The sequence below is a fragment of the Camelus ferus genome, chromosome 32 (genome assembly GCF_009834535.1).
Source record: "Camelus ferus isolate YT-003-E chromosome 32, BCGSAC_Cfer_1.0, whole genome shotgun sequence".
Taxonomy (NCBI): Eukaryota; Metazoa; Chordata; class Mammalia; order Artiodactyla; family Camelidae; genus Camelus; species Camelus ferus.
Genome location: NC_045727.1, coordinates 9989614 through 10233406, shown reverse-complemented (window position 1 = coordinate 10233406; position 243793 = coordinate 9989614). Strand labels below are relative to the sequence as shown.

Here is a 243793-nt window from a genome sequence, read left to right as displayed (position 1 = left end):
GTTCATGCAGGTCTCAAACAGGCAGACCTGAGATCGGCCTCCCCACAGTCCCTGCTTTTTCCCGCCCCTGACCTGTGAAAGCAAAGCGGAAGGTACAGAGGGCCTGACCACACGGCATGTTCCTGGGGGGCAGGTGAAGGCCAGAGGCCCGGCCCATCCTGGCCCACCCCTCCGTCAGTTAACTGCAGGCTGTGGTTGGGAACAAGCAAAACAAAAGTGAAATACAACCACAGTCATCAAACTAAGAAAGCGTATTAGTTATTTACTGCTGTGTAACAAATCACCACAAACTCCACGGCTTAAACAGCGAGTGTTTATGATCTCACAGTGTCTGCAGGTTGGGAACTTGTCCACGGCTTCACTGGGGTCCCAGCTCAGGCTGGCACAAGGCTGCCATAAAGGTGTCAGTCGGGACTGTGGTCTCATCAGAAGGCCCTGCCGAGTAGGATCCCCTCCCAAGCTTCCTCCCGTAGCTGTTGGTGGGACCCAGTTCCTCTGGGATGTTGGACCAAGGCCACCCTCAGGTCCTTGCCACATGGGGCCTCCCCAACATGGTGACTTGTTTCATCAAAGCCAGCAAGAAGGGGGAAAGGCCAAGTCTTCTGTAGTCCAATCCCAGAGTGACATCCTCAGTGCTCCATGGTTTGGAGGGAAGTTACTCAAGGAGCAGGGATCGCACTGGCCTTGCATTCTGGGAGGGAAAGGATGTAAAACTGATCACGCCATCCCAGACGAGGCTGCATCAGATGGTGCACGGTGTTTGGGCCTTTCCCATACTCAGGTATTTGCTGACAATGGTTTCCTTTAGACATAAATGGTGTCACAGTCACAGACACACATTCTTGTCACTACTTTGTGCTGTTCCAAGCTTTGGACGGTGTTCCCATTGCCTCCCGCTCCTCATGGGCATCAGCTTGCCTCCAGGGGAGCTTTGCTCTCACAAGCGGTGCTGCTGCATGGATGTTTTCCTTCCCACGTGTGCAGCGGAGTCAAGAGGCAGGATCGCTGGGTCCCAGGGATGCACATTTAAAGTTTCCACCTGTTAGTAATGCTGCGTCACCTCTGACATGTCTGTTGAATTACCCTCTCACCAGAATTACCCTCTCTCCATTTATGTAACTGTTGAAATGAAAGAACTATAAAAATAGAGAACAGGTTAGTGGCTGTCAGGCAGGAGGGGGGTGGGGCAGGAGGGATGGGGATGCAGCTATGAAAGGATCCAGGGGAAGATCTGATGCTGATAAAATGCTCAGTCCTGACATATCTAGTGTCTGCATCTGAGGTGGGAGGCACACGGTTCTGCAAGGTGTTCCCATTGGGAGGAGCTGGGTGGCGGGAACGGGGACACCTCTGTGTCATTTCTTGCACCCCTTCCCGGTGGGCTCCAGAGCAGCTAGGAGATGGGGGGCCTGGGGGCTCCTCTCCTGGCACAGGGACTATGCAGGCACCACCCCCCGTCATCTAGAGGGCATCACCTCCCCGACAGAGCCCAGTTATCTTCTGCTCTCAGTGCAGTCCAGGCTCCCTGTTGGGTCACAGTTGCCAAAGCAATGCATTGCCTCACAGTGCGGTTTCCGCACGTCTGGGGAAACTGTCCCCAGGACAGGGACCGGCCAGGGGGCTGGGAGGTGCTTCCCCCATCCTAAGCCTGCACAGCTTACAAGCAGCGCCTCTCCAGACTGGCTCTCTCGACCACAGTCTCACCCTGTGGTGCAGACAGCCCGGCTGCCGCACAGCTGGGTGGACAATGTGCACAGGAGGGGCCGTCTGCCAGGACCTGCAGTGTGGACAGGGGTCTGGAGGAGGTTGGAGGAGTGGGGTGTCATGGCTACAGCACCCTGGAGTCGGCAGTTTGCTGCTTGACATGTGGCCACAGCTCTGGGGGTGCAGCAGTGGGCATTGCTTCACCCCGAGTCCTCACTCAGCATCTCGACACCCTTCCTGCCCTCCTTCCTTCCTGCCCCCTTGCTCTCCCCTCCCCAAACACCTGAGGACCATGGCCATCTGCAGCCTCCTGGGTACCCCGAAACCTCAGTCTGGCCACACCACCTCCCTAAAATCGCCCTGGTCTCTCTCTCGATAAGCTATGTGGCCCTTGACCTCCTTGGCCCGGCTCCCCACCCACCCCAGCCCCCCACCTGGCACCAGGGACTTGGGCTGTGCTATTCTCGGCCACTCCTCTGCTGTCAGCCGCTGCTTCTCCCACCCCCCCTTGGTCAGGGGAGGGCAGCCCCGTCCCTGACCCCAGCCGTCTCTTCTTGGAGCCTTCGAGGCCCCCCCCGCTGCCACCCTCTGGCTCAGGCTGTGCCCAAGCTTGTGACGCCCGTAACCAGTGCATTTGTCCAGGTCTTCCCACGGTGGGAGCCGCGTCTTAGGGGTGACTTCCCAGAGGTGGGGCTGCAGATCCCAGCGCAAAGGGACACGCAGTCTCCTTAGGGGCCATCTGATCCCCCTTGGGGCAAAGGCAATGCGCAGCCCCATGTGAGGGCGCCAGACCTCTGGCCATGAGCTAGCTGGCCAGCGCTTCCCCTGAGTGAGCGGCCCGGGCATCTGGCCATTCCTGTGCTGGGGGTTGGGTGTTGTCGGTGTCTGTTGCCCACTCCCCAGCCCGTTGTTAAGAGTCTGTGCGCTGGGGACATTGGCACGGGGCCCACAGAAGCTCTCTCCCCACTGTTTCATCTCTTGCTCCCTTTTACCCTGGGCAGTGATGTGATCTCACGTGATCGAACTTGTATCTTCTCTTGTTCTGTGTGTAGAGCTGAGTCCCCACGCCCAGTCTGCCGAGGAAGTCACCTGTGTTTTAGTTTCTGGTCCTTGCGTGGTTTCACCTGTTAATTTTGACGTTTGGTCCATTTGCTGTCTAACTTGTAGAAGAGTGAGGGATGCATTCACCTGTGCCTGTATCTCCATGACCTCCCAGTTGTCTCGGTGTCATTTATTTTCAGAAAGCCCATCTTCCTCCCCCTTTGTCATAGACTGAATTGCCAAATGAGCTCAAGTTCCTTCCCGAGTTTTCTGCCTGAGCACCAGCCCTGCGCATAGTGTGAAATTTCCCAGGAGCCACATGGCAAAATTACAGAGAAAGCAGTGAGACTAATTCTAGCATTTTTAACTTAGTCTCCGAAATATCATTTCAACACACCATCAGTATAAACAAATGATTCATGACTCGTCTGTGTCCTTTGCTCACGAGGCTGGGTATGCGCTGTCTACCTCAGGATCAGTCACATCCCAGGGGATCCGCGGCTGCGCGGACACACAGGACTGTGCCGTCCTGTCCCTGCCCCCATGCTGTGACAGTTATAAGGGTGCAGAGGGTGTTTGCATGTCCGGCGGGGCCCTTTTCCTCTCCCAGTAGAAGCTGACTGCTCAGAGCCGGTGCCTGTCTCCCCAGAGAAGTTTCTTACTCTCCAGAGGAAATTGTCTTACGGAAGAACCGGGGGCGGCTGGCATTTTGGTGAGAAATGTCTGTCTGGGCACTTGCTCTGGGAAAACGTGTCTCTCTCTCATTTCACCAGTGGAGGCCTGTCCATCTGCCAGGTTCTGTGAAATGACATCTTACTTTGATTATTGAATTTCCTTCTGATTCTCAGACTTCAAACCAGCCTTGTGATAACTTCGTAGGAAGTTTTCCAAAATGTGAAAATAAACATCGAAGCCAGTAATATGCCTTATTATTACTGCTTTATTAGGTGAGGGCCTGACTCCTGGGGCTGCTCGGATGTACATCTGAACAAAGCGGACTCTATTTTTCTTTTCAGGATGTTGTGTGCATGCTCACATCTCTGACTTTGCTCTAAGTAGATTTTAATTGCCTTTCCATGAACCCTGGCTTTTTTGGTTATTCCATTCCACTCTTTCCGCCTGGATGGTCCTTCACTGTAAGCTGCCCGGCAGAGGCCCAGACGTGGCTTTGGCTGCGAGCCTGTGCTCTGGGCCGCAGCGTCACCCTGGGAAGGCCTGAGTGCTCCCTGCCCGCCTCCTGCTCCGAGTCCCACAGTCCAGGCACGGACGTGTGGTCCCTGGTCTGGCCACCGGGGCCGGGCTGACCACACAGCTGGACTTCTGTGCGGAAGCTGGGCGAGGCCGCAGGAGGAGGGAGGCACCCCGAGCGGCTAGGTCTGCAGACACGTGTCACCCTTAGTCAGCTCGTGGTGGAACGGGACCTTCAGGTTCTCACCGCGAGTGGCGTGAAGGGTTGGGTGGCTGCGTTTGCACAACAAGCCGGTTTTCCAGGCAGGGCTCCTCCCGGCCTAGCAAATGCCCCTTGGCAGGGTGTGGCCCCCTTGGCCAGGCCCCCCACTCTTTTTCTTGGCTTGGCCTCCTTAGGCAATCTATTTCTTAACTTTTTCCAGTAGGTGAGAGTCCAGGATTCCCAGCTCACACGTCGCCCACCAATGGGCATCTTCTTGGTGTCCTCCCAGGGCACCTGATGCGCATCAAGCGGCAGGGTGTGTGCCCTGCCCAACGGCTGGCCACTCTCTCGTTCTGGTTTTTTATTGTGGCGACAACACTTATCATGTGATCTGCCCTTTTTTTTTTTTAATTGAAGTACAGTCAGTTACAACGTGTCACTTTCTGGTGTACAGCATCACGTCCCAGTCATGCATTTATGTACATATATTCATTTTCATATTCTTTTTCATTAAAGGTTATTACAAGATATTGAGTAGAGTTCCCTGTATTCTACAGGAGAGATCTGCCCTCTTAACAAATGTTTTACAGTTTTATTAGCCACAGGCACAACACACAATGGGTCCTAGAACCGAATCATCCTGCAAAACTGAAACGGTCTCCCCGTTGAATTATTTTTCTTACTTGTTTTTTTTAAAGAATTGAAGTAAAATACACTTAACAGAAAGTTTACCATTTTAACTATCTTGACGTGCACAGCTCAGCGGCATTAAGTGCGTTCACACCACTGTGCAGCCGCCACCACCATCACCTACAGAACATCTCATACTCCCAGACTGACACTCCGTCCCCACCAAACACTGACTCTCCACCCCTCCCCAGCCCATGGCCCCCACCATCTGCCTTCTGTCTTCATGGCTCTGGCGACTCCAGGGACCTCATGTGAGAGGGATCACACAGGGTCTGTCCCTCTGTCTCTCTCACATGGCATCTTGTCCTCAAGGTTCATGCCCATGGTAGCAGGTGTCAGAATTCCTTCCCTCTTAAGGCTGCACAATATTCCATCATATGCACAGATCACATCTGTTCATTGTGCTCCTGACAGGACTTGGAGGTTAAGGAAGAGGGATGGGGAGCAGCCTGAGCCCAGCAAGAGGAAACCAACTCTTGGCACCCAGGGTGTGTGCCCTGTGCCTTGACCCTGGGGCCAGCCCAGCCTGGCAGCTCTGGGCACCGAGGCCATTCCACGCACAGTGGACACGGCCACTGCCCTGCTGCCTTCTCCTTCCCAGATGGAGAAGACGGACAGTAAACCCAGGGGATCAGGAAAACACTGCTCCACTGAACATTTACCGAAAAGAGGCAAAAACCTGTATCCACACAAAGCCTTGTGCTGACTGCTCATACTGGCCCGTTCACAACAGACAAGAAGCGAACACAACCCAAGTGTCCATGTTCAGACAAGTGGATAACGAGATGTGGTCCCTCCAGATGGGAATATTGTTTGTCTGTAGAAAGGAATGGTGTTCTGAGACATGCTACCCCCATGGACGATCCTGGAAACTCGATGCTTAGTGGAAGAAGCCAGACCCAAAGGCCACGCACTGTCTGATTCCATGTATGTGAAATGTCCAGAATGGGCAAATTCGTAGAGATAAAATGTAGGTTAGTGGTGACCAGGGGCTAGGGGAGGGCGGGGAGTGGCTGCTGCTGGCCTTCTTTTTGGGCAATGGAAAACAGTGGCTGATTCACGACGTTGGAATGTCCGGAAAATCCACTGAATTATACCCTTCCTCGGGGTGGGCTTTCTAGTTTGCAAATCACTCCTCAGGAGGGAGTGTTCTATGTGTGACTGTGGGGACTGTGGCCCAGCCCTGTGAATGTCCCAGAAACCTCGGGACGTGTGGCACCCTCCAGGTGGTGGATTAGATGGTATGTGGATTGTCTCAATAAAACTGTTATTAAAATGAAAAACAGGCATAAGACCTTCAAGAGAAGGCCCCAGGGGACTGGAACAAGTTTGGTGTGTCTGAGGGACAGTGAGGGGCCTGCTGGCTGAGTCTGGGGTGAAAGGCGCTGCACCTGGTGAGGGGTGGAGCCGAGGCCTGAATGTGGGATTCCGCAGAGTCCCCGTGGTGGGCAGGTGGAGGCTAGTGTGGGCCAGGCCGGAGCTGAGCTGAGCTGGTGCAGACGAGGGTGGCGGTGGGTGGTGTCAGGGACTGAACTGCGTCCCCCACATTCAGATGTACAGGCCCCAACCCCAGCGCCTCAGGACATGGCTGTGATTGGAGATGGGCCTTCAAAGAGGTCAGTATGGTGAAAAGAGTGGCCCTGACTCCATAGGACTGGTGTCCTTGTAAGAGGAGGAGATCAGGACACAGACATACACAGAGGGACAGCCACATGGGGACACGGGAGATGATAGCATCCACTCCAAGGAGTGAGGCCTCGGGAGGAGGCAGCCCACCGACACTGCCTTAGTCTCAGACTTCCAGCCTCCAAACTGGAAGGAAATAGACCCCCACTGTTGAAGCCGCGGGGCCGTGAAGCTTGTCACAGCAGCCCAGCTCGCTGCTCCAGGGGTGACAGCCAAGTGAGGAGCTGGGAAGGCAGTTCCGGAGAAGGAGCCACCCGGGATGTGGTGGGAGCGGGGAAGGGGCACTAGGAATGTGACCTGAAGTTTTTATTTGAGCTGCTGGTGGGCGGCTATGTCAGGCTTCAGCAGGAAGGTGGGGCAGGCCCCTTGTGGGCAGTCTGGCGTGCGGGGCCCACGGGACTGCCACAGACGCCTTGAGGCAGCATCCTTCCCCGAGCTGGGGCCTGCAGCCCCCTTCACAGGCTCCAGCCATGGCCAGGCCTCCCCGCTGCCTGCACTGCAGCAAATGAAAGCAAAGACCAAGAGACGTCCTGGGCGAGCAGAGGCCCAGGCCCAAGTGGTGGGAGGTGGAGAAGGCGGAGCCCTGATGGGAGAGGCTGGTGGTCCCAGACCCACTCCCCCAGGCCCGGGATGAACCCAAGATGCCAGGAGTTTGCTGCGCAGCCTCTTTGGGGAGGGTCAGGCACTTGACCCTTCCCCCCAGAAGCGGCTGCTGAAGGGTCTCCTTGGATCCTGGAGTTGGGAAGGGGGGTTGTCAGCGCAGGAAAAACACTGAGACGGTCACAGACTGTAGGCTGGTGAGGGCGTGGGGGCAGGTGGACGCCTTGGAGACAGCCTGTGAAACACAGCCTTGTGTCCCCTCCACGGCTGCCCCAGCAGCGCAGGCCAGTCCCCAGCGGTCAGGCGGGGAGTGGCGGCCGGACGGAGCGCGCTTTCTCACTCAGCGCCTCCCCGAGCCCGAGACGACCGCGCTCAGCTCCGATGTCCTCCACGTGAACCCTGCCAACTCAAACACGTGTGCGGGGCCTTTCTTCCTGAGTCAGAGCCGTGGGGCCGCGGGCTGGGCTGGCCTCCTCTGTCCCCGCGCCCCGCTGCCCGCCCACCCTGCAGGCCTCATCAGCCCCCGGGACGCACACCCAGCATGATGTCTCCGAGGCCCGTGGCGGTCAGCAGGCCCCACCCCTCCCTCACCACGCCTGCAGCAGTAGACCCTGGCCACATGCCTCAGACAGCCACTTCTCCCACCGTGCCTGCAGGCCTCAGTGTTACTCACCTCGATGGGGAGCCTCCCCACCCCCTGCCCCCGTCCACCCCTACTGCTGGCCAGAGACAGGTCAGTATAGGTAACCCAGGCTATGGACAGAGAGAAAGGATTGGCCAAAGAAAGATTGCTTAGGTTTTACAGACAATATTTTTCAAAGACGGGCTTGTTGATGTCAGCCTACATGTTCTTTCAGAACCTTATACGCCCCCTTGAATGTAAGTGACCCTCTCCAGTCTCATCAGCCACAGGTTACTGCACAAAGGAGGCTGCAGAACTTCTGCGGCCAGTTCATGAGGACCAGACCTGGGTGCTGGAGGCCTCGTGCCCTCAGGATACCGGGCTGGCTCCCCTGCAGATATGATGTGAAGAACCAGAGACTTCATGGAAAGGGAGGCGCCCAGCCAGCTGCTCCATCTCCAGACACTGCCTGAAATCACACGGACTGCCCAGTGGAGCCCTGCTGAGTTTCTGACCCCCAGAAACGACGACAGACTTAAAAATGACTGAATTGATATTTTAAGTCACTCGGTTTTTAATTGTTATGCAACATTAGGTAATCATTTCAGAACAGACGAGAGCACAGAAGGATCCACACTGTTGCCAGAATCTTGATTTTCATCTAGGGTGTCATGGCAATTCGATGGGGAAAGTAAAATTTTTTCAGCACACAGTGCTGGAGGGTTAGACATTAGGCCATGAGACAGGGGATCCAGGAACAGGTCCACATGCCCAGCTGATTTTTTTTTTAAGAGAAGTGGGGAGGGGAGAGAGGGAGGGAGGGGAGAACTGACTCTTCTTTTTTTTTTTTTTAATTTATTATTGTATTTTAAAATTATTTTATTTTGGTGGAGATGGGGGGAGGTAGCTAGGTTTATTTATTTTTGGAGGTGGTACTGGGGATTGAACCCAGGACCTCGTGTGTACTAAGCAGACACTCTGCCACTTGAGCTATACCCTCCCTGCCACAACTGATTTTTGACAAAAGTTCAAACTCAATCCAGTGAGGGAAGGATGCAACACATGTTGTGGGAGCAAGTGGACGTTCCCAGGCAAACAAAACCCCAACCTAAAGCTTTTACCTTATACAAAAATTGACTCAAAATCATGACCTTAAATTTAAAATGTAAAACTAAAAATTTTAGGGAAAAAAAACAAAAGAGAAAATCTTCAGGATTTAGGGCTAAGCAACAAATTCTTATACTTCAAAAGAATGAGCCATAAAAAGAAAAACTGATAAATTGGACTCCAGCAAAATTTAAAACTTTTACTCAGAGAAAGACCCCCGTTAAAAGAATGAAAAGACAAGATGCAGACTGGGAGGAAATATTTGCAAACGACATGTGCAGCAAAGGACTAGTAACCAGAATAAACAAAGAAGTCTCAAAACTCAACAGTAGAAAACAAACAAACAAGAACACAAAAATGGCAGCGCACTGGGACTGGAGTTGCTGGGCCCAGAAGCTCCTGCTGGTACCCAGGATTCTGGGTGTGTCTGGTCCCTTCCACTCCTGGCTCCCAGCATGCTGGGGCCGTCCCCACACCACCCCACCAGCCACAATACCTTGCTTCCTGTTTGCCATCCTCCCTCTGCAATCACCTTGTTTTACTGAAAGGCCTGGAAGGCCTTCCCTGCTCACCACTCCAGCACCAAGATCAGTACTGTCGGCCCCTCAGCATCCGCCACCTCCCTGGCCCTTGTCGCAGGGGCCTCCTCCCTTGGTTCCGGTAGGCCCTGCGCACATTCCTCCCTTAAACCCGGTCCCTGGTCAGGCCGTGGTGTCTGACAAAGTCTGAGCCCAGGCCTTCCTGTCTGTGAACACCCCATTGCCCCCTTGCTGTGGGCCAGCTCCTGGGAGTGCCTGGGTGCCAGGGTGCTGGGGGTGAGCAGGGCCCTCCGTGGGGCTCCCCGGTCAAGCTGGAGAATGGGGGGGGGTGCGAGATGAGTCTGGAAGAGGAGGTAGGGAGAGGTGCCTGCAGAGCAAGGGGAGAGGAAGCAGTGCCTGGGCTCAGCAGGACGGGGGCCTGAGAGTGAGCAGTGTGGGTAGAGTAGGTTTCGTGGCTCCCAGAAAGTTCTCTGAAGATGGCCCAAGGCCAGCCTGGACCCAGGGAGGCTGAGCGTGCAGGCAAGGTGCAGAGCTGGGGGTGATGTGGGTCAGGAGTCCTCAGCCAGCCCTGGTGGGATGCTGGCCAGAAGCGCTCAGACTTGGCCGCCGAGCCAGTGCCTACCCTTGCCGTTCGGTGACTTGAGGTTCTGGGGTTCCTGACGCTACCCCATCTAGAGGGGGACCCCAACAGTGGTTCCCCGTGGCTTGGAGCAGCTGTACAGCCTCAGCAATGTGCACCAGGGGTAGGCAGAGCTGCAGAGGAATCCCCAGCAGCCAGCAGCCCAAACAAGGGGTGTGGAGAGGACCGTGGCAAGGAATGAGCTGAGACCCCAAGTCCCTGCCCTCTCCGCTGCCTCCCATCCCCACTGAGTAGCTGGGGTGCTGCTGCCAGTGTGCCCAGGGTGGGATGCTGTGGCTGAGGCTGGGAGCTGGAGCCCTCGCTGGGTCCATTGGTTTACTCCCGGGGGATTTTCTGACCTGTCTCTGGCCCGATGATCACATGACAAGCCCAGGGCCAGGATGCAGTGGGGAGCTGGAGCCAGCCTCAGGAACCCCAACACTCGGCCTCCCCTGGCGCAAAGAGGCTGTCACGGGGGTAGGGGGAGGGCGCTGCCTGGCTGGCTGCCTCTGGATCTAGGTCACCAGAGCTCCTGCTCTGGCCCGTTCTGCCTTCCCCAAGCCTGTGCTCCCCTCGGATTTTTAAATGCACGAGTGCCTCTGGAAGCATCTCCACGTAGGCACCATTTCAGGTCTCCACCTCTGCTGCTTGTGAAACCCAGAACTGCAGCGAGGACAGTCAGGTGCAGCACACGGTCACAGGGAGGCCCTGGCCAGCCCCCTGCACCCCCAAGGGCATCCCTTCAGAGGGCCCCGTGGACACATGTTTGGGCAGCCCCTCCTTGTTGAGATGCACTCTGCTCAGGGCCCCTGCTGTTGGCATCCTCTCCCAGGGCTGTGTCTCATCAGGAGGGGACAGAGGCCCCCACTGACCCTCGCCAGGGACTTGGTGCCTGCTGCTGCTCTGGGTTCCTGGGTCCTCAGGCTGGCCCACCGCCACCAAGCACAGGCGTCCTTTGTCCCTCAGTCCAGCTGCCCAGTGAATGGGGGACACGATGTGGACGGCGGGTCTGTCCACTTGGAAGCCTGCTCTGTCCCTGCAGCACAGAGGAGGTTGTGATGGGGCAGGAGGTGCCCTCCTGCTGGGCGCGGCTGCTTGGGACTCTGTGCCCATTTGATTGGCCCGTCTTCCCCTGGATGGGACCCTCTTCATTACACTGTTGTAACGGGAGATGAACAGACATGTCCTCCCACTGCCCCAGAGCATACACGTGTCCCCAGAGCTCCACAGGCAGGGCTGTCTGGGCAGGGGGCACTCGAAGCGTGGGGCTGCAGGACACAGTAGGCAGTACCAGGAGGAAGGGGCGAGCATGGGAGCCTGGGTGTGGAGGGACGCTGACCCAGGGCTGCAGACAGACAAGGACGGGGCGTGAGAGCAGTGCCCACAAGCAGTCAAAGGAGGGGTGAGAGGGTGCTGGGGTTGGACAGGGCTCCTTATCCAGGGCAGGTCACATCCCTTTCCGGGGCAAGGGCTGGGCTCATAGGTCCCAGTGCAGCCCCCCTGCACTCTGAACCCTGCTTGATGGTCTATTTGCAGGCACAGTGCCCACTCCCGGGGCTGCCCAGAGAGGGCCGTGTAGGTGGAAGGCCAGCAAGGCGCCCTGTGCCCTGCTCCCCTCCGTCAGTGGAGGTAGGAGTAGGGATGGGGGGTCCCCTCAGGAGTGACCCTGCAAGAGGAGGACCATCTGGCTCTGGCCTGGGCTCCCCAGGCCCCAACCTCGCACACTGAGCAGCAAGGGCCTCAGATGGGGACAGTGCCCAAGCCTGAAGCAGGTGGACACCACATGGCAGTGTCCAGGACAGTGTGGCTGGCAGAGCTGGTCAAGTTGTGGGTAAGGACAAACCATGAGGGTACTGGCCGTGGCCGGGGCTGACCTAACCACCCTCCAACAGCCAGAGCCATAGGTCCTTCTCTTGAGCAACACTGAGCTTGACCTAGGCCTGCCCTGCACCCTGGTCCCACCAACGGCCAGAGTCTCAGGAGTGACCCAGAGACTAGTTGGAGTGGGCTGTGTGAATCACAGGCTGGAGGCTTGTTTGGGGCCTCCCTGACGTCTCCGCTGAGAGGGTCCCGCACAATGCTGGGACAGGGAGTGGGCCTCCACCACTGCTGGGGCTGCCCCGGGGGCACTGTCTCAGCCACGCAGGGTTGGAGGCTCCAAGCCAGATCCTGATGTAGACACGCGGGTGAGGCTGTCACTGCGCATCAGGCAGGTCTCTCAGCAGATTAACTCTGTTTTGCCCTAAGGCCCTTCTGTGTCCACCTAAAGAGCCATGTATTTCTCCTCCTCCGTGTGGCCCTTTCCTCGAGGATGTGGTCTGGCCTCCGTGGACCCGCGTGACCCACAGGCCCTTCCCTCCAGCCCCTCATGAGGGGTGCTGGTGACGAAGCTGCATCCAGCTCGGCCTCTGCCTTCATCCTTGGCCTCCGATGGACTGAACGTTCCAGAACTTTGTCACCCCACTCCACCCCTGAACCTGGCACTTCCACCATCACCGTCACTGTCACCGTGGCTCACACGGAGGCACAAGCTCTTCCTTCTCCGTCCTGTATGACCACACCTGCCCACGAGTCTGTGCCGTTGGGGAGGGAGACACAGCACCAGCTAAATGCAGCCTCTTGAGAATTTCCTAACTAAAAAGAGGTGTTTTTTTTCTGAAAAGCATCAAGCTATTTGTAGCCCAAGTTGCTTGAACAGATTTTTCTGGGTGTAGCTTTTTTTTTCACTCATTAACTTTTTTCTTATGAATTAAAAAGTAGCATTTTTTTTCCTACCCAGGAACGTCTTACTTAAGATAAGATGCTCCTTATCTGGAACAGACTTCCAGATAAGAGGACGCAGACCCAGCCCCCACTGGGGGGGAGCTTTCCTCCCACACAGCCCTGAAGTGGGAAGGACGGTGGCCTGGCCACTGGGCTGAGCCGTGACGGGCAGGGGCCAAGCAAGGGCTTCACTCGGCCATTGGTTGGCAGCGTCCAGGCCCAAGAAAGCAGAAGAGGCCTTGCGCTATCCCGCCTGACAGAACTGGAGGGGCGTCCAGAGAATCTGCTGGCCTGGGCCCTTGGCCTGCTTTCCTGACCTCAGAAGTGACCTTAGAAGTGTCCCAGGCCCACCTTTGCATGTGGAGCCAGTGATGCTGTCATAAGAGGTCACTCAGCTGTCAGGGGCAGCCTCAGCGTCTGTGGTGGGATTCAAGCTGTCCCCTGGACTCACGGCTGTGGGTGACCACTGCCCCAGGGCTCGGAGTGGACCCCGCCCCCTCCAGGCCAGCAGCCTGCGGCCACCCTCAAACATTTCACAGGGGGTGCCCTCTTTCCTGGGCCTGAACCACTGGTCTATAACCTCGGTACATGCACATACTCTTGAAGTGAGCTTACCTTAATAAAAAAAAGACCCCGTTTACATGGTGCACCCTGCCCCTTTTGTCCCCCATCTCCTGGATTGTTCTAAAATTCGTGATTTGGCCAAGTGAGGCCCCTTAACCTGAAGTCCACTCCCCGCAAGGCCGAGTGCAAACCCCAGACCCAGAGCTGCCTGGAGCTCCTCCTCTTGATCCGAGGACATTAAGTGCTGTCTTGCACTTTTCAGGGACACGTCTGCCCCATCGGGGACAGGCTTCTGTCTCTCCTGCATCCCCACAAGCTCAGGCTTGCATGGGTCAGTCTGTGCTGCATGTCCACGCCTCATTTTTCACTGACCACGTGAACTATTTTGCAAATGTCCAGGTCCCCTGAGACAGGGTTCCCACCCTGCCCCTTGGGGCTGATGAAGGCTCAGAAGTCCTGCCTGGAGCTCCAAGTATCCCCTCCGGCCTCACTCCTTTATCTACAATTCCAAATTCCCAAAAGCTCTGAAACAAAGATTTTCAAAACTTGATGGCGAGGCCCGCCCTAAACTGCTGTACATTCCTGTGGTCTTTCTTTATTTCAGTCTTGTGAATAGTTGGGTTTTGCTACAAAAATCTTAAGGTCCTAGATTATCAGGTGCAGCCCCAGGATCCAGGGAGGTATCACATAATGAACAAGTTACACGAAAATTTCTGAATTCCAAGTGCATCTGGCCACGAGGCCTGGATGAGGAGCTGGAGTGGTGGAGGGTCCCCCTCCTCGGCACAGTGCTGCACCTAGACGGAGGTCCAGGCAGAGAGGAAGCAGGGCGGGCCGCAGAGCTTGACAGAGCAACGGTGCTGCTTACGTGACCTTTCTTACTTAGAGGGAGACAACTCTGGGCCAGGTGCTAGAGATCACAGATGGAGGAGCCTACGGGCCAGCAGAGGGACTGAGGGGCGCCCAAGGGCGAGGGCTTCCTGCCTATGGACGGTGCAGCAGGCCATCTCCCCTGGGGAGCTGGTAACCACAGGCCTGACTGCCCTTTCTGAGGGACCCAAGGCTCCAGACATGCCTCCTGGGGCTCTCGGGGGTGGTTCAGGCCGAGGTACCTGGGAGTGTGACAGGGAGGAGGACCAGGAGGTGCTCCCACTCCGAGTCCTCAGCTTCCCAGTAAGTGGGGTGCAGGCCCTGGCCCCTCCTTCCCAGTGCCCCGGCTGCCTCCCACACCCCTTTGCAGGGTGTAGCAGGTCTTCCCCTGGGTCTCTAGAGCAGAGGACGCAGAGGTGGGTGTAGGGGGCAGCAGGCTTCAGGTTAGGCCCGTCCTGTCCGGGATGCAGCTCATCCCGCACCAGTAATTCTGGAAAAGGGGACCATTGCTCAGGTGTGCCTGCTTACAGAGCAGGCGTGCAGAGCACTGAGCCGTGACAAGAGGGGGACTGGGGACGCCCCCGCCAGGCATCAGGCTTTCCCCACAGTGATATCTCCTTTCTTACCTCGGCCAGGACTAGGACTCCCCAGGCCAGCACCGCCCGCGTCCATCCTGATAAGGTGAGGAGGAGCATCCCCTAACCTCGAGGAGCACAGCTTAGGGGGCCGTAATGACGAGGGAGACCCGCGAGGCCGGCTTTACAGTCGGGCCACAGTACGGGTGGCCAGAGGCCAGGTATGGACTGGGGTCCCACCAGGGCCAAAGAGTCAGACCCTGGCCTGGAGAGATGGGGAGAGGGGTGGGCCGGGGCTGGGCAGGGGGAAGGGGAGGTGGGCAGGGGCCATCCATGCGGTATCGGTCGGGCGCCCTGCCGGCCAGCGGGAGGCGAGGGCGTCGCCCGGGGCGGCGGATGCGGAGGCGGTCGGGGGCGCCTGGGTCCCCGCCCCCGCTGGCCGCGCCGGGTCGCGCGTGGGCGCGGCGGACGCCGATTGGCTGGCGGGCGCGCGGGCGGGGCGGGGCGGGCCGCGGCGCCGAGGGGCCGGTCACCCCGCAGCCCGGCCTCGGCCTCCGCTCGTCGCCGCCCCGCCCGCGTGCACGTCCCCCCCACCCCCCCGGCGGCCACCATGAGTACAGGCCTGCGGTACAAGAGCAAGCTGGCGACCCCAGGTGAGCCCGGCGCCCGCTCGCGCGCGCGCGCGCCTTTGTCCCCGCCGCCCGCGCGCCTCTCACCGTGTATCTTCGTCTCTCCCCCGCCCGCCGGCCCGGACCCCGACCCTGACCCGACCCCCGACCCGACCCGACCCCGCAGAGGACAAGCAGGTACGTGTGCGCCGCCTCTCACCGGGCCGGCTGTCACCCATTGTGCCACCAACGCTGCGGCGCCCCGGCGCGACCCCGCCCCCGCCGGCCGTCACCCCGCCCTGTCGCGATAACCGATAACCGATTGTCAGCCTGGGCAGTGCTGCCGCCCTGGGGCAGCAGAGGGGAGGAGTGAGCGCCGTGCCTGGGGACCGGCTGCTGACCCTCACCGCTTGCCTTGCGCCCCTCCCCAGATGGGGGATGGGCCGGGTGCCCCCTCCCACTGGTCCAGCGCCCGCGGCTCCTTGCTGACCTGGCCTGTGGCCGTGTGCTGGGGGTCTTGAGGGAGGCCATGGTCATGGAAGGCCACGGGCTGGGGGAGGGGTCTGAGTCCACCAGCCAGGGCCAGTCCGCGAGCAGCCCCACAGGGGAGCCTCTGGCCACCCCACCCAACTCCTCTCCATCTCATGCCTCCTCTCCCCATGAGCCAGTATGAGTGGGCTGACCTGAGGCCAGGCCTCTTCCCCAGACTGGGAGCCTCCAGGGCCTGGTCTGAGTCATCCCGGGTGTTCAGCATGGGTCTTCAGACCTAGGGGGTACAAACAGGTTTCCCAAAGGCCAGCCTGGATCCCACCCTCCAAGAATGCAGAGCCAGACGGGAAACTGGCCTGAGTACCCACTGTGAACCCAGCTGAGGTCAGCTGTAAACAGCTGGGAGACCCTGAGATGGGGTGGGGGTTGGGTAGCCAGGCGAGCTGGAGGCTCTGGGGCAGCCCTGCTGGGGCTTCTCTGGCTTGAGTTTGGCTACGATTGGGGCAGAAAAGAAGGGCCCAACTCTGGCACCAGGATGGCGTTGGCAGCCCTTTTCGGGGATGGGGGTTCACACCCTGGGTGGATGCTGGGTGGAACCCCGAAGTCCTGGTCCAGGTGCGGCAGGCGGGCCAGGAGTGGCTCTGCAGGTGGGGTAGGGGCTGGGAGTCACTGGCTGCCCAGTGCCAGGCCCCTGGCAGAGACATTTCCCGCCCTGGGCTGGGTGAGGCTTATGGGGAGGGACCCTGTCAACCTCACCCTGCCAGTGAGGGGCTCCCCGGGGAGCCTGGGCCAGGAGCTGCCTCCCAGTCGTGGCAGGCCAGACAATGAGGAGATGCAGGGACCTGCCGCCAGCTATTGTTTGAGAGAGAGAAAGAGGGAAGGCCTGGAAGACCAGCCCTCACTCTTCTCTGGGGCCTGCAGGCACTCAGAGTCACTGGGCCCCCGCAGCTGCCACTTGACAACAGAGACCCCCCCTGCGGAAGTGTGAGCCCCTTCGGACCTGTGTCTCCCCAGCCTTGAGATCAGCTAAGACCAGCCTCACCCATCCCCTGCCCCCAGCACAAGGGGGAGAGGCATTATGTGGACAGGGTGTGGGGGGCCCCCCTGGGAGCAGGGCCGGGGAGCCAGGTGTTTGGGGCGGGCTCCTGCGGGTCTCTGGGGAGTCAGGAACACGGAGTAGCTTTACTGGTCCATCCGTGTTACTGAGCCTCAGCCTGTCCACACCCTGGAAAAGGGGGCAGGGGAGCTCTGTGGGCCCCCTCTGTGCCTGCCCCATCTCGGGCACTGGGGAGGGCTCTGGTGGCCCTCTGTGCCCCCTCCCCTGACCCCCACTCCACCTCAGGCAGTGACGGGGGCTCCATGGGCTCTGGTGGCTGCTTCCTGAGCCGCTATGGGTGCTTCTAAGAATGGAAATGCCTCTACAGTGTCAGGGACCAGGGGAGCTGGGAGGAGGTGGGTGCAGCCACGTCCATGGCTCCAGAAGTCCTGAGGACTATTTGTTGTGCCCTGGGGGCCAGAGAAAGGGGGTGGCAGGGCCCCTTCCTTGGGGACCTCAGGAAATCCACAGACCCTGTCTGGTCAAGGTCAGGAGACGGGCAGGCTGGCCAGGAGCTGATCTTGTCCTCCTGACCTGGGCCTCCCCAGAGGCTTTGTCTTTCTGGTGGGGAAACTGAGGCAGTCTAGGGGCAGCAAGCCTTACCAGGCACCAGGCTGGGGGATGCTGGGGCCCGGCTCGGGCTGTCCTCCTGGAGATTCCTGGAGATGCCAGCCTGTCCCAGTGGGAACCTGGCCAGGGGCCATGTCTAAAGTGGACCTGGGGGTGGAGGTGGGGTGGAGGCAGGATGGGACCCAGCCCAGAGTGGAGGCTGGGTGGGACCCAGCCCAGAAGCCTCCTTCAGAGGGCCAGGGCCAGGCTGGACACTTTCTTAGAGCAAGGGCCGGGGGACAGGCTGGGGGAGCTGGGGCCAGTGGCCCCCCCCACTGCCACCCTCCACTCGGATGAAAGGCTCCCCTGTTCCCAGCTGTGGGCCCACCCTTCCTCCCCAGGTGCCAGCGGCCTCCAGGCTCCACTGCAGCAGCAGGAGCCTGGACAGGGGGACAGAGGCCTCTTAATTGGGGAGCCAAGAAGGAAGGGCTGGGTGGGGGGAGAGCTGAGGGGCCTCCCATCCATACTGACACACACAGCCCAGGGCACGCCTCTTCATACTCCCATCTCCTTTCCAGGCCTTCCTTCCACCCCGCTGGCGCTGGCTTGGTCAGATTCTGGTGGCGTCCTGAAGGCAGGGTGGGCAAGGGAGGGTTTGGTGACTCAAGAGACCCCTGTGGTCCCTGGGTGGCTGCATAGGGGTGAGTGCTGAGCTGGCTTGAGCTCTCCAGGCCCGGCGTTGCCCAGTCCTGTGGGTGAGAGCAGGGGGATACTCAGAGGGAAGCCCCCTGGAGAGGGGCCCACTCCAGCTCCCCCTACCTCTGCTGTTTGGGGCTGTCTGGGAGCAGAGGTGGCAGCGCAGGGGTGGCAGGCAGGTTTGTGGAGCTGCGCACTGGCTGCAGCTTCCAAGCGTGCAGGGGTGGCAGTGGGAGGGTGGGCATCCAGTGCTCTGACCGCCCCCTCCCCGGCAACGTAAGCCTCTTTGGGCCTGGGTGCGGAGGTGGGCTCTGCCCTCATAAGTCCCCCACTTGTCTCCAAGCCACGGCAGTAAGAATTCCCCAAACGTACGCGCGCACACGCGGGGCAGGCAGTCAAGGGAGGAGCATATCTGTGGGTAGTTGGGGGCTTCGCCAGGACATCGCAGCGGGCGCGGGCGACAACGGGCCCAGCGGGCTCCCGCGTGCGTGCGCATAGGTCGGGGGCGCCCTCTGGCGCCCTCTGGCGGGCGGGACGCTGCAGCGCAGACCCGGCCCCCCGCCCACCCGGCTGTGCAGTCTGGGGACTGACGGACTGAGCTGCGCCGCTCCCCGCGCGCAGCCGCCCGCCCTGCCGAGCTCGGCCCTGCCCTCCTCCGCTCCGGTAGCTCCGCCTGCGCGGCCCAATTTCTAGGCGACTGTCTCCCAGCGACCGAGCGCTCCCTTCCGTCCCCTTCGGTGCGAGGCCCCGCCTGTGCCGGGGCTGGGCTGCCTGGGGCTGGACGAGCGGCTTGGTGGCCTCTGGTCGCGGCACCGCGTGAGCGCCACCCTCTCTGGGCCCCGGTTCTAACCTGTAACCCCGGGGGCGACAACGGGGCCTCGGGGCAGCACAGCGCGCGAGCCCCTCGCGCACGCCTGACCGCCCATCGCAGTCTGGGCCCCAGCGCAGCGGGCAGGGTCGCAGCGATGGACTCGCTGGCAGCACCCCAGGACCGCCTGGTGGAGCAGCTGCTGTCACCACGGACTCAGGCCCAGAGGCGGCTCAAGGTGTGTGTGGAGAGGGGAGCGGAAGATGGGTCAGTTGTGTGCCTGCCCCAGGCCCTTGGGCTGGGGACACGACTGGGGCCGCAGGGCCAGGGTCCTCAGGGTGGGCCTCGGAGGCAGTAGGAGGCTTGGCGCCGATTTCTATAAATAGCCTCTGCGCCGCCGTCGCCGCAGCCAGCCACCCCCGCGGCTGGATCGGGGCCAGACGGGGCCTCCCACCCGGTACACTCCGGAGGGGTGAGTATTGAGGCGGGGGCTTCTCCAGCCTATGAGGGCCTTGGGTGCATCTGAGGGGTCTGGGTCCTGGTGTCCTCTGTACACCACGGAAGGGAGGACACGGCCTCGTGTGCTATGCCTGGCATCCCACTCCACGTGCTCCTGCAAAGCCCTCCAGGGTGTCTCCACCCCCACCCGCCGCCACCTCTAGGCCTTGGCCGGGCCCCCACCCATTTCTGCTGTTGAGATGCCCCACCCTGGGGGCTCTGCCCTCTGCTGCCCCCTGGCCTGAGCTGGGTAGGGGACGGGGCACTGGCTGCCCCAGGAACTGCAGCATGCTCCTGACCCGCCCCTCTCCCACCCAGGACATTGACAAGCAGTACGTGGGCTTCGCCACGCTGCCCAACCAGGTGCACCGTAAGTCTGTGAAGAAGGGCTTCGACTTCACGCTCATGGTGGCAGGTGAGTGGGCTGGCACCCAAGGAGGGCGGGTGGGGCACTGGCGGCCAGGCTCTGTCTCAAGGGCCTCAGACTTAACCTGACTCGCTCACTGCACCCCTGGGCAGGGGAGTCAGGCTTGGGGAAGTCCACGCTGGTTCACAGCCTCTTCCTGACCGACCTGTACAAGGAGCGGAAGCTGCTCAGTGCGGAGGGTGAGTGGGTCCCATGTGGCCCTGGCGCTGGCCACCATCCCCTACTGTGTGACCTTTCCAGGGGCGCCTTCCAGGTCTAGCCCTGCCCTCTGTCCCCAAAGTGTGGGTCTCCTGTTCAGGGTCCAGACCACAGATGGGCTATGTGGCCAGGCCTGAAAAACTAGGGTGGATGAGGACAAGCATCCCGGCTGCCTGGGGTAGGAGTGAGGGCCACAGAGGCCGCTCCAAACAGTGCTCTCCCTGCCCCCTGCCCCCTTCCCCAGAGCGCATCAGCCAGACAGTGGAGATCCTGAAGCACACTGTGGACATTGAGGAGAAGGGGGTCAAGTTGAAACTCACCATTGTGGACACGCCGGGCTTCGGGGACGCCGTCAACAACTCTGAGTGGTAAGGAGGGCCTGCCCGGGTGTCCCAGCCTCCCGGCCCCCCGCCCCTCGGCCTGGCTTCATGCACCCCTGCCCCCAGCTGGAAGCCCATCACTGACTACGTGGACCAGCAGTTTGAACAGTATTTCCGGGACGAGAGCGGCCTCAACCGCAAGAACATCCAAGACAACCGAGTGCACTGCTGCCTGTACTTCATCTCCCCTTTTGGGCATGGGTACGTGGCTGGGCATGGGTACGTGGCTGTCCTCGGGCCAGCCGGTGCCGGTGGCCACCTGCCCCCTGCACCGTGCCCTCCTCCCACTGCCTCTGCCCCACGCATGCTCCACCACCCTGGCTGCTCTCCACAGGCTGCGGCCCGTGGATGTGGGCTTCATGAAAGCCTTGCACGAGAAGGTGAACATCGTGCCCCTCATCGCCAAAGCGGACTGTCTCGTCCCCAGTGAGATCCGGAAGCTGAAGGAGCGGGTGAGCCTCTGTGGCAGTGGCCCAGCCAGACTCTGGGGGGGCACGGGGGTACTGCCCGGGTGCTGGCCCCTAACCTGATGGCCCTCGCCCGCTGCAGATCCGGGAGGAGATCGACAAGTTTGGGATCCACGTGTACCAGTTTCCTGAGTGTGACTCAGATGAAGATGAGGACTTCAAGCAGCAGGATCGAGAACTGAAGGTGAGTGTGCAGCATGCTGGGCGGGGAGGGGCCCAGAGACCAGTTTATGCCAGGCCAGGGAGAGGACTCATCACCTAGGTCTGATCTCTTGGGCAAGGGCCTCTCGTCCAGCAGTGAAGTCCCTTCCCCTGGGGCTGGGGCTGGGGCTGGGGCTGGGGCTGGGGCTTCCCAGGTTCCCCACTGGCTTGTGTAGTTTGGGCCCGCATAGTTCATGGGTCATGGAGCGCTTGTCAGGACCCAAAGGCACAGCTGCTGGCCAGGTCCCCACCCTGGCCTTGCTCTCAGCCCCCTTCCCTGCTTCACCAGCAGAAGGGCCTGGCCCAGTGGCCACAAGCCTTGTGCCCAGAATCCTGAGCTGGAGGTGGTGGCTTTGAGTGCCCCAGGCCTAGAGTGGTGATGGCAAGTCCAAGCCAGAGACAGGTGGCCACTGGGCTGGAAGCAGTGTGGGCCCTTCACCCCAGACTCTGCAAGGGCGTCACTAACAGGAGGGTCAGCTCTTGGGTGGGGAAGGGCAGGCACTAGATGGAACGGCTCATGCGGAGGGTTTTGGGAAGGCAGGACATGTGGCTGAGCACAGCCCCTGGCAAAAGCCCTGAGGTGTCAGCTACACCAGCTCCAGCTTCAGCTGGCAACAGAGACGCCAGAGGTGGGGGCTGCAGGCTCTCCTTAGGGAGAGGTTGTGGTTGGTGATGCTGGAGGGGCCGACCAGGTGCTGAGCGCCCACGTCCCTCTGCCACCACTGACCCCACACCCCTGCTAACTGGGTGTGAGCCCTTACACCTGCCCCCCCCCCAGGAGAGTGCACCCTTCGCTGTTATCGGCAGCAACACGGTGGTGGAGGCCAAGGGCCAGCGGGTCCGGGGACGACTGTACCCCTGGGGGATCGTGGAGGGTGAGTTGAGGCCTGGGGCACAGCCTTTTGGGTGGGAAGGTTCCTCTGGGGCAGCGCCCCACCCACTGCCCGCCCCCGCCCGCAGTGGAGAACCAGGCGCACTGCGATTTCGTGAAACTTCGCAACATGCTGATCCGCACCCACATGCACGACCTCAAGGACGTGACGTGCGACGTGCACTACGAGAACTACCGCGCGCACTGCATCCAGCAGATGACCAGGTGCGCTCCCCGCCCGACCCGTACACACCTGACCCGCCCAGAGGTGTGGGAGCCCGGGCTTTGGTGGTGTCGGGGTCAGCCCCCAACAGCCCTGTCCCTCATGTCCACCCTGCAGCAAGCTGACCCAGGACAGCCGCATGGAGAGCCCCATCCCCATCCTGCCCCTGCCCACCCCCGACGCCGAGACGGAGAAGCTCATCAGGATGAAGGATGAGGAGGTTCGCAGGCGGCAGGGGAGGAGCCAGGGCTGGGGGTGGGGCCAGAGCCAGGCCCTTACCATCATATTTCTCACCCCACTCTCTGGTTTCTGCCCCGCCCCCCAGCTGAGGCGCATGCAGGAGATGCTGCAGAAAATGAAGCAGCAAATGCAGGACCAGTGACCTCGCCCCAGACCCCCGTTGCCATGGATATACTGCCAGTTCTCCAGCTTGCCCTTCCCATCCCTGGACCCCAACTGGCTTGGACTCGACCCGGATTCATCTGGATCTCCAACAGGCCTGGACACAATCCCAACCCCGCAATGGCCCAGACCTGGACCTGTCTTTCCCCACTGTTCCTGACCTGACCCAGAGACGCGGGGCCTCAGCCCCCAGCCAACCCTAATTTATTCTCAGCATCAGCCTCTCCCCTCGTTTGTATCTGCTTCAAGGGGCCTGGATCACAGCCCCCACAACCAGCCCTCTCTGGCCTTGGGGAAGCAGGAGCTAAGTCGGGTGGTGACTTCTAAGATCTTCCCCCAACCAGGAAGGTCACAGCACTCAGACTCCATGCCCTACCCAGAGGAGTAGGTAAACCAAGGCAGAACATAGGAGCAGATCCTTGAGACCCCAGGCTTGTTCCCCCACCCAATGCTGCAGAATGGACTTGGAGCCCTCACTTTGTGCCGAGGTGGGCTGGGTCCTTCTTACCTCTTCACCCCCTCACCAGGTAGCTTTGGGGGCAGATCAGGCAGCTGAAGCAATTAGGATTCCTCCAGAACTAAGGAGACCATCCGGCTGCTGGGGAGAGCAATGGAGGATGGGACACCTGTGAAGGCCCGCCCCCATCCCCCATGGCCTTGGCCCGGCCTCAAGGCTCCAGGAGCAGTGGGTGGTGGGCAGCCTGGCCACCTCCTTCCCCGCCTGTCGCTGGCGATCTGTTCTCCCCAGCAGCACTGTTGCCCCGGGTTCCGGAGCCCTTGGCACCCCCATCCCTCCACCCGCATGACCCCTGCCCCTCAAGCCCCATTCTCCAGTTTGTTTAGTTGTGAATGTTGCGTCCTGTCCTGGTGACAGGAGAACAATATTGGTGAACGTCGCAGAGGGTGTCTGAGTGCTCCATGCGCCCCTGGGAGCGAGCAGGGCGGAAGTGCGGTCGCCGGGGCCTGGCTGTGATAGCACTCTTATCCGCGCTGCCGGCTCGGCCTCGCGGTTATTTCTGGCCGGGCGGCGCGCTGTGGTCGGTTCGACGGGCGCGCTGGGGCCCGGCAGGGGTTGGGGTGGCCTTATCGCCTGGTTCCGCGGCCAGCGCCTCGCGCTCCAGAGCAGCCTGGGCCGCCGTCCTCTCACCATGGGCTCCGGTGAGTCTGGGGTCTGGCCGGCTGGGCTGCTCCCTGGGCAGACTAGGGTTGGGAGGCGGTCGGTCTTTGGGGCTGTAATTGAAAGAGATTTGGGTCACATTTATAGGGGACCCCGGCCAGTGAGCGGGGCGGTCGGGGTGGAGAAGCGTGCGGGCAATGGGGGGCGCTCCAAGGGCCCCGCGGGCCGGGCTCACCCCCGCGCTTCCGTTCCAGGGCCGCGCGGGGCGCTGGGCCTGCTGCTCCTCCTGCTCGCGCCGCCCAGCCGCCTGGCCTCTGGCTGCCCCGCACCGTGTCACTGCGCGAGTACGCGCGTGGACTGCGGGCGCCGAGGGCTAACGTGGGCTTCGCTGCCGGCCGCCTTCCCACTGAACACGACCGAACTGGTGCTGACGGGCAACAACCTGACGGCGCTGCCGCCGGGGATCCTGGACGCGCTGCCGGTGCTGCGCGCCGCGTACCTGGACGCCAACCCCTGGCGCTGCGACTGCCACCTGGTGCCGCTGCGCGCCTGGCTGGCCGGCCGGATCGAGCTCGAGCCCTACCGCGACCTGCGCTGCGCCGCGCCCCCCGCGCTGCGCGGCCGCGTGCTGCCCTACCTCGCGGAGGACGAGCTGCGCGCCGCCTGCCCGCCCGGCGAGCTCTGCCGCGGGGCCCTGGCGGCGCAGCTCTTGCTGCTCGGCCTCGGGCTGCTGCACGCGCTGCTGCTGGCGCTGCTGCTGTGCCGCCTGCGGAGGCTGCGCGCCCAGGCCGCGAGCAGGTGGTTGCTGAGCACCCCGCTGACCTCCCCGCTGGCGGCGGAGCCGGAGCCGGAGCCAGAGCCGAGCGAGGACGCTGAGTAGCGCGGCTGGCTCCCCCGATCGGCCCCACCCCGTGCGCGTCCTCCGCTCGTACAATCCCCCAGACACGCCAGCATGCCGTCCGGGTTGCGGGCCCTACGGCCGCAGAGCCGGCCCGGGGCGAACCGGCGCCCGGACCCGCCCAGTCCCCACACCATCTCCAGTGCGAATAAACCCTGCTCCGCATCTGACCGGCCTCTGCACCACGAGACCCGGAATTATGCGCCTCCCCAACCCAGAAAAAGCTGCCGGGGTGAGAGGTGGTTCAAGGGGGGCAGAAACGTATGACATTTTCATACACCCGACATAACCTGACAAGTACAAGGTCAGCAAGTGAACTCCCTGGCCGCTGACTTCACAGTAGTACAAGTGGGAGGGCTCAGAAGAACTCGAAAGACAGTGACCGCACTGTGGGGAGTGAGAACACTGGGACAGTGAGGACACTGGAGAGTGAGGACTGAGGACAGTGAGGATGCTGGGACATTGAGGACACTGGGACGTTACAGTGTGGGCAGTGAGGACACTGAGGGGACATTGGGTCCCCCGCAGGCAATGTGGCAAGAAAGAGAAGTTCAGAGTGGTAGTTTCCGGGAGTCAGTGCAAGGTGGCTCTGAGGACAGCTCGGGTGTGAGATTCCCTGATGGCAGTGACCATGCCACGCAGGCAGCTTTCAGGGCAGTCAGGGATGGAGATGGGGGGTGGGTGATGAGGATGATTCGGTAGCCCAGCTGCAACTCCCTAGGCATCTGAGTAAGAACCTCTGGAGGGCAAGTGAGGTGTGGACCACGGAAGTTCCCCACAGGGGTTGAGGAGGCACTGGAGGTCTCTGAATCATGTCCCCCACCTGGCTGCCATTTCTTGAAGGAAGTCACCTCTGACCACCTCCATCCCCAGTCTCCCTGTCCCAGGCCAAGCAGCCACCTCTATGGGGGCCCCAGCCCGGCACAGGCTGCTAATGAGGGCCTGGGTGCCCACAAGGTAGGCCAGGGCTTTCCTCATTATTGCGGTCCCACTTCTACCCTTGGTGTCCCCCACCCCGTGGCCCTGTCAACAACATGGCTTGTTTGCTATTCACCCCAAACAGGACCCTGATAAGGAGCCTCAGGCCTGGGTCCCGGCTGCCTGGCACAGGAAGGCTCCCGGCCCCACTGACCAGGTCGGGGAGGCTGCCAGTGACATGGCCTTTGTCCTGGCCTTTGTGGGACAAGACGGATGGCCCTCCGGTCGGGCTGATGCTATCTCAGGGCTGCCGGTGGGACGTGAGGCTGGAGCCACCCCCTTCTTTGTGGGCAGGTGTGTGGCATCCGGCCCATTGTGGGCTGCAGCTGACTGCCCGGCCGTCCATCCAGACTTATCACCTCATCTGGGACAGTGGCCCCTTTTGTACAAATAAACTGCCACCTTGCCTTCCTCAGGGAGTGACTCAGCACTCCCAGCGCCCCTGGTGGGGGTCAGAGGTAATAGTGGTTGTCACAGCAAGGTACATGGGTCACTCCTAAACTCAGTCCCAATGTGGTGCAGGACGGGGTGTCGCCCCTACTTTCCAGAGAAGGAAACCAGATCCCAGAGAGGGTTCCCCCTGCTGGGCCCCAGAGCTTTCTCCATAGCTGCCCTGAGAGCAGCGCTGAGACCCGGTCCCCGGGACCCCCTCTCCTCTTCACTGAGGACTTTGGGGGGGCAAATGCCAGACCCAGGAAAAGTGGCCTGGGTGTCCTAGGTGACCCCAAGCTAAGAAAAGGCAGCCCCCCGGGCTGTAGAACAGGTCCAGCAGGAGCTGTGGGGAGTGCACAGCAGAGGCCCAGCTCCACTACTCACTGCCCTCAGGCTTGAGGGCTCCCAGGCCAGCGTCCTGCTGAGGGAGCATCAGGGCCTGGAGCTGCACAAGGCTGGAGTTTTCTCTGATGGAGGAAAGAGGCTGGCACCACAGTGTGGTCAGACTTAGGAAAGAACTTCCCACTTGCTGGATGACATGGCAGCTCGATCCCATGGTTTCTCCAGGATCCCCCTCCCCTCTTGCCAGTTGTCCAGGGTTTAGATGGGCTCTTGGCGAGTTGCTGACCACAGAGGGATACCAGCCTCGCCTAACTTGCTGACCTCATCCAGGCTGCCTGGGAGCCCCCAGTCCCAATCCTGACCCTGAGCTGACCCTCCACCCACTAACCCTGGGGCTCCAACCCCCAGAGTGTGGGGAAGTGGACGGTCCCAGCTCAGCGCCCCTGAATGGCCCTGTGTAGGGAGAGGCCGGGACACCCCTCACCCAGCTCAGAGGCCTCCATGCCCCACCCTACAGCATGTCTTCCATCACACAGACAACACACCTGCCCCAGGATGCCTCCGCTAGTCCCCTCTGTGGCCTCAGACGTCTTACAGGTGGGAACAGGTCGGGGTTCACCCAAAGCCCTGCTAGTCACCCTCACCGCTAGCCCCCAGGCTGGCTGGTCCTGGGCCCCTGCTCGGCAGCCTCAGGGTCCTCCAGCCACCCCCTGCCCCCCAACCTCGCTGAGGGGGCAGTGTGGCTCCCAAGACCTCAAGCCTTAGGTCAAGGCTCAGCTTTTCCCCATGGGACTGGCCCCCGGGGGCAGGCATGACCTTTGTGCTGTGACTGCACCTGGCTATTCAAGGCCTCACTCAACGTGTCCTGCGCAGTGCCCTCCCCAGGAACAGGCGCAGGACCCTGAGGTCGCCTGCGACTCAAGCCACATCTTAGCGGGTAAGCAACCGACCAAGGGGTTGCGTAAAGAGAGCCCTGGCAGGGCCAGACGGCAGCCCGGGCAGACACAGCCCCGACCTGCGCGGGGAGCCCGCATGTCCGCCTCCGTGAAATGGGCCGGTGCCTGCGGCCAGTCGTCCCCGGGCGCGCGACCCAGGTCCGGCAGCAGAGGGCGCTCGCGGTCTGCGGAACGGCCAGCGCGGGCGGCGGAGAGGCGCGGGGCTCAGACACCCGCCCGCCTGGAAGCGCAGCCCAGAGCCGGACCAGCCCAGGCGCGCGGGGGCGGGCGGCTCGCTCCCTTGGGGGCGGGGCGGGGAGTTGGCGCCAGCAGACGGAGGTGGGGGGACGAGGGGGCGCCCCTCCCCCGCGCGCTGACAACCGGCCGCTGGGAAGATAAGGGACCTCTTCCGCCGGACAGGGTGTTGGGGGATCGGCCCAGGTGCGCCAACCGCCCTCCGCCGCTTGTTTGCTCCGTAAACACTTATTGAGCCCCTGCTGTGTGCATCGTGGCAGGCGGGGGCTGCGAGGCTGCGCGGAGGGTGACAGTGAGGCGCTAGCCTCGCCACGCCACCCGGATGCCCAGGAACTGAGACAGCGTCCAGATAAACCTAGCAGGGGAGTGCGGGTCCTCCTCCGGCCCCTCCAGCCTGGGGAAGGACCAGCCCCTCGCTGGCTTGGACATGAGGGGCCCAGCGCGGACAAGGCCCTGGGAAGGTCTGGGGGCCAAGTCCTGGCCACGTCGAGGGGTGGGCGCACGGCCGCCCAGACAGAGCAACAACATTGGGGTGGGTGGCGCAGCCCTGGGGGCCCATAGCTCAGCTCACCGTCTGCGCCCACCCCCGGCGTTTCCGATGGAGGACAGGCAGCGAGTGATAAATCACTAGCTCCCACCCCCACCAACTCAGGCGGCCGTGGGGAAGGGGGGGCTTCATGTGACAGAGACAGAGCCAGAGGCAGACAGAGACAGGCCTGGAGGTGAGAGACAGCTCCAGAGAGACAAAGGCGGCTGTGGCCGCCCGCTGACACCACTAGGTCCCTTTGCTTCCCACCCCCAGGCGCCCCCTCCACCAGGCCCATCTGGAAACCAGCTGAGAGCCGCCCCACCCCAGCTAGTTGACCCCCAACAAGGAGGAGGAGGAGGGAGCAAGAACTAGCAGCCGTAACTCCCCTCCCCTAGAGGACCATAAATCAGCAGGGGGCTCTCGGGAAGCCCTGCCCCCTAGGCTGAAGGGGGTCTTTGGGGTCACTGGGCCTGGTGACTGTGTCCTTCCCTCCTTAAACTGTTCTTAGGGGATCCCCAACCCCCAACTCTTTTTTTCCGCAGCACAGCCACACACCCACTGTCTACACTCAGTGCTGTCTACACTGGATGCACGCTCTCACTGCCCTCAACTTCTCTGTCCTCAGGCAGGAAACGTCTGCAGGGAGATGTCCTGTCCTATCAGGAGACCTCGGACTGGCCCTGCAGGAACTGGGGGTCAGCGATCCTCCCCAGTGAAGCCTCCCAGGGGCCCCTCTGCCCCGGGGAAATGCTGTCTCTCCTTCCTTCGGTCCTGCTTTCCTGTCACCGCCACCCCTGGCTGCCGAGGGCCAGCGGGACAAAGCGTGCTGAGAGATGGGCCAGGTGGGCCCCTCCACAGGTGTCAGCTCCCCTGGGGTCAGTACTGGGCAGGCCAGGCTGGATAGAGCCCCCAGGGCTGCTCCCAGGGCCTGCACGGTGTACCCAGACCCCTGTCCCTGCAGGCTGGCCTCGACAACCCCTGCCCCAGGTGTCTGTCCTGCAGACAACCCTCGGGGTGCATGTGGCAGAGGTGAGGCCACCTGTATACAAAGAAACCTACAACCGTCACCATGAAATCTTTCCTGATTTGTCTCCGGGTCCAGGGCAGGGGCAAGAGTCCTTGGAGTTCTGTGCCTGAGCAAGGCACTGAGTGTCCTATAAGCCTTGTCACAGGGATGGTCCCCTTGACCCTCAGAACAGACCTCCTGAGCCCTGGGACCCAGTGTGTGGAGATGGGGACAGGGAGGATCCCCTGGGGATATCCAGGAGCCACCTCTCAGGGGAGGGTACAGAGATTGTGGCTAGGGGGGTGCCAGGATCAGCCTGTGGGAGGCAGAGAGGGTAGGGGCCCCGAGTGTGCAGGGGATGCCATCCAATCCTTCATTCCCAATCCTCGTCCCACCAGTGCGCGTCCCTGTCTGAAGGTGACCGCTGCCTGGGGAGGGCTGGAGGTGGAGATTTGGGGACCAAGGGAGGCCCCCCACCCCTAGGGAACTAGCTGGCTCCCTACTACCAGTGTCCCTGGGGGACTCTGGGCCAAACAAGACCCTCCTGTGGCAGGGGGGTCAGGGAGAAAACACCTTCAACAGCGAGGGCCAGCCTGCCCAGCCCTCCCCACCCCCACCCCCCAGGTGCTGCCTTCTCTGCCTCTGTGCCAGTCATGAGGAGCCCTTCCCACAAGGTCACTGTGCCCCCAGTAGGACTAAGGGACCCTCAGAGGTGGGAGGGACTGGAAGGGGTCCTTCAAGCTTCACCTGCTGGGTGTAGGGGTGCAGACCCCAGGGGAAGTGGAGGGTCCCCCTGACCTGCCCACCACAAGACGGGGCTGCAGCCTGGGGCTGGAAGTCCCGGCAGCGTGGGCCCCCACAATTCACCTTCGGTGTCACCCAAGGAATCCTGCCCCCTCGACCTCTGAAGGGCTCCCGGTGGGAAGCTGCGAGTTACGTGAAAGTCTATTTTGATGGGATTTGTACTGGGGAGTTTGCTTTTCCCTGTGCTTTGTTTGTTTAAAGATGCTCTTGAAGAATTCCAGCCCTTCCTCGTGGATTCCGAGGAAGGGCTTCTGTCTAGGCAGGGCGGGGAGTGGCAGACGCCCTGACAGCCTCCTGTCCCGGCACGCCCGCCTGTGCCCTGTGCCCGCTGAGGGTGCTCGCCAGGCCTGGGACAGCACCAGCGCCAGACCCAGAGCAAGCAGGAGCCCCCGGACGCTGCCACCCAGAGATGTCCATGCGGAGGGAGTGCTGGGAGCATCGGTTTTCTCTGTAAGAAGAGTGGGGCAGGCCTGTTTGCTGGAGCCCTGGGCCTCTCCTGGAGCTAAATGCCTCGCCCAGCTTTGTGAGTCCCTGGTGAGAGGTTCCTATTTTGTGGGTCTTTCTGCTGCAGATGCCTCATCTGGGGTCTCTTCTCTGTGAGTCCCTGGTGTGGGAACCTTGGTGTGGGGGTCGATGTGGCCTCTCCGTATTTGGGGTGACATGGTTCTATCACTGTAGTTCCTGAGACATCTGTTAGCCCCTCCCTCCTGGGCTGGGGATTTACTGTCACCAGAATCTGCCAGGGGCCATACTTGGCAAGGCCAGCAGGGAAAGTGTCCCCAGATTGTCTGTGTCCAGATCAGCTGTGTCTATGATCCATGTCCAGATCATCTATGGAAGGGTGGAAGGGGGTTGGCAGCTAAAGCTGACCGGCACTCTCAACTCCAACAAACTCCTGAGTCCTGTCAGTCTTTAGGGGTGCTGCTGTGCGTCCAGAGTCCTCCTCACCTGGCCTGGGCCCTCCAAGTCCTCTCCAACTGCCCCCGAGGCTCCCGGGACCTGCCTGCATTCTCAGGCTTGGGCTGCTGTGCCTAGGTTGGTCCCAGCAGGTAACTGAGGTTGGCGCCAGCTGAGCCTGGAGCCTGGATCTGGTCCTGGCGGATGAGGCGGGCAGTGGGCATGGCGGTCAGGCGTGGCGGCAGGACTTGAAGGGCCTCCTGCGTTACGGCCTTGCTCCATTAGTGCCCGTGTCTGGGGTGTGTTCAGTGGCTGGACTGGCAGGGCCTCTGAGATAGTCGAAGCAGGTGGGCCCCAAGCAGGAAGTGTCATCTCCCCGCCTTCATGTCTACACATCCTCTCCTCCCAGTGCCCTGGCCCGGTGTCCTCCTTGGGCAGCTGGTCCCCTGCTCTGCCTTTGCATCCCCATGCAGTGGTCTGGGTCTCCTCCACCAAGATCCTCCTCATGGGCTGTCTGGGGACGGGGGAGCCTGCACACACACACACAAGCACACGTGCACATGCACACACACGTGCACACGGGCAAGCGCCCAGAGTGCCTTCACTGTCTTCCCTTCTGCAGACCCTTGCAGGCAGGGGTGTGCTTGTAATTCCAGGGAGGGTGCAGGCAAGAGCAAGTCTTCGCAGAGGGTCTGAGACAAGAAGAACCTTGTGTGCTTCTGAGTGGCGAGCCGGGCGTCCCTGAGCAGCTGTGCCATCTCCTGAAGGGGGAGTGCGCGTGTGGAGGGGGGAACGACCAGTCCCACCTCCTTGAGCCCTCGTGTCCGTGTCCTCACACCTCCCACGTGCGTGTGTCCTGCTGGCCCGCCATGCCCTGTGCGCCCTGGGCAGCCGCCCTCCCTGCCCGCCGCACCATGTGTACACAGGCTTGTTTTCTCTGCCTTGCAGGCCAGGGGTGTGCTCGTAAATCGTGCAGCCGATGACACATTTATCCCGCGGGCGGCTGGCGGTGTGAATTTATGGCTGCTCCTCCCTCTCAGTGGAGGCAGGACAGGGGCCTGGACACCCCACAGGCAGGCACCTATGCACCACTGGGTCGGGGCTGGGCCAGGAGGGGCTCAGGAGTGCGCCCAAGGTCTTGCCCATTCAGAACCCCAGTGATTTCAGGGGACAGATGGTGGCCGAGAGGCTGGGTTGGCTCAGCTGGGTGGGAGCTGGAAGCTAGAGGCCTGGAGGCCAAGAACCCTCTCCACTGGGCTCCTTGGTCTCCCCACCTATGAACTGGGCAGAACAGGAGGGGCTGCTTCCCTCGATGTGGACTCAGCCCACCCACTGCTGCTAGGCCTGTTGGAAGTATCGAGATTTAGGGGAGGACTGTCTGAAGGGTGAGGACCCCGAGGGCAGCTGGGGCTACATACAGGGAAGGAGGGGGATAGGAAAGTCGGGGGGACCCTCAGAATATGCCTGCTCTCCTCCACCTTGCAAAGGTGGGGAAACCGAGGCCCGAGGAGGCTCAGGGCCTCCAGACCCCAGAGTCCTGCTTCCCAGCATGCAGTGCAGGGGTCCCAGGCTCGGCCCCCTCCTGGCGGTCTCCTTTGTCCTACAGAGTCTGCGGGTTGGAGTGGGGGCAGCCAGATCCGACAGGAGAGATGATGGAACAAGCCAGGTCCTTTGGGCCACGGCAGTGGGGGGATGGGAGCCAGCAGGGGCTGGGGGCCCGGCTGCCTCCCCTGTCCGTCCGTCTGTCTGTGTGCGGGGTCGGGTCTCCAGGGGACCCTCTGTCGGCTCTCATGCTCCCCTCCACCTCTGGTCCCGGGCCCCCCACCCCCCGCCCGCCTGTCAGGATGAGCGATGACGGTGCCCCTCCCCGGGCCCTCAGCCCCAGGCTGGTTCCCGCTCATTAGCCGCTGACACTGTTTGCTTTCCCGCCCGGGACGCCCACCCCCGTCACAGGCCATTTCTCCCGGCGCCCCCCACCCCTGCGGGCCTGCCCGGGGGTCCAGGGTGCTGGGCAGGACCTGCTCAGCTCCCAGAGTGATGGCCAGACACAGCCCAGCCCCGCCCTCACCTGCAGGCCCTGGAGGACAGCCCTGCCCCTCGCAAAGTTACACCACAGCAAGAATGAGTTTGGCCCTGCCCGTAAGCCTCAGCCAGCCTTGTGGTGAGTATGTGCCTCTGGTGACAGGCTCCAGGCTCACACACCATCTCTGTTTCTCTTGATCATGTGCTCCCGTTTCTTTCTTGTCCCTCTGGGTCTTTCCCCAGCTTTGTCCTGTAGAATGACCACTGAGCCACCAGCCCCGTACAGAAGGCATGTCTCCCACCTGGTGTCCCTCTGTTCCCTGGAGCAGCCCTGATGCACAGCACGTGGGTCAGAGGGTAGATCTGTGATGCCCAGGCTTGGGGAGGAAGGTGGTGGGCAGAGGTGGCTGGGCCCTGCACCCCAGCTCCGGAGAGCTCCAAGCAGGGGAGGCTGCCGATGGACAGTGGCGGGTGAGCATTGGCTCAGCCTCCGGGACAGCTTTGGGGGGCACGTCGGGGGTGGCAGGCACACCTCCCTTGTGCCACTTGCTGGCTCCCCACACCCCCTCTCCATCCCCTCCCCCCACCCCACCCCCACAGTGTGGCCACAGCTGGGCGGCATCAGGGCCCGAAGGCCAGTGGCAGCCAGTCCTTCACTTAAAAATGTGTTTGTGATTTTGGCGGCGGGGCAGATAACGGTGACGAATGGCCAGCCTGCCCCACGGGCCCCCAGCCCATCTGGTTTGACTTTGGCCTGTCGTAGGGTGCCCTGGGGGCCCCACCCTTCCCTGGAGCAGTACCCTCTGACAGAAGCCCTGGGCCAATGTGGGCAGCCCCAAAGTACTTCTAACCTCTGCAGACATTGGTCCCTCTGCAGGAATCACCCCTGCCCCCAGCGAGTGTCCTGCCTGGGGCTACCCCACTGCCCCCAGGCCTGCAGGCACAGGCATGGGCACTGGCCACGGCCCCAGTGGGCCCACTCCCCTTTACAGAACAGGAGGCGGTGGGCAGCTGGCATGGAAGGGGGCCTGTGGAGGGCGGGCAGGGCAGTGGGGCTGGGGCCTGGCCCGCCTGGCCCCGCCAGGCAACGCATGTGGTCGACGTCAGGAGGAATTTCTGACAGGGCTCCCGACCATCCTGCAGCCACAGCGGCCCCCAGACCATCGATTATCCCCAGAGAGCAGCTTCCGGGTCGACCCAGGCTCGGCTGGGGGGCAGTGAGGTCGGGCCAAGTCCCCTGGGCCCCTGCCCCTCCCTTCCTCTCCTCTCTGGGCTCCTGGAGGTGGGCAGAGCTGGAGGCGCCATCTGCCCCCAGGCCCTGCTCCTCCCCCAGGGCCCATGGGGAGCACCGCAGAGTGTCTGAGCCCAGGCCCCTGGAAGTAGGTCAGTGTGACCCTGAGAACACGAGCTTAGGTGTTCCGAGCAAACCTTCCCGAGCCCCAGCTGCTAAGGTCACACGCAGGGTTGGACCCTGCCCTCAGTGAGGGGAGAGCAGAGGTGGGGGCTTGGGGGTCCCCTCGCCCATCTCAGGGGCCTGGGAGCGCAGGGAGCAGCCTGAACTGGTCTGTCCCCAGGAGCTGCATCCTCGGTGGCCCAGCCCCTGCCAAGAGGTGGGGACAGCTGGGGGGGAAGAGGAGGGGCGGCACTGTGTCAGGACCCCCTCCCCCTGAGGCAGGAAAATCCCTCTCCCTCAGTATCACATTGTTGAGAATTAAGTTTGTTGAAATAAAAATTGGTCTTGGTATTAACTCGGCCTCGAGGATTTTCCCCGGATCGTGGAGGCCGCAGAGGGGTCAGACGCCCATTCCCAGAGCCAGCAGCCGCGTTGGGTTTCAAGGGCGCCAACGACCTCCTAATCCTCTCCAGGCTGAGGCTCCCCGCCCGCCATTCGCCCCTCAGGACATGTTCTGGGGTCGGGGGAGGGGAGCTGCTCCAGCCCTGCGTCCTCTGGCCCCAGCCACGAGGCAGGATAGTGTGGACAGTGAGGATCTCGGGGGTCTGTCCCTGGTCCCCTCACCCCTCGTCCCTCCCCCACCACTCCCCCGTCTCCACACATCATGTGGCAGCCACGGCTGACGTCCACAGGACTCCTTCTCTACCCTCGGCATCCCGCCGCAGCCTTGGTTCCCCCACCTATAAAATGGGAGGCCTGGCCCAGCGCTGTGTGGGAGGCCCTGAAAGAAGACAGGGCAGCCAGGCCACCAGACGCTCGAGGGGGCCCTTCTGAGAGGTGAACACCCTGAGGTGTGGCTGTGGCCGGAGTCCCTCTGGTGGGGACAGGGTGGGTGGTGCTGAGGGCACACGCGCTTTCACTGCCTCAGCCTCAGGTGGCAGTTGGGGTGGGGATGAGGACTGAAACACAGGGTCCCTGAGCCCAGCTCCCCGGGAGGCAGGCAGAGACATGCATTTCCCTGCAGCCACCAAAACTGTGTCTGTCTGCACCTGCACAGATCTGTGCACAGCTGCTCTGACGGCCGCTGGGGCCTCGGCCTCCACACAGGCCCTCTGCCCAGTGGGTCCCCCGCGTCTTCCACTCCCCTGGAGGAGGTGTGCACCCCCAGAGAGGCTAAGCCCAGGGACATGAGCAGAGGATGGGGCAGGCCGGGAGGGGCCTCGAGGGGCAGAGCCATCCTGTCTCCCCCACCCCACCAAGGATGCAGTCTGTGTCCTGGTATTGAGGGGTTGGCAAGATTTCCCAGCTGGTGGTCCCCTTGCAGCCTCGCTCAACCACATCCCAAGGAGTCTGTTTTGTGGGGTGGGGTGCAGCCTGGGAAAAGGCTGGGATGGGGGCCTGGGAACGAAGGCAGGGGCCCCTGGGGGACGCTCGAGTGGGGCCAGCTGTTGCTGCCTGGCTCCAATTCCCGCTCCGCACTGAGGCTGGTCCCCTGGGCCGAGGCCGGTGGTCTGCCAGGGAGGGAGTGCGCGGGCTGGGGGGCCTGTGCCTTCTTCTAGGCGGTGGTCCCTGGGGCAGCAGGAGTAGGAGGCAGCCACCTTCATGCTGAGTGGCAGCACCAGCCGTCCAAGAGGCCTCTCCTGCCCCTCCAGCAGCAGGTCCCAAAGCTGGAATCACCCGGCCCCCACCCCACCCTCACCTGGCATTCTGGCCAACCACCTGCCTGGGCCTCTGTTCCAGGCCCTTGGGTCCGCCCTCAGGGCCCTCTGTTCTACTCCACCAGCCCGGTACCAGCCTGAACGTGCCAGTCTGTCCTCTGTCCAGGTAGCCTAACCACCAGGACGAGGGCTATCCTGAAACTTCTACACACCCTTTAGGACCCTGTGCAAGTGTCCCTGTCTCCGGGCGCCACCCTGAATGCAGGGCCCAACACCAAACTGGTGTCACTGTCTTTTCAAGACTCCTCCCTAGAGGCCCTGCACCTGCCCCAGGGCTGGACACCAGGGTGGCCACAGGGCTTCCTGGGGCTTGATTTCCCTATCTGAGCTGTCCTTGGCTGAAAGTGTCCACAGATCTTACTAGAGCAAGTTTCAGCTCTGGGGCTCAAAAGCCCCAGAGGGCTCCAAAGAGGTGGGGTTTGCTGTGGGCAAAGTGGAGTTTCCCCCAGAGAAGGAGAGGGGGGCCCAGCAGGCCAACCCCAAACACTTGGCAAGCTTCAGCTGAGGCCAAGAGGCTGGCAGAGCGGCCAGTGGGGTGGGGCTAGAGGGGACTCCTCTTACTCTTGAAATCCCTCCCGTCTGCCCAGCGGCCCCCAGGGACACCCCGTGATGCAGGAACCTGATATTTTAAGACTTAAAGCAAATGTTTCTGGAGCCCAAGCTGTGCTGGGGCGCCCTCCCAGGCCTCATGGGGGAAGGGCCAGTCACAGAGGAGAGGACCCCCACACCGCCTGCCCCTGAACCAATACTGCCCCTTCCTGGGCCACAATTTCTGGTGACTCAAGGGGCCATGAGGCTGGAACCCCTGAGGGCCCAGAGCTGGGGCAGCGTCGGCCCCAGGTGGGGGCTTAGTGTTGGCCCCTCTCTCTGCTGGTCCTTCTCTTCAGCTTCCAGCATCATGTGAAGCCTGTCAGGAGCCCTGAAACCTCCTGATGTGGGAGCCAAGGCCACTGCCCTCAGGGTGGGCTAGTTCGTGTGCTGTTTCTGACACACAGGGAGAAGCCCCCTGCAGCTCAGGGCTGAGAAACCTAAAGCTTCTAGGTCTGAGGAGCAGGAGCTCTGGGATGGATTGAAAATGTCTGCCTGGGTTGCAGGAGTGATGGGGGATCCGTGTGCTGGCCTGGCTTGAAGAAAAAGCAATAAGCCAGGGCTTCTTAACCTCAGCGTCACAAGGAACTCGCCAATGCCTGGGTGACAGAGCGGGGCTCAGGCCCAGCAGAGTGGCCAGAGCAAGGCCCAGGCTCCAGGCCCCACCCGGGCCTCTAGAAGTCTCCCATGTCCTTGAAGGCTGGAGCACTGTGGGTGGAGGGCCCAGGTGGGTGGGTGGACAGCAAAGGGTAGGGAGGTGGGCCTTTCTGGAGTGGATGGAGATTAGGGGCTAACTTCTAAGAAATGTCCTGGGGGCTGAGCCAGCACAGGCCCAGCTGGGAATGTGGAGGGTGCGAGCAGATGTTCTGGGGACTCTTCCAGCATGGGCCATCCTAATGACCCCAGTCAGCCAGGCCCCCAGCCCTTGAAGCACCTATGCTGAGTCCTTGCTCTGGTCCTTGCTGATGGGACTGGGCCACACCCACAGCCCCAAGCCAGCAAGCCCAACGGAACCAAGACCGTCCTCAGGGGCCTTAAACCATTTTACAGATGGGGAAATAGAGGCCCAGAGAGGGAACAGGACTTCCAGTCTCCTGGAGAGCCTACAGCCAGCCCCATTGTGTGGATGTCTCCCCCGCAACCCCTGAGGCCCTCCTGCCTCGACCTGTAGGAGGGTTGGAGCTCTGGGGGGCTGTGTGGGTGAGGGACAGACCTGAGTGTGAATCCCAGGGTCCTGCTCAGCCCGATCCCTGGCTCCCCGACCCAGTGGTGGTTCTGATTCTTACCTGCCCATCTGTCCACTGTCCCCTTGTGCCACCAGGGGCTCACGGCTTCCACCCTCACCAGGCCCTGCTGTCTATGGGCAGACCCCTGCCTAAAGGCTCCACCAGACTGTGGGGCTGCAGAACGGTGCTCATCGAGGCTGAGGCCGGCAGAGCAGCCCCTGCCCAGGGAGCCTAGCTGCCCAGAAGCCACTGCCTCCCACTGGTCAAGGCCACATTACCCGCCACTGCCACCATCACCCCAGGAGCGCTCCAACTACACCACCTGCCACTGCTCTGTCTCAGCACTGCCTTCATTCCTTGGGCCTTGGTTCCCCCCTGTATCTGGAAGAAGGGCAGTTGGGCAGAATTTGGAAGAGAGGACAGGGTGGCCAGGCAATTCGGGCAGCTGGGGCTGGAGCGGGCACAAGTGGCAAGAGGAAGAAGGAAGACCCCCATTTGTCCCTCCAGAGGCACAGAGAGGTCGCGGGCCCCCACGTAGGAAGCAGAGGGGCCCAGTTTTAAACCAAATGCAGACATGCCATGTGGGAGGGAATGCCTCCTGCCAGACTCCACATTCCGGGACCTGGAGCCACTGCCCACTACCCACTGTCCCCAAGCAGCCAAGAACCAAACCTGTCTGCTTTCAGGAACTTGCTCGAACTCCTGGCCCTGTGACCACAGAAGCCCCGTTGAGGCCATGCCTGGGGCCCCTGTCCAGCCTGCACCCAGGCCAGTGGGTAGAGACAGATGGGCTCAGGACTAAGCCTCCTCTTGGAAGCCTACATGGTGACCCCAGTGGCTTTGGGTGGGGCTCATCCACCTGTCCGCAGGTGAAAGCAGGTACAGATAGGAAGGTGGCAGCGAGGTGGGGCCCAGGAATGGCCTTGCACCCAGGCCCGATCCCAGGCCCGATCCCTTTCCTCAGCCACACCCCTGCCAGGGTCCTCTCCTCCCCCACCCTCCATTCGCAGGCCCCAAGCCCTGCCTGGGCTCCCAGGCTCCAAACCAGAAAAACCAGATGAAGAACAAACAGGCAAACTCAGGCTGTGGCCTCCACCCCGTCCAGCGTCCAGTGCAGGCCTGGCCGGGGGGCTAGGCCCCCGAGGCTGCCCTGCTTGCCTCCCCAGTGGCTTCTGCCATGCCAGCCTCCATCCCTTGCCTGGGTCTCCTTGTCTCTCCAGGGCTGGGCTTCCGAGATGTGCACGCAGCTGTCCTGGACACAGGGGGCTCCTCTGGGAGTGAGCCTCTTGTCTCTAGGGGCATGCGAGGAGGGCCCAGAGACCACAGCAGGGCTGCAGAGGGGAGGCGCAGACTGGAGGGTCCCACTGGTTCCCCCAAGGTCCTTTTCAGATGCAGCATCCTTAGATCCAAGACCCCCTCTTCGACCTTGTGGTCCAGGGTTCTGATCTCTGGGACGGTGACGGACAGGGACCTCATGTGATGAGGGCAGTGCTGGACTCGTCCCAGCCCCACTTATTCAGTGCACAGACACAGTGAGGCCCAGGGGCAGCTGGGTGTCTCCATCCCATCAGCCTCCACCCCCGTCACCCTGCTCCTGCCCCTCCATGCCCTCCCCCACCATCAGGCTGGACCACCAGGCCCTGTGGTGCCCGGACAGGCCTCCTGCCAACACCTACGACTCCTGCTCCAAGGGCCTTGCACACGACTTTGATAACTGGAGGGAGAAACTGTTGATTTGGATTCCAGCAACTGGGATGACCCCAGCCGGAAACCAGGAAGAACCCGTCTCTCCCAGGCACGTGCCAGTGAATTCGTAGATTCTTGGTTTGATGGGCTCCTCTTCACAGAAAGAAGTGGGAGGTAAGTCTTGTGCTTTAGGGGGACCATAGAGGGGCCAGATGGGCAGAGCATGTAGAAGGGTGAGCTGGTGGGTGTCCAGGACTCACCCAGCAAGGGGGTACACAGGCGAGGGCAGGGCCCGGGGCCCAGGAGATGGGGGCTAAGGGGCTGGGGAGAGCACCACGGATCCTGGGGTTGGACTCTGGCCATGGACTCCGTCCCCAGCTGAGCCCACCTGCCTTCCTTGGACCCCTGACCCCAGAGGTGTGGGGCATGACTTCACCTGACTGTCAGTCGGCGGCAGCTTGAGGCTGGAATGGGGTTGAGGACCAGGGGACCCCAGAGCCAAGCTCCATCAGCTCATAACAGCCTGGAGAAGAGGGCTTTTGGGGGGAAATGGCACAAGAGCAAACACACAGGGCAGGATGAGGCTTGAGGGTGGAAGGGACAGAGGACCCTGTAGGGGCAAGGGACAGAGGGACATTGGACAGAGCCAGACCATGCTCTGAGCATCCATTCATAGCCCTACGTGGCCAAAGTGATGGTCCGTCACCATGTGGGGCTGCAGGCCCAGGGAAGAGGCGGTGGAGGCCAGACGGGCCCAGGTCAGAGCGGCCAGGCCGGCCGGTGCTAGGGGGCATGGTGCGGGCCACCATAAGCAGTTCTGGGTGGGCCAACCTCCCTGGGGCCCCAGTAGCAGTGTCAGGTGTGGGGTGCAGGAGAGGGCAGGGCAGAGGTCTATCCCGAGTAGGATGGGCTGGGCCCCTGGCTGTCCTGTGAGGACACGCCGCCCCACCCTAGGGCCTCACCACTGGACACACACATGACCCACGTCTGGCTGCCTGCCTGGCCGGCATCCCTGCCAATCACATGGCCTTTCCTCCCACCAGCACCTGCTGGGGGCTGACAGAGGTCTCTATTCCCAGCCGGGCGCCTGTTCAGGTTATATTTAGGCCGTGGGTGGGGGGTGGCGGTGCGCACTGGGCCCTGACCCCCTCCTGGGGCCCAGGCCCAGCCTCGTGGCTTGGGCTGAGCTGTGAGGAGCAGGCTGCTGCCTGAGGGCCTTTCTCTCAGCTCCTGGCCTCAGTCCACAGCCGCGTGCAGGCTGGGGCGCTGGGCTCTGCCACAGTTCACTTGGGAAACAGTCTGGACTGGGGTTGGCGCTTCTTGCCTGGGGAGAGTAAGGCTGACAGCGCTGGAAACCCTGGGAGCCCAGGCCCAGGGGGAAGAGGGCAGGAGCTCCAGGTGGCCCAGCCAGCCTCTCAGCTCCAGAGGCTCCAATGTCCATGAGGTCATTCCCTCCTGGGACCTCCCAGGGCTCTGCCCAAGGGGTTGCCGAGCCCAGGGCCTTCCTGCCCACCCGGCCTAGAGCCCTCTTCCCTTCTGCTGCCGGGCAGGATGTTCCTGGGGAGGAAACGGCCCCTTGGAGGCCACCCCATCCCCGCTGAAGTCCAGAGCCACTTCCTGCCGCGCGTGGGCCTTGGTCCTGTCCCCGATTCTGCCAGCCCAGGCCAGACCCAGACTTCCTGCCCCCAGCAGCGTGGAGGGGCAGGGACAGTCCAATCTCACCAGACCCGAGGGCCCAAGAGCCTCTGCCTGGGACCCCAGACCCCTGCCCACAGACCCCCTCCTTCATATGCCCCAGCTCTGGCATCACCTGCTGCCCCCTCAGCCCATCTCTGAGGGGAACTGTGACCTCAGTGGTCCCTGGCCTGGCCCTGGATGTCCACGGCTGCATCAGTGCATCACCCTGGCCATGGCAAAGGTGGGCCCATCTAGCACCCTCAGTGCTGGCCTTGGCTGGATCTGAAGGGTCCTACGGTGGAGGTCACGACCCTGCTCCATAGGCAGCCTCATCTCCAGGGCAGCCCCTCCTTGTCCCAGTCCCCTCACACCCCTTCAAAGGGGCTTCCTGCCCCTGCCGACCCCAGATCAGGGCCAGTCGCCTGGCCACCCACCTCTGTCCTCTGCCCCTGGAGACATGCAGCTGGGGGCTGGGGGGCTGTGGGGCTGGGCTGGAGGAGCCGAGGGCAGGGCTGGGGGTCTGGAGGGAAGTGGGAGGCCCCAGCCCAGCTGGCTCTGAGGTGCAGGAAGTGGGGGTCTTGGAAGCTTCCTCTTGGCCAGACGTACTCCGGGTGGGGCTGGGCAGCTGGGGGGTCAGAGGCTTGGCCCCAGCTGCCATTTCCTCTCTAGCCGGTCACCAGCTGGGTGGCCTGTGAGGCTGCAGGTCTCGGGCTGGGTAGCTGGGTGTCCCTCAGTCCCCGCAGGTGGTCAGGACCAGAAGGTCTCTGGGCTGCGAGTCTAGAAGCGTGTCAGCTGTGGCCTCTATGAGTCCGTCAGCACCGTCAGAACCGTCAGCACCTGGCCCTGCCTGGCAGGAGTCGCCATCAGATGGGTGTGGCAGGCCCACTCCAGGGGGACCCTCCCTAGCCCAGGCTTGTGTTCCCTCCAGCTGGACTTCCCCTACCCAGGCTTGGTTTGTGCATCTGTACAAGACAACAGTCCCTGCCCCAACAGACGGACAGAGGGGCTGCCGGTGAAGGCTGGGAGCTGGGATGACTCGGGCAGAGGACCCTGGGGCCTTCCGGGGCAGTGCAGTGGTTCTCTGCCTGTCAGACCCCCGAGACTCGAGGCTCCACTGCCCTGTCCCTCATTGGGGTGCCTGCCACACCTGCCCCACCAGGCACCCGGCCCCACACAGCCTGCTCAGCTCACGTGCAGGGGCTGATACAGGCTTCAGAGGACCCCAGCCCATCCAGGCCCAGAGTGCAGAAGGCTGAGGAGGGGGTTCTAACCCTCTGGCAGGCAGGTGGTGGCCTTTGAGGGACCATGGAGGACCTCACCCTCAGATACGTTGGCTGAGCCCCCACCCACAATGGGGGCGTGCATCAAAGGGGCAACCAAGGCTGGGGGAATGGGTCTCGGTCCATCTGGGTGTCTGGCCTGGGAGGGTCTCAGGGTGGGATGAGGCCAGCACCGCGGCTCAGAGTATGTGTCTGTGCCTGTGTCCAGAGCCTCACTGGGCCCCCGCCCCCAGCCCACACATGATGGGCGGTCGTCCGTCAGCAAGGCCAGCCCCTCTGGCCATCCATCACCAGCCGCGGCCACAGGAGGAATGGCCTGTTTGTTTTGCCAGCTCCGTGTCACTCCCTGGGGCGTGAGCTGGAGGAAACGGCCATTTCTGCCTGGGCGGGCGGTGGACAGCAGAGGTGTGCAGGCCACCAAGGGTGGGGCCAGGCTGGGATGCAGCAGGACCCTGGCTGGGCAGGCCCCTCGCTGATGCCTGAGGTCTTGCCTTGCTCTATGCCTCAGTCTCCCCTCTGGCACCAGGGTGAGTGACACCAGGATTTTTCTGACTGTTCCCACGGCAGCTGTCTCCAGCCAGGTCACTCACCCCTGCCCTTGCCACTGGGTGGGGTGGGCTCAGGTGTCAGCTGCCACCAGGTGGGGGGCCCCTGTGTCAGAAATCCAAGATGCTTGATGCTGGATGTCCACACTGGCTGTGGGGAGCTGCTCTGGGGCTGGGTTCAGGCCAGGCACCAACCAGTGGGGTTGAGGTGGGGGGGCCGGGAGGTCTGGAAGGTCCTGGGCAACTACTTGGAGATGTCCAACCTCAAGATCAGAACCAGGGACACCTGAGGCCACCTTAAGAGAGATGGCATGTGTAGAATGGAGGAGCATTCCATTGCCACAGCAAGAGGGAGTATCCAGGCACCAGAGCAGCATCCATAGTACCTATATGGTGACCGCTGCTGCCTCGCGCAGTGTGTCCACACAGAAGCTCGGAACCCAATCACTGATTGCTTCTCACAGCAGCCCCGAGGCTTCCATGTGCCTGGCCAGGGTGGGAGCGTCTTTCACCAGTGCAGCCTTGGACCTCTGCCCCTTTCCCCAGTTAATAACATGGTCCACTCTCATTGCTTGGCATGGGCTTCCACTGGGCCTGTGGACGAGGGAAGTGGCTCTAAGTCCACAGCATAGGGGCCACACTTCCAGAGCAGATGCATTGAGGGGAACAGGCTCCTGCTGCGTCCGCAAGGCCTCATCCCAGGAAGCAAAGCCAGAGGCTGGAAGTGGAAGCCAGGAAACGCCCTCCTCCCAGGCCACCCTGACCATGCAGAGCACTTCTTCATCTGGGAGCAGCAGTCCCCTTCCAGAACATTCCTTTCTCTGCACTGGCCGTCCCGCATACGTCCGCAGGGTAGCACTACCTTCTGCCTCAGCTGAAGTAAGACTCTGGCTGGTCCTGGAGGGCATTGGGAAGGAATCTGCAAAATTCCTTCTAAGGTGAGAATGACTCACAGACCTCCTGTCCCGAGCTGCGGAGAGGGTGGAGGCCACATCTGAGCAGCCACGTCTGAGCCACAGGAGGGAACACTCTAGGGACTAAGTTGCAAGCTTCCAGGGAGAGAAAGGCCCTCTTCCCGGCCAGGGAAGGCTAACTCCGGGGTCCCAGCCTGGGCCCAGTTCACAAGGGGTGGCTTAGCCCCACACATGTGCCACCTCCGTGTGGACATGCAGGCCATGCATGAAGATGGCTCGGTCCTGCCTGGCCTCACTGCTGCTCTACACACAAGGGCCTGCTGGTCTTGTGCCCCCGGTGCCTGGCCTGGACAGGAACAGTGGCATGACCGCCAAACACCTTGGGGGCGAGAGCCCCTGAACCCCAGGCTCAAGGACCAGGCAGAGCAGCAAAGCAGAGCCAGAGCCCTGCAGGTGCAGAGGACGCAGACCTGAGGTGGCGTGGTTGTTGGGGCAGAACCACGGCACGGAGCCAGGAAGGAGAGGGCTTGGGGCCGGGGCCTGGGCAGGCAGGCGCTTCGGAGAGCGGCCCGCTGTTGAGTCAGAGAAGAGCTGGTGCTCTGGTGCCATGCTGGCGTTGTGCAGGGCTGCCTCCATTTCTCCAGGGGCACCTAGGAGGCTCATATTGGCCCCAGGGCCTGGCCGTTCCCAGTGAGGCCTGAGACAGCCTGGCGCCCGCCTACACCCCGCCCAGCATGGGGCGGCCTGTGCGTTGGATTCTGGCAAACATCCTGGCGGGAGGGGCTCAGTTGGCCTTGGGGCACCAGTGAAAGCTCACGTCCATCTGTCTGTCTGCCCAGCACAGCTGGTGCTGAGTACTCAGGACGCTGCCCATGCCTCCCTCCTGCCTCGCCTTCAGGAGGCCAAAGCCCATCTCACCCACCCTCTCCGCCACAGTTTCCCCACCTCTGGGAGCCCCCTAGTGGGTAGAGGAGAGGAGGTGACCCACTCAGCCCCTGCCCCCCGTCCTTCAGGTCCTGGGCTGGCCACAAGCAGCTCCTTCATCCTCTCTTCACCCCTCTGGCACTACCTCCAGGCCCGATAGCTTAGTGTGCGGGGGAGCTCTAGTGGGGGCTTAAGCAGAGGGGAAATCGACCCAGCCCCTGCCCCGCCCAGGAAGACAGCAGGAAGGGCCAGGCCACCCCTACAAGGACACAGGCCATGTAGGCAGAAGGGCCCCAGTAGATGGGGGCGGGTGCAGTGTGAGAACCGCCCCAAGCGAGCCTGGGCCCAGGACCCATTCCGACCGACTGGAGGAGTGGGCCCGAGGGCAGGGGCTCGGCCGGCCTCAGTGCTGCCAGGCTGCCCCCTCCCCGCAGCTGTCTCTGGCTCTCCAGGCTCCCACCTCCCCCGCCCACTCCAGGACTCCTATTTCACTGAGGAGATTAAGACCACCTGGCGAGAGCCCCCCTCTGGCCCCTCCCCACCCCCAGGCCTCCTTCCCAGCCAGTCCTGGCCCCTTGAGGTGCCCTCCTGCCCCCCACCCCACCCCCACATTCCCACGCGGCCTCGCAGCCCTGCCTCTGTGCCCAGGGACCCCCCGACGCATCAATGCACTGAGCCCCGAGCCCTCCAGTCCTCACCCACTGTGCTCCACCAGCCCTGCCTGGTGGCACAGGCACCACTGCTGTCCCCACGGCGGTCCCTGTCCATGTCCTGCCCGCCAAGCCCGGGGTCCTTTCTGCTCAGCACAGGCTGCAGCTTCCTGCCGTCCTCTCAGGGTCTCAGGAGCGAATTGAGGCAGCTGGTACTTCGGGGACAGCAGCCTCTGAGCCTGGGCCCTGGGGGTCTCAGCCATGGGCCCCGTCCAGCCTGCCGTGGGCGGCCGGCCGGGACTGACGCTGGCTCAGACAGACGGGAGGGAATCTGAGCTCCTAAAACCACAACGCTGAGCTCTGAGCTCGCCTGTTTGTTTGCTTTTGAGAAATTCCAACCTGGTTCAGCAGAGCCGCAGAGGAGGGAAGGGATTTGTCTGGCTGAGCTGGGGCGGGGCCGTGCTCAGGGACCCGGGAAGCTGAGGCAGAGTCTGGGCACTTGGGCAGGGTGGAGAAGCCAGGCAGAGAGGGCCTCCTGGGGGTGCAGCCAGGAGCCCCCTCCCCAAGCCCTGGCAGGGTCTGGAGGCCCCACAGGAGCACAGAGGCAATAGCTTCTTTCCCCAGTCTTGGGGGACAAGTCCAGGGGTGACACTGGCTGAGGAGCCCCATTTGGGAGCTGATGTGAGCCTCCCTGACTCGCACTGTGGGGTCTCCAGCACTCCCATTTCTCAGACAAACACTGAGGCTTGGAGAGGCCCCAGAGCGCTGCAGGATGAGGCTCATAGCTGGCAGTGCTTGCGATGCCTGGGCCACACCATCTGCCCTGGCTCTGCCTACTCTGAAGGGCCCCTCTCCTCCACAATGTTGTCCCCACGCTCTTCGCAGCAGCTCCTCCCCTGGAAACGCAGGAGTCCAGGCAGACCCGCTGGGGAGGGGCCTGGCTGCCTCCACTGTTCTCCCCAGGCCTGGGTCCCCTCTCTGCCCATCCGGCTGCTGGACAGTGTTGCCCAGGCTGGACAGTCCACCTGCCTCCCGCCTTCAGCCCCAGGTCAGCAGGCAGAGGGGGAGGGGGAGGGGAGGGGGCCTGCCGAGAGTAGTAGGCACAGCAGCTCTGGACGCCAGGCCATGGCACCTGGGTGAGCTTCTGGGTTCACGGGACCCAGAGTGGATGCAGAAGGACTCGGGCACAGAGCCAGTCCTCCACTGACTTGGACTGGACTTCCACCCAGAGTTTCTCCTGAGAGTCACACTTGGCTGTCACTGCAAGTAAATGGACAACTTGAACTGAATTGTTAACTGGATCAAGATTTAATGAAAATTCCAAACCTGATGTATTCAATTCTTTTAACTGCCCTAAGCATCCTGAAGATGAGACACACTATCTCCAAAGACCATAGGGAGCTCGCCCTGGCTGGGCCCCGTTAGCAAGGTGCCAGTGTCCCTGGTGTGGCGGTGCCTCTCCACTGCCTCTGGCCCCGGCCCCAGTTTCTGCCCTCTCAGAACTTCCTTCCTCATCTCACTCAGCAAGCCGGAGTCAGGGCTGGGGACTGAGAAGGGCGAGTGACCTCCCAGGTGATTCCACCTGGAAGGGTCCCTGTTGAGTGACCCTGTGAAGGGAGTCTCTTCCTGTCCCCATGTGCACACACTCACCTGGGGTGTGTTGGAAGAGGAACCTGAGGAGAGTGTCTGCGGTGACCATCTTCAGGCCACTCACCCTCAGCCCACACCCCCCGGGGCTTCTGGGTTCTGGCCCTTTTATTGGGAAGTGTGGCTCTGCTGCCCTGGCCACAGAGGGGAGCTATAGGCAGCCAAAATCTAGGTCACCTGGGTCTCTGAAAGCCACACCTCTGCCTGGGCTGGAGAGGCCAGTGTGGCCAGTAGATGGACAGACAGATGGACAGCCAGCTCCCCATGTGGCTGGGTCCTCTCGCCAAGTGGGCAGTTAAATCAACAGGCCCAGAAATCGGAGAGGGGCCCAGGGCCTGGCTGTGTAACAGGCTGTCTGTTTGTTTGTTCTAGACTTGTGGGAACTTCCAGCCTGCAGGGGGCCCTGGTGCCCTGCGGGGGTCAGGGGGTGCTATCACCCAGGCCTAGCTGACAGCCCCATCCGGTCCGGCCATCCCTCTCACCAGCTCCCTGCATCTGTCCTCCTGGGCACTGGGCCCAGAAGACAGCACCCTCGCGGGGAGAGGGGGGTGCAGCTAGGCCCCGGGGCAGAAGGGAGCTGCACCCAGCTGTGCACGGCTGTGTAGACCCTGGCCCAACCCCTTCCAGCTTCCCTTGGCTCATTCTGCAGTCATTGGTCCCCCAGGGTCCAGGCTGGTGGTGCTGGGGTCCAGGAAGGGTCCCAGGTGATGCCACAGAAGGGGTGAGGGGCCAGCCCCCTCCCTGAGCATGGCTCAGCTCATCCCTACCCGGTGTCATCTCCAAGGCTGTTTCTGGTTCCCAGCCTTTGCCAAGAATGCATAGGGTCTGCCAGGTATCTCCACAGAGTCCTCAGTCCCTCTCATGCGAACAGGCTGTGCACCTAGGGCTCCCAGGCAGGGGTCCCCAGAGCTGGGGGGGCACAGGCTCCCCGACTGGAGGTTGGGTTAAGGGCCCAACACGATGGAGGAGGCCTGGGTGGGCTTGCAGGGACTTCTGCATCAGTTTGGGGCAACCCAGAGGGAGGGTCCAGGGAGCAGTTAGGGGCCAATGGAGTCACTGCTCTTCCAGGTGCACTGAGCCCCAAGGCTGGGGAGAGGGGGTCGCCTCCTCCAAGAGACCAGGCCAGCAGGGCGGGGGCAGGGAAACCGTCCCTACCTGGGATGAGGCCTCACCACAAGCTCCCACAGGCTCTCGGTCCGGCCCTGCCCCGCCAGCCCCAGGGTCTGCAAAGCCCCTCCTCCCCCGCGATGTGCAGACTGTACTGGGGCCCGCATGGCCGCGAGCTGGGCGCGCAAGGGTGACCCACACAGACTTCGCCCCCATTTCACCTCCACCGGGCAGAGCCCGTGGGTCCTCTCCCACGAGGTGGCTGGGGAGGAGGGGAGGGAGGTCAGAGCACAGCCTCCCCTACCCGCCCACCTCCAGGGCTGGGGTCGCTGCCCGTCCACGCCCACGCGCACTATCCAGAAAGCCGCGTTTGTCTTCGTCTCGGGCCAAGAGCCTTCGTTCGAAGGAGGAAGATAGGGCGGCCCCAGGGGCCAAGGTCCTGCTCCAGCCTCCGGCGGCGGGTGGGGAGAGGAGAGAGGGGACGGAGCCGGAGCCGCCCTGCGCCCGCCTCTCCCGGCTCCAGCGAAGGTCGCCCCCTTGCACATCCTGCCCGGCTTGGCCCCGCCGGCCAGCGAGGAGCGGCTGCCGGCAGCAGAAAGGCAGGGTGCAGGCTGGCCCCGGTGCGGGGCCTTCCTGGGAGACCGCTGAGGCCCGTCTAGGCAGGTGCTGGAGGCAGGTCCGGCTAATCAATCCTGAAACGAATGAACAGGGTCGAGGAAAGCCCGGCCCCTCTCTGTCTGAGCCCTGGGTGAGGCAGCCCGGTTCTGTCCGGTCCGTGCTCTGCTTCCAGGGAGATGGGTCCCCAGTGCAACGTGCTCACACCCCGCGGTCTGCCAGCTCGGATGCTTCTGTGTGCGCCTGTGCCCCAGCTGGCCAGAGACCCCGTGGGGAGCGCGGATGGTGTCCACCTTGTCTCGAGGAGCTCGTGAGCGTAAGGATCCGTGGGCTTTGCGCCTGCCAGCGATGCACGTGGGCGCGCAGTTCCTTCCAAGGATGGGAGCGGAGAGGCCCGGAGTGAATTCTGGGTGGCGGCGCGGTGCTGCGGATGTGCCTTTACAGGGGCCAGAGAGTGAGGAGTGGGGTCCCGCCAAAAGCTGTGAGGGCGCCAGTCTCGATGGCTCCCCTGAGGGAGCCACGTGCGCTGAGGGGAGGCGGAGCTGGGTGGGAGCTGGCTGCCAGGACTCTCCAGGGGCCGCCTCCCCGCGCTGGGGAGAAAACAGGGTTTGCTTCGGGCACAACTCTGAGGATGCCGAAGCGAAGCGGGTTGCGGGGGGGGGGGTGTGAGTGAGTGCTGGGGCTTCAGGCACAACTCCGAGGATGCTGGGGCGGGGGTGAGTGAGTGCTGGGGCGCATTCGAGTGCCCACATGGGACCCTGCGCAGGGCCCCGAGGGAGAGCCAAGGCAGTGGCCCCATTGGCGCCCAGGAAGGGCCGACACCTCAGTGCCATCCAGCCCTTGCTGCCTCCGGCCCGCAGCTGGACCATTCCGCTGCCAGTCCAAGCCGAGCCTCGGTCTTAGGAACTGTAAAGTGGTCTTATCTTAGTTCTCACCTCGCCACGGGCCGGTGCGGCGAAATGCAGGTCTTGTCTTCAGTCTGTGTCCCAGGCGGAGGGGCGGACCGCAAAGTCCAGGTCCCGGCCGCGCACCGCACCCTAAGGAGGCTGACCCCGAGTGGCGCCCGACCCCGGGCGGCGCCCAGCCCTCCTGGCCCGCGTGTGTGGGGGCCCAGCCGGGCCTCCTATCTCGCACTCATGGAGGCTCGGCCGGCAGGGGGAGCGAGGCAGAAGGGAGCCCAGCCGGTCCAGGTGAGGAAGGAAGGCTTCCTACTCGGGCGGCGGCAAGCGCGGACGAGGTGTGTGGGACACGGGACCACCCGGCACGCGCTCCCTGTGGGCACGGGCACCAGGGGTAGGGCGGGGGCAGGTGGCGAGGAGCCCAGTGGAGCGGCCTCCAGGAGGGACCAAGGAGTGCACCCCCGGAGGTGGGGGAAGCAGCGACACCCAGGCCAGGCCGGGCTGGAGACTCAGCCTCGCACTTCGGGCCCCTTTGGGCCCCTGCAGTTGGGTTCCAGCACGGCGCGGGCATTGACATAAGGTCCTGGTTCTGCCATCCCTCGGGTGAGTATCTGCAGTGGGTGGAGCAGGGCCGCCGTCAGGCAGGGCTGCCTGTGTGGGGGGCGGGAGGTCCTGACCTCTTCTAGCGTGCTCTCACCAAAGTTTGCCCACCAGATAGAGTGCCTTGTTTCTGCACTTTTTCCCCACCCAGCCTGGCTGCCCAGGTCCCAGCTCAGGCACTAAGGGGTTAATGAGGGGCTGAGAGGTCTGCCCCACCCCACCCCCACCCCCGCTCCTGTCCACCTCAGACTCGGAGGGCCCAGGATCTCCGGACAGCAGCCAGAGACCCAGGAGGCTCACCTGGAGTATCCAGAAGCTCCAGGATTTTTCACTTTCACTTCTTTCTCCTCAATATTGGTTTCACCGGTGGACTCCACATCTGCCTTCACGTGTTCGCCCAAGTACACACGAAAATCTCCCCAGGTGCACAGGACACCACCACCAGCACCCCCACGTGCTGGGACAGCACGCATCCCAGGTAGCACACAACATGCACCCCACAGCCACCTGCAGGGTGGATGCAGACCAGCAACAGGTACTCCTGGTGGCCGCCCTGCACACCTCTTTGGGTACAGACCACCAGCACTGGGCTCACCTCCTGCAGCTCCACCATGACCCGCTCCCACCTACTACCCCCAGCTCCACCCAGCTCTCCCCTGGACCCTGCGCAGCTCCAACCTGGGGTCCTAGAGGCAGAGGAGCAGGGACCTGGCTGGTCCCAGGATGGCACTCCTCCCTGGGCCTGCCCCTGGGTGCCACAGATCACTGTCACTGTCACAGATCCAGACGGCCACTCAGGCCCGGGGCGTACCCTGGCAACAGCTCCCCTTTCCCTGCCCAGTCCACAAAGCAGCAGCTGTGGCCTGGGGGTGGGGCGGGGGCCCACTGCACATGAGGTGACCCACGCCCACCCCTTCACACAGCAGGACCCCCATGCTCACCTGACTCCACTCCAGCCTCGGACTCTTTACTGGACCCTAGGCCCGGGAGTCAGGCACTTCCTGCGGGAGCCCACTCCCAGGTCCCCAGTTCCTGGGCCTTCCTGCCCAACAGCAAGCACCCCCTCGGCCAGGGGTCTGAGGCCCTGGGTTGTAAAAACCCTGAGAGAGGCTGCTGCCTCCCACCTAGATCCAGGCAATAGCAGGCGAAAACCTACGAGAGGCTTTGGAGTGGAGGCCTAACTTCCAGAGCCTCAGCGCACGGCCAGAGAGGATCCTGGGAGCAGGGAGGCTTGGAGCCCCACTGCGGAGACTCTGGATGGCAAGGCCAAGGATGCCCTGAACTGGGCAGAGGAGGCCCAGAGGCAGGAGGTCGGGGAGGCACAGGCCAAGTCAGGCCCTAGCATCCCGGTTGCCTGGGCCTGGAGGCCAGAGGCCTTGCTCTGCCTGGCCTAACTGGGCAACAGGGCCTTTCCAGGCAGGCAGGCTGGCGGGCCGGGTTGGTGGTGAGCGAGGGGCAGCACACGACCCGGCCAGCGGCCTGAATTCCTCCGACGTGTCCTTCGCTCCCTCGGCCAGTCCAGGCCCCGCCCCCGGCCCTCCCTGCGCCCCGGCCGGTGCGTGGGGAGGTCGGAGGAGCGGGCACTGCCCACCCTCCGGATGTATAAGCGTCCTGGCCAGAGGCGGGCGGTGCGCGCGGGTGCGCGTGACGCTGGGGCTCCTGGGCTTTGCGGCCTGGGCGGCGTCCCTGTGCTCAGGGTCCCCAGCCAGTTAGCTGACCAACTGGGGCTGGGGGGTGTTTGCTGGGCTGGGTCCTGTCCCTGGGCGCCGAGGAAAGGACGACGCTGTGGCCCTGGGGCTGTCCGCCTGTGGCCGGTGCTGGAGCCCGGACTGCCCTCTCCTCACCCAGGTGCAGGGGCAGCTGGGGAGAAGGAGGCGGGAGGAGCTGAGGGCAGGGGCAGGGCTGGGCCCCGAGGCCCCACGGAGCTTCTTCAGTGCCCCGCTGCTGTGGGATGGGGCTGGGAGTTCCTGGTGTCGCCACCTCCCCTCCGGGGGCTGTAGAAGCCGAGGGCTTCGCTGTACAGAGGGAACCCCGGCCTCGGCAGGAGCAGCAGGAGGTTCAAGGGGTGCTGGTCATGGAGGCCCCTGGGAGCAAAGGCGAGGGGCCCGGAGCTTGAAAAGCAGGAGGGCCGACACACCCAGGGCTCTCCACCCGCCTGGGCCCCCTTGGCTGCCACCGGCCCAGAGTAGGGGGCCATGACGCCATAATCCCCTGGGCCCAGGGCCGTGGCTGTGAGTGGCACTGCGGGCCCCCGCCCCCGGGGCCCGTGGGCTGGGCCGGCCTTGGTGGGGCTGGGTGCACGCAGTCGGAGGCGGCGCCGGCCAGGCCGCCGGGCGCCTATGGACGCGCGGAGCCCGCTGTCTCCCCGGGCCAGCGCGTTCAGCATTGCCTCTCTGGTTGCAGGAGAGGCCGCAGAGCGCACCTCTCGCCTGGGCCCTGGGTCCTCTAACTGGGTGAAGCTTGGCCGGCTGCTGGGATCCCCGGCCGGGATGCACTTCAGCACTGTCACCAGGGACATGGAAGGTGAGCCTCCCTGCCGAGTGAACTCAGATCCTCTCGCCAGACCCCCTGCCCCTGCTGTGGTGGGGCCCAAGCAAAGAGGGTTGGCAGGGTCCGGGCGGAGAGTAGGTAGAGGGAGCACTAGTGGGATGGGGCTTCCAGCTTGGACTCTGGGGCGGAGAGGAAGGGTGGGCAGGATGCCCCCTCCAGCCTGGGGACCCCAACGGAGAGACCCACACCCAGCTAGACGCAGGCCCAGAATAAGGAGAGTAAGGGGGTGGAGGACAGGAGAGGAGGCCAGAGAAAGGGAGCAGAGGTGGCCGTGAGCTCGGAGAGGTGGGAGGAATGGGGAGAGGACTGAGGTGGGACACGGAAAAGGAAGAGCGAACGGTGGCGGCGGTGGGAAGAAAAGATATTGAGAAAAGGAGAGAAAACCCTAAAACGGAAGGATGAAAAACAAAGCAGAGGGCAAGAACGATAGAGAAGAAAGTGGGGAAAATGGAAGAAACAAAGTCAAGTCACCAAAAAAAAAAATTAGACTGCAGTTTTTATTTAAAAAAAAAAAAGAGTTAAAAAGCGTGAATAACACAGGCACAGACAGAGATGAGGGGAAAGACAGACTGACCAAAAAGAAAGCGATGAGGGACTAGCAGGAAAAAGAGGCTGAAGCAGAAAATAAAACAGAAATAACGAGACTCGAAAGAGATAGTGGAGGGAGGACAGAGGATGCGGAGGGGAGGTTCGCACGAGGAAGACAAAGGTAAGGAAATAACGAATCGGAAGGAGCCTGGAGAGAGCAGTGCTACGCGGGAGGGCGGCAGAGCGAGGGGCGGCCGGCGGGCGCTCGGGGGAGCCGGTCCGGGCGGTCGGGGGGCCGGGCGCGGGCGGGGGCGGGGGAGGGGGCCGCGGGAGGCCATTGTCTCGGCGGGGGCGGGGGCGCGGGGCGGGGCGGGGCGGGGCGGCGCGGCGGGCGGCGGTGTGGGGCGGCGCGGCCCCGGGGCGCAGCGCGGCGCACGCCCGCCACTCGGCCCGGGGCGCGGGGCAGCGCTCACCTCGGCGGGGCGGCGCGGCCCGCGGGTCATGATCTCCGCCGTGTCCAGCCCGTGGCTCACGCAGCTCTCGCACTTCTGCGACGTTGCAGCCTTCACGGCCAGCAGCCTGAGCAGCCTGGGGGCGGCGGGGGGCTTCCCGGGCGCCGCGTCCCCGGGCGCCGACCCGTACGGGCCGCGCGAGCCCCCGCCGCCGCGCTACGAGCCGTGCGCCGCCGCCGCCCCGGGCGCCCCGGGCCCGCCGCCGCACGCCTACCCGTTCGCGCCGGCCGCCGGGGCTGCCACTAGCGCCGCCGCGGAGCCCGAGGGCCCTGGGGCCAGCTGTGCGGCCGCCGCCAAGGCGCCGGTGAAGAAGAACGCGAAGGTGGCCAGCGTGAGCGTGCAGCTGGAGATGAAGGCGCTGTGGGACGAGTTCAATCAGCTGGGCACGGAGATGATCGTCACCAAGGCCGGCAGGTCAGGGCGCCCCTCCCCAGCCCCGCGCCTCGGTCCTATCCACGCGAGCGGGGAGGCCAGCGGGGTGGGGGCGCGGCCGGCTCCTTAGCTCTGCGGTCCCGGCTCCAGCGTCAGCCGCTAAGCGCACGGGCCGAGTGGACGGCCAGGGCCGGGAGACTGGCTGCCAGGGTCCAGCCGCAGTCCCAGGACGCCGGCCGCCCAATGTGCGGGCTGGCTCCGCTCACCCGGCCCTCCCAGGGGCCTCACCAACCAGGCGGCTCCCTGTGGATCCCAGCTTCTCAAAGGAAACTCCTTGCTTTGGTTCCCTAGTTCAGTCCATCCGGGATAGATAGAGGTGCAGCCGGTCCATGGTCTGGAGCGTTGTAGCATTGAGTTAAGCCCCTTAAAAACTGTGCTGTTCTCAGTAAAGTTGCTACCCAGCTTTCTCAGGCCTGCGTTTCGGGCGACTGTGGGGCCTGGCTCTGCCGCCCTGGCCGCCGCCTTCAATTGGCCTGTGTTTGTTTTAAGGGCCCAGAGAGAAGGGGAACAAGTTTTGCGATGCAACCGATTTGACCAGCAGACAATGGCGGGTGCCGGTCTGTGTCTAATGTACACAGGAGACACCGGCTCCGAGTCCGCACAGAGGAGGGGAGCTCAGGGCCTGTTTGTAGAGCCTTCTCGTGGTTTCTCTTTCCCTGCCGCGGTGTCCTCCCTGGGGGAGGCTCCAGCTCCAGGTCGGGGGTCTTCTCCAGGCTCTCCTGCTGTTGCTGAGCACACGGCCTCCCCCACCCCGCTGCCCACAGGACTGTGCCCCAGCCTCTGGCCCAGTCCAGCCCAGCAAGGGCCTTGGTGCAACCAGGCTTGCCCCAGAAGCCTGCATTTTGCAGCTCCCTCCTGCCTGTAGAGGGTGGTGGGAGGGTGAGGCAGGACTGGCCAGGAGGCTGGCTCCATGGCATCTGCTAACTGCCGACTGCCCACAAGGAGCTGCCCGTGAGGGGTGGCCGTAGGACGGGCAGGTGGGGGCCAAGCCTCATACTGTCCTCCAGGGCCCAGCGGCCAGCACTGCTATGGCATCAGGACAGGGCCGGCCCACGGCCAGTGGCCCATGCAGGAGCTTCAGAATATCCTTTGCAGAGCCTGGAACCATCACCAAGTCAGACTCCAGGGGAGGGGAGAGTTGGGGGACCACGGAGGCAGGAGCCACGTCTGCCCTGAGTAGCTGCCTCTTGGGAACTTGCGTGTGTCCCTGAGGAAGGTGGGGAGACCCCGCACTGGGCAGGAGGTAGGGCCTCAGAGTCAGGGCTGTGGGCTGCAAGGTTTGGCTTCACCAAAGGGGTCGGGCAGCAGCCGCAGACCCAGCCAAAAGGGCGACCAGGACTCCTCCGAATCGCACAGACGGCCTCGCTTTCACTTTGTTCGAGCCGGGCGCTTAGGCCATTTGCTTAGATCGAGCTGGGGGAGGTTCTGCTGAGGGCTGCGGAGGATCCCTGGGAACGCTGGGGTCACCAGCTGAGGCTAACTCGGGTCGGGTGGCTGGAATCACCGTGGCTAGTTGCTTGGTGGGGTCTACACAGGCTGAGGTTGGGGTGTGGAGGCTCAGCGATGGCGCAGAGTGAGCCACTTTTGTGTTTCAGAGAACAGCCAGGGGCTGTCCTGCCGACCCACTGTCCCTGGCTGGGCAGGGGCCTGGCCAGTTAAGTGGGGAGCAGGAGAGGAGACCAGGCAGGGAGGCCCCGCGCTGGGCGCTGGGCGGTCGAGGTGAGTGGCCCTGCCCTCCCCCACCTGCGGTGACCCTAGGTCCCGCTGCCCCCCAGGCGGATGTTCCCCACGTTCCAAGTGAAGCTGTTTGGTATGGATCCCATGGCCGACTACATGCTCCTAATGGACTTTGTGCCGGTGGACGACAAGCGGTACCGGTGAGCGCCTCGCTGGCCTGGGAGGAGGCAGTGGGTCCCTGCCTGGTGAGGTGGGCATGGGCGGGGCGGCCCAAGACCTGAGCGACATGTGACCCTCCCCACTCCCCTAGAGCCCAGACACCTACACACTAGCATGGCCCCTGCATTTTTCCGTGTCTCCCTCTCCCATGAGGTGGGCGCCTTGTCCCTCCCCCAGCCCCTGGACGCTGGGCCCCTGAGCCGGCAGGAAAGGTGGGGTGGCCCAGAGAGATTATGCAGGGCGGGCCTCAGCCGCCTGGACAATTAAAAGCAATTAATAAGGAGAGCTCGGTCCGCCCCCGCACCCTAGGCTGTCGGCCTGGTCAAATCCAGGCTCTGCTGCACTGGCGACACTGGAGGCCAGCTGGGAGGCCCAGAGTGAGTGACCCGTGTGCTGCGAAATGTGGCGCCGGAGCCCAGCCTCCTTCCTCTTGTTGCTTCCTCCCGGCTTGGGGCCTTAGGACTGGGAGTTTCTGTTTTCTCACAATCCCCCCTGAAAAGCTCCCAGCCCAGGTAGCAGCTCAGTTTCACAGATGGGACCCTCATCAGAGGCACCTGCGGGGTTCCCTCAGCAAGGCCCTCTTGGCTCACCCCAACGTTTTGTGACCCCTGCTCGGGGCGCCCCAGGTATGCCTTCCACAGCTCGTCCTGGCTGGTGGCCGGGAAGGCAGACCCTGCCACGCCGGGCCGAGTGCACTACCACCCTGACTCGCCCGCCAAGGGTGCGCAGTGGATGAAGCAAATTGTGTCCTTCGACAAGCTCAAGCTGACCAACAACCTGCTGGACGACAACGGCCATGTGAGCGACACCCCCGGCCCACCCCCGTCTCCCCTGCCCCCGCAGACCCCCGGAATCTCTGCTTATCAGAGCCAGATGCAAAGCTTTGGCCGCTTGGGTGTGGATGAGGGACAGGCCTCGGAGAGCAGACCCTCCGCTCAGGGCCTAAGGATCTGGTGGTAGAGGGGTCATACTTCTTCCCTCCCCCTACTCCTGTCTTTGGCTGGAAGCTTTTTAGCTGGAAAGGGTGGGGCCGTGTGTGGGGGGGTGGGGGCCGCAGCCTCTGGAATCTAGGCGGAAAGGCTGGTACCTGCCCCACACAGGGCAGGCATTGCTTCTCCAGGACCTAAGGAAAGAGGGTCCCAGCTCTGCTTGGCCCCTCAGCCTGGCCTCACTTAGGGAGTTCAGGATTTTGCCGGGTTGTCCAGAAGTTCGCTGCCTGTCCGGACCTTGGCTGGTTTCCTAGCTCAGACCTCGCCACCTTGTCTTCCAGATTATTCTCAACTCCATGCATAGATACCAGCCACGCTTCCACGTGGTCTACGTGGACCCGCGCAAAGACAGTGAGAAATACGCAGAGGAGAACTTCAAAACCTTTGTGTTTGAGGAGACGCGCTTCACCGCGGTCACAGCCTACCAGAACCACCGGGTGAGGCCGAGGCCTGGCACAGTCAACACTTCTGGGAAGGGGTGCAATTTTCAGTTGCTGCCTGGGGGACAGAGGTTCGGTTCCTGTAAACCCAACCCGATGGAGCCCCACCCCTGAGGTCCTCAAGCAGCCGATCCCCCTGAGGATCCCCCTGCCACAGGCAGGACCAGCCTCCTATCAGGCTGACCTCTCGAGTGGCAACTGTCACTGTGGCCTGAAAGTTTGTTTACCAAGCCATTCCGGAAACTCCCCATCAGGGGCCTGATGCGCGGTTTACCCAGATTCCTAGGGCGCCCCTCCACTCCCCACTGCTGCGGCATGGGGGGTGGAAGTGACCACATTCCCATCCCAGCTGGGGGAGGGCACAGGGTCTCCATCCTAACCACTGGGGGCAGAAAAGACGGATTCCTTAGCGATAAAGGGGGCTCCTTGGCACCCCTGTCGAAGGAGAGAGGCACAGCCTCCGATGGGGAGGGAGCAGTTGTGGGCCCACCGCTTCTTGTTCGTGGATAGTAGAGGGGCCCTAATTGGGGCCGTGTCTCCTAACACTCCCCTCCTGCCCTGCCGAGGTCGGGTGGCCCCTGGAGCAGGGGCTGGAGCCGCTTGCTTGCTCAGTGCCTGCTTCTCCGCAGATCACGCAGCTCAAGATCGCCAGCAACCCCTTCGCCAAAGGTTTCCGAGACTGCGATCCCGAGGACTGGTGAGTGTCCTCCGAGGAGTGGGCGATTGCGCCGGCGCTGACTGGGCTCCGCATGACGCGCTGCCCGCCTCCCTCCCACAGGCCCCGGAACCACCGGCCCGGCGCGCTGCCGCTCATGAGCGCTTTTGCGCGCTCGCGGAACCCCGTGGCCTCCCCCACGCAGCCCAACGGTGCGGAGAAAGGTAGGGCAGGGGTCGTGGGATCTGGGCAGGCGGTCGCACCCCGCCTCGCCTGCGCCTCAGGGGCGCTCGCGGCCTTCGCGCGCGTTGCACAACGGCTGTGGCGGCGGGCAAGCGCGCACTCGCCCGCCCGGCCCGACGGCTGCGCCCCGCCTGCCACGCCCGCCGGCTGGGCGGAAGGTGCGAGCCCCTGGGGAGGGCCCGGGGCTCGGGCAGGGGCGGGCGTGCTCTCGCGGGCCCCTCGGCTGCGCCGCCGGCCGCGCTCACTCCTCGGCCCTCCCCGCAGACGCGGCCGAGGCTCGGCGAGAATTCGAGCGTGACGCGGGCGGGCCGGCCGTGCTTGGGGACCCGGCGCACCCGCCCCAGCTGCTGGCCCGGGTGCTGAGCCCCGCGCTGCCCGGGGCCGGCGGCGCCGGCGGCCTCGTCCCGCTGCCCGGCGCGCCCGGAGGCCGCCCCAGTCCCCCGCACCCCGAGCTGCGCCTGGAAGCGCCCGGTGCGTCGGAGCCGCTGCACCACCACCCCTACAAGTACCCGGCCGCCGCCTACGACCACTACCTCGGGGCCAAGAGTCGGCCGGCGCCCTACCCGCTGCCCGGCCTGCGCGGCCATGGCTTCCACGCACACCCGCACCCGCACGCGCACCCGCACCACCACCCCGCCGTGAGCCCCGCTGCCGCAGCCGCGGCCGCAGCTGCCGCGGCCGCCGCCAGCATGTACTCGTCGACGGGGGCCGCGCCACCCGGCTCTTACGACTACTGCCCCAGATAATGCGGGTGCCCGCCCGTGGGTCCGGTCCACCCAGCGTGGACCACCGCGGTGCCCCTTCCCCGGCCTCCAAGCCATCGGGCCCTCCTCCCGCCAGCCCCAGAGCCGTCCAAGGACTTGGTTCCCTGGCCCCGGGGCCACTGCGGGTCCCTCCCCGGGTCCGCGCCGCCAGTGCCAAAGTGCGCGGTTCGCGGCGGAAGGAAGTGATATTTATTGTTCTCCGCGAGACCGCGTCCTCCCCCGGCCCAGCTGGCAGCTGCAGTGTAGACGACCCGAGAACCCTGTCTGCAGGCGGTGTAGAGACTTGTAGATATTTGTAGATACTGTAGATACCGTGCCGGCGCCGACTTGATAAACGGTTTCGCCTCTTTTGGAAGCTGCCTGAGTGTCCATTTCTTTGCGTCCAGTTACATCGCGCGGGATGTCTTGGGGAGAGCGAGTTCTGTTCAACTCGGGGACTCGCGGTCCCCTCAGCCACGTCCCCACAGTCCGAAGGTCGTGCCCTGGGCGGGGCGGGGGTCCCTGCAGCGCGCTCCGAGCCCCTCCTCCCAGCCCCCTCCCAGGCCACGCCTCCCAGCGACCTCTCCCGGCCGGTCCGTGCGCCCCGCCCCCGCTTCCACCTTGAGTCCCCAGCCCAACCTCCGCCTGGTTGTGCTGCCGAGTCTCCTCCGTCCCAGGTGTGCAAGGGGCCTTGTTACTTAAATTCCTCACCCGGACGTTTCCCTCTTGAGGACTTGGGCCCCCACTCCTGGCCTGTTCTCAGGACAGGTGCCTGTGTTTTTTTCTACAGAAGCCAGGACAACAGTCACCATCACACAGGACAGGACACTGTCCGCTGGGGGCAGGAGGGGAAGAGGGAAAGCCCTGACTCTGTTCGGGAAAGACAAAAACAGACAATTCTGCTCTGGTAGCGTTTCCCAGTCTGGCCCCGGCCCAGGCCTGCATTTTCCCCTGTTTATTGACTTTATTCACTGTGAGTGTCCCCATGGAGTGACCTGGACGGAGGCACAATGACAGTGGTCATGAGTCATCTTGAAACCTGCCTGTGAAGCTTTTTTCCTAGGCCAGGTGGTGAGGGACCTCTCCCCATCAGCTCAACACCAGGGATGGGGCCAGAGGAACCCTTTGATCCCTCCCTTCCTGAGTCCAAGCAGGAAGTGCTGATGGACGGCGGTCACCGTCAAGGCTGCCGGCTTGGACACGAGATGGATGGGAAGTGCAAGTGGCTGAGGTTCTGTCCCCCTTCTGTGCCTGTCCCAGTGTGTTCGTGACAACTGCTGCCATGTGGCCCTGGCAGCCTGGTGCCACCTCTCTGAGGGCCCGGCCAGGCATTTCCTGATGTCCGCCCTGGGCTGGACTCTTTTTTTTTCCAGATGCATTTGCCCTGGTGGCGGGAAGTGACCAAGAGCTTAGCAGTCAGATGGCAGGACCTGTTCCTGAGAGGCAGATCTAGGAAGGGAGAGGGCAACCAAAGCTGCTGAGGGGTGAGCTCTGGAGTCAGGGCCCCTCAGAGCTTCAAAGAGCACCTGCACCAGGGCATGAAGACTCGCAGCATCTGGCCAGCAGCTCCCTGGACGTAGCATCAGGACCACACTCCTAAGGGCGGCCCTGGACACCTAGCCCTGATGGGCACCCGTCCACCCCCAACTGCAGGGCTCCCTCTGGGCGAGCCTGCTGTGTCAGTGGGCTCCCTGCTTGGGGTCATGAGTGTACCTGGCACCCACCTTGTCCTGGGAGGCCTGCAGGAGTGATGGGCAGTGGTCTGCCCAGCTGAACTGGTCTCCCCTGCAGGTGCTGGGCACCCCTCTGGGGACACTGGTTCTCGGGCCTCCCTCTTCCCTGTACCATCCAGACCGTGGGGGCCGGGGGCTTGGGATGGGAACCATGGTTGTAGACATCAAAGCTGAAGTGAGGAGAAGCTCCCCCACACTAACGATGGCACCTGGTGTTTGCAGGTAAGAGGACGCACCCGTGTGCACAGCCCGCTCCCAAGATCACCACCCATTTGAGATGCAGAGCTGCGCTGCTGTCCGGCACGGGGGCCACTCACACGCTAAGGATCGGGAATGGAACCAAGGTGAACAGCAGGCCCCCTGCCAGCTGCGTCCCAGTGCCAGGCGGCTGGTGGGCTGGACACTACAGATGCTTGCCCGGCCTGGGGAGCAGCCCCAGAGTGTGGTTTCCTCCCCACGGCCCCTGTGGGGGCCTTTGCCTGGCTGGGAGCAAGTGACATTGGCGTGGTGAGCTGAGTGCCTGGCCGGCCATGCTGTGCTGGCCAGGTCTCTATTGCTGACCAGCATCCAGTCCCCTGTGAAGGGCAACTGCTGGTTCTCAGGTGGGTGCCCTGCTATCTGCCACCTCCACAGGCTGCTATCACTTTCATCCTGGGGGTCACAGGGAAGGGCTGGCTAGGGTCATCCAGCTTCTGCCATGCACTCCACATTTCAGAGTGGCGCTCGGGCCAGTCTCGGGCCCTCGTCCCTGAAACAAGGGCTAGGTGTGCCCCCGCCCACTGCAGGTGCAGTCTGACCTTCCCCGGACAATCCTTGTCCTCCTGTGACCGTCCTCTCCCTTTTCCAGCCCCTCATTCCTGTTTGGCCATGCCTCTGTGCTGTGCTGTGTGGGGCCCGGGTCCTATTCCACCTGCATCTCGTGGGCCCCCCTGGAGCGTCTTCCTCTGGGCTCCCCGTTGGCCCAGAGGCCTGCGCTGCTCCCCTCGCTCTCTCCAGATGTACAGCTGCTGGGGAGGACGAGAGCTTGGACCAGAAGGGTCCTTCAGTCTTTTTTTTTTTTTTTGGTCCTTCAGTCTTGAAGCTTTTCTGAAAATGATGGACATCCACTGTGGGAAAGAGGCGACCTTGAGCAAGTGGAGGCAGGTGGGGCCTATCCGCTCCCCTTTCACCCATTTGGCCCCTCATCGGGGCCTCGGGGACCCAAGGACTCTGGGATGTGGTGAGACGTCTCCCATGATCTTGGAGCCTCTGTCTGGGATGTGAGCCGTCCAGCCCCTGGGATGGCTCAGGGAACTGCCCGTCCCTCCCGGTGCCCTGGCACAAGTGGCTGGTGGTTCTGGAGACTTGCCCAGTGCACCCCGCAAGCCCCCTTCCTCCATGTGCCCAGGGCCCCTATGTAGGAGCCCTGTGACCCCACAGAACTGCTCACTGGTGTGAGGACGCACTGGATGGACCCCTGCACCACACTGGGGTGAGGCTGGAGACCCCAAAGGCCCTTAGGGGCTGAGGTGCCCGGTGAGCTATGGGTACAGCAGTCTGGTGACAAATGTCTTGGAGGGGCGGGTTACACAGCCCCCCAGGGAAGCCTCGTGGGGCTGTGCGCTGAGATCCAGCTGCTGGGGCCTGGAGTTGAGGAGGGAGGGGCCCTGCAGCCCCCTTCTGCCCAGAAGAGGAGCCCACAGGGGGTGTGGGACACGTGTGACGCTGCTGGGGGGAGGCACTGGTCTCCAGGTGTGCTGCAGATCAAAGCCTGTGCAGGTGGCCAGAGGGAGGCGGAGCCCGGGAGAGTGTGAGTCCGGTGCCTTGCAAATGGGGAGGCCTGTCCTCTGTGAGGGTCCAGGACCCGGCTTCTCCGTGGGGACCTCCGCACAGCCCTGTCCCCCTCCAACACCTCCAACACCCGCCTTGGAGCAGCCTCTGAGTCCCGACTGGGGTCCAGCAGAGGTGGGGTGCGGGGGCAGCCCTGGGCCCCGGGAGGGGTGGGGCTGTTTGCTGGCCTACCTCACAGGCTTTCTGTATTTAGGAAAACACAAGTTGCGCTTTGATTCAACTCCCTTTCCCACTGGTTGTACTTCTTTAAACCAGATGGGTTCACGGGATGAAACTTTGGAATCTCGGCATCTCTATTTTAACTGCTGCCAGGTCTGTGTGTGGGAAACAGCAGAACCAGAGGTATTTTGCTGGAAGCAGCCACGTCAGGGGGAAGCCTGGGTTCTAACAGCTTAGTTCCTTAATTAAAAGAGCGGCACCATGGACATCCTTTCTCCGCCAGCTCTGTCGCCTAGAGTCAGCATCAGCTCTCTCCTCCACCACCGCGGCCGGCCGTGAGGCTGCCCGGGCCGGCGGCCCCCAGAGGCCGGCCCTGATGGGAAGGCCTCTTCCTCGGTGGCACTGCACCCCAGGAGAGGCCGCTCTCTGTCTTCTCAGCCACGTGTGTGTGCCTGCAGGGCAGGGACTGCGAGGCTCTGGGGTTGGCCTCTCCTGGTGAGGACAGCCAGCCCCGCCCCCCCAGGAGACACCCCACCCGCCTGAGCGCCCCCCACAGCAGCCGACCCCTCCCTGCACACCCGTCCCCCCACCTCCCCCGGCTCCTCCCTGTCACCCTGGCCTTGATTCTTCTCCCTTTTTTCCCACCTCTGACTCAGCCTTCATCCCAGAATGCATTTACTGGATTCTTCCCCAGGACCTCTTATGACCTCATCACGCAGTGAAGGTGGCGATGGTGGCCAGGGCCTTGTGGAGGGAGAGGCTGGCACTCTCGGGCTCCCCAAGGACCATGGCTGCACGTGGACCTTCTCCCGGCAGGGGGGTGCATTCCCCTGAGGGCACGTGGGGTCTCCACCGCAGGCCCCCTCCCTGCATGCCCGAGGGCCAGTTCCGATGAGGCCTGCGGTGGGGCTCAGGGCTGCAAGGAGCCTGGCACAACAGTGTCCCTCAGCCACCTGGTGTCACTGTCCATCTGCAGTGTGGGTCAGGTGGAAGGCCGCCCCCTCTTCCCCTCCAACGTGGTGCCGGGGACTCAGAGCCCTGTGAGTGTGGCCATGGGGATGCAGCAAAGTATGGAAGCAGCCCCATCAATGCAAATAATCCCCTTCCGATGACAGTAAGTAAGGTCTCAGAGGGACTCAGGGAAACAGGCGGCTTCACTAAGACGCGGCTGGCTGGCCTGGAAGCTCTCAGGCCGGGCCCGTCTCTGGGGAGAGCCTGCTGGGCACAGAACTGCAGAAAGCAGAGCTCCCAGGCTGTGCCCCACCTGCGCACACCTTGGCAGATGTGGGCAGTGGGCTGCAGGGGACACTGGGGCCCCAGACTGCCAGCTGAGCGAGGAAGTGGACACAGATGCGCACACATGGACTCACACACCTATCACCCTGAGGCTGGCCTGTGCCAGGGGCAGCCTGTGGGCATCTGGGGCAAAGTCCCCATCCCCACAGGGGTGGCCGAGGAGAGGCTACTGGCCCTGCGAGGGCTGCTGCTGTGTACCCTGGGCAGCAAGACTGGCAAATGCTCCCCAAGAGCAAGGGGCAGCGGAACTCCACGGACGGGGCAGACCCAGCACCCTGAGGAGGACTGTGGCGGCCCTGCTCCCCCTCCTGTGGGGCTGGGTGGCTTCCGGCACATTTCACCTCCTTGGCTCCGATGATCAAGCCCTCCCTCTCTGGGTAGCTGGCCTGGAAGGTCCATTTAGAGGCGGGGCCCAGGATTGCAGTCAGCACCCCCTCAGGAGAGCTGCACACCCCATCACTGTCCACCAAACGCTGCACAGCTGACCCCAGAGATGCCGCAGCCCCACCACCTGCCTCCATCACCCCCGTGTCCCCATCCTGCCCTTCTAACGGGTGGGCTGTGGGCGGGAGCCCCAGGGATTCAGGCATCCTGACCCCATTGCTGCCAGGAAGGGGGTTGCTCTCGGGTGGGCCAGGCCGCCGCAGGGCCGGGAGGCCTCCTCCCTGTGCTGGCGGGTCCGTTCACTCCTGGAAGCTGGCCTGCCCTGCACTCAGCTGCTGGGTCCCTCCAGTGGTCAGCTGTTGCCCATGCATGTGTCTTGTCCCAGTGAGAAAGTTCCCAGAAGACAAAGAAATCCTGTCACGTGAACACCCAGAAAATAACCTACAATGAATGAAAAACCTGAGTTAAGCCACGGCAAGAGACCACTCCATACCAGTTAAGACTGATGGCTATTACCAAAACGAAACCAAACAAGCAGAAAAGAAGAGATGCTGGAGGGAGGTGGACAGAAACCCCATGCCCTGTTGGAGGGAATGAAAGATGGTGGAGACGCTGCGGAAAACAGCGTGGAGCTTTCTCAAAAAGTGAAACCTCGAAGCCCCACAGGACCCTGCAATCCCACTCGTGGGTGCACAGCCTGGAGAACTGGAAGCAGGAGCTGGACCTGATAACTTGCCCACCCACGTTCACAGCAGCACGCACAACTGTCAGCAGCTGATCAGTGGATGAAAGACGTGGTCTGTCCACACGGTGGAATATTACTGCATCATAAAAAGGACATTCTGACACACAACATAGATGGACCGCGAGGACATGACACTCGAGGAAATTAGTCGGACACAAAAGGACAAGTCCTATGTGATTTCACTTATGTGAGGTCCCTGGGGTTGTCAGATTCACACAGTTGGACAGTGGGGGTGGGGCCGGGGGAGGGAGTGGGGTTAATGGTTGGTGGAGACAGTGTCAGCTGGGAAGGAAGAAAAGTTCTGGTGGTGGTGGCTGCACAACAGTGTGAATGTACTTAATGCCGCTGCGCCGTGCACTTAAAGGTGGTTAAGATGGGATGGTTTGTAATGCATTTATGTCTATTTAACAACTAAAACCCTGGGACCATCCAGAGTCTGCAAAAACCACTCTGTTCATCTTGACTTGATGAAGTCGGTCCTCACCTGTCTCTAAACCTGCGGTGTTTCGCGTGGCAGTTTTGTCCCCAGGGGCCTCCGGCAGCGTCTGGAGACACCTTTGCTGTCACACTGTGGGTGGAGGCACAGGGCGCCCACGACACAGACTCATCAGGGCAGACGTTACAGGGTCAGGGTCAGCCCCCGGGGCGGCCCACCTGCGCTGAGCCTTGGCGCGGCCTGGCACGTGGCTGGGCGGCAGCTGGACTGGTGAGCGCCCTCCCGAGGGGGCTGCCCTCCCGCTGTGCTGCCACCAGGCCGAGTCCCCTCGGGCCTGGGGACCCGGCTCCTCGCGAGGCAGGCAGTCTGGCCCCCAGCTAGAGGCTGGGTGTGGGGTCCGGACCCCCAGAAGTGGCCAGTGTGCCTGGCCAGTCCAGCTGGTGGGACAGAAGATGCCTGCTGGGATAGGAGTGAGCTTTCACGGACCCCGGTGGGCACTGCCAGAACTACCAGGAAAGTCTGCCCATCCTGACCCTGACCCTGGGAGCCCGGGCTTTTGCTGGTCCCTCCTCCTCGCCCCTCCTGGCCAGCTGAGCATCTCTCTCAGCACCCTGGGTTCCATCTGGCCCACGAGCAGACACACGTTCAGAGGGGACTCCTCCAGGCCCGGCTGCTGGGCTGGCGCCCCATTCTGGGCTGGCGCCCCGTTCTGGGCTGGGCGTCCAGGAGCTCACCTGATACCTGGATCCTGTGAGGCCGCTGCTTCACGTAGAAGGGTGAGGTTGAAGCCGCACGCAGGCTCCAGGGCTGCCGTTTCCCCTCCTTTAGGTCTGTGCTTGAAATTTCCAAAATAAACACAATGCCAATTGTTCAATAAATTCTCAAGATCCACAAAGTGTACGTCGTGTAGTGAGAATTCCCTCCACAGCCCATTGTAACTCAGTTACTAAATCACAACTTACGGACATAATACACCAAAATTGCCCCAACACTTATACGTTGTTTGTAAATTCATTAGAAACACTTCCAAATATTTAAGAGAAGGACAAGACTCACTTACATGTAAACGCATCCTAATGGGACTCAGGGAGCCGCTTCTCCCCTCCTGCAGTGAGTCCTTGGTGGGGCCCCAGGCAGGCGGCAGCCAACCAGGTCGTGGGAGCTCAGCTTGGGCCCCACCCAGCCCACGAGGGCCTGGTGACTTCTCACAGGGGCTGCCCCCGGCCCAGAAAAAGGCTCCCCACAGGGTCAGGAGCTCTGAACCACAGCCCTGGCCCTCCTGGTCATCTTCAGTCTGACCCTTGGCATCTCCCCTGGGATGAGGGGCTCTGGTTTCACATGGATGGTGGTCCTGACAGGCTGGGATGAGAAACGTCCTTGGAGAGCAGGGCTGAGGGAGGGGCCGTGCGTAGCTGGAGGGAGCGGGCGGCGGGGCGCTCTGCCTGCAGACGGAAGGAGGACCGGGCACCCAGTCCCCACCCTGGCTCTGTCCGCAGGTCTGGGGTCTCACTTTATGAAGGCTGCACTCTTGCTAACTCCCCCATTAGGAGGGGGGGTCTATGCCCTCCCGCCAGTACCAGTAAGGAAGGCTCCGGGCGCCCACCTGGCTCGCTGGCCGAGCCCTCAGTTCCCCCATGGAAGAATGACTCCAAGTCCGCCACGCTGAGGGCCCCCTGAAGGTGCCCTCATGAGCAATGCCCTACCCCGTGCCCACATGCCTGAAGGGGGGGCGGGAGGCCTGGCAGGAGCCGGCTCACTGGTGTCCGTTTACCGACGGAGGAGCAACGCCTGCACCTGACTTGACAGGTTTTACCGCCTGTGGGGGAACATCTGAGGGGGGTCCTTTGTACTGTGGTGAAGCAAGAACAAGAGGTGCCCACTCTCCGCCCCAGCTGCAGGCTCCCAGAGCCGCCCCTGCAGCCCTGCCGGGCCTGGGGGACTCCCTGCTGCGGGTGAAGCCCTGGAGGGCTGCCCTCCGCTGCACCCCACTCACCTCGCAGCAGCCGCCGGGGCTGCTGTGATTTCCGCTACGTGGGAAGGAACAGAAGCAGCCATCCAGGGTGTCGGAGGCACGGCCCTGAGGGTGCACACGGCCCCGAGGGTGCACACGGCCCCAGGAGGCTCCTGTTGGCGGAGGCCGGGCCGCTCTGAGCCCACTCGGATGGACAGGATGCTGGAGACCCGTCCTGCCCGCGTGGGTCCCACAGGTGGCCGGCCTCCTGCATGGGGCAGCTCTGGGGAAGGACTCGGCTGTGGATATGACCAGGACAACCCGGGGTTTTGCCCACATGCAGCATCTTCCTGGGCTGGGCTGGGCTGGGCGTCCAGTGGGGCCCTGTTTCTTATTGAGCTGTTAGGGTTTGAGGCTAGGCAGGTCCTTGGCGATCTGCCGCCGTGTAAGTTGGGGCCTCATGATGGTTCCAGGGTAGTGGGCGCCCTCCGCCTGGCGCCCACAGGTCTGGAGGCTGAGGAGCCTGCCCGCGCCTGAACCCGGCCCACAGCCCGCGGGCTCGAGGTCTGAGGGCCATGTCGGGCACACAGGGCTGATGGGGCTGTCACAGCCAGACCTGTGCCCACACACGGCGATTCGGCCACAAGGCGCCCTGGGACACTGGCCACAGCACGTGGCCTTGGCGGAAGCCCAGAGCCCAGCACAGGGTCAGCCCTGTGGGTGCCTCTGACACAGGTGGGGCCAGATCCAGACGACTCCAGTCTGCGTCCACGTCTGCCGGAGTGCTGGTCATCCTCGGAGAAGAGACACAGCAGCCCTCACTCTCTGGGGCATCTCTGGCCCTCGTGATCCTCACGCTCTTGTGCTGCCCTGTCCCTCGTCCCGGGCGCACGCTTCCATGGCTGCTTTTATAAATTCAGTGATTCTGCCAAAGGACAGCCAAGCTGACCACACAGACATAAACGGGCAGGGGTACCACATCCTCAGCCAGGCTGCACTGCCTGGCGCCTGGCGGCTCAGGGCCACAGCTGCGGCAGGACCTGCAGAAGGACTGACGGGGCTCAGCCCCCTTCCCTGCCAAGCAGCCCACTCCGGAGAGCAGCAGTGAGGATGGACGTCGGCACCAGTCTCCCTGCAGTTCACGGCTGTGCTACAGTGAAGCCAGGCAGGTTCTGAGACAGAGTCCTTTGCAGTTTAGCAGCTGCTGTGGCCGCCGTCACCTCTGGTCCCATCTCCAGGACAGGCTCCCACAGAGGGACACTGGCCAGGACAGCACACTTTGCTGGGGGTCGGGGGCACATGTGGGAGCCCAGTGGGACAGGTTGGGCAGGTCTTTCTCCCGAGGTGAGCATGGCCTCCAGCACGTCAGCAAACGGCACCTCACATGGAGAAAGTGGAGGGCAGTGTCCTGAGTGGAATGCGGTGCCCGGAGGACGCCCCGCACACGCCTCCCTGTCTGTGTCTGACGAGGCTCTAGCTGCTGCTGCCTAAACAGAGCTGCCCTCCTTTCTGACACTAGTGATGTCCCCCCACATCCTGGTGGCCTGGCCACGGGTATAGAACACACAGGGGCTGGCATGGCCCCTCCTAGAGGTGATGGAGGACACCCAGCGGGACCTCTGTCCAGCAGGCCAATAGTAAGGTCTGTCTGTCTGCCGGGACAGGGCACAGCCCCCGGGGAGGGAAGGGGCTGTGGGGGAGCTCAGGCGATAACAGCTCACACGGCGGGTGCCGGGGTCTGACCGAGGGGCAGATACCTGCCTGTCTGGGTGGCCGGGGTCAGACGCCTGCTCTGTGCACATGGACCAGCCAGGGCTCAGCAGCCGCCAGTCAGCCCCTTTCTTGGGATACAGGGTCACTAGCCCACACCTACAGCCCTGGACCCCACTGTCCACCATGAGGTCCTGCTAGCCCGGGTTCCCTGTTCCCAGTGAAGCTTCCGACCTTCAGGGAAGAGTGATCACAGAGCTTTCCCAGGATGTGGGTGCCCCTTGCAGCTGCGGGGAAGGCATGTCCCCTGGAGCCCCTGCAGAGGACGAGCTGGCGTTGCGGGGTAAGTCCTTCCAGCACCCTCGCCCAGACTGCACCCTCTCAGCAACACACGGTGCTGGCATGTCAACCGCACTGCGGTCCCAGCCCATGGCCCCTGCTTCAATCAACCAACGAAACCTCAGAGCCTGTCACCCCCGAGCAGGACCTAGAGGCCAGACCCTCCAGCAGGGGGACTGCTCCAGTGGATTCAGCATCTTGCCACTCACACACGTGTGCCCCAGATTCCCTGGGGAGCAGCAGCCCTCCTGGGGCACACGCACTGAGGGCTCCACTCCCTCAGGCAAAGCGGGATGGGATCCTGAGCATCCCACCGGGTCCTCCGGCCTGAGAGGGGCTGACCTCAGGCAGGGCACCTGGGGGCTCTCCCAGCCTCGTCAGGGGCCCCCGACAGCCCCCATGCCAACTTCCAGGGTCCCCTCCTTCCTATCAACAGCCCAGCTTTAAGAGAAGCTGCCCTGACTTCTGGCCTGGTCCCACATAGGAGCCAGCGGCTGCCCCATGCGTGGCTGTGACGGTGCCCTTGGGTGCCCACCAGTCTCCCTTGAGCTGGTGCTTTATGCCCAGAAGCTGCCCTGGGATGGCCTCTTGTGTCCCCTGACTTCACTCTGGGGGGCGGCACCTCCTCCCTCCCACTGATCCTGCTCGGCCCCAAGCCTGTTGGCATCTGCCACCCCCAGCCCTGTGATACAGGAGCTCCTGGCCATCCTTGGGGTGGGGAGCCCAGGACCCGGGCACCATGCCTAGGGTCCTTGCTGGAGGGCCCGACCACCCTGCCTAGTGGAGGCTCTGAGGATGGCTCTGGGCTCTGACCCCAAGGGAACCAGTGGGTCACCCTGGAGAATTCGTACCTCAAGCCTGCAGGTTTGCAAACGGAGTTTATTGTCAGGCGCCCCCAGTCAGCCTTTGACCTGGGCTGCAGGTGCCTAGTGTCCGGCCCAGTTACACTTTAAACCGCAGTCACCGTCCCATACCCAAGGAAGCAAGTGCCAAGCCAGAAGGACGTTGGCTCTTCCCATAATGGAGCCCTCGTGACCTGCGCACCCACCTCCCCGCTGTCAGCATGTCACATGCGCGGGTAGAGCGACCAGACACTGATGCGCTGATCCCCGGAGCCCGCGGCCAGCAGGCCATCCGTGGCGAAGGCCAGGCAGTGAACAGCGGCGCTGTGGAAGGCCAGCACGGCCAGCGGCTTCATCGTCCGCCAGTGAAACACACGGATGCGATGGTCCCAGCCCGCGGTGGCCAGGAGCCTACGGTCTGGCCGGATCCTGACGTCGGCGACCCCAGGGTTGGTGAGCTGGTGAGTTCCATGCACCTGTGATCGAGAGAGTGGTGGGGAGGACCGTTAGGGGGCTTCCCAGGACAGGCTGTCTGGAGCCAGAGACCTCTGCCCTTGGCCAGACCCTTAGGCTGAGATAGGAAAGACCTTGTGGGCAGGGTCCTGGGACCCTCCCCATGGAAATGCTGCCCCCCGGCGTCCAGGCAGCACCACCCGCGTGACAGCAGCACAAAGTCAGTGCAGAAATCTCAGGACAGCCAAGGCGGGTAAGAGGACGCAGACCCCACCCGCAGCACAGGTGGGAGTGACAGTGAAGGCTGCCCAGGGTGGGACATGCATGAGTGGGCGGGCGACTGGCCACAGAAGGCCTGGGCCAGGTTCTGAGAGGGGCAGGGCCATGTCACAGGGCACTGCAGGCACATCTGTCCACATGAGCTCTCAGCGGGGCTGGGCCTCCCCACACGCCTTCCCACAGCCCCTCTGGTCCGGCCACTCTTGGTTCCAGGACTGTGTGTGCCGCGGGGGCCACTTGGCACCTCTGCCCCTTCATCACGACAACCCAACTGGCCACGTCCTTCCACCCTTCCTGCCTCGGCCCAGCCCCAGGCACCAGGAGCTCTTCTGCCCCAAAGTCGCCTGTGCGCCTGCAGAAACTCCCCTTTCTCTCCAAATTCACCTCCTGATGGGGCCACAGTGAGACAGGTGGCACCTGGGACCCTGGGCTGCAGTGCTTACACAGGACAACACAGCACAAAGGGACTATAAGGGACTAAAGATAACTGCACACACGCACAGCTGGGCGAAATTGTGAGCGGATACAAAGAGGCCAAAACGCAAGTGCCACCTCTGGGTGCCAGGAGCAGAGGCAGGTCCTGTGCATGGTTCCTGCCCATGGCCCCACCAAGGGGGTGGCCAGACCCCTGATCTGCCCCCACCCCCACCCCATTTAAGGGAGCAGCTCCCTCCTCGGGACCGAGCAAGGTCCCTCTGCTGCAGCACAAGTCCCAGTGAAGCCTCCATGCATGTCTCGTCCGGCCGCTCATCGGCTTCTATTGATTGAAGGGTCCAATAACCCCGGCTGGCAACACAGCTGCCTCCAGGGAGAGTCGTTCGCGTCTACAAAGACAACGCAAGGAACAGGAGGAAAGAGACGTGGGGAAAAAGAGGGTTGCTGTCCTTGGAAGCAACAGGACACTCACCAGGCACTTTTGCCATACATCAGCAAAAAAAAAAGTTGGTGAAGCAACTACGTCCATACAACTAGAACTGAAGGGCAGACACAGAGCGGGCAGCCTGACTGCAGGGCAGCGCGCCGCTAAGGGAAGTGGAGGAAACACTCAAGACGTGGGGGATCAGAGAAGACAGCAAAAGCAGGAGTGACCCACAGTGAGCAAAGCATCCAGAAACAGCTGTGGCGACTGGAAGACCTTCACTGAATTAGGAAGTCAACTCTCGCTCCTGGAAACTGAAGCTGTGGATCCAGGCTCTGGAACGGTCAGGGGGAAGGTGTGCTTAGTAACATTGCTGGACTCCAAGCCGAAGACATGCTCCCAGGAGCCAGGCAACCAGACGGAGTCAAGCACCAGGGCAAGAGTCGGGCTGATGTCCCAGGGCCAAGTCTGTGCTAGGCGGCAGATGACGCCACAAGGCTCGGGGGAGGCCCAGGAATTTTATATCCAGCCAAACTGTCGCTCAGGTCTGAGAACAACAGACCAGCATTTCTGAACACATAAGAACTCAGGAAAGCACCCAGAAGCTCTTCCTGGAGCACACGTGGCCACGCCCCAAGACAGTGATCACACTGTGGCTGGGGTCTACTCTCAACACCGTGACGAAGCTGGAGACCAGGCCTCACAAGCCTGAAGGGCAGGCAGAGTTTGGAAAGAGAGTCCCACCCCATCATAGGAGCCGGGGGAGGACCCTGGGCCCCCAGCTGCCCCGACAAAGCAGGTGAACAGCCCACGGGAACAAGAGAGATCCCTCTGCGGAGCCGATCAACAGAACCCACTCTCCACCTTGTGTCGTTCACACAAACAAAAGTTACTAGACACGCGGAGAAGTGGGAGGAGAGGACCTGTCATTAAGGGAAGAGCAGCAACAGCGAGGGGCCCAGAATGACACAGGTGCAGAGCCTGTCGGACCAGGACTTTGCAGCAGCAGTTAAATGTCCCTTCCAGACAATGAAAAGAAACGTTCAAATAATGACCAAAACATTGTCGTGATGAGGGAACAGATAGGAGCTACAAGCAGAGAAATGGAAATTATAAAAAAGAACAGACCCTGAACAGTCAACTGAATGTGGAAGGAGAAAAGTCCAGTCGGGACGGACTTCAACACCGACTCCGAGACGTGCTAGGAAGTCAGAGGAATGAAGGCGCTGGGCATCGGTGACGGACAGACAGCCCGGAAACAGGCCCCTGTGTACACCATCTCTGACACAAGAGCAGAGTCTCTCCAACAAACGGTGCTGGAGCACCGGGGCGTCCACACGCGTAGAAACCCCCGAGGCCAAACTGACGCCAGCACAGAAACTAACCTACAGGTCAGCTGCAAAGCCAGAAGCCTCCTGTGAGGTAACGGAGGGGGCGGGCACCAGGACAGCCCCAAGTGCAGACACAGCCTCGTGTGCAGACACAGCATGGAAAGGCCGACTGGTGGGGCCGCCCAGCGGGACACGGGGGGGACAGCTGAGTGCTGCGTTCCCAGGGTCAGGGCAACCAAGTTCCTGAAGCCGCTCAGTCCGGGTGAAGCACGAGGCCGACCGACGGGAAAGGACGCTGGGACCCGCCCTCACAGACCGACAGCCCCAGCCCGGCAGCTGAGAGCCTGTCCAGGGACAGCAGGGCCAGGCCTGACGCAGCCTTGCTGGACCGCCAGCCCTGACAGCAGAGCTGAGATCAGCGGCCTCTACAAAGTCAACAAACGCACGGGAGTTAAGCAGTAGACCTCTAAGGAAGCACCGGATCAAAGGGGAAATCACAAGGGAAAACGAAGACACAAAAACGGACGCTTGTGGGACGGGCCCAGGGATGCCGCACAAACCAGGAGGGACGCCAGGACTGGCCCCGTGGCCACGCAGAGCCCACTGTCCGGCTGCAGAAGGCAGCCCCGGGCAGTGTTCACCAGCAAAACAGTAGCGTGAGCCGAGGTCACACGGAAGCCGCCTCTGGGAGAGGGACGCTGGCCTGAGGAGGAGGCTGAAGGCTAAAGAGGGAAAAATAAAAGGCACAAAACCAGGAGGAGCCTGGCCTGAGCCTCCTGAATCGTTGCCAAGACAGACTTTTTAGGCAAAAATCCTTTCCAGGGACAAGGGTTCAATTCCCTGGGAAGAGACATTCCTACCCAGCGTCCACGCACAGAGACCGGGAGCACGTGGGACACGGGAAAGGCATGGGTGTCCCCGGGGCCCGGGACCCAGGCGGCTGCAGCCGTGCGCCGGGCGCTGAGAAACACGCGGGACACTTGGGAAAGCCTCCTGGCTTCCACACTTCAGAGAGCGGACACCACTCAGAACTCATTCCCCAAATGCAGAGGATCAAGTGAGAAACTGAGAAGAAGAAAGTAATGCGGGCAGAATCAAACATTTGGAAACAGAAACACTCTAATCAGCTCTGCAGTCAGAGAACAGACAGAACCAGGGCTGCCCGGAACTGAGTGTGAGGAAGGGTCCCAGACGCAGCCAGCCTTCGCTGCTGCACATGCCCCACCGGGTCAGAGCAGCATATGGCGCCCAAGAGACTCGGCGGAGGGAGAGGAAGGTGGAGAGAAATGGTGCAACAGAAAGGGATGCTTACAGATAACAAACACAGGCTGCTCAGGAGCAAAAAGGGACCGGCCTGCAGACACAGAAATCCAAACGGTCATCACAAAAAACTGAGGAAGGTCAGTGCGACCCACAAGTGGGCAGCATCCGCACCCAGCCCTGTGACCTGTCCAGCCACCTCCATGCCTGCCCCGCATCTCATGCCCAACCTCCTGTCCTTCCAGCCACCGCTGTTCAGCACCCGGCCCTCCTCCTCCAACGTCCACTGTGGCCGCCAGCGGCCCCGCGTGTCCTGTGCTCTCTGCCAGCCTTCGACTGCCCTCTCCCGGCAGAGTCTGGGCCCAGGGTCAGGTCACAGGAACAGCCCACAGCCCACAGCCCTCGACTCTCATTGGGTGTTAACCGTGGGGACGTCTCCCAGGGAGACAAGGGCTGCTTCCAAACCTGCAGTCTGCGGATGAGCCCCGGGGGCCCCAGGAACCGTGGGCGAGCTTCAGTGGAGCCCGAGCCGTGGTCCTCACGTGGCCAACTCGGGCACAGGGCAGAGATGCCCAGTACCACCCACAAGGCCAGAGGATGGGACTCACGTGCTCCCACCTTGCAGCCCCTCCCGGAAGTGCTGTGGCATCAAGGCACAAGGCCTGTCGTGGGGACCTGGACTGGAAGAGACCAGTCCTGCCTGGGCTGGTCAGTGCCCATTCATGGCCATGGCTGCTGCCCTTCCACCATGTCCTGAGAAGTCCAGTGGGTGGGTCATGCCCACAGCTCCTCAGCCCAGAGTCCCCTGGTCTCCCTCTCACTGGACCCGTGTCCTGCTGCTGACACTTTAGAGGGAAGCCCCCGGGAGGGCCAGCGAGGGGATGGCAGTGGCCACGCAGCGGGAACGAGGGGACGCTCGGCCGACTAGAAGGAGCGTGGTGGGGATAGTGTGGTTGTCCAACTCCCAGCCTAGGCTGGCTGGGGTGGGGGCCCATTATTATTCAAAGGCTTAAAAACACTGCTGGCTGTAAATCAGCCCTGGTTCAAGGCCATGGACCCTGCCCCAAGTGTGGGAGGGAGAAGCAGGTCTGCACACCACCTGCGCCTGACGGAGACGCGCCCAAGCCCCGGGCTCCAGGGAAGCCATCTCCGTAGGCAGGTGAGCAGCCCAGTGTTCACCCCAGGACGGTGGCCAAAGGCTCCGGTCACCACTGCAGCCCCTGGCTGAGCCTGTCCTGGACCAGGACCCTCTGGGAGGGGTCCCGGCACCAGTGGCTCTCACAGCGCATGACCTCAGGTGCCAAGAATGTGTACACAGCGGCCCATCTGGTTCCCATTACCCACGCTCTGCTCAGAAGCCCGTCTCCGCCCGCCTGCCCGGAGATTGATTTGGGCTCCTTAGAGCAGCAGGCTGTGAGGTGAGGCACACCTTCACCCACGTGGTTCCAGGGCCAGCCTGCAGGGCCACCGCAGCACCAAGGGCCCATGGGCGAGGCTGCCTTGGACACTGCAGATGCCGAGGGCGTCAAGGCCCTGAGGCTTCCTCTGTGAGGCCAGTGCTCCACCACCTGAAGGTGTCTGTCAGGGTCTCCGGGGGCATGGATGTCTCTAGCAGGGGGCGGTGGGAGGAGCAGTGCCTCCTGGGTCACCTCCTGGGTCGTGTGCTGCTGAGGGGGACCTCTCCCTCCTGTGCCCCCTCCCCCTCCCCAGGCCCCACAGGGCTGCTCCCACCTCAGGGCCCCACCCACTTGCGCTGGTTCTAGCTTGGTCCCCCCACTGACTGTGTGTTTTAGGAAGCCAGCAGCCCCTCCAGCTGCCAAGTGAGAGGTCTCCCTGCATGACCGCAATGTCTGTCCTGGTCTCCCAGGACTTCTCGCCCGCCGGTGACAGCCCTGCCCCGGCTGTCCGGTGCCCAGGCTGGTGATGCCTGCTGAGCATTGCAGCCTGTCCTGATCCTCACCCATGCCCCCACCCCCACCCCACCCAAGTGCCCAGAGGCTCTTCCCTGGCTGTGGGGGCCCAGGGCTGGGCAAGGCCTCCCCTTATGGGGGGGCCCAAGAGATGCCCTCTCCCTGCAGCCACCTGTCTGCAGCGCAGCCTGGACTGCAGGGTACCCCCCTACAGACCCGGTCCTCCAGTGCTCCAGGGACAAGAGCCCAGGTGGGGCTGGGAGCAGGGCCACAAGCTTCTACCTGGGGCCCTGCTCCCCTACCATACCTGTGTTCACAGAGCTGCCTTTCAAGGAAGTTCCCTTCACTGGCTGTGGTCAGGTCTCAGCCTCCAGAGGCTACCTGGCTAATGGGGGCTCCTCTCCTCCCTAAAAGCTAGGGTGCACCCAGGCCACCCTCTGGGGGCTGACAGGGACAGGACACACCAGCACTGCATCCCCTAGGATCTGCACCAGAGTGGGGTTTGGACAAGGGGCTGCCGTCCGCCAACTCCGTCGCCCCACCCCAGCCAGGCTGAGCCCCGAGCACAGGTCCAGACATGGCCCCAGGGTCCCTGCGGGCCCTGTGGGATGGGGCGGCGTGCACAGACGTGCCGGGAAGGCGCCCACAGCGCCCACTCTGCCCGAGCCCCGCCCCTCCCTGCCTCCCTGGGCGGCCTGTGGGCGGCCACAGAGGCCTGACTCCGTGGACTTCCCTACATCGGGTTTTGGGGTTTTTTTTTTTTTCTTCTTTTTGATTAATCAGTTCCTTACTGACCAAATTCCTCTGAGCTTTGCAAACGCGCTTGCATGGTCCTGGATTCTACATGCCTTTTCTCTAGATGGACGAGACGTGACCGCTGTTCCCCGAGGTCTAAGAGAAACCCACACCACATGAGCAGCTCACAAACGCCCCAGCCCGCCCGCCGGCTCACGGTGATTAATTAGCCCAGGGTCTGCACCGGCTCCTCTTCATGCCTAAATATTGTTTCAGCCCATCAGACTGTTAGTGCAGAGCAGGATAAATGACACCTCAGTCTGGCCCACTGACCTGCAAAGCTCGCTGCTCATCCAGGCTCCAGACGGCCAGTGCCTTCTCTGCAGAGCCCGAGACACCCCTGGCCTTCTGGGAGTCGAAGTCCAGGCCCATGACGGGCTCTTCATGGCAGGCGACACGGCTGCACACCTTCCGTGCAGAGACATCCCAGAGGGCCACCGAGCCGTCCTCATAGCCAGCCAGGAGGAGTGGGAGGGGACTGGAGTCAGCCTGCAGGGACAGCATGCAGTCAGCTGTGGGGGGCAGGGGCTCAGGCCAGCCTTGGCTGGGGGGCGCCCAGGGACCTGGACAGAGGGCACTTGCTGCACCACCCTTGCTGGCCCCCGTCCTTCCCGCCAGATGACTCAGCCACCCCTGGGTGGGGCCGGTCACCTGTCTGAACTGCCGGCCAAAGAAAGCCTCAAGCTCCTCTCAGTGAAAAATGAGCCTCCTGTACTTTGTCAAGGTCGCTGCAGAAGCCCCCCGACCGCCAAGCCTGGAGAGTGCCGGTGCTGACGGTGCACACTCCACTGGCCCAGCCGCGTGATGGATGAGGCTGCAGGTCAGAGGGCTCTGTGGCGCCTGCGGGGGAGCGTGGGGACCCCAGGTCGCCCTGGCACCGATCGAGTGGCGGCCCTGCCAGGTACCCAGTCCCAGCAATGTCTCTTCCTCTCCACTGGCCTCTGCCTCCCCCACGGAGCTGCCGGGGCTCAGAAACTCCAAGCACACCTCCTCACAGCGCACTTCCCTCAGTGAGGCCAGTGCTGAGCCTGGGGCCTGGGGCTGGTCAGCGAGGCAGCCTCCCTCTTGGGTCACCTGCCCTCTGAGGAGAATCCACTGCTGGTGGGTGAGGCTGGGCCTCCCCACCTGCTGCTAGGGCAGCTAACGTGGGTATGGGGTTCCGCCTGCCCAGAGGCGCTGGGGGCCCACGTGCCACACATGCATACACAGCAGCTCTCTGCGAGAGCCCTCACTCAGCTGGGCAAGGCAACCTGGTTTCGCCAGAAGGCACCGTGTGTGTCTAACATGTGTGGACACTGCACCCTCAACCCAAGGAAGCGTAATGGCTGTATGTGGTGCTTGAGGTGCCTCCTTGGGGCCCCCTGCAGGCTGCAGCCCCCACAGGCCCTACTGGGTGAGTGGCCCCACAACCATGGACCCCGAGGGGCAGTGCACTGATCACCACCTCCACCCACCTCCCTGCAGCAGCCCTGGGGGCCGGTGCTTGCCAGCACTTCCCCGACAGGGAAGAGCCCCACCACCACCTTTCAGGTAGCCCGACGGTGACCACCTGGGTGGCTGGCATGATTCACACCACTTTCCCCACAGACGTCCGCTGTGTTGTAAGGGGTGGTCAGGCCCTCTGCTCAGGCAGCCATGCCTCTGCAGACAGGGCCCCCCGGTAGCCAAGGCAGGGTGAGGGCAGGTCAGCACAGTCCAGATGCATGGCCTGCACCCCAGACCAGGACTGCAGACCCACCCAAGAGCACTGGGAGGAACTGCAGGGACGGGGGACTCTGAAGACCGGCCTACTTGGGTCCCCTGGGGCACTACTCTGTCCTCCCACCCTCGTCACCTCAGCCCAGCCTGCACTCCGGCCCCCACCACACATGTTCCTCCCACGTCCGGGCTCCCCCCATCACTAACACACAGGTTCTGGTCAGTCTCTGCAGCCCAAGCCCCCTCAAGGTCTGTGATCTGGGGATCCTGAGCACCTAGGCTACTGCAGGTCCAGGCACCACGGGGCAGCCAGAGCAGGAGCCAGCCCGGCCTTAGGAGCTTGCCCTGCGGTTGCCGAGGGTCCCAAGTGCTGAGGTCCCCCCTGCTGGCGTTGTGCTGCAGCTCCCCCCGGGCCTCTCTCCCAGCACGCAGGACCCCTGTGGCCCCCAGAGACAGGCCCTGCCCACAGCCTCAAGCCTCTGAAGGCCATGCCCTCAATGCCAGGCTGACCTCCACGGGCGAGGTTGCCGTGAGAACCCGTGCCCCGCAGCACCTCGAGGTTCCCAGGGAGCCCTCAGCTCAGAGACCCCTGGGGGGGCTCCGAGGCCTGACCACCCACGCTGACGACTGTCCTTGCCACACAGGTCAGCTGCTCTGAGGCGCAGATAAGGAGTCATCTGGATGTTGCAGAAAGAAACCCCAGGTCAGGCTCCTCTGCCTGATTAATACAGCCAGACAATGAGTGACAACCTGGACCTTCAGGTTGAGGGGGAAAAAGGACGTGTCAGATCAACATCGCCTTCCCTCAATAGGCTGCTCTGCTCTGGAGCCGCATCTGCAGACAACACAACTGTCCTACCGTCAGCCACGTCAATTACCACAACTAGGTTGCACATCCCGTTTCTACACATCTTCCTGAGAATCCTACACGATTAGGCAATGATTGTTTCCAGGAAGCAGAGAGTGAGCGGAGGCAGAGATATCCCGCCCCAGACCTGCAGCCTTCGGTGTTCCCAGCACGTGCCCGCCACCAACCCGCTGGCACCAGCAGCTCTGTCACCCAGGTGAGCCTGAAGCCCCCACCTCCTTAACCCCAGGGGCTTCCGTCAGTTAAAACTGCAGGGAAACCAACTGCAAGAAAGAGCAGTGCCCTGGAGGGACGAGCTGGGGCAGGGCACCTGGGGTCCTGGCCCGTGGATCCTGTATCTCCAAATGCTGAGCTCCTCTGTCCAGCGCATGGAAGCTGGAGCAGAGGCAAGAATGGCCCCCTCCTGGTCCCGGGCAGCCCAGGGTGGCTCTCGGGAGGCCCGTCCTCGTCCCAGCCCCTGCAGGCTCCATGGGCTGCCGGGTGGTGAGGAGGAACAGCAACCCCCATCATCCAGGGAGGGCCACGTGGGTCCAGGAGGGGAGTGTTGACTAACCCTGCAGGCCTGCACCACCCTGCTTTTCTGGGATTAGTTTTTGTTACTTCTTTGCCTCATAGAGGCAGGAGTGGGCTTAACATGCTGATGGGGATGAGGACGTGGACACGGAGACAGAGACGAAGACAGGGTCAGGAACAAGGATGGGGTCGGGGGTGGGGACACAGGGACAGGACGGGGACAAGGACGGGCTCAGGGATGGGGTTGGGGATGAGGACAGGGTTGGGGACGGGGATGAGGACGGGGACAGGGATGAGGACAGGGATGCGGATGGCGACAGTGACAAGCTGGGTGACCCTGTGGGATCTGCAGGGCTCCCTGGCAGCAGCAGGAGGGCGCAGGGGCCACGGGCCAGCCAGGCTGCGGAGGACAGTGTGTAAATGCCTCCCATGGGTCAACCGCCTGGCGGTGACAGAGAGCCAGTCCCTGACAGGCATGATTCACGGCCGGTGGGCGTGGCGGGCAGGCGTGGCCGGCGGGCGCTGGGCCTTACCTGCCAGAGCTGCAGGCACATGGGCATGCCCGGCCTGGCCTCAGCCTCAGGCTTCAGGGAGCACACTGACGTCTTGGATGGCATCTCCAGAATCTGAACCTGACAGTAAGAAAACAAGCTGACTTGGGCCGGTGCCAAGTCAAGTCTGCGCTACACAAACAGGAGGCTCTCCGGGCATTCAGCAAGGCGGCCATGAGCTTGTCTGCTCCGGCAGGAACCCAGGCCCAGCCTCCTGGTTGGGCTCACAGGCGCGTGGGCTCGGGGCCTTGTGAAACGCACGTGTCATTCATGAGTGACCTGCTCGGGCAGTGAGTGGCGCAGTGAGTGGCGTTCCCACCCACAGCCGCCCCGGGCTCTTCTGGTTTTCCCTCTGGCCACTCAGCCCTGACTCATCTGGAGGGCCCTAAACTCTCACAGGCATGTGGAATGGAACAGAGACTGCACACCAGGCCTGGCACCCCCACCCTCACCCTGCATGCTGGCCATGTTTAGGGTCGCCTGCGTGCTGACACAGGGCCCTCCTGGCCCCCACGGCTGGCTCACACTCCAGCCCGTCCACCTGAGCTGGGCCAGGCTCTGCTCGCAGTTGCAGGGATAGCCAAGGCTGCCAGAAGCAGGCTTAGGGAACTCAGGGTGCAGATGAGGGTCGGGCCCAAGCCACCTGCGACCCTCACCTGCCAAGCGGGGACAAGGGTACAGCCCCCTGTGGGGTTTGGAAGAGGGGGCTTGGCCAAGTGCCCCCACGTGGTGGGGAGGCTCAGCCGGCCTCAGCTGCCCAAAGTTGGACGAAAGCAGCTCTACCAATAATATCACAGGGTGTGCAGCCCCCACAGGGCTGACCGAGAAAACAGTGAGTGGGAGGGAGGCTGTGCCCACCCCAGGGCCACGCCCACTCAGCCCCTCCTCGCTGTGGGCAGGGCCCTCACTGCCGGCCCACAGTCCGGAAGGTCAGAGACCAAGGTGCTGGGGCAGGACCCCTGACTCCCTACTTTCTGCATGGCCCCCATGCCAGGTGTCCTCCACTGAGGTTCACCCTCTCATTACATCAAGAGAATGTACTGGTGTCAGGGTGTTGGCTGTTGGGGAGGAAGGGCCTTCGGCACATGCAGATGCCAGGGGAGGGATGGGAGTGGGATGCGGGGGAAGCAGAAGTTGCTGGACACCGTCTGCACCCTAGACAGCTGGCACCTGGGTTCCTGGGTACCTGAGGGACGGCTGGTGACGGTGAGGAGGGTGAGGGCAAGGGAACTGGGCAGGGCCAGCACCAGGCAGGGTGGGAGCCCAGGGCAGCCCAAGGCCTGAGCCAGGTGCCCTGGGAGGGGACGCGGGGGTGGCACCCAGAGCAAGTGGCCCTTGACCTGAGGCCCAGGGTGTCTGTGGCCTAAGGAAGGCTCAGCGCTCTGGCTGGGTACCCCCACACCCAGCCTGCTTCTACCTGGCACTCAAGGGCAACTGTTGTTTCCAGAAGGAAAAATGTTTGGTTCAGGCAAGTGTGGCCACCCAGACAGCCAAGCCCAGGAGGAGCACGTCTTCCCGGCATTGTCTGGGCACAGGCCGGGCAGAATCCAGATGGAAACATGGAAAACAGCTGCTTTTCCAGGATGTGTGAGGCCCCCAGACCTGCAGCTCCTGCCAGGGAGAACTGGGACCAGTCGGTGAAAAACGGCCTGGAGCAGAGGGGCTGGTGGTCCCAGGGCCCAGGCAGCCAGGGGGCAGAGGGCAAGGGGCAGCGGCTCAGGAGGAAGGCTCGGCGCTGCCGTCCTCAAGGAAGCACAGCTGCCTCTTCTCACATTAATAAAATTTTTAACAGGTTTTTGGCAACCTGGCAAGAAAAGTACATGTAGTGCCTAATTGGAGATTTAAATGCCGTTGTGAACAAACAGTTGCCTGTTCCTGCCTCATTATTTATGCACTGAATCTGCTTTAAGATTCACAAGGTCTCTTGGGAGGGGGCCCAGACTTCTGGCGCAAGGCTCACATCCCTGCCCACCCCGCCCACCGCAAGACCCTCAGGGGTCGTGGGGAGGCCAGGGAGCGGGCAGGAAGGGGCTCCCCTGCACGCGTGCCCTGGCCCCCCCACCCACCTTTGGAGCCCAGTCAGCCCCCCTCCTCTGCCCTTGCTTCCTGCCCAGTCGGCCCCACGTCCTGGGCTCTGCTTCCTTTGGGGGTTCTGCCTCTTCTGTCCTTGGGGTGCAAACACCACTGTCCAGCCTGACCAGTTCTCTGCCACCCCTTGCTGCTGGCCACTTGGCCTGAGCCCCAACTGACAGTGACCTCGGAAGCTCTGCCAGGCCTCGGTCCTGGGAGCTCCATCTTCTGAAGTGTCCATGCTCGTTGGTGCCCCTCTGTGCTGCCATCACCACCTCGGTGCCAGCCCTCACCCCCGCATCCCAGCTCTGCTCAAGGACTCTCACACCAGGGCCCAGTTCTGCTCCCCAAAAGGGGCCCTCCCCTGCTGCCTGGGCTCCAAGGCCCGCCTTGACCTCACAGGGTCTGCCTGGGGCTTCCCTCCACACGCGCTGGCTCCCAAGTCCTCTGATGACCTGCCTGGCAGTCTTTCCCCAGTGCCCCTGCCAGCCTCAGGCCCTGACCCCCGTCCATCCTGTGCTGCACCAGGCCTCCCAGAGACATCGGCCCACCGCAGCCCCCTTCCCGACTCTTACAACCAGGGCTACCTCATAGGTGACCAGGCCCAGACTGGCCCAAGGCCCCAGAGCTACGTGGGTCCCTGAGCCGGCCAGGTGTTCCCTCAACGTGGGGTGGAGGGTGAGCGCCTGGGGCTCATAAACCAGGTCTGGGAGGCCAGCACTCACCTCGTCGCCGCCTTTCCCTGGCATGGCCAGCATCCAGCGCTGAGGCCCACAGGCCAGGACGGAGCCCCTGCAGAAGCCCACGCTCTCCAGGCACACAGAGTCCACAATGGCATTCCTGCCCTCTGCCAGGTCCCACACGTGCACCCTCAGGTCCCGGCCCTGGCTGCCGAAAGCAGGTGAGGACAAATGTCAACACCGAGGAAGGGCCTCACATGAGTCTGAGCACAAGGCGCCTGGGGCCAGGACCTGCTCACGGGCCACCCTGGGGACGGCTGAAGACCAAGGCCTGGGCATTCCATGGCACACACCCTGTGGCCTTCCCCCGTGGCCTTCCCGCTGCCTCCTGTGCTGCCAAACCGTGTGCCCTCCCCCTCCTGCCCTCTGCCCCTTTGAGAATTAACTGTGACCACCCGGTAGCACCCCCGTCAGGTGGGGGAGGGGGAGGCCCACACAGGCCAGGGGCCCACTGTGTCATCAGGACATGCCGGACACTGGGGGCAGGAGGCACAGGGATGAGGCTGCACTGCCTGTAGGGGCAGCAATGCCGGAGAAAAGACGAGGCCTTGGCTGGCAGCAGCCGCACTGAGAGCAGAGGACTGGCCTGCTTCTAAGCAACTTTATTTTGAATGTTTCAAACTCCCAGAGCAGTGGTTCCGAGCCTTCTCCACCCTGTACTCCAGGGCTGCACACATTACGGCCGCGCCACTACCTCCCCCGCCAAGGAGACCCCACGGAGCGGCATCACTGCTCTCAAGCAGCCAGCTCAGGGCCCAGGGGGAGCGCAGGGCTTGTCAGTCCTCACCAGGCCCTTCCTCTGTCCCTCATGTGCCTTTTATCCCTAGGGTGACATTTCCACATGTGGGGAGGACAGCACAGGGACGACAACGCACATGAGGCCAACTGCCCATCCCGCTTGCCTGGACGGAGGCGCTGGCCAGGCGTGTCCTGTGCAAAGCCCTCACCCCACTATGGTCAGGACTGCGGGAAGGAGACCGTGGCGTCCGCCCACTCCCAGCTGTAGGCCCACCGCCGCACACACCTACTTTATACACACACCTCTCACACACACACACACAACTCTTTCTGTATCTCCCTCCGTGCACGTATTTTCAAATCTCCACAAGTTCACAGCAACGCCCTGCCAGTTCTTTCTCCCCTTCCTCCTCCTTGGGTTTGGGACTCTCTTCCCTCACAGGGAAACACCCGGCTCCCACTGTCCTCAAGATACATACTGACACACTCAGCTGATGAAGTTGCCACTCTGAGACCTGCCCCCACCAGTCTGCTCCTCTCCCCACTGGGCACGTTACAGCCGACAACTCTGTGGACAATTCTCCCTCATTGAAGGGAGAGTGAGTGCTTCCTCTGAAATTGGAGGGGGAGTGAGTGCTGGGAAGATGGGACCCCAGAGTATCCATAAGGAATAAAATAACCTTCATCCACACCAACAGAGATTCCAGGTGAAGTGTGGACAAAGGGAACAGTGACAACCTGGTGCTGGCTCCTTCCCAAGACACAGATGCATGAGCCATGGAGGGAAAGATGCCACATTAGAGCACACAAAACCGACCACCTTCAGCTCATTAAAGATACCACGAAGAGTGAGAAATGACAGCCACCATGTCAGAGAAGCAACCGGTGACACAGAAACACCTTCCACATCTAGACTGTGAGAAGAGCGCCTGTAACTCAGTGAGAAAGAAGCAGTCAACCCAAAAGAGAAATGGGCGTTTAGCAGAAAGTCCATCCAAGGGGCTGCCACACGCAGAGGAGGGTTTGGCTCACTATGTGGTCAGAAGAACACAAATGAGGCCACAGCCAGAAGCTCCAGGCCCGGGCGGTGGCAGCGGGGGGTTGGGGTGCAGCCTGGTGACCTCCGGGCAGCCCCCTCTGGGTCCAGTGTGCACCCAAGCCTCATCCAACAGTTCCAAGTGGACAGCCCAGACCCCCGTGACAGCAGAATGATGAGGAAGCTGGGTATCCCTGTCCACAGGGACAGGACAGGAAGCCCCACACTGCAGCACTCACACCCCAGTGCATCGCAGTCAAGTGGAAGTCAGATGCAAAGGAAGCAGTTCCGTATGGCTGTTTGTTTACATTAAAAAAAAACAACATAAAATGAGTCTGTGCTTTTTGGAGACACATATTCAGACGGTAAAGCAAGAATGCAGCGGGGGCTGCCTCCTGAGGGTGATGAGATGGGGGGGCTGGCGGGTAGGGAGGCCTGGGAGTGGTGACCCAGGCGCCCACTTGGTGGTCACAACACGGCCTGACTTGCTCGTACACCTTCCTGTGAGCACGTCACATCTCCCAGTAAAAGAGGTGGGAAGCAGACGCACCCAGGCAGCCACAGGTGCGTCCTGGGGGTGCGGGTGGGGCGGGGGTGCCTGCAGAGCCAGGCCAGGCCGGGGCCCTGGCTCCCAGCTTTCTGTCCTCTTGCCGCCCCTGAACATGAAAGCACACCTTCCCCGTCAAGGGCCACTTTGGAGACTTGCTTCCAAACACAGCTGGGCGCCTGGCCTCTAAGTGCAGCGTAAACGCACCTGGGCACTCCACGCACCTGCACGGTCTGCACCCCCGCCTGCAGCAGGGTTCCAGCGGCGCCAGCCAGCACACACGCACTCCCAGAGTGCCCCTGGAGCCTGCCTCCCGCACAGCGTCAGCCGGTCCTCCAGGGAGTGGGCCCCCGGGCAGGGGGTCCCTGAAGACAGCCCAGGGTGCCTGGGCCCTGGAGGAGCAGGAGGCCCTGAAGGGCCTACATTGCAGCTGAAAACTCAGGAGGAAGGTCTACCAGCAGCAACTGTGGACACAAGCAGCTTAGCAGGGTCCTTGGACACCACGTCTGCTCTAACTGTCAAGGAAAGAGCAAAGCCATACGGGGACCCCTGCAGCACGAGGGGGCATCTGAGCAGCTGGGCAGGGAGCAGAAGGGCCTGCGAGGATGGCCCTCAGGGAGCACACGTCCAGGGCACCGCCTCCCGCACGCCCTGGGTCCCCAGCCCCCGCAGGGCGTGGCACCAGCTGAAGTCCAGCACAAAAGTGCTTTGAAGCCCAGTGGGGGCCCAGCAGGCCTTGTTTTCTGGGGCTTGGGCTCCAAGTCCGGAGCAGGAGGAAAGCAGAGCTGTCCTGGAGTTCTGGGGGCAGAGGGCGCTCGGGAAGGCCCTCTGTGACCTGGTAGATTTCTGGTACAGCGACCCCTGTACAGGGGCAGAAATCGGAGCAACCTCAGACTCTGGCCACCTGACGGCCCCGCTCTCCCAGGCCCTCCTGGTTTGTGAACGCCCCGGACCATCCTTCCCTCCAGGGAAAGGATGGAAGCCCACCCAACTTACTCCTTCATCCACCAGCCCCTGTCTGCTGCCTCTGGCCCGCCTCCCACTGGAGTCCTGGTCCGTCACCTCCACAGGCCCCTCTCCCCTGCACTGTGCAGACCAGCCCCCCAACCCCACAGCCCCTCTTGACACTCACAGGCTGGAACCGCCACTGCCTTGGGGAGCCAGAACCCCCTGGCTCCACCATCTCCCACTCACTTTGTCACTCCCAGAACCCCAGGTACACGGGGGATGGAGCGCAGCCCTGTCAGGCTGGGTGGGCTCCAGGCTCAGACTCTGGGCCACTCTGCCAACCAGTCCTCCCTGCCTCACAGGAGGGTGGAGAGAAGGCCACCTGCAGGGTGGCAAGCGTGATACCATGGCCCGGCCTGCAGGAGAGGACTGAGGCTCCTCTGAGGGGGGCCCTAGCCCTTGCCCTGGGCATCTTGGCAGGCCAGGGTGGGCTCTGCTCAGACCACAGGCAGCGTGTGTCTGTCAAGCTCTCCTCAGAGAGCAGCTGCCGGGCACCCCGCACCCCTGGTGGCGCTGCCTTGGGATGGGTCCCGTCCTATTCTGCCGCTGGGAGCCAGCCGTCTCGGCAGCTGGGGAGGCCCCCAGGCCTCCACTGAGGGCCACAGCCTGGCTCCCTGGGAGCTACACTCACTGCCACCAAGACCCACCTGAGGAGCTGGGGCCCTGGGGGCAGAGTCTGAAGCCAGGTCACACACTTGCCCGCGTGGCCATCCAGGGTGGCGAGCACTCTCCGTGTCTGCAGGCTCCAGATGTGCACCAGCCCGTGCAGAGACCTGTTCAGAGGAGGACCCCGCACAGCTGGTGGACAGGCGTTTAGCCAGCAGCTTCCAGTCGAGGTGACCTGAATGTGAGCTGAGCCAAGGAAGGCGGGCAGGGCCCTGGGGAGCCTCTTCTTGGGGAGACGGGGGTTAGGGTTAGGGCGAGCTGGTCCCGGCTCCAGGGGAGAGTGTCCCTGACTCCTTCTTGGGGGACACCCAAGGGGACAGCCTGTCGAGAGGGCTCTGAAAGGGCAGAGTGCCTGGCTCACTGCTAGCCGCCCCCCGACTTCAGCCGTAGTCCCCCGGGCCAAGGGGTACTCACCCTGAGAGGAGCAGCGGGTGCCCCTGCCCCTGGGCTCCTCCGCAGAAGTGCAGCGCATGCACTGCTGACCGGGAGCCTCGGAGGACAAACTGAGGGTCTGGTGGTGGGGGCGGTGGGGACGGTGGGGCCACCATGCTGGGCGGGATGCAGTCACCTGGGGACCGAAGGAGGGCGTGAGTGATCTCCCTCAGGAAGGCACCGGAGTCTCCCTGCATGCTGCCCACCCCTAAACCCCTCTTCCATCTGCTCCCGGCCTCTGCACCCAGGGGCACCCCCGTCCCAACACCGGCCTCCCCAGGCAGGCCCAGCAGCACCACGCCCTCCCACCGTGCCCTGCACCTGCCTCTGTTCACCCACCAGCTGCACCTCCTGCTTTCTGAGCCCCCTGGCCACACCAGCACCATCCTACTGGGGCAGGGTCCTGCTCCTCTGGGCTTTTCACCCACCTGGAGTGTCCCTGCCCTCAGTCCAGGCCTCGCTCCAGCTCCTCCCAGCAAAGTCAGACGTGTGCGAGGTCCCCGGTGCCAGAGGCATGAGCAGGACTCAAAGACGGAGGGGAGCTTATTCCTCGTGAGCTGCAGACACGGCCCGCCGGGTCCCAGTCCTGTACATCACAACTTCCAATTGTCACAGCCACCCAGGGACAGTCAGAGAACCACCCTACGCCTCCAGGCTCACGCCTCAAGTGCTTCAGAGCCTGCACTGCCACCAAGCAGCAGGGGACCAGTTACCCTGTCACCGCAGGAAGGCCGCCCCTCACAGAGGAGAGACCCTTCCTCTAATCAGTGGTATCGCGTGTAAGGCCTGCTGGGCCCACCCACCCAAAGGAGAAGCGCCAGGGTTCCTACCAAGCCCACTTGACCGCCACCTCAGTCCCACAGGCAGCCAGAGCCACCTCCGTCTGCCCGCAGGCCCCGGGTGGGCTGAGTTGGGGGAGGGAAAGGCTGGAGCAGCTGGGTGGAGGCCTTTCCTGTGGGCTCTGCAGGATGGGGCCAGGGCCAAGGCCGCACAGCCACCAGTGGGGGGGACGGGAAAATGTGAGGGTGGGACGCTAGGAAGGGCTCTGGGAGGACAGCTGGGGCTGAGGAAAAAGTGGCTGGTCCCTGGGCTTCGCCGCTTCAGACGTTGAGCCCCGCACCTCCCCACCCCAGAGATGGGACAGCCTTTCCTTCCAGCCCCGGGCTTCGGAAGAGGCCCAGGAGCAGTGTGACTGGAGCAAAAGGTTCAAAACCTAAGAAGTGGTGCTTCTGAGGCAGCAGGGGCCTGGCAGCCATGAGGAGCAGAGGGCAGGCAGTGACAGGAGCCTGGAGGTCACCAGGTCTGGCCAACTCGAGGGCGGTGGAAGCAGGGCTGGGCCAAAATGCCAAGGCCCAGGAAGAGGCAGCCGCAGGTCTGACTCGGGCGACTTACCTTCACCGTGGAGCCTGCAGGGGCAGATGCTCCACCCTGACATCTTGCCTCTGTCACAGGGTTTCAGGGAGGAGGGGCCAGGGACACGCTTCACAGCAGCCGAGTCTCTGCTTGTCTGTGTCTCTGTCTCTGTTTCTCTCTCTTTTAGGGTTTTCAGCCAAATAGTCCCTCCCACCTTTGGCTAAAAGCCAACTGACTCCTAGATGTAAGGACGGCTGCCTGGAGACCCTGCGGTGGCTGCCTGGACCGGCTGGCCTGAGGACATGTTTGGAGGGGCAGCTGTGGGACCCTCAGAAGCCACTGCCCACCTGTGCCACACCTGCCCCAGAGACCGCTGGCCAGTGACAGGAGCGGGGCTGCCGGACCCCAGGACCCCAGAAACCCAAGGACACAGACCCTGCTAAAGCACCTCAGCCCAGCAGAGAGGCCCCTGTCCAGGACCGGGGGTGCAGCCCCCAGTCAGCCCAGGCTGCAGTGACAGGCCACCTGCACACAGGCTCCCATCGTGCAGTCCTGACATGCACACACGTGCTAACACCTGTGGACACATATGTACATACGTGCTCACACATGTGCTCACACATGCTCACACAGGCGCCCGCACACACACACGCAGGTGGCGGGGAGCCCTGTACAGCACCAGCACAAGCCCAGCCCACACTTGCCACCTGCCTGCGGCCTGACGGAGTTTCCAGAACCTTGCACATCAGGCTCACTGCGAGGTGATGAAATCCAGCACCCCCGTCTCCCCAGGACCGCGGGGAAAAATCTGTTGTGTCATTACAGTGCTGGACGCTCAGCCAAAACGAAGCATCGGCAATTAAGGGCTCCATCATTTGAAGCAATTAAAGTAAATGCTTTATTTGAAAACTAATTAATTCTAGCTACATACTTTCCCCATGACAATATCCCGTGATGACTTGATTTATGACGTCTAATTATTCCTTATTACTCTAACTGAGAAGAATCACATTATCCTATCTCCTGGCACCAGGCCACCCGAGCGGAGGCTGTGGCCCTGGAAGTCGGGGTGCATGTCAGTCTGGCTCCCTGCTCTGTCCTGCAGGCAGAGGAGCCCGAACTGTCACCCGCACAGCACAGCCCCAGTGTTGCGAGACACAGTCCTTTACAGTGGAAAAGGGAGACAGTCTGACACCACCTGCCCAGGCCGACAGCCTCGCCAACCGTGGCCACAAACCCCCCCGAACCCTGGCCCCATGTCCCTCTGCGCTAGCTTTGGCAGCGGCCATAGGCCTCATGGGAACCACTCGAGGGGGACCGGCCTCCCACTGTGGGAGTGGTGGAGGGGCAGCACAGGGGAGGCAGGAGCCCACACACAGCCGCGGGGCCGGAAACCTGTGCAATTTGAGAGGCAGGGGAGGCAGGGCTGGGCAGGGGCCTGGTGTCCAAAGACCACAGGTCCCACCCCACGTTCCTGGGCTGCTGGGGGTTTGTACCAACAGGACCACCAACCCCAGCCCCTGCCTGCGGGTCCTCGTCACTGCTGCCTGTGCGACAGTGCGAGCCAGGCCACAGGGGACATGGGACAAGGGTGAGGCTCCCCCAGCAGTCCCAGTCCCTGATGCTCCTCGCCTGGGCGGCGCCCCTTCCAGCAGGATGGAGGCCTGAATGACACTCTCCCCAGAACAACTGAAAATGCTGATAAAGGAGAAACCAAACTCTTCGATACTGTGTTGGTAAGAAAAAGCCTAGAAACTTCAGAGGCGAAAAGCTCATCAAGGTCAAACCTGGAGAAGCCTGCAGAGCCCGCGGCTGGCCCTGCCCTCGGGCCCTTGCAGCCCTACACCTGGAGCCCGGCCCAAGGACAGTGATCTCAAAGGAGCCCCACTAAGACGGGACCCCTGGGCTGAACGCTCGGTGTCGGACAGAACCAGATCTCACCGCACCCACAGGGCCAGAATGATGCCCGCCCTCCAGCTGCAGCCCAAACCTCATTGCTGTCTCTCAGAAGGAGCCCCCCTCCACTGCCCCAGGCCTCAGTGAACCCACAGGAAAAGCCCTGAGAAGTGCAGACTTCGGGGCAGCACTACAGGACCAGACCAGGAGACCCAGCCGCCGCGAGGAGGACTCTAGGGGCAAAAGCAGCAGGGCACCTGAGCACGGCAGTGGGGCTGCGAGACATGGGCTCGTCACGGTTCCAGAGGCAAGAAGACAGAACGGCCAGTACAGACCGGGAGCGAGAGACTGAACATCACCTCTCAGATGTGGAGAAGGACCTGGCGGTGAAGGGCTGCTGGTGGGCAGATGTGCTCGGGGTCATGGTCGCAGTGTGGCTCCACAGGCCACTCCCACCAAGGAGGAGACGCTCCTGCCCAGGGCAGACACCTGGCTCTCACGGCTCCCCCTCCATGGGCACCAGAAGGCATACTCCCACCCTGGCCCTGACCTGCCAATGGGGTGGAAAAGGTCAAGGGCAAACAGCAAGGGCAGCAGCAGGGAGTCTCTTCCACATGCAGAGACTGGAGAGCCTCACGGCCACACGTGGTGTGCGGGCCCCAGGAGATCCTGAGTCAAAAAATGAGGCCACGAGCACGGTTCTGGCACAACTGGGCTGCTGATAATACGGAATGAGCATTGCTAATTTTCTTAGGGAAAACAATGGTGTTTTATGCAGAAGAGTGCCCTCATTCTCAGGTTGCAGCATCTTAGAGGTGAAATGTCTGCAATCTGTTTTCAAATGTTTCAGAAAAGCCCTATGCAAGTCTCTCCCTACCTCCATGCAAGTACACAGTAAAGCAAGTACCAGCAGGCGCAGGTGCAGGGTACACAAGTGTCGTTTACCACACTGGTGACTTCTCTGTAATTCAGAATATAAACGTGTGTGGGGGCAGGGCGGGAGACAAACCCACCCGGGACTTGAGTGCTTCCTAACAGACAGAGAACACAGAGCAACACAATAAAAAAGCAAACACCAAATGAAAAATGAGCAAAAGCCTTGAACAGACATTTCACAAGAAACATACATGTCCAATAAACACATGAAAGATGTTTAACCTAATTAATAACCTTGGAAATGCCTGTCAAAACCACCATGCGCTATGACTGCACTCCTGGCAGATTTGCAAAAATTAAACAGTCTGTCAAATGTTGACCAAGATGTGAGGCAACTGGGGCAAAATCTAAAACAGTCACTTTGGAAAGCAGGCGGGGACTGTCTCGCACACCTTGCGACCCAGCAGCCACTCTTAACACCCTAAAGGCGTCCGCACGGCTGCGCACAAGGACGTGCGCCGGGACGCTCAAAGCAGCACCGTGGACGGTAGCAGGGCCTGGCGCTACCCGAGCGGCCACCGGCTGCAGAATGCGACAGAACACTCCACAGAGTGGAAAATGTCACGTGGACCAAGTTCAAAATCACAATTTTCTTCAGAAGACATCATTGAAGTCAGAAATGTGGCCAGAAACAGGGAGGAAACAGTCACGGCACAGCACACACAAGTCAGTACGGAAAAAGTTAGTAAAGTGACTCCAAGAGGCAAAAATGAGAGACAAAGACATACCAGGCAAACAGATGCAGTGAGAAAGCAGAAATAAAGCAGAAAGCAGTGGAAATACCGGTGTAAAACTACCTTCTGGCTCCGGCCGGGGGGAGTAGGCTCCCTATCGCCTCTCTGCTCTCTACCTGCCTGACTGCAACTAAAAACTCGAGACAAAAAATGAACATCACTTACCTGAAAAGTCTGAAAAGTGAACAACAGCAGAAAGACTTTGGAGACAAGCAAAAACTTGGAGAACTGACCTGTACGGGCCCAGGTTTCCTGTTTTTCTTCCATGTCTTGGGGCACTGCCTTGAGGGTGGGTCCACGCTGCACAGCTGCAAGGCAGTGGTGCCTAAAACTTGGATAGAAACTGATTTCTGAACAGCAGTGCAGAGAAAAAGTGTAAGCCTTAGATTTGGTTAAAAAGATAGTATACAATATAAGAGGTATAGCCAAAAAGCCATAGAAAATCCTAGTTTCTAAAAAGTCAAAAGACAAGCTCCCTGATGGTTTGTGTTTCTGTTTGCTCTGCCACTGCCCCAGGGATGGCTGGATCTGGAGCTGCCTGGACGTGACTCTGAGAGAAACCCCGTCTTTCTGTCCAGCTGGGTCCTCTGGGAAGGGATGAAGAAAAAGACCCCTTATTTCTGCGATTGAGCCCAGGAAAACCTCAGGCACCCCCAAGCTGCACACGCCCAGGACAGACCCAAAGCAGCGTATCAAAGCTTTGAAAATGGAAATGAGATTAAAACTACAGCCCACAGAGGGTGAGACAGAACTTGTGGTGCAAATCTGACTGAGCTGACTACCTGTTACTCCAAACTTAACATTCTCCAGAGTGCCCAACGTCATACTCAACGCAAGGTATGTCCAGGGCACAATACAGAAGTGCTCCACACACAAGAACTGGGCAATGAGATCACTTCTCCAAGGAAACGATTTATAGACACCAGCCTCGATACCGTTCAGATGTTGGAATGTCAGATAAGGATTTTAAAGCAGCTTTTATGAGTATACTCCACGAAGCAAAGGTAAACATGTCGGAAATGAATGAAGGCAAGTTCTCAGCAGAGAGAGAACTTTTTTTTTTTTTTAAAAGGAACTTCAGAACAGAATAATACAATTACTGAAAGAAAAACATTCAGCAATGGAATGGGAGATCATAAAGGTGAGAGTCGGAGACATGAAGGCTGGTCAAGAGAAATGACCCAGTGTGAGACCAGAAAGACAGAGGACGGGCGTAAACGACCAGAGCAGTGGGGATTTGTGGGATGACAGGAGAAGTCTAACGTTCACATCACCAGAGTCTGAGGAGAAGAGGAAAAGATGGAGTAGGAAAATTACCTGAATAAATAATGCCTGAAGTTTCACACATTTGGGAAAAGACAAAAATTTATAGATTCAAGAACTCAATGAATCATAAACAGGATAAACGCAAAGACAATCATACATCACAATTAAGCTGCTGAAAAGTCACAGCAATAAAACCTGGGCAGCATCGGCACGCCACATACAGGGAGCTAACAGTCTGAATGAATGTGAGTGTCTCATCAGAACCGCGGGGGTCAGACGGCAGTGCTGAGAGAAAAGGACTCCTCACCCAGCAAATCTTCCTTTGGGCATGAAGGCAAAATAAAGACACCCTCAGACGAATGAAAACCAAGAGATGTGCTCTAAAAGAAATATTAGAGGAGATTCTACAGCTCAGAAGAAAGATCGGAAAGCAGTGTGGACCTTCAAGAAGGCAGAGGAAGGAAAATGGTAACTATCTGGGTAAATTACTATAAAAGACAGCGCGTGCTTAGCACGCACAAGGTCCTGGGTCCAATCCCCAGAACTTCCTTAAACAAACAAACCAAATTACCTAATTACCTCCCCCCACCAAAAAAAAGAGAATGTAAAAGAAAAATTTTCTCCTCTGAAGCAAACATGTATATTGTTAAAGATATTAACACTGTCTGGTGGGATTTTCAATACATGAAGGGTGGACGGTGAGGGGACCCCATGTGGTTGTAAACTTTCTATATTTTACTTGCAATGGAAAAAAACAGCTCTAAGAAAACTGCAAAAGGTTAAGCAGATACAGTGTAATCCCTAGAACAACTATTAAAAACATAGTATTTCACACAAGAGATATAGCCAAAACGTCAATAGAAAATTTAAAAGGTATTTGAAAATATCCAGAAAACCCAAAAGAGGGCTAGAAGGAGAGGGCAGCAGACCAAAACTTCAGGAAAAAGAGAAAACAACAAAATGAGACACCAAAATAGAGCCGTAACAGTGATTACAATAAACGTAAACGCTCTCAGCATATTAATTATAAGACCCAACAACTATATGCTATTAAAAAAAAAAAGAGGGAGGAGGTTTATCTCCGCGGTGTGTGCTTAGCATGCTCAAGGTTCTGGGTTCAGTCCTCAGAACCTCCGTTAAAAAATTATGATAAATAAGCCTAATTACTCCTCAAAAAAATTGAATTAAAAAAAAAAGACCCAACTATGCAAGATACCCAGGAGAAGCCTACTTTAAATATAAAAACATAGACAAAGTGAAAGTAAAATTGTGAAAGGGCTATACTATACAAACAGCCAAGAAAGCTGGGGTAGTTGTATTCACATCAAAGTGGACCTCAGAACAAGGACTGTTATCAGAGGCAAGAAGACACACGAGTCCTGAACACGTATTCAGCTAACAGCAGAACCTCACAACGTGTGAAGGAAAAACCGACAGAAGCGAGAGCAGAAACAGATACGTAATCACAGCCAGAGACGCAACTCCTCCTTCGCAGTAGAGTGAACAAGTCCAGAAAATAGCACAGAAGACCTAGTACCGTCTACCCCGACCTCGTGGACATGATGTGAGCGTTCCACCCAACACATACGGGATGTTCATCAAGATAGACCGCATCCTGTGTCCTAAACCTTAAAAAATGTAGAGCAACCTGTGTAACTATCTGAAGTGACAGATGCTAACTAGACTAATCGCGGCGATAACTCTGCAACACACGCAAATAGCAAATCATTACGCTGTACACCTGACACTAACATAATGCCACATGTCAATTATATCGCAAAAAGAAATGTAGAAAATCCAAAAGCATACAGAGTATGTTCTCTGACCTTATAGATTTAACCTGGCAATCAATAACAGAAAGTTAACCAAAAAAAATCTCCAAATATTGGGAAAATAAACAACACACTTTTACATAATCAATGGCCCAAAGAGGACCTGACTGAAAATGAAAATGGAAATTACTGAAACTTGTAGGGTGCAGCTGAAGGGGCACTTAGAGGAAATTTAGAGCATCCAGCGCCAAATTAGGAAAGGAGAAAGGTCTCAAGTCAGTGACCTAGCTCCCGCCTCAAGAAACAAGAAGAGTAGCAGAATGAGCCCAAAACCAGTAGAAGGGAGGAAATAAAGTCCAGACAGAAAGAAACAAAACAGAGAATAGTGCAACCATGTAGAAAAATCAGCAGAAACAGAAACTGAGTCTTTAAAAAGGGCCATAAAACAGATAAAGCTCTAGCTAGACTGACGAAAAAGAGAAGATAACATGGGAAGAAGGGTTCTCACTAGCCACCACAAACTTTAGAAGGACGATAAGGAAACACTATAAACACCACAATGCACATAAACCCAGCAACTCAGATGCAATGGGAATTGAAGACCACAGACTAGGTGGCTTCCAAGTCACCTAGAAGAAATGACCTGAATGGCCCTTTAGCGATTAAAAGAACTTCGTTTTAGCTAAAATCCTTGTCTAAAAAAGAAGACTCCAGCCCACATGACTTGACCGGTACATTCTATCCAACATTTAAAGAAAAAAAATCACCCCAGTTCTATATAATTCTTCCAGAAAACAGAAAAAAGGGAAACATTTCCCAATTTTGAGGCCAGCATGACCCTAGTACCAAAACCAGACAAAGACAACACAAGAAAAGAAAACCAGAAGCCAGTATCTGTTATGAACACAGATGTAAAAATCCTCAAAAAAATGTAAATCAAAGCCATCAGTATATAAAAAGAATACACCATGACCTCCTAGGGTTTATTTCAGGAAGGCAAAGCTGATTCAACATTCAAAAATTAATGGGTACACTCCACCAGATTCACACACGAAGAAGAAAAACCTGGGCACACATCAGCTACATGGATATAGAAAAAGCATCTGGCAAAATTCAGCACACAGAAATGTGATTTTTTTCTTTAACACCTTTATTGTGGTATGATTCCTGTACAGTCAACTACACATATTTCAGATGTACAATTTGGTGAATTTTGATAGATGTATGCACCCATGAAACCACCACCACTTACCAAGATAGCTAACATTTCCATCACTCCCCAAGAGGTGAAATTTTCACCATTCACAATTTTTACAACTCTCAGTAAGCTTGGTCCGTAACAGAAAAATGAATACATTTGACTTCAACAAAATTACAAACTTTTGCCCTGTGAAAGATACTACTAAGAAAGTGAAGAAACAAGGTACAGACTGGGAAAAAAATACCTGCAAATCATGTAACCAGCATGTATAGAGAATCCTCACAATTCAGTAGGAAAACAAAGAAAAATCAATTTAAAAAGTTAGAAATGGGCAAAAGATTTACATAAACACTTCAGCCAAGATCCGCAAACGGAAAAAAAGGACATGAAAACATAGCACTTCTGGGCATCATGGAAACAACAAACACCACAGGCACACGCACTGCAGGCTTCCATAGTCAGAGGGCGGCCACGCCCGCAGGGGTGACAGAAGCTCTCACATGTTGCTGATGGGAATATATTGGGAGCAGCACTTTGGAATAAAGTTTGGCTGTTTCTTAAAAAAAAAAAAGCCCCAAACTGGGACCCATCGAAACACCCATCGCAGGCTGAGCAAGCAGTGATTTACACACACGCCACAATAAAGGGCCCAGCGCCGGTCACGGGAATCAGCCTCGAAATCAAGACACTGAGTACATGCAGCAGGAAAAAGGGTCAATACCATGATTCTGTCTACACAAAATTCGAAAAAATGCAAGACACCTACAGCGACAAGAAGCAGATGAGTGGCACCGGGCAGGGGCGGAGCGGCACTAACAGGGTCAAGCGGGAACCCTGAGGTTTCCCTAAGGACAGGGCTAGCTCACGTCTCCAGTGTGGCGATGCTCACACAAGTGCTAGAACTTGTCAAATTAGCCACTTTAAATACGTGCACTTCACTGTATATCAGTAATACTTTAAAAAAGTTCAACAGGAACGAAATGACCCAGTTTAGAAATGCACAGAGCAGCGAAGCTGGGAGCACAGGACGATGCTAGGCAGCAGCAGCCCTCGGGGCTCAGGAGGTAGCCAAGTGTGGGTGGGGACGCTGGTGGGGACGCCCAGTGCATCCTGTGCACAGCACCCTGGACAAGGCCTGGGCGGCTTCCGGGAACTCGAAGTTGAGTGTCATGCTGCCGGAGACCCTGCCTCCGGATATTTATTCCAGAGAAATGAAAGCGATGTGTAAACAAAAGCCTGTCCCTGGCTGCTCCTCAAGGTTCCACTCAGAATCTGCCCAAATGCGAAATAACCTAAATGACCCCACTCCTGAGCAATAACAAAAGGCACCAAGTATTGATAGGTGCAGCGCCGTGGACGAACCCCAGAGAATCACGGGGTGGAGGGACAGGCTACAACTACGTGGCCTTCTTCACACAGAGTTCTAGAAAGGGCGGGGCCAGGTGGACGGCGAGACTGGAGGGGCCGGGGCTGGGGCCAGGGTCGGGGTGAGCTGACCACTGGGGCAGTGAGAGGAGGGCTCTGAGGCAGGGGTTTGGTTTGCAGACACATGTTAAGACTCCCTGTAAGTGCATGACAGGACATTCACAATTGTGGGAAGGACCCACGAGTCCACAGCAATGAGAGAAATGATTCAAGAAATAAACAAAGGGGAGAGGAGTCAAATCTGTGCAGAACTCCCACCCTGGCAGGGGTGTGCGGGGTGGGGTGGGGGGCTGCCTTCCTCAGAGAGCAGCCTGGAGGGGGCAGCTTCACCAGGGGCCCTGACCCCTGCTACCAGCAGGTGATCGAGGTCAGCACACCCCCGATATGACGTGATGGCTCCTGAAACCCAAACCCCGGTCTAATCTCAAGAAAAAGATGTGACAGTCCCAGTGGAGGGCCCTCATGAATGAGGGGCAATGGGAGGCTCACAGCCAAGAGGACCCCAAGAGGACCCAAAGGAGATGTGACGACCGAACGTCATGGGGTCCCCAGTGGGTCCTGGACGGGAGGAGGGCTGAGGGAAAACTACGGACGTCTGAACCAGCTCCGGGCTGGGCTCCCACCAGTGAGGCACTGGCCCATCTCTGTGGGCACCTTTCCACCACCGCTCGGTACCGTGCTGGGCCGCTGCCCTCTCCGCCATCTTCTGGGAGGCTACTTTTCAAATAAAACACATTGGACAATATTTGGAGGCTGTTTTTTCTCCAGCTGCATTTAGTGGTATTTTATTTACCTAATATGTCATGAAAACCCAGTCTTCTGCATGGATTGTTCTGGCTTTAGAGCCAGTTTCTAATCCAGTCCAGGTGACTTTAAACAGACGTAAGGCCACTCTTTAAGTGCTTCCCGTATTGAAATAAATATACCATCCTATTTTTGCCCTAATGTAAACAGACTTAGACTCATCAGTAGTGCCCGACACAGGGCGGTCAGTACTCAGTCAGGCAACTTCCTGGGATCTTTCACCATCTCCACCCTGTTCCTCCCAGGAGCAGGGCGGCACGTGGGAAAGGGGGATGCTGATCCAGCGACACCGTCTTCTCTGCAGCAGCACGGCCATTCTGGCGGGAAGACTCCAGGCCAGGAGGAAGAGACCCCCTCCCTCCGCACCACCCAGGCCACACCTGGACAGGCTGTCCTGAGCAGGGCAGACCACGGCAGGGCCTGAATCCCAGAACCGGCCCTCGATGCCACACTACAGATGCAGTGGCCTGGACGGTCCAGGCCAAGTCACTGGGAAACCTCTGCTTCACAGAAGGAACTGGGGTCCTTGAAGTGCAGGGAGACCAGGCGAGTCAGCAGGTGCACACACAGAGCATCGACCACCAGCCCACGACACAGGGCGATCCTCCAAGTCATCCCCTCTCATGACTGAGGCCCCGGGGTCAGCAGCCCAGCCAGCATGTTGGCTCACCGCTCAAGACGGGGGTTGGGGCACCCTGCGAGTGACACCCAGGCCATAAATAAGGCCAAGGACACACACCCTGCCCCTACAGAGAGGCCAGGCCTGCCCATGAGGACACAGCTCCCTGCAGAGAGGCCGGGCCTGCCCATGAGGGCTGTGGAGAAGCTGTGCTCCAGGTGAGACGGGGCGGATGGTGGGGAGCGGCCTGAGGGAGCAGATGACCATCTCTGTCCCATTACCTGCCATTCTCGGCCACAAAGGACTACACGCGCTCCTGGGCCCAGGAAAACACGACGCGCCGCCCCGCCCACCCTATGGGCTGCCGAGCGCAGGCCCAGCCCAGGAGGGACCGGGAGGGTCGGGCCCGCCATGGCAGCAGCCCGCCCGCCCGCACCCACGCAGCCCCTCCTGGCCCGAGTGCAGGGGCAGCTTTGCCCGGGGAACTCAAACTTCACAAAGAAACCATTTCTGGACAGGGCTCTATGTGGCCGTCCGAGTCAAAGGCCCACTTCATCGCTCCTTTCCAGGCCCGGGCGTTGTCAGGGCCCCTTCCCCTTTGAAGCCTCGGTGAGTGATTGAAGCGTCTCCTTCTGAGGGGCAGAAAGCGCCGGCCGGTAACCCGACTCTAAGCCCCGGGATAAAGGTAGTTTGTCTCCTCTCAGCCCGTCTGTCAACACCTCCTCAGTAATTAGCCCTAATTATTACCGAGGGCCAGCCTCCCATTCGGTTATTAAATCAGAAATAGAATCGTGGCCGGGCATCTGTCAACGCCCGGCTGGCGACCTTGGATTCATTGAATCCTCTGTCAGTATCCGTGGCTTCAAAGATGCAGATCCCATCCCAGGGTGGGGGGGGGATGTGGGGGGGGGGGGCGGTGCCACAGGCAGCCCTGTGCACTGCGGGCCTCAGAGCCCAGTGCGGACAGGGAACCGGGCGCCATCCCTGTACCGCCTTCCCCAAGGCAGGCCCTTCCCACCTCCCCCGGGCCTGATGTACCTCTGTGTGCTCCTGGGGGTGGGGTCCCAGGCCTGCCTGCCTCTGGCACAGTGTTGCCCAGCAGCCAGGGGGCAGCCTCAGTGGTGCCTGATTGTGCTGGGCCCGGGGCTGGCAGGCCTGGTGCCGGCTGTTCTGGGGGCACAGGGAAGACTCCCAAGCCCAGCCTGGGCCCCTCGTGGGCAGGGCATCTCCCTGTGACCTGTGAACCGCACAGCGAACTCAGAGGACAGCTATGGACACGGTTTCTGGGGTGCAGCCGAGTGCTGTGCTACTGAAGACCCCAGGGAAGACGGCCACCCACCCCCTCGTCCTGGGCCCGAGCCTCGTATTCCATCCAAGAGAAGCAAGTCACTTCTCCCACAAAGCTGGGCTGCTTCCGGCTCTCAGGAGGGGACACTGCCTCTCCAGCAGGCCCCACACCCCAAGCAGCAGCGGCACCGACCTCACCTCCCTAGGGCAGCATCCCAGGCCCCTCGGGGCAGCTGAATCCCGTGCAGCCCCTCGGGGCTTTGCGCGCCCCTCCTGACTTGCCCCCGCGTTTGGGGAAGAACACATCAGAGGCCAGACTCCTGGGACCAGGCTCCTCTTTGGGGGTCAAGGTCCACATGCTGCACTGGGTGCATGGGCAGAGCTGAGTAGGACCCTCCCGCCAGCCCACCGCGCCCGACCTCCCCTAACCCGCCACCACCACAGCAGCAGTGAGCCTCCTGGAGCCTCGCGTGGCGGGCAAGGCGTGAACACACGAGGTGTGAGAGGTGCTTCCTGCAGCTGCGGGCGCTGAGCTGCGAGTGGGACTCCTTGGGACTGGGGGACGGGCATCCTGGCTGGGCTGAGAGGAAACACCAGGGTGAGGGCTGTCGGGTCCATGGAGCCTGGGGATGGCAGGAAGGAAGCCCACTGGGCGTTTTCAGTCGGCCTGCGGCACTTACGGGCAGGGGTGGGACCCCGGCCAACAAGAGGCCGCGGCCTGCTTGCTCCTGGGGAAGAGCTCTGAGTTTTACAGGAAACGGGACCATCCTGGGGCTACTGCCAGCCACTGGGGCCACTTCCTCCAGGAGGTCTGGTCCACAGGGGCCAGCTGCCTAGTGCTGACGGCTGTGCCCAGACAACGCTCCCAGGGACTGGTGCCAGGGGGCCCCTAAGGGTGGTGCTGGGGGGCATGTTCTTCCGGGGTGCAAGTGGCTGCTCCTGTGGCAGAGGCCACCTCAAGTGGGGAACACGCGCAGCGATGCACCACACATCCCGTCGTGCACCGTGCCCACCGTGGGCCAGGGCTCCGTGCCCACACCTGTCTGGTACACGTACACTCACACTGACCTCACGGGAGGGACAGTGGGCGGGGTGCAGCCCCGAGGCCGACTCTCTGCAGTTTACAGGAGGCAAGAGAGAGGCTTGGAGAACTTCAGCAACTTGCTGGAGGTGGGGGGACAATGAAGGGACCGGGAGGCCATGGCAGGCGCAGGGGCAGAACCGCACTGGCCCAGGCCACCCTCCCAGGTGCCACCACCTGAAGCCCCTTTGCACCCTGTCATTGGAGAACACTGGGCCAAGGTGGTGAGGCTGCTGTGCCCCAGGGGACAGCACGCTGACCAGGTGCCCGGCCAACCCCGTGCCTCTTGGATCCCTACCCTGCAGGCCCTCATGGGCCTCCCACCTCCCCACCCACACATGGCCTTTAGAAAGCCTTGCCTACGGCACAGAAGTATACAGTGGACAGTCTGCCCGAGGACTCGTTGGGGGGAATGTGGCGCTTCCAGCAGCCACAGTTGTCTCTCCTCACAGGAGGGTGGGAGAGACAAATGCCACCACGTGGTGTGGTGGCATGGTGGTCAGCCCTTGCCCTGGGGGCACCGTGTCACTAGTCTGCCTGGCCTAGCAGAGTCTCTGGCCGGCAGAAGCGCTGAGCTTGCTGTCTCCTGGGGCTAACAGCCCAGAGGCACAGCCGGGAGGAGCAGGGGTCTGGGCTGTCATGCAGCAGCCACACTTCAGCCATGAAGAGTGGCACCCGCCAGGCAGGGCGCGGGCTCACTCCTGACCACCGGCCCAGGCTCCCCGCCCAGACCATGGGTGGAGAGCAGCCCAGAGACGTCCCTCCCCGCCTTCGGACAGCCCCGCCAATGGGGAGACAGGGTGCTGGGCAGGTGGACGAGCACCCCCAAAGCAGGAGGACAAGGAACAGGGTGCCCTGCAGGCCAGGGGCTCTTCCCTGGCTCACCCTTCATGCCCTGGAACAGATCACCCATCTATAGCCCAGAGAGACAGAGTGAGCTCAGGGCGCCTGCCATCCCGGACATCGTGCTGGGCCAGGCAGTCCAGCAACACGGTGACCCCAGGGTGAGGGCTGACCACCCCTAGAGCTGGGTGACGGCCACACCGTGGTCCCCTGTCCCACCCTCTCAGTCTGTGTTTGGGATAAAACATGTTGCAAAAACCTGCTAAGATGATTTGCAGAACCAGGGTAGAGAGGTGGTGTTTCTCTACCAGATAATGAAGACTCAGTATAGAGCCATTTAATTAGTGGGGACAGGCCAGACCAGAGAGCCAGGCATGTACAGGACAGGGGACCAGGGACAGGTGCAGCCAGCCTAGCACCAGCCTGATGCTGGCAGCCCGTGCCCTGTGGGGAGGTGAAGCAGGGCGCTATCGATCAGGACTGACTAGGTCATGCTGTGGAAAACACAAGCCCCAGAACTTGTGGCTTCACACATCCAACGTTTATTCCCCACTTGTGTTACAGGTGAGGCGCAGGTGGGCGGGTCTGCTCTTCACAGGTTGTGATGACAGCAGATCGTCTCTGTTAGTTACAAGGGGATTCCAAAGTCAACGTAAAAGGAAATATCCGAACTTGGAAATACAGGGTAATGTCTGTGCACCCTCAGGCAGGGAGAGGTTTCTTAGGAAAAGGAGTCCTGGATACGGGACAATGGGGCACGTCCTGGTCGGGGACTGGGACAGCTCTGCACACAGGGACCACGTGGAAGGGTGCTGACGAGCACTGCCCCAAACTGCAAAAACAAGAGAGGAATTCAGCTCAGGCGTTACTGTGGGCTAACCTGTACCTCCCTCCCCTGACACTGAGTTCTACTCCCAGCACCTCAACATGGCCGTGCTTGGGGGTGGACCCTTTAAGGAGGTAATTAAGGTTAAATGAGGTCACACGGGTGGGTCCCAAACCTACAGGACTGGTGTCCTCATGAGAGGAGGATGCAGGCACCCTGAGGACAGCCATGGGGACATAGGGAGATGAGAGTGTGCACAGGCCAAGGAGAAAGGCCTCAGGAGGAACAGCCTCATGACACCCAGACCTCGGACATCCAGGCCCAGAACCAGGAGGAAACACACTGTCGTTTAAGCCCCGCTGCCCAAGCAGAGGCCTGCAGAGGACAGTGGGGACATGGCTGCAGGGCTGGGCCATGCCGAGGGCCCACCCACCTGTGGAGATCAGTGCTCAGGAAAGGTGCAGTGGCTTCTTGGGCCGCTAGACGGGGCAGTCAAGTGCACCACCTGTGCTTCACAGTGGTGGAGAGATGTGTCCGGAGGAACCCATCCACGTCGGCCGAGGGACAGCAATGGACGGGATTGCGGAGACACCGGAGGTTCCTTTCTGCAGTACTGGTGCCCACCATAACAACTCGGCCCCGGCAGCCCCGTCACCTTGCTCCTCCCAGCTGCACCTCTGGGCTGTTAATAGTTGCTGGGGCTCCGGCCAGTGCACAACGTGGCGGCATTCGGCCCTCCCCCCCGCCCTGTGAGGACCAGCTACTCTGATGGCTTGGAGGTCAATGCCGCCACAGAGCAAGCAGCATCTGTCCGCAGGCAGGCCCAGGGCTGCTACGGCCAATCCTGGCCTGTGATGCTCCCACCAACAGTGCCAAAGAGCACCTCCACGCCTCCTGCAATTCCAGGCACCTACGACATCCAAGTCCTGGAATCACAGCACAAAAACAGTTCACCCCCAATCTCCCTGTGTACTTTTAAGACTTTTTAACATTAACTCTGTCCCAGAGTATGGCTGGTAGAGGCAGGTGCCCGGTGTCACCGTTCCCGGTAACTGACCCGTTGCTCCAGTTCTTTTCGCAGAATGGCCCACCCTACCCCCGTTAATAAGGAGCAGCACCACGTGTGTGAACGAAATCCCTCTGTTCATTTGGCTTTATCTCAAAGTTCTCCGTCCTCCGCTGCTCATCTGTCCACACCGATTTCGAAGTCCTCTCATTCTTGCAGCTTTAAAAAAATGTGAGATACAAAACAGGACCTCATCCTCCATACTTCCAGACATAGAATTTTCCGTGGAGTCAGGTGCTTTAAAAGCCCTCCCACAGTGCCCCATGTCTTAGCTTTAGGAAATGAAACCTCCGGGTATTTCCAAGGGAGTGACGGACAGACACGACCATATGGAAAGCAGGCCCCAACACCCCAGCCCACCCTGAGCACACCCAGCAAACCCTGCCAGGCTGTGTGTCCCCAGAGCACCGACCTCCGGGTTGCCTGCCTGCCTGTGCAGAGCCAAGAGTAGGGAATGACCCAAGGGCCTTCCTGCCACCTTGCGTGCAGGGCTCACTCCTGGCCGTGTGCTCCTCCCTCCGACAAGGGGAAAGCAGGTGGGTCATCACCTCTGTCCAAAGGCAGGGCACAGCTCCCTTCCAGCCTCCCCTGACTGCACCACGCAGGCACCCTGGAATGGGCAGCCTACAGCCTGGCCACCAAGCCTGCCCTCCTGCCCCTCCCTTCATGGTGCAGGCCTGATGGCAGGACCTGTTCTTCACAGGCCATCTGTCTGGTCTCTGCCCAAGTCCCCTCAGGCCTGTCCCGCAGAGCCAGCCCTCAGGAGAGGTGTGCTACCACAACCCAGGCCCCAGGAGCTGTCTGGGAGGACAGGCCCCAAGAGGCCCAGGAGTCACAAGGGAAGAGGACAATCTCGAGCTGAAGGAATTCACTCCAGGTCCACTAAGTGAAAGCAGAAAGGGCAGGCTGGGCAGAGGGGCTCTGACTGGGCGTCTGTCCGAGGGCGGCTCCAGGCTCTGTGGCCAGAGGCATCTCACCAGCTCAGACAAGAGTCCTGACATTGCCAACAACCCTGGACCCACAGGAGGGCCGGGCCTGAGTGACAGCATGGGGGCAGCAGTGCGAACAGGCTGGGCAGGACCGTCCAGATCTCACATCGGATCAGTAAAAGCCACCGCCGCCTCAGAGTCTTTCTAAGATGCACAGCTACAAGTGCTGTACTTACTGGATGTCTGAGCCTTAGAGTAACTCTCAAGTAACACCACCCGGACCCAGGGCCTTTTCCAGCAAACTACTGAATGAAATAATCCCAAAGGTATCTATTTGACTTAAAACGTTTTACCCACTTGTAACTGTTTTTCCTAAAATGAATCGTTTCAGTTGCAGTTCACATTTCCACTTATGTTTCCCTCCTACTTTCCAAAAAGGTGCTCTGCTTTGTTTCCACAATTGCAAAACCCCAATGGACTGGAAATGCTTGCCTACCTGCCCTCCGTGCAGGGGCACTGTGTCTGTCCGGTGCTGACCTCACTGGTCATTAGGAAACCTGCCCCGTGCAGGATGAGCCCTTCTCCACCCCAGCCCTCTGGCCCTGCAGCCCCACAGTTCTGGTCCACTGCTAACTCCCCACTCGACCTCCAGCCACACTGCCCCCACCGAGCCTCCCACTCCCACTCACTCTGTCCCAACCCCTTCAGCCAGACCCTGCGATGCTCCAAGCCCCCATCAGAAATCACACCTGCAACGCTGACTAGGCACTGGGGGCTAGGCCTCTGCTCCTGCTGATGGGCAAGGACTCTGCTGTCAGCAGCCACCACACCACAGCTCAGCCATGGGCTCACACACATTTAATGAGCACCAACTGTGTACCAGGACCACAAAGCTGACTGAGGGAGAGCACCTGCCCTAGGGCTCAGTCTACCCAGAGACATGGGTCATTACTGTGTCGGGGTCTGAGCAGTGACACACGCCATGCACATGTGGGCAGGGGAGCAGGACTGCTGAAAAGCAGGAGGGAGGGCAGCACAGGCCCGGGCTGCCTCCTGAAGACCTGGCATGACTAGAAGCTCCTACAGCAGGGCAAACGCCTGGGAGGAGCTGGTAGGGCAAGGAGGTGCCCACCACACCTCCCTGTGTCTAAGCCTTCTTGTGAGGCAGGGATGCCAGGAGGCCCACAGGGAAGCGCCCTCCTCTGCCAAGACACCCTACTCACACTGGATAATGAAAGGAGCTGCCTCCTCCATGCAGCCTTCCTTAATTTCCAGCCCAGAAGACAGAGATTACATGTGGTGAACACTGAGGTAGGGGTCCAGGCAGGTATCACACAAGAATCAAGCCCAAAGGGCTGGCATGGCAGACCCAGTCCAGTCCCAGCCAGCATGCAAGGAAGTCAGTTTTGGGGGGGGAAGGAGGGAGACAGTCACAAGGACAGTACAAATAGCAGGTGGGGAACTGATCGACCAGTGGGAACAGGCCAGGTGAGACAGCACTCCCCAACAAGATGTGAAGATGTAGCTGAGAGCTGGGGGAGGAGGCAGCCTCTGGGCCACTGGGGGAGTCGGGGCCTGAGGGGCAGGGCAGAGGCCAGTGTCCTCCTGTGCTGGGGGTGTGGTGCTAAGGAGCCGTGTATGCTCAGACAGGTGCACCAATGCCCAGCAACAGGGCAAGTGTACAGAGAGACACCTGGTGCTACATCTATAGTCATCTGGCAATGCCACTGTCCTGACAGGGGGCTGGGGGCTCCTTGGCTATGCAGGCCACTTCATCATGAGGGGGCACTGCTGCACCTGCACATTTAGAATCCAGGGCTGTGGGCTGGGGCACGGGAGGACATGGTGGCTCTCTTGGGGTCTCCGAGGCGTCCACTGCCCTCTGTGGGCTACCTAAGGGTGCCTCCTGGTCTCCCTCTGTCTCAGAGACCTCCTCTGTTTTCTGGAGTTCTGGACCCCTTGGGTGAGCGGGACCTGGTTTCTGGGCAGAGGGTTTAGTAGACTCTGTAAGGGCAGGGAAAAGTCTGGAGGCCACCACCCCTGGCTGGGAGGAAGCTGACCCCCCAGGACCAGGAACGGTGTTGCATGCAGAACTGGACCAGGCAGGAGGCTCCGCGGGCCTAAGGCTGCTCTCCGTGGCTAGCTGCTGCTTGGACAGAGCATCTCTGGATGTGGAGTCAGAACTAGAAACAGCAGAGGTGGCCAGAGCAGCTGGGACTGGGAGGAGAGCCCATGTTGAATGCCAGGGCCTCAGAGAACCGAGCTAAGTACTGTCTTATCACAGGCAGCTGCGGGGCTACGGGCGGCTGGCTCAAGGCCGGAGTCAAAAGGTGGGGAACCGCAGCGTGGTACTCAGTGAAGTTGTTCAGGGCTTAAATAACTTCCTCAAGATTCTGCAAAAGAGCTCACAATTGTCAGGCAAGGGCAGGTCCCCGTTGAGGTAGGGGGCTGCCCACACCCAGGCCTGGCCCATCAGGCGCCCAAGAACCTCACAGACACGGCTGAGGTTGTCCTGGTAGTGCTCAAAGTGGAAGGACATGTAATCACCCAGCTGGGCCAAGAAGCGGTTCAGCAGCCAAGGGGAACCTTTGAAGGTGCCTCGGTCTGAGTCGGGCACCCAGTGGGAGTCCACCCAGAGGGGGCCATGGGCATCACTGGGGGCCCCCTCTCTGTAGGCTTACCGCCAGGAGCAGGGCCCACTGTGCTCATCTGCTCCATGGTTGTGCACACGCACACAAGGTCCCTACAGCAGGGCTGCTCGATCCAGAGATCCACCAATGGTGCATGTGTGACCCCAGGAGAGGCCCCATCCACCTGCCGCCAAAGGCGTGAACTGGCGTAATTGGCTGCCACCCAGATAGAATTGCGAGGACCCTGCCGACGGCGCCAGCCTTGAGGCATGCTGGGAGCAGGCACAAGCTGCCCCGCCAACTGCGAGAAGGAAGAGGAGAAAGGAAGAAGAGACGTCCAGGCAGGGTGGGAAGAAGGCACACGGGACACAATAGGACAGAGGTGGCTGGAGGGGCCGTGGCAAACCCTGGCATTCCAAGCAAGCGCTGAAGGGCTGACAGCTGCGACCTCAGAAGAGCAGAGAGGAGCGATGGGACTGTCAGACGCAGGCCACCATCCAAGGCAATCTGTCCAAAAACAAGGTGAGAAGAGCAGGAACTAGGCCCAACCATGACCACTGGGCAACAGGGGGCCAACCTGGGCACCCCACCCAGAGCTCTGAGTGGGAGGAGGCTGGGAGGCCTGAGAAGGTGGCAAACACCACCTGGGATGCTATAAGAGCCAGATGTGATGTCAGTGATGTCAGTCCCAGGGAAAGGAAGAGGCCAGACCAGAAGCCCCTGGGCTTCCCCAGACAGCCTGGATGGCTGTTGGGGAATTTCAGGAGAAGGATGACAACAGTAACCCATTCACTGAACGCTCTATTCATGCCCAACGCTGACCCTGACGAGGACGAGGCTGGTACTCTTACCACCCTGAAGCAGAGTGGTGAGTGAAATCTCTTGTCTGCAGCCACACACCAACCAGCAAGTGGCGGAGGCAGCTGACCCGGCTCTAGAGACCACACACGTCACCACGCGTTACCAGGCCAGTTATGGACTTCATTGTCCTCTGAACCATCCCCCAACCGCCCCAAACACAGCACCGCTAAGAACACTGCCGGCATCATGACCGCCCTCTACATCACAGCACCGTGACAATGTAGGTGTCACCTGCCTGCCTTCTCCCAGGCTTCTGAGACTCACCTCACTACCCAGAGTGCTGCCACTCCCACCACAAATAAGCTCCCTGCATCCCCATCCCTGCCAACAGCCCAGCACCTGATCCCCCAAATTAAATCCCACTTGCTCTGTGTACTCTCACTGCCCCAAAATCACCCCTGCAAAGGGCCTGGAGAGCAGTGATCACCACCGCTGAGTGGCCCAAAGAGGGGCAGACATAGTAAAGGAGGCTGTAGGTCGGAAGGTAAGGTTCCCTTCCAGTGCAAGGAGCCCTCCCACTGTTCAGCCTGAGGGGAGCCACCTCTCCAGTCTCTCTGCAACGAGAGGTCCACTCGTGGCCTCCACAAAGGATTCACTCACCCCTTGCGCGATCTTCCCAACAATCCCCCCCCCTCAACAAATACCCCGAGGCTCCACTGGCTCCTACCTAGGGGCACCGGTCTGCACTCACCTTCGGGGCAGCTTCCTACCTGTTTACCTATCCCCACCATGGGAGATCCTCTGGGAAGGCACTGCTTGTTGGTCTTTCCACCCAGCACTTCTCAGGGTAGCCTGCAGCATTCGGAGCCACAGGAGCCCCCAGCACCTACCTCGGCCACCTAGGCTTTCTGGAACCTCAGATACACCCCCCACCCTGGGGGGTCTTCCACCTGAAAGCCCGTGTCATCCTAACACTAAAACACCTGCTAGGGCAGCAGTGGCCAAAGACACAGCACACGAGTGAATGCCGTCCACTGCCGAGCCCAGTCCAGGTCCTCACCGAGCTCTGGAAAAAGCAATGATGCGAACTACTCTCGCTCCTGCCATCCGCGAGGTGAGGTGGTGACTGACCACGCGCGCCCGCGTGCCGACGCCCTCCCTCCCAGGACGGACCCGCCCAGCTCTCGCAACTTCAGGGAGCGGGGTCCTCAGCCATCCCCCGGTGGGGGAGTGTGCTCCCGCGACCCCGACCCCGGACTCGGAACGCGGGCCCGGGGTCACTCGCCGCGGCTCGAAGCCCACTTACCTGCGGCCGCGCAAGGTCCGGCCTCGACGGCCCGGCTCCCTCGACGGCGAGCCCGAGCGCACCAACAAAGCGTACGAGACCGGCCGCCGTGAGGCGACGCCAGGCCCGGCAGGAGGCTCGAAGCGCACAGTCCCGGCGCGGACCGGGAGTCAGGAAGGGACCGAAAGGCGGAGACCCCGCCCCACTGACCCTCCGGCCGCAGTTAACAACGCCCGGAGAGAGCAGCCCGACTCTCGTCCGGCCGTGTCGCGCGGCCACGCCCCCTGCGTGCGCGCCGCCGCCCCGTACGTCCCCGCGCCGGACCCCGGCTAGCCCCACGCTGGGCTACCACCGAGCCGCGCCTGCGCCGTGCGCCTTGGGGACGCGATCGCGCAGGCGCTTCCGAGCCCTGACAGCGGGGCAGTGTGGCGCGGGGGGCGATGGGAGCGCGCCGGGCCCGACGCCGCGCCGAGTGCCCCGAGAGAGGGCGGGGCCGCGCGAGCAGGCGCAGGCGCGGGGAGGGCTGTGTCCGTCCGGCGGGCGGGGCCGCGCGCGCAGGCGCACGGCGAGGGCTGGCGCTGAGGGCTGGTTAACTGAGAGGCTGTGGCGCCCACCTGGTTCACCCCAAGTCACTGCCCTGAGTTCCTTCTGAGCGTCAAGAGGGGTGCTGGGGGCCGAGGGCACCAGGGAGGGTTGGTCACTCAGGGGCTACAGCGCTCACCGGCCGGTGTGCTCGCCGAGTGCGCCTCGCTGGAGACCTGCCTGGGGCCCGGGCTGGGCACCTGCCGCCCAGGAGCGACAGGGAAGGGTGGCCCGGAGACTGTCCCCTGTGGGCCCGGCTCCCTCGCCGTGGGCGCCGCTCACCCAGCGAGGCTGCACCCCGACACTAGGAAGGCCGGTGCCGGGGGAGCTGATGCCCTCCGTGCGCGGCCCCTGCTTCCGCCCCGCGTCCTCGCGGTGCCCAGGCAGCAGGGGGAAGCAACCCCAGGACCTCGTGCCTTGGGGACCCCCAGGTCGGGGAGGGTTACCAGGACCAAGGTGGCAGAGGTCACTGGAAATGATGTTAACACCAGCCCCCTTTCTGCCCTGGTCTAGCGACTCCTTTCATAAAACCATCCCTGAAATGTTATCTGCATTTACACCCAAACTTTCTCGCTTTGATCATCGAAACGAATCAACGATTACATTGTATCTTCTCAGGGTCTGCGGGGCTTTCAGCTGCCTAGCCAAAAATGCTAGAAGTGGCACCCAGCCAGGAAGCGCCTTCTGGAAGTGAGTGAAATTTGTATTTTTCTGTTGTGTCTTCCCTAATTGACCTGATAATTTAAACTTCCTTGCCTCAAAGGAGAGGGGGAGCTCCCGACAGTTTGGCAGCTCAGGGCAACTCAGTGTGGTCAGCAGAGAGTGGGCAGCAGGCTTGTGCTAAACCTTGATCAGACTGGGCCAGGCCATCAAAAAATGCCTTTCCAGAACTTTTTTATGACCCCCAAAAGAAATTCTGTCCCCAGAACACTTCTCCCCACCACCCCTTTCCTGAGCCCCTGGTAACCTCTGTTCTACTTTGGCTATGTTAATTTGCCTAAGCACCTTGTATAAAGGAGATTATACACTATTTGTCATTTCACTTAGAATGTTTTAAAGGTTTAATTATGGTGTGGCACCTATCAGAATTTTTATTCCTTTGTAAGGCTCAATAATATTTCTTTACATGTATATACCATATTTTGTTTATCCATAAATTTGTTGGTGGACACTGAGTGCCTTCCATCTTTTGGCTCCTGTGACTAACGCTGCTGTGAGCATGGGTGTACATGTATCAGACTCCTTACTCTGACTTCTTTGGGGCATATTCCTTGAGTGGAATTGGTGGGTCATAGGGTAACACTACATTTAACTTTTTGAGGAACTGAGCCTGGTGCCCCTGGGGTTCCTTGTGCTTCAGTCTTGTAATGAACTGAATGTTTGTGTCCCTCCCCTAAATGTGTTATGTTGAAATCCTAATCCCCCACGTGATGGTATCAGGAGGTGGGGCCCTCGTGAATAGGATTAGTGCCCTTAATCAAAGAGCCCAGAGCTCCCTCACCCCTTCTACTATGTGAGGACCCAGAAGAAGTCAGCTGTCTATACACCAGGAAGTGGGCTCCCACCAGACACCAAATCTGCTGGTGCCATGACCCTGGACTTCCTGGCCTCCAGAACTGTGAGAAATAAATTTTTGTTGCTTATAAGCCACCAGCCTTGTTTCTGAGACAGGCTTTTGGAAGCCAGTGTTGCTGCTGTGGGTCCCCCGCCCCTCCCCCGCCCAATTGATGTAAGATTTACTTCAGTGAAGTGCACAGATCTTAATAGCACGGAGCTACTATTAATCAAGCTGCTATGAATATTCTTGAACAAGTGCCTTTTGTAATATAAGGTTGCATTTCTTTGGGGTAAATACCTGGGAGCGGACCTGCTGGGTCATGGGGTAGGTGCATATATTAATAGGAAGCTGCCAAGAGTTTTCCAAAGCAGTTGGAACTTTTACACTTCCTCCAGCAATGCATGAAGATGCCAGCTGCTCCACGTCCATGCTGACACTTGGTATCATTAATCATTTTAATTTTAATCATTCTGGCAGGAATCGAGTGATCGCTCATTGTGGTTTCGATTTGTCTCCTGGGTAACGAATGATGTCCGTATTTTTATGTGATTGTTAATCATCTTTTGTTAATTTGTGAGAGTTTTTGCACACATTCTGAATTTCAAAGTGTCAGATGCATGATGGAAAAAGCGTTCTCTCAGTGTGTCACTTGCCTATTCATTTTCTCCCTGGTGTCTTTTGAAGAGCAGAAGCTTTACGTTTTGATGGCTAGTGCTTTTGCACCCTAAGAAATGATGCAACTCCAGTGTCATAAAGACATTCTCCTTTGTTTACTTCTGGAAGTTCTGCCACTTTAGCTTTTACATGAAGGTCAGTGGTGCATTCTGAATTAATTTTCATGTATGGTGTGAGTTATGGGTTAAAGTTCATTGTTATCCATAGAGAAATCCCATAGTTCTAGGAGCTTTTGTTTTGAAAAAACTATCCTCTTCTCTGCCACCTCGCCTTAGCACTTTTATTAGAATCTGATGACTGTGATTGGGTGGGTGGGTCTAATTTTGGACCCTCTATTCTGGTCCCCTGATCTTTGTCCTTAGTCCCAACTCATCCTGTCTTATGTACTGCAACTTTATAGTAAGACTTAAAATTACATAGTTCAAGTCCTCTAACCTCTTTCCCTTTTTCAGAATTATTTGGGCTATTCTAATTCTGCATTTCCATCCACATTTTAGAATCAACTTGTCGATTTATAGGAAAAATCAGCTTGTCAGTTTCTAATGGGATTTTAATTGGGATTGTGTTGAATCCATAAATAAATTTGAAGATAGGGAGCATCTTAGCAGTGTCAAGTCTTCCAATTCATGCACAGATTATATCCCTTGATTTATTTAAATCTTTATCAATTTCTTTCAAGGAATCGTGATAGAGTTCAGGGTACAAATTTGCCAAATTTTGTCAAATTTACCTCTAAGCATTTTATGGTTTTTGATGCTATTGTAAAGAGTATTTACAATTTTTAATTTTCCAATTGTTTTTGCTAGTATAGAAAAATAGAATTGACATTTTATCTTGAGCTTTTGCTAAATTTACTTATTAGTGCTAGTACTCGTTTTATAGATTCCTTGGGGTTTTCTATGTACGTGACCATGTCATCTGCAAATACAGACGGCTGTGCTTTCTTCTGTCACATCAAATGTCATTTGTATGCCTGTGTGTAACGGGTACATGTGTACCTACACACAATGCGTATAACTCTGTTATTTCCCCTCCCATTGCAGGGGCCGGGACTTTCAGGAATAAAGTTTGGTAAAAGCAGGAGCAGGTGTCCTTGACCTGTTCCTCGTCTCGGAAGGACAGTGGCTGTTCTTCCGCCGTTAAAGTCCAGTGGGAGTTGTCGACAATTTTCACAGATGCCATCTATCAGGCGAGGGAGTTTCCTCTGAGTCCTATGTTGCGCGAGCCTTGTTTTTTTCATAAATAGGTGCTGAACGTGGTCAAATGTGTTTACTCCACAAAGAGGCTGTACCTCTTTGTGTTATATTTAGTAGTTGCTCTAGGAGTTTAAAACATGCATCTTTAATTTACTATAACCTACTTACAGTTAACGCTGTACTGCTCCACATTAAGCGTAAGAACCTTGTAACTGTAACATTCCATTTGCAACCATCTTTTTGCTGTTGTCATAGGTTCTCATTCATATAAACCCAAATTGTGCGTTGTTATAATTCTTGCATTTATCAGTGTCTTAAAGAAAATAAGAGAAGGAAAAATAGTGTTTTAAGTTTACCTGTTCATCCACCATCTCTTCATTTCTCCCTGGTGTAATTTCTCTTCAGCCCAAGGAACCTCCTGCTGTAGTCCCTGCAGTCCACACAGCGGGTGGCAGTTACCCCTGCTGTCACTGAAGTGTCCTCACTTCTCTCCCACCTTTGAATAATGTTTGTGCTGCACATAGATTTCCGGGACGGCTTTCTTTCCAAACATAAATTTGGTTTTGTTTCTTCCCATCTTCATTTTTTCTGCTGTGTAATCAGACATGTGTACTGTGTCCTTACTTCTCTGGCTGCTTCCAAGATTTTATCTTTATCTTTGATTTTCAAGAGTTTGACTATGCTGTGCCTTAGTGTTTGGGGCTTTGGGGGTTTATACTGTGTGGAATTGGCTGAGATTCTTGTATCTGTAAGTTGATCCAAAACTCATGACATCTTAGGTCATTGTTTCTTCAAATGTATTTTCAGCCCCTTCCTCCCTCTCAGGCACCGCTACACTAGACTTTCCAACGTGGATCTCACCCAGTGTGTTCTTTTCTCCAGTGGGTGGATTCCCTCTAGTTTCTGACGGCTTTGGGTGATCTTCAGTGTCTTCAAACAGGTATCTTCTATTTTGTGTAGAGTTGATCACTTTTGTCTGTGAAAAAGGCAGCTTTATACAAGCTGCTCAGTCACTGCCCATTCCAGCACCGCCATTTGCTTGGCAAACACCAGTCCTGCCGTGCCCGCTGCAGGGTTAGTGAAACCGCCAACCTGGCGTCCTGCTCCCCTGTGCGGCCCTGGCACATGAGAACCAGAGCTGGGGAGCCGAGGGAGGTGTGACTAGGCTCTGAGCTGCCTCCAGCAGAAAACATGGCCAGAAAGATTTCCCACCGACGTGACCAGCTGCTGTGCCTCAGTGTGTATGCGGGCACCGCACAGGGGACAGAGACGTGAAGAGGAGGCTCTTTCAGGGCAGGACAGAAACGCTGTTCAGGGTGTTCTTCCTGGAGGGGGAGGCAGCAGCGAGGGAGCAGCCTGGGTGAGGCCTGCGGGCCAGGTGTTTGCTGGGGGGAGGCAAGGTGGCAGCTGGAGAAGTGACCCCGCTCCCAGAGGGCCTCCCAGGACAGGCAGGGTCCTCATGGTGGCCCTGGAGGGTGGTGGGCGGGCCCCCTGGCGCAGCACCCTGCCCTGCGTGCCCGGGCACCTCTGCAGAGGAGCCAGGCACTGGGTGGCCTCTGAGCTGCTGAGAACGGGCCGACGTGAACAACACTCCACTTGTAGGCCATCTCCCTGCCAAAGACTTTGAAAACCAAATACCGTCCGAGCTATGGAAACCCAGCCGCTGGCGGGCTGTCAGGACATTATTATTCCAATCACCCAGCCCACTTCCAGCCACCAGGGCAGGACAATGCAGCTCTGAGGGCTCACCTGCCGTCCGGTCTCTCCCACAGGCAGGGGCCTGGCTGCACCAGCTCGCCCACGGGGCTCCTAGGCGGTCTGGGCATCAGTTTTCTCACTCGTCCAGAGAAACACATCCAGACGTTGCTGTGACCGCCTCCCACTCTGTCCCGTCTTGACCCTTGTTGCTCAGAAGCCTCTTACGTCTGCTTCGGGGGAACTCAGGGGTGTAAAATTCTTAAAAGATGCTAAGACCACGAGGGGCTGCTAGCCTTTCTCACCACATGGGGGCCACATTGCTCACTATGATGAGAAGGGGGCCTGTGGGTGCCCTGCCCACTGGCTGGTGCCCTGACTGGGTCAGGGCAGGGTGGGCAGCTGGACCCGGCAGGCTCTTGGCCCCCAGCTGCTACATTACAGGGCCACAGCGCCTCTTGTTTGTGGTCCCACTTTGTTCCCAAGCTTTGGTGTTATTTGATCGTCAGTCATAAGCCATAAAGATCCTGATTTTATTAGGAAGAAAAGACAAAACAAAACTTAACTCCGTGGAACTGCAGGGCCAGATCACCATCCCCTGAAACCCTAGAGGCTGGAGCCTCAAGACCTGAGTGGGGCCTGTTGCCACTGGGCGCCCAGGTAGAGACTGGAGAGGACCCGCCAGGCCTCCACGGTTTCCAGAGATCTTCACCCTGTGGCCCAGCTCCCTGCCCTGTCCCTGGTGGGGGCCAGCTCCAAACAGCAGGCACACGAGGGACGGCGTCCTCCTCCTGCCCACTTGGATGGCGCTGGGATGGCTGCTGGGACCCCGCTTGGGTTTCAGGATTAGGGACACCCGAGCACCATAAACCACGTCGGGCTGGGATTAGGGGAGCTCAGCTTTAAGATGCTTTGCAGGGCCCTGGGGAGGCACAGGTGCTTGGCTGGGGCCCAGGACACGCAAGGCTCCCTGAGTCCTCGGGGCGGGACCAGAAACCCGAGAGCTCCAGAAGCTGGGCTGCAGAAAAGACCGGGCCTGGGGGAGAGAGGACGGCTGGCCAGGCCTGCTCAGCAGCATGGCCCTGGCCGTGCTGCTCTACAGACGGCAGACCCAGGTCTGAAGGCCGCCCACCTGTCACCTGTGACCGAGCTCCTGCAGGTTAAGAAGCAGCATCTGTGTAACAGTCTTCTCCCTCCCAGCGTGTCAGCAGAAGCAGGCTTCAACCTCCCGTCGGGCCCAGGCTACTTGGGGGCGGGCACACAGCCTCTGTCCCTCTCATTCCCGGCACACCGTGGCGCCAGCCAGAGGGGGTGCTGCCCAGGTGCTGTCGAGGTAGCTTCCCTGTCATGCGGGTCTGGAACAGGGAGTGGTGACTCTGGCCACACCTGCTGGGCAGGGAGGTGGGCCCGGCAGCGATGCTGGAGTGCTGGGCATGGGAGCCCAGGCCGTCCCTCTTGGCATCATCCGGCCCTGCCCCTGCCCCTAGGGACCCCCAGCTGGATGTGTGCACCATCAGAGTGGCCTGTACACGTGAGCTCATGTCTCCCAGTTATCAGTCTCTTGGCAGAAGAATCTCAGAACTGTCTCGTTGTCCCCAAAGCCAGATACTTTTGGCTGGACCTGCCCCAAAGGTGCCTGTGTGCCTCCTTCCTTCCCCAGCCTCTCCCAGGGAGGCTCCTGGCAGCCCAGCCCCTCGATGATCCGGCCCTGTTGGAACTGGGACTCCTGGCCTGGGCAATGCCCCTTCTACCTGGAGAGGGCCCAGCAGACACTAGCCAGCAGTGTCAGGCACCTCCCCTGGCTGGTGTGCAGACGGGCCTGGGATGCGCAGAGCCTGTTCCAGCGGCCCCTCCTCATCCTTCCTGCTCTGTTCCAGGGGGCCAGGCCAGTGTTCATGCCCCTGCCTGGTACAGAAAGGACCTGAGGCAGCTCCCAGGGCCACTCAACATCCAGCGAGAGCGCAGCGAGCTCCGATGGGGGCAGAGGAAGAACAAAGCAAGGTCTGGGCACAAGGTGCTGCCCCGTGAGGCCTCCTGGCTCTGGGAGACCTCTCCTGCAGCCCTGGGGAGACCTGATGTGGGGGTGGGGGGAGGGCCAGGAGAGGATAGAAAGCAGTGGGAGGAGGCAGAGGCAGCGCAGGCCAGCCCAAAGGCTGCAGGGGCCGCTTTTACTGCCTGTAGTCCTGGGAGAGGGTCTTTTGTGCTGTTGACCCCCTAGGAGGGCTTGGGGCTCCATGGAAGCCCAGGAAGCAGGAGCTGGGCAAACCTCTGGGGGAGTCAGCCCGCTCCCTACACGAGGCGGCTGCCGGCTGAGCAGACGCACTGGGTGGATGGCAGGGGAACAGGGCCCAGGCACAGTGGGAACAGCCTGGGGCTCCTGCCTCAGACTGGCCAGCACAGAGGAGCCTCTCACGTGGACTCGTAAGAATGTGCGCAGCGTGAGCACTGGGCAGTGAAGCCCCACAAGGGGCCCCTGGCCAGGGTGGGCTGGGAACCCAGAGCTTGAGCAGGCCTGATGGCCCTGGGTCTCTGAACCAGCACATGGTCCGGTCCACTCAGGGTGGCCCTCTTGTGGGGCTCTGGGCCACCTGCTCTGGCAGCTCTGCATCCAGCAGTGAGCGGTGGGTGAGGGGCTCAGGCCCAACCTTCGGGAGTGTGCTGGGGCCAGGGTACTGGCCACACCTCTGAGCTGCTGCCTGGGCCAGGCGAGGTGAGCCAGACCTGAGGCCACAGGACAGATGCCCTGACCTGCAGGCACCACCTGATGCCAGTTTCTCATGGGGCAACTCTGCCTGTGAGAGCCCCTGGCTGGGCACTGTGGTCACCTCCTCAGCTGGGCCTCCAGCCACGTGAAAGCATGGCTGGCATGTATGGGGGTAGGGGTGTTCCCTGCTATGCATCCAGCAAAGCTAGGAGAGGCTGGGGGGCACCAGCAGCCTGTGGAAAGTGTGCAGGGGGACCAGGCTGAGTCTGCAGTCCAGCCCTCCAGGACTGGTCACCTTCCCTGAGTATCTGCCTTCCTAGGGGCCTCAGGACCTTTGAGGGCAGCACCTCAGGGGGCTGGAGGAAGGCGGGGTTGGTGGCTGGAGGGTTTCCCAGAAGAGGGTGAGGCAGGGGAGGGGTGGGCCTCGCCCCCAGCGGCAGCCGCCCCACTTCCTTGCGCAATCGGAGCCATGAGCGATGAGCACAGGACGTCGGGGGTAATTGTAGGTTACAAGGAACAATTTGAGGAATTAAAATCATATTTTCATTGCACCATAAAAACATGCCAAGGCGCAGGAAGGCGGCCCTGGGCCCAGGTGGAGAGCACCTGGCCTGTGGGGCTCTGGCCCCTCTCCACGCTATCTGGGAGGAGGGACTGGGCAGGGCTGGGCCCTGAGAGGGGGCCGGTGGCCATGCAATGACCCTGGAGCCAGGGAGTCCCGAGGGATATGCAAGACAGAATTCCACGCAGCCCAGTGCATGCACATGTCCTGCTCCCCATGCTGACTCACGCCTGAGACACAAGCTCACGGCCCCTCCTTAAGTGTGGGGCAGAGGGCCTAGGCAAGGGTAGTGTGGGTCTGCACACCTTGCTCCAGTGGTCCCCCTCCCCGCACGTGGAAAGGCCAGCGCGAGGCCCCACGGTGGCCCAGGTGACAGCGGTCGGTCGGCCAGACCCTTCACGGCAGGATCCTGGGGCTCCCGGTGCCTGTAAACTGGGCCAGGGCCCTGCCCACGCTGACCTGAGGGCGTGTGTGCCCGGTGCAGGGGAGGGACCCCAACCCAGGCGGCGCCCCAGGGCTGTCCCGGGCACCATGAGTGATTCGTTCCCTCCTAGGGAGACACACCGGTTGCGTGAACCTGCCAAAGGACGTCGCGGACACGGCAGGAGGAAGGCCGCTCTGGGAAAGGGGATGCAGGGCCTGGACCTGGCGCGGCACTCGCCTCAAGGAGCTGCCCTGTGCACACGGAGACTCCCAGACCCGCTGCAACGCCCATGTGGTCACGGGAAGCAGGGGGCCGTCTCAGGCCCCGCCCCGGTCAGCTGACCCCCGCGGGCCCCGCCCCCGCCTCCCTGGAGGGGAGGCCCCGCCCGGCGTGGAGCGCGCCCTCCCTCAGGGTCCCTGGCGGGGCTCCGCCAGCCGTGCGTTAAATGGGACACGGCTGATCTCGCGCCGCACTTGTCCGAGGCCCGGCCCCGCCCAGCACTTGGCGTCCTAATTGGGCGTCTGAGGGCCTCCGCACACGCTTCACGCGAGCAGCAGTGTCTGAGGCTCCCGCAGGCCCATTAAGGTGCAAAGACATTCCTTTGTTCGTTGACAAGCGGGGTCCCACCCAGGGCTCCCGGGCGGCAGACTAAGTGATGTTTTCTTAGGGAAGACACGAGATTAACCGCCGCTAAAGCCCCAGCACAATGCCGGCCCTGCCCGTCCCTGTCAGCGCTGTCTCTCCGCCTGACTGACAGGTACGGTGGTGCCGGCGGGCCTCCCTGGCCTGGCGGGCCTCGACATGGGGATCAGCGGGCTCAGCCGACAGGCTGGATGGGGGCACAGTGAGGAGGTGCCAGCCATGGGGGGCAGAGCCTCCAGGTCCTCCAGCCCCTGTCGCCAGCTACACCACTGGCAGGTGGCTCTGGAACAGAGCCGGTGTTCCCACCCCTCCCCAGCCTCCCCGCCTGCCACCAGGCATACAGAGACCCAGCAGGGGGGTGACAGGTGGGTGACTGTCGTAGGGCTACGTCAGGGACACCATAGGCAGAGCACACTTTAGAAAAACACCCTCTTTATTTGCGCTCTGGAAATGCCAGGGGGCTCGGACGAGGGCAGCCCACGGTGGGGTTTCTGCCCAGGTCGTCATGGGCTGGCATCAGCGTCTGGGGGTGCGAGGAGCAGGCCTGGGGCGACAGCCCCCGGAGCCATCCCTGCAGGGCACTCAGCAGCTGGTCCAGATGCATGAGGCAGAGGTGACGTGGCCTAGGCTCCAGCGTCCTGCCAAGGATGGGGGTCATCAGGGGGCACCCCTGTGGCCCCACACTCTCCCACCCCCACCAGCTGGCACATTGCTGTCACAAATACTCTGAGATGTTGGAATTAGGGGCTGTGTTGGTGATACCCTGAGGAGGGTTTCCTCTGGGTGCCCTTGGCCTGTCCATATCAGAGGCAGCCCTGGCTGGGGGCTCTGGGGGTTGGGTGCTTGGAGTGCCCCAGGAGAGGCCCTGGGGCTGGCCCACTACCCACTGACCCTTGGCCTCAGCCAGGCCCCTCACGCCTGCCTGCGGGCATCTTGTGGGCACTCACTGCTGTGTCCACAGTCCCCTTCAGCCCTCTGGACCTCAACCCAGGAGGGGCTGACAGCCAGGGGACACACCCTTGGGCCAGTAGTGCAAAGGCCCTGACCACATGCATCCTTCTGGCTAGGGTCAGGCAGGGACTCACTAATTTCCACCTAGAGGAGGCTCAGGACGAACATCACACCAGGGGTTTCCGGCCACCCACCCTGCCCAGCTCTGCAAAGCCTAACAGAACCAGATGTGCAGGCGGCTACATGTACAAGGCTGCGTCTCCACCTTCTGGGCAAGAAAGAAAGGTGCTGGCACAGCTCTGAGCAGGGCAGGCGGGAGGGAGGCCTGCTGACCTCAGCCTGGGGTTTGCTTTCCACACCCATGTCCCCCATGACAGGCACTGTGGGGTGAGCCTCCCACACCTCCTGCAGCAGCAGCCCAGTGGGGGGTCTGGGAGTGCTCCATGGGGGGTGGGGCCCTTGGTGGCCTCCCTTCCCAGCTGTGTGACCTGGGCACAGGGCCCACCTGCCTGAGGTCACCTGCACGGCAGGTGCAGCCTCTCCCGCACCTGGAGAGCAGTTCACAGAGGCACCCACCCCCTCACACACAGGACCTACCCCACGTGCCTACCTGGATCTGAGCCTCTGCCCAGCCTGGCTGGGGAGTAGCAGGTGTGCCGTGTGCCCTGGGCCTGAGGGATGGCTGTTTAACCTCAGCAACCCGTCACGGTAGGGTCCAGGCCCGAGCGCTTGGAGATGCGCAGCTTGACCACCTCCTCAGCGCAAGTGGGGTGGATGCCCACAGTCCGCATCACCTGCTCGTAGGAAGCCCCACACCTGCACGCCAGGGGACGGGGGTGATGATTCAGGGGCCAAGTCAGCACAGGGAGGCATGTTCAAATCCCCTATCCCAGGGATGGTGCACACAGGGGAGGGCCTCCTTGCCGACCCGCAGCCCTGGCCCCCACCCTCTCTTTTCTAGCCAGCAGCCAGGAACACCTGCCAAAACCTGTGCTGGCCGTGGCCCACCTCCCTTGGAGCAAACACCTCAAGGCTGCAGCAACCAGGCAGCCCCGCCCCTGGCCCAGCTCTCCCCTGCCCAGCCCTAGGCTCCAGCCTGGCCTCCTACTGCCCCCCGCCTACTGGGCACAGGCCCATCTCAGGCTGTACTCTAGCTGGACCTTCTGCTGGGCCCCTCCCTCTCCATCAAGGCGTGGGGATGGGTTTGAGCCCACTTCCAACCGCCCCTGCCCGGCCCCCTCTCTGCGGGCACAATGCATGTGGACCTCAAGCTGCACCACCAACTCTTCCTGGATCTAAGCGCACGAGTGTCAGGACATCTGATGGTGAATCCCCAGCACAAACAACCGGTATGTGGATTCAGACGTGGAGAGGAAGCCCCCGATGGGCAGTCCTTGTCTGAAAAGTGGGCCTCATCACTCCACTGACTTGCTCCTGCCTCCTATGTGTCCACTGTCCTGACGCTGGAGAACTGTCACCACTTTACAGCGTCAAATCCTTTAACCCTTGACAACCAAAATGGGTCTTGGTGTTTTAGTTAAGTTTTCAGGTTTCAAATAAGGCCTGGCAGCTTTCTACTATTTATTTTTAACTCCTTTTCCTGCGAATTGCCAGAAGATAGACATTATCTTTCTACTGGCCAGTTTGTCTTATAATCACTACCGTTGCCCGTGGGGGAAGCTGGGGTGCCCCCAGGGTGTCTGGTCTAGACCCTCGGCCTTCATGGCCCCCATCAGCCTTCCTAGGTATGAGTCTGTTCCTCAAGCCCTCGCCTTGTCCTCAGACTGCCCACCTGCACCCCCAAGGCTGGCTCTCGGCCACACCCCCATTCCCCCACAGCACGCAGGGCACTCCAGGGGTCCACGCACCCTCCTCTGTGAGGTCAGCCCTCTCTGCCCCTCCCTCTGCCTCACCTCTAGCCTTCCTGCCTCTGACAGCCCCTGTCCAGCTGCCCAACATCTTCACTCCCAGAAACCCACTCCCACCAGAGCTTCCATTGCCCCGGGGCCCCCACCGTGCATGGCATGTGGTCATGACCAGTCCTGGAGTCACTCACCCACCAGGTGGCCCTCCCAGCACACTCGATGCCCAGGCCCTGCTTGTGACCCCTGGGCCCTCAGCCCTCAACCCTCATTCTGAGCAGAGAAGACCCACACCATGGCCCCTCAGTGCTGGCTGGGGACATGTGCTTGTTCCCTCTGGCCAGTGGCCTGGCCAGAGATGGATGTGACTGACTCTCAGGTGACTAGACCTGCCCCACTGGGGAGATGCTTTCTGAAAACACAACCAGCACATGTGAGCCAGCTCGACGCAGCAGACTTCCGGCTGTGGTGCTGCCAACATACAGGGAACGCCAGCCTGAGCACTAAGAAATGGCCGACAGTCCTCCAGACTTACTTGATCCCCAGAGCAAATCCTTGAGTAACTTCGCCCGCATTAGGGCCAAGAAAGTGCAGGCCCAGCACCAGCCGTGGGGGCTCCCGCAGGCACACCACCTGAAAGCCACATGGTCAGTAAGGGCACGTGTGGTGGTGGGGGTCCCTCAGCCCCAAACCTCCCGTGTGCCCCAGCCAGGCTGGCGGGCACTCACCTTTATGTAACACTGGGACGCATCCCGTTCTGGCACCGTGAACTCTAGTGGTTTATAATACGCGTGATACACCTGAGTGACAAGGTATCAGTTCCCGAGGTCAGTGGCTGTGGCAAGACGAGCCTGTGGGCATCTCACAGATGGGCGGGGCGAGGGCACAGCAGGGGGCCAGAGCCACCTGCTCCGCCAAGAGGTTGTGGTCTGGGGCGCGGACAAAGCTTCACTGGCCTCAGAGGTCACCCCCACCCTGTGCATGGCAGGCAGCCTGCAGACAGACCCTCTCCCATCAGCCCCGAGGCCCCCCAAAACCACGGCAGCAGAGTGGGTGCCACCTGGCCAAGCGCCACTCTCTGCCCCAATGCAGAGCCCAAGAAGCGCACACCAGGCGGACGCTGCAGAGAGTAGGCAGGGTAACCGCGGGCCCAGCCGCCCATCTGGCCTCCCTCAGGCACCCTGGCGCTTGCCGGGCCCTCACTCAAGCGAGGAGGCAGCGGCCCACACCGGAGCTGCCGGACAAAGGCTTTCAGCGCCCGAGAATGGCCGACAGCGCATGTGGGGCTGCGGCTGAGTAAAATGTGAGCAGAGCCCTCACATGTGCTGCACAGCCATTGTTAATTAATGAACCTGCAGAGAATATTGTTCTAACGAAGACAGAACTGAAAAGAAAACAAACAAAGGGGATTTGGCCATTCAACATCGTGAAACATAAAACACCCATGTGGAAAGCCACAGACATATGTCCCAAGGCACTTGTGACGAATCAAACAAAAACAGCAAATAAAGTGCTGTTGATGGAGGGGATGGGGTGCACGGACATGAGCAGGCCCTGGAGCTGGGGGCTCATTCCCAGAGGGCACTGGGCCACTTTGGGGGCAACGTGGGGTCCGGTTTCTCCCAGCCTGCCCGTGATGGGCAGCAGCACCCACAGCCTGGCAGGTTTCAAAGCATCCCGCATCCCGCATCCCGCCAGCTGCCCGGGGCGCCCCTGTGGCCAAAGCAGACCCCAGAGGCACCCCCATTTGATGACGACCCCTTCCTCGGGTGGGGACCCAGGTCTGGGCTGTTGGAGGCCCGCAAGGACCAGAGGCGTGGAGGTGGCACAGGGAGGCAGAGGCACCTGGGGGCAGGGCCAGGCTGGGGCAGGAGGGCAGAGGTCGGAGGGCAGGAGAAGCCTTTCCAGGTCGAGGGAGACACGGGCCGTGGTGAGGTGGGCCACACCCCAAAGGCCCCTCCATCACTCCCACCCATCACAGAGCCCTTGCTCGTTCTGGGCCCCCTGCCCCACTTTGTGAGACTGTAGGCCCCAGGAAGCAGGGACACCCACACTCACACTTGCCCACCCGGACTGTCAGGGAGGAGCCGTGGTCGGGGTGTGGGGGCCACATCAGCCTGAATCCTGGCCGCCCCGCCCCGTCAGGCCCTGACTCACCTCCACACTGTCCTCTCCATGGCGAGCCACAGCCTCCTCCTCTGACAGCCCCACACAGCCATACTCCAGAGGGGTGAAGACCGTCGTGGGGACCTGGAGGGCGGGCCCCAGGTCAGGCACGGCCCCGGGCCCCAAAGTGAAGACCCCACGTGGGGACAAGCAGAGCAGTAGCTGCAGGCCAGTCCTTAGGTGGGCGGACACCCTCACTTGTTCCTGGGCCGCACCTCACACACGCCCACGCACACTCATGCACAAGCACACTCACATGCACACGTCCGCACATGTACAGGCACACTCGGTCATACACGCACACGTCCACACGTGCACACACACGCACACACTCGGCCATAAGTGCACGCTTGCACACACACGCACCCCCAGAACGAGCTGCCCCTCCTCAGGCTGGACTTAGTGCTCTGAAGAGCAGGGCACACTCACATTGTCGTAATCCATCAGGTCTGAGGACTGGCCACAGAGCCGCCGCGCCAAGAGCCTCCCGGCCATGATAGCCGTAGGCGTCAGCTCAGGCCGCCCCTGGAAGGAAGGAGTAACTTTGTCATGACCCTAAGTGTGTCTGTGTGGTGTCCCCCCAACCCTGACTTCCCAGTGGGGCGTCTCCCTTCCAGAAAACCCCAGACTTGGTCAGCTTGTTCCCATGTGCTCCCCGTCCTGCTCTGGGGAGACACCGGTGGTCACGGCCCCTTCCCTGGAAGAGGAGGTAAGCTGCTTCCGAGCCCGGCCACACCGGCCACACCTCCCACACTCGCTCGTGGGACCCCTTCCTCCTGCCAGTGACCTTGGAGAGCAGCCCCCATGACAAAGGGCAAAACACCCTGCCAAGTCCAACCGGCTGCGCTAACCAGGATTCGGGCTAAGATGGCTGGGAGCACCCCGTATGCTCGGATGCACATCACGGCCCATCACAAAGCCCACACGGACGCTCTCCTCCTGGGGGCCCCCGGCCCAGGGTGTGTCCTGCGAGGGAGCAGGGGTGGCACAGCCCCCATGTTCCCCCACGCGACGGCCTGGGACTGGCTGCCAATCACCCTGCAGCAGCAGGAAATGCAGATGCTGTCTGACATTCCAGAAATGAATGGAGATCGGCAGAGATAAAGCCGTGAAGGCAGCCCGCGCATTCCACCGGGCCTGACTAATGCGGAAACGTCCACGCACGGCACACAATGCCTCCCCGAACAATGGCCGCCCCGCCACCCGCACCGGGCCCCGGGGGCCTTAGCCGTTCCGACTGCTCAGGACAACCTTTCTGAGGGAGCAGACAGCGTTTTCAACAGCAGTGCCCGGGCCGTGTGTGTCTGGCAGCGCCGTCGGAGGCACCATGGCGGACAGCGCCCCGCCGCAGACAGGCCCGGCTCCCCGGCTCAGGCGGCGGGCCGCCTCAGCACTGCCCGCTCAGCGGCCAGGTCCGCGGGGCCGCGAGCACATGAGAAGCCTCGTCCACACCGACGGGACTAGATGGCCAGATCGCCCAGCGGGAGGAGCAGCCAGAGCTCTGACTGTGCTCAGCAAGCTGCCCCCGCAGTCGTGACACAGAGGCCTGCACCCCACGCACCCTCTCACCAGCCTGGGCTCACGGAGGGGACGGGGAACAAGGTCCAGGCAGCAGCCAACTGGCTCACATTTGAGCACGGGCCACGGGGACGGCGACCCCTCTGGTACGATAGGGACACCAGGGTCCACGCTGCTCCGCAGGAGGGGTCTGGGTGGCGCCAGGCTTCTGGCAGGACAGACCCTCTCAGATGGGCTGGCTGGCCCTTCAGGAACAAAGGGAGGCCCGGCTGTGCATGGCCTGGCCCCAGCCCACCTCCATGTGTGTGCCAAGCTCTCTGCAAGCCCCCACCCACCATGAGCCAAGGCAGGGCTGGCGAGGCTGAGAGAAGGACGGTCCCATGGTGGTGGTGACAGCTACCACCTCTTCTGACTCCACACCAAGCATCTCTGACACCTGAAATAGTTCACTTGCTTGTCATCTGTGACTCCCACCAGAATGTCATCTCCATGAGGGCAGGGACTTTTGTCTGTTCCTGCAGTGTTCCCAGAACCCAGAAGAGTGCCTGGTGCTAAATGCAAGTGTTTAACTGTACCCCTCAAACTCATGTCTGCCCAGACGCTCCGACTGTGCCCTCACTGGGAAGTCAGGGTCTCTGCAGGTGTGACTAAGGCAAGGACTGCTGTGAGGTCAGCCTGGATTCGGGTGGGCCCTAAATCCAAGGAGAAGGTCCTGCTGAGAGACAAACAGGGACATGCAGGCCCTGAGGAGACGCCCCGTGAAGATGGGCCAAGCTCCGACTGGGACGCCCAGGCCTCAGAAGCTGGAAGAAGCGAGAAGGATCCTCCCAGAGGAGAGAGCGCAGCCACAACACCCTGACCTCAGGCTTCAGACAATTTCTGTTGTTCTGAGCCACCCTGTCCGGGTCTCACCACTGAGAGGCCTGCAGGGTCTGGGGCCTGGCCTCTGATCGGGACCCTGCCCCGGCCACCTTCCTGAAGACCTGCTGCACACACACGCACAGGTCAGGCCCACTGCTCCCGAGGCTTTGGGGCCACAGCTGACCTGCTGTCCTGCTGGGCCCGAGAAGAGGGGAGGGGCCTCTTGGGGGTGTTAAACTGCCCAAGATCACAGGTAAACCAAGGCCAAGAGGTTGAGGCCGGCCCGCGGTGTGCACACACGGCCTCCCTCAGAGCTGACCTGCGAGGAGGTTCACAGTGGGATCCACTGACGGCGCCCACACGGCCCTTCACAGAAGGGAGGAGCATGGAAGTAGGAAGCGATGCCAAGCCCTCCTGGGGCTCAGCCCAGAGCCTGCGTCAGCCCCGGGGCAGGGGGCGGGGATGAGGGGGCAGGGGGCAGGCAGAGGCACAGGCCTCACCTCTGCCACGTCTCCGATGGCGTAGATGTGGGGAACGGAGGTGGCTTCCTGGGCGTCCACCAGGATCTTCTGAGTGTCGGGGCTGGTCCGGACACCAGCCTTCTCCAAATTCAGACTTCCAGTTTCCGGAACTCGACCTGAAGGACACAGAGCAAGGCTGGAAGGTTTTCTTTAGAGGTTTTGACCTAGACTCCTTGGTTTATTTAAAACCTTCTCAGAATGTCCACTTAGAATTAGTAGAACATCAAGTACCAACAGCATCAAGGGCCTCAAACACGTGCTCACACATCTGCACATGCAAGTTCACATGTGCACGTATGTGTATACGTGCACGTGCACTCACACATACACACGTGCACATACGTAGGTACATACATATGGTACACATGCACATACACATGCACACACCCGACGTCTGCACAGAGACTCTGTGAAAAGACGAAGCAGGAATGGGGAGGAAACCGGACACAGAGTCAGGAACAAGACTTCCTGAACACATCCTGTGACACAATTTTGGGTTTTTAAATCATATAGCCAGTTAACACACGTACATGTTCAAAAAATAAAATCAAAAATAGAAAAATCCCTATAAACTGTAGACAACCTGAAACAAAGGGGCCTGTTCCATGTGACCCAGTGGCACAGCACAGAACCCACACGGTCACCCCACCTGCAAGGGTCGCGTCCTCACAAGTGAAGCTGCTAAGAGGTCTGACGGGTCAAAGAGGGCAGTTGAAACCCAGGATGTGAGCTTTGATTTGGAAATTTCATGATTTAAAAAAAATACAAGGTTCCGGTTCTGACCCAGAAAAGGCGTAGAAGCAGCAACAACCCCAGGGCGAGGGGCCCCAGCCCGGGCTGTCCCCCGACCCCCTCCCACTGCAGGGCCTGGGCTCCGACGGACCAGGGACCCCAGGCCATGCGGCAGTGATGGACAGGACAGATCCCTGCAGCACAGACAGCAGGACAGGGCTGCGTGGCCCCAAGGCCTCGACTGGAGGAGAAGGCAGGGACACACGCTGGGGCTCCTGTCCCTTGCGTGCATTTCCCGGTGGGGGTGTCTCGGGGTCTGTGAGATAGATGCCTGCGGGCCTGGTGAGCCCACAGCCCCATAGGTCCAACCTCACATGGCCCTCCCTGGCCGGCCACCCTCCTTCCCATGCGGGGCTCTTCCCAAGGGGTGGCGTGGGGCAGGACGGTACTCCACGCCCAGCTGACACTTCTGTCTGCCACCGGCTGTGTCCACCAAGACAGGCTGTGCCCTTGTGAACCCAGAGTCTCCAGTGGGCATCCTCCCGGTGTGGCGGGGAGGTGTGGGCCCACCCAGAGAAGGCTGAGAACAGGCAGCAACTCACAGCCTGCTCAGGGTCTCAGGGCCCCCAGCCCATCCCAGGCAGCTCCTCCCTACCCGTGCATCCGAGCCCCAGCTCCAAGCCCCCCAGAGCCCAAACTGTGCACCCACCCATCCTTGGGGGCGGTCAGCTGGCGAATCCAGCCCCTGGGGGAAAGGCCAGCCCTGGGGTGTCTGCACAGCTGCCTCCCTGCCAGCTCCACATGCTCCCAAGCCCTGGGCCCCATCACAACTGGGGTGCCTGCAAAATCTTTTCTCCCCCAACTCAGAGAACATGGCCTCACTGAGCAGAGGCCACTCTTCCTGCCCGACCCAAGGAGGGCAGCGGGCAATGCCTAGGGCTCCCAGGGGCTTGCGCAATCCTGGCAGCAAAGACAACAGCTTCAAAGGCACAGTGCACACAGCCCTCTGCAGCTCAGACCCCAGAGGTCGGATGGTGGGAGGCGCCGGTCAAGCATCCGGAGCCCCAGGAGGGGAACCTTAAGTCTCCAGCTGCTCTCCTGAGTGGGAAGTCAAAACATAGGCTCAGCTAAGCCCGCTTCTCCAGCTCCCGGCTCCAGCCTCTGCACTCTGCTAGGCCCCAGGGCTCGGGTGCCCAGAGCTGGCAGCCTTCACCGTCAGACTGGACAGGGCAGTGCAGGGCCTTGGAGGTCCCCACCATCTGACGGCATCGACACCAGCACTATGGTCATGATTGGGATCCATGAGTGTGTAGACTGGGGCCTGCCCCTCAACGAGCATCCTGCTGTGGGCACCTGGGGGTCCTTGTGCATCTGGGAAGGGACTGGACCTGTGCTTAGCGAGGAAGGAGCTGGGGCCCGTGGGCAGGGCTGCAGAGCGTCTGCTGGGTGGGCTGAGTCCCTCAGGCAGAGGCTAGTAGTTCAGCCTTCGGGTTCCTCCCTGGGCCCCCGATTTCCAGGAGCACAGCACACAGCAACCCCCAGGCCCTCCACCTCCTGGTGATGGTCTGGGCTGGGGCTAGAGTGTCCGTGGGCAAAGCTGGCAGCCCTCGGACCAGCCTGCTCCAATGCCGGCCACGCTGTCCCGAGCTCTCCCCTGCCCTCCTGCCTGGCTGGTCACAGAAGGTCGAGCACTTCCTCCTGTGCCTTGTGGTAACCTTGGTAACTACACACCTTGCAGATGCCAGCAAACCGCATCCAAGGTCCGAAGAGAATAAAGATAAATTTGAAAGCAGTAAGAGGAGACGGTTACATGTGCTTGAATTCCATGGCCCCTGTAGTCCGTTTTGAAGACAGGATTTTTTTATACCATGCTACGTATGCGAACTTGGAAAGTATGTGGGAATGCGTGAGCCCAGCCAGTGGTACAAAGAATAAGTGGATGGATGGTCCGGAGCCCCAGAGGAAGAGGGATAGCTGGTGCCGGGGTGGGGGCCTAGAGGACAATGCCAGCTCAGGCCAGGCTGGGCTTAAACGGCACCGGGCACGGTTGGTCACCTCCTAATCTTCCTCCTTGTAGCCTAGGCACAAGTGAAGGTAGCCCCCGAGGTGACTTGAGGAGGGCCCGTCACATCACCCCATGTGTCACAGTCACAAGCAGCCATCCGGCACGCTTGTCGCCCACTCATCACCCAGCAAAGGGTTGGCAGCATGGCTCTCCTGGTGGGGCAAGTGGGCCCCTGGGGTGGGGATGGTGGCTGGTTCCTTGGTGGGGCTTCCAGGTGCAGGCAGGGCCACCCCTGCTCCTCACTGGGCTCTGATCCTTCAAGAGGGGACGGGCGACCAGACCTGTGCTGCTCAGGTGCCTCTTTCATCCTGTCACGGAAGACAGGCTTTCCCTCCAATTTCATGCCTCCCTGGGGCACACGTTCTGACCAGCAGGGTGATCCAGGTCATGAGGGGAGATTTAAGTGCCAGCAGGCATGTGAGGGGGTGAAGGTGAGCTGTGATCAGACAGATGCAGTGAGGGTGCCAGGAGGCCAAGGGTCTGGGAGGCTAGATGGCGGCTGGGCAGGGACCCACCCTGGGCGACCCTCCTGCAGGGCATGTGGCCCCAGACCTGGCAGAGCCAGGCCACTCTGGGGTCCGCCCAAGAGGAGCACACCCACACACGGGCTTCCTGCAGCCCCACAGAACAGGCCTGGTGGCCCTGGCCTGGGGCTCCTCCAACCAGGCTGCAGCTGGGCTCAGCCTGCCAGCCTCCCCCAGCATCCAAGGGCCATGGAGCACCCAGGGTAGAGAGAGGGGCCCAGCTGCAGTCATGCGGGGCCCCAGGCCTCCATCACCTTCTCCTTGGGCTCCGCGCACCTCCCTGGCAGTGATCCCCTGTGCACACGTGCATGGGGACTGTGCGTGGACCGGCTTATGGTGGGGGCCTCCATATGGTGGTCAGATAGAGTTGGGAAGTGGGGTCTCACTGGCTCCCTTTCCCCTACGTGAGAGGCTCAGAGGTGATCTCACAGTGGACGTGCAGGTGGCGGCTCCTCCACTGAGATAAAGCCTGAAGAAGAGGATGCGACTTCAGGGGCCGTCCCCTGCCTTGTCCTGAGGCAGGCACTCTGGACAACGCACCATGGCCACCTGGGCTCTTCTGACCATGGGCAGGGCTCCCGTGGCCCAGGGACGGACGTGCCAGAGCCTTCATCCTTCCCAGGAGAGGGGCGGGGCCTTCCCTGGAGGCTGGAGATTTGACTGTTTTGGCCCCAGAGGTGGTTCTTTAAAACAAGGCAGAAGCTACACCAGGCCAAGAGTTCGTGCGCACAGGTGTCCACTTGGGACCTCCCGGTCGTGCTCCGGCGGCCCCACAGCCGCCATCCAGACCACAACTGGTTAACTGCGCAAGCGAACTGGAGCCTGCGGCAGGCAGGCTGACTGTCTTCACTCAGCACCGCAATCGCACATCTGCAGACAGGAAATCCTCCTCCTGCGCGTTCCCAGCCTATTATCTGAGACACCTGGTGTGGGTGGGTGACTCACAGACAAACAATGAGCGGGCCCCCTGCACAGCAATTAACTGCTTTAGCTGCTAATGTGTTTAATCCACCACGTGGAGATCAAGGCTGCGCCGGGCTTGCAGGCGGCAGGGCAGACTTCCTCAACCTGCATCCATAGGCCTCGTTGCTGTGGCCCAGGCTGTCCGTGTGGGGCCGTCCACGGGGCACTAGGTGCGTCCTTCCCTTTTTGTTTTAACACGTCAAGTCCAGCTGGTGGGACAGCGCTCGGGCTGGATGGACATGCGGGGGGCGAGCTTTTGCCGGCCGGGCCGCCCAGGGCGGTCTATTTCGACCCCCAGGGTTGGATCATCCTTTATTGCAAGTAGAAATAATGCTTGGTTAAAGGCTTACCAGGTAAACCGGCAGAAGACATTCGCAGTTGTTAAACTGGGAAGTGGCTCCTGAATGTTTACAAAACCCGGCCGGGGCCAGCGGCAGTCAGCACATGCCCGCACAGCCCCAGGAGGCGTGCCAGAAGCCCGCCACCGCAGCGCCGCCTCGGGAAGCAAGGTCAAAGGCCAAGGACTGTGAGAAGCTTCCAGCCCCAGCATCAATCACACCAGGCAGACCGTCTGGGGGTTGCTCTTTTTGAAAATACAAAACACAAAACGGACTCCCGGTGGGGGAGGACTCCAGGGGCCTGGCCTGTCGCCCAGCGGGGCCGTCTGGATGCTGGGAGGACCCCCAGGCCTTCCGAGGGCCTGGCCCCTCGCCCTCTGAGCCGCAGCCCTCAGCGTGGGCTCCGCCGATGGCATCTGGGTGCAGGCCTGCGCCTCAGTCCAAGGGCAGAGGGGGTCGAGGAGAGGGCTGGCGTGCAGAGGGGCCGGTTAGAATGGGGTTCAAAATAAGAAGCCAGTTTACATTTCTGGGCCTGAATAGTTTCACAGTCTTTCACAGTGTTCATCAAAATAAGCCCACTTAAAATGTACTTTCACAATTTGATAAGAACATTTTCTCTGGCGACTCAGTGGATCTTGGTCAAGAAGCACTAAATTCACTCCGGGGCGTCTCTGGTCTTACCCTGGTTCCTCAGGTCAACCCTGCAAAAGTGAGGTACTGACTCCTCCAGGTTTTCTGATTTCCAACCATTTTGAGCAACTCGGAATCGGCGGTAAGGCTCCTCAGAAGCGCCTGCCCCCTGGGAGCCCCACCTGGGCTGGGCGGACGGAGCAGGACAGGCCCTCTGAGTGCTGGGCAAACGTGCCCGAGTGGTGTGGACGGACGAGGATTCTGACGGCCACACAGATGCAGGCCTGGCCCCCAGTCAGGGACAGCTGACCAGGCTCAGCGCAGGCAGACCGCGGACTGGAAACACTGCAAGAACGAAGACCTTGATCGTTCCTTAATGTGCAAGTTGACAGATTCTGAAAAAAGACTCCAACCCTGTGGGCTGAGCATCAAGTCAGATGGGTGCCCCAGCAGGTACGCTCCACACCCCTCAGGAGCAGGAACCCCAGGCCCTCCTCGTGGGGAGCCCCTCCCAGCAGCTCTCGACAGCACGGCGGCTGGGCTCTCTGCCCTCCAGCTCCCTCAAAGCCCACGTTCCCTCCAGGCTGACCCTCCCCAGCCCTGGGCAGGGGCCCCCCCAACATCAGCTTTCCGCTTCTCCTTGGGGAGCAGCCAAGGTGCGAGGAGGGCCCGGCCACACTTGCTCAGCCTTCATCCCCACAAAAAGTTGGACCCATGGCTCTTGGAGCAGAAGGTGAGGGGTGGCCGGCCCACATCTGGCTGGGAAAGGCCGGGGCCCCTGCAGTCTTAGGAAATCTGCAGAGTGTGATGTCTGGGAAGGCCGAGAGGACACCCTGTTAGCACGTGATGGCCTGCAGAGCTCAAAGCAACCCACGGGGAGGTATCAGAAGCAAGAAAAAGCCGCTTAGAAGCCATAAATCCTCATCACTTTTCCATTTTGACAACAGCTGGCTTGTGTCCACCCACGTTCACAGCAGTATCTCCCACAGGAACCCAAGTGTCCACCAACAGATGAGCGGGTCAGCTAAACATGCTGCCTACAGCATTTCCCACCTTATCAGGGACGTTCTGACCCAGGCCGCGACACAGATGACTTTCAGGACATACGACAAGTGGAATGAGTCGGACACAAAAAGGGAAATACCGTGGGATCCCACTTACACAAGGCCCCTAAAAGTCACCAGATTCAGAGGCAGAAAGCAGGAGGGTGGGGGCCAGGGGCAGGACGGAGTTCCATCTTCAGCTGAGAAGATGAAAAGTCCTGGAGGTGGACGGATGGTGGTGTGTGGATGGATTTAGTGTCACTGAACTGTGCACTTAAAAATGGTTAAGACAGGAAATGTGATGTTACTCACGTGCTATCACAACAGTAAACAAGTAAAAGATCTTATCCTTTGCATGTTTAAACAGCTACCTTGAAACTAAAGCAGAAAACAAGTCTAATTTACTGAAGAGCACACCTACATATCAAGATTTAAAGCTAACAGGAAAGGTATGGGGTTTTCCCGCAAGGCCTCAATAAACCACCTATCACTGAATGCGGCGGAGAGGACTAACAGTCTCCCAAACGACAACCCAGCTGCCTGCTTCCAGCCGTCTACAATTTCATTTCCAGAACAAGTCGCGGAGTGCGGAGAAAGAGCAGGAGAGCAGAGTGTGCTTGGATCATGTGAGGCGCGAGGCTGGTCAGTGCCATCCCCGCAGGCCTTTGGGAGGCCTGGGAGGTGCACTGTGTGGCGGCGGCCTCCCCGGGAGCCAGCAGGGTGGGGGCGCTGGGGGAGGAGCGGGAAGGCACCGCCCGCTTCTCTAGGGCGCATGAGCACACGGCTCCTCGCGCCTGGCTGTGTGTGCACGAACGAGCACGTGATTCTGCACACCCTTACCTACGGCCCACAGGACGGTGTCAAAGGTGCCTGTGTCCTTCCTGTCAGAGGCGAGGTCCACCCAGGTGACCTGGAGCTGGCCGTCTGAGAGCCTCTCCACTTTCAAGGGGATGCAGCCCCTCAGGAACCGGGTGCCATGAGATGCCATGTGATTTGTGACCAAGGAAGCCATTTGCTGCAAAGCACAAGAGGATGCGCTGTGAGGACCAGGCGGCAGTGAGTGTCCCTGCGGAGGCCTGGGGAGAGGACCTGACCCTGCCGCTCTAAAAGGCAGGGGCCCAATGTGAGCCTGTCCAGAGGAGGAGGTTTGGGGCCCCTATGCCTCCTGCTTGGTGGCTTCCCACAGGGCCCCCCCTCAGGGGCCCATCCTTGCTCTCTGTGGAGCTGAGGGCCAAGCTGGGAGAATGTCATGGAGACCGGCACCCCTCAGACCCCAGAGGGGCTCAGCAAAGAGCCAGGACCGCACTTCCACCCACACATGCTGGCCACTAACTGTGAGAATGACAGGAAGAGGTGGCCTAACCTCACAGCCCAGGAGCTGGCCAGCGTGCCCACCGTGTCCCTCTGGTTCCTGCCAAGCACTCCACGCACATGCTGACCCTCGCTGTCACATGCTGGCGGGTGTTTTATATTTCGCCAGCAACCTCCTCATTTAACTCAAGGGCTGGTTTCTAAAGGCTGAGACCTGGCTCCCAGCCCACACCTGCACCTGCCTGAGCCTGGGGCTGGGGACACACAGCCCCCTCAAGAGGACAGAGCCACAGTGGGGTGGGGCCCACGGGGGACCCACCCAGCGCTACCTGGTCGAAAGCCCGGAGCGGGACACTGCGCATCATGACGGTGGCGTCCAGGCCGAGCCCGGTGAGGAAGCCGGCACACTCCAGGGCTACGTCTGCCGGAGCGGGCTAAGGATCACTAACGGAGCATGACACTAAGGGCCAGGTGGCAAGACCCCCGGTGCCCCCCAGCAGCCCACAGCCCACCAGCCCCATCAGCCCATAGAAGGCTCCAATGCCCCTGCAGACACCCCCACCCCCATCTCTCAAAAGCACGTCCAGGGGGAGCGGGGCTCCCTCCAGCACCCACAGGCCAGGGGGCTTCTGCCTCCATGGGGCATCTGTCCACTCCTGGAGATTAACCAAGGGGCAGCGTGGTGAAGGGCAGGAGATGGCGCCTGGACCTCGGCCAGCAGGCCAGTGCCCTCATCTCCTGCTGGAAGTGCTCTCTCCCGACCCGCCCCTCCCAAGGCCCCTTTCCACCATCCCTGGGGTTCCTGCTCCCTCAGAAGGATAGGGCGTGGGGGGGCCACTCTCCAAGGAGGACCACTGGCCTCATGCTGTGTCCAGCTGCCCGGTCAGTGAGTGAGTGGCTCAGGAAAAGCCTCCAGGAAGCCCTGGCCTCAAAGGTCAGTCTCAAATTGTCCCCTGAGCACAGGTCATCCACCCTGAGTGGCCGCTAAGTGTCTGGTTCCGGGCGGCAGAGCACCCGTCCCGACGGGAGGGAGTGCAGGGGAGGGGCCCGGACTGGAGCTTCTACTCTAAGGACGGCAAGGACAGCAGACCTACACACAGCAAAGGATACAGCTGGCTCCGACCACCAACCTGTTAGCGGGATGGACAGAGAGAGAAGTGAGTCCCACACGTGGCCACCATGAATGCAAGCAACCACCCCAAGTGGGGCTCCCAGGGGGCGGCCCCGAGTATCATGCAGGCCAGCTGTCAGCGGACGCGTCACTGCCGCTGAGTCACCAAGGCTAACTGTTCAAACAGGTCGTCCCAGGGTACAAAACCCACTTCCCAGAGCTCCAGCTGTGAATGATACACAGAGTCGGGAAATTGCCTGGTGGTGAAGGAGTGAGTGGCCGGTGACAAAACAGCACGTCCTGGGGAAGGGCCTGGAGGCGGGACCAACATGCACCTAGCCAGCAGAGCCCTTCTGCCCCAAGGTAAGGTCTACGTTCTGCCTTGGCTCCCTCCGGACCTCCCGCAGTCACCCTGGAAACAGGAGGCGCCAGATCTGGGGAGGGTCCTGCGAAGCACTGTCCATGGACGGAACGCTCTCGGACCACAGAGGCCAGGCTTCACCTGCCCATCCAGCCCCAGCATCCACAGGCCTGAGGCCAGGAGGGTCTGCTCCCCGAGCAAGGGCATCTGGGGGGCGGTGGGACACAGGACACTGGGACCCCGCTGATCCTCTCCTGTTGTTCACCTGCACACACGCACACATGCACACGCATGCAGCACACATGCACACGTGCCCCCCATGCACACATGCACGCACACACGTGCCCACACACACATGCACACACGCACACAGAACCGAGCTACAAGTGGAGACTCCTAGCCCCAGCAGCATGTGGGTGGGCTTGTCAGATCACCCCTCAGCCTTTGAACAAGAGGAGGTGATGTAAGGATGGATAAGCAGATGTCAGCTCTGATCCCGGCAGGTACTAATGATATAATTCCATTTCAAAAGGCGGCATATCCCAGGGAATACTCCTGCCCAGTGCCCCTCGGGAAGGCTTCCTCTGGGGAGCTGGGGACAGGGCTGCGCTGTTGTCCCGTGTGGGGTGAGGGGGCCGAGCCTGGCCTGAGGAGCCACGAGGACGTGCACACACGTTTGTGCCCGGGTGCACTCTCAACTTTATAAACCCTGCCCTTCCTCAGTCTCACGGGGACGGTACAAGCCTTTCTTTAAGACACGAAACTACAAGTTGGTTAAATGCAAGACTTAAATGTAAACAGGCTTGAGCAGCTTTGAATGTCCCACCTCAATGCAAGAACTCGTTGAGAGCATCCGTGTGGAACACGCAGTGCCCTGCGCTCCTGCTCAGGGTGGCCATGGCCTGGGCAGCTGCCTCCGGGCTGGTCGTGCTGTGCAGGCACCAGGGGAGCCCTCTGTCCACCCACTGGGCTGTCCCCGCTGGTCCCTGAGCCTTCCTGCCTCTTAGGGAGTGGCTGGTTGCAACCTGCAGCTTAAAGCCCAGCTCCAGGCAATGTGGTTTCCCAAATTTGGCAAAAGTGTTTTGTTTCCATAGCCCCAGCCCCTCCCCGTGCCCTGCACTGTGAGTACAGGGGGAAAGAACAGGGAGGCAGGGTGCAGGGGGTGGGGGTGGGCAGGGGACGATCCCTATCTCCTCTATGGAGCCCCCCACCCAGCGCCTGGGCCTCCCCCCTCAAGGTCGCAGTGCCCCCACTCCTGGCCACCTAGTCCACGCCTAGTCACTGACAGAGGCACACTCTGGGAGGAGGCAGGCGCCAGTCAGGCCAGGCCTCAGTGGCGTCCTTGACTGAGCATGTGCGGCTGTACCCTCACAGGGGCAGGTGTTCACTGGCTCCGAGGGTCACCTGGGGCTTCTTGTCTCCGTGAGGAAGGACTGTCAACAGTGTTGGTTTTCACTCCACCCTTGACCCCACTTTATCAAATAAGAATTATTCTTTGAAAAATGTGGGATCCGAGGTCTCAGCCAGAGAACTCCCTTCAGATGGACTAGGGAAAAACAGTACAGCAGAAAGGGAGGCAGCTGCCGGCACCTGGGCGGCGGGGGGAGGCGGACGCTGCATTTTTACTGGCAGGTCTGAAGCTGCAGGTGGGCTTTGCTGGCCACTGAGGAGACCTCAGCCTAGGTGGGGACTGGGAACCAGGGTGCTGAGCCTGGTGCCAAGGCACAGTGACCACGGCAGGCCCTGCTGGCCCCAGGCAGGCCTGGGGGCTGGGCCAAGGGGGCCTCCGAGGGCCAGGCACCCAGCCTCACGCCATAGCAGGAGACCCAGGACAGGGCATCGGCTCACATGGGGCCTCCACCTGCACCCCAGAGCCCTACTCGGCTCTGTGTGTGTTTGGGGCAGCCCCTCTGTCCCTCTGGTGCCGAAAACACTGACTCGAAGGTATAAGTGCCGTGGGATTAGCCTAATCACAGGGCTGGCTGTCTCCCTGAAGCCCGAATCAGGGAGCAAGCAGGAACAAAGCCCCTCCTCAGGCCCATGGAGCACAGCTGAACCAGTGCTCCACCTGCCTCTCAGTCTGATGGCCCCAACCCGCTCCCCAAGGGGACACTCCCCTCAAGGGGTCAGTCATCCCAGCAAGAGGACACATCTTGAGGGGACACCCACGCAAGGCGAGGGCCTCACAGGGCACCTGGCCCCAGGGCTGTCCTGCCAGCACAGGAAATGCCCATTGAACTGTGGGGCTTGGGTGCCCCAGCGAGGCAGCGGGAGTGGGTAGGGGGCCTCCCTGGTCGGGATCCGCCAGCAGCATCCCCACTCCTCAGGGCCTGATGCTGGGCCCACCTCCCCCAAGGCAGTGTCTCCCTTGACCAGAGAGGTGGTTAGCCAGGCTCAACAGGATGAACCGTGGCCCAGGCAGGTGGCTGGTCACAGGATGTCACACGAACAAACACGCAGGTTAAAAAACAAGTGAAAAACTTCAGTAGCAGTGAGCTTCCCTAAATAAATGGCCATGGGTCTTCCCCTGTGTGCTCAGGAGGAGGACCTGGCCAGTCTCTGGACTGAATGGCCAGCTGACCACCGCTGACAGCAGCTCCGCCACAAAGCCTCACCCCGCTGCACAGAGCCCTTGGGCCCAGGGTGGGGGCCAGGCCAGGGCGTGGCTATGGGAGGGTGGACAGTCCTGGGCTGGAGAGCAGGCTGGGCAGATCCTCAACGGGACCGAGTGGGCAGTTGGGCAGCAGGGCCCTGGTTCTTATCTGGAAGTGATGACCCAGTCGCCCTTGGGCCTGAGGATTAGGAGTCTCCAGTCCTCTCTGCTGCAGAGAAGCCCAAATCGCCCACTCAGGGCCCCGCTCTGCAGAGAACTGACCTCCAGACACAGAGGGGCTGAGGGCATCCACTCCCCACCATCAGGGCACCGAACAGTGGCAGGAGGCAGGGACCAGGGTATCCAAGCCCCCCCAGGCAGTCCAGACCCAGAAGGCCTCACTGCGGAGGTGGCCCTCGGAGACACCACGGGGGAGGCGGCACTGCTGCAGGGCCTCCTGGATGGCCGAGCAGAGACGTCCACCACTTCAGGAGGCCTCCAGGCCCAGGGGCAGCCCTCGGGTCCATATTAATTTCAGCTCCATTTTAAAGGCGAGTTAAAATAAACACAGGGAATATTTATATGGCAAATAAATCTGGCAGAAACAGCCCCTCGGAGTGTGAGCTGAGGCCCCCCTTAGCCCAGCCCAAGCTGATAAAATACAGAAATGCTACTGTAGACCCTCGGGCTTATTTTGACTGCGCGGAGGAATGTAACGAGTAAACACTGACTCCGTATCACACTGTTACAACTTGCATTCACAGCTCTGCACAAAAGCTGCATTTCACAGAAGCATCGTACAGGGATATATCTCCAGCTTAATTTTTAAAAAAACCATTTCCTCACATAAATCATGCTCAGAATGAAACGGGTGACTGATACATTGCAAACACTTTTTTTCTTAAACAATAACATACCTAGATTCCTTTTAAACGAAAGAGTTTAAAAAAAAAAATCTTCCAAATGTTTTTTTTTTCCCTGGAGAAAATAAACACTGCTGTTTCTTTCCTGACCCAAATATCTGGGGCTGTGTCCTCCCGGCCACGCGGGCTGCTGCCCCAGCACAGGGTCACCGTGAGCCCGCCTCCGTCTGCAGCCCCAGGCTGCCCCTCTGTGCACCCAGCCTCCGGTGAGCAGCAGGCGGGGAGAGACCCCAGACATCGGCCCCTCTTGGGGCTGGAGATGCTTTTAAAATGCAATGAGAAAATAGCAAATAAAAGAAAACAACAAAACACATAGGACCTAATTTAACAAAAGACTGGGATTCAGAAGATGCTGACTTTCGGTGATGGGCAGAGGTGACCAGAGCACTGGGCGGGGAGCCAGGCTGCGGGCGGCTGCACAGTCAAGGCCGTGTGACCACCAGGTCTCCAGAGAGCACCGTGCAGGGCTGGCAGAGCGCCTCCCTCACCCAGAGAACTCAATGTGAAGACAGCAACGCGGGTCTGAAGGCCGCGCCAGGCACCTGCGATCCGTCAGGGCCGGAGCAGGATGGGCTCTGCTCGGATGAGCTTCCGGGGCTGGCTGGAGGGGCCAGTGGTCAGTGCGCGGGACCCCCAGGCCCAAAGGAAAATTCAACTGTAGGACCCACAGGAAATCCAGGCCTTTCATCGAAAACTTGAGGGTGGAAAGGCCCTCGCTGAACACACAATAAATCTAACAGCCACCAAGTGTAAACAGAGCCTGAGCTACACTGAGAAAAACAAAACACCAGCATGTGCACGAGGTAAAGACACGACAAGCCGAGACAATCTGCTGCAGTGACAGCAATTCTCAGCCCTGACAGGCACCTGCAGGAGATGAGATGAGAGGGACCAGGGAGCCTGGGAGATGAGAGAGACCAGAGAGCCCGGGAGATGAGGGAGAACCAGAGAGCCCGGGAGATGAGGGAGAGACCACAGAGCCAGCCAAGGACCAGGACGGTGATGCCCCTGCACCCGCTCATGCCCAGACACACCCTCACCCTCACACACACTCTCACACTCTCACTCACACACTCTCACACTCAGACATACACTCAATTTTAAGTGGCCAATAAATACACGACTGATAACAGCAATCGCAAATGAAACCAGGCCACGTTTAACGTACAGGACAAAGGTAAAAGAACAAACAACCCAGATACTACAGCACAAAGAAAAAAGTGGCAGCGTGATGTCACACAAATTAAAAACCAACCTCGGCCTGGAGCCCCGGGGGAGGTGGTAGAAGGGAGCTTGCCCAGGGCGCTGAGTTAGGGTCAGGGTCAAGCGACCTGCCCGCCCCTCCCCAGGGAGCAGGAGAGGCCGTGTCTCTTCGCACCTCACAGAGAAGCCGGAGAAGCTGAGGCCATGTCAGGAAGGAAAGCAGCCACCAGCAGGGCACGCCACCCACCCCAGGACCAGGGTTCCCCGCCCACGGAAACACCCCGGACCTGCACACACGACACGTAAGAAGCACTTAGACGGCACCAGATGCGCACCGCAGGTTTCACTGCAGTGTTTATGACCCCGGAAAGAGAGGACTGAGACAGTTGTGAATGGTGGGAAGTCACACGCCCTCTGAGAGCCGCGCCCAGCCCTGAACAAAGGAAGTGGAGAACGTGAACACGGCAGGTGCACACACACACGCGCAGCACATTCACACACTCACGTGCACACACGCACGAGCACAATGGCCTCGCACATGCTGACATGTGCACGGTCACACCCGCACATGCCTGCCCACCAGGCACCCTTTGCCTTTCTTTGCATAGCAGGTCCCCAGCCGCCCAGCGCTGATGGCTGAGCCTCTGCCGCCCTCTGGTGGCCTCCCTGGTCCCTGCGCGCACGAGGTCCCATCGGTTCCTGGACCCAGGAGCTACACACTGCACTTCCCAGGCTCAGGGAGCCCGCACCTGGTCACACTGCAGGCCTCGCTTCCCCTGCTGTGCTCTGGGCTCTGAGGCCCTTGGAGCCTTTGCTGAATTCAGGGAGGCCAAGGGGACACAGGTGAAGGGGAGCTGTTTGGCCAGGGCTGGAGGAGGGCCTGCTCGCCCTGAGGGTCCTGAGGACCCACTGGGACCCCGGGGCCCTTGGGAACCTGCTGAAACCAGTGCCCCAGACAATAGCGGCCATTCCCTTGTGACTCAGGTGCCACCACTTCCAAATAGTCATGGGAGAGCGTGTCGGCCCCCGCATGGGCACAAGGTCTTTCCCTTGGGGAAGGGAAAGAACACACTAAGGAGGGCACCAGCGTGTCCGAACTGCTGGCTGTGATGCAGGGGTGGGGGGAGCAGGCTCGCCTTGGGCCTTACGTTCTTCCTGGGGATTCCTTCAGCCAGAAGATGTCGTCACTTGTAATCCCGTATTCCAAGGCACCTTCAATCTATCCCGAATAAAGGGGTCAGCGTGAGGCCAGTGTCATCTGGCTGTCCCAAGACTCCCCTAGAGAGGATGCCCAGTTTTCAGAAGCACCCAGCCCCTGTGTGCTGGCCTCCCTGCTCCAGACTTCTTTTCAGGTGTGGCCTCTGGGGCAGGGGGACCTGGACGCTCCCTGGCTGTGCAAGGTTGGGAGGCAGCCTTCCTTCCTCTTGCTCTCCACAATCCCCAAATCAAGACCCAGGGCTGTGGGGAGGGAGGGGTGAAGTGAGGCTGGCCAGCTCTGAGGGTGCCAGGTTGAAGGCTGGATGTGAGCAACCAGGCACCCCAGAGGGATAGCACAGGGCGGGGGCCCTCTGCCCAGGATGGTTCAGGTTTCTCAGCAGGTGGGGGACACATGACCTGAGAGAGTAAGGTGTTCTGGGAGACAGGAAATGGATTTCAGACAGTTTACAGTTCCAATTGGCAAAAAAAATAAAGTCAGGAATTTCTAAAGATTGCCCAAGGAAGGCCAAGAGTTCTGAATATCAAAGGGACCAAAACACACCAGTCCTGCAGGCGTGGGGTGCGGTGGGCCACCCCAGGCCGGGAGGAGAGACCCTGGCCACTAGGGTCTCCCCGGGGGCCCGCAGCCCCGCCTCACTTCCTCTGGGTGAATGGCCAGCCCCTAGCAGGTGCCTCGGGAGATGTGTGTGGGGCTGAGGTGATCTCGGAGCTGATCATGGCCTCCAGGGGCTTTAAGTGGAACCCACACAGGCAGCCAAGGGAAGAGGGAGCCACTCTGGGCCTCGGTGACTGGGAACGGGCAGCCCGCCTCAGCAAAGGGGATCCAAGAGCTCACATAAGGATGCCACTTGGGGAAGGGGGTGCGGAGGGGAAGATGGGCATCACCCAACCACTAGTGGGTAGCACAGCGAGGGTGCTGAGGACACTCACGTGCGTGGGGTACCTCGGCCGGCCCCCGGTAGCGATGACGATGTGCTCGGCTGAAAGCAGAGTCTGAGAACAAACCGTGAAAGCTACGGTCACCCACACAAAGGCTCAGCCAGCTTTCTGATCAGCCCCTGCCCTGCAGCGCAGACCCTGGGGCAGTAGCCCAGGCCCGGGAACTGGGGGCCGTCCAGGGACCAGGGACAGGCAGGAGAGGTTCTAAATCCACAGTTTACAAAGCGTCCCACAGGCAGCAGGTCTCCTGGATCCCTGCAGAGGCCTCCAGGGGTGTGGCTGCCCCGGCAGGCGGGCAGCCTGGTGTGACTCCCCCTTCAGAAAGAATCACGATTGGCCTCGGAGGAACATCTTGTTGGTTCCTGCTGTGATGACTACTGAGGATAGAGCTGAGGCCAAACAAAGCCGAGGTCTGCTCCTCCAGGCCTGCAGACTGGCCGGGTCTGTCCCCCAGGAGCCCCAGTGAGGCGAGCACTCACCTCTTTCCCACCTTTTGAGACACCGCAAACCGTGTGTTTATTGACAAAGCTGGCCTTAAAGTTAAAGTACTTGACTTTTCTGCAAAATAAAAATAGGATTTTCAAACATTTCCTCTGCAAATGAGGCATCACCTCTGGGATTAAATAGGGAGCACCATGCAGACGGCTAACACGTGAGCCTGGGCCCTGCCTCGCCCCCCAGCCCCATTGCGCCCATGGCTCAGGTGGGGAGAGAGGAGTTGCCATACAGGGACATCCTAAGGGCCCAAGTACAGCCCTGGTGTCTGAGGACAGAGGTGGCCAGGCCTCCCCCAAGGTCAGTCCTGTCACCTGGGCACGCTCCAGCAGGAAGTGGAGGCCCCCATGTGTACCTGTTCTTCCTCTGCCAAAACCCACCAACTTCCTGCTGGGGAGGGAGAGTGTCCAGCAGGCAGCAGGCAGTGAGGCCAGGAGAACAGGCACTCAAGGAATAGGGGTGGCTGGGCCTTGTCCACTTTGAGTTGTCCCCACGGCCAAGCCCTGTGTCCCCAAGGCTCCTGGAGAGTCCTCACAGCCCCACAACCCACGCGGACCCTCCGTACCTGTCCTGCAGCTGGACCCGGTGCCCCCAGTTCAGGGACTTCACATAGTTTTGAACAGCTTCTGCCATTTTCCTCCTGGTAACACAGAACAAAATGTTAAAAAGCACCACACAAGCACCAGCTACAGGTCCCAGCACAGACCATTACACGCAAACAGCCCTTAACAGGAACACCCAGAGACAAAGGTGGGTGATACCTGTCCCCATGGCTGCCACCTGTCCCCATGGCTGCCGCCTCTGTGCCAGGTTTGGGGCTCTGGACCTGTGGGCTCAGGGAAGTGGAGCTTCGGACCACGGAGCTCTGAGCACACCATGGGCCACCTGCTGAGCCCTTGGGTGGGTAGTCCTTCCAGGGGTGGCCTGGGCTTCGTGGGGCATGTGCAGGGGACGAGCAGCCCCCCGTGGCAGGAATCACCAAAAATGCCCGCAAACTTCGCCAAATGTCCGAGGTCCAGAGTTGAGCCTGGGGGAGGGTCCCACGATGGGGTCAGTCATCCTCCCCAGGGGAGGCTGGGTCCTCACCAGTCATGCCGGATGGGCTGGGCCACCTCCCAGCCAAAGTGGGAGGCGTCGTGGAGGCTGCCTCCCAGCAGCGCCGCCTGGTGCATCAGCTTCTTGGGGATGCAGCCGACATTCACGCAGGTGCCACCGAGGCCCCACCTGGTACCTGCCGCAACAGGGAGAGCACACGCAGACCGCACTTGGGTGAGCCGGGCCGTCCCCACTCACAGGTGCTTCAAATCCCTCTGAAGTTGCCGTCTGCAGTGCTGACGGCCCCGGTGCGCCTGCCATGCGAATCTGCCCTCTATCGCGGCAGTGTTTGTTTTAAATGAAGAGGACAAGGAACTTTGAACAGAGCAGCAGGATGCTGTCCAGAGACTGGACAGCTGTGGGTGGGCTAGGCTCAGCTGCCTTCCACACAGGAACCCCCACCCCTGCCCCGGGAGGCATGGCTCCCACGGGACTGCCTACCTCGGGGGGAAGGCTCCACATAGTCCACCACGGCCACCTTCTTTCCCAGCTGAGCGGCTGGAACAACAAGGGAAGCAGGCAGGTGGGCACAGGTGGGGAACAGATTCGGGGCCAGGGGCGGGGACCCAGAGGCCATGAGCCCCAGAGGAGGGATGGGAAGGACTGGGCGGGTGGCTGTCCCCACCGCCTCTGCCACCCTGCTGTGCTGCCCATGGGCGGGCATCTTCACCTCCTCTTGACAGCAACCTCTGTACCGCCCAGCCTGGCAACACTGCCCCTCAACCCTGCCCTGCAACCTGGCTCCAGGCCCAGACATTCAGCACAAGCTCCCTGGAAGGCATCACAGGGGAGGCACTGGCTCTCTCCCCAGGGGGCGTGCTCTCTCCTCTCTGCACACAGACGCCATGTAGGGTGGACTTTGGTCGACCCTGCTCAGAGCCTCTAGGTGGGGGTTTGTCATCTCCTCTCCAGGTGAGGAAATGAAAGCTCAGAGGTCACAAGGCAGGTCCAGCTCAGCCAGCCCCCAGATGGGGAGATCTGGGCTCCAAACTGCACCCCTGCCTAGAGCCTCACCCTGCCTCCCCCAACCACACCCCTGCCTGAAGTCCCCCACCTCCCCCAACCACACCCCTGCCTGGAGCCCCCCACCTCCCCCAACCACACCGCTGCCTGAAGTCCCCCACCTCCCCCAACCACACCCCTGCCTAGAGCCTCACCCTGCCTCCCCCAACCACACCCCTGCCTGGAGCCCCCCGCCTCCCCCAACCACACCCCTGCCTGGAGCATCCCCCTACCTCCCCCAACCATACCCCTGCCTGAGGGCCCCCCTGCATCCCCCAAACACACCCCTCTCTGGAGCCCCCTACCCCTGGCTGTGAGCAGGCTCCTCCAGCCACAAGCCCCAAGTTCTGAGGTCAAGGCTAATCACGGGGTTCCCAGCTCGCCTGGGGAACTGCACAGCCAACCCTCGGCCCTGGACGTGATGGCTCCAAGGGCGCCCGTCTCACACTCAGGATCCCACGAGTGTTTGAAACACCAGTGCTTGATCCATGGCTACCAAGATTAGAACAGAGTTTCAGAATCTTCACTAACAAAACCATTTTGTTCAACTGACTAATGATGAGACCCCAATGCTTGACTTAAAGGCTGTGGCCTCAGAGATTCTTCCAACGTGCCATGGCCCAGGTCCCAGGTCTGACCAGGACAGTCTCTGGACCAGAGGTACCCTCCGGCTCAAAACAACCAGAAATCTAGACAAAATACATGAAATAACGGTTTCAAGAGACTGAACAAAGGAAAACAGGCCAGCGATCTCTGTGAGACAGGAAAGGGACGAGCTGAGAGTCCCTAGGACACTGCACTGGGAGAGCCCAGGCAGAGTCCAGCAGCGTCTCGGGGAGACCGAGGCGGCCAGACTTCCTGAGATACAGGACCAAAGAGGGGCAGGAGCCAGCCTGGAGAAATTATTCCTGCAGCCCAGGGGAGCTTTAAGGAACGTCATGCCTCAGTAGCTGGGAATAATTAGCCCTAGACTGGGCACAGCTCCAGGCCCGCCTAACAGATCTTAAGCAGAAGACTCAAAAAGATCCAACTGTCTCTTACCTGCATCCCGGAATATGCTCAGAAACATTTCTAGGAATACAAAACTATCCAGGAGCCAGCAAGGTGAAGTTCAGTGTCTGCACTCAAAACAAAACTTACCAGGCAGGCAAAGGAGCAGGAAAAACAACCCTTCAAGGGAAAAGCAGTCCATGGAAACTGACATGATGTCAGAAGTAGCGGGAAAGAACATAAAACAGGTATTATAACTGTATTCCAAATGGTCAAAAAGTTAAGCAGCAACATGGCAGCTATGAGAAAGGACCAAAGTCGAACTGGAGGGTGAAAACTGCGTGGAGTGGGGTTCCTGGAAGAGCAGAAACCGCAGCGGCTCGTGCAAGTAAGCCCGAAAACAGGAACAGGAGTGATCCCAAGTGAAAAGCACTCCAGTGAGCCTTGCGGCAGGTTGGCAACATGTAACTAGGCTCCCACAGTGAAGAAATGGTGGTTGAAGAGTCTCCCGGCCTGAGTGGAAGCTATGACGCCCAGTGAACTCCCGCAGGAAGACAAGTCAGCGCTACACCATGGCACACCACCAGCAAACTGCTCAAAACCACCGAAAAGAGGAAATCCTCAAAGCCACCAGAGGAAAAGACACACAAAACCCACGGATGCTCGAGGCCCTCGTACAAGATGCTGCAGTATCTGCAGTAACCTATACTTTAAATCATTACTACATTCTAACACCTAACACAACGTACGTGCTACGCAAGTAGTTGTAAATACAACGTAAATGACATACAAATGACATATAAATAGTTGTAAATACAATGTAAATGCTACATGAACAGTTGCCAGGGTGCAGCAAATTCCAATTCTGCTTTTGGGGACTTTTTGGAATTTAAAAAAATATTTTTGGATCCGTGGTTACTGGAATCTGTGGATGTGGAACCCATGGAGGACAGACTACGCTAAAGGAAAACTGTCGACCTTGAATTACATAGCCAGAGGAAAAAAATCTTTTCAAAATGAAGGCAAAATAAACACATCTTCAGACTTACAAACGCTGAAAGATTTTATTACCCTGGGAGCCACGTTACAGGCAACGTTCATGGACGCCCCTCAGGTAGAGAAACATGATCCCAGATGGAAACTGAGATCCAGAAAAGGGAACAGAGGGCCCCAGAAAGATGACCCTGTGGGCAGAGGTGTTAGCTTTTTCCTCATTGTTCAAATCTCTTTAGAAGGTAACTGAGCAAAAATAGTACAAAGTGTTGTGGGGTTTATAACACATAAAAGTGGAGGGTGTGGTGATGTGGAAGGAGGAGAAAGGAGATGGCACTGCTGTGAGGTCCCCGCGCCACCCACGCAGGGGAGAGCATCACTCGAAGGTGCACCCTACACACCCAAAGGCAACCACCTCAGACCATGCCTGCACCCGAACCCCAAGTGGACCAACAGCCTAAATGTAAGAGCTGAAACTCTGAAACTCTGAGACTCAGAAGAAAACAGCCCTAAGTTTGTGTGACCTTGGATTAGGCATCAGTTTCTTAGATATGACACTGAAAGTACAGGAAATAATCATCAACCGACTTCATCAAAATTAAACACTTGTGCTGCAAAGAACACCATCAGAAAAGAGAAAAGATAATACACAGACAAAAAAAAAAAGTATTTGCAAATTGCGTACCTGATGGGGGTCTAGTGTCTAGAATATATGTGTGTGTGGGTACTCCTATTACTCAGTAATAAAAAAAGACAACCCAATTTAAAAATGGGCAAAGTTTCTGAATAGACATTTCTCCACAGATACACAAATGGCCAGGAAACATGTGAAAAGACACACTGTTAGTCATTAGGGAAACAAAAGTCAACCACAGTGAGACACCACCTCACACCTACTTAGGATGGGCTACAATAGAAAAGACAGTATCAAGTGTTGGCAAGGGTTAGGGTCAGGGTTAAGGTCAGGGTCAGGGCCAGGGTTAGGACAGCAGAGCTGGGGATGTGCAGGGTTTACACAGGGATGAGACCGCAGCTGACCAGGTAGGGGGCCAGCCAGGAAGACCCCGTATGCACGTGCAAAACAGCGAGGAGGAGACAGGGGCAGGGGCGGACGGGACCCAGGGTAGGGCAGCAGCCCAGGAGGCAGGCTTAGACACGGGCCACCCTGGCTGCTGTGTGCCGCACAGACAGCTGGGGCTCATGGGGAGCTGGGCGCACTGACAAGGCTGCTGGGTGACCCTGGCAGGGTGACTGGCCCAGAGACCGGCAGGCCGGCTGCAGGGACAGTGCATTCTGCTCATGGCTACTCAGGGCACATACTCATACAGCCCTGGACACAACCACTGCTCTCTCCAAGGGCCTGGAAGCCTGGAGGCCCTGCCACACCGCGGGGTGTAGGATGCAGACACGTACCTTCCTTGGCACAGGCCAGGCCGCCAGATCCCCCGCCGATCACCAGGAGGTCATAGCACTGCTGTCCTGCTGGGTAAGGGGTGAGAGGTGAGGGGGGCCAGGACTAGCCAGGGGCACACATCCCAGAAGCCACAGTTTCCAAAGGGCTGGCAGCTCTGTTCGGTCTAATGTGGCACAGGATGGACTTTACAGGACCAGAGTCCCGCCTGTGGTCTGGGGGACCACCTGCCACACCTCACGCAGAAGGCAACCACACATCCTGAGACTGAGCAGTGCCAGACGAGGCTGGCAGGGGTGGAACCCCCCACATACATACCCCTATGTCAGGAAGGTAACTTAACCGGCAGGACTGCCCCAAACTTAACTTCACCCAATGCTCTGAGCAGACACGTTTGCTCTGAGTCCATCTGTCTTTCAGTTGCAAAGGCCACCCTTCGTTCCAAGTGAGCAAGAGCAGGAGAGACCCTGTACTGGGCAGCATGGCCTGGCCTCTCAGAGTGCCTGCTGGGCCTGGGAGGGCAGCGACTTGAAACGCCTTTGGGGCTCACCCTGTCTTTCCTACCCTGCGGAAGGCATTATCCATCCCTCTTCTGCAAATGCTGGCATGGAAGGCAGGCAAGGGACAACTAATATGGGGTGGGTGGCGAGAAGGGAGTGGAGGGGCAGGTGAGGGCAGCTGTGTCCTCGGGTGTGGCCAGCCTGAGGGAGCCCTGAGCCTGGGCCCGCGTCAGGGACTCCAGGCACCAGACGCTCCCCAGCCGCTCTCCATGGAGGGAGGAGGACTAACAGAAAATTATCAGGATGGGGTGGAGGGGGAGGGAGATCGAGGGAGCCCAGGAGCTGCATCCAGGGGCTCTCTCCTCTACTGCTGCGCAGTTTGCCAGCAGAACACCCCTACCTTCCATGGCAGGTGCCTGTCCTTCCTGCGGCCACGACAGGGTCCCCATGCGTCTCTCTGCCCCACAGCCCACCCTGTGCCCCCTGCTTGCTGTCAGATAGAGGGCAGTGCTAGCAGCTGGCCGCATGGATTGTGGGTTTATCTTTGGCTGTTTGCTCTCCCCATGGGGCATGCCCAGGTGCCCTCAGTCTGATAATGACTTGGAGGAGGCCAGCAGCTGAGCCTCTGGAAGCTCCTGTAAACACGTGGGAGGATCTGGGTCGCTGCCCTTAGGGTGTCAGTGGGGGATGCACCCCTGCACCCCATGGGGCCCCTGCACGCAGGGCTCGGCCTGGAAAGGTCTGTCTCACCCCTGCGTTCTGAGCCCTCCTTTTTTGATTTTCTGCTGTCCTCTGAATGCAGGGCCTGGGACTGGGCCTGCCAAGAGTGGAGCCCAGCGAGGATGGCGAGGCTGGAGAACGGCACTTGGGAAAGCAGAGGCCCCATGTGCCCACAGGCTGCCGGCCACCTCGGGAGCCACCTGGGGGGGAACGCACAGCTGTCCTCCCTGTATGCTCTTCCCTGGGGTTCAGGGACAGGTGACACCAGCCGCACGGCCACTCTGCTTCCTGTTCCGGGGCTGCACCCACCACCCGCACACCCAGACGGGGCAGGTGTCTTCCTTCTCAGACGAGCTGCAGGGCTGAAATGGAGGCTGAGGCCCCAAATTGTACCCAGGGGCCCCTGTTGGGTGTCACCACTGCCCCCAGGCCCTACCAGCTCCTCCTCACCCTGGCCCTGTGGGCTCCCCTGGGTGCAAGGCCCCCTACCAGCCTGCAGGGCCTGGGCTTGTGGCAGTAGCTGCAGCAGGCGGGATGAGGGGCGTCAAATCACCGCGAACATCCTGCCTGACACGTGCAGCTGGGGTCCTGAAGGTCAGCAAAGTTACCGAGAGCAGCTACCCGTCCCCTCCTCACAAGCAGGTGACGGCCTCCCTGGACTCTGTGAGGCCACTCCAGCCCTGCTCCCCAAGACCATGGCAGCACACAGCTGGCTGAGGGCCCAGCCACTCTTCCTCTCACTGCACCATGTTCACAAGGAGCACTTCCCCCTTCCCTGCTCCAGCCCCAGCACCCACTCCCCTTGGGGTCATCCAGGGTAGGGTCTGGGGGCAGGTCACTGTGCAGGGACATGGTGGAGAGCATGTCATCACGCACGGGACTGGCAACAGCACCGTGGCTTAAGTGGTGGCACTGGCCAGCTCAGGGGAGTCCGTCCTCCCATGGGACCCAGCCTCTGCCCCCGACCCTGGCGGCACCCTGGGTGCTAGGGTTATGGGACTACTGTGTGATTTGGTCCTTGGTGGCTCCAGGGGGACTCCCAGCATGTCCTCTCCTCCCGAGAGCCCCACAGAGCAGTGCAGACCAGGGCATGCCGCGGGGCCCCCCCGTGTCCCCTTCCTGATTCTTGCACGTGCCTGTATCGTGCTCCTGATGCGTGTGGCCGCTAGGGCCTCGGGGAGGAGGAGGCCAGGTTGGCACGCGCGACCTCAAGAGGTGAGCCATCTCCACCAAGGTCGGGACCACGTCGATCCGGGGCTGGGGGCGCAGGGCAGCGCCTGGGGGCGGGGTGGGGGCCCTGCTCCCTCCCGCCCGGAAAGGGGGCCGGGCGCCCTGCTTGCGGCGGCGCCCCCGCGGACACCCCTCCGCCACCCCGGCGCGCACCCCCGCCCCGCACCCGAGACCCTACCTGCCGCGCCCCGCGCCCCGCCCGGCACGGCCCGCACGCGCCACCGGAAGCGCCCGGCCGGTCCTCGCAGCGCCGCCATCGCCGCCGCCGCCGCCGCCGCCGCCGCCGCCGCCGCCGCCGCCGCCGCCGCCTTGGGGCCTCGGCCGCCGGGCTGCCCGCCGCACTGCCTGCGACGAACCGCCGGGCGCGGAAGGCGCGCGGACGGGGCGCGGCAGAACGCGGCGAGGTGGGTGCGCGGCGGACCGAGGGTGGGGCTCCGGCTTCGGTGAGGAGCCCGGGTGTCGGGGGAGTTAGGACTCTGGTGACAGGATCCCCCTGGGCTGGGGGCTCCGGCCCGGGGTGGGGGGGTGGGGTCTCTGGACGTGCGGTTTGGGCTCCGGACATGAGTTGGGGGCTCCGGTCTAGGGTGGAGGGTCCAAGGACCACCCCCAGACCTGGAGTGGGGTCTCTAGACATGGATGGGGGTTTCTGGACATGAGATGGGGGCTCCGGACCTGGGGCAGGGGCTCCGGTCTGGAGTGGAGGGTACAAGGACCACCCCCCAGAACTGGGGTGGGGTCTCTAGACATGGATGGAGGGCTCTGACCTGGGATGCTGGCTCTGGGACAGGGACTTTGGACATGAGGTGGGGTCTCTGGACCTGGGGTTGGGGAATCTGACCTGGGGTGGGGAGGGGTTCAGGGACCTGGGGTAGGGTCTCTGACCTGGGATGGGAACTCTGAGATGGGGTCACTGGACATAGATGGGGGCAGTGGGTGGGGGCAGTGGGTGGTGCCAGTCTGGTGGATGGAGGAGTGTCGTACTGCAGGGGAAGGCCTGCTTGGGCACAGGGGCTGCAACAGGGCTAGGGGACCTGGACCCGAGGGCCTCCAGTCTCCTGGGAGTTCTCAGACCTGGGACCAGGTTGCAGAGTCATGGCCTGACTCCGCCCTTGGACCCTCGCAGAGGGAGAACTGGGTGGGGCTCAGCCATCTCCACTGGGCTGCTACTGGCCGGCCCTGGGGTCCCTGGGCCTTTCCTTCAGGGGTGTGGCCACTCCACCAGGAAGGATCTGCCCCAAACCAGCCTTTCAGGTTTTCCCAGCCTGGTTCCCTGAGCGCCTCTGCCTCCACTCTTGGAGGGGCTCCGAGGGGCTTGCCTGCAGAGTGGGGTCAGGTAAACACAGCGGACACTGACTACCCAGGACAAGAGAGACCTGAGCTCCCTCCAGCCTTGCTCAGAGGTGACTGGGCCTTTTAAAGGGAGGGTGGGGGTGGGGGTGCGTCAGGGCTTGAGAGAGGGAGTGAAAATTTACAAAAAGAGGGAAGAGGCTTGGGTCCCTGGAACACCAGCCCGTGCTTGCTAACTGGCACCTGTAGAATTTGGCTTTTTCCCTTTTGGAAGCCATGAGTGTGGTCAGGCAGTCACCCTGGGGAGCTGGGGCATTTTAGGGAAGTACTGTGAGGTGCCACCCTTAGTGTTTCTACTGTCAGACCTGGTGGAGAAGAGGGATCAGAGGGAGGGAGTCTCCTTAGTGAGTGGTTTGGAGTCCTGGGACGGCGTCAGGAAGACACTGAGCTCTGAGTGTCTCTAGGTGGTGGCATGAGGTGACCGTGGCAGGCCGCTCGCCGGCTTTCCAGGTGTGTGGTGTGACTGGTGACGGCATAGACATCTGTGTCGCGGAGCAGAGCCCGGGAGATGTGGGAACCCTAGGGGGGTTCTGCAGTGGCCCCCACGTGCTGGGTGGTGAGTTCTCGGACTTTCCCGCCACCTTGTCTAGCCTCAGCTTCCAGGGCTTTTCCAGACCCTGGAGATGAAGGGCAGCTATAGGACAGCTGAGTCCCGGGAAGGGTCTGGCGGCCAGATTTTAGTTCTCAGGGACACCAAGCTGGAAGGGAGGGAAATGGAGAGCATCAATTTGGAGAGTTGTACTGGGTCCTCGAGGAGGCAGAAAGAGCCAGAGGTTTGGGGAGGGAGGGCTGACCAAGCACGGCAGGTGGCAGGACGCAGTCCAGGTTACAGGTGGCTAACAGGGCCTCAGAGATGCTGGCGGGGCTGGGCTCCAGTGGCCCACAAGAGTATTATTTTCTCCACTGAGCTAGAATCTCTCTCTGCCGTCATTTCCCTTTTTGATCAGGGATCATCAAAGGAAGAATATCCTTGTTTACAAAACAGTTCTGGTCTCATTAGGCGGGGCTGATGACTTCCATGCGTACAGCAAGAATGGTGACTGACTTCCAGCCCTTTCTCAGCTGGTTTCATGGAAGCTTAGATAGGGAAATCTCAGATGCACGTTTAAAACCTTCCACCGTGGGAGGTCGATCCAAGAACTTGCCATCAACTTCACTTGCAGACGCGGGTGAATTCCTGTCTTGTCAAGGCCCCCCAATATCCCAGGGTTCCTGGGCTGCAGGAGGTGACCTTCCTTGCTCACTGGAAGGCTGAGGCCCTTGGATGCCGGGCACCAGCCCGGATTTTCCCAGAGGGCTTTGTAAGCCTTGGCTCCAGAAAGTGACCACAGTTCCTCTATGAGTCATTTTCATTCTTGACATTCCTTGGTAATACAACCAGGGTTTTCAATCATGTCCTGTCACGAGGAGGGCAGTCTTGTTAAACTATGCAGATCACTGTTTATGTGCAATATAGGAATACGCAATGTAGTTTCTGATTTTTGGAGGATCAGACAGGGAGAAAAAGATAAATGCTTTAATTTTGTTTACAGAAGTATAACTTACTAGATTTTTATGAGTCATAGCTCGCTTAAGAGAGAAGAGGATGGGTTTTTTTTTTTTAATATCAAGAAAAGGGAACGTTAAAGAGCCAACAGTATTCTAAACGAAAGTCACGAAAAATTCCAGTCGTCCTTTTTCAGTGCACTCAGTCTTGTCCGTTTCTGTTCTGCCTTATCTTTGGTTCGCAGCTCATGAGCCCATTGGTCTCTGCACTGGGGCCCTTGGTCAGGCCGGTGGGGCGGTGCCATCGGGGTCCCTGGTCAGCCCTTCCCGTGTGGTGCATCTCAAGTCAGGCCCTTTTTGTGGCTGAGGACGTGCTCTGGCCTGCATTGCATTGCAGATGCTTTGGAGAAGCATCAGAGTGAAACAGAATTACCTGCAGATGACGAAAGACTTCAAGTGGCTGTGGTTAAAGAGCTGGGGAGAGTGTGTTATAAAAACACACTTGACAGGGACACGTGGCTGTTCCTGCAGCACACACACCACGTTCAGTGTGGAGCTGTGAGTGATAGCGTTGTACCCGGACACGTGGGAAGCAAGGGCACTGACAAACTTCTGAAATACGTCTGTGAATAGCATTTACCTGCACACATTCACCTAGGGAAGGCTACGCACCTCTTCTCATTCGACAGTGCTTCCCGTGCAACTTAACATAACGAATAAACCTAATTATTTTTTCATTTAAAAAAAATTTTTGCTAGGAGAGTAGGTAATTAGGCTTATTTATTTTTTAATGGAGGTACAGGGGATTGAACCCAGGACCTTGTGCATGCTAGGCATGCACTCTACCACTGACTTATACTCTCCCCACCTAAACCTAATTATTTTTAACATCCCTCCTCTTACAGTGTGAGAGAACAAATCAGTGAGCTTTTCCGAGGACCCTCTGAGAAATCCCCAAACCATTTTGAGATCAAGACTTCATTAAGGATTGATTTGGGGAAGATTGTTGTCAAAAACATTGGAAGGTGTGAACGCTTGATTAAATACGATCCCAGCTCACTGCAGAGCAATACGTAGTTAATCCGCTTTCCCGAGCAACAACCCAAAAGCTCAAACGTAGATGTAGGAGGGGACATGCCCGAAAAACCCTGGGCTCTTGACAGCCAGCACACTTGGGCCTCCTGAGTGACGTCAAGTGGCACAGGGATTATATTAAAGCCAGAAGTTCTGTTTCCTAGAAAGATTCTCCAGAAAGTAAAGAGAATCCTTTTACAATCTCCTACTGAGAGCAAACCAATAACCCAAGAAATCATACTGTTTTAACAGAGAGGGAACCAAACCCCACTTTGGTATCAGCACACTGCTGGCGTTACAGCTCACTGGGGAAAAAGCTTTCCCTTCCACCTGGTTCATCTTAGCTCTGACCTCACAGCACAAAATTCCTCATTTCACTGTAGGACAAAAGGACCCTCCTTCCCCTGACAAAACACGTCCTGTCTTCCCCGCTACGTTGTGTACAAAGGCAGCTCACTCTGCTCTGGGTGTATCTAGTGGTGGTTTTATTCTCACACATGGTTTGTGATGTTTACCTGCTAGCGACCGTTACTTGACCAGGAAAACTAGGAAGTTGGCCACTGCAAATTGCAGTGGTTCTGTAGCAGGGTTCTGTAGCAGATTAGCAAATTATACCAGTGTTCTGTAGCAGATTAGCAAATTTTATGAATATAGCCTCTCATGATCTGTAAGGTAGATGCTCCTGGTACTGCATGTTTGGCTGCAGCAAGAACGTATTTATTAACGCACCCAAATGTCTTTTAGTCTCTTTGTATCATGTATGGATGAGGAGCCAGAAGTATACAAAGTTCACCTGATGACTAACCAGTAGTGAATGTTTCAGCACTATAACTTAATGAGAAATTATTTAGAGGGAACTATATTCAATATCTTGCTGTAGCCTATAATGGAAAATAATCTGAAAAAGAATATATATACATATATATATGTATAATTGAATTAGGTTGCTGTACACCTGAAACAGCATGTTAAATTGACTACATCTCAATTTAAAAATAGTTTTAAAACATTAAAAAAATTTATTAAGGTATTTAATGAATATGTATTATTTAACTTAATTTGGCTTAACTCTAGAGTTGCAAGTTACCGAAAAGACTTTGGAAACTGTTTTTAGGTAGACATACTATAAAACACAATTATTGTTGAAATAAAGCTTCTCAGAATAGTAACCAAATTTGATTAAAAGCAAATTTATCATTTGTATAATCTCAAACATCTAACAGATATAGTATTGGGTTGTTTAGTAAAGCAAATAGAATAAAAATATATGTTTGCATATTTACCATTGACAGCTTTAGGGTTGTTTTATGAAATCAACAATATTAAACTAGTCTCATTAACCAAAGATTTACCAAATTACATGAACTTGAAAAACAGTTGAGTTGGTTCTTAGGGAACTCAGGGACCCCTGAGAGCTACCACCTGGAACTGGAAACATTGGGTCCACGCCTCTCTAAGCTCATATACCAGGGCAAAAAAGATCTCAAAGGTCTCCCCACAGACGCTGGTGGAAAACTTTAAACCCTCACGTGGATCGAGGGCCTGCTCCACGTGCCACAATACAACTTGGATAAAAATATAAAATAGAGCAAAGACAAGACCCAACTCCTACAGAAACTGAGTTTTATATGATTGTGTCTATGCCTTGGTTCTTATATTTCTGGGAGTTTTAGGAAGATTTACTTTGTGTAAGTGCCTGTTCCTTTGTAAGCCAATTAGGGTAGAATTCCTTTAAGGGATTTTATAGCTTAGTTTGGTAACACCATCCTGAGGCATGGAAGGTGTGAACACCGGGTGTGTAAGACTCACTAGTTTATATGAGAGTTGGACCTTGTCTTCTCAGTCTCAGGTGGTTGCTTTTGGGGGTCCCTGAGTCCCTTGAGAGCCCCCCATGGGGCGGGAGCCCAAGGTTTCGGTGGCTGTGGGGTTGAGGGTGGAAGGGAGGGAAAGGCCTGGCAGGGTGGACAGAGCGGAGGAGGCAGGGGCTGGAGGGAGGAGGGATGGGGTAGGAAGGAGAAGCCTGTGGGGAGCACGCTGGGGTAGGGGGGCTGGAGTCGCCAAAGGAGCTCTTGCAATCCCCCCTCATCCTTGGCAAGGATGTCATCCAACCGGAAGGAAGTGGGCAGTGGGCCCTGCGCTGGCACACCTTCAGCAGGGGCACTGGATGCCCCCGGGGGGTTCCTTCTAGGCCAGGAGATGCCTTCCTGGAGAAGCCTGGCCTCTACCCCTGCTTTGGGGACAGCACCCATCCTGCTGTCTTCCTGGATGTCTGGCATCACAGCAGATGGGAGGTGCGGCCGAGGTCTTGGCCCCCTACCTGCCACTCAGCTCAGCAAGAGTGCCGTCTCTCCTCACCCTGGCCTCCTGACGCGTGTGGCCAAGAGAGCCCAGTGTCCGCTGCTCTGCAGACGGAGGCCACGGCCGCCTGGGCCCCACGGCAGATTCAAATCTTTGCAAAGCGGCCAAAGGCATTCCTAGTGCTGAATGGGCGTTTTCAGAATGAAGACCTGATGGCTCCGGGTGTCAGAGGCCAGTCTGCCTGTCCCCCACCCACCTAGGCCTGGTGGGCCAAGGTCATTACCCAGCTGCAAAGCGTCTCCATTGCCCTCTTTGGGGACTCTATCTCAAGGAGGATAAGTGGTGATCAGAGTTCAGTGCAGGAAGAACACTTAAGAACGGGCTGATAGCAAGGAAGGTTGTGGGGGCGGGTGTTGCTGTTATGGTTTTGGGAAAGAGGGCCTGCCCCTTGCCAGGTTGCCCAGGTCTGTGTGCCATCTCTGAGGACACACACTAGGGGCACTGGAAGGAAGCCCTTCCCCTCCTCCCAGAAGGGCGTGGGTGGGCGTCCACCCCGGAGCGGGACTCCAGTGCCTGGGCCCCCGCGGAGGCGGGAGCTGTGCTGGTTTTTCTGGACCCTGCTCCCCTGCGGAGAATGGTATGACTTTTTCTGGTTTGGGATCAGGGAGGACCAGGAGCAGGGGTGCTTGTTTTCTTGGTGTCCCACTGTTTTTACTGTAGAAAAATAAGCATAAGTTAAAGTTTACCATTTTAGCAATTTCTAAGCGTACAGTGGGGCGGCATTAAGTGCGTCCACACAGTGTAACAGTCACCACTGTTTTCAGAACTTTTTCATGACCCAAAACAAACTCTGCCCGCATTCAGCAGTAGCTCCCTCCCCTCCCCAGCCCCAGCAGCCCCTGCTCGACTTCGGCCCTTTGAATCTGCCTTTTCTAGGTGTTTCGTATGAGTGGATTCACACAATATTTATCATCCCTTTGTGTCTGGCTTATTTCACTTAGCATAGTCCTAAGTGTGCGTCCTTGTGGGTAGCCCGGCTCAGGGCTTCCCTCACTCTGATGACTAAGTACCACCCGCTGTGCGGACGGACCACGCTTGGTTTATGCCTTGGTGCTGCTGTGACCCGTGCTGTGAGCGCGGTGGACAAGGATCAGGTCAACTCCCTGCTCTCGGCCCTTTTGGGGACACACCCAGAAGTGGGATTGTTGGGTCACACGGTGACTCTATATTTAACTTTTTGAGGAACCGCCAACTATTTTCCACAGCAGCTGCACCGTCTCATGCCCCCATTGCGTGCACGAGTTTCCGGTTCCTCCTCGTCTGCACCGGCACTTGTGTACCCTTGTTGGAGGTCGGGGTGGGGACGTCATCTTCACAGTTGTGAAGTGGTACCTTGTGGTTCTGCTTTGCATTTCCCTAGTGACTAGTGATGTTGAGAAGATGCTTGCTTGCTCACTGGCGTGTCTCCTCTGGAGAGATGTCTGCTCAAGTCCTGTGCCCATTTCCCGACTGGGTCGTTGCGGGCAGCGAGGTGAGGGAGGCCCGGCGAGCCTGGCCTTGGGGAGGGGCCCACATTCCAGGGCTCTGGTCACTTGCAGGTTGTGGTTCCTGCTGCTGATGGTCTAGAAGCCAGAGAACACAGAATTTCTGTCTGCTTTGCTGCTGGGCCCAGAGAAGGGGAGTGGACGGCAGGGCCTCCTGGGAGGCCAGGTCTGGTCCGGGCCGTGCTGGAGCTGGAGAGATTGGTGTGGCCGAGGCTCCCACCTCCAGTGTGCGGACTCTGACCTGCTGGTTATGTGCTCACTGTGTAACCAGGCCGCGTGGCCCAAGACCTCCCGAAAGCCTGGGTGTCCACGGGCAGGGTCTCAGCTCCCCTGTTCATCCTCTGCTCTGCCCACCAAGCCCCTCCTGGTCCTGGTCATTGGGGTCTGGAGCCCGGAGCTGTCTTCCAGGGGTCTCCCCTCTGAGAGCCCTGCCCTGCCTGCTGTCCCGGGTGAGCCTTTCTGCCCAGGAGCTTCTCGGAGAGCAGGGGCCTGTGTGGCCACTGGGATTCTGAGGCTGCTTCCTGTGCGTGGCCCGTGAGTGACCACAGGCCCCAGTGGAAGCATCACACCTGCCTCTTCCTTTCATCCTTTTCCATGTTAAGGTCTCTGCTCTGGGCTGACTCAGCCCTGCAATGTCACAGGGTCCCCAGGCCCATCCGTCTGCCTGGGGCCTGGGCTACCTTCCCGGAGGGCCCCTTGCCAAGGGGGAGGGCACATCTGGCTCACACTGTGGTGCAGGCGGACAGGTGGCCTTCCTGCTCAAGGGACAGATGCGCCCTGTGTGGTCATCCCTTAATGGAGTGGCCAGCAGGCTGTGCCCTGTGTCCCTCACATGGGGGCCACCTGTGTCCTATCTGGAAACACTCACAGAACCGCAGGAGCTCTGGGATTGCCCTGAGTGTCAGGAGCCTCAGCTCACCTTGGGCTGCCTGGGAAAACACGGTGGGCCAGGGGTGGGGGGCTGTGATCTGCAGCCCCCGGGCAGGACTGCCAGACACACAGCTGCTCCCCACCCAGGGCGCAGCCCCAGCAGGAAGCTGTTTGCGGGTGAGCGGGGCTGTGCACACCTGGAGCTAGCAACCTGGCAGGTGGCTGGCCCCTTGAACCTTGGGCCCCCGTCAGCACAGGGGTCCGTGGCAGCACCACCCCCGACTGAGGCGTGCATGGGTGGGTCAGCCAGGACGGCAGGGGGCACTAACCACGGGAGCCCTTGGGTCCACCTGGCCTCCTGCAGGCCTCACCCTGCCATTGCCCGCCCCCTCACCAGATGCTGGAGGGCCCACCCCTGCTGCTGGTCGCTGTCTCCCTGGGCCTGGTGCTGCTGCTGCTGGTTCTGCCGGTCCTGCGCCGCTGCGGCATCGTCTTCCTTGGCTGGAACGAGCTATTCCTGCACCCCATCTGCAACCTCCTGATGGGTGACAGTAAGGAGCAGCGCATCCTGCGTTACGTACAGCAACATGCGGTGGCCGGCGACCCGCAGAGCGTGGTCCGCGCCATCGACACCTACTGCTTGACCAAGGAGTGGGCCATGAACGTGGGCGACAAGAAAGGTGGGTGCTGTGGCCGTTCACCTGGCTCCCAGGTGTGCAGGGGCGAGGGGACCAGCCTCTCACTCCTGACACCATGTTGCCATCTCCATGGGGGCAGCCATGTGATAGACCCCCAGGAGGTGCTGTGCAGGGGGCCCCTCGCCAACACCAGTTGGAGGCCCTGCATCTGCACACCCTCTGGCAGGGCCAGATCCGCCGGGTGGGCAGTGGGTTCCTGGGTGTCCTGGCTGGGCGGGAGGGCGTACCGAGTCTCTTGGACTCTGCCCAGCCCAGGTGCCAGGCTCCCCCACCCCCAGGGCTGCCTCCTGATCTCTGGACTCCAGCGTGGGGCACCGGCACGTGCTGAGCTGCATTTCCTAGGGTCAGGCTGAGGACAGACGTGACAGCCATTGTCCGGCCTCCTTGGCCTTTCCAACCGTGTCCAGCTCAAGGGAGTCAAGGACGCTCTTGAGTGCAGCTTGTGGGCAGAGTGGGGTCGGGGCTTCCGCAGAGGGCAGCTCTGGGTTAGGACGGGTTGGGGTCAGCCAGGAATGGTGGAAAAGAGACCAGCGCAGGGGCCTGAGTGGCCATGGGAGCTCAGAGGCATGGGCCGTGGGGCTGGGCATCGGGAGGGGGCTGCTGCTCAGTCAGGAAGGAGCTGGGCCAGGACTGGGAGTGGGTCAGGCCCCTCTGCCTGCTCACACCCCCTCCACCGCCGCAGGCCAGATCGTGGACGCCGTGGTGCAGGAGCTGCGCCCCTCCGTGCTGCTGGAGCTGGGGGCCTACGTGGGCTACTCGGCCGTGCGTATGGCCCGCCTGCTGCTGCCCGGCGCCCGGCTGCTCACCATCGAGCTTAACCCCGACTACGCCGCCATCACGCAGCAGATGCTGGACTTCGCAGGCCTACAGGACAGGGTGCGGCATGACACCACCCCCGGGGTGGCACTGAGGCTCCCAGGGCCGGGCGGGTTGGGGGCTTCATCACACCCCAGCAGCTCAATGCCACATTTTCCCTGCTGATCATTCCGTGGAGGCTGGGGCCGGGGACATGTGTCTCCCAAACCCTGAAGAAAACTGTGTGGGGCCAGGTGGGGGTCTGTTTGCCCTGTGGCCGGACACTGACGAGGGCTGTTCCAGGTGACATTGGTCGTCGGGGCATCCCAAGATATCATCCCCCAGCTGAAGAAGAAATATGACGTGGACACGCTGGACATGGTCTTCCTTGACCACTGGAAGGACCGGTACCTCCCAGACACGCTCCTTCTAGAGGTGAGCTGGAGACCTGCCTGGCAGGGTGGGCTCCCGTGTCAGTGGGCTCAGCCTTCGGAGAGCCAGGGGCCCTGCTGAGCCATAGCTGGAGGCAGGGCAGGACCCCGCACTAAGTGGTCCTGGTGTGGGCACGGAGGCGCAGGCTGGGTGTGAAAGGGCCCGGGATGTTCTGGGAACAGGCAGGTTAGGGCAGTGGGCCAGGGTGTGTGGAGGTCTGGACCCCACAGGCATGAGCACAGAGGGCTTCAAGCAGTTATGGACAAGTTAGATCTGTCTTCTTTCCAGAAGGAGCCTGTCGGCTGCATGGAGGGAGGTGGCTGTGGGCAGGCGGATTGGAGGTCCAGCTCCAGGAGCTGCACAAGGACCTGCGTCAGCAAGATGGGGCAGCGGGGGGAAGGCAAGGAGCCCCTCGGACCAGGCTGGGGGGCCTGAGGAGCACACTGGGGCGGGGGAGGAAGTGGAGTATTGAGGGCAGACACCAGGCAGCTGACCAGGCTGGACCTGCGTCATGGGCGTGGAGGCTTCGGCAGCTTCGGTGTGTGTGATGATCATGGGGCCAGCGCTGATAGAAAAGGAGCAAATACTGGCATAACCAAGAAACTGATTGTTTTCTCAGTGCCGCTTGTTCAAAGCTGGTCATTAGCTCAACAGAAGAGAAGTTCTGAACCGGGGACATGTGTTCTGTAGCCCTGTAGCTGGGCTCTGGGTCGGGGCTGAGGGGCTGGGCAGGCAGGTGGCCATTCAGATGGGAGGCTGCTTGGTCCCCCGTCACCCGGACCTCTCTACAGGCTGCTGGGGTGTCCTCACAGCATGGCAGCTGGAGCCCCCCAGAGCCAGAGGGGCAAGGGAGACACACACTCCCAAGTCAAGCCCACAGCCTGGGTGAGAGGAGGGAGGCTTGGGGACAGTGGCCACCCCTCTGGTCCTCCGAATGCCGTTCCTCCTGCCACTGGCTTGCCGGGACCCTGAGCTTCTGGCCAGACCACTCCGGGAATCTGTCCCCGTCAGGAGGTGGGGTGTGGGGAAGGGAGTGCTGCCTCCTTATCTCCTTTCCTCAGGGCAGTGGCCTGGCTTCCCCCTCCTCTGCTTCCTTCGTCCACGGGTAACCGGTAGGGTTAGTGCCTGATGTCTTTCAGCGCCCCCGCCCCACCCGAGCCCGTCAGCTGGATCCCCAGCTCACCTCGTGCACCTCTTGCCCCAGATGCTTTCCTGGGGCTGCGTCAGGGCTGGGGGTGCCTCCTGGGCTGCCCTCTGTTCTAGGCCTTTCACTCCATCATTCCTAGCACCACTTTGTTCAGATCCTGGCTCCTGGGGTGTCCCTAAGCCTCACTGACCTCACAGATGTTTCCCATTCTGGCCTGAGGGCCCTGGGCCTCCCCTTGGCTTCCGGGCTGGAGGTGTGGCCACCACTAGGGAGACTCCACTAGGGGGTGCAGAGTGGATTTTCCTAAGTCACCAGGAGGGGCCCACACATCCGCGTGGTCCTGCTGCAACTTAGGACACACCTGGGGCCCCTTGTTTCATTTGGTTTCCGTGTTTGGAGTTGCTTAACTTTTTTCAGTTGTACACAATGATTGCATAAAAAATCTGAGTCCAACACAGCAACTGGGTGGCCCTTCACCCCTGCCCCAGGCAAATGTTTCCTCTCAAGGGTTTTCTTTCTTACGTAATCCAAATGGCTCCTCCCCAGGTTTAGAGACCGCAGACCGGGAGCCCACTCCCTAGGGCTGTGTCCAGCTGCTCCTCCTTCAGCAGAGCCCAGGCCCAGGAGCGCTGGCCGGCTGCCCAAGGCCCAGGCGCTCTTGCAGATGCGCTGCCTCAAATGCTGGGCTGGGGGCTGTCCAGGGTGGACCCAAGGCGCAGGCTTATGGGTGGGGAGGTCTGTCCCACCTCCGCCCTCAGCCCTGCAGGGTCACCCTGGTCGGGCCAGGTCAACCCTCCAATGACTGCCACCAGCAGCACAGGCACCAGGCACCGGGTACCTCCCTGACCTTGAGGAGCCCCGAGTTCCTGGCACCAGGTGACCAAGGCACCCATTGGCCTTACTTGCCACTGTGGCCCAGGTCCTGGCCCCGTCCCTCTACTCACACTTCCCGCTAGCACTTAGTAAGCACCTACCGTGTGCCCCCCACTGTTGTCGGGCTGAGGACGCAGGAGGAATGGAGGAGATCCCCTTCCTGCAGTGGCCACTGCAGGGAGGAGGGTGGCCTCGGGGAGGAAGTGGGATGGACCTAGGCCTTCCCTCCTGGCTTGCGGGGGATTTGACAGACACCCTGACAGTCACCGCTCTGACCGGTCTGTCCCTGCAGGAGTGTGGCCTGTTGCGGAAGGGGACCGTGTTGCTGGCTGACAATGTCATCTGCCCGGGAACACCGGAATTCCTGGCATATGTGCGCGGGAACAGCCGCTTCGAGTGCACACACTTCAGCTCGTACCTGGAGTACTCGCAGGTGATGGACGGCCTGGAGAAGGTGGTCTACAAGGGCCCGGGCAGCCCTTCGAGGCCTTGACCACTCAGCCTGCTCCGGCCCCCTAGTCGAGCCTGGTTCTAAAGGGTGCGGTGGACCCCCGCCTGCCAACCTGCTCCTGCAGCTTGGGGCCCTCAGCGCAGCACCCTTGAGGCCTCTGCACAGCACCCGCAGGCCGTCCCTTGCTGGTCCGCCCCTAGGGCAACCAGCTCACTGTGCAAAGTCACTGCAATAAATCTGCAAAGTATCTGCTTGCAAAGACCAGACCAGGGCAAGTGGTGCCCCTCACAGTGTCACCCACCAGCATTCTGACAGGGCTTCTTACACGGGCAGGTCCTCCGCCATCAAAATGTCCAGCAGACCCAGGAAGCGGGGGACCCACACAGCCTGTCCTTGAGGTCTGCTGTCACCAGGTGGCAGCAACACCTCAGTGATGCACTCTGACCAGCAACTCTCACCATGCTTCTGACTCCTGAGTGCTTTCACCTCCTTTGTAAGAATGAAACGCAACTTCTTTACTAAAATCCACTGCTAACAATCTTATACACCAGCATCATGTTGAAAAGATAGTGAAACACAAATTAAAGGTCTCAATGTTTAGACAAGAGATCAGCTGATTCCTTCTTGTCAGCCACTCCTCTCCTCTGGTGCCTTCAGCCTCGCACCAGACATGCTGCTCCCCTGATCTGTGCCAAGGCTGCAGGCTGTCTACCTGCCCAGTACTGCTCCTGTGGCCGGGCCGAGGGCACCTGTTACAGCCCCACCCAGAGCTGTCCCATCGGAGAAGCTGGGACAGGGCATTTGGCCAGCCTTCATGCCCTCTCTGACCAAGAAGGTGCTAGGAGAGGTGGACAGGGCCCTGCAGCAGTGCCAGGTGTGGTCTGTCCAGCGCCCGGCTTCTCGGGGCCCGTGTGGTATGGAGTGGAACCTTGTTTGGGAAGAGCAGTCACAGACCTGCCGTGGCACTTTGGGGTTGCCCAGCTGGCAAGGGATGAAGCAGCTGGTTTGTACCTACCACAAACCACAGGTGCCCCAGCCCTGCCCTGGTGTTCCCGCCCCACGGCCCCCAAGCGACTGGACCTCTGGCTGCCTCAGAGGCTCCCTGGGGTTCCAGATCCCAGGACCACCCCTGCCTGGCAGAGCCCACTTGGGCCCAAGAACAACCCCTAGCCAGGACCCCACCCCAAGCCTTACTAACCACCCAGGAACAAGCCTACTCCTCTTTGTGTGTGGGAAGGGGATGCGTGTGGGGAAAGACCCCTGGGACCTGGGAGCTGAGCCCCCGCTGGACACAGCAGACATGCACCTACGGCCACTTCTGCCCCCCAGCAGATGAGGAGGGGGCAGAATGTGAAGAGAGGTCTGAGCCACAGAAGTTTGTTGCTTTTTTTAATTTTTAACTTTTCTTACAAAAATTTAGATGTTTACCAATACAGTCTCATTTTGGTTCTGTTTTTTATGCTTTTTGTCAGTGTTCTGCTGTTTTAAAGTCTCAAACAGCAGGCACTGAACAGCAGTCCCTTGCTGCTGGCAAAGGTCAGTCCCCAAGGTGCTACTCAGGGCTTGGCAACAGGACAGGGCACTGTGGCCCTGGGTCAGAGGTGCACAGGGAGGCCCTGCCATGGGGCTCCACGCATCTGAGGGCAGGCAGGGTCAGGCTGTGCGTGCCGCCCCCAGAGCAGCCAGCCCCTCCACCCTCCAGGCTCAGGGTCAAAGTCCGTTCCCTGAGCCCCCTCCCCGCTCAGCTGCAGGGCTCCAGGGCCCGCCCTGCTCCTCGGTGCCCCGCGCACAGTGGTGCATACACTCCGGCTCTGCCAGCCTTGTCAGCCCCAAAGCAAAGCAGGGCGCCCTGCCAGCCTGTCTCACGCACACACAGCACCATGTCAGTAAACTAACTCCGAAGAGTTAGGAGGGAGGGAGCCAGGCAGGAAGGGAGGCGCGTCCAGAATGTCAGGCTCCGGGAGGAGTGGCCCTGCCGCCAGTTGCCGCCAGTTGCCGCCAGTTGCCGCCAGGGGGCTCCCAGCTCCACAGCGGGGCCCCAACGGCCCTTCTTCCGAGGTCAAATCCTAAGAATGACCAGCTGGGCCCAGGCCCTGAGGAGGGAGAGGGGAAGGCTGAGCAGGCTGGTTAGCCTGGTGGATGGTGTGGACGCAGGCAGCTGGGCCAACCCTGCCCTGCTGGTCCTCTGGGGGCCTGGGATGGGGGCATTTGAAGGTGTTGGGGGACCAGCCCTGCTCTGGCCCCACAGCCTCTGGGCCCTGGTGACATTGCCTGGGATGGCTGCAGGCCCAGGAGGCCCCTCCCACTCAGACCCCAGCCTGTCCTTCCCTCTGTGGGCCTTCAGGCCGCTGAGCCAGGGCTGGGCCGCCAGGGAGAGCAGAGCGTGCAGCCGAGATGGAGAAGGCCCTGCCTGGAGGAGCGGGCACGGGGGAGGAACACCAGATGAGAACCTACCAGGCATGCAAGCTAGACCCAGGAGTCAACAGGCTGAGGCTTAGCATCCCCCACGGCGTCCACCAGCCTGACTGTGGGCCTGCTGGGCCCAGGAGGAGGAGCCTTCCTGCTGGGGTCGGGCTGCAGCGGACGGCAGTGGGCAGGAGGGCGTCAGAGGCAGAACAGAGCAGGTTAGTCAGAGCTGGAGTGTGTGGGCCAGGCTGGTCAGGGGGGCGAGGCCGGAGCTGGGGTGCACACTAGGGGAGGGCCGAGGGCAAGGGGCGCTGACCAAGCGTGGCTCAGAGAGGCAGAGTGACATGTGGGCACGCACGCACGGCCCGTGCCCAAAGCAGGGGATTGGCGCAGAGCAGGCGGCAGTGGCTGCCCTGGAGGTGGGAGCAGAGCAGGCTGCGCCGCGAACACACATGCAGGAAGGACGCAGACACGCTTGTTCAGATTCCCCGGGTGATGCCTTCTGTCCGTGCTCCCTCGCTCCCACCGGGCATGAGCTTTCAACTACCTGCACCCATAGGCTGGCTCTGATGGGACAATCCCCACCCTGGGCTCCTGGCCCAGCTCCCCTGCAGCTGAGGCCCCACCCCAGGCAGACCCCAGGCCGGAGACCAAACTCAGCATCTTGCCTGGGCCCCTCTCTAGGCACACCCCCAACAGCTGCCCATAGCCACTTACTTTTAATGGTTCCTTCTCAGAGGCCTCCCCTGCAGGGTCACTGCCTCGCGCCCTCCGCTCCCTCCGGTCAACAGTGGAGTATCCGTCTGAGGGGTGCGTGCATGAAAAGAGCTCTGAGGGGTATGTGCCATAAAACCCCACCCATCTCGGCCCGGATGTGGGGGTGCACCCGGAGAGGATCTCACCCGACTGTCCTGCACCAAATCTTCTCACAGCCCCTCTGGGCGTGGGCCTTGCAGCCTCTCACTTGCTCCCCCCACGGCAGCTCAGAGCCCTCCAGCTGCCCCTTGGCTGGGTGATGAGACACCCTGGCTGGGCAGTGACCCCCTGCCGGCTGCCCCCGTCACTCCCTGAGCACCCCTAAATCAAATCTCTCTTTTCCAACCAGCACCTCCTTGGAAGGCTGTCCCCACACAGGAAACAAGCATCTGCTCCTGCACTCACCTGGCCCAAGTGCCTCCATGGGGATCATGTCCCGGCTGCCTGGCTTCTCATTGTCTGCAAGGCACGAGTAGGGAACTGGCTGGTTGCAAATAGCAGCAGGTGGCCGGAGCTGGCCTTGGCCCCCCTGAGTACCCTCTGTCACCAACATCTTTGCACCATCCTGCTGGGCCTCTGCCTGCTGGCACTGCCACCCCCTGCTTGGTACCACTGTGAGCACCACGGTGGAGGACGCAGAGGCTACAGGAGAGGAAGGTGCACCCACCTCCACCCATCAGCTGGTGGGGGACGCTCCTGAACCCTGGGGATGGGCCTTGCCCTGTGCTCACCCAGGCTCTTGTCCACCAGCGGCAGTGTGCTGTCGTCAAAGCCACCGGGGCTCGGTGCTGCCTTGGGCCCCTTGGTATTAGCAGCAGCCGACTGTAGGGGGTGGGGCACATAACAGACGTCAGGGGTGCCCCCGCAGGGGACCCAGCCTGGCAAAGAGAGAAAGGAAGGGCCGGGCGGGCCGCACCTGGAAGCGCGCCTTGGTCCAGCCATCCCTCTGCAGGGCGCCACGAAGTTCCTTGTAACTCCACACTGTCTGCAGCACGTGGGACGCAGCCTTCGCCTCGCGCACTGATTGGCTGCGGATGGGGCAGGGTCAGGTCTGGCCCAGACTGCCAGGCTCCGCCCCCACCACCTGCGCCCCACCCCAGGCCGTGCCCCCACCCACCTGGTGGCGCCCAGGGCCACAAGCGCGGGTATGCCACGGGCCTGCAGCAGTGAGCGCGCATTGTCCAGGCTGTCGGACACGATCTCATGGATGGTGTTGAGCACGGCCACCACGGTATCCTCCTCCAGGCGGGCCCCGGGATGTGTGGGTGCCTGCGCGCTGCGCACGTTTCGTACCAGCTCGGCCATGGCGTAGCTCCCTGTGGGAAGGGGTGGGTGAGGGTGCGCCTGCACCGGCAGGAGGGGGGCCGCAAAGGGCAGGAAGGCCTGGGCCCTAGACCTCTGCTGCGCCCCTATCCTCACCGATGAGGTCCTTGTTGCGCCGGTCCAGTGAGAGGTTGCGCAGGGCAATGGCGACGGCGCGCACCACCTTGTCCGTCTCCGACTGCAGCAGCTCCACCAGCACCGGCAACCCGCGCTCCTTGCGCACCGTGGCGCGGATATACGTGGCCCACTGTGGCGGGGTGGTGGGGGCCTGCTCAGCGCCCATGGGCCACAGGCACCGGACACTCGCCCACCTGGGTCCTGACCACCCCCTCCAACTGGACTGGACAGTCCTCCTCCCGGACCTGACAAAGCCCTACCCCAGCAGCTCATGCCATCTCCACCAGGAAGCCTCCTGGGATTCCCTCTGCCCCCTCTTGCCAGGCTTGGCCTCTCACCACCCAGTTGCCGGCGCTGAGGTTCTGCAAGGCACCAGCCGCAGCCTCCAGGGTGTTGAAGTTCCGGCTCTCCGTCAGGAGGGACAGGTAGAGACGTACCACCTCGGGCTGGTACAGCAGCTCAAAGCCTGGGCACAGAGCACCCACCACCCACAGTTACCCAGGCTGCCCCAGCTCTCCCAGGGTGAGGGTGAGCTGGGGCCCAGCATGGCTTCGTCACCATCAAGAAAACGTTTAGCACCAACATATGACCCCTGTGGTCATCTGAGAGAAAAACCTTTTCCATTTCACACAGGAATCAACCCAGACTCTAATGTGGCAGTAGACTTCGTGAGGTCATTCTTCCTCTGACCCCAAAGAAATGGGGGCTGCCTGGCAGCTGGAGTCTCGGACGCCCAGGGTGGGGAGGGAGGCAGCAACCAGGGCTGCTCCCCTAGCAACAGGGCTCAAAGCCCCTAGCAACAGCTCCCTTTCCCCCATAACCAGGGCCCATCCTCCAGTCAGAGCCGCTCAACCCTTCTGGTCCCCCGTCAGTCAGTTGAGGCCCCAGCCTGGCAGCAGAGCCACCCACAGTGCTCCAGGGATGAAGCTGGAGCAGGCTTCCAGGTCTGTCCCCACGCTGGGGCTTCTGTGTCCCTGGACATGACCTCCCAACCCCCATCCCCACAGCATCACCCCATTCCCAGTCCTTACACGCCATTTTCCCTTCACCCCAGTTTCCTGTTCCCCAGATACTCCAAGCATGTCCCCACGGCATCTGCAAGAGCTGGGCCCTCTGCCTGCGATGCTTCCCCCTAAACCTCCACAGCTGGGCTTTTGCACCCTGCTTGGGGGCATCTGGGCTCACTGGGGCAGGCCTTTCTCACCAGGCTGGACTCCCAGTGCACGGAACAGTGCCACACACAGTAGTGCTCCAACAGGCACAGGGGCAAGAAGGACGAGCCAGGGTGGTCTGGCTGCATCCTCGGGGCTGCAGAACACCCCCAAGTGAGCCCAACCTCCTCGGCTGACATGGGAGGCCCTGCCTGCAGGCCAGCGCCCTTCACTCAACAGCCTTGCTCTGATCCCTGCCAGCCTCTCTTAGCGCTGTGACCGGCAAGCCACTGGCTCCTCTACGCCTGCACCCCCACACCCTGCCGGAAGTGACCTGTGGCACGGACCCTGATTCTGAACCCTCAGCGGTGGCCAGGGACCGGACAGTCCTCCAGGAACCCTACACCTGTGGTTTTTTCCACTTTTTCTCCATCAGATCCCCAAGGCCCTTCGGGGCCTGCTTGGTGCCACAAAGCTTAACTCCTGGACTGGCCTGGGCCTGGACTCTACCTCTGCCCACTCACCTCTGGCAGCCTCAGTTCGCTTGGGCAGGTCCAGAGTGTCAAAGTTCCGGTCCATCTCACCGTCCTTCTTCCCTGGAACAGATGCAGTGGGAGGTGAGGTGGACCCTGCAGGGGGCAGCTGTGTGTCAGGAGAGGTGGGTACAGCACTTTCCTGCTCACGGCCCAGAAAGCACCCGTGTCCAAACTTGGGCACCCAGAGGCACTGGGAACAGAGCAGCATCCTGAGTTTAGGTGGGCAGTTCGGCCCAGCAGAGGGCAATGGTGGCAGTAAGGCCTGGGGACGTCCCGACCCTGCCCAACAGCCAGGGCTCAACACCCACAGGTGCTGGGAGCTGCACTGCAAACCCTCCTGGTGGCCTTCTGTGGCCACCAGGTGTGTGGATCACGAGACCTGGAGCCCAGGTCGGGGCACAGCAGACAAGGACGTGGAGGGCTGGCGGGACAGGATGTGTCTGCTGCAGAGCAGGGCCAAGTGGAGCAAGAGTCCCCGTCATGGGCGAGGAGAGCCCCCCCCCAACAACCCACAGACCCCGTCAGCTGCGGCCTGCGCACCTCCAGGAGAGTAAGCTCACCACTCCCCAGCCACCCTCCCCTCCCAGACAAGGGGCCTTCTCCTTGGAAGGCAGCAGAGCTGAGTTCAGACTTGGGGCCCCCACCCTGCCCAGCCTCCTGGGCCGTGTGGCCCGTCTGAGCTACACATTCCATTGGAGGGGCAGACTCTGCTCCCTGGTGCCCTGGGACGGACACCCCCGAGCCCTACCCTCAGCCCAGCTGCCCCAGCTCCCGCTCCTGCTCCAGCCTTGCCCCGGCAGCCGAGTCTGAGGTTACAGACAGACAGCCCCTTGGCCTCCGGCCAGGCTGAGGGCTGACATTCCTGCTGTTGTCATGTCCACACAGTCGTCATGGAGACAGCTGCCCAGAGAAGGGCCTGGGATGGGGGCTTCCCGAGGCTGGAAGGTCTTGCAGTTGTCATGGAGATGGCTGCCTGAGCAATGGGGGGTTCCCTGGTGACCACTGCACCCCCCAGGCCTGCCCAGACAAATGGGGACTCACCTTGATGGAACCACTCTTCTGGGCGGCCGGGGGAAGCAGAGGAGAGAGGAGAGGAGCCTGAGCGGGCAGCACCCCTTCACGCCCTCCTGGGAGGGGCTGACCACAGGGATGTGAATCTCACCCTGACTACTCTGGGGGCCGAGTGCCCACAAGTGGGACAGGGGTCAGAAACGGCCCACGCAGTGGGGCGGGGGCAGGTGGTACAGACCCCCTGGTAGCTGCAGGGGGCATCAGAAGCTGCACCTGAGGTGGGGACGGAGTAAGGCGGGCGGGCAGGCGGGGTGCTGCTCAGGGCTTCTCAGGATCTTTGGGTGCTCTGCCAACGCCAGGAGTGGCTGTGTCCTCAGCACCGCCCAAACTTGGGCCCCTAGAAGCCTTCCTGGAGCTGAAGGCCTGGGTCTGGGCACTCGTAGGGACACCTGCCCAGGGCCCCGGTGCAGATGAGGTGGCTGGGCCTGCCAGCTGGGAGCCCGGGGCAGCGTACCCACTTTGGCTCCCTGCCCATTAGAAGGTGACCATGACTACTGAGGGCGTCAGGGGTGGGTCTCGGCAGTGTGGGGGGTCCTAGAGTGCTTCCCCAGGCCCACCCACACACCTTTGGCCTTCTTGCCACCGAAGCAGCCGGCGTCATCCCTCCTCCGGCGCTGGGAGCCCATAGCACTGCCCGGGGGCCCGGGCTCAGCCTCCTGGTACCTGTCGGCGCCAGGCACCTCCTTGTGCACGTGGTAGCTCAGGTTCCGCACGATGCACACGCAGTTCTCCACCGACTGCGGGGAGAGGGGCTGGTGGCCAGGGCTGGGCAGGCACAGACTGCTGACCCTCCCACGGCAGGGGGTGACAGCCAGTGTGCATGGAAGGGACCACTAAGGTGAAAGCCCCAGGGAGGACGACGGTGGGGCACCCGCTGCATGCAGGCCCTTGACCAGGGCTTCATGGTGTGACCACTACGATGTGGCCCACGCCCAGGGCACTGCCCTAGACCCAGGTGCCCGCTCCCCTCTGTGCCACCAGATAGTTGCGAGTTCCTGTGACCTTTGTGGGCGGCTGCGAGACTGGCCCTGCTGGGGCCTGCCTGCCCACCCACCTTGTTGTCCGTGTCCTTCCTGCCCACGGCCGACTGCAGGGCATGCAGGAGCGCGTCCACCAGCCCCTCACACTCACGGAGTCGCCGCCGGGCCTCTGCGCCATCTGAGCTCACATTCCTGAGTGGCCAAGAGCAAGCTCTGTGAGCCTGGCTCCCACAGGGAGCTGCACCGGCCCCATCGTGGCTGTGGGCGGGGTTCTATCTTATCTGCAAATCAGACTCTGAGGCCACTCTTTGAGGGCTGCTGCCAGATGACAGTGGCCTGGAGCAGCAATGGCCTGACTGATGAGACCCAGAAATGAGCCCCAGCCTGGCATCTGCAAGGGTGGGGGCTCCCCTGAGCTGAGCTGAGTCGACCCAGAGGACTGAATCCGTGCAGGGCAATCCTGGGCTCCCCCTGCTCCAGCGGCATCTCAGGGCTCTGCCTCACCCTGAGGTCGGGACTCAATGTGGGCACATCCTGATGGACAGGCGGGGGACCCAGACAGCTCCACCACCCACCCCGGCTGTCACAGTGATGGGTGGAAGCTGGGCAGGGCTGGAGCTGCGGAGCAGACGAGAGGTTGGCAGACATCTGGAGGCTGCCCGTGGGGGTGAACACAGCCCCACCAGGCCCACTCTCGGACTTGGGCAGGAACTGTGACAGGGCTCTGGTGCTGAGGCCTGACAGCCAGCTGTATTCCACATTATCTGGGACATGGGAACATGGCTGTCCCCAGGACAGCTGTCCCCAGGTGTGTGTACAGGATCTGATGCCTAGTTCCTGCCTCCTGGGCTGGGAATAGCTCTGAGCAGCTGCGCCCGGCCCCGCCACACCTTAAGCAGCCCGATGTGTTCTTGAAGACAGTTGTCCACTCGGCGTCCCGCGGCTTGGAGTCCTCGTTGGGCTCTGGCTCCCAGCCCGAGTGAGGCACAATGACCTCGTGGGTCAGCGTCTGCAGGCCATGGTCAATGATGACCATCTTCAGGGGCTCGTAGGATGACAGGTTCCAGAGTGTGCCTGCAGGGTGCCACCAACCCACCAGTGCTGACCACAGGCACTGCCCCCACTTCCTCCCATGGGTCCCTCGCAGGACCTGCCCTGCCCTCCCTGTGTCCCAGCTGACTTAGCAGGTAGGAGTGACAAAAGCCAGGAGAGGTCCCAAGTGCTGCCCTGGCATGGGCAAGATGCACAAGCCGCAAACGGCAGGGGCTCCCCAGAGGGGCTAGGATATACAGGAGGGCCGGTGGGGGGCCTGGGGCCAACAAGAGCCTTCTCTTCCCCAACCCTTCCCACCCACACAGGCAGGTGAACTACAGCTCCCAGGGCCATGCCAAGTTGGTTGTCACAGGACCCTGTCTGGCCACAGGCCCCAGCACTGCCCTGCTGGGGGGCGGGGACCAGGGAGGTGGACCCTGGAGGAGTTGTGGTGGGGACATGGGAGCTGGTGGGGAGCAGGCTTGTCCAGGGGCCCAGTACTAGGCCCAGTTCCAGCCCCACTGACAGCAACAAAGTCCAGAGGTAGAGAGACCAGACCCATCACGGCATCTGAGCCTGACTCCTGCGCCCAGCAGCCGGGACTCTTGACTGAATGGGGGACATGGGTGGCCAGGAGCCTCACCTGTGACAAGCTCGCGGACCTCGCTGTCCCGGGCAGCCCGCAGCAGGCGCACTAGGGCGGGCACACCGCCACAGTCCCGGATGGCGGCCTTGTTGTCGGAGTCCCGGCCGTACGAGAGGTTCCGCAGGGCCCCGCAGGCCCGGCGCCGCACCTCTGCCCGCGGGTGGTCCAGCAGAGCCACGAGCAGCGGCAGCCCCCGCAGCTGCCGCACGCGACGCTTGATGCCCTCGTTCTCAAAGCATAGGTGCTGCAGATAGGCAGCTGCGTTGGCCTTCACGGGGTCCACAGGGTGCCGCAGCATGGCCAGCACCTCAGGCAGCTCAGGGTCCCGCCAGCGTGGCTCCTTGCGGGCACTGTCCACTGAGGGCGAGCGCCGCACCGCCCGGTCCAGGCTGCCCAGGCTGCCGCGTTCGGGCTGGGCCAGGGGCGCCGTTGTGGCCGGGAATGGGGGCCGCTCCTCCATCATCTCTCCACCATCATCCACCACGTCCTCGTAGGCCCTGTGCAGGTGAGCAGGGCGCATGACCGTCCTCTCGCAGCTGCTGGCAAGGCCCCCAGCTGCCCCAACACACCTTCCCTGGGGACGGGGGGGGGGGGCTGAACCTAGAGCATCACTGGAGCCGAAAGTCACGCACCAGTCCAGCGAGAACTGACTCACAACCAGTGACGGAGCCAAAGACCAGCCACCGGTCATTAGGGCTTGTATCCCTACCAGACGGGGAGCTCACTCGCTCCCATACCAGGCAGTTTCCCTGATATTGAGCTAAACGTGTTTCTATGAGACATTTGTCTCTGCCTGGGGTCTCACCTTCCCATGAGGCCCACCCCTGCACATGGCCATCCTGGTGGGACCACATGAGGGGCCTTCAGGCACCAGTTCCCTAGGGCATAAGATGTCAAACCTGCTTCCCAGGGGAGGGACTGAGGCTGGGTGGGGGGTGTGGGGTCAGGTGTCACACCCGTGGTCACAAAGCATAACCCAGACCCAGGCTGTGGTCATGTTCCCACTCTGCAGACAGATAAGCCAAGGACAGAGGGGACAGAACCAGAGACCCCACCAAAAAAAAAGGGCTGGGAGCCTGCATTCTGGCTGCTACTGTGCACGTGGGAGAGGATGAAAAACACGCTGAGCCCCTGGGCCCGTGTCTTCCTGGCCATTTGGCTGGAGCAGGGGCAGCAGGTACTGGGCACTGTCATCAGCTTCTTACGCTCCAGACTCGTGGGGATGGTGCCCAGTGTAATCTCCCCTGTCCCAGAGCCGGCTCTTGCCACCTGCCTGAGAAGAGCTGAAGCCAATTCAGACTAACATGTGTGTGACTAACACAGCCCTGCAGCTAGGGCCCTGTGGCAGGGAGCAGAAGGTAGGCTTCCTAGAGGTGGTGCCAGCACACGGTGGCCTCACCTGGTCCGAAGGCCTCGCCCACAGTCCGGCCTTCTCCTTGTGGCTGTGCTGTAGTCAGGCTCCAGCTCCGGGCCACCCTCATCCTCAGGAGCCAGGCTGCGAGTGTCGTCCTCCAAGCCATACGGCTCTGCCTGGAACCGCTCAGGCTGGGAGCGGCCGGCGGGCGGCACAGGCTCAGGGCCTGCAGGGAAGGCCTCCCGGCGGCCAGGCAGCGTGAAGCAGCCATCGCTGGGACCTGGGCCATGGAGGCCTCCACGGGGGGGCCGCACGCCCAGCCCACGGGACAGGCTGCCGTAACTGGGGACATCACGGGGCTCATCGGGAAAGCCGCCCCCACTGCTGATGCAGGCACGGGAGAGCGTGGCAGAAGGGCCGCCCCCACGCAGCAGGAAGTGCCGGTCCAGGGGGCCGTCGGTGAAGGGGCCCAGCGGGGGGCCGCCATCCAGCAAGGGGAGGCCATCTGGGCCCACAGGTACCTGGCGCACTGTTCGTGTGGTCACCGTCTTGACCGTCTTGGTGACCTGGTTGGGGAGCAGGCGGCTGGTGGGCTGGGCAGCCAGAGAGGCCAGGGTGGCCTCAGCCTTCCACCCGAACAATGGGTGCCCACGCAGCAGGGGGGACCACTGCTCCGCACGGCCTACCTGCCAACCGCGGGGCCCGGCGTACCTTGGTCTCAGTGCGACGGGTAGTGCCGTCCTCTGACGTGACGATGGACACGTGGGAGGTAGGGGTGCCAGGATCCTCCTCTACCGTCACTGTCTCCTCCAGCACCTCGGGCGCCTCTGGCATGGTGGCCAGCGAGGCCTGGCTGCCCGGGCTCTGCTCCTGAGCAAGGGGGCAGGTGTTGGTGGGAGGACCCAGAACTCAACACCCCTGGAGTGCAGACACTCATGCTGGCCTGGACGCCAGGTGTCTTCCTCTCCCCTCCACCCTGGTACCCACTGCCCCAGGATCTGTCTCAGCCCTGGCTGGCAAGGACAGCAGCACATCTCTGCCTCTGAAAGCCGAGGGGCTGACCATGGGGGCTGGACCCCATCCCGGGGGCCTCCTTGGGCTGAGCTAGTGGGTAAGGATCTAGGCCCCAGTGGTGCAGTGGTGGGCAGCCCTGTCTGAGCTGTGAGGCCTGTCTGCTGCAACTCCTGGAGACCCAAGGAAGTGGGGGGTGGGGGACAGGGAGGGGATGACCCACAGGAAGCTTTCCTGGCATCACTCATCACCCCTGGCTGGGCCCTCCTGGTGTCCTGGGCCTCCTCCCTGGCCCACCCCAGAAATGTCAAGTGCAGAGGGTGGCAGTGTCAGTACTGTTCACTGACTCCCTGGGGCCACACCCAGACTCCTGCCTTCCCCAAGGCCAGCTAAACGCCCTCACAGGACAGAAATACCCAGCTCCCAGAAAGCTGTGTGCACTCAGAGCACCAAAATACCCTCGCTCTTTCCGGTCTGGACACTCTTGGGACGCTGAGTGGGCTCGGCCTGGCCCTACCTCACTCAGGCCAGTGCTTGGTGCCCCTCACTGAGACACCCCCAGTGTCGTATCAGAGAGCACAGATTCAGGCCAAGGGGGCCCAGCTGATTCCTGACAAGAACCCCAGTATCCCCTTCCTACACACCTCCCAGGTCTCCCCCACCTTGGCCCTCAGCTCTTGGCCACCTGCCTCATTCTCATCCTGTGTCTCCCCACCCTCACCCCTTGCCAACATCCCTGCAGGCAAGACAGCTCCGGACAGAGGCTCTTCTAAAGCCCACTTCTCCAGACTTGCCAGTGGAGAAACTAAGATTCAGAGAGGACAGGCCAGCCCAGAGCAGGGCTGGGCCAGACCCCTGCTCTGCTGAGAGGCACAGGGACACAAGAGCCACAATCTAGCCCTGGGCCTCTGACCACACGGGTCCCCCAAACCACGCCAACATCCCAGGATCAGCATCTGGCCAGGAATTGAAACCCAAGTCCCAGTGGGCGGGCACCGGGGAAGTACATTCCCGGGCAGCCAGGGCTGGGGCAGCAGGAGGACAGGCCTTAATCCAGGGCCCAGGCCTGTGCCTTGCAGGATATGTCCTCTGCCTGGGCCCCAGGCCTGAGGGCTGCACAGACAGAGCTGAGCCTCAGAGAAGGCCTGGCATCAGAGCCCTGCTCTGTTCCTGTCCCCAGACCCAGGTACTCAAGGCCAGGTGTCCAGGGCTGTCTTCAGGGCCTGCCTCCCCAGGTCCTCAGATGTGAAGTCTCCCCAAGTTGGGGTCCTGTCCTAAAGAAATGCATGCCCCCCAACTGTGCAGTGTTGAGGTGCTGGGACCCTGCAACATCTTCAGGGGTCCAGGGAGTAGCTGCACCAACTTGTTAGGAGAATTCCTTCGGCTCTGGTGACAGAGGGAGAAAGAGGTCACAGAAGAAACCCCCATCCCCCACAAAGTAACGCCTTGGGGAACACGTGAGCTTATAAAAAGGAAAACTGAGGCCCGACAGAGGGGAGAAGATAAAACTGCTAATGGGAGAATTTCAGACTTCTATGGAGGGGACTTCTAGCCCAATGTTACCACTTGTGAGACACAGCCTTGGCTGCCACAGCCTTAGGATGCAAGCAGCCTGCCTGCTGGGGGCCTGGTCAGGAAGGAGGGACGCTGCTCTCTGGGAAAGAGAAGTAAACTGAGGCCCAGAGTGGGGACACACTGGTGGGCTGCCGGGCAGAGCAGCTCTTCACTGAGGGCACTGGGGAGCTGGGATGGTTTTGGAGCAGAAGGTTCAGGGACAGCCTGTCCCTGCTGGGGCCCCGGCTGCTCCATCTGTATTTGGCAACCGTGGGAGCAAGTATGGCAGGCAGCTAGCTCTGTCCGCTAGGCCCTGAGGGACCAGGCCCAAGGTTGCAAGTGCAGAGGAGGGGCAGGGAGCAAGCTGTCCAGTGGGCTAGGCCCTTTAGCAGTTGTGCCTACATTTGCATACATTAACACTTTCAGAGAAGAGCCCCTACCCTTAGCCAGGCGGTGGGCTGTTGGGGCTTGGGGGCACATTTCAGATCTCAGTGCTACAGGAGCCTGGCTGCTGCCTCTCACCCCTGCCTATGCTCCAGTGAAGAGTCGGGGGGATGTGGGGATGGGGTCAAGGAGAGCCAGGGGCCCAAAAAGGCCTGGCAACCCTGCAGCATCACCCACCAGCACCCAGCTCAAGCAGCAGGATCCCAAGGTCCCAAGAGCCCCCACTGGCAAATGACCTCAGGGAGCTAAAAATGGCGATGACTTCACCAGGGCGGGTGGGCAGGCGGGCAGGCAGGCAGTCAGGAGCGTGAGTCAGCCAGTGATCACAGGGAGGCCCGGCCCCCGTTACACATGCCTGGGCACACATGTGCAGACAGGGTCCTGGACATGCATGTGCACATACACACGTGTATGTGAGCACCTGGCCCAGCCCATGGGCCTAAGCATGTCAACCTGCAGGCTCTCCTGACAGCACCTGGTACACATATCCCCGTGATCCTGTCTTCTCCTCACATGTCTAGACTCCCTTAACCACCCACCCAGGTGTCCGCTATGGGAGTCTCAGAGCTGGCAGATGAGGGAACCAAGGCCTCGGGTAGAAGGAGCCCCAAGGTTGACCCACGGCTTGTGCCTACACAACACCCCCAGGGTGGGTACGTGGGGTCACTGACTGACCACCAGCACACAATTGGTGCTCAACAGAGGCCACTGACCAGGGTGCCTGGATTCTCAGCTGGCCTCAAGGCCCTGCTCTAGGAACCCATGTCCCATGTCCACCTACGCAGGTCAGCCTACTCTTAGAGACCCTGGCCCTGCAGCCCACATTCCCCCCGTACCCCAGACATCAACACACCCGCAGCCCTCCAGCACATCCCAGAGCCTGCCAAGTCCTGAACTGTCTCATCAAGCTTCCTCGGCCCTGGCCTCAACCTTGCCTCTCTCGCTGGGACAGCTGCCCAGCCTCCCACCACCTTCCAGGGCCCCCATCTGTCCTGTGGTGCTCCTGGTCCATAATCCCTGAGCCTGGTTCAGGAAGAGGCTGTTGTCCATGCCTGGGGTTTCCCATGAATTCCCTTGAATCTGTGGTAGGAGGTGGTGGGAGGCTGGCCCAGGGTTCCAAGTCAGGGGCTACAGTGACCAGTACCCCAGAAAGGTGCACCCAATCACCTGCCACTTCTCTCAAGAGGGTCCCCAGAGGCCCAGAGCTAGAGGGCCCTGGACCCATCACATACCAGGGCTCAGCTTCCTCATCTGGAAACAGGAAGGACCTGGGGTGTCCAGGCCATGGGACAGGTGGGAAAGTGCCCGTCTTTGTGACCAGATCCAAGGTGAGCGGGTGGGCACAGAAAAATGAGATGTGGGATGAGACACAGAGGGACCACCACCTGGGCAAAAGCCCACAACAGCCTCTGGGGGTGCATGTGGGAATGGTGGGAGGAGGGGACCAAGGAATCACAGCAAGTCACAACTGGTGGGGGTCTGGATAGGAGTCCCAGAGGCATGAACCCACCTGCACTGCCTGCCCTTGACAGATGCGCACCCACAGTCTGTATCATGAAGAACAACACATGAGGTGGTTGCCCAACCCTGTCCACGGCCTCGGAGGCACACACCAGGGATGTATTCAAGTGGGACCCCACAACCCCCTGCCCAGGCCCCCAGAGAGCACGAGATGGCTTCTGCTAGACAGATGAATGGAGGGGTGGAGGAAGGCCAGCCCCTCACCCAGCATGGCCATGCTGGATGGAGCCCAGGCCAGGCAAGGCAAGGCAGGCATCTCCCACCAGGCAACAGTCCTTGGCCACTACAGACACCCTTTCCCTTGCTGTCCATAGCAGTGGACCCAGCCCTGGCTGACCTGGAGTTCATCCCTCCACTGTAGCAGTCCACCTGCAAGCGCATGGTGGTTCCCCCCATGAGTAGCCAAGAGGCCAAGGGGCAGTGGGTGCCTAGCAGACTTGGGGAGCGAGCTTGTGGGGGTTAGCAGGGCTGGCTGTCACCCACCGCAGCTTCCCCAAGTCTAGTCCACATCCATCAGCGACAGTGACTCCAGATTCCTCACCTCCCCTGAACTGGCCCCTCATCTCTGGGGCAGGTAGGCACCTAGCTGTCCAGGTGGACAGGTGTGTTGGAGATCTACCTCCCACTTCTTGCTCCTAAACTCAGCCTGTTTCCCGGCCTGTTAGTGGACCCCGCCCCTCTAAGCAAGAGTGCTGGCTGTCCAGGAGCCTTCTTCCCCCCACCCCCGTGCTGGGAGGAAGCCCCCTCGCCGCCTCCGCACGTGGGCAGGGCCGTCCCCCAGCCCTCCATCCACGTGCGCTGCCACTGCAGAGATTCCATTAAAGCGCCGAAGCTCCTGCGCGGCCCCCGGAGCTGGGGCCTTGGGGGTGTAGGGTAGGCCTAGCCTCGCCACCCTCTCCAGACGCGGCCTCCCTCCTGCGCAGAGGGGGCGCTCGGGAAGGCCCTGCCCACCACCCGTCCCAGGCACCTGTCCCGGGCGCTGGCCACGGTGCTCCCGCCCTCCCCGGGCCGCTCCCCGCACGGCCCTGGCGGCGCACTCACTCCGCCGCCCCGCCCGACCCCGGCCCCGGGGTGCAGACAATAGCCGCCTCCAGCCGGCTGCTCCGCGAACAAAAGCGGGTCCTCCCGTCGGGCCGGCGTCCCGCCCTCCGCCGCCGGCCCCCGGGACGGTGCCCCCGCCCGGGACCAAGTTCCCTCCAACCTGTCTGAGTTCGGCCGGCATCGGGCCGAGCGCAGGGGGCGCGGGCCGGCGGCGGCGGCTAAACCGGGCTCGGCTCCAGTGCCTCGGCCGCTCGGCTCGGGCTCGGCGGACTCGCTCCCCGCGGGGCCGACCTGGCGGCGGGGCGGCTAGTGGCCAATCGGGCGGGGCGGGGCGGCTAGCAGCCAATCGGGCGGAGCCAGGCTGGGGCGGGGCAGCGAGCAGCCAATCGGGCGGCACCGCGCCCGGGCGGGGCGGGGCGGGGCGGTGAACGGCCAAGCGAGCGGGGCGGGGCTCTGCAGCCTGGGGCCGGGGTCGCCCATCCGCCCCTGCCGCGGGCCGGGGCTCCGGATCTGCACCCCCGCCCTCCACCGCGGGGTGGGACTTCCCCACTGAGTCTTCCTTCCCTGGCCTCGGTTTGCCCCCAGTAAAAGAGTTCATAGCACCCTCCTGCAGTTGCGGAAAGTTCTGGCAGAGGAGGGGCAGTCCGGCCACGGGCAGCGCGCAAGGCCGCCCTGCCAGCAGAAGCTGCCCATCCTGGGTGCGACTCAGTTTCCCCTGCTGTGGAAGAGGGCCGATGCGACAGTAGTTACAGGGATGTCACTGTTGTGAGGTTTTTCGGGTCTCCCAGATCTGGCCCCAGGCCTTTGCCCACTGCCCAGCACTGGCCCCCACACAGCTCAACCAGGACCTAGCAAACTGCCCTACACTGACCCTCTTTGTCCGGGATTCTCCCCACCAAGACACAGAGGCCCAGGGGTCCCCCATCCTGAGAGGTGTCAGAGCAGATCAAAGGGAGAGGAGAGGGCACAACTGTTGTGTGACCCTGGGCGAAAGCCCATGGGGTCCAGCTGGCCTCAGACCCTCTCTCCTCCATATCTTTGATCTCCAGGGAAGTGGTGGCTGGAGGGAGTGGTTACTAGAGAAGCCTGGCTTCCGCTTCCTGCCTCCCACCTGCTCCTCCCCAGACCCCATTTAGAAAACTAAGCCACCCCTGGGGCTACTCCTCTTCCAGGACATGCCATGTACACAGGCCATGCAGCCAGCATGCTCAAGCACTCTGGGTGACCACAGTATGCCCCTCTGAGCCTCAGTTTCCCATGAGTTGTCCTGACCACTGGCCTCCTGTATCTTGCACCCATGGCAGCCCTAAGAGGAGCCACCTGGGGCAGGAGCAGAAGACTGTACCACTCTCCTGAGGGAACTTGCCCTGGATGCTTACATGTGAGTCCCTTCTGTCTTCTCCCAAATTTCAACAGCTGCTAGTGCCCCAGCCACTTACTCATCTTGGCCTAGTCTAGAGCTGATTAGGTCCCTAAAGGTGTCCCCACCTCTACCCCACCCTCACGCACACACATATAGTGGGTGAGGGCCAGCCCTGCTCCAGGTATCTGGAGGGGGGGCCCCTTCTGCTGGAGGATGAAGGGCAGGTAGCCAGGACCATGGTGCAGCCTAGGGGGCACAGCAGCAGGACCCCCACCACCCAGCCTTCCAATCCCTGCCTTGCCACCAGCCTCCAAGCTTCACAGACCCTGGCTCTGACACCCAGGACCAGGTCCAGGCAGCCCTGGCTCACGGGTGGGTAACCAAGTACCTTGTGCTGAGATGAGTCTGAGAAGCAGGTCTGACATAAAGGCTGCCAGGCCTGGCTAGCTGGATGTGGCCCTGCCATCCCAGTGTCCCCATCAGCCCTGTCAATCCAGCCACAGCCCTGGGAAAACACTCCCTCTGATCTCAGCCTGGGAAACCATCTCCTCCCAAAAGAAAGAACACCAAGGGCAGGCCTGGAGGTCCTTGGGTGGGGAGGGGCAGTGGGCGGGGAGGGTGGTGGCCTGATCTTCAGGCCAAAGCCCTCAGGAGGCCAGGGCAGTTCCAGGCGATGGGAACATCTCCCTGAAGGGGTTTTGACCCTCGTCAGTGCCCTTTGGGCTGGAGGCCAGAGCCCCTTCAGGCCTGGGAGGGCTGGAAAGAGCGCCTGGCGCCTGAAGGGTGGCCTCAGGGTCATGGGCTGCCACTATCCCCATGTGGCCCAGCCAGCTGTTCTGCTCCCCGCCAAGTTTGGGGGGCAGGCCTCACCCCTTGGAGTGCCTGAGGTCCAGGGGGCCACAGGGGTGGACTTCGTACCCAGGCCCACCTAGCCTCAGTTCCAGCCTCCCATGAACTGGCTGTGCGGACACCTCAACCACAGGAACCCCAACAATCACACAAACTCCAGGCACCAGCACTCCCACCTTCTGCCCCTCGCACCCATCGAACCAGGGGCTGGTCACTCCATCTGCACGTTAGGCAAGGGGTACAGTGGATGTGGGGCGGAGCCCAGGAGGCCTAACCCGACTCTACATCCAACTTCAGAGGTCTCAGGGTCTGGCCACAGAGCAGACAGGGCCCACACCTCCTGGGGCTGAGCTGGACAATGGCCAGTCACCTTCTGGGCTGCAGGTTGAGCCCAGGCCTTGCTGGAGCCATCCCCAAACCTTCCCCTGGGCCTGACTCTCTGACTGACACCTGCAGTGAAGGCAGGGAGATTCCATGGAAGCAGAACCTTCAGTGTCACCAGGCTTACTGCTGAGAACAGACCCTGCCCAGCTGCCTGGTCCCTGAGGGCTCACTCAGGTAGACAGTTCTATTCTGAGGCTCAGGCTGTGTCCTGCAGCACAGCCCCGAGGGGGACTCCCAGTCCCTTTGGGGTCCCACTTTCCTCCTCTCCTCTGAAGCCCCAGGAGGTCTTGCAATAAGCCACTGCATGCTGGCTTGTGGTCCACTTGGGCCCCTTGATTGCTTCCCCACTTGGCCACACATTTTCACCCTTCCTGAGTCACTGGGCTGTTACCTGTAGGACAAGCTGTTGCCAGGCCATCGGCAGGGGCTGCCCACTGCCCATGCCACCACTGCCCACGCCAGGCTGCTGGGCGCGCTCCAGCTGCAGGGCCACATGGCGCCGCTCCTGCTCCAGCGCCCGAGTCAGCCGCTCGAAGCGCGCCTCCTGCTCCTTCACCGAGGCCAGGATGCTGGCAGCCGAGTGCACACTGCAGTCCTCCATGACCAGGATGCTGGCTGGCTGCAGGCAAAGCAGAGCAAGGCCAGGGTGGGGCCAGGGCGGAGGCCCTCCGCCCACCCCACTCACAGATCTTACGATTCACTCCCAGACCAGAGCATCCAGCCCTCTGGAGAGAAGCCACATTGATTAAATCCTAAATTAAAAGCCATTAATCCAAGGCTGGCCGGAAGCAGCAGGCTCCCTCCCTGTGGCGTGTGGAGCTCTGACCCAGGCTCCCTGCTTCCTGTGGGGCCCAGCAGAGCCCCAGACCATGACAGCTAGGAAAACCAACGCCCAGGGAGGGAAGAGGCCAGTGTGGGGGAGGGTCCCACAGCTGTCCACGAGAGAGCAGACCCCGGGTCTGGGGCCCCAGCTCTGTCTGCCTGAGGATGGAGGCACCAAGCCTGCAGGCCGAAGCCTCATGCCCTTGGTGACCTGGAGGGCAGCACTGGGGTGGCTGGGAGACAGACCACTGACACCTTCTGGGGTGGGTCATCCAGAAGCAGGGAAGACCTAGGCCCACTCCCCGACACCGTGCCCTCCGTGGGTCCCCAGTGCCCCAGAGGATAAATTTTCTGATGGCAACTGAAAACGCTATTTTTATATTAAAAGCAATAAATACGAGATAACATGGAAGGCAAAATGTGCATGAACTTTTAAGACAGATCATGAGACTTCAAAGATGATGGGGTAGAGGTAAGCTCAGACTCACTTCTGCTGTGGCCGTTGGGGGCCTGGGGCTGGCAGAGCCATGTGCAGGACCTCAGTGACCCTCACTCTCCTTCCTGGCAGATGCCTTCACAGCCTCTATCCCCTGTGAGGGCCCCACGCTGCCTGCTGGGCTGACCCCTCGCCCCTACCCAGACCCCAGCCTGACTTCCTGAGCCCTCACCACACTCGTCTGTCACCCGCGGAGTGGATTTAGCAAGAGGACAGAGATGAGCCTCGCCTATCCTGGGGCGGGGGTCCAGGCCTGGGCACCCCGGGAGTGGACAGGTGGATGGACTGGTGAGTGGATGGAGGGTGAAGGGTAGGAGGCCGCTGAGGCGGTGCTTGTGGGAGAGGGTGGGTGGGCACATGGGCAGCGGGCAGGGGGAAGAACGGGAGTCCAGTGGAGGATGAGTGAATGGACAGTTAGGTGGATGGAAGGGAGGGCAGGAACGAGGCTGTGAAACAGTCCTGGAAAGAGGGAGCTCCTGGGGGCACTGCTGTGGCCAATGCTCGCTCCCCCAGGAAAGAGCAGGCACCTCGGAGGAGCTGGGGAGACGCTGACCCTCCCCTGAAACCCTGCCCACACTTGACGACTTCCTGCTGAACCAGACATTCCTCCTCAGAAGGAGTCCGGCCAAACCCAGCTCCAGAAAATCAAATTATGGGGACCGAGTCCAATCTGGGTTGAGGAATTAGAGGAATTTCCTAAGGGTCAGGCCGGCAGGGGAGGCAGGGGGAGGCCTGGGCTCCAGAGCTGACCCTCCACGGCCATCTGTGGGCACACTGCCCACTGCGCCTGTCCTCCACTAGGGGAGGGAGGGGACTGGCTGCGAGTTGAGCCCCCTTCACACACCCGACCCCCAGCCCACTGGATGAGGAGATGGTGCAGGAGCAGAACCCAGGCCCAGGGGCACGGGAGCCCACCCTTCTGGGAGGGCACCAAGTCCCCCTGTGCTGCCAGCATAGAGACCTGCTCCCCACACCACTGACCAAGCCTGGAGAGGGCCCATCTTCACCCCATCAGCCCTGCTGTGGTCAGACAATGCCCACGGCCGTGGGGGTAGTTTCTGGCTGAGCCCACAAGGACGGGCACTGGGCCAAGGCTGGGGGCAGAGCCGCAGCCAGAGGCCTGGGGTGTGGGGTTCCCACTGAGTGGGGTGCATCCATTCATCCCAGCCAGGACTTCAGGGTCACCCGCAGTCAGTGTAGGGCCTGGGGGACTAGACAGGAAGGGTCTGTTCTCGACCATAAAGCAGTGGAAGAAACCGCCAAGGAAAAAGGGCCAGCTCGCCTCTGTGAGAATGAAATATTTCTGAACATCCCAAAAGGACCACATGTTGTGGTTGTGGCTTCTGCTTTTCACATGGAGCGAGCGCTTCAGACGAAAGACAAGCGTGACCGCACCTCTAGACTCGACTCTGACCACAGGAGCCTGCGGGCACGTGGGGACACGTCACACTACTCTACTGTTGTACATTTATAATTTTCCATGATTGAAAGTAGGAGAAAAAGACAAAAAAACCAAAATACCATCAACACACTGGGATCAATTCTTTATACTATCTGGCAGAAAAGTGACATCCTTCATCTATTAAGTGCTCTTACGAGTCAGTAGGAAAAACCAAACCCCAACTCTAGGTGGGCAAAGGTCATAAGCAAGGTGCGTGGTCCAGAGGGTGAGGTGCAAAGGATGAGTGTGGAAAGAGTCAACATGCATGCACGCACACGTGTGTCACACACACAGAGTGGAAGGAGGGCGTCGCCGCGCAGCAGTGCTCTGGGTGGAGGGTCCTGGCCTTCAGGCTGCAGCAGGTCCAGGGTTCTGCACATGCCAGTGTTCTAGCTGCACGAGCTACTGCTGTAGCCAGAATGTAGGTGACACGGGAGAGCAGACACCTGCCCAGCAGTCCGGGCAAGGGAGTGTGAGGCCAGGAAACTCTCCCAGGGGCCTGGGTGGTGCCATTGCCACCAGAGGGGAGCAGCAGGGTTTCACAGAGCTGGGAGAACTGTAATTGAATTCAGCCCGGAAATGAGAATTCCCTAGCGCAAGAGGGACCCCTGTAGCACCTGGATCAGACACCGTGGAGGTGGGGGATGGACAGAAGTGGCCACTCGGTGACCCCCTCCTGCCCCCAAACTGTTCACATGGACTCCCAGCAGCACCCGCTGACCACAGAGGTCCTGTGCAGGGGCGGTATGGTTTGTTTTCCCAAAGGGCTCCTGCCCTGCACTGCTGGGGCCCCCTAGGCCAAGGGTGAGCCATGTCCAAGGCAGCCCTGATCAGCCCCAGGGCAGGGGGCTGCTAGACTGGTGGTCCAGGGGGACCAGGGGCTGTGGGGTGCTGATGCAGGAGGCTCAGGGTCAGGTCAAGGCAGGGACACATCTGGGGCCCATGGAGCCTGAAGTCTGGGGAGCCAAGAGTCTGGGGCCGGGGCCAGGGAGCATCCAGGGACCTGCAGGCTAAATATGGCAAAGGCAGGCCTCACCCTGGTGGAAGGGTGGGCTGGGTGGAGATGAACATCCCAGCTGCGGCCCCTCTCCAGGGGGAGGCCTGCGCCACCATTGGCCCATAAAGGGTCTCCGTTTGAGATTTCTGCTGGGGCAGATCACAGACTCTTTCTCCCTCTGCCGACTGTGGCATACCCCATCTTCTGGGTATGCCTGGGTTCCCTGGGGCCCACCTTTCTGGGCGGATTCGTGGGATGGGGATGGACAGCAGTCCTCCAGGCCCCAGGCTGGGGCTCACGGCAGCCTCCTCGCTGCCCCTCCTGCACCTGACCCAGATTCCAGCTGTAGCCGCAGCCCGCGGGCGATGCCCAGCAGGCTCCAAGTGTGGGGTCTGGGCAGGGAGGACCCACCTCCTCTGTGGTCTCTGCAGCAGCCAGCCCAGGGGCACCCCAAGGGCTCCAGCAGGGAGAACTGGGGCTGGCAGTCACAGAGCTCTCTGGTGGCACCAGCAGCCCACCTACTCCAGCCAGACCATGAGAGGGGAGCTTGTGGGGGTAAGAGGACCCACTACGTGGGGTGGGCTGGCCCGTTGCCTCCTCCAGGCTGCTCCTAGGAACGTGGCCACCCCGGCCCCCCATTCTACCTCAGGGACAGCAGAGCAACATGTGGGGAGTTCTAGGGGCCCAGGTTCAGAGCCCCGCCCCACCGCACTCTGGGGAGGGCACATGAGGCATTCCTGGGGAGGGGCCTGAGGCTCACAGCCAGGCTGGGGCCAAACCCAGTGGATCCACTTGGCACCAGGGCCCGAGAACCCAGGTCCTACCTATCCAGGAAGGAGCCAAGAGGCCCGAGAGCCCCTGAGGGCCCCACAGAAGCACAGCTGGGCCAGTTATCTGGCCGGGCCAAGGGCCACCGGCCTGTGTGCACCAAGAAAGGAACACCCTTTCTCCTCAAGACGCTGGACCCCTTCTTCCCAGGCTCCCTCTGTCACCATGGCAACGCCCAAGCTTCTCTGGGAGGGACAGAGCTTCTTTGTGGTGGCACAAAGCCCCTTTGAGGGGCGGTGGGGTTCAGCCCCTGGGAGTCTGTGGCCAGTAAGTCTCTGGGGGGTGAGGCAGGGCTCCTCAGCCCAGCCCCCACCAAGGTGGCAGAACCAAGGAAGCAGAAGCAGGAGAGCCTGGTGGTTAGGGACTGAGACCCTGATCCCAGGTACCATCTGCCTGGCTTCTATGGGAGTGTCCCTGGGATGAGCCAGGGCCCCCAGAGGAGGTTCTCTGCGGGGGCCTGGGGACGTCCCAGGGTCTTCCCACAGTTTTGACAAGAACCAGCTCAGTCTGGACAAGTGGAAGAGGCACTGGCTGCGGGGGAAACTCCCTGCCAATGGGAAACCGGGCTGGGGACCCAGCGGGAAGCAGCACAGGGAGTCTTCAGTGGGCTGGCGGGTCAGATGGTGGGGGTTTGGGACCAGGTCTGCTAGGGGACTGCCCTCGCATCTGAGCCCAGCCCACTCACAGCCTTCCCTGTCACAGGGGCTCCCCTCTCTGCCCCCCTGCCCTGGAGGAATGCGGCTGCCCAGCTGGGTGGCCTGGGGCAGCCTTGCTGCAGCCACCACCTCAGGACAGACTTGGACAAGAGAGAAACTCTCTACAGCCTGGCTTGCTTCAGAGGTGGGGAGATGGGACCCCGAGGGCAATGTGGGTCCTGAGCATGGTGACAGGGACTCAGTGCAAAGCCGCTTCTTTTAACCCAGCGTGTTGCCCCATTAACACCCCCGCCTTGCGGTCAGGGAAGCTCACCCCATCCCTGAGCCCCCCCTGTCCCAGTCTGCGGGTCCTGCCACTGCTGACCATGCACTTGGCAGAGCCCCGACATGCTGGGCGCCCTGCCCGGGCAGCCCTCCCAGTGACCTCCGTCTGACCCACTGGAGCTTTGTTACCCGAGCCCCCAGAGTGGGGGTCATGGCCCCCGGGCAGCAGCATGGGGCAGAGGGGCCCCAGGAGAGATCTAGCCTTTTGTGGGCAGATCCATGAAGGGCCCGGGGGGCTGTCAAGGGGCCAACCTTGCCACAGCAGCACCCCCCATGGTCAGCAGGCAAGGGCCCCTGCACCCTGCAGGGCCCCCCTCCCCCTCCCACCTGCTCCCCACCAGCATTCCTGGGAGCTGCTGACACTTCTGGGCACAGGGACCTGCCCGCACAGACCGTGGTCAGCAATAGAGGGCCACCTCCCACAGCCCTGGGGGAGGGGCTCCCAACAGAGACGGCCCGCGGCCTCGCTGTCCAGAAGGAGGTTCCCTGGTAAGTGGGAAACTGGTCACTTGTTCCCTGGTCGGGAACACACTGGGGCCCAAGCAGGGAGACTCCCTGTGGGCACAGTGCCCAAGCCCAGGGGGGTGACAGGTGTCAGGAAGACCCTCCAGCTGCCATGGGCAGAGGCAGGGTGGCTGTGGCCACCTGGCCCTGGATGGATCAAAGGTGAGTGTGGGTGAGAGACCAGAGCATGTCCCGGGGAGGGAGGTTCCGGGCCCTTCCAGCCTCCCTCCCGACCCACAGCATCACAGGGCCAGCTCCCCTCTGGTCTGCCCTTGCCCAGGGTCCCATGTGGCCTCCAGCCAGCAGTGGCTCCTCCCACCCTCCTAGGGCCTCCCACTCCCTCCCAGAAGCTGAACTGGGCACCAATCCCTCTGTTCCTGACCCCTTCCCTTGCCTGGGAGCCAGCTTGGGCCTCCAGAAGCCGGGAGTGCCCATAGCAACAGGTCCAGACACCACCAGCCTCCAGCAGACAGCAAAGTCCCGCCTTTTATATGCAAATAACCCAGTGGGACTGGGCAGGGGGCTCCACCCTACCCCCACCCAGTGCAGACTTGGGCCTGGCAGTGTCCCTGCCTGCTTCCCCCAACCCACACCCACACTAGGAGAGCCTGCTGGGAGCTGGACCTGCCTTTGTGCCCAACTACCGCCAAAGGGAAGTGGGAACGCTGCAGCAGGCATGCCGACAATTTCCGGACCTCCTAAATCCCACCCGAAGGCACACACATGCAGCCACCCACACACATCTCCACGGGCACCCCATGCCCGGCCACACTCTGGGGTTTCACCTGCCCCAGAAAATGGTGGTGGGTGTCCTGAAAGTCCTGACAGGTCCCTGTGGTGGGAGAGGTAGGAATAGGGCTCCTGGAGGGTCAGCGTCCTGGGCAGATGCTGCACTGTCCTGGACACCTGGCAAGGCTGCCCCACAGAGACCTCTGAGACCAGGGAGGCCCCTGACTCCACAGCTGCAGTGCCCAACCTCCGGTCCACATGGCGGTCTCTGTGTGATGGGGGGGGACATGGCCAGGACCCTGGACAGAAGCCCCCAGCCTGCACAGACCTGCCCCAGAGCCCAGTTCCCAGGGCAGAACCTGCTGCCCTTGGGGGACCCGGGAGAGCTGCCGTTTATTGGCACGAATGTCAGGGAACAGCTGATATGTATCCTCAGAAGGTTAGAGCCAGCACTGAGTGGGTGAGCTGGGAACAAAGCATGAGGAGAAGGGTGAGCTGAACATGGAGGGTTACGGGGACTGAGAGGCAAACACGGCAGCCTGGACGCTCTGCGGGGCAGTAGACCAAACCCACGGCAGTCTGGCCCAACCGGCAGAAAAGGATAGAAAGCCACCAAAAGCGGGAAGGCAGGAGTGGAGGAGAATGGATCCCCTAGGACAGGAATTCCCTCAGGGAGACAGACAGGACACCGGGAACTGCCCTCAACAGCGAAGGCCTCTTGCAGGGCTGTGAGTGCTGCCTTGGAACCTAAGCTTTCTGCCCAGAAAGCAGCTGAGACCTGGCCACACTGAGGTCTGGATCCTGCTGCCTGCCGGGCTGTCCACATCCTGGAGGGGCTGGGTGTCATCCATCCACAGCAACCTGCCGCCCGCCCTTCGCCGCTTGGGCTGTAGGCACTCTTCTACACAAGGAACAGCTGGCAGCTCTTTTAACAGGATGCCTCACTTCCCCCTTCACCTGAGAGCCTGCAAGAGTTAAGTCCAGCTCTGGACTTCCTTAAGGAAACATCGCTGGAGGTTCTGGGACTTTCAGAGACGATTTGTCCCCCAGGCCTCAGTGTCCCCACCCTGTAACCTCGGTGTCCCCCTGGCACTGTGGCCCAGGGGCCCCAGGGGCGCCAGAACCGCCCTCCAGGGCACAGAGCGAAGGGCAGGGCTCGTTACCCTGCAAAATGCAGAGAGCAGCAAGTACATTCAGACGGATGGTGGCCTAATTAGGGTTCCACAGAGAGTGAAAGCACTTGGAAAAGGAAAGTTTAACTAAAGGCATGTTTGAAATACCAAACCCATCAATTGCAAGCGTCAAGCTGGCAAGATGTGCCGGGGGGTGGGGTGCCTCCTCCCCTACCTGACACGGGTGAGGGAAGGGGGTCCTCAGGCGTCCCCCCAGCACAGGACCTAACTCGCAGGGATGGGCTGACGATGCCAGGCGCCCCGGCTGAGGGCCATGCTGCAACAGGGGATGGACACCTAGGGCCTGGCGAAAGGCCACTTAGCAGCCCAACCGCCCAGGTGACAGCCCAGGCAGGGGACAAAGCAGAGCCAGGGAACAGCCTGATGCTGACTGTGGCTGCAGTGCCGCTTGAGGCCCCAGGGAAGAGCTGAGGGGTGCAATGAGGCTGGTGGCCATGGTCAACACACCAGACGGCCGCTGGGGGCCTGCAGAGACTGCCCAGCGTGGCTGGCCCTGCTGCACAGCCATGCCACCGGCCGTGAGTCACCAGGGCACAGAGCGCCCCTGCACTGAGCCCTGAGTGCGGCCTGCAGGGCCAGGTCCAAGCCTGAGGCCCGCTTGGGGGAATGTTCCTCTTCCTGTCCCAGCGGAGCAGCACGTGCTGCGGGCAGGAAGGGGCTTGGGGCTTCCCTGGGGCTGTGGCTCCTGCCTCTCATGCTGAGCCCACAGGAGGATGACCCGAGAGTCCAATCATGGAGGCCCCAGGATGCCTGGCTGAGAGTCGCTCACAGCCGAGAAGGCGGCCTGCCAGCAAAGCAGGCAAGATCACCACAAGGCAGGCAGAGTGGGCCGCCAGCCCCAGGCAGAGACACAAACAGGACACACGCACGTACCCAGCCTGGTGGTACCTGTTCGCCCCCCACAGCATGACACAGCCACTTGGGCCAGGGACAGCTGCGTGGGACAGCCCACAACGCCACATCAGGAGATCCATGCCCTCCCTGCAGGGTGGCGCAGGGACATCCCCTCATAGGGAGCTGTGTGTTCACAGGCCGGATGCCAAAGAGGGGCCTGGATCATTTTGGGGACTTCTGAGGGGCCTCCCTTTGGTTACTGTTCTCAGTAACCAAAGATGCTCAGACGGACTGTGAGGCTCAGGGAAACCAGGGCAGGATGTGCATGGGCCTGCACACTGAGTCCCGGGGAGGAGGCCCCATCGGCATGGACCGGCACGAGCCTGCAGACTCAGTGCGCAGGACGACTGCGACCTCCGAGAACAGGGACTGGTCAAGGGGAGGCCCTGACACCATCTTTTTAAGGGGGCTGCGGGCGCCTGCTACAGGGACCTTGAACCTGAGGACACAGAATGTCACATCTCCTGTTTCTGGTGACAGAAAACGTCAGTCAAGAAATAGTTCAGATACAACCACAAAAAGAAAGTTCAACCCTCACCTCACGTTCACATCAGTAAACTCTAGATGGGTGAGCCCCCAAGTGTAAATGCTAACCTGGAAACACCTGCAGAAAAGATGGAGGTGCACTTACCCAGCCACGTGGCAGGAGGGCATGTGTGGAAGGACTAGAAGAAGAAAGACTCCAGATTCCAGCACAAAACATGGAACATCTCTGGACACGACCCCCGTCATGAACAAAAATTAAAGGGCTGAAAAGAGCCCACAGCCGCCAGCAGTCAAGGAAGAACTCACGGCTGCCCTGACACAGGAACGCGGCCCTGGGAAGCCCCGTGTGGGCCTCAGAGGTGCAGCCGAGCTCAGTGACCCCCCGCTTCCTCCTGGCTCCCCCTTCTAGGGGAGCCCCGCCTTCGTCCCTGTCCTTCAGTCCATACCAGCACTTCTCTCTGTGTGCTGCCCTCTCAGCCAGGCAGGGGACTCCCCAGGGTAGGGTGGGGGGGTCGGCCTAACGGGGTCACAAGATCTGGGCAGGTGCTAAATGGCCAGAGGTGGGTATGGAGACACATGGGGGCTTCTTGTCTGCCCTGGAACCAATTCAGTCCCAAGGCTCCCTCTCCATGCCCCTCGGTGTGGGCAGAGCAGAGATGGTCCCTCTGATGCCCACGGCAGATACGAGGGCAGGCCAGAGACAGGAGAGAAAAGGGCCCAGAGAGAAAAGGAGGAAACCAGGACCACAAGGCAGGGAGGGAGGAACAGGGAATAGACAGGAAGGAGCATGGCCCCTGGCCCTCTGCTCTGTCTTAGAGCCCTGGACATAGGACACTTAGGCATCTGGAGGCTCCTGAGTCTGTGCCACTGCCTTCTTGCCACCACCCAAGTGCAGCACAGGCAGGGGCAGGCCCTCCACACTGGATGCTCAGGGACACTCAGAATCCACGGGGCCGGGTTGGCCGAGCCCCCCGAGGAGACGGTGTCAGGTAGGGCAGGGGCAGAGGACCGGACTGGGGAAGCCACCACACTCTGCAAATCAGGCATCGCAGCAAACTGACAGCCAGGGCCAGCGGGCTTACTGCCCCCCACATAAGGTCCCAGGGGACACGAGCACCACTCAGCCTATGTCCCTGCCACACTTCCCAGGCACCAGACCTCAGTGCTGCTGGCGCTGTGATCAGCAGAGGAGCCCACAGGGTGGGGCCAGCACCCAGGGCCCTGGCTATGGTCAGAGCAGTCACAGCCCCTCGGTTACGTGTTGTTAATGGCTGCTCCCCCCACGCCATGAACTAATGTGGCCGTGTGCGCCAGAGACCACAGGGCCCACAGAACTAACTGGTTACTATTTGGCCCTTTCAGACAAAGCCTCCTCCTGGCCTCAGTGCCCTCCTCCTGGTACCTGGCCTGTGGGCCCATCACCTGTCCCCACTGGAGACTCCAGCCTCCCCAGGGCAGCAGGGACCATCCTGAGCTGAGAGGTTGTGTAATACCAGGTGTCCAGGTCAAGGAAGGTGTGGATCAACCCCAGCGAACGTCCCAGTGGGCTGCCCCCACCACAAGCTCATCCCTCAAGCCAGGCGTCCAACCAGTATCTGCTGTCCCCACACCCAGGCCCCCAGTGAATACAAGCAGGTGTGGCAGGAGGACCCAGGTCCAGCCCTGCCAGCCCAGGGTGCTGTGCCCACCCATGGTGAGGCTGACCTGAAGCACACACCACTCAGGGCCATCCCTCCGTGGACCACACTGCCCGGCCCACCACCTGTGTGTGAGGAGGGGCTGGACGTCCAGGCCAAGCTCAGGTCACCTACCTGTCTTGAGGTGAGATCAGCATGTCTGGACACCCATCCTGCCCGCTCCACGTCCTGCAGGGAACCAGAGGGTACCTGGTGAGGCCAACCTGCAGGGCTAAGTCTCTTCTAGGTGAGGCCAGATCCCCAGCTAGGCACTATTCTCCCTGACCCGAGGGCGTCCCATGGTGCCCTGGACACAGACACGTTCCCACCCAACGGTGTGTGCTCACCTATCCCCAACCCACTTGCACCATCATGTCTGCAGTTTGCATCGGCTGCTAGGATCCCTCCTGGGCATTTCTGACGCTGTTAACTATACTTCAAAACCCTGACTGCTCAGAGCTGTGAGCTGACCATAATGTCTTTCCCCCTTCCAGAAGGTTGGGTGTGCTCCATTGTGATAAACTCTTACACCAGGGTGCCGTCGGCCCGGGCAGGAGGTCATGGCCCCCAGAAGTCTGCCCCCCACCTGCCCAAGGGACAGGCTGCCTGCATCTCCAGAGGCCAGACCTGCTCTGTGTCCCTCCTCAGCCAGCAGCCCGCCTCCTAGCCCTGGGACTGAGGACCACGAGGCTTCCTGTCATGGCTGATGGCCTGGGGACACGTCCCCTCTCCTGGTATCTAGGCCTGGGGACATCGCCAAGTTAGCCTCGTTAAAATGAAACACGGCGGCACAGACAGGCGGGAGGGTCTGGGCTGAGGCTGGGAGGCCATCTCTGGGAGATTGCAGGGGTGGGGGCTCTCTCCCCTTGGCTCTCCAGTGTTTTCCAGGTTGTTTCAAGCCTCTGTCCAGTCTTCCTTTGTGGATGTGGCTCATTTGGGGGCCTGAGGGGAGGGGCTTGAAGTCAGGGTGGGATCATGGGGAGAAATCAGGTCCTGGGCCAAAGGCAAGAAAGACCCCCTCCCCCGAGGCTGGGAGTGTGCGTGTGCGTCGGGGGTTGGGGGGGTGTGGTTGGGAGTCTGTGCATGCGTGTGTGCCTGGGGGGAGGTTTGGTTGGGAGTCTGCAGCCCACTGCGCCTTTCCACCCAAGGCAGCAGCTGTCGCTCTGAGCCTGAGGTCTGCGGCTCAGGAATCAGCTTTGGCTCAGTATATGTTTCTGGGATACCTCACATTTTGGCTTAAGTGTTCACATAGATCTCGTTCCACGGAGAACTACGTGCCTTTATTAGCAGTCCTGATAACCGCCAGCCTCTCCCCAGTGCTGGCTATACCCCATCATCTCAGTGACTCTCACTAGGAGCCTGGGGTCAGCCTAACACCCCATTTTACAGATGGGGAAACTGGGTCCAGGCAAAGAAGCACTGGGCCAGGATTCGAACTCAGGTCTTCCTGCTCCTAGGACCCCACTATTCACTCACCCAGATGGGGATGTGTGGCCATGGGAAGAATGTGGCTTCCACCTTGTGGGACTCCAGCAGGCCCAGAACTCCACAAATGCAGAGGAGGGCCAGTAGTCAACACCAGTAAGTGGTGGGGGTTGAGGGGAGGGCATCTGCAGGGCTGCAGCAGGGAGGGGGCCAGAGGGAGCTTCCTGCAGGAGGAGGAGGGTGGGAACAGGGGACTGGGAGGGTCTGGGGCATGCAGGGTGGTGATGGGACCTGCAGCAGGGTCTCCGTCCCCAGAGCGTCTTGTCTCAGCAGAAGCATATGGATGGGGGGTGGGGTGGGGAGGCAGAGCCTGGCAAGAGCCCTTGGGCAGTGGACAGACAGATGGACAGGCTTGAGATATGAAGGTACAACCAGTGATGGGATTTGTGCCAAGAAAGCAGGGGTACCTGTCTTAGGTAGCCCTTCTCAACACCCCCTCAGAGCTGGTCTGCAGGCTCAAAGGTCCCCTGCTTGGCCAAGGATCCTGCACCAAGAGCCTTGGGCCAAGGGAACCACCACCCCTAGCCTTGGAAAGCCTGCTGTGTGTTCAGACCGGGGCAGGAGCCCTCTGCAAGGGCCAGCCAAGAGCCAGAACAGCAAGCTTGGACCACAGATGTCTGATGGCTTGAGGGAGCCCCCATGGGCACAAGTCTGGAAGAGGGATGGGGCTCAGGCTGGGTGGGCTGGGTAGACGGCTCGGGGCTCTGGTGGGTGATGAGGAGCCCAGGTGGGGGTCAGGCAGGCCTGCAGAGAGCTTGCTCTGAACTTGAGCCTTGGTCCTGCTCCCCGACTGTAAACCCAGGCCGCCGGTCACTCTGCAGGCATTGTGAGAAGGCACCCCTGTGGTTGCGCTGTTCTGTTTACAGATGACACTGAGGCAGAGAGGCACAGCCCTGTGCTGAGTGGCTGGCTCAGAGATCTCACCTGGTCCCCTGGATGGTGGCAGGATGGCCTATGGGAGCCAGGGAGGCACCTGGGGCACACACCTGAAGGAGAGCCCTCCTCCACTGTCCTTGTTGGAGCCTGTGCTCCACCACCCCGCCACCCAGCCCTTGGGCCGCCCTCTGCTGCACTGAGGGTGGTGAGGGCACTGGGGTGCTGAGGGCCTCACCCCAGCGACCCTTGTTCCTCTCCAGCTCCCCATCCCAGATAGGGCCTGGAGAAAGCAGAGCTCTGGCTTCCCAGCGGGTGCCCCAGGAAGCGTCCCCACCGCTGAAGGAGGCTGGGTGGAGCTGGTCTTGACGGGCATGGTGGTCCCGGGTGCCCTCTGGTGGCCGCACTCAGCTGGTTGCTGCTTTGCTAGAGACTGCCGGCCCCTCAGTGTCCACTGGGGCAGTGAGAAGGGCTGTGCTTCACAGACACACACACACCCTTGGGTGGGGGTGGAGAGGGGGATCCACATGGGTGATGTGAGTGCCCACCAGCTCTGGGCTCCTCTTACTGACCTGTGAAACAGGCTGAGCTGGGCAGCCCTCCCAGTCAGAAAGGCCCAGGAAGGAATTCCTCACCCCATGTCTCCCCGTTACTCTCTGATGCCAGGGCTCCTGCATAGGGGCCCAGACTTCATCCTAGTCTTGATAGAAGCTAGTAGCAAAGGGACAGATGCCCTCCCCGATCTGAGCCACCGCTGGGGAAGGTCCCAGAACCCTCGCAGCCTCCCTGGCATCCCATAGCACTTGCCCCCAGGACCACCACCCCAGCTCTGCCCCCTCCCTCCCTCTGCCAAGGCCATCCCAGGTCACAGGGCAGATGTGAGGGGCTGGCTGAGGCTCTGGCGTTCCTGGTGTCCTCACCCAGCTGTGCTACGGTTCTTGGCTCCTCTTGGAGGTGCAGGATCCCACTACCTGTGGTCCCCAGGCCTGTCTCCTGGGGTGAAGGGGATGCAGTGAACCCACCCTGAACCCCTGTGCAGCACAAACAGCCTCACCCTCACAGAAACTAGGAAGTACAGAGGGACCCCTGGGACTGAGAAGAGATCAGAGGGGCCACCTCCGGGGGGAGGCGTGCAGCCCAGATTGGGGGGCAGCTCTAACCTAGCAGGACTGAGGGCTGGTACCTGGTCAGCAGGCACTCATGTCCATGTAGGAAAGCCCATAAGGAGAGCAGGCAGGGCTGGCTGGGCTGTGCTCATGTGAACTACTCCCCAGGCCAGGGCTACAGCTCTGTGCCTAGCCCTGTGCTGGGTGCCTGGGGGCCTGAGACTAGAGGGCCTGGGGCGGCTGGGGACAGACAAGGTACTCTGGATGGGACGGAGCAAGGCTGGGGGAAAGCACAAGTTCCAGATTTATAGCCCCACACACTGCTCGGAACTGACTGGCCATGGGTCCAACACTGTCCCAGATCCAGATACACTGAGCACAGGACAGGTGGGACCTGCTGGGGATGTGCAGACCCCTGGCAGCCTGGATCTGGGAGTAGAGGCAGAAGGAGTCACAGTGGGTGGAGGCTTCCAATGCTGACCCGTTGTCTCCCCGGGTTACTCTCCGACGCTCCCTCATGGGAGAAAGTGCCCTATAGGTCGCTTATCATTCCAACCCCCTGGGTTCATAAATCCTGACCTGGCATGTGCCCTGCACGGTGACTCAAGTGACAAGGGGAAGTGGTGTGAGTGGTGGCTTAAATGAAAAACCTATCTTAAAGAATGAAGGGTAGTTCTTTGCTTTCCTTCTTCCTGAACAAGCCTGGAGTCCTCGAGCTCCGTTTTCACTGTGACACGTTATGCAGAGGTTAGAAACGGTGACATATTGTAAGAACCCAAGATTTAATTATTTAAAATGAAAATACGGAAACTGGGGATCTCCAGCCGCCCGCCCGCGGTGACACCGCAGCAAATCCGGGCCGATTTCCACTCCAAGTAGTGGGGATGCACCTCGGCCAGGGGCCCATCGACGGGGTTCCGTGGGACAAATACCCAGGTTGAGGTTACGGGCAGGGACGCTGGGCAGCGTCTCATCCCTTGTCCCCTGGGCGGTGGGAGCAGCGCAGCCCAGCGGCATCCCTTCGGCCGGGCCAGGCCCGCGCTTCCCGGCGGCGCGTCGCCCCAGCAAAGTTCCCCCGCCCGGGACCCCTCTGGCCAAAGGAAAGTTTCTGTGGCTGCGCAGCCCTGGCTCGAGATGCCCGGTCGAGCGGGGCGGACACGACTTCGGCCAGGCAGAGGCTGGAGGGGTGCGCGGAGCGGGGCGCACAACCGGTCGGACAGGACCCGAGGCCGCGCACAAAGGGACCCACCCCCGCCAGTCTTGGGTCCGCGCACCGCGACGCGGGCAAGGTGGGGGTGGGGCAGGGCCAGGCAGGACCCTGGGACCCGACCCCAGCCCAGACCTCGCCTCCGGCCCCTGCCTGGCCTGCAGTCCCGATCCCGGGCGGGATCCCGACCCTGGTCCCCAGCCCGAGCCTACCTGGAGCGCGGCGTGGGCGGCTCCGCAGCGCGGCTCCCGCCCCAGACGGGCGTCCCCGAGTCCCTCGGCTCACAGCGTCCCCAGGTGGGCGCCGGTGGCCGTCCGGGGACCTCGCTCGCGCGGGTGCGGGGCCCGCACCCTCCGCATCCCCAGCCCTCCCTCCGCCCCTCGCGCGGCCCGTGCGCAAAGCGGGCCTGCCGGCACCACGACCCTCGCCCCGCCCCATCGCTACCAGTGTTCCCATTGGTCGGAAGACCCGGCAACCGGCGCCGATTGGACGGGTGCGAGGAGACGCCGGCTTGCCATTGGGCCCTCGGAGTGTCCGTCTCGGCTGAAGACGGCCCCTCGTGGAGTGGCGGAGGCCCCGGCACCTGCCGGGACCGCTGCGGCGGCGGCGGCCAGGGAGGGCCACCCTCCACGGGCCGCCTTCGAGGACGTCCCCGGACTGTCCGGCCCGGGCGGGGAGGGATCAGGCCGCGTTCCCTCCATCACCACCCCCAGTTCGTAGGTATCCTCCAGAGACTGCTGTTGGCCGCGCCCTCCCGTCGACATCAATGCTATTTCCCACAATACGGAGAGAGTGTTCTGCTGCTCTCCCATTTTACAGACGGGAAACCGAGGCCCAGAGAGGTTCTCGCTTGCTCTAGGTCACCGGGACTCGAACCCAGTCCATCTGACTCCCGAGCCTGGGAGTCCTTCTACCCTCATCGCCCCAGGGTTTCCCCAGTGGAGGCCCACGTGGGTGGGGGTCAGCAGTGTTTCCAGGAGTAGAAAGAGACCCCTCCATGACCAACGGCTTTCCTCCCCCATCAGGCCTGAATCTGCAGACCCTCTGCAGGGCCCAGGGGACTGGCCTTCATAGGGCTCATGGCATGGCCACAGATCTGGGCCTGGGGGGGGGTGGAGTTTGTGCATTCATTGTCCCCCCCCATTCATGGGGTTCCCTTCCTCCACCCTACCTGTGGGGGTGTGGGATCACTGTGAGGCTCAGCCACCCAAGTTGAATTCAGCACAATTTGCATTTTCCTGCTGGGTGGAGAGTAGCCACTTGGTCCCTGTGATGATACAGGGCACACCCATAACCACAAATGGGACCAGAAACCTAGGCCAGCTCCACTAAACTTTGAGGGGGGTGAGGCCACCAGTGGGGCTGCTGCCCATTGGGGTTTGTTTCGGGGTCCCTGACTAGGGACCCTGGCTCATGCCCGGTTCTCAGCCTTTCCTGGCCCTGCCTGACCAGGAGATGATCCTTGGCTCATCGTTTTCCCCAGAACCATACCACCCACATTAGTGCTAACAGAGGGGACCAGATATGCATGTTTTATCCACCCATGTCAGGAGTCCAGTATGTTCACCCAGTAGTTGCTTGGTCAGAACAAAGAAAAGGAAATGATTTTCAGCCAGAACTCACCACTGGTACCACCTGTGCCCTGGCATATGTGGCAAATCAACCCCAGCAGTCGTTCAGTGCCAGGCAGCCACAGCTAACTGACTGGAATTGGCACTGGAGGTGCCAGTAGCACTGGAAGTGACAGCCATTTGGCACCCTGGCACAGAGATGTTGCTCAAAGCTCTGGGTGGGTGGAATGAAGGGTCGCTCTCTAGGTCTTGTCTTGCGGAAACTGCACCATAGGGGACCTTCTGGCCCAGCTGCCATGTGGACTGGGGTGGGGGTTCTCTTTTCTATATTTAGAAGAAGACTTAATTAGCCCAGTGGTCCCTGTGGATCTCTCCAAGGGCCCTGGTCCTCCTGAACCCCTCCTCTCACAATGACCTTATGGTCCAGCATCACCCCTTCCCCACACACTTGCTGATGGTGGCAAGAGGGGCTGCATATACCTCTGCTGAGAGAGCAAAGGGGGTAGAGAATTGTGCACCCGAATCGGCCCAGCTGAGGACTGCCTCCCTCCCCCTTGTTCTCAACCCACCTCTCCTGACAGGGCCCCAGACACCTGTCTACCCATTAAGCTGGATTACCAGGTGCATTCGGAGGATCAGGGTGGGCAACGCCAGTTCCAAGAGGACTCAGGGCCTCTGTCTGGCAGTGGATCCACCATGACTCAGGTTGCAAATGGGGGTTGAAAGAGTCAGATTGCAGGGGAGATGGCCTCTATCACTAGTCCACTGCTGCAGGGACCAGTAGCCCGGTCTCCTCCCTCTCTCGCACCTCTTCCACCTGGCTCCTGGCCAACTCTGTAGGGTCTGAGGCATGTAAGTAAAGACACAGGGAGAAAAAGGTTTCACCTGGATGTCAGAAAGAACTTTCCAACAGTTGCAGATGCTCAGAAATCAAAAGGGTGACTGCACAAGGTAATGAGCTCTCCATCTAAGGATGTATGTAATTAGAGGTGGTGTGGCAGTGAACCCCATGCAGCCCTGAGACCCCCACCCCGCCCCATCTCAGAAACCTATAGCAGAGTGGGATTTACACCTCCATCCAAGCCATGTGTGACTGCACCCCCCCACCCCCATGCAGGCAATGGAAAAGACTGCTCTCAAGGGCTTGGCTAATCTGTGTTCCACCTCTCTAAGGCATGTGGCCCAGTGGTTTGGGGCAGACCACTCTGCAGCTGCTGCCCCATACCACAGGATGTGGTCACTCACCTCTAGCCCCAGGTCCTGCTTATCCAACACTACCACCTCTTGGTTGGACTGCATGGTCCAGCCGCCCAGAGGGAAATCACTGGCACCCACCCTGCACGACTCTGTTGCCAGGTAGCAAGAGGGAGGACTGTGTGTCTTGCTGGGTCTGCTGCCTGTTGTCCTTGAGTCCTTGGGCATCGAGGGTCCCTGACTTCTGTGTCTGCAAAGGGCTTATGTTGAGTTCTGGGAGGAACACAGAGATGTGGCGAAAGAGTGGGGTGGGATGGGCCTTTGGGGGTGTCAAACAGATCTGAGTTTGGCTCTTGCCTGTGCTGACTACCAGCCAGGCCCTTGCTCTGTCAAAGCCCCAGTTTTCACAGGGTGTCAGTGCTCCAAGTCAGGATCAGGGCACCTACGTCCTCAACGCAGGGCTGTGGAGCTAATCTAGCCACTGCCACTTGCCACCTTTTTTTGACTTCAAGCAAGTGATACACCTAACTGTTCTGGGCCTCAGTGTTTGCATCTGTAAAATGAGACGAATGAGCTGTGTCCAGGAACACTGAGTTTAGAGCCCTTAGCACCTTGTTATTAACCTTAATGAAACTGTCATTCTTGTCATGGTCTACTGAGGGCCCACTTTGGAGCAAGCTCTGGGCCTCTGACTCTCCACTTTCCCTGCACTCAAGGCCCCAGTTACAGCCCAGGGAATGCCTGCCCTGTTGCAAGGGCCCAGGTCAGTGCTCCTTCCCGGCTTCCTGCTCACTTGCAGCCAGGTGCAGATCTGGCCGGCAGCCCTCCATGCTGGGGGCCAGACCTGCAGAACAGCCTCGAGGAGGGTTAAAGGCTGTGGTGGCAGGTCCAGGGTCTGCCATGAGCGCGGCAGGGATGTCGGGGGTCAGGGCTGCAATGAAGAAGATGGCCAGTCCAGAAGCACCGACTGGGCGGACAGGGAGGGGCGAGCAGGGCCCCACCTGCAGGCGGGTCCAGACGTGAGTATCCCTGCAGAGCCTCCAGCAGGGCCCCGTGCAGCGCGGGTCTCTGGGCCGGCAGGTGACGTTTCTGCGAGGGCAGGGCCCGAGGCTGGCGTCCCTGTCGGCGGGGCAGGCTGAGAAGGCCGCTGGGGGTCACCCGGCGGAGTCAGCAGCTTGGCGCAGCCCCGGGGGCGGAGCGTAGGGAGGTGCAGCCCCGAGCGACGGCGCGAGCGGCCAAAAGAGTCCTGGCTCGCGGCGCCCAGCCCCGCCCCCCTCCGCGCGGCCCAATGGCGAGCGCTCAGACTGCGGGGGGCGGGGCATGGGCGGTGGCAGCAGCGCGCGGGCGCGGCACCCGGAAGTCGGCGGCGGCGGCGGCGGAGGCGGTGAGTTCGCGGCGGGCGGCGGGCGGCGGGCGGCGGGCGGCGGGCGGCGGGCGGCGGGCGGCGGACTGCGCTCTCGGCAGGCTGCGCTCTCGGCTGGCTCAGGGCTCGGCGCTTGGGGCGCGGACTCTGGAAGCGGGGCTCAGACTCAAGGCTCGGGGTGCGGACTCGGGGTGCGAACTCGGGGTGCGGGGCGCGGACTCCGGGCATGGGGCTCAGGCGCGGGGCTCGGACTTGGGAAGCGGATGCGTCTCCCGCCCTGCTTCAGTATCCCCTTCTCGAAGTGGGGAATACACGTCCAGCGGCCGGTCCGGCGAGACTAAGCCCACCCTGGCAGAGGAAGCGTTCCTCGCGTTCCTGAAAGGTGTTTCCAGTGTCCCCGATGGAGTGGGGCGCGGGCCCCCGCAGGCAGGGCCGATGTCCCTCGGAGGGCAGCCCTGCGAGCCCGGAGCTGCGCGGTCGCCGCAGGGCGAGGGTCGGTAGGCTATACGGGTAGGTCGGCTCTGGAGCCCTGAGTCACGCTGCTCCCTCCGCGCGCCCTGCTGCGGGCGACAGCTGATGTCTGTCCCAGGGTGCAGCAAGTGCCAGGTCATCTGTGCGCCTGGACACGGCCTTCCTGGGGTAGCTGAGGTGGTCAGACCTACTCCCAGGGCATCAGGAGAGGGGGCTGGGCAGGGCTGCACCCAAGCCAAAGCCTTGGAGCCGCTGGGCTTTAACACCCCTTCCCACCCCAGGAGCTCCCGCACTTACCTCTGGGCCACAGCTTTGGTGTGGGCCTTCTGCCCTTGGACCGGTCCCTGAACGTCAGGCTCCAGTCTGTCCTCCACCAGGGATGTCGCATGATCAGCCAGGCCTCCCTGCTGTCCTGCGGTGGACCTGCCTGCTGGTGTTTTGCTGCAGCTGTTTTGCACTAGGCAGCCCTGCAGTGATGGCAGCTGTGAGGGGCGCCTGCAGCTGGTAGCTCTTGGGAAGTGCTCTCTGCCACTGGCTCTTTCATCCTCTGGGCAGACTTTTGTGGCAAGTGTTTGTTGGTCAGACATCGTTATCAGTGAAGAAGACTGTCTGTGGAGCAGATGGTGTTCCCAAGGTCACTTAGAGCCAGAGCTGGCCCTTTCTTCCTGATCCCCTCTGCCAGGAGCCCTTCTGCCTCAGATGACCTGTTGGGTGGGGTGGGGCTGCCAGAGAGGGTGGCTGTGTTGGCAGGTGGACACAGCAGAGCCTCTGTTCCCCTCTCCCCAGGTTCCCAGGGCTCCCAGTGAGTGGAGCATGTTGCTTTGGTACTCCCACCCTCTTGGACCCCTGACCATTGGCTTCAAAAGCATGGGTTCCCCAGTCCTGTGGCTTCGTGTTACTGGTGTGTCCACAGAACGCAAGCCCCTCAGACCAGGCTGCTGGCTGGCAGCTCTGGCCTGTTGCCCGGCCCCTGAGCTGTTACTGCTGCCTCACTCTTTGCATCTGTATTTGTGCGCCATCACTGGATCATGTTTTACCCTGGATGTGATGACACACAGTGTCTTGTGGACTTACTCCTGGGCTGGTGGCTGCTCTCGAAGACACCTCCTGGTGCCTGCTCGCCTGCCCGTGGGTGCTGCTTCTGAGTGCACCTGGGGCGCAGGGCTGCTGGAAGTGGGGCCACACTTGTCACTGACGCTCCAGATGTGTGAGAGCTGGGTCTATGCTTTGGCAACGTGTCAGCCAGCGCATGAGGACAGTTTGCTGGTCTGGACCTCAGCGTTTGGTGAGGGGCTCTGTGAGAATGAGGTGGCCCCTAGACCACTGAGTTCCCCTTTCAGACTATCCATGCAGCTTTTTTACCTGTCAGCTTTCTTCTTAGGTTGCAGAAATAACGGATATACCCTTAAAAGTAAAAAGGCCGGTGCCTACCTCCTAGTGTCCACTGGTGCTCAGGGTGCCCCTGCTGGGCCTTCAGGACCACGCCAGCTATAAGTGCTTGCTTCCACCTGCCTTGAGGGGCTGTGGGGACGCCCCCTTCCTGCTCTGAACCACGTGAGCCGCAGGGGCCATCTGAGACACAGCCCCCCCCCCTGTGGTGGAGGGAGGCGGGGAGGAAGCTGTGTTCCTGCCAGGAGGGGCTGAGGTGTGGGACCTCCGTGCGTCCAGAGCCCCTCACTTGTGTTCCCCTTTTGAACCCTGAAGGGACAGTGACACTGGTGTGAGGCTGAATTAGTGCCCCTAAAACATCTCCAAGAGCTCAGGAAGGAGTATCACTGTAGAGAGCCTGCTGTGGCGAAATGCCATTTACCCGCCAAGCCAACCGACAAAGTGGGGATTGCTGCGTCCTCAGTCGTGGGCGGGGAGGAGGGCGGAGCCTCAGGGTGGGCTGGCTACTCTCAAAGGGGCAAACACCAGGCGTCCTCTGCCAAGGCCCCGAACAGCCTAGCCGGCAAATGATAGCACGGGTGGGACGCGGGGTGGAGCGCCTGCCTGCTCCTCCGCCCAAGGCCAGACAGGAGTGGGGTGCAGTCTCCAGGGCTCAGTCACCCTCCGCCTGCCAGAGGAGCAGCCTGGAGGAGGCAATCGCCCCCGCCCCTGGGCTCCCACTCACTCACCTGTGTCGCTGCCCTCCCTGCTGCCTCTGACCAGCAGCGTGTCTCCTCCCTCGGTCCAGGTGCCCTGTTTGCCTTTTCAGCAAAGGAAGTACTCTGGGGGTGCAGGCCCCCACCTCATGGCCTGGTGCTCACCTGAGTGGGTGGGTCCTTGTGCAGATCTCATGTGCTCTGTCCTGTCATGAGGAACTTTGACCAGGGCTGGGCCTGTTCTTGACCAGTCTCCTGGGAACGGCTCTTCTCCCGGCCTCTCCTGCCTCACCTCCCTGGCGCAGAGGATCATCTCGAAGCCATGCGGGGAGAAGGGCAGGGTCTGTCCACTTTCTCCTCTCTTTTCTGGATGGACAGTTCGGTTTTCCCGATGTAAACCTTGCCTACTGGAAAGGCACATGTTTTAGGTGTCTGGTTTCATGGCTGGTGCAAGTAGCTCCTGTGTGGGGGTGTGGACACCAGACCCCAGGCGTCTCCCTGCAGGTCCCCTTGTCCCCTGGACCAGGTGGCCTGCCCTGAGCTCTGTCCCCACACACAAGTCTTGCTCATTCCTCACCTCAGATAAGCACTGAGTGGTATGCTTTCTCCTGGATGGGGCCCTACGCTGTCCTGGCGTGTGGAGGGCAGACTGCACAGCCTGACAGGGGCAGCAGGGCCCTGCGCGTGCGATAACCCTACAGCACTCCCGTGCTTTGCTAAGGACGATCTGGAAGCACGCAGCCACCCGAAACTGCGCGAGCATGCTCTTGGATGACCTGAGAGTGGGAACCACCACAGAAGGGCCACTGGTCCCTGGAGCAGCCATTTGTGGTGGCAGGAGACGTGCACCTGAGCTGGGGCGCAGAGGGGCCGGATGGAGCAAGTGGCCAGGCGGGCAGCAGCGTGAGAGGCCGAGTGGGCCAGGAGGAGGGGAGGGCAGGCCCGTAAAGTGTACTCAGGAGGGGTGGCTCTGGGTGAGGGTTGGCTCTGGGTGGGCAGCTGGCAGATCAGTGTGTGGTGCCCGTTAGCCCTCTGGCTGGGCGGGGGTGGAGGGCATCCCCCTAGCATTGCTGGGCTGGGGGCACCCTGGGAGAAGGAGGGTGCGGGATGGTGGGATATGAAGCTGAGAAGAGGAAGGGCCGGGGGCAGTGGGCCTGGCTCGAATAGGGGGCGAGGGACTGGAGAGAAAGGCAGTTCCTGATGGTCCCTCCCCAGGGGCTGGCTTTCCTCTGGTCCTTCCCTCCCAATGACCGCACCTTCGTCGAGGCCACAGCCGGGGCTCTGCAGCCACACCTCTGGCGGCAGGCTGCCCAGAGACCTTGGTGGCCTTCTTTCCCATCACAGAGCCTTTCTTGCCACCGCCTTCTGGAAGGCTGGTCTGCCACCCACCAGAGTCAGCTAGGATGGGGGGTCCTGCAGCTGAGTGGGGGCTCTGCATCTGGTCTGTGAGCAGCAGTGGCCAGAGCTGCCCCCGGCCAGTGGCCTCACCCAGCGGCCAGGCATGCAGCCTGGGTTGGGGGTTGGGGGTGTGGCAGGTCTAGGCTGACCCGGTGGCCTCCTTCTCTGACAGCCCAGAGTGGCGTGTTCCCAGTGGGGCAGCCTTCTGTCCTGATGGGGCTCTGGGGGAGTGGGGTCTCAGCAGGGGTGGGCTGGCAGGACTTCTCCCACTGACCTCGGCAGCCTGGTTGCCATGGACAGCACTGGTCAGCCTTGCCCAGAGCATTCTTGTGTCTGGGAGAGACCAGTCCCCTGGGAGTGGGGGACCTGTGCCTCCTGTGCTGGACAGGAGTGGGACAGCTGGGCCTGCAACACCCAGCCTGCACCCTGTCTCCCTGCATTGCACTCTGGAGGGTTCTGCTGACCTGTCTCATCTCCTGTGTCTCATCTGCTCTTAAATCCTCTGCTGAGTGTTAGTTCGTGCTTACTGTGCTTTCTGTTTCTAAAGGTTCTTTCGGGTGCTAGGTGGAAGTCCTGGTTCTCTTTATCATGGCCCTTCCCTGCAGATCTTCCCGGGTTCCTTGTTCCTGCACTCAGAGTATGGCTGGGTTATGGGATACTTGGGGACTCGTGCAGGTTCTTGTTTGTGGTGCTTTGTTTCATTTTGTGGCCCTTTCTGACTGTCCGACTCTTCGCCCTTGAATTTAATCGTGAGACTTCTCAGAAGTCCGGGATGAAGGTGAAAACTCTGGTTTGCCCAGCACCCAGGGGCACTGCCAGTGCGGGAGCCCTTCAAATGGAGCCCCTGGGTCCCCGGTGTGGCCCTGGCTCCGCTCTTGGGGTTCTCAGGGACCACCCCCAACTTCTGCACAAGAAGTCACACACAGGCATCAGGGCCGTGTGCTGAACGTACCCCATCGTGCTCCCCGGGCGTCTGTCTGTCCCCTGCCGTCCCTGTGCAGCCTCTTTGCTGCCTGTGTCCCGGCTGCAGTGCCAGCTCTGCACTGGAGCGGTGGCCCAAGCTCGCCCTCCTGCCCCCTGGTCCAGGTGGGTGGGGTCCTCAGCGGTAGGAAAAGGCCCCCAGATGAGGGGCCTGTGTGGGGAGGGGGCGCCAAGTCCCCACTGCACAGTCCCCTCCTGCCCCCAGCGCCCCTGGGCCATGGGGGATGGAAGGCAGGTGCTGCGGTGGCCCCAGGCGAGGTGGACGTAGTGCCACCCTGCCTGGAGGTGCTGGGGCCCTGGCCAGGGGTCTGGAGCTGGTGCTGTGCCAAGGGAAGGACCAGGCCGTGCGGCTGTCTGGCCCCTGTGTGAGGGGGTCTCCCCGGCTGCACTCCTGGTGCTTGTGTCACTGCTGCCACCCCTCCAGCACCCGCGTGCCACCTCACACGTGTGTCCAGGGCCGGCAAGGTCACCGGCTTCGGGGGAAGGTCTGGCCAGTGCTGACAGGTGTGTTGACGCAGATGGGTGAGCTTGGGGTGTGCAGCATGTGGTGTCCCTCATCCAGTGAGGGTCCAGGCGTTGCGAGGCGGTTCTGTTCAGGCAAGGGAGCCTCATGGGCTTGGGAGGCAGTTCCACTTAATCAGCTCATGTTTCTTTGTCCTGCAGACCTTGTGACCCTGTGTGAGCCGCGCCACCCCTTGGGGACCCATGTGCATCATCTTCTTTAAGTTCGATCCTCGGCCCGTTTCCAAAAATGCCTACAGGTAACTGCCTTGCCCTGCACCCACTTCCTGCTGTCCTTGGTCCCCTGTGGGCACTGCATGCGGGAGGGTGAGCTGCTGCCACCCGCAGGTGGGCCCAGCGCCGCCCTCTCCGACAGTGGTCACTCAGTGTGGGCACTGGAGGAAATTCCTCCCGGGGGCAGGGACCCTGCGTCGATGTGCAAAGATGCTAACTAAGACTCAGCCCCTAAAGCTGGCTGTGTGTGCAGGACAGGAGTGAAGTGGGTCCAGGCACAGCCTATGCCTCTTGCTAGGTGCCAGGTGCCTGTGGACTGGGAGAAGTCTGGGCATTAAGGGCCGTGTTGGGGGTAGGGGGTCAGAGAAGCTGGAGGACCAGCTGGAGGAGGCGGGAGGCCGACGCCAGGGAGGGGTGAGGTGTGGTCTTGTTCCCCTCCCCGCCATGACTCTGGGCTCTGGACGGCACCCCTCCCTCGCCTGGGCATCCCAGTGGGAATCCCTTGGCATTTATCCACGTGGAGGGCCGCCATGTGCCCCTCATCCAAAGTGCATCACAGTGCAGCTGCCTGGGAAGTTCTCGTCATTTCCACATCTGGACCAGAGATGATATGAACCATTTCAGCCAGCTCCTTGGATTTGAGCCACCACACAGAGCCACGGACACTGCTGCCTGACATCGTGGCTGAAATAAGTCATTCCAGGCTGGGGGCAGGGAAAGAAGAGTGCCTGACGTCCCTTCCTGCAGGGCAGCAGGCAGCAGGGCCAGGCTGGGGGCTGGGAGATGACCCTGAACAGCCCCTGGACAGAGTGAGCTGTGTGGGTCAGGGTCCATCCCATGGACAGAACCTCAGCATAGTGACTCGAGCAGGGAAATCTGATGGACAGAGTTACTAACTATTGTGGGATCCGAGTGCCCAGGGCAGAGACCGTCCTCCCCCTGGGCTGAGATCCACCCCTAGCTGGGTGGCACGGCCATGGCACACGGGGTGACCAGGAGCTCTCTGGGCTGCCTGAAGTCCTCCCACTCGATGCTGGCAGCCGTCTGGGGCGAGTGGTGCTGCTTCCTGCTGGTGCTGGGGCAGCCATGTGTGTCACCTGCCCCTCAGGTCTCTGGCTGAGACTCAGCGCTTCTCCCAGATGTGATCCAAGCCACGGTAAATGTGCACCTCTGGGCGACATCTAAAGTTCCGCAGGGTTTTCCTGTTGGTGTGGGACGGTGAGGGGGGCTTCCGGCTCCAGGGGTGCCAGCCGTGCGGGGCTGGGGCTGCCTTGTGAGGGATAGCACAGCAGCCTGTGCAGAGAGGCCATTGAGCTGAACCCAGCCCGTCTGAGACTGAGGAGGGCCCGTCGGCACCTGGAGGGAAGGGCCCAGGGCAAGGCCATCAGCACAGGGCCCAGAGGCCACTCAGCAGCTCCGAGTGTCCACTCGTCCTGACCCCAGAGCCTGGGCTGCCTCCACTCTCGGCTGTATTAGTGCGCAAGCACCTGTTCATGCCTCGCTTTCAGTCCTTTTGATTAAGTGCCTGGAAGTGGAAAGCCCTGAATCGAGTGGCACTCCTGTGTTTGACTTTCTGAGGAACCGCCAAGTTGATTTCCTTGTGCGCCTTCTGATGGCCGTGCCACAGGCTCCCCGCAATGTCAGTCAGTCCGTGTCAGGACCCGTGACAGGACAGAGCCGTGGTGACTTGCCGTCCCTAGGACTGCCCTGGGCTGATGTGCTGCCCGCCTGTAGTGCTGGGGCCTTGGCTGGCGCTGGACCCGGGAGTGGGAGCGAGAGCCTCGAAGCAGAACCGTCTCGCCCACTGGCAGTTCGGCTGAACAGCGGCTCTGGACAGGAGCAGCCCAGCCCTCGGGCTCCTGGACAAACAGACATCTGACTCCTCGTTCTACAGGGCATCTGGAGTCAGCGGACAGAGGCTCTGTTCTTTCGCTTTTATCTTTTCCCTAATTTGTCCTCTCTGGAGTCTTCTCAAGAATCCGAACCAGAAGTGATGGCACCAGCCTGGTTTGGGCATGGCCTCCTGGCCTCCCACCTGGCTGACACGGATGTGAGACAAGCAGCCAGAGGAGGGACACTGGGTACCTAACGGGGGACCTGGGACCTGAGCACAAGACCTGACCCACCCTCACTGGAGGGCCTGGCCCCCTCAGCACAGTCTTCCCACTCACTCGGGGATGTGGCATCTCCTTCTGCTAACCACTGTCCAGCCAGCTTCCACCAGGACGGGACTGGGCTGTGTCTCAGAAGGGACAGAACCAATGTGGCTGGGGTCAAGGGTCAGGGCCTGGCAGCCCCTTCCCTCAGGAAGCCTCCCTCGACCTGGGGCTGGGGCCCAGGTCAGAGCTTGGCAGTTGGAGCTACAGAGCATCCTTCTGTGAACAGCCAGGCTCATATTGGGCAGCGACCCCCACTCTGGGTGTGTACCCTGAGCCCCAGCACAGCCCTTAAGCTGGCTGTGTGGAGGGACAGAGTGGCCACAGGCTGAACAGGTGTCCTGGGGTTGGTGAGGGTTTGGGCAGCCCCTGGCCAGGGTGGCATGGGCAGTGTGCATGGGGGACACCCTGGGCACACGGTAGAAACGCTCCCACAGCCCTGGCGGTGGTGCCAGTGCTGGTTTCCCTTCAGTTCTGTGAACGTCTTTGTTAATTCACATTTTACCAAGAGCAGATGTTCGTGAAGTCAGTGAGTCAACACAGACATTACTTCTGACCTTTGAAGATCTGATCACTGACTTGACAGACCTGGTTTCAGATGCAGTGTGGCCGCGGGGGGCATGGGGGGCCCCCCCGCCATCCAAGCCCTCCCACGTTGCTGCAGACGCACAGCATCCTGGTTAGGGGAGAGGAACTGCGGCTCCCCGCTGTCACCCAGGCCTCAGCCCTGCTCTCTTCCTCAGGCTCATCCTGGCCGCCAACAGGGACGAATTCTACCACAGGCCGTCCAAGGCCGCGGACTTCTGGGGGAGCAACCACGAGGTCCTCAGCGGTGAGTCTGCCGGGTGGAGGTGGCCCGGAGCGGCTCTAGCCATACGGCTCTTCCCAGCGCACATGCGGGAGGAGGAGGTGGAGACAGCTGGGTCTCACGGACCGGACTCCCAGCCGGCATCCAGGGCGGCATTGGGGTGAGCGCCTGGAGCTGTGCGCCCAGCACTGTCCACATGGCTTTCCATGCCTGGATCTGCACAGAAGCGGCTGGGAAGTGAGGGTTTATTTGGACCCACCTCCCACTGTGGTGGGACTCCGGGGAGGTGTGAGGCCAGGCTGATCACTGAGAAGCATCGTGGTTTTGCCTGCAAGAGCCTGGGCGTGTGTCTGTCTGAAAATGTTTCTGTTGTGCACAAGTGCCCCGGGCTCCAGGGAGAGTGGCCTGAGATGGGGGAGCAGAGGCCCGGCCAGTGTGTCCCGGGGGCTGGTGAGGAGCCCATGGGGACAGAGTGGAGGTGGGGCACCTCTGGCCCACTGTGCTGCAGCCTTCCCGGGACCTTTGGACTGGGAGTAGTGTCTGTCTCAGTGTGGGCAGGGTCAATCCGGAGGGCATGCGGACAGGTCATCTGTAAGACAGGCACCAGGCCAGTGCAAGGGGGAGGCCTGGGGGTTCTCTGCCTGCCGAGCTCCTACGAAGGCCTCCTGGGGGCTGCAGTTGGGCAGTGGTGCCACAAGAGAGGAGGACAGGGATGGTGAGACCGAGACGGGGGTCTGGCAGGTGGCGGGGAAAGCTGTGAGCAGGGCCCCCGGGGTGGTGAGAGCAGGAGGGAGAAGAGGCCAGGTCTCCACTGTCTCAGCCTTGTCAGGAGACCTGGGACATGTGCAGACAGGAGTGCGGGGTGGAGGGGTGGGCCCTGCTGCATGAGCTCTGGGGCTCAGGGGCCAGGGCTCAGGTAGGTGGGGTCCTCAGTGGAGCCATGGGGATGGAGGAGCAGGCCTGTGGGGCCGTGGGAGCAGGGCACAGGGGAGCTTGTGAGCACAACCAGGACCACCCTGGCCACCCTGGGCTAGGAGGGAACAAAGCAGCTGTGGGGATGGGCAGATCTTGTATGTCACTGCTGGAGGGCACAAATTGGGGGCTGATCCCTTGGAAGGGGAGCAGGAGGCAGCTCTGGGGGGACTTTTGTAGATGAAATTATGGAGGCTCAGATGAAGAGTCAGCCTGCCTGGGTCCCTCTGCTGTCCTGGCCCCTCAGGCCCCCGCTGCCCTGCCCAGGAGATCCCAGGTGCACCCTCTCCCAGTGTCGGTGTTGCCAAGTCATGCACAGAATCACAGCCATGCATCAGTGTTGTGGAGCTTGGTAGACATGGAGAGGATGTGTGGGTTGTTTCTCCAAATGCTTTTCTGGCTCCTGCTGTTTCTTCTCAGCCTCTCCCCGCTCTGCCCCAGTTACACACGTGTCAGTTTATTTGAAGTCGTCCCACGTTTCAGTGATGCTCAGTTAATTTTTATAAACCCTTCTTTCTCTCTGCTTCTTTTTAGATAGCTTCTATCACCATATTCTCAAGTCCTCAGGTCTTTTCTTCTTCAGTGTCTAACTGGCTTCTAATCCTGGTCTGCATATTTTTTATCTCACACATTGTAGTTTTTATCTCCAGAAATTCAGCTTTTCTGTCTTTCTCATCTGGATCCTGGTCCTTGGCCAGATGTGGACGCTTCACTCATGGTTTGTTGGAGGCTTCGTGCCCTGGATATGAGTCCTTGGTGGGTAACATGTCACCACCCACTTTGTTAATGACACCCTTCGGTAAGCGAGTGTTTTGTCTTAATGGAGTGCAGTTTATCTTCTCTTTTTATGGTTTGTTCTTCTCATGTCTTATCCAAAAAGTCTTTGCCTGTTGCAAGGTCAAAAGGTGTTTTCCTCTATGTGCTTCTCGAAGCCCTCTGATTTGGGGTTTTATGTTTTGGTCTGTGATTCATCTCACATTAAATTTTGCCTGTGGTGGGAGGCAGGGGTTGAGAGTCATGCCCATCTGTTCACCATTCTGTCATCACTGGTGGGTGTTCTGTGGCCATTGTGTTGCTGTGGCCAACCAGCTAAAACTCAGTGGAACACATGTGTGTGGATCTATTGTGGACTCTTGTGTCCCACTGATGTGTCTTGGTTTCCATGGCTTCTGAGCAAGTGTGGAAAGCAGGTGGTGGAGCCCTGTGGCTCTCTCCGTCGCTGGGAGACCTATGGCCTTCCTGAGCTTCAGAGCCAGCCTGTGAACATGGTTACACACAGGCCTGCTGGTCTTCACTGGGATTATGTCCACTCTCTTGGTCTTTTGGGGAGAAGTGTCACCCTGACCACATCAAGTCTCCCTTCCTTTAGACCTGTCTGATCCAGTTAGATTGTTCCTCAGCACACACGTCTTTCCTATAGCGTTTTCCTAAAAGTTTTAAAAGTCATTCAGTGCTGTTGTAGATGACTGTTTAAATTCTCATCTTCCAGTTCTTGCTGATGTTAACTTATTAGCTCTAGAGGATTTTTTTTTGAGATTCCTTTTGGATTTTCTTCATACACGATTCTGTCGCGTAAAAATAGGGACAGTTTCACTTCTTCCTGATCTTTGGTTGTTTTCTTCTACTATTATGACTTACTACTGTTATAAAAATAGTATTTTAGTTACAGCCATTTTTACTCTGGTCTTCCAGTAAAATGACCCTCTAGTCTCAGGAGACTCCCCCATGGCCCATCTGCAGGGGCCCTTGGCTGTGGAGGGTTGTAGCCGGCAGGCTCCTAATGAAGGGCCCACCACCCAGGCACTGGGATGTGTTGTGCAGGGGCCCAGGGCCCACCACGCAATGGCTACTGGGGCTCCCATGGGCCTCAGATGTCATCGTCGGGCGAGGGTCTCTCCCACGTACCCCTGTGGAGTTCCAGCCCCCATTCCACAGCCAGGGCTGCTGGGCTGAGCCTGCGTGTCCCCAGGATGTGGGCAACAGGGTGGGACTGGAGGTAACACTGTCCTGTGCTCAGGGCTCGACATGGAGGAGGGCAAGGAAGGCGGCACATGGCTGGGCATCAGCATGCGGGGGAAGCTGGCAGCTCTCACCAACTACCTGCAGCCCCGGCTGGACCGGGACGCCCGGGGCCGAGGTACATGGGGCTGGGTGGGCGGGAGGGTGGCGGGGAAGAGGGCATGGTTCCAGGGCCCTGGCTGGCCACACTGGGAGCCACCCTCGGCCTCGTCATGTGACTCCCATCCTTGGCCGCGGCGTCACTCCTGACTATTGTGTCATTGTCCCCCACCTGTCCAGTGGACACTGTCCCCACTGAAGACCTGTCCTCTGTGCTGGACTTCCACATGGGGGCATAACATGGGGGAAAACTGTCAAAGCCCAACAAAAACTGAGTTCCTGGTGCCCACCTCCCTAGCTGCCGGGTCAGTGTGGCGGGGTGGCCGGCCTTGGGGAACTGTTGGTCTCCCCGGGAGAGGGGCTCACCCCTGCTGCCCTGGACATGGGTGTCTGTCTCCTGCCATAGGTGAGCTTGTGGCCCAGTTTCTGACCACCGATATGGACTGTCTGACCTACCTGAAGAAGGTCTCGGCGGAGGGCCACCTGTACAACGGCTTCAACCTCATAGCAGCCGACCTGAGGTGGGTCCACCAGGCGCTGCTCGGGCCTGGGTCGCAGCTCAGCAGGCAGCGGGGAGCCATGGCATCTGTGGCAGACCCTCCAGGGATGCCGCTCCTGGTGGGCTGGGTGAGCGTCCCCGGTCCAGCCCCTCCCAGACGCACTGGCGGGGGGGGCTTGGGCAGCAGAGCTGAGGCGGGGGCTGCCCCTCCCCGCACCCTGTGACTGCACGAGGGCTGTTGGCTTCTGCCATGAGAGCCAGAGCAGGACTGTGTTGGGCCGTCTCCCCAAGTCTCCTCCCCGAGTCTGTGGCTGGGGTCCCTAGTCTCTGGTGGACAGAGGTGTCCCAGCTAGAGAACCTGGCCCACATGGTATTCGGTGCTGCTGAGTGCTGGGTCCCACAGTGGTGTCCCCAGGGGGTCCATCTGAGTGGGTGCCAGGCTCACAGCAGGTTCTGGGAGGGCTCGGCTCCCAGGACCCTTCTGGAGATGCCAGGGAACACAGAGCTGCCCAAGCCACCCTCTGTTGCCAGCAGACTTGGGGGTGGGGCAGACAGGCGAGCGGGGCAGGAGAGGGTGGAGGGTCCTGTTGTTAGGGCTGGAGGAGCGGGCCCCACATGGGAGCATGGGTCCTGGAGCCTCAGGGGCACCTGTGCTGGGGGAGAGGTTCAGAAGTCAGGTTGCTGGGACCCTGCGGGGGCCAGGGCCATGTAGGGATGCCGCAGTCGGGGTGTTGCCAGGCCCATGCAGGGCATACAGAGAGGTGCGGCAGGCCATGGATGCTCAGCAGCCCCCAGGCCCACCCATCGGCCGCGCCTCTGCCTGCAGACTCTGCACCTCCACTCGGGCACCCTGTGTGCCTGGCGCTCTTAAGTTCAGACAGGCAGGCGACAGGCAAGGCTCCTGCTGGTGGCCACCAGGCTGGGAGGGACACCTGCTGGCAGGACTCGCATCACAGGTTCCGGGCACTGGCTGGCTGTCTTTGCGCCGTGGCCTGACTTCTCAGGGCACATTTGCCTCTGCAGCTCCAGGGCCTGGGCCCTGGCCACTCACAGCTGTGCCCTCCATGGCGGCCTCCGACCCAGGGCTGGCTAAGGGGGCCCACCTCCTGCTGCAGATACAAGCCCCCAGGCGAGGTGACTGCCAGTGCCTGGGAGGTTGGCGGGAGTCACTCAGGGCCCTCGTCTCCTGGGGGGCACCCCAGGGCCTGCACCCAGGGCTGCTGGTCAGATGCTGGTGGGTGGTGGCGGGCGATGGGCACAGGGTACGTCTGCACACAGGTAGGGGCTGCTGTGGACGGTCCCCGCGCACACGGCCTGACTGGTCAGGGGCGGGAGGGGCAGTGCTATGGCCAGGAAGGGTGTGGCGAGGCCCTGGCAGGGTGTCTACCCCTCTGATACCCAAGGGGGGCTCCTGGACTGGAAAGAGTCCATCTTTAGCTTACAGGAAAGGCATTCCAATTCGCAGTGGAGAGATTTACTGTGATGTTTAGGAACTGAAACACTTTCAGCTCTGGAGCACTTTAAACTGATTTAAGTGCACACTTAGCGTGTGAAGGTCTGAAAACATCTCCAGCTCTGTGTTCAGAAGCCTCAGTCACCCCGGGGCACCCATCCCATCCATGGGCGCTCAGCAGTGAGCATGGGGGTGGGGGCTGCAGCCTCGCGAGGAGACGTGGGCATTCGTGGGGACAGTTGTCACCATAGGCAGCCTCGAGTGCCCACACCTGGGGGCGTTCAGCAAGGCAGGACAGTCTGTTAGACCACTCCCAGGCCAGTGGTCCCTGCGGTCACCCAGGAGTTGGGAGCCAGGGATACGATGACCCTGCCTGTGAGGCCCTGTCCCTACTGCGTGGCTTCCAGCCTCATGCTGCCACCAGCAGTGGCGCCGGGGCCCGGGCTGTGGAGGTCGTGGGGTGGCGACAGGGCAGGACACCCTGAGGCTCCCGGCTGACCCTTTCTCCCCTCTGGTCTGCAGCACAGAGAAGGGAGATGTTGTTTGTTACTATGGAAACCGGGGGGATCCCAAGCCTGTCGTCCTGGCACCAGGTGAGCCTGCAGGGTGGGTAGCACCGGGTGGGGACACCGGCACTGCTCAGGGACTAGGTGCTGCTGAATTTCTCCCCTGGGACGTGCCAGATGGCCTGTAGCGACCGAGGCTCACTGGATCCATGTCAGGCTGCCCTTTCCCAGCACCCAACCCACAGCTGCCTGGGGAGAACTGGAGACTAGAAGGCTGAGGATGCAGAGGACCCCCCACCCAATTCTGTGTGCTGGCCAGTGGCCCTTGTGGAAGTATCTGGAAACCACCTCCATGATGCCCTCAGTCGTGACTGGAGATACTAGTTTTCTGCCAAGTCACTGGAAGAAATTCTTTTCAATTACATCCTAGTGTTTCGTCCCTGAGCCTGCCCCTCCTGGTCCATGTCTCCTTTTTTTTTTTTTTTTTCAGTAACAGCTCTATTGAGATATATATATATTTAAAACATGCCACCCAGTTCACCCATTTAAGTGTGCCCTTCAGTAGTTTTTAGTTTATTCACAAAGTGGTGCAACTATCACCAAAATCTAATTCCAGAACGTTTTTATCACCTTAAGAGGAACCTGCATCCACTGACCCTGGCGGTTATTCCCCATCTCCCTGCCTCCGGCGCCTGGAAACCAGTGATCCACTTTCTGTCTCTGGATTTGCCCGTTCTGCACATTTTATAGAAATAGTCTCAGATACTACGTTGCCTTTTTCATCTGGCTTCTTTCGCTTTGCGTCTTGCTTTCAAGGTTCACCCATGTGGTAGCACGTATTATGGCTTCATTTCTTTTTTGTTTTTAATTTTTTTTAATTCTTTTTTGGGGGGGTAATTAGGTTTATTTATATATTTTTTTAACAGAGGTACTGCGGACTGAAGCCAGGACCTCGTGCATGCCAAGCATGCGCTCTACCGCAGAGCTTTACCCCCACCTCCATTCCTTTTTATGGCTGAGAAATATTCCACCATGTGGATGTCCTGCCTTTTCTTTATCCATCATCTGTTGATGGACACTAGGGTTGTTTCCACCTTTTGGCTGTTGTGGAAAATGCTGCCATAAACATTTGTTACAAGTTTTCATGTGGAAACATGTTTTCATCTCCCTTGTGCACATACCCAGGGGTGGAGTTGCTGGATCCTAAGGTCACTGTTTAACCTTTTGAGGAATTGCCAGACTGTTTTCCAAGGCAGCTGTGCTGTTTTATCTCCCTACCAGCAACTTACGAGATTCCAATTTCTCCACATTTTTGCCAATACTTGTCATCATCTGACTTTCTGATTACAGCCATCCTAGGGAGTATGAAGTGGTGTCTCATGGTGGTTTTGATTTGCATTTTCCTGCAGGTTAGTGACGTTGAGCAGCTTTTCATGTGCTTATTGGTCAGTTGTATATCTCGTTTGGAGAAATGTCTATTTAAGTCCTTTGTCTATTTTTAAATTAGGTCATTTGTCTTTTTATTATTGAGTTGTAGGAATTGATTTAACTATCCTAAATATAAGTCTCTTATCAGATACCTGATTTGTAAATATTTTCTCTCATGCTATGGGTTTATTCACTTTCTTGTTGGTCTCTTTTGAACCACATCATTTTACAATTCAGTGAAGTCTAATTTATGTATTTTTTCTTTTGTTGCTCGTGCTTTTGGCATCACATCTAAGAACACATTGCCTAATCTAATGCAGCTTTTCCTGTTTTCTTCTAAGAGTTTCATGGTTTTAGCTCTTATGCTCAGGTCTTTGGCACATTTTTGAACAGACTCTCCTGTGTGGTGTGAGGTACGGGTCCTGCTCTATTCCTTGCTTGTGGCTACCAGGTGCCTGCTAGATACAGTGTGGTGATGTGCGTGCTGATGGTGTAGCTGTGGGGCCCCTGCAGAGCCAAGTGACTGGAGTCAGGTCACACGTGGCCAGTTTCCTCCCCTGCAGTCTGGCAGCAGCAGAGGGTGGCGGCTTCCGTCCTTGGTGCGTCTTTCAGGCTGGATGACTCCGGTTTGCTGACCCTGCTGCCCACATGGCCCCTGAGAAGCCCCTCTTCTCCAGGGGCGTCTGCTCTGCCTGACATATGATGCCTTCTGTTGACCTGCTGAGACCCTCCAGCTCCCCCAGCCAGGGTCCAGCCAGCGGGCAGAGGTGGGCATGGGGTGTCTCAGTGTTGGTGGGCTCCCTGACAGCCAGCTGATGCGGGCAGGCGCCCTTTTGGCCTCAGGCTGCTGATGCTTCCAACCTCGACCTTCTCAGGTGGACCCACATCTGGCAGCTTTCCTTGCTGAGAGATGGAGTGGGGAGGGGTGTCCTTCTTGGGTGCCCCTTCCTTCACCCGGCCAGATTTCGGGTTCTTTATTCTCATCACCTCTCCCTTGAGGCCCTGTGGTGTCTCCTATAGACATTGGGCACCATGAGTTCTCAGGATGCTTGTAGAGAAGGTGCCACAGGGTGGGGCCGCCTGGCCTCAGTGCCCCTCAGCCAGCGCTGCGGGGCCTGTGCACTGGCCGAGCTGACCCCTCCTCACAGGGACCTACGGGCTGAGCAATGCGCTGCTGGAGACGCCCTGGAGGAAGCTGTGTTTTGGGAAGCGGCTCTTCCTGGAAGCTGTGGAGCGGAGCCAGGCGCTGCCTAAGGAAGCCCTCGTGGCCCAGCTCCTGGATGTGCTCAACAATGAGGAGGCGTGAGTGGGTGTGCCCCCCACCAGCTGGCTCTGAGAGCTGGCTCTGTCCTTCCCCAGCTCGGAGCCCACAGGTGCTCATGTTCCCAGGTCCTGGGGAAGTTCCTGGCGGCCCTGGCACAGGGACTGGTTTGGCGATCGCTGTCCTGTGTCCTCGGCCCAGCAATGGGGTCCTAAGTAGAGGGCTGGATGGAGGCCCTAGGCCTTGCCTGGAAAGTGCACGGAGTACTTGTGTTCCCCCAGCCACCTTCCAGGGCGCCATGGGGCTGATGGACAGTGGCGGGTAGGTGGGGGCGGCCAGCGGCGACCCCTCCGATGCCCTTCCAGGCAGCTGCCGGACCCGGCCATCGAGGATCAGGGCAGGGAGTACGTGCAGCCCATCCTCAGCAAGTACGCGGCTGTGTGCGTGCGTGGCCTGGACTACGGCACCAGGTGTGATAGGTGGGCCCAGGGCATCTCGACCATCCCCTGAAGAACCACCTTCCCCAGCTCCCCTGCAGCCTCCCCTGTCTACAAGCAGCTGCCATTTCAGCCCTGGGGCCGTGGGACGAGCAGACTCACAGTTAATGGTCACGTGCAGAATGCACACCGGCTCCCAGGGGGCTGGAGGTTGGGCAGAAGGCTCCTGGCCCTCCCCCAGCCCCTACAGAGCCCAAGAGGCCAGGATAGCATTGGCATGCTGGTGTCAGCAAATCCCTGTGGCCCAGGGATCCCACTGCCGGATCTTCCCCTCTTGCCCTACATGACTGTGACTGCAGGGGGGCCTGTGTGACCAGGATCTCAGCCTGGGGACGTTACCTCACCCCAGGAGAGGGGCGGCACTGGTCTCCCCTGCAGGATGAGGATGCTGGGAGGGAGAGGTCGTCATCTGCACGGGGGTGTTGTCTGCTGTCCTGGCAAGGTCCCACCTGCCTCTCCCTCCCAGGCAGTCGAGGAGTGCTGTGCGTGGCTCCTCTGAGGGCAGCCCCGTGCTGTTCTGAGGTGGCTGGGATGCACAGAGGGGGAGTGGCCCGGCCACCTGGCCTGGAGGAGATGGTGGCCTCCTTGCATGGCCACGTCTGCTTGGGCTTGGCTGTCCCAGGCTCCTGGGTGCCAGCCTTGTGCTGGGCTGGGGACCTGCAGCAACTGTGACATTCAGGCCTGGCCCTTGGTGCCAACATTGCCGAGGACTCAGGCAGGGTCCTCGGCTGTGACAAGTGCTAGCCGATGCCAGGGTGATGTCATAGCTGTGCCTGGTCTCTGGGTTCAGTGGGCTGAGTGTAAGCGGGAGCAGCCCTTCTGTTCCTGTGGGTGGGAGTGATTGGGCTTTCCCTCCAGGCGACCTGGCTGAGGGCGAGGGCTTCGGGCAGGGGGTGGACGTGGGCAGCCCTCCATCCTCCAGGAAATGAGAGCTTCACGTCCTCTGTGTGTGGGAGGGGGTGGGGGATGGCAGGCAGGGCCAGCATGATGTGTGTGGCCTTTCCTGATGGTTTTCAGGGCCAGCCAGGGAGCTCCATGCCCCACAGGCTCAGGGCCCAGACACCCAAGAGGGGCCCATCCAGTCCCCGAGGCTGAGGCCACTGCTCACTTGTGACCCACCTTGAGCTAGGCCAATGCTCAGCAAGACCCCAGGGGTGGTGGGTTTGCCCCTTCTGCCTGGGATTTGACTCCATCTGGGGCTCTGAGCGGCGTGCTGAGCGCCATGCTGAGCGCCATGGGCTGAATGTAGGCCATGCTCTCTTCCAGAACCAACACCGTCATCCTCGTGGATGCTGACGGGCACGTGACTTTCACAGAGCGCAGCATGCTGGGCACGGACCCCTCCCGCTGGGAGACCAGCACCCATGAGTTCAGGCTGAAGAGCTAAGCTGCCCCCAGGTGTGGCCAGGGACTACTGGAAGGCCCTGCCATGTGTACTGTCTGCGACTCAGCCAGCTTCCCTCAAGGGCCAGCGCCCTCCGACTGATGTGAAGTATCTCTGTCCCCGTGTCTAGCTCTGGTCCACCCTTCTGCCCATGGGGGTGAGAGTCCCATGGGCAGGTCTGGGGCAGGCCCCGGTGTGCTGTGCTTCCCCCTGGCCTGTACACAGAAGTGCACGCACAGGCACACCTACAGGTACACGGGGACACACGCACACACTCCTGGATGTACACACCCACGTGGGCCACAGCGCAGAGGTGTGTGCTCACCCACATGTGCTTCTGGCCAGTAAGTCTTGCTATGATCAAAAGAGTAAGGGTGGACTTCTGTTTCAAAGTGGCCTCTCGTCTCTGGGGCGTAGCCCAGTTCCTGACAGCCAGACCTGCTCCTGGAGAGGAGACAGGCCACATCTGGAATGAGGAAGAAGGAAAACAGTCTCCACAGCAGAAGCACAGCTCGGTTGGTGGGTCCAGAGGCTCTGCGTGTGCTGGGGGTCCTGTGCGTGCTGGGTTAGTTTGCCTGCCTGTCAGGCTTGCTGGTTCTGGGCAGGCCACCTCAGTGAGGGGACACAGCTGCCCCAGCCGTTTCCTTCTCCTGGGGACTCAAACGTCATCGCAATCTGTGCATGAGTGTGAGGCACCGATAATAAAGCTCCGAGGCCACGGTGACGGGACGATCAGGCTGCTGTGCAAGGGCTCGGGGGCTGCTCTCCTGGCCTGCGGGAACTCCCAGGGTGCAGACCCTGGTGCAAGGCTCTTTCCACTCCTCATTTTGCTCACGGCTCCTGTGTACCACGATGGAAGCCCGAGGGTCTGTCAGCCTGTCCCTCTTCTGTCTTTGGGCAGAGACCAGGATGCACGGGACATGGTAGGTGGTGGTTACAGGGCCTCCTGAGCTGGGCCAAGGAGCCGGGACTTCATCTGGGTGCAGGTGGAAACCCGGGGCCCCCGAGGGAGCAGTGTGGTCAAGCCTGCACTCGGTGGAGCCCTGAGGCCAGGGGATGGCAGGAAGGGCTGGAATTCAAGATAAGAGGGCAAACCACTTGCCCCCTGGTTTAGGGTAGACGCTCTGGCATTCCTGTTCCCAGCTGGGGTGGAGCATTTAGGGGTCCTGGGTCTCTCCCCTCCTCCCGTCCAACGCCCTCCTTGGGCTACTTTGAACTGAGAAGAAAAGTGCTTGCGCACAGCCAGGCTTGACAGGGGCTCTTGGTGTGCTTCAGCCGAGGCCCCTGGGCCCCCACAGGTCCAGCTGAGCCACGACAAGCCAGGCTTCCAGCTCCAGCACCGCCAACGCCCTGTATCTGCCTCAGCAGACCACTCCTGTCACAGACCAGGTCCCCACACCAGCACCCACCCTGGCCAGGCATGTCTGCCCTCGGGGGGCACCCCTGGGATGGGTGCACCTGAAGAGCCTTCCAGATGTTTGCTTCTGCCCCAGGGCCTGGCCTGCCCAGGGAGAGCTTCTCCATACTTGTCATGGGCCTCTCTGCCCCCGCCCGTCCCCCAGGTTGGGCCCCACGAAGAAGGGGCAGCCCAGGATGTAGTTCTGTTGCTGTGGGTTGAGTTGTGCCCCTCTCCAAAAGATACGTTGGATCCCAGCCCCCAGTACTTCAAAATGTGACCTCATTAGGGTCTCTCCATAGGTAATCAGGATAAAATAGGATCATTACAGTGGGTCCTAATCCAATACGACTGGTGTCCTTATAAAGAAGAAAATTTGGACACAGGGACAGACAGGCATGCAGGTGGACTTCGTGACGACTGGAGCTGGGGAACCACCTGGCTGGCAGAGAACCCAGGGAACATCCTTCCAGGACCCTGTGTTACCCTGACCTCAGATGTCCAGCCTCCAGACTGTGAGAATAAATTCCCTTGTTTAAGCCCCTCAGTTGTGGTACTTTGTTAGGGCAGCCCGAGCAAAATAAAAAAAAAATTGTGGCCTCTGTACACACTAGGAAACTCAGGCTGAGGAAGACACCTCAGTGTACCTCAGTCCCCAGGCAGGCAGGGAGGCAGAGCCCTGAAGCCAGGAGGGAACAGGATGAGGACAAGGCAGACCTCGGAGTCCTCCCATGCTGGGTTCACCCTGCTGCCTGGACCCCCTCCCACCTTCACCTCACTTGCCCCTGCTCATGGCCATGCTTTCTGACCAGCTGCTGCCCCAGGGCTTTTGCACGTGCTGTCCCCTCTGCCTGAAGGGCTCCTCCCCCAGACACCCAAACTGTACTCACTCCCCCTCACATCCTGCAGGTCTTTGCTAAAGTCCTGGGGGAGCCATCCTACCTGGAGGTGCAGCCTTCCCTGCCTTGGTCCCTGCTCTGCTCTGCCCTGTAGCAGTGAGCACTGATAAACGCTGTGCATTTTGACTACTTCTTGTGTGTCCCTCTGTCAAAACAAGAGCTCCAGGAAGTCAGGACCTTTCCTCTCTTGCCTACTGACTTGTGCTGATGCCTAGGCCAGGTAGATGTTTGGACCAAGAAAGGCAGTGCTGGTCCTTCCCGAGCCCCATTTATTTAGGCCAATGCCTGGAAGTGAGGCCTGTGCTGTTAGCAGGTTTGGGGACCCTGGGAAGCTGGTATTTCTGAAAGTGCCTTTGACATGCCACACAGGAAGGTCTCTGCTTGTCACCAGGTGCATCTGATCCCTGACTCCCTAATGTGGGTCTCTTCTCCTGGGCAGATGGGGACTCTGCCCCTTCCCAGATGAGCTGCTTTTGCTCTCTGGCTCCACGATGGCCGCAAGGAAGCTGAAGGTGTGGGGCTGACTAACACAGACCCAAGTCTGTGAGTACACGCAACCAGCCCAGGAATACAGCCTGGCCTCAGGTCTCGTCCTGCCAGGCCTCAGCTTGGCCTGTCTGCAGAGACCCTGCCAACACCCGGCTCTGGTCTCATCTGCTAGCAGGTGGCATCATCCAGGCTTCAGCAGAGACCTAGCTCACGGGTGAGCCAGGCTGAGGTGGAAATACAGCAGTCTAGAGGGGTCCTACCCCAGCCTGGGCTGGAGTTCCAGCTTCCAGGTGTCAATCTTTGTAACTCTGAGGCTGGAGCCAGGTGGGGACGGTGGGGAGGTCCCGTGGTACAGTCCTTGTCCGTCACCCAGTTGGTGCCAAGCCAAGTGGAAGCTGGTTGTAGTGTCTTGTGTCAGGGTTTCCATGCATTGGGCAAGGCCAGCAGCTGGTGGGGTCTAGGAGCTGGACCCTCACAGGACTCGATGACCACTGTGGGGTGCCTGGGGCTGACTCCTGGTGCAGCCTGGCAAGCAGAGGGCAGGCAAGGAGGGAAGGGCTTGGGTATACCTCCGCCTACACCACAGGCAGCATCCCCTCCCCCGCCTTTCTTTAACCTTTTCATTGGGAAATGATTTCAACTTGCTACAAACTTGGAAAAATGGAACAAAGAATCAAATATCCTTCACCCAGTTCCTCCCAACCTTAAAACCTTACCTAACCACAGTAAAATGATTACAATCAGGAAATTAGCATTGACACAACACTAGTAACTAACCTTCACACCTTTTCTGAATTTCATCAACTATCCCGCTAACATCCTTGTCTGAGCTCAAACCCAGTCTGGGGTCTGGATGCCAGGTGGCACTTGGTTGTGTCCCCTTCCGTCCAAGATGGCTCCTCATTTTGTCTTTGACTTGAATGATCTTGACACTTTTGTGGGTAGAAGGGCTTTCACGTGGGTGTGCCTGGTCTTCCTTCAAGATTAGATTCACACTTTGCCTTTTGGGCTTTAGTCCCCACAAGTGATAATGTCCTCCTCAGGGTCCTCGACATGTCCCTTTACTGGCGCCTTTTTCCTTAATTTTTATGGAGGTATCACTGACACACAATGCAGTATTCGTCTTTGAAGTGTACGAGCTGATGCTTGGATATGTGCGCCTTTGCTGGTGACCTTGGTCACTTGGTTAAGGTTACCCTCGGGTTATTTCCTGCAGAGTTAACCACCTTCCCTTTGCACTTAGTGTCTTGAGGGAGAAACTGCAAAACTAACAAAACCCCGCCCGTTTCTCCTTTTCTGTCCACTCTGCGTAGCGTCCGGGACGTCTGTCTGCAGCAGGCCCTGTGCCCGCCGCCGACGGAAGACTTTCGTTTCCGTCTTTCCTCGGAGCTGGGTCCCAGAGACGTCCCTTCCGCACTTGCTCAGCCCCTTGGCGGAGGCTCCTCGCGCAGGATCAGCGAACAGAAAAGTGCCAGACAGTTGCGCGCTCGTCTTTTTTCCCCTAATGCTTATGTTTAATGCTTTGAAACGGAATATGTGTTACGCTCGTGTGTGCGCGGCCTCGTCCGCACCGCCCACCCCGTAGACTGGCCCTCCGACCCCGGGTCCCGGCTTCCCCCGCGCTCCCCGTTCCCGGCGTCCTCCGCGCTCCCCGTTCCCGGCGTCCCCCGCGGCCGCCGCCCTCCGCGCGGCGAGCCCCGCCCCGGCGGCGACCGTTAGCGCGGCCGCGGCCTCAGCTCCTGGTCCCGCCCGCGCGGCCTCTCCATTGGGCCGCGCGCCGTGGCCGCGAGCGCCGCGCGCCGCCGATTGGCGGCCTCCGCAGCCCGCTCCGTGGCTCCCCCAATGCGGGACGGCCGCGCGCAGGATTGGCCGCGCGCGCCAAGGCCCACCCTCCGCTCGCCCCGCGCGGCAGGCGGGTCCCGCCGACCGGAGAGCGCCCGCGCGGCCCTTCTGGATGGCGGCGGCGGCCGGGCCTTGAGGGTCTCCGCCGCGGTCGGGCTGCGGGCAGCTCGGCGGGCCGCGGGCGCCGGAGGTAGGTGCGGGGCGCGAGGGGCGCCCCGCGGCCGGGCGGGCGGGCGGGCAGCGCTGCGGCCTCCGGGAGGCGCGCCCTTCCCCTCCCTCCCTCCCGGGCCGAGGCCGCGGGCCGGACGGCGGGTGGGAGGGCGCGGGCGGGCCGGGCCACGCGGAATCCCGGCCTTTGTGAAGCATCATGGCCGAGGGCCCCGGAGCGCGGGGCGGAGGTCCCGCAGGGGGCGGGGCGGGGGCCGTGGGTCGCCGCGCTGGCGGCTCTCCGCTTGGGCGAACACCCAGGTGTCAGCAGGCCCCTCGCCCCGTGGGCCCGAAGCCGTAGATGGTTCTCAGGCGGGAAGGGGACGGACAGGGGCGGTGCTGCCCAGAGTAACATAGTTCGGGAAATCTGAGAAGTGGCCCCAGTCTTCTCCACCAAATGCTCACGACTGAGCATCATTATATGGTCTGGATGTGGTTTTGTCTAACAATGACCGGAACAGAAATAAATGGAAGGTGGCAACCTGTTGACAGTGATACCTGTCAGGTGTCATCCGGTGGACTTGGGTTGCTCAGGGTAGGAACACAATTTGTGGTTCTGCATGCTTGCATGTTCCTTGTTACCTGGTACACGGCAGTCCAGTCTAGGCTGGTGACCGTGGCAGGCCAACCACTAGGCGGGGATCCTGTCCCCAGCTGCAGCCTGGGCTCCCAGTCACGAGCTGCGGGTAGAGGGGGCCAAACCTTGCCGCAGGCGTTCGCTCACCAGTCGTCAGTGCTGCCTGTGAGTGCAGGATGTGAGGCCTTCGGAGGATGACAAAAGGAGTGGATGAGGTCATACTGCCGCTGGGTTGGGCGGGGGGCTGCAGCACGAGAGGCTTGTCCAAAAGGCAGCAAGCAGCCACAGCACTGGACCATCACAGACGGCGCTTCCGAGCCACCCAGCAAGCGGACCTCAATGAAGGGTGCTGTCCAACCATGTGGGTTTTACTCTGTGCCAGGGATCCAGGGCGCCTGCTGCGAGTCTGCTGCTGGCTTGTGGTCCACTTGGCAAGCAAGGTTTGCATCCTGTGTTCAGTCAGCTGAAGCAGTAGTGAGACCGAGGGCAGAAGAGCCACCCTCTGAACCCTTTATGGCCAGGCAATCTGCAGGGCACCTCCCGGGGGATTCTATAATCAAACTGTGACCTTGGGATTAGGGAAGTGGACCTGACTGGTTTGCCCGATCTTGGCCTCTTGTTGGAGCTGCCTTTGGGGATCTTGTCCAGCCTCTTGGCTTTAATGCACGCTCTCCTTGACATCTGCACTTGCACCTCCAGCCCTGGCCTCCCTTCTGAGCTGCAGCCTCCTGGTTCTCACTGACTCTCCCACATCTCCATGGTTACTCTGATGCCAAGTAGCCTTGCCCAAACCTAGACTCCTATATCCACCCACCTGGTGCTGCCCTCACCACCTTGGCGCATGACCATTCCGTCCTTGAGTCTGCAGTCACCTGCGTCCTCTCGTAGGTCTCCATGCAGCCCTCAGGACAGTTCCTCACCACCTCCAGCTTCATGTGCTGGCCCAAGCTGCCTGGTGAGCCCCTTTCCTTTGCTCTGGCCTTTGCCTCTCCTGCCTTCCACCCACCTGTAGTTTTTTTGGACACATAGTGGTTTTTTAAAACTGCAAGACTGTAAAACCAAGGCAGTACAGACTGCACCCAGCCTGCCTGAGGGGTAAAGCATCCCCACTGCTTTCCAGCTGTGCGACCTTGAGCAAGTTGCTTAACCTTTTTTAGTGCTGTGTGAGAACTGGTGAGTGACAGTGCATAAAGCACTGAGAACAGGGCCTGGGTGAGGGCTGGCTGCCACTGCTGACCTTGGATCACGTGGCCTCACTGCCTGGACCCTCCTGCCCAGTGGTCCATCTCCATCACGATAAGAGCCAGGGTCCTGGTCTCACCCGCCCTCACTGACCTGGCCTCCCCTCTCCCTGCTCAGCATAGTGCTCTCACCTGCCACCCTGTGCTCCTACTCTGGGGCCTTTGCTCTTCGTGTTGCCTAGGATGCTCCCCACCAAACCCCACTGCCCACCTGGCCCTGTCCTCTGCCCTCAGGTGGAGGCTGACCACCAGGCCTTCACTGCCCACCCTTTCCTTGCTTTGTTTCCTCTTGAACGGGTCTCAACTTTTCTTAGTTGTTACTTGTCCATCTCTCCCGTGAAAATGTGAGCTCTGTGGCCAGGGATTTTGTCTCTCTCGTGTCTTCAGCATGTAGAGTGGTGTGTACCACATGGAAGGCGTTGATGAGGAGGGAAAGCCCACAAAGGAGCGGTAAGGAGCCTGCCCAGGGCAGCCCTTTCCACCGAGGAGTCCTCAGCTGGGAGATGCTCCCCTGGGGCTGGGGAGGCTCCCCTCAGCTCCAGAGACCTTCTCTCCACAGCTCTGGGACCCTGCTCTGTGCACCCCTTCAAGGTCTCCCTTCATCAGTTATCATTTCACTTGGGCATCCTGCTTTGACTCTGGCTGCTGCTTAGCCTCTGAACATGGTAGCAGGCGTCCCCATCCTGCACCGCATGGCTCCCATGCCCCCGTCTCCTCACATCTTCAGTGTAGCCTCTTCAGCCCCCAGAATCACCGACTGGCTCTTGCTCAGGTCTTTGCAGACCTGTCCGGTGCCGGGGGATTTAGTTCTGGTTGTATGTGTGTTCTGTAGTGCTGGGCATGCCGATTTATCTGACCTCCTCTGAAGTGATCTTTCTTGGTTGCCAGGAGACTGGCCTTACTCCACTTGGTGTTTGCCGTGTCTGGCTGGCTGTCGCCTCCCCAGTGTCCACTGTGGCTCTGAGCCTGTCATCACCTGTGTGCCGTGTTTCCTTCATCCTGAACACCCCTGAGACACATACCTGTGAGGGAGGCATTGTGCTAAATTCCCACGAATTCAGAAATGGAAGGGCACCTTAGAATCTAGGAAATAGAGTGACAGATCTGTGGTCGTCCTCTTGTTCATGGTAATGCCCCTGTCAGAGTAGGTGGTCTGCAAATATTTGTTGGATTAATTAACTAAATGTAAACAGGTCTCTGATTTTTGTGTGGTGTCCCCTTGAAAGTAACCGGACACTCTGTCCCTTCATTGTAAACTTCAACGTGTTTCCTGTTCCGTCTGCAACAAATAGGTGTGGGCATGCGTGTGTGTCCACAACTGTGTGCATGGCATGTTCCTGCGTGTCTGCACGTGCTTCCGTTCTGATGCCTTGCCCTCCTGCAGACCTGGGTTTGGACTGCCCCTGGCCTGTCGTCTCAGCCTCACATCTCCCCTTTTGTCATGCTTCCCCCGGAGTGAACTTCCCAGAGTTGGCTCTTCAGCCTTCCTCTTGGTCTGCGTTCCCTCTCCTGTGGCCCGGTCGTTGATGCGTTCTGGCCGTCTGTATCCGGGCCAGGTCTGCCCAGAGGCTCCGTCCACGCTCCTCTGCAGGCTCCTGCCTGAATACTGCAGCGCGTCCCCCAGGGGAGAAGGGGCAGCGGTGAGGACGGGGGAGGGTAGGAGCCGCGGTGAAATCTTGTCCTCTGTTCTTTCTTGTCCCTGCTCCGCCTCCACCTGTCAGCAGTGCGCTCAGTCCTGTGTCTGCTGTTCTTGAGGGCCAGCCTGCTGCCAGAGCCTCTCTCACCCCTCTGCCCTCTGGCCTCAGGTGCAGCCATAGGGAGGACTGAGCTGTGGCACGGGAGGCACTTCACCCCAGTGACTTCATGTTGCCCCAGGACTCCTTTGTGCCGTGGCCCCAGCTGTCTCCCGTAGTCCCCCAACCCTGGCCAGGCCCTCTTCCCTACAGCCCCCGCCCCCTCCTCTCCTGGGACTGAACCAGCTCGCTGCATCACTGTCCCTGTCCCTGTGCCCTGGGGTCCCGGGGTAATACAGCCCCTGGCCCTGCCTCTGAGGCCCTAGTGCCACAGAGCTGAGCCGAGGGTCCCACGCTTGCCCTCTGACTGACCCGGCCCTAGCAGGTGAGTGGATCGGTGTCGCTCTGGTGGCTGGAGGGAAGCCGCACGCCAGCTGTGTGCTCTGGAAAGGGCGGCCTTGCACTGCGTGCTGGCCTACCTAACAAACTGAGTGGGTGCTGCGGTGAAGCTTAGTGCAGTTTTTTTTTTTTCTTAAATCCTTTTTGAGTCTAAAGGTAGTACTGTTTTTGTGCTTCTGAAGTTGGAGTTATAGTGGACAAGTAACGTATTTAACTTTGGATTTAAATTATGATTTAGGTTCTGAAGAAAAAAGTAGAGTTAGATTGTTTTGAAACCTGAAAGGTTCTCTCAGGCAGTATTATTTCAAGTTTTTTAAATCTGCTGTAAATAGCACTCAACTCCTGGTACCAGGGAAGCAGAAGATTCTGTCATTTGTGACGATGTCTTTACGTCTCTTTGCAGGTGGAGGAAGACAGGTGCCCCTCGGGCACGAAGACAGGCTCGCTTAGTCGTCAGTCATTTAAGCTGAGTGCATTGTGATTTCCAATAATTGAGGCAGTGGTTCTAAAAGCTGTCTACATTAATGAAAAGAGCAATGTGGCCAGCTTGACTAAGCCGCCAGCGTGTGCAGCGCGGGCAGGACGGCGCCTGGGTCTCGGCGGACTTGTGCATGTTAGCTGTGTAGATTTATGTAAGGTTTTTAAAACTCTGGTCTTTTAAAGTAGTCTTACCCACTTTCACTATGGAGACATGTGAGAGTCCCTCTCCTCTCCCGCGTGAGCCCGCAGGAGGAGCGGTGATGGAGAACCGAGCTTGCCCCCTCCAAGTGCTGCCCCGTGAACAGTCTCCACCACCTCCCCTGCAAACGTCCAGTGATGCAGAGGTAATGGACGTTGGCTCTGGTGGTGATGGACAGGCCGAACCCCCTGCCGAGGACCCGCTCAACTTCTACGGAGCGTCTCTTCTCTCCAGAGGATCCTTCTCTAAGGCCCGCCTCCTCGTAGACCCGAACTGTAGTGGCCACAGCCCGCGCACCGCCCGGCACGCACCTGCGGTCCGGAAGTTCTCCCCTGACCTTAAGTTGCTTAAGGATGTAAAGATTAGCGTGAGCTTTACCGAGAGCTGCAGGAGTAAGGACAGGAAGGTGCTGTACACAGGAGCGGAGCGCGACGTGCGGGCGGAGTGCGGTCTGGCCCTTAGCCCTGTCAGTGGAGACGTGCATGCTTGTCCCTTTGGCGGGAGTGTCGGTAACGGGGTAGGCGTAGGGGGTGAGAGTGCTGATAAGAAGGATGAGGAGAATGAGCTGGATCAGGAAAAGAGAGTGGAGTACGCAGTGCTCGATGAGTTAGAAGATTTTACTGAGAATTTGGAGCTAGATGAAGAAGGAGCAGGCGGGTTCACGGCTAAAGCCATCGTGCAGAGAGACAGAGTGGACGAAGAGGCCTTGAATTTCTCCTACGAGGTATGTTGGCGGCCCCGCTTTGGAGCCCTCTTAGCAAAACCCAGAGAGGTATTTGGGACCCGCAGTATCTTTTGAAAGCTAATGTTGCAGAGGAAAAAAAAAACACCCATGTGAGAAGAGAAAGCTGTAAGGAGTCCAGGTTTCCAACTTTGCTAATGACAGTCTGGCTGACAGGTCTGCCTCGTGCCCTTGTCCCAGCTGAGCTGGAAGGAGCTGCTGGCTGCGCTCCCCGGTGGCGCGAGCACCGCCTGAGTGCGGTTCAGCTGTCGGTTTCACCCCATTTGTTTTTCAGATGATCCCGCACCATAGAGGCCCACCTAGGCCCCCAGGGCACTTCTGTTCTGTGTCATCACTGATGTCTCCCTGTGACGCTTGCCTGTGGGGCAGGAGCGTGGGCGTGGGGGCCGGGGTCTGAGCAGCATGTTTTGCAGGATGACTTTGACAACGATGTTGACGCCCTACTGGAAGAGGGCCTCTGCGCTCCCAAGAAGAGGCGGGTGGAGGAGAGGTATGGGGCAGACAGCGACCATCCGTCAGATGGAGAGACGAGTGTGCAGCCCATGATGACCAAAATCAAAACAGTGCTCAAAAGTAAGTGGGGTCAGAGAGTGGGGAGTGTTTGCGGCGGTGCGGGTGCTGGCCTGAGAGCCCTCAGGGTGCCAAGCAGTGGTCAGGGTCGGCCGGTCTGCTGAAGGAAGACAGACCAGACATGAGCACATGTCCAGGTGGAGGACAGCCCAGCAGCAGGTGGCATGAGTGCTATGGAGACTAGAGGGGCTGAGGTCGTGCAGCATAGTGGGGCCTTCCAAGGTGGGTCAGGGACCCAGGAGCCAGGGAGGAGGCAGCCAGGGGCATGGAGGCCAAGGCTAGGGGTGGGTGTGGTCCAGGTGCTAGCTTCTGTGCTGAGAGTCAGGGAGCCGCTGGAAGCAGACGTGTCTGAAAGCCTGGCTCCAGTGCACAGCATGGGTGGTGCACTTCCGTGGACAGAGGTGGAGGGATCGGGTGGTGGTGAGGGGGTACCGTGCCCTGCAGGCCCCACTGATGCGATGAGGTCAGAGGGTCCTTGTTGGTTTCTGTCTTGGCCTGGAGGCGCCGGTGAGTGTCCAGGTGGCGTGTCAGGTGGGCAGGCAGGCAATAGAAAGGGGCTGAGGAGACACATGGGGACTTGGCTCAGAAGGTGGCGAGTGTGACAGGAGCAACCTGGGGGCCACACATGTTGGCAGTGCTGGGCCGGGCTCTGTCCAAGTGGGGTCTGGTCCCTTGGACTCTGGGAGTGCTGTCTGAGCAGACAGCCACCTTGAGCAGCGCCCAGGTCAGCGGGATGCCTGGCCAGGCCTGCAGGTGCCTTTCCCACAGCCTCTGCCTCGCCTGCCTTCCCTGTCATCCTCCCAGGAGCTGCCACATGGACTGCGCCCACCTACGGTGTAAGCCATACACAGGCTCTTTGGCGGCCGGGCCAACACTGTGACTCCTTGCATTGAGCAGGTTTGAGGTGGCTCCAGGCCCCACCGGGGGAGAGTGTCTGGCAGTCCGCGGCTGTCCAATCTCGCACAGCTCCCAGGGCCGCCCCACACCCAGGTCCATCCGGTGTTGGCCTGGCACTGGGGTGCCGCTCCCTTTTCCACGAGAGTCACTGGTGCTGTTTCACCATGTAATACATGTTTTTAGAGTTCACTTGGTTTTTCCCTTTTGTTTCTAAATTTTTAACTTGCTCCTGATACCTGTAAGAAAATTAAGTTTTAGTTAAATCTTTGCCATGTGCTGTTCCCAGCAGCCAAGCCTGTCCGTGGCGGATGTCAGGTGGATAACGAGTCTGATGACTGTGAAGCAGGAAAGGGCAAGAGTGGTGTCTTACACTGACTTAGAAGGTGGTGAATTTGAAGTGGTGCTTTGTGCGCTGGTGGAAGTGTTGCCACCTGGTCATGGAGCAGCGGTCCACTGACATGCAGTTATTAGCAAAGCCTCCCCAGCCCCTGCAGTGCCTCTGACCATGGCGAGGCGGGCAGGCAGGGGGCCCAGTGGCCATGGTCCTCGCCAGCTGTGAAGGCAGAGCCAAGGTGAGGCCGTGCCTTGCAGAACCCTGTTCTGGGCTCCTTGGCGTGTCTGCCCTGTTCTAGGCGGGGGGTACAGCAGTGAGCAGGACGGACGGCTTCCTGCTGCAGGAGGGACTAGAGTCTAAGTCACACACAGACGGCAGACAGCACAGTTGTGCACGTGGGAGGTGCCTCGTGGAGGCTTGGCAGGGATGGGCTCTGCCCAGGGGAGGGCGCAGTGTTCCCCTACTCCTGCCTCTTAGGGGTCCTCTTTTAACCTTTGGTCGACCTCACTGCTGCTGTCTGTCGCGTGTCATGACTTAGAAAACCTCCTGATAGTGTTCAGGTGATGGTTGGTGTTCCTGTGCTTCGTGCAGGTCGTGGCCGCCCCCCGACAGAGCCGTTGCCCGATGGGTGGATCATGACGTTCCATAACTCCGGAGTCCCTGTGTACCTGCACCGAGAGTCGCGGGTGGTCACCTGGTCCAGGCCGTACTTCTTGGGAACGGGAAGCATACGGGTAGGGGACGTAGCGGCTGTGCACTTAGTCTCGTAGGTTTGCAGGAGGAGCGTGCACACCTGCACACGCTGCGGTGCAGCCCAGCAGAGGCAGGTGAAAGACGTCGGACGGGCAGACCAGGGCCGGGCTTGTGATGGGTGTTGCAACTTCACTGTCCACAGAAACACGACCCTCCTCTGAGTAGCATCCCCTGCCTGCATTACAAGAAAATGAAGGACAACGAGGAGAGGGAGCAGAGCAGTGAGCTTGCGTCTGGTGGGGAGGTATCCCCGGCCAAGCCCCCGAGCCGGTCTGCGGAGCTGGAGCCCCCGCCGGAGGAGCCCGACTCCTTGGGGGCCGACTCGGGGCCCCCAGATGAGAAAGACGCACTGGGGGCCGAGGCCGCCCCTGGGGCCCTGGGGCAGGTGAAGGCCAAGGTGGAAGTGTGCAAAGATGAGTCAGTCGGTAAGTCTGCAGAGTGAACGTCGGGACGGCGGTGGCCTGTCTGGCCCTGCAGGCCTGCGTGGCCGTGTTGCCGAGGAGACGGCCTTTTCCTCTGGCCGCGGCCTCCATCTTTCTTGAAGTCCTGCTTTTCTGGGGCTACATCTGGCGTGCTCAGCGTCGGGTCTGCGCTGTGTGGCGTGGGTGCTGCCTTCTTCCCAGACCTAGGGCCACGCTCTGGGTGTGTGGTGTCCCCTCTCCGCATGTCCTCCTGGTGGCTCGCTGACTCAGCCCACCTGCTGCTCCTCTGTCAGGAGTGCTGTGTGTCCTCAGGATTCCCGGTTGTCTGGGCTGCTGCCTGGCCTGTCTTGTAACTCTTGTATGTGAGGAAGGGTAGGTCGGCCCCTGAGGGGTGGAAGGAGGCCCCTGAGGAGAGGGCTGTCACAGCTGGGAGGGGCCTCCCTGTGAGATCACTGAGCAGTGTGCTTCCTCACACGGAACACTGAGGGTGCTCCTGTCTTTCTGGAAACACCTGCCTCTCACCTCTCACCTTGTGCACTTGTTTCCAGACTTGCTTCTCTGCACTCATGGATAAAGAAGCTTGTGGTTTCGGTTCATATTTAAGTGTGTTACGTGGCCCACGTTGATTGCCACACCCCCTTCCGCTGTTGCTTGTGGGGCCGCCGCAGGGCTCACACTGGCATGGTGGGGCACAGGCAGGTCCTGGGTGAAGCTGATGGGAACTCTGTGTCCTCCCTGAATGGGGTGAGGAGGAGGGGACATGGCAGAGACCGGGCCGAGCCAGGCCTGTGGGGAGAGGCGGGGCCGGGCCTGGGAGCACTGGGGACTTACGGTGCCTCAGCTGCTGCAGGGCGTCTGGTGCCCATTTCAGAGGGAGGATAGTTTGTGAGGCTGCTGTCACCTCTGCTGCTGTTTTAAGCTTCTTTTCTTGCTTATTTTTGTATTCTTGTTCTTGCTTTGAATAAGATGAAAGGATGTCCCAGAAAGTTGTCCGTGGGGACCTGCCTGGATCATTTGAGCTGGCAGAGGGAAGGGGCCTGATTCCTGGCCTCCCTCCTTGGGGAGGAAAGGGCAGGGGCATCGTGCAGCCAGGACCAGTCCTGCTTGCCGGGCAGAGGACAAGACTCTCAGGCTGGGAATCAGTGACTCTGGTCTCTGGTGAATCTCTGCAGACCTCGAGGAATTTCGGAACTACCTAGAGAAACGCTTTGACTTCGAGCAAGTTACTGTGAAGAAATTCAGGACGTGGGCTGAGCGTCGGCAGTTCAATCGAGAAATGAAGCGAAAACAGGCCGAGTCGGAGAGGCCCATCCTGCCGGCCAACCAGAAGCTCATCACTCTGTCTGTGCAGGACGCACCCACGAAGAAAGGTGAGCCGGGCTGGGGGATTCTCAAGTCGGACCGGTCCTGCTGGCGTTCTCTTCACCCAACATTCTCGGGACTGGTGCCTGGCGGGGGCTGTGTCTGTTCACAGCCCGTCTGCCCTGCATGTGCGCCAGGTTCTCACCCGCAGAAGCGGGGCGTGGCGGGGCCGAGGGCTAGCTTGCCACAGTCACATGCCGCAGCTGAGACAGCCCCTCTTGTTGCAGAGTTTGTCATTAACCCCAACGGGAAGTCCGAGGTCTGCATTCTGCACGAGTACATGCAGCGAGTGCTCAAGGTCCGCCCTGTGTACAACTTCTTTGAATGTGGTGAGTGCCTTTTCGTCTCGTCCTGAAGAGTCAAGCCTGTCACCTTGGTCACGGGGGAGGCAGGAGCTGACTGTCTGCTGGGACAGAAATGAGGGTGAGGTCGAGGAGGGACATGCCCTGTCCAAGGGTGACCGTCCTACTCTCCACACCCCCTCCCCACCTTCCTCTTGTCCCTCCCTGGCCACCGCGCCTCCCGAGGGCCTAGGTGGATGAAGAGCTGCAGGCCTGCACTTCCCACCAGCCTCCCCTGTGGCTACCCTCCTTGCTCCTCCAGGAGGACCGGGTTTTCTCCCCTGGGAAGCCAGGACCTCGGCGTCACTCCTTTCTCCTGTGTCTTTGGTTCCCGCCTCTCACAGTCCTCCGTCTGCCCGTCTTTCCCAGAGCTTGATCCCTTCCCTGGTGGCTCTGCCTCTGGCCTCCTGTCTCCCCTCCAGCTTACTACCACAGGGCCCCTGTTTGTCCATTTCCTGGTTTGCTCTCTGCCTGCTGACTGTCCCTTAGCCCCAGCTCAGTGCCTTGGGAACCCCAGACCTCTGCCTTCCAACAGCAGCCCTGCCCCCACCTTGCCTGTCAGTGTAAGCAGATTGTGTGTTTGCACGTATGCTTTTGGTGTCTTGGCAAGTGTGTTTTAAAATAGCGATTTTAATTTTAAGAGAACCCAAGTGAACCTTTTGGTGCCTCGGTGACCATTGATGGTGTGACCTATGGATCTGGAACTGCGAGCAGCAAAAAACTAGCGAAGAACAAAGCTGGTAACGTACCCACTTGGTGTCGAGACCCCACCTTTGGTTAGGGATGGGCGGGGAGGGGCAGGCCTGTCTTACCTGTGTAATCACTTGCTTTGACTTTTTGTAACTGTGTGCTCATTAGGAAAGAGTCAAATAGAAAAAGTAGAAGGTGAGAAGTCAAAGTAGATAGTCCTTCTCTCGGACGGCTGGGCCTCCTGCCCTGTCCCTGACGCTCACAGGTGTTGGGTGGGGTCAGCGCTGCTGGAGCCCACCTGGGCCTCCTGTATTGAAACTGAGCACAGCGTGGCCGTGCTGAGACCCGCAGTGGGCCGCCACCATCCCCCTCAAGTGGAGTTGACATTGACGAGGGCCGTTCCGAGTCATTCAGACTCCGAGTGTGGACTGCTGCCCCTGGACGCAGCCTGGGAATGCCAGGGCTCTCTGGTTAAAACTGTCGCCCCTCCTGACCGCGTTCTCTCGCTTGCTTTTTCCCAGCACTGGTAGTTGTTGGAGGTCTTTTCTAGAAGCTGTCTGGCCCAGCACCAGCGTTGTTGGCCTCCTCTGGGGAGCGAGCCTCACGGCCGGTGGTGCTGTGTGCGCCCAGGCCCCCCACCTGTGGGCTTCTGCCTCTTCCCGGGGGCGGAGCGGGTCAGTTACCTCACACCAGAGTCTGACTGAGTCTTGGGGGATCTGTGTCTGCGCTCCCAGGGCTCAGGGGTTCCCTGGCTGTTGCTTTCCTTCGGTGGCGAATGTTAAAGACGATTGGAATCCGGCGTCCCTGTCTGTCCTCTGCTGCGGGCGGCCGTGCTAGGCTCACACACTTTGCCCCAGGCTCCCTTCCGTTTTAGAGAGAACCTCCCAAAGGCCTTTTCCAGCGCTACAAACGGGGTGTTCCGAGCTTTGCAGCCAAAACCTGCGAGGGGGCCACGGGCAGCGGGGATGTCCTCCTCCCCGTGTGCTCCCCACTGGACGCCTGCGCCCCAGTCTGCTGGCACTAACACCCGGTGCTCCCTCCCTGGATGCTTCCCCAGAGTATCTGGCCTTTGGGGCCCTACCTACTCCAGGTCCTGCGGATCCATCTGCCCGCCCACCATGGGGCCCCGTGTGGCTCGTAGGGCCGCTGTCCTCGCCCTCGCCCTTGCCTATGCCCTCGCCCACACCCTCACCCTCAGGGTTTCTCTTTCCGTAGCTCGGGCTACGCTGGAAATCCTCATCCCTGACTTTGTTAAACAGACGTCCGAGGAGAAGCCCAAGGACAGCGAGGAGCTGGAGGTGAGTGCCGCCACCCGCCCGTCAGCCGGGCTGTCCAGCCTCCAGGTGCTCCTGCCTCCTGTTCGTGAGAGGAGGCCTGCCTGTCTTTGCGCATGCAGGCCGAGAGGTCGATTCTGTCAGAGACGCTTGTCCCCGCGTCTCGCAGTGGGCGGTGGAAGTTCCCAGTGCCAGGGAACGTGTGGGAAGTGAGTCAGGATCCTCGGGGGAGGGGACCTTTGGGGCGACATTGTCCTTTACATTGAAAACCATTTAAAACTACTCATAAACTTTTTGGGGGAAATAATGATACTGTGCTTATTTGTGGCAAGGGCTTCTCACTCTAAAGATTGCATTCTTTTTAGAACACCTTTATTGGTGTGTAATTTATATACCATAAATTTTGCCCTTTTAAACTGTGCAGTTCAGTGGGTTTTTGTAACTTCGAATGAGAGTTGTACAGCCGTCCCCAAAAGAAACCCTGCCCCATTAGCAGTCACCCCCACCCTCCCTGTTCCCAGCCCTCCACCCCGGCCACCCCCATGCTCCTTTCTGTCCCTGGATTTCCCGGTTCTGGGCGTCCACTCTCGGGGGACTCAGCCGGCTGGCGGCCCTTTGTTCCCGGCCTCCACGGAGCTGGGGTGAACTGTGGGTCCTGTCAGATTGACGGGGCTTCTCTCCACTCCTTGTTTGCTGAGAGTTTTTGTCAGGAATGGACGTTGGGTTTTATTTTTTCTGCTTCTGTTGAAGTGATCACGTGTTTTTTGTCTTTACTGATATGGGGGTGTGTTTTGTTGACGTCTTACTGTTAAACAAACCTTCCTGGGATAAATCCCACCTGGTCATGGTGTATAGTCACTTTTATGTGTTGCTGGATTTGGCCTGCTAGTATTTTGTTAAGGGTTTTTGCAGCTGTATTTATAAGGGATACAGGCTTGTATTTCTTTCATCGTGATGTCTCTGGTGTTGTTACCAGGGGAATACTGGCCTCTTCCGTTGTGTGGAATTGTTTGTGAAGGATTGGTGTATTTTTCAGCATTTGATAGAATTCCCAGTGGAAACATCTGGGCCTAGATGCACACTCACTGTGCCCCCTGTGACCCACTTGGTCTCAGTGAGGTCGTGAAATCCCCACTGGGCCAGGGTCAGTCTGACTAAAGTCTTGTCACTGTTGTTCATCTTTTCAAAGGTCCAGCTTATGGTTTTATTGATTTTTCCTGTTGGTCTTTTATTCTCTACTTACATCTACTCTAGCCTTTATTATTTCCTTGTTTCTGCCCACCTTGGGTTCAGTTTGTTCTTTTTTCTAGCTCCTTAAGCTTAGGGTATTGCTTTGAGATGTTCTTTATAAACACAGAGTTTACAGCTATGAATTTTCTTTTCTGTTCTACTTTGCATCCCATGATTTTGCCTCAGTCTGTGTTGTGTCTCTGTTTTCATTCCACCTTCAGGCACTTTTCTAGTCTTTCTGGTGGTTCCCTTTGTGAACGACTGGCTATTTTAGGAGTGTCTGCTTTTCACATGTTTGTTAATCTCCGAAGTTTTCCCCAGTTACTGGTGTCTGGTGTAAGTCCACTGTGGTTGGTGTGATTTCAGAAGGCATTTGTAAGTTTATCAAGGCCTGTGTGGTGGCCACATGTGAAGGGCAGAGTAACCAGATGTCTGGCTGGAGCTGGTGTGGTGTTGCTGTGCTCAGTCCTTGTGGGTCTGCTGTCCGTTGTTGCGAGCAGGTTCTGTTTCTCCAGTTTCTCTTGTCTCTCCAGTCAAGTTTTGCTGCATGTATTGCGGTGTTGAGGCGCGTGCATGTTTGTGATACTGTGATGTAATGAGAGGTACCTGTTTGGTTTGTATCCCCAGTTCCTGTAGTAGCTCCAGGTGCTGAGGGTGAAGGGATGTCCTGCTGTTTGGCGTCCCCCAGCTGCACCTGCATATGTTCCCACTGTGATGCCGGGGGGCCCTGGGGGAGGGGGTGCTGGCGGCCAGGGACCCACCCGTGCAGTTAGAGGCTGGGCTTTAGCCTCATCCTCCCCCTCTCCCAGGGTCAGGGAGGGGCGATGTGGGAGGCTGGGTTACTCACCTGTAGCGTGGTGTGGTCGGTGGAGCCCGTGTGCGGCCCCCATGAAGACCATGTTGGGTGCACTGAGGAGCCCAGTCTGGTGGGCATGTGGGTGTTGGGAGGCAGCGCTTAGAGAGGGCAGCTTC

The 243793-nt window shown here is 60.4% G+C and overlaps 10 protein-coding genes and 2 long non-coding RNA genes across 45 annotated transcripts in view; 7 read left to right on the top strand and 5 right to left on the bottom strand.

The window, feature by feature from the left end:
• The first annotated feature begins 15278 nt into the window (after positions 1-15278).
• SEPTIN5 (septin 5) lies at positions 15279-23579 on the top strand. 3 transcript variants are annotated; one of them, XM_032471303.1, is made up of 12 exons: positions 15279-15423; positions 15566-15576; positions 19833-19929; positions 20034-20120; positions 20384-20507; positions 20586-20720; positions 20854-20971; positions 21069-21170; positions 21966-22062; positions 22148-22283; positions 22399-22501; positions 22607-23579. In XM_032471303.1, exons 1-12 carry the CDS (start codon positions 15381-15383, stop codon positions 22661-22663), a joined length of 1110 nt encoding a protein of 369 aa, XP_032327194.1. In that variant the 5' UTR covers positions 15279-15380; the 3' UTR covers positions 22664-23579. The 3 variants fall into 3 exon arrangements, with proteins under 3 accessions (XP_032327194.1, XP_006176742.1, XP_032327195.1); XM_006176680.3 differs by lacking the exons at positions 15279-15423; positions 15566-15576 and adding an exon at positions 18823-19254; XM_032471304.1 differs by lacking the exons at positions 15279-15423; positions 15566-15576 and adding an exon at positions 19275-19488.
• Positions 23580-23709: 130 nt separating this feature from the next.
• On the top strand, positions 23710-24868 carry GP1BB (glycoprotein Ib platelet subunit beta). The gene is made up of 2 exons (XM_032471305.1): positions 23710-23841; positions 24055-24868. The coding sequence occupies exons 1-2, from the start codon at positions 23832-23834 to the stop codon at positions 24678-24680; spliced, it is 636 nt and encodes a 211-aa protein (XP_032327196.1). The 5' UTR covers positions 23710-23831; the 3' UTR covers positions 24681-24868.
• A 21932-nt stretch (positions 24869-46800) lies between these two features.
• Positions 46801-51686, bottom strand: LOC106731056. 2 transcript variants are annotated; one of them, XR_004316716.1, is made up of 4 exons: positions 51309-51686; positions 50668-50874; positions 49804-50378; positions 46801-49458 (listed from the first exon to the last, which is right to left on the bottom strand). It is a non-coding gene; the product is annotated as an uncharacterized LOC106731056 (long non-coding RNA). The 2 variants fall into 2 exon arrangements; XR_004316715.1 differs by having other exon boundaries at positions 50668-51686.
• A 146-nt stretch (positions 51687-51832) lies between these two features.
• Positions 51833-59358, top strand: TBX1 (T-box transcription factor 1). Its single transcript, XM_032471895.1, has 9 exons — positions 51833-52215; positions 52771-52890; positions 54008-54371; positions 56165-56266; positions 56912-57083; positions 57556-57711; positions 58344-58411; positions 58493-58593; positions 58877-59358. The coding sequence occupies exons 1-9, from the start codon at positions 51966-51968 to the stop codon at positions 59356-59358; spliced, it is 1815 nt and encodes a 604-aa protein (XP_032327786.1). The 5' UTR covers positions 51833-51965.
• An 11439-nt stretch (positions 59359-70797) lies between these two features.
• GNB1L (G protein subunit beta 1 like) lies at positions 70798-111561 on the bottom strand. 5 transcript variants are annotated; one of them, XM_032471898.1, is made up of 8 exons: positions 111310-111556; positions 88963-89120; positions 88517-88670; positions 88084-88209; positions 84093-84255; positions 81280-81378; positions 77941-78156; positions 70798-71256 (listed from the first exon to the last, which is right to left on the bottom strand). In XM_032471898.1, exons 2-8 carry the CDS (start codon positions 89048-89050, stop codon positions 71005-71007), a joined length of 1098 nt encoding a protein of 365 aa, XP_032327789.1. In that variant the 5' UTR covers positions 89051-89120; positions 111310-111556; the 3' UTR covers positions 70798-71004. The 5 variants fall into 5 exon arrangements, with proteins under 5 accessions (XP_032327789.1, XP_032327790.1, XP_032327791.1 ...); XM_032471899.1 differs by lacking the exon at positions 111310-111556 and adding an exon at positions 89365-89674; XM_032471900.1 differs by lacking the exon at positions 81280-81378 and having other exon boundaries at positions 111310-111561.
• Positions 105814-111295, bottom strand: RTL10 (retrotransposon Gag like 10). The gene is given in 4 exon segments (XM_032471896.1): positions 105814-108791; positions 108793-108967; positions 108970-109215; positions 109218-111295. Coding segments are annotated over 4 exon segments (1185 nt in total). The 5' UTR covers positions 109474-111295; the 3' UTR covers positions 105814-108283.
• Positions 111562-111707: 146 nt separating the features above from the next.
• Positions 111708-116588, top strand: LOC116660978. The gene is made up of 3 exons (XR_004316717.1): positions 111708-112560; positions 114118-114238; positions 115147-116588. It is a non-coding gene; the product is annotated as an uncharacterized LOC116660978 (long non-coding RNA).
• Positions 116589-121737: 5149 nt separating this feature from the next.
• On the bottom strand, positions 121738-153923 carry TXNRD2 (thioredoxin reductase 2). Of its 8 annotated transcripts, none has more exons than XM_032472055.1 (18): positions 153774-153865; positions 151148-151213; positions 147191-147247; positions 146741-146885; positions 146220-146294; positions 145639-145717; positions 145151-145213; positions 144151-144221; positions 137922-137941; positions 137141-137232; positions 136341-136515; positions 129185-129321; positions 126735-126830; positions 126297-126389; positions 124868-124939; positions 124675-124772; positions 122888-123093; positions 121738-121964 (listed from the first exon to the last, which is right to left on the bottom strand). In XM_032472055.1, exons 1-17 carry the CDS (start codon positions 153850-153852, stop codon positions 122970-122972), a joined length of 1542 nt encoding a protein of 513 aa, XP_032327946.1. In that variant the 5' UTR covers positions 153853-153865; the 3' UTR covers positions 121738-121964; positions 122888-122969. The 8 variants fall into 8 exon arrangements, with proteins under 8 accessions (XP_032327946.1, XP_032327945.1, XP_014415335.2 ...); XM_032472054.1 differs by having other exon boundaries at positions 151148-151216; positions 153774-153852; XM_014559849.2 differs by lacking the exon at positions 153774-153865 and adding an exon at positions 153502-153580.
• On the top strand, positions 153560-167216 carry COMT (catechol-O-methyltransferase). Of its 5 annotated transcripts, none has more exons than XM_032472060.1 (5): positions 153560-153580; positions 162611-162893; positions 163594-163787; positions 164010-164141; positions 166451-167216. In XM_032472060.1, the coding sequence occupies exons 2-5, from the start codon at positions 162611-162613 to the stop codon at positions 166649-166651; spliced, it is 810 nt and encodes a 269-aa protein (XP_032327951.1). In that variant the 5' UTR covers positions 153560-153580; the 3' UTR covers positions 166652-167216. The 5 variants fall into 5 exon arrangements, with proteins under 5 accessions (XP_032327951.1, XP_032327953.1, XP_032327955.1 ...); XM_032472062.1 differs by lacking the exon at positions 153560-153580 and adding an exon at positions 153865-153999; XM_032472064.1 differs by lacking the exon at positions 153560-153580 and adding an exon at positions 153909-154038.
• Positions 167217-167984: 768 nt separating this feature from the next.
• Positions 167985-202268, bottom strand: ARVCF (ARVCF delta catenin family member). Of its 9 annotated transcripts, XM_032472040.1 has the most exons (20): positions 202078-202268; positions 197330-197383; positions 186540-186767; positions 178693-178851; positions 178027-178547; positions 176625-177124; positions 175840-176023; positions 175024-175141; positions 174535-174706; positions 173940-173957; positions 172887-172958; positions 171550-171677; positions 171191-171341; positions 170889-171087; positions 170688-170799; positions 170503-170593; positions 170177-170230; positions 169733-169818; positions 169064-169183; positions 167985-168702 (listed from the first exon to the last, which is right to left on the bottom strand). In XM_032472040.1, the coding sequence occupies exons 3-19, from the start codon at positions 186747-186749 to the stop codon at positions 169076-169078; spliced, it is 2883 nt and encodes a 960-aa protein (XP_032327931.1). In that variant the 5' UTR covers positions 186750-186767; positions 197330-197383; positions 202078-202268; the 3' UTR covers positions 167985-168702; positions 169064-169075. The 9 variants fall into 9 exon arrangements, with proteins under 9 accessions (XP_032327931.1, XP_032327930.1, XP_032327932.1 ...); XM_032472039.1 differs by lacking the exon at positions 173940-173957 and having other exon boundaries at positions 172887-172991; XM_032472041.1 differs by lacking the exon at positions 173940-173957 and having other exon boundaries at positions 202078-202266.
• A 3716-nt stretch (positions 202269-205984) lies between these two features.
• Positions 205985-227171, top strand: TANGO2 (transport and golgi organization 2 homolog). 5 transcript variants are annotated; one of them, XM_032472065.1, is made up of 9 exons: positions 205985-206014; positions 211591-211688; positions 214562-214650; positions 217616-217735; positions 218123-218237; positions 220191-220261; positions 222751-222904; positions 223229-223333; positions 224627-227171. In XM_032472065.1, the coding sequence occupies exons 2-9, from the start codon at positions 211633-211635 to the stop codon at positions 224745-224747; spliced, it is 831 nt and encodes a 276-aa protein (XP_032327956.1). In that variant the 5' UTR covers positions 205985-206014; positions 211591-211632; the 3' UTR covers positions 224748-227171. The 5 variants fall into 5 exon arrangements, with proteins under 5 accessions (XP_032327956.1, XP_032327959.1, XP_032327957.1 ...); XM_032472066.1 differs by lacking the exon at positions 205985-206014 and adding an exon at positions 206045-206171; XM_032472067.1 differs by lacking the exon at positions 205985-206014 and adding an exon at positions 206479-206503.
• A 2105-nt stretch (positions 227172-229276) lies between these two features.
• Positions 229277-243793, top strand: part of DGCR8 (DGCR8 microprocessor complex subunit) — a 19594-nt gene continuing 5077 nt past the window's right edge. The window contains exons 1-10 of one of the 4 annotated variants that reach the window (XM_032472049.1): positions 229277-229560; positions 233931-234159; positions 234257-234930; positions 235362-235521; positions 237341-237483; positions 237645-237927; positions 239097-239294; positions 239514-239615; positions 240269-240367; positions 241533-241615. In XM_032472049.1, coding sequence (XP_032327940.1) covers positions 234268-234930; positions 235362-235521; positions 237341-237483; positions 237645-237927; positions 239097-239294; positions 239514-239615; positions 240269-240367; positions 241533-241615 — 1731 coding nt within the window. In that variant the 5' untranslated portion in view covers positions 229277-229560; positions 233931-234159; positions 234257-234267. Of the gene's footprint in view, positions 229561-233930; positions 234931-235361; positions 235522-237340; positions 237484-237644; positions 237928-239096; positions 239295-239513; positions 239616-240268; positions 240368-241532; positions 241616-243793 lie in introns of all 4 variants that reach the window. The other 3 variants (XM_032472051.1, XM_032472048.1, XM_032472050.1) reach the window with 3 other exon arrangements.

Excerpts from the sequence above, each read along its gene's own strand:
- ARVCF (XM_032472039.1), bottom strand. The coding sequence starts at position 186,749 with ATGGAGGACTGCAGTGTGCACTCGGCTGCCAGCATCCTGGCCTCGGTG. Across the intron at positions 170,800-170,888 it reads GTGGCCCTGGGCGCCACCAG|CCAATCAGTGCGCGAGGCGA; the intron begins GTGGGTGGGGGC and ends CCCCATCCGCAG. Across the intron at positions 170,231-170,502 it reads GCTGGTGGACAAGAGCCTGG|ACAATGAGAAGCCAGGCAGC; the intron begins GTGAGCACAGGG and ends CGTGCCTTGCAG.
- TXNRD2 (XM_032472054.1), bottom strand. The coding sequence starts at position 153,852 with ATGGCGGCGCTGCGAGGACCGGCCGGGCGCTTCCGGTGGCGCGTGCGG. Across the intron at positions 144,222-145,150 it reads GGCCGAGGTACCCCACGCAC|ATTGAAGGTGCCTTGGAATA; the intron begins GTGAGTGTCCTC and ends TATTCGGGATAG. Across the intron at positions 137,942-144,150 it reads AAGGAATCCCCAGGAAGAAC|GTTGGTGGTCGGAGCCAGCT; the intron begins GTAAGGCCCAAG and ends TCCCGCTAACAG.
- COMT (XM_032472060.1), top strand. The coding sequence starts at position 162,611 with ATGCTGGAGGGCCCACCCCTGCTGCTGGTCGCTGTCTCCCTGGGCCTG. Across the intron at positions 162,894-163,593 it reads GAACGTGGGCGACAAGAAAG|GCCAGATCGTGGACGCCGTG; the intron begins GTGGGTGCTGTG and ends CCACCGCCGCAG. Across the intron at positions 164,142-166,450 it reads CAGACACGCTCCTTCTAGAG|GAGTGTGGCCTGTTGCGGAA; the intron begins GTGAGCTGGAGA and ends CTGTCCCTGCAG.
- TBX1 (XM_032471895.1), top strand. The coding sequence starts at position 51,966 with ATGTATAAGCGTCCTGGCCAGAGGCGGGCGGTGCGCGCGGGTGCGCGT. Across the intron at positions 52,216-52,770 it reads ACTGCCCTCTCCTCACCCAG|GAGAGGCCGCAGAGCGCACC; the intron begins GTGCAGGGGCAG and ends CTCTGGTTGCAG. Across the intron at positions 56,267-56,911 it reads GTGGACGACAAGCGGTACCG|GTATGCCTTCCACAGCTCGT; the intron begins GTGAGCGCCTCG and ends GGGGCGCCCCAG.
- SEPTIN5 (XM_006176680.3), top strand. The coding sequence starts at position 19,174 with ATGGACTCGCTGGCAGCACCCCAGGACCGCCTGGTGGAGCAGCTGCTG. Across the intron at positions 22,063-22,147 it reads CCCCTGGGGGATCGTGGAGG|TGGAGAACCAGGCGCACTGC; the intron begins GTGAGTTGAGGC and ends CCCCGCCCGCAG. Across the intron at positions 22,284-22,398 it reads TGCATCCAGCAGATGACCAG|CAAGCTGACCCAGGACAGCC; the intron begins GTGCGCTCCCCG and ends TCCACCCTGCAG.
- GNB1L (XM_032471898.1), bottom strand. The coding sequence starts at position 89,050 with ATGCCTCTGGCACCGGGGACCTCGCACACGTCTGACTTTGCTGGGAGG. Across the intron at positions 88,671-88,962 it reads TGAGGGCAGGGACACTCCAG|GTGACTGCATCCCGCCCAGC; the intron begins GTGGGTGAAAAG and ends TTCGGTCCCCAG. Across the intron at positions 88,210-88,516 it reads CACCCGCTGCTCCTCTCAGG|GTCTCTGCACGGGCTGGTGC; the intron begins GTGAGTACCCCT and ends TCCTCTGAACAG.
- TANGO2 (XM_032472065.1), top strand. The coding sequence starts at position 211,633 with ATGTGCATCATCTTCTTTAAGTTCGATCCTCGGCCCGTTTCCAAAAAT. Across the intron at positions 217,736-218,122 it reads CCGGGACGCCCGGGGCCGAG|GTGAGCTTGTGGCCCAGTTT; the intron begins GTACATGGGGCT and ends CTCCTGCCATAG. Across the intron at positions 223,334-224,626 it reads GGCCTGGACTACGGCACCAG|AACCAACACCGTCATCCTCG; the intron begins GTGTGATAGGTG and ends GCTCTCTTCCAG.